General features: G+C 45.0%; 2 protein-coding genes across 4 annotated transcripts; both read right to left on the reverse strand.

Moving 5' to 3' along the window:
* Positions 1-19176: 19176 nt before the first annotated feature.
* LOC147878131 (uncharacterized) lies at positions 19177-21958 on the reverse strand. Its single transcript, XM_087372402.1, has one exon. The coding sequence runs from the start codon at positions 21793-21795 to the stop codon at positions 19420-19422; it is 2376 nt and encodes a 791-aa protein (XP_087228528.1). The 5' UTR covers positions 21796-21958; the 3' UTR covers positions 19177-19419.
* Positions 21959-24558: 2600 nt separating this feature from the next.
* On the reverse strand, positions 24559-142096 carry LOC147878132 (uncharacterized). Of its 3 annotated transcripts, XR_015540751.1 has the most exons (4): positions 141737-142096; positions 58840-58941; positions 58647-58743; positions 24559-24578 (listed from the first exon to the last, which is right to left on the reverse strand). XR_015540751.1 is itself a non-coding variant. In XM_087372399.1 (3 exons), exons 1-3 carry the CDS (start codon positions 141963-141965, stop codon positions 58715-58717), a joined length of 360 nt encoding a protein of 119 aa, XP_087228525.1. In that variant the 5' UTR covers positions 141966-142096; the 3' UTR covers positions 58640-58714. The 3 variants fall into 3 exon arrangements, 1 of the variants encoding a protein (XP_087228525.1); XR_015540752.1 differs by lacking the exons at positions 24559-24578; positions 141737-142096 and adding an exon at positions 141092-141177 and having other exon boundaries at positions 58640-58743; XM_087372399.1 differs by lacking the exon at positions 24559-24578 and having other exon boundaries at positions 58640-58743.
* Between the last annotated feature and the right edge of the window lie 146262 nt (positions 142097-288358).

Consider the following 288358-nt stretch of genomic DNA (forward strand, 5'->3'; position numbering starts at 1 on the left):
GAATATCAATGGACAGACAAGGAGCGCAAAATGAGAGCTCACCTGAGGGAGACAAGTAGCAAAGTTGGGATGCAGAAATACGCCAAGGGGAAAGCTCTATGCGAAGAAGGGATGGCTGAGCAATATACGTAGCAAAGGAGCGTCACATGCAGTTAAAGGAAAGTAGGTGCATGCATTGAGGGTAGCTGAACACAAGTGATGGGAGGTAGGCGGTGAGGAGTGGGTGAGAGTGGTGGGGAAATAGCCAAGTGGCAGTAGGCAAATGGTAGGGTTAGGTTAGGGGGGTGTGAGTTTAAATTAACCAAGAGTCATGTCAAAGCTAGTAAGGTTGGCCAATCAAGTGGTATCATGCTTTTCTTAATGTCAATTTTTGCTTGTGGATAGTATAAATATACGTGAATATATATCATGCATTAGTTAAAGTCAATTTTCGCTAAATCTAACATGAATTAATCTTCAAAATAGTGTCTAATATTAATCCACAATTAAAATCTTATAATATTAGTGTATTAGAAGGCATACAATATCAAAAAAACAAAAAATACCTCTCGGTTATATTTTTAGAGGATATGGTAATAGTAAAATCTATCAAAGTTGGAGATATTACTAGCCAATTATTTCTATTTTAATCATGACAAATAACTCTATGCTAGATAAGCATATAATTTAAATGTAACCAAACAAAGGACTAAGGTAAGAGCCATATAGTCGCAACATAAAGCAATTACCAAAGGCATAAAGTCACCACATTAGAACATTAGTAACTGTCTATAGGAAAGTTGAACTCTAAACACTAATTTTTCGAGAAAGTTAGTAAATTAATATGTAAGCATGTATAGTTGTGTGTGAAAAAGCTAGAGTATAGTATGAGTGTATGTGAGTATGTGTACTTGTGTGTGATTAAATACATGTGTCAACAAGCTAGAAAGTCTGTGTGTGTTTGTGTGTGTGTGTGTGTGTGTTCATCCTATAATTCAACTACTTATCTACATATCTCAATCAAATAACACTGAAAGATTCGAAATTGTTTAATCCATTCCTTCAAGCAGCCCTCAGATAATATGTTCAAAGCTTTTTATTCCTTTTCATTCAACCCTTCAAAGCTTCCAAAAATCCTATCCATCTTTCATGAAACATTCCAAAATCCCTTATATTCCAAGTTCTCTTACTTCCATTATAGCAGATTGCAAATGCATATTGCAAATGCATTACAGAAAGGAATATCAATATAATCAGTGCTAGATATAAAGTTTTTATGGCATAAGCTAACATATAATATGATAAGGAGACAAGAGCTGCCCCAAATTTGTCATCACGATTCATCTTCACCAAAAACCCTAATGCAGCCAGCTGTGTTGACAAAAATCTATGAACCAGGGTATACATATGAACTCCAAGAAATTGCTTGAGTTCTACCAAAACAATTATGAGTGTGGTACAACCATATATAGGTAGCTCCTAAGTCGAAGCTCTCAGTCTAATCCAAAGGATGTATGCAAAAGGAGTAATACTATAGGATAATTAGAGGTGTTCATCCATCTCGCCAGTAGTAGTTAATGTGCCAGTGTGATAATAAAAAACATTCATGTGAAAATCTGGTTGAGAAGTGTGCCAACTCACCTGCATCCATCCACACAAAGGACAAGTTAGAACTGGGACCTTTAAATGTGGAACTGCAAGCTTCCATGCTGGCACACAGTTGTTATCCATGTCCCTCAACTTAACTTGCAATAGTTCATATTTTGGCACTTGAACCCCCAGAAAAATAAATGATAACAGAAACATTTAGTAAATAGCAATAAAAATTTTGTCAATAAAGAGTACACAATAGAATGGCACTTGTGTATGCCATTTCATATCCACTTACAATTGACAACGGATATAATCATCATTGTCCCAAGTTTGTCTCACTGATAAGCAGGAAAAGGACTTCTTTATATTAAATTTCTATCCAAGTTTCGTATAAAATGCAACATACTAAAACTTCAGTTCAGTAGGGAAGTTAGTCATTCAAGGTCTATCTTGTAATGTCTTCTGCCATATAATGCATTCATCACATCAAATTACAAAAATGTATTTTAAAAGATACAATCACAACTCCAAAATATGTGCATGTAAATCCACTATACCAGGGGGGTTCTGCATATAATAATGGTTGGAAGGTAACAAATATCCTAGCATCGTCAAATGGATTCCAGAGTCATTATCAAATAAGCTCTTTATTAGCAATCCGCAAACTATTTTAAGTAGCACTATGGGGATTTCCTAGCTCCAATATTCTAGGAAAACTACAGTAACTTTTCCTCTCTGGTTTTTTGTTCATATCATTCAACCATAATATCACGTAGTACAAGGGTAGTGGTGTAGTGTAGCTTGAGGGAGGCATCTCTTGGGATCCGGGAAGCTAGTGTACTATGTTTTACTCTCCCTCTAGGGTTCATGCAAGATGATCAGGTTGAGAGAAACCTCCTCATAAAAAGATGTCGATCCCTTCTATTTGTATAGCAATTGCTACATAACTACTTTCCAACTTATTATCTCAAAATCTACATACTTCTGACGGGGGTCTCTTCGTAGCAATCGAAAAAAAATGTGTGAAAATCAACTACGCTAGTGTCTGGTCAATAGAGAAAAGATGATCTTCCTCCAAACTTCTCAAGCTATCTTACCTGGGGTCATATTCCCATCTACATCCCTCATCAGCCATTTGTATGTCTTCGTGATGATGGGATACACGGGATCTGACTGGTGGTTGGATATCCTGGGGTATATAATGTACCCTCATCCTTGGGTGGCCATCCTTAGGCATGGGCATATTTCATTCATCGGCAAGACCGTTCCAAAACATTATTTACGTTTACAATGAAGACTTGCGTTTTACCAAAGGCTGATTCATATGACCAAAACTCTTGCTTATCCTCCTACGTACTTCTAAAAAGATGTAAAAGGTAGTCAAAACCATGTTCCTATGCCGCACTCGTTAGTATCCATCTTTTATGAGTTCGATATGCTTCCCTATGGTCCATATAGATCCTTCGCTAACCTCTACGCTACCGGACATATCAGATCGTATTACGTACATCTTTAGGTATGAGGTGCTAGCTTTTTTGTTGGAGGGCTCGCCTTATATCTCCAGTAGGTCTCCACATACCCCCTCTCCAACAACAAACGAAATATATGCGCAAAAAGCTCAATGGCTCAAAGGATCTTCATTGCTTTGTCGAGAATCTTAATCGCATGCACGTATACCTCTCAATATACCTTCCTCTATGTACTACAGTCCCGTTCTTACGTTCTCGTAGTCTTTTGACTAGGTGTTAACAGGAAGCACATCCCATATTTGTGAATGTGTTGGGACTTTTGGTTGCCGTTGTTTAGAGTTAAGCCCTGTTAATCGATCATGATCACGATGGCATTTCAAAATACCTGTGCATCTCTCAATCATGGTTGCTAGAACAGAGAAGTGGAATGTAGTCTATGTGGATAAAGCATGGGTGATTATTTGACTAGAGCGATATTTCTATGGACGTAATTGCAGAGCACCCCATGGCCATTTAAGGGCTCACAATAAAATGTTTTGCTCAACATATCATGGAACGCGGCTACCTCAACATCTGCTATGTAAATGCATCACGTATCGCAAGCTTCCCTAGAATATCACGTTGTGTGTGTGTGTGTGTGTATGTGTGTGTGTGTGTGTGCATGCGTGTGTGCGTGCATGTGTGTGCGTGTGTGTGTGTGTGTACCCACCCTTTTCCCATGGTGGGCACAACACCATAATCATTGTGATGGTAGACACCCCAATATGGGAAGTGCCTAACAATAAAGCTCTTTATATAGAATCATACCTTCAAGGAGCTCTCTAGTACTTTAAGTAGTGCTCCAGGAAAGTTCAAGGACGTTAGGAAATGTCGTATGAGGTGTAATATTTTTTGCTTTTTGAAACCATTGTTGATCATAATACTGACCATTTCTAAAATAGCCATAGTAACAACCTTGGCATTATTGTTGCATAAGTAGGGAATAGGAAAGATCTAGGAAAGGATCATTTTGTAGGCTTGGCCAATAGGTCTATTAGATTGAAAGTGGATAAATCTGGATATAGGAAAAGGAAGTGCTTTTGTTTTATCAAACTTATCCATTGTAAAGCTACCATCTCCCTAAATTTTAATAGAGAGATTCATAAAATTTGTGGATAGAATGGTTTTCTTAATCTCAATGATAGGTAGCGGATAAGTCTAAAAAGGATTATTTGGATCTCTGATAGCATTTAGATGAAGAAAATATTTTATATAATTGTTGTTAATACATAGAATATCATCCATGTATTTAAACACGTGTTTAAAGAGTGGTAACAAATCGATTCTACCAAGTCTCATGAGCCTTAAAATGAAAGAAGACTCATACCAAAAGAAATGTAAATTGCACCATAATGGGGCGCATGAAAAACCCATTAGAATCCCTTTAACTGTTTCTAAACTCTATCACCACATTGTACAAAATGAGTGAGAAGCCATGTTTGTAATAAGATCAATTTATCTTCATCTAGGCAAATAGAACCTTGTGTATTTGTCATATATTTAGACCACTTTGGTTTACCCCATGTTCCTTTTGACTCATTAAGATGTGTTAAGATGAAGGGATGCATGGATTTTTGCTTAAAGGTTACATTAACTACTTTAGCAAGTATGGTAACTAATTCATCCTCCCCATATAGAGGTAAAGATTCATAACATTTTGCTATGTCTGCACAAAAGACAGAGTTGACCTTTGTCGGTAGATTAAGAGATACCTCAAATATAGAATCGACAATCCATAATAAAGATGAATCCACCTTTAAAAAGGTTTTAGCAATCAAGTTTTTGCTATGTGGCCATTCCTTTAAAACATTCAAGGGAAGAATAGATGCAGCTATGAGCATTGGTAATCCACCCATGAGATCTTTTGTGTGGTTTAAATATTGAACACAAGAAAGGTAGATTATCATGAGATGGTGTCACACTAGGTAAAAGGTGAATTAAATCCTTAAAGAGATTAGAGGCAACTTGCTTTGGGATGGTCCATGTATTTCCATCCATGCAAGGGTTGAAGTCCAACCCCATTAAGTCTACAGCCAGCCATATCACGTATCCAGTGAATGCATTCAAATACCATAGTATTAGAGCATTTGTCTGATCTTGAAATGTAAAGTATGATTTTACCCATTCAATTTCATCCAAAACATCCTTGTTGTCTAACCAAATTTCATATTTTTTGAAATTTTTAATATTGAAAGTTTTAAGTTGGTCAGCACAATCCTTTAAGAAAGATGACATAGCTGATTGTTTATTGACCAAGTTGTATTTTGCCAATAAATCCATCCAAAAATTACTAAGGGACCTAACGGCTGGAGAAAAAAGACAAGGTTTACAAGGTATGTGATTTACGCCCTTGTAAAGTGTTTGTCGAATAACTTTACTTTGAAAGATCTTAATATCTAACCTTTGAACATGTGATCCCGATCCCCCATCCACTTCCATAGTAAACGTTTTAAATTGTTTAAAAGTAGAGCATTTACACTTTTCTTCCTTTTCCCATGACAAAGTATGGAATACCTCTTTTGAATGAGTCAAGAAGTTTCCAACTTATTGGTTTATCATATCTCCATCCAAAAATGAGATTGGAAAGTATAATAGTTGAACTGGGATAGAACTTATTAAAGCGAGAGGAGTAATAAAGCTGTGAGATGCCAGTGGTTTCTTTATTAAGAGAAATTTGTATCAAAACCAATCTTCCAAAAGACTCCATTAGAGATCTAGAACCTGTGTCACACAAAAGACCGTTTGAGTTTTTTTGCCAAGGTAGGAGCATTGCTGTTATTGTAGGTCATAAGTCTTTTTCCCTTATTGGAGCTAGAGCCTAAAGCTGGAGTAATATCACCAATTATTAGCACCGCATTGCTAGGGGTATTAGAGGGTGGTGTGGATACATCCACAATGTCTTGGCGAGGAAAATTAGATCCACGGCCACTATTATGATGTCCTCCTCTTGTGAAACTTCTTCTAGATTTGGCCCCACCTCAAAAAGGGACCAGATTGCTTCTTACATTGTCTCTGCCACCATATTTTGGCTTCATAAGGTTGGCACTTTTTCTTGAAAAGGAAGGGGGTTTGATTAATTTTTCAATCATAGTGAGTCCTTGCTCATTATACATATTCCAAGACCCCTTGAATCATATACTCTCTCACAAAGATGAAAGTGACAAGACTTTCAACTATGGATTTTGTCGGTCCATTCAACCAAATGAGGAATGTAGTAAAGGAAGCTGCTAAACTCATATCCGGGTAAAAGAAATCCAAGTGATTCACCATATACCATATAACATGGTCTGTCCAAATGAGAGATCTACCACATTTGTCAGAAACACAAGAACACCTAAGGAATGGTTGTAACCAATTCCACCACAAGGATTTGTAATTTGCAGCCCTTTCTGTACTGGAGTTAAAGTCTCCCTGAACAAGTAATAGTATTTTGGAGCTAGAACATTTCCTAGCATCCATTATAGAAAGTGCAGGTGCACAAGGAATGCTTACCTTTTTGAAAGATGTTAATGTGACTCCTTTGAGAGCAGCCTGTTTGCATTTATCCACATCCCCATTAGATTGTGAGCCCCAAAATTTTAAGATATCTATGCTCAAAGGCACTAATAAATTCAAATTATTAAGAGTCCACATCTTGTTTTGATAAGTCTCTTGAGACATCAAATTCCACCTCTCGACTAGGCAATGTAGGAATGCATGATGATCCTTATGGCGTGGTGAGATTGTCCATAGCTTCCTATTCTACTGAAGTAGTGAGTAAGATGCATGATGATCCTTGTGGCGTGGTGAGATTGTCCATAGCTTCCTCTTCTACTGAAGTAGTGAGTAAGATGGAGAAAGTATCCAACTTCTCTTGCTCAGATCAAGAAAGAGAAATTTTTTTGAACCAAGGAAGTTTGGTAGTGACCTTAGGTATAACGGTAGAAGATAGAGCCTTTTCAATTCTAGGCAGCATTTCTTCATGATGATGCACATTGACATCATCATTGCAAATGATTTCATCTATCATAGTTTCCATTTTAGAAAGTAGTGCATAGGCTATTTTTGTACTCTTTTGGCTTGTAACAAGGACCAACGACCATTCTTCAATGCCAAGGGTATGTAACAATATGTTATTACCTACTTCCTTTGCCACCATGTCATGCTCGATGATCTTTTTGTGTATGTCCTTGTTATCGATAAGGGCCATAGTAGCTTGTACCACTGGACTCAAAATCGAAAGACTATCAAAATATTCTCTTATTTGCTATAGCTACAGATGCTTTGGGATGGCTAATAAAAGATCAGGTGGTAATGGGGGAAATCAATGGTATAGAGCTCCCTTCAGGAAAGCAACTAGTAAACCAGCAATTTGCAGATGATACTACTCTGACCATCAGAAACACAGATGTAGATATACAAAGAGCTATGGATTGTATGGATATCTTTTGTACTGCATTTAGTTCCAAAATAAATCACACAAAACTAGTTATGCCTTGTTATCTGGAGACCCCCAAAATAATCTAGAACAAATGGGCTGTAAGAGAATTCCTCATGGATAATCTTCAAACTTTTGGGTATCCTTATGGGTTTCAAAGTTAATATGAAAGATAGATGGGATTGACTTCTAGAAAGGTTCACAAAAAAATAGACAGACTCGGGGGTTTGTAGGCAAACTTAGCAGGAAAAAGGGTAGTATTAAATCACTGTATATACCCAATTGCTATCTTCTATCTCTGTTGCAAGTATCGTTCCTGAACAAGCTTAGAAAAGTTTATAAGAATCTAAAGATCCTTCTTGTGGGGGGGGGAGTGACACTAGAAGAAGAATATCCAAGGTCAAGTGGGCTTTTTGCACCAGACCCAAAAAGAAAGGAGGCTTGGGTGTTATAAATATACAGTTAGCAGCTTATAAATTAGCAGCCACTTGAATAATAAAATCCATCACTACTCTTGAAAGTGATTGGGCTAACCTCCTCCTCGGAAATGTCAAGTATGTCAGACACTACAAAGCCCCTAGATGGAAGGACTATCCCCTTCTCTCAGCCATAGGGAATCCAGACCATGCACAACCAAAGGGAGCCAGCTTTGGAAAAGTGTATGGTGGGCCTTTGAACAAATAAAAAACCACATTATCCTCTCTAGAAAAGGGAGATTTATGGCTTTAGATTCAATTTGGGTTTTTACCGTCTCCACCAAACAACAGTTTGGTGATGATGACTTCCTGAGGGCATGGCGCTTGGTAAAGAAAGGGTTATCTTGTTGGGGAGATGTATGGGACAAGACGAACTTCAGGTGGAAGACATGGCTAGAGATAAGAAGAGAATTTAAACTCAGCAATGCAGATCAAGAGTTGATTATTATGAGCAGAATACAGCTGTGGGAGGGAGACATCATTTCGAGGGGTAGGATCCTCAACTTCCCTAGAGAGTTTGGCTAGGTAGGCAGCTCATCCCTCTTACCTATTCCCACTCCCTTTAAAGGCATTGAAGAGATTGTGACTAAACTTAATGCTACATGGAATAGTTTTGATAATAAAAGAAAATGGGGTAACAGATTTGAGCTGATCTGGGACAGAAGAATCCCAGAGAAAATGTACACTTTGTTATGGTTAATTCTTCACAAGGCTTTCTGGACTAACTGCAAGAGCCTCCAAATTGGTAAGGGAGATGGTACATGCTGTTTGGGTATCAAGGAGGACATGTTCCATTTGTTTATAGCTTGCCCTAGAGCAAGAAAGGTCTGGAAATTTGTGTAGTTAAGAATAAGGGAACCAATAAACTGGAGGTCTATTCTTTTGGGAGATGCACTCAAACTTCCTTATGCTACATGGGTACACATCAAGGCACATGCATTATGGTTTATTTGGATTTCCAGATATGCTTTTCAATTCAATGAAGAGGTCCTGCATGCTGATCAGATATCTCTTAATTGGTATGAAAGCTATTCTCCTACTAACTGATCACTATTTGCTGTGGTCCAGGCCAAGTTCTTGTTGGACCAAGAATTTCATAATTATAATGATCAGGTTTCACAATTGCAGGTAGAGCTTGAAGACCACATCCAAGATGCAGGGAGGTGTTCCAATTCAAGGATTGACATGCAAGCACAACTCCTTCCATCTCTGTTCCCCTTGTTAAAGTAGAACCCATTGTCTAGAGAGCCCTCTCTGGCACCTACATTTTCTATTACACTGTTCCTCTGTGCCCTGTTCCACTGCAGCAAGTTTTGCTATACCAGGACAACTACAGCCTTGGTGGTTACCAGGTCAACAATAGCAAATTTTGTTCCCAGATCAACTGTATGTTTTTTGGGCATCAGGTCAACCACAACAAATCTTGCTTTCTTTGGTTGGATGAGGAGGCATCCTTGCCTCAAGATATAAGATACAATCATCCTTCAACAAAGAGAGCAACAGATGATAAAGCTTTACTGATTAGAACAATGAATCTGAGCTTAGGCTCCTCTCCTCTTTGGCTACTAGATCTTTTGTTTCTCACTTCTATACAGTGGTTTTCTTGTATACAAGATAGATATCCCTCTCTAGAGGAATGCCAAGCTAATTGCAACGTAATAGACTCCTAGAAGTCACAACGCCTCAACTGAAGACTCGAGATTAGTAGCTGTAGATAATACAAGTCGTACTTATGTACATTAGGAGGACGATATGCTCTTACCTTTAAAGCAAAATGTATGCATTTGTGATACATGATAGCTTTTTAAAATGCATACTTCATTTGGGCTACATCTATGTTGTGTGAAAAGTGCTTGCCACTTCTTAGAGCTTCCAATTGCCATGCAGGCATTAGTTGGGAAAATGTCCGTTTGAATAGTAGATGGGAAGACCAAATATGTCCACAACATAAAATATATATAAAGGCGTTAGTATTAGTTTAGTCGCCCTCCCCCGAGAAAGAATGATTGTAAGCTAAAAGGTTGCAACGGAAGTATTGAGGTGGTCATTGGAGGTTGTGAATGCAGTGTATGTCGAAGGTTTAAGGTGGCGACTGGGTATCTTACCCGAGCCAACATATTCGTGTGTATCGTGTCCAAAAGCTCAAGACATGCATACTCTACATTATCACACGTGAAGAACTCTGTGGTGGATACTAGTTCATGATGCGGGAAAAAGTGATGGCGCGAGCTACGAAGGCAAAAGGTCATGTGGCTGCTCGTCGACGGCTCGTGTTCAAGAAGGACTTGCCATGTGAGGTAGATGCATTGGAGGAGCAAGTGCCAGAGGCATGCAAAGCGTTGCCAGCGAAGGTCGAAGCAACCCAAGCGCTGTCAGAGGGTACTCAGGGTCATTCTCCTCCCAAATCATAGATGAAGGAGCCCACCGATGAACCTTCCAAAATGTGAGTGACTTCAATTGTGTCGTGATTTTGGTGTGTTGTGAGTGCAATCGAATGCCGTCTGCGTGCAATGCTACAACACTCCAACGCTCCGAACAACGCTGGATTCACCAACTTTGCCTATGCCAACGCTATGATTCTCGTCCCCCCCACCGATCTGTGCTATGGATCAATGCTATGACTCCCCCCCACCTGAATTTGCACTGCGAACAATGCTATGGCTCCCCCCCGGGTCAATTTGCGCTATGGATCAACGTAACGGGCCCCCCGCCCGCCCCCCCCCGAATCTGCTGGGTCCCCACGCTTGTGTAAGGCTCAAATATGTACCCCCACACAACCAATCGAATAACACATGTTTTCCATCCTGAGAAGCATCAAAAGACCAAGCAGTAGACCCAAAAAAGCAATAACCTCAGAAGCAAGAGCGACCACAGTTTTCAAGGTCAATGTCATAAAAGGGGTGGGCGGTGCGGACATCGACATCGTTGTGCTCAACGATGTGGACAAATTCTTGCATGACGCATGCCATGCTGGCCTTTGTTCTTCTGAGAGGGGGGGGCACACCGTTTCACCTCCATTTACAGATGGTTTGCCGCATAACCGCACGCAAGGTGTCAACAAACTCATCCAAAGGTACATAGGTTGGGACAATGGCCAATTGGGGGGGTGATTATATGCAAGAGCTTGAAGCAAAAGAACTCACCCCTTCCACAAAATTCTTGGGTGCTGCATGAAGGACTACGGCAAACCTCACTTCCGAACCACTTACAAAAACATTGAACTAGAGGACATGAACATCAGCATGGACATGTATGCACAATACAGTGCAGAGGATGTTCAGAGTCATGTTTGCTTAACAAGCTCGAACATATTTGAATGGGCGTTCATGTATTCGAAGTACAAGATGGTCTATTTTGCACATAGAAAATTCACATGCCAAAAAATAAATTTTGCTTTTCTGGAAAAAAATATTTTGGGGGGAGGGGGGCGGGGGAGATGATGCTTGCGCATTATAGAAAACAAAAATGGAAAGTAGCACAATGCAAGCTAGTGTCGCTACGCAATATGGATCCCCTTCGTCGCACAAGACATCAAAGGTATAAAATAGCGAATTTGGGGTGGTGTGTCACTGTTGCTATCGTTGGGAGTCTACAGCATGACGGCCTTTTTTCCTATACGACGATCGGGGCTGCGTGGGCACTCAGAAGGGATATCGACGCTAGAGCTTGGAGTGTCTACTGCGACCTCAAGCATCGGACTAGCATCATCGGAGCTGATAGGACTGGGAACATCAATAGGTGAGGCGATACGTGTAGCAACGGGGGATCTGGTTGGATTGATGTCAAAGTAATGAGGAGCGGCCCGCTAGGTACCTCGCAAGTGCTAGTCCAATCGTGATCGTGTGGTGGGGATGTCAGAAGCAAAGAAAATACTACCCACATTTGAAAGTGTGACCGTCCTGGGTGTCACCATGGTGCGTCACAAGGAATATGTACGAGAGTAGTCCGTGCCTCGTCCTTGGTATAGGATCACCCATGAGGCAGAGCGGTAGTACTTCCTGGTGCAAAGCATGCGAACGACGCACTTGTCGAGTATTGCGACCAATCGGGGAAGCAGATAGGTATATAGAAAACCAAAATTAGCACTTAGGTATTGGTTCAAGCAGATATCTTAGCAAATTAAAACAGGGCCTTGATGCGAGATGCAAAATTGGGCACTGGGAAGAGGTGATAACAAAATTGGGCTCAAGGCTCTTGGCCAGGTCCTCCAAGCCCTTGGCGAGCTGCGCCTCGTCCAAGCTCATCTGGAACGAGCCATCGCCTGCCTGGGCCATGGTTTGCAGGATGTGCTTGAAAGGGTCATTGCCCAACATGATGGTGTACACCACCAGCCTCACGTCCTGTTGCTTCATCAACCCCACCAAGTACACAAGATCCACACCACCATTGTTGCCCCCGTCGCTCAAAAACACCACCACCAGGCTCTTGTTCGCCATCTCCACACCTCGCATGGATTCCTGCGCCAGTTGAAGATCCATGTGCCAAATGCTCGTCAGACCTGCAGACGTGGCCACCAAGGCTTGTTCTGCTTCTTCACATGGGTCCACAAATCGGATGTAATGCCGGTATGCCTCATGGGTCAACTCATCCAGGAACATATCCCTGCCCAGCCCAGAGCATTTCGAGCTGGTTGCCATGTGCCTAGCTCCATTGAACAACTTCTCTGTGCAACACCCTCCAGTTTCACCTGGACATGGCACCAAATGAGTATGTCCTCTTGTCCTTCTTGTGATTACCACTATCAGCTTCCTTTTGGGCATGATCGGAAATATGCACGCAGAGTCCAGCAAGGCTGAGATGTGCATGATGCACTGCAAGTCCATTCCTCACATCACAGAAATGCACTGCATTCTTGTTGGTATGAGGGCTACCAATGGAGGGATCATTATGCAGCAGGCTTTACGTTGTTCGGATTGTGCTGAAACATATTCATAGTCAAAATTCCCCCTTTTGCCATGGAAGCTACGTGTCTGTTTGCACATGGCACACCCCTGACCCCTACATACAGCACTGCATAGGGCAGAATTTTTCATGGCAGGCATGCCTTTCATGGTCACCCCACTCCAAGGGAAACACACAATCATTGTTGCAAGAGGGTAGTGCACACTTCATGCCACATATGTGCTGTCGAGAATTGCAACGATGGTAGCCTTCATGGTCGACCCTTAAGGAGCAAGTCTTACTGCAGTTGAACGCCTTTGCAGAGAGTACACAAGGTTTGCCGCAGATGTGCTTCCGGCGCTTGCAATCGTGGGTTCCATCATGCCCAGCGGGGTCATTGCATGCAAGTACCATCCAGCCATGATCAAGCTGGTCAAACATCTGCTCTTTATATTCCTCAACACAAAAGGTGCATTCTTCTCTGCAATTGTGGCTTCCTAGGCAAGAGTGATCAGAGGTATGCCCTTTCTCTAGGATGCATTTCAAAAAGCAGCTCTGGCATTTGCAAGAACAGAGGACAAGCTTGTTTTTCATCTCAGATAGTCAGGCAAGTATTTCCAGCTGTAGCTTCTGGAGATCACTATCTTCTGGAAAATCTTAAGTATTGACTTGTAACCATGCAAGCACCCTATTTCTCCTCATCTCAACCACACCAGCTAGGAAGCTTACATACGATGATAACCAACTCTCATCAGTTCCTTTGTGTTGGACAACTCTGGCAAATGCCTCCTTCAAGGGGCTCAGTATAACTCCCACAGCCTCATTCGATTATGCCACCAGCTCCAGACCTGCACGCTTATTTGGGCAACCACCAGCTTCAAGTCCAGCATAAAGCTGCGGCCAGTATTGTGTAGGAAATAGTTTTTCAATTGTTTCTCCAATGTCAGAAATGCTGCCATGAAACTCAGGGCGTTGGAAGGGGGACATTGCTGCAATCTCTACCTCCCCCCCATACATAGTGGTAAGGAAGTTCTCCTTGGACTTGTTGCATATCTGATAGATCTTTTCACAGAACTCATCCTTGAGATCTTCCACATCCGAAGCATCAACATCCTTGATGGACATATAGAACAAGCCCTTGAATAGCTTCACATCAGCCTTCACCAACCTCACACCATCCTGAAACTGTTCTGTCTCTTTATCTAGATGAAAATCCTGTGCACACACAATAGATAGACATGAAGACATGAGTAAAGGACATGCACTTCAAAATGGGGAAATCAATTGTTTTTCAGTGCCTTAGAAGTGAATCCTTGTTAAAGTGTGCACAGTAACTCCTTGTTACAGTGTGCACAGTAATCAGACCATGGAAGAAAGCAAGGAAACGGAGCAAGCTACCTTCTTGTTGAATATGGTCACATTGCTGATAGCAGCATTCAGGATGGAAAGGAGCATGTCCTCCTGCTCACGTCACTCAAAACTTCCCAGACCCTCAAAATATAGCAACGCATACATGCAATCGGGTTCACAGATGGCAGTCATCCACATCCCATCTATGCATCTTCCTCTTGCTACATCCAGCAAAGAACCAGCCAAGTGATTAAGAAGGTGGGACTTTCTATTGCTTTGCTTGCACATGGAGGATATCACTTTAAAACGCTGTTTCCAATCAGCAAGAACTAGGTCTTTGCTGGGAACAAACTCCATCCACACAAGCTCTTTGGTTCCTGCAAACTGTGATAGCTGAATTTCAATGCCTGTCCAGTCCATACACTGAAAAGACTCATCAAGGCAAAAGGCCTTGAGTGAACTAAGGCCCCGATCATACATGGCCATGATGTTGGAAAGGTCACCTCCCCATCTGTAAGCCCCCAAATGAGGAGTGCATGGGGGAGGGAGACCTAGGGCAGGATGTGCCCAAAGAGAGATTACCTGGATGTGTGGATCTGGGACAGATCTGGAGCGTTCATGGTTGGTGGGGTATCCCAAGGATGAAAGGCTGCATCAGGAGCAGCTCATGTGCAGGAAGATGGCGGGGACACAGTGTCTTGGATCAGGCCTGGCATGAGGCACTCAGTGGACTGCAGCAGGACCCTATGAAAGGCACGCTGACATCAGCATGTGTACGGAGCAGCGTACAAAGCTGTACGGATCTGTACGGGCTGCTGCAGGGCAGTGTACGGAAGAGGTACGGCCAGGACAAGGCGCCTGCAAAGGGCTGCAGCAAGGCGCAGTATAGTGGGGGTCTATGGGCAGGTCTATGGCTTGCAAGCAGGGCTGGCAGGTGGCAGGACAGCAGCAAAGAAGCTGGACCCTGCATGGAACAAAGGGCCAGCAAAGGGCCCTTATATAGGGCTGGTTGGGCTGAGCCAACCAGGTCGGTTGGGCCAGCCAACCTGGTCTGTCCAGTCGGCCCAGTCAGGGCAGACTGGTCGGTATTTTTTGCCAGGCCTTAGGGCCTATAAAAGGAGAGGCTTGTGGCCTCATTTCATATCCAGCAGAGCAGCTTTGGAGGAGCAGACAGGAGCAGCAGATAGGGCTTCCTTGGGCCTTTTCCCAGGAGGTGAAGGAGACCTAAAGAGTGCTGCAGACTTAGCTCCAAGGAGAGGCTGAACCTAGACTGTCTTCTAGGGCAGAAGGTTGCTGAGATCATCATCTTCTGGAGCAGCCATTCACAAGCAGGTTGGAGCAGTGGAACAGTTACCTTGGGGCCTACATTCAGGAGGACCAAGGGGACCTGTGTGCTGCGGACAAAGCTTGGCAGGGGCTGCCCACCTAGGCTGATTCACAAGCAGTAAGGTGGAGAAGAACACACTGGACGGAAAGTCTACAGACGCTCGAGGTGGAGCACGCGGACTCGAGTCTAGAGATAGCCAGCAGATAGGAGAAGGACCTTGTGGTAAGATCAGAGGACCACATCATTGGTGGGACTCTGGATCTGTCTCTTTTGTATTGTGTCCATAGTTGTGGACGGAAATATATATTTTGGTGGTTTGTCTATCTGGCTGGTTCATTGTCTATTGATGAGTCTGGACATCGATTGAATGCACATAAGAAGTTTGTGATTCCACACCCACACCACATTATGTGTGTCACGATCTGTGACGTATTCCTTTCTCTAGTTCTAGACTTATGGATGGTTTGATGAATGGACACTTGTGGAAGGATATGCCCTTTCGACGGGACACTTCCTATGAGGCACAACCCTTCACAAGAGACATTCCTATTGTAATGTACCCTCTCATCAAGGGTCACACCCTTCACAAGGGGTACACACCTCTTCATGCACATACACTTTGGAGTACACACCTTTTCATGTGTGACTCTTCACTCTCTATATAAGAGAGGCCCAATTGTATGGATGACACACAACAGATACCCTACAGACATTCAAGCAATACAATTATTCCTTGTTCTCTGCTATTTCAGTCTCCTTTCTGTTCCTTAGCACATTTCTAAATATAGTAAATCTAGCATTTCTTACACTGGTATCAAAGCAAATTTCGCTCCTGCTTGTAGGAAATGCCCTCCACCTTCTAGCGCCGATCTGATACATCTTTTTCCGCTAGAAGGATATCCGTGCACATTGTGCATGGAAGAGATGGAGAGGATGAGTGTAAAAAATTTTAGCGCCAACCCTGCCTAAAGTCATCTATGGCCTCTCCATCTCCCCCACATCACGAGTTGATGTGAATGGACACGATAAAAATCGTGTCTTTTCAGATGCTTGGGCTGTCCCAAAACCAAGGGACGCACCTTTTCCACCATCGGACACACCTTTTGATGAAGAGTCTTGACTCCTCACCCAAGGGACACACCCCATTGTGGCAAAAAGGACACACCTATTCATGTGGGGACACCCCTTTTAAAAATAGGGACACACCCCTTCATGAAAAGGTGCACCTATTCCAAGGGTCACACCCCTTCGAATAGGCACACCTTTTAGGCACCAAGCACTTATAAAAAGGGTACCTAGAGGGGTTAAAATGGAAAACCCAGCCCCAAACCTTAGGTTTACCCTAGCTACCCAAGGGTTAAATAAACCGACCCTTTAATTTTTGGGCAACCACCCCATGTAGGCAGCCCAAACGAAAAAAAAACAAAAGGGAGGTACCTTTTCAACGCCCTACAGATTTTTCGTCAAATCAGGTTGGTTTCGCTGCCAGCCCCTGCTTGCGCCATCTCGCTGCCCGGCCCTGCTCGCTGCTAGCCCTGCTTGCGCCAGCCCCTGCTTGCGCCCCCTGCTTGCGCCATCACGCTGCCAGCCCTGCTTGCGCCATTTCGTTGCCAGCCCCTGCTTGCGCCCCCTGCTTGCGCCATCACGCTGCCAGCCCCTGCTCACTGCCAGCCCCTGCTTGCGCTATTTCGCTGCCAGCCCCTGCCTCGCCATTTCGCTGCCAGCCCCCTCGCCATTTCGCTGCCCCTCGTCTTGCTGGTTTTTCGGCCCTGTTTCTTGCCAGCCTGCAGCGTGAGCACAGCGCCAGCCAGCCATTCTGCCACAAATCAGCCTGCAACCAGATTTGCGCCATTGATAGCCTGCTCCCCTTGTTTCGCCACCTTTTTCCTGCCAGTCTCTTAACATAGACCTTAACGCCTGACTCTAATTGATGAGGTCCAAAACCTCACAGAAGTATATTGTCCTAGCCTTGGACGGCTTCCAACCTGAAATGTACTAGTCAACCTTCAACTTACAGAATTAAAGGTAAACTCGAGGGACCATGCGAACCGTATTAAGCTTGCACATTAGCGTGAATTATTCAAATATAAATCTTTGCTCAAATTTAACATTCCATCCCATTTCTTAAAAAAATAATATATACCTTTGTAAGACTAGATTAAGTCCAATCATACAAATTAAGATTTTTTTACGATCGGGCCACACCGCAACACCCGCTCCTCCATGGGGTCCTAACCAACAAACTTATAAGAAAAGAGGGAGTGGTGGGCAGCGAGTAATTTCAATCCACCGCACCACGGGCGGTACGAGGAAGTACATGGGCAACCGCACCCTATGAATTCCCTACCAAGAGGAACCTAAAATCTACACACTTTACTTAACTACACCTTTAATTAATTAACTACGTACACCACATTATTAATTTAAAAGCATAAGATGCATGAGAAAATGAAACAAAAGACTCATAGAAATTGAGGTATGAGACTCACGACAAATAGGAAATGAAAAACAAGTTCCTTTTAATTATAATTATTTATTCCATCGAACAAGTGCGAGTCTCAATTGCAAAAAAAGTAGGCGCCGTCATAAGCGTAAAGAAGTACCAAGTGGAGCTACATCCTGAATCCCCCTGATTCACTCTCCTTCTCCAAGACTTTCATTCTCCTGCTGGCTATCTAACTTAAACAAAGGACTAAGTAGAGGTGGCTGGTCAGGCCATCAACTACCTTCCTATCTCACCTCACCCATGAGCATAGGGGATCTAAGGGTCGGCATCTAAGGAACAAAGTCACACTCGATATATATATGACATCAGTCTGCGAAACTGAAACCCTCGTGCATACTCAGGATTATAGGTCTTGGCCACTCACTTGGTGACATTTACCACTCACTTGGTGGAAGGACATGCGCTAACGCCCCAATCACTACTTAATTCTTCAAATAATTATCATTCCTTGAAAAGATACAATCAATTTCCAAACAGGAAATGATTTCAACAAGTGGCTTTCCATATACAATCAATTCAATTACTCCCATGTCTCTTGACTTTATTATTCATAGGTTTTTTAAATTTATGATTCACATGCTTATTAACTTCAGTACTCACAAGCTTCTTAACTTTATTACTTAGATGCTTGTCCATGCTCCCACAGGCATGTATTTGGGTGCGCATATGCCTTCAATCCCTCCCTCAACCAAATACATGCAACACTGGTTTATGATGCGAGTGAGTCCTTCAGCAGCCCATTGCTCAGCCTCTGGACTCAGTTCCAGCAAGAAGATAGTGCCTACAATGCAGCGAGGGATCAGCCCCACAGTTCAGCAGAAAGTCGCCAAGTTTGGAGGAGTTTCTACTCAGCTGCAGAATAGCAATTGAAGGCTCAATTTGAGGTTCTGATTCAGCTTTGGGCTCCAGGCACCCCAACATCAATTATTCAGTAGCCCGCACGATACGTTATGTATCTATTTTGTATTCAGTTAATGATGTGTGCCATCAGTTATAAGCAGTACACTATGTACAATGCAACCAAAGATCTCATGTCTCCTATGTGATTGAGTTCTCTTGTTTGCACGCATTCATGCACACACAGTTAGTACGCTTCCACGCAACATAAGTAGCATGCCACATCGTATTCTGAGTAGGGCATGACAATGAATCCCCGTATATTACATCTCTTGACTTTTCATGTCGGAATATGTATACATAAATTCAAAGTTTGCAGTTCTGAAGTCCTAAATTCTACAATAAAATTAAAAGAGAGAAACGTAAGAGAAGAAAATTAAACGAGCTAACAAAATTGGAAACAGAAAAGGTAGTGACCTTGCTTTTAAAACATCTTTCCTCCCAATTCTCATACACATTGGGGATGTTAGTCTCATAATGCTTTCCTACTCTACCTTTCGCTTTCTACCCTTTCCTTTTCCCAGAGCACCTGCTGCCTCCTCTGGATACACATCGTGCATTATCCTTCGTAGTGCAGTCAACTCTTGCACCTCAACATTCTCTGCGTTCAAAATGCTCATGGGCTCCGGTGATTCTCGAAGCACTAATTGGAGCACTTTCATATATTCATCTAGGCACTGGACTTGATCCAAACTCTCCACTGTAAACGTGATGACATCAACTGTCTCTTTTACGAACTGTGTCTCCATTTCTTTCTTGGATCTTTCTTTTTCTTTTGGAGAATCTTCCGTGGATGCTTCTATGCTGCTCTCAGGAATCGTCTGCCCCACATGCAACAAAATCAAAACATTAGGCGCAGCCTTCCCCTGCAGAAAGAGTCTCCTCTGATAATTGTGCATGTGATTTAGGGTGTCTTGCAGATTAACCACATTTTTCCTGTTTCTGACTTGGATTGCTATGCAACCTATGCAGTTGTCATCACCAATGTCATATTCTCCCTTATGATTAGGCAACACAAAAGGTATGATGAGATCATATGCCTTCTGCCCTTTAGTGCATATCATGGCCCCACAATTCCTTATAAAAGTCTTGAGAACGTCAATTGAAGGGTATCCACCATAAAAGCGATAAAATGCATTGAAAAACACACGTGCTTTTTTCAGATGGCCTGACTTTGTGAACCCATTCCAGTTCCTCAAGAAAGCTTGAAGAAACTCTTCCAGCCCTTGAGGAGTAGAGAAATCATTCCGGTTCTGTAAACTGTCCATGGCATTAAGTAGTAAAAACCGTGCTACTAGCTCTCCTCTTTCTCCTGCACTTGCAATGCCGTTCAGTAGTAGAGAGTTTAAATGTCTAAGTTGTTTAGTAACCAAGACTTCACTGTGCAGAACCTGTGCTGCTGCTTCAGCTAAAACAGGTTCAGGTAGCGCATGGGTAAGCACATAATCTCTAGCTGCTGATGTATGCAGACAGATGCGCATATGTGATGCAACCAGCTCTTGAGCAACCATTGACCGTGGGCAAACATCCACACCTATTCGACGGCCAAGAAACACTAATGACATATCTCGAGACTTCAGCTTTTCTTGCCCCTGCACTGACTTTACTTCTAGCCCTCCAAGAAGCTTGACTTTTGCCAGATTTACCAATTCTTGTGTATTGTGACCTTCCAGAAAAGCAGCCCACAATGGCCTGCCCCGAACGAGAAAACGTTCTGGTTCTGCAGCCTCGTTCAGAGTGGTGGGTTGTGATGTAGCAAGTATATTAAAGGTGGGCATTCTTGATAACGGCCCAAAGAGTTGCTTGAGACCGATCCTCACTTTAGCACTTGGGTCCTCCCTATTCACAGGGGTAAAATTGCTCACCCTTGCAGTTGTATCAATAAACAACACAAACGATCCCATGCGTTGAGCCGCATTAACCTTGAGAGGCAGCTCTGCGCAGGCTCTTCTAAAAACAATAAAGCTTCTCTGACCTGTACCATGGGCTTGAGCAAGAAGCTCCCTGGCTTCGTCTATCACGAACAAAAACTGAACACCAGATTTTTTGAGGGACTTTTCGAATTTGTTCCAAACAGCAAAACATGCCAGCTTCATCTCGTCCGAAGAGCACTCTGGTCGCTCTAAAAGTCTGTCTAGTATGCCACCATAGTCCTTGGTCTGCTGTCTGTGAAACAGCTCGCCTCTATCTGGAAACGTTTCTTCGTTGGCCAACCAATCAAAGCAGGCCCGGAAGATGGCGAAAGCCTGCTCAACTTTGGTCATCGTCACAAAGCGCTGTCTCAATTGTGGGTGCGAGGGAGGGTACCCTGTAGATGTGGGTTGAAGCAACGAGAAATAGAATACCACCATTCCGCTAGCAGCACGTGCAACCTCTTTCATTAACCTAGACTTTCCCCAGCCGCTAGACTGGACTATTGGAGCGCACGGGGCATACCACGTCTGGGTATCTTGAGCCCAGTTTATGAAACACCGATCGATATACTGCTGAACATAGGAGACAACGAAGCCGTCTGGGTCCTCATATTGTCTGTCGAAGGCCTTTTCGAGAAGATCCAGCTCGGTTGGAGAAAGACCCTGGGCGGGAGCGTCGGCTTTAGCATCGTCAATGGCAAACAAGCTCTCTATGATCCGTTGCATCCATTCTTCTCTGTTGTGAGCCTCAAAGATATGCTGTAACGTCTGTGGAGGAAAATTAAAAACTCTGTCCATCAAAATCCTAACCCTTTCTTCAGAGAGGGTGCCCCCACAGGCGATCACAGCACTAATGATTCGACTACCACGGACCTCCGAAGGATCAAAGGCAACGGTGTGCTTGCACTTGTCCCAGCCCTCCTGTAAGCGCTGCCGGTCGTCGCCCATGCTTTTTCAGAAGAGGCTCTGTTGCTGGGAGCCAACAGTTAGAGAGCTGAACACAACCGCAAAAATGAGAATAACAAGATGAATGTCTTTGTTGATGTATGTTCTAGCCTACCCTCCGAGGGAATAATATGTGACCCATACATCGTTGGAGGTGTGCAAATGAGTTGTTACATGCTCATGAGCTCTTCTAATTGTTTCATGCCTTCTTGTTGTTATGCTCTTGAAGTCCCCCACTACGTAAGTCTGAGTTTGTGGAGGATTTTTTGCTAGAGGTGGCTTGTAAATATTTTTCTCTGACTTTCCATTTCGAATATCGTCAACAAACATCGAATGCCATCCTTGAAGACTATAGTATTCTTCTTGGTCGATTTTGTGCGATAGATCATAGACCCACTTGGTCCATTGTCCATGCCGATTCTGTCCATAGACGCTCCATTTCATTGATGATGCCTCGGTCCATCTTTATGTGTTTTAGCTCAACTTTTTCTAATAAGAATAGATTGTTTGGGTCATGGATTCTAGACAATGTTGTGTAGACCATGCCATGTGTCTTTATACGTATTGGGTCGAATGCTAATGAATCCATTGATAGCCCCTATGCTTTGCATATTGTCCTAGCAACACCTGGTTGGATTGGGAATAAGGATGACTTAAAGGGATACCAATGCCATGTAATTGTTGTGTCGAGACTAAGTATCCATGTGCAAGAGCAATGGACAAGTGGCAATAGCATATAATAAAGCTCTGAGGAGGTAGCCTCAGTGCTTTTTTATCTTTTTAAGTCTCATTATTTCATTGAATTGTGCTTACATTGGATTGGTACTTGTCATGCCATATGGGGTTCTTGTTGTACTGTGCATGTTCCTACATCGAGTAAAGAAGGCATAACTCCCTGTAATGGTTCTTGGGGTCCTTCGTGCTGTAGCTGTTGTAATGTATAACCTTTTGGCATCTTCATGTCCTTGTTTTGTTTCCAAGGAAAGAGAACTCACTCGCGTACTCTGCCACAACCAAACTGGAGGATTGTTTAATATACTTTTTTATTATGCCATCGAAGAAGATATCTTGGCTGTCAGGGTCCATTTTCTCTAGCTACCAACTGTGCTTAAGTAGCAATGTTCGATCTTTTAGAGGGCTAGTGTGCATGAACTCCTTGGTGTTGCTTGTCAAGGGTAAGGACAAACATAGGTACATTGCTTGTTGTGCACTGATGAGTTGAGTATTGAGAATCACATTGTTGAACTTGTGTACTATTTCATTGGCAGGTATTTTCCCATTGAGTGTTTTATTCAAAGCTTTTTTAACCACCTCTACGGTGGCCTTATCAGCCTTAGCGATGTACGACATACAGTAAGCTACATCTCCATGTGGGACCAGAATAAATTGGACGTTTGTATTTGCTTCCCATAGTTTTGATAATTTTGGGTTGAAGTCGCTAGTGTGTGAGTCCTTGGGATGCCTTTTTAAGCAAAATTTCCATTGTTTGGTCATTGAGAGTAGGGCTAATAGCTCTAATTTTTCTATGAATGATTCAAAGTCAAGTTCCAAAGTGGATGTAGTTTGATTATCCTCTCGAAGTTTTGTTTATCCTTTTGATCTGGAAGTTCTTGCTCTAGTGGAAGTAATATTTGTGCGGTTCACATAGGAGCCCCTGGAAATTCCAAATCTACATCCTTTGCCACATTTATTGCAAGTTTTCAAGTGTTTGTGCATCTAAAGGTACTGCCTCGGCAAGTCCAATAGTGAAAGGCTTGTTGTTATGTATGTCAATGAATCTAATCACCTCTTCCTCAAAAGAATGTCCATAAGCTGGTGCATTGTTAACCCACAGCAAGCCATGGTCATGCTAGCTCCCTCTGTTCAACCAAGAATGTGATGAAGAATGAAGGAGGCCCCAGTTGCCTTAATATTACAAACGAGTTTTTCTTGAGCTTGTGCTTATAATCCAATGAGGTTCCTAGGCAAGTGAAGTCACTATATCCAACATTTGACTGCAATAATTTTTCAATGTTGCGTCTACAATTGCATCTCTGGCATGCAGTTCTCTGTCTTTAAGTTGTCCTTTTCTCATTCTCACCAACGTAGAGGAAAGACCTGACAGACCATGATTTTCACTCTTATTCTTTTTTGTGAGCTCCCATTGGGTGACTTTTTCATACGATGTGTGCGGGGGGATCTGGTAATCTCTTGTGTTTCTATAGAATATGTTGGGAAAGGCTGTTAACCGTAGGAACTCACCCTTAGTATTTTAGGGCATATGCACATAGTAAGATGTCAAAGGGGTTGTCTCTCTCGACATCCTCTTGCAGTTGCATTGTGCAATGGCTATGGTAATGGAATGAGTACGATTATGGTAGTAATTCCTATGTATTCTTTGCAAGTGTGTGTGTTTAGATTAAAAACTCCCATCAATGATTGAGCCATACAATTAATTCCATCAATTGGATAAAAAGCAATGATTGAGCCATACAATTAATTCCATCAATTGGATAAAAAGTTTTATAAAAAGGGAAACATATGAGGAAAAAATGTTTAAGACACCTAAGTTGAAAAATGCAAAAACCAAATTTTGCAAAAAAAAATCACCAAAATTAAGAATTTTCAATAATATTGAGTTTGACAAACACGATATTGAAAAAAGATGTCAAATCTTTAAGCAGTCCACATTCCGAGGTTAGGGTCCGCTTACTTGCCACCATCCAACCAAACTAGATGTTAGAACATCAAAGTTGTGATTGGGTAGATAGGTAATGCATGTTTTCCCCAGCTTGTTATCACTATACCTAGGAACATTGACAACCATATGGATTCTTAGATTATATATATATATTGTTTAAGTCACAAGTGGACTAAGGATCAAATGAGTGCATGGGTTAAGGAGGGATTAGTGAAGGTATGAGAGAATTAGTGTGCTTGGTGCGTGGGCTGATTAAAAAGATAGTGTAAAGGAGAGATTTCATGGGGGGTTATAGAAAAGAATAATTCATAGTTGTAGAAGTATACATGTGTGTGTGTGTGTGTGTGTGTGAAGTAATAAGTGATTCTGTGAGATACATTTACTAATCAAAATTTGTGTGTGTGTGTGGCCCACCCCCAACCCAAAGGGTAAGACCACATGGTGGGGAGTAAGCCCACCACGTGGAACTTACTCCCCACCTACTGATAATAAGTGAATAAAAGTGGATCTGTATCATAAGTGTCAAAATAAAAAAATGATGCCAATAGTAAATGCGTAAACCACTTCTGCAAAATAGATATAAAGGCTAGTAAAACTAAGGCGGATAAAAAAATGACTAGGGATTTTCCATGCTAAAGAATTATCCAATGGATGTGAATTAATTGTATGGCACTAGCCCGACCAAAGGCTAGCTTGGAATCAAAGTATATGTTTAGATTAAAAAGTCCCATCAATAATTGAGCCATACAGTTAATTCCATTAATTGGATAAAAAGTTTTTTTTAAAGGGAAATATATGAGGAAAAAATGTTTAAGACACCTAAGTTGAAAAATGCAATAACCAAAGTTTGCAAAAAAAAAACACCAAAATTAAGAATTTTTAATAATATTGAGTTTGACAAACACGATATTGAACAAAGATGTCGAATCCTTAGGCAAGAGGTCGGGGCCACTTACGTGCCTCCATTCAAACAAACTAGATATTAGAACATCATAGTTACGATTGGGTAGACAGGTAATGCTTGTTTTCACCACCTTGTTATCGCTTTACCTAGGAACATAGACAACCATATGGATTCTTAAATTTTATATATATATATATATATATATATATATGTAAAAGTTACAAGTGGACTAAGAAGCAAATGAGTGCATGGGTTGAGAAGAGGATTACCAGAATTTGAGCGTTTGCGTTCGAGTGAGGTGACAGTTTGAGCAAGGACTTTCATAAAATTGACATTCTAGTGTGATGATTTATGTTCAAAAAGTAGCATGCATTGCTTACTTTTACAGTTGTTGTACTACCCATGATATTATGAGGAGTCAATTGCCTTACATACAAACAACAATTTTTGAAAAATGTTTTGCAATGTTTTTGCAAGGGTCAAGGAAGAAGGAGGGGTTGAAGAAAGGGGTTAGAGTATGTGTTTTTCTTGTGAAATTTCCATTTTCAAGGCAAAAGATAATGGGTGGAGGAGCCTCTTGGGAGGCTTCTTCTGCCAATTTTATTTGGGCCATAACTTGGTCAATCAAACTCCAAATATGGTCATGTTTGTAGTCAAAACGATCGAAATGATATGAATGAATCCATTTATCATGTTAGAATGTCTAAATTCTACAACTTTAAAAAGTTTGTACTTATCTTTGTTTCATTAGAGCTAAACCTTATCAAACTCTTATATTTTCGTAAATTTTTCTCATATAGAGTTCACGTCCTTGGTTCTCTCCCTCCCTCCCACAGGTATATACATGGTCATGGACATATGAAGGTGATCCATATTTTGATAGCATCATGGTCATAAGGTGATCAATAGTTTATTAGCTCCATAGTTTAAACATTTTATTCATGTTATCATTTTGTGTACAAAATGGATCATATCATATGGGTAGCATAAAAATCGATGAGCTACATAGTACAAATAGTTTTTTGTGAAGGATTTTTATAGAAGGAGCTTCTATATCATGGATGGGACTATTTTTGTTTGTATGTAAGTCCACAAAATAAAGAAACCCGTTCAACTCACGTGCTACCTTACATAATTTTGAGTGACTACCTCGAGGTGTAGACATTGCAACATTTCCCCTTTTGTATCTATTGAATGATTTCTAACTTGCATGGATTTATTATTCATCAAATAATAGGTTTTCTCTTTGTATGTTGCCAATAAGTTTTCATTTGGTATTCATTGAATCATTGCTAACTTGTATGGACTTATTAGTTACCCCCAATAGTAGGTTTTATCTTTGTATATTGCCAAGAATCATACGAAAAATAAGTAAGAACAATCTCTAATATGGTCATGTAGATTCAACCATTTCTAGTAAAAAACTATTGCTACTATAGGTTCAGAAAAAGTTCATCACAAGCATCGCTCGAACTCTGGGCTCGCTCAAACGCAGTCGCTCGATGTTTTGACTTACTCGATTGAGAAGGGATTAGTGAAGTGTTGACTCTGTGCCAACATGAACTTATGTAGAAAGAGAATGTGATACAACTTTGTGTTACAACTTCTACATGTAGAAAGAGAATGTGTTATAACTTTGTGTTACAACTTTGTGATACAACTTTGTGTTACAACTTCTACATACGACTTCTACATGTAGAAAGAGAATGTGTTACAACTTTGTGTTACAACTTTGTGATACAACTTTGTGTTACAATTCCTACATGCAGAGAGAGAAGCTCTCCAACTTATATAAATACCCCATAATGGAATGAAGCCCACACTGTTTGGAGCATTGTGTTGAGTCTACTTTGGTATTCCAAGCATTTGTCTCAAGTGTCCATGCTTCTTTGCACTCCACATCCAAAAGCATGTCCTAACCTTGCAACTCCTCCTCCCCTCTCCTCCAACCTCGCAACCCACCCTCTCCCTCTCCTCCTCCCTCCTCCTCCTCCTTTCTCTCTCTTCTTTCCCCCATGCTCTTACACCTTCTTCCTCTCCCACTCCTATGCTCCCCCTAAACCCTTTGTTTCTCAACCCTTAAAACTCCATGATCTACAAGGGAGATGAGTTCTCCACCATGTACTCTACCATGAACCTTGGAACCTCCTTCTAACCCTGGACTCCTTCTAAACCCTGGAACTCCTTCTAAACCCTGGAACCTCCTTCTAACCCTGGAACCTCCTTCTGAACCTTGGATCCTCCTTCTAACCCTGGACTCCTTCTAAACCCTGGAACCTCCTTCTGAACCCTGGAACTCCTTCTGAACCCTGGAACCTCATTCTGAACCCTGGAACCTCCTTCTGAACCCTGGAACCTCCTTCTAACCCTTAAACTCCTCCTAAACCCTATGTCTCTCACCGGAACACGACTCGAGGTCCTAAGCTACACGTATACTACAATTGACAACTCTAATATATCTGTAGGTGGCAAAAAACCTCGGAACCCTGCATACTGAGAGAACCCTGCTCTTCCTATGAAAGCAGTAGGAAAGAGCCAACATTTGATGCTATTGTCGGGGAGACTAGCATCTCAAATAGTGAGTAAACATACGTAGGTATGTGTAAAAAACAAACTACTTCGAACTTTCACGAATATAACACTCAAGAACAAGGAGAGTAAATTTTTTTTTTCCATTTCTAGCCAAACATATCTACCCCAAGCATCAACCTTGAGGTTAACCTTAAGAAATTTTCTTTATTTCTTGAATAGAAGCCACATGATATACAATCAGGCTAGGTAGTGGACACGAATGCGTAGAGCTTGCAATTTCGATCATTTCACCTTTTTGCAGAAAAGCAAACTGAGCTATCCATCAAGAGTTATGGCTCGGGAAGAGTTAAGGATGAAACCCTAAACCTAAACTCATTTCCTATAAAAACCCACTCCACCCCCTCATTCTTCATGTTTCACTTTTTGCCTCCATTCTCTTCTTCATTCCGAGCCCTACACAAGACACTCCTCCCTCTCCATCGACCACCACCTTACTCCCATCCTCACATTGTAAGTAACTTTGAGCCCATCTCGTAGCGATAACCCAGCCATCCACCCACCGTCCATTGTTCCTCAACAATCCATTACATCGAGAAAGACTTGGAGAGCGTTTAGGTGACCACCTCTCCCTTCCTTTCGATTTTCGTCCGTCAAGTTTTTTTCTTTTTTTCCCCTCCCATTTCCACCACCCCCCCATTCCATCCCCCTCCTTCCCTCCCCTCCCTCCACCTCAGACCACCTCCCCATTTCCATCCTTCCCCCTCCCCCTCAACTCCCTCCCATCTCCCCCTCCCCATCCACCACCACCCCCCTCCCCCTCCATCTCCACTCCCCCTCCCCCTCCCTTCTCACCACCCCCTCCCTCCCCCTCTCCATTTCCACCTCCCCCCCCCCTCCCCCCTTCCATTTCCACCTCCACCTCCCCCCCCCCTCCTCCACTCCCCTCCCCTCCCCCCATCTCCATCTCCACCTCCCCCTCCCTCCCCTCCCCTCCTCTCCACTCCCCCTCCCCCCCCCCCTCCTCTCACTCCCCCCCTCCCCCTCCATCTCCATCTCCACCTCCCCTTTCCCCCCCTCCATTCCACCTCCCCTCCCCTCCCGCTCCCCTCCATCTCCATCTCCACCACCCCCTTTTTCCCCCTCCCCCCTCCATCTCCACCCCCTTTCCCCTCCCCCTCCATCTGCACCACCCCCTCCCCCTTTTCCCTCTCTCTTTCTCTCTCACACTCTCTCTCTCTCTCTACTCTCTCTCTCTTTCTCTCTCTTTCTTTCTCTCTGCTCTTACTCTTTCTCTCTCTTTCTCTTTCTCACTCTCTCTCTCTCTCTCTCTTTATCTCTCTCTCTTACTCCCTCTCTCCCTCTCTCTCTCTCTCTCTCTCTCTCTCTTACACTCTTTCTCTCTCTTTCTTTAGCTCTTACTCTCTCTCTCTATCTCTCTCTCTTACTCTTTCTCTCTCTCACTCTCTCTCTCTCTTACTCTCTCTCACTCTCTCTTTCTCTCTCTCACCTCTCACTACCTCTCTCTCTCTCTTACTCTTTCTCTCTCTCTCTCTCTCTCTCTCTCTCTCTCTCTCTCTCTCTCTCTCTCTCTCTCTCTCTTTTCCTCACTCTCTCACTCTCCTCTCTCTCTCTCTCTCTCTCTCTCTCTCTCTCTCTCTCTCTACCCCCCCCTCGCCGGTCGCTCCCTACCACTAACCTAACACTAACCTACCTAAGCAAGGCCTTGCTTGCTACTTGGAAGGCCGACACCCTTAGGGCCCTTGCTTGCTGCTCGGAAGGCCGACACCCGTAGAGCCCGCCCCGTGCCCCTCCACACCGCCTGCCCCGTCGCTCGCGTCGGTGCCCGCTGCCACATCGCCCGTCGCACCGCTCTGACAACCCCGCCCTCGCCACCCCGCCCACAGCACCGTCCCCTGCCCCCCTCCCCTCTCATTCCCACGCCCTCCCCTTCCCTTGTGTGCCTCCACCCTCCGTCCCTCTCCCCTACCTTCCCCCCCTTGCGAAAATCCCCCCCCCCCCCGCACCACCGACGCGAACCCCCCACAGTCTCTCTCTCTCCTTTCTTTTTTTTTAAAAAAAAACCCAACCATAAGGTAACCCTAGTGTTAAGGTAACCTTCGTTAGGTTAGCTTTAACTGTAGTTAGGTTAGGTTAGTTAAACTAGGCTAGTTTCGTTAGGTTAACTAGGTTAGTTTGACCTAGGTTAGTTAGTCTAGCCTAGGTTAGGTTAGTTTAGTATTAACCTACATTAGGTTAGTTTAACGTTAGCTAGGTTAGTAAAACTGCTAGTTAATTACCCTTAGAGGGTTAGTTGAACTAACTGTTGTCAATTTAACATTAACTAGGTTAGGTTAGACTAACTGTTAGGCATCTCACTAGACAAATAGTTAGTCAACCTAACTAGATTAACTTGGTTCCAACCCCTCAGTTGGACCTAAAAGTCCATTCACCACCACCCTTAGGACCCCCCCAAACCCCAAATTTTACCCCTTCTTTAACCCCTCGTAACTCATCCGTTTGGGGACCCAACTGAACCCCGTTTGAACCCAAATTTCACACACGAAAACACCACGCTACATGGTATTTTTCCAACCCGTTGCACACCAATTTTGGCATCCCTAGCACTCGCTCATTCGTGCCCCCGTGTGGGCCTCGTTTCACACAAATTCGCTCATATCTTCACGCCATGACCTCCAATTAATGATCCGTCTGCACCAGCACATTTCTCTACACACGTAGAACAATCTTAGGCACATTATTAACACGACGGTCCCTACACAAACTAACACCACTATAACACTCCTAACAAAGCTACATCCACACCCGCACTTGTGGCAAGACACCCTTGGCAAATCTCACCCAATCTGCATGCAGCTACGTTCCGGCCAATGCCTTCGACTCCAACGCTCACCACATCTGCATATAACTCTGCTGCAATAACCGCCCCCACCAATCCTCTACCCGGAATCCCCCCCTGAGATTCAACCACTCCCTCTAACTCCTCCACGCCCCAACATGGCTGGACATCGTCATGACAATGATGGGGATATCGACCTCGATGTCAAGGCTGACAATTTCTTCAATCGAAGAAATAATAACAATCGAGGTCAATGCCCCTTGGGAATCCATTCCTATTAGTTGAATTTTTATTTATTCAAAAAAAAAAAAACAACAACAATGTATTCCCTTTCCTAACCCTGTCAAGCTTCTACTCTCTGCCCAGTTGCACTCTTTGGTGGGAGACCAATAAAAACTGAGTTTCTCCTTCTCTGGCAAGACGGAAACAGCCCTTGCCTTCTCTGACACACACTTCTCCTTAATCCCTCTTCACCCTTGTCACTCAGGTTGAACCTCTGTTCACCCCTATTCACCCATGTTCACCTCCAAGTCACCCCTGTTCACTCCTATGTCAACTCCCCATGTTCACCTCTCTGTCACCCATGTTCACCTCCAGGTCACCCCTGTTCACTCCTATGTCAACCCCCCATGTTCACCTCTCTGTCACCTATGTTCACCTCCAGGTCACCCCTGTTCACTCCTAGGTCACCCCTGTTCACTCCTATGTCAACTCCCCATGTTCACCTCTCTGTCACCTATGTTCACCTCCAGGTCACCCCTGTTCACTCCTAGGTCACCCCTGTTCACTCCTATGTCAACTCCCCATGTTCACGTCTCTGTCACCCATGTTCACTCCTAGGTCACCCCTGTTCACTCCTATGTCAACTCCCCATGTTCACCTCTCTGTCACCTATGTTCACTCCTAGGTCACACCTGTTCACTCCTATGTCAACTCCCCATGTTCACCTCTCTGTCACCTATGTTCACCTGTCAACCCCCCATGTTCACCTCTCTGTCACCTATGTTCACCTCCAGGTCACCCCTGTTCACTCCTAGGTCACCCCTGTTCACTCCTATGTCAACTCCCCATGTTCACCTCTCTGTCACCTATGTTCACTCCTAGGTCACCCCTGTTCACTCCTATGTCAACTCCCCATGTTAACCTCTCTGTCACCCCTGTTCACTCCTAGGTCACCCCTGTTCACTCCTAGGTCACCCCTGTTCACTCCTATGTCAACTCCCCATGTTCACCTCTCTGTCACCCATGTTCACTCCTAGGTCACCCCTGTTCACTCCTAGGTCACCCCTGTTCACTCCTATGTCAACTCCCCATGTTCACCTCTCTGTCACCTATGTTCACTCCTAGGTCACCCCTATTCACTCCTATGTCAACTCCCCATGTTCACCTCTCTGTCACCTATGTTCACCTCCAGGTCACCCCTGTTCACTCCTATGTCAACCCCCATGTTCACCTCTCTATCACCTATGTTCACCTCCAGGTCACCCCTGTTCACTCCTATGTCAACTCCCCATGTTCACCTCTCTGTCACCCATGTTCACCTCCAGGTCACCCCTGTTCACTCCTAGGTCACCCCTGTTCACTCCTATGTCAACCCCCCATGTTCACCTCTATGTCACCTATGTTCACCTCCAGGTCACCCCTGTTCACTCCTAGGTCACCCCTGTTCACTCCTATGTCAACTCCCCATGTTCACCTCTCTGTCACCCCTGTTCACTCCTAGGTCACCCCTGTTCACTCCTAGGTCACCCCTGTTCACTCCTATGTCAACTCCCCATGTTCACCTCTCTGTCACCCCTGTTCACTCCTAGGTCACCCCTGTTCACTCCTATGTCAACTCCCCATGTTCACCTCTCTGTCACCCCTGTTCACTCCTAGGTCACCCCTATTCACTTCTGTGTCAACTCCCCATGTTCACCTCTCTGTCACCTATGTTCACCTCCAGGTCACCCCTGTTCACTCCTAGGTCCCCCCTGTTCACTTCTATGTCAACTCCCCATGTTCACCTCTCTGTCACCTATGTTCACCTCCAGGTCACCCCTGTTCACTCCTAGGTCAACCCTGTTCACTTCTATGTCAACTCCCCATGTTCACCTCTCTGTCACCTATGTTCACCTCCAGGTCACCCCTGTTCACTCCTACTCCTAGGTCAACCCTGTTCAGTCCTATGTCAACTCCCCATGTTCACCTCTCTGTCACCTATGTTCACCTCCAGGTCACCCCTGTTCACTCCTAGGTCACCCCTGTTCACTCCTTTGTCAACTCCCCATGTTCACCTCTCTGTCACCTATGTTCACCTCCAAGTCACCCCTGTTCACTCCTAGGTCATCCCTGTTCACTCCTATGTCAACTCCCCATGTTCACCTCTCTGTCACCCATGTTCACTCCTAGGTCACCCCTGTTCACTCCTAGTTCACCCTTGTTCATTCCTATGTCACCCCCCAAGCTCACTCTCTGTGACCTATGCTCCTCCCTATGTCACCCCTTGTTCCTCCCCTGTTCATCCTAGGTCCCTCCTTGCCGCTCCTTGTTCACCCCTCAGTCACCCATGGGCACACCAATGTCACCCCTTGTTCAACCTTGGTTCACCCTTGGTTCATCCCTTCTTCAGCCTCATTCACCCCTATGACACACTCGTCCAATGGCCTATACAGGAGAAAATAAAATTCAAATTCCGATTTTCCCACCGTTTTCATTCAAATATTTCCTCTTGCCCACACCGCTTTTTCTCTCACCTACCACCTCCCACCAAGGCTATATTTAGCCACCAAATTCAGCGTCGGTCCTTCATCTCACCTCCCAATTCCGACCAGTGCTATATTTAGCATCTGGATAAACTCAGCGTGGATCCTTGGGATCAGCTCATCCATCGCATCTTACAGCCCACTCATGCTATTTTTGGCTTACTTTCCTAAATTTGGATCTCTTTGGTTGTGTATTTGTGGCTGTCCCCCCCTCCAACGAAACCATACGCAGCTCCCTTCCCTCTATCGGTGAATCCTCCTGCAGCCCCTTCCATCAAGATAGCAGACCCCTCTCCCTCCCTCAGCGATTCTCCTGCAGCCTCCCCTCCAGCGATTTCTTCCGCAGCTCTCCCTCCATAGCGAATTCTCCTGCAGCCCCTTCCATCAAGATAGCAGCCCCTCTCCCTCCCTCAGCGATTCTCCTGCAGCCTCCCCTCCAGCGATTTCTCCTGCAGCTCTCCCTCCCTCAGCGATTCTCTTGCAGCCTCCCCTCCAGCGATTTCTCCTGCAGCTCTCCCTCCATAGCGAATTCTCCTGCAGCCCCTTCCATCAAGATAGCAGCCCGTCTCCCTCCCTCAGCGATTCTCCTGCAGCCTCCCCTCCAGCGATTTCTCCTGCAGCTCTCCCTCCATAGCGAATTCTCCTGCAGCCCCCCGCCCCTCCACCAGCGATAGCAGCCCTCCCTCCATCAACGAATTTTCCTGCAGCTTTCTCCATCAACGAAATCTGCAGCGCATCCTCCTGGCAGCCCTGGCCTTGGATCGCAACCCCATCTCAGCAGCCCCTCTTGCTGCACGCAGCTCTCCCTGCTTCACCATCTTGCCTTGGATCGCATCTCCACCTCCTGGCAGCCCCTCTTCTAGTGAATTGTGCCAGCTTCCTGCTCCCTGCCCACCTCCACACCCTGTGCCATCTCCCCTACTTTGCTGGGCTGGGCCACGCCCCACTCCCTCTCTCCTGCCAGCTTCCTACTCCCTGCCCACCTCCACATCCTCCGCCATCTCCACTCTGCGCCACCTTGGGCCAACTCCAACCCACTACGCCACCTCTCTCCTTCCACTTTGCGCCACCTCTCCATTGTGTCCTATCTTTTCCAGCTCCATCTCTCTCCTCTTGCGTTCTCCTTGACTCCATCACCTTGCAGTCACTCTGGTTGCTAATTCCCTTCTCAGCAGACCTCGTCATCAGCTCCCCTCCTCACTATCACCTCGTCAGCTTTCCTCTCTGGACCTCGTCATCGACTCCCCTCCTCGTTATCACCTGGCCAACTCCTCGTCATCTGCTCACCTTCCTGCTTCAGCTCCCCTTCTTGTTATCATCTCCCTTCCTACTTCGTCATCAGTTTCCCTCCCTTTCTTGACCTTCCTGTCATCAGCTCACCCCCTGCTTCGACATCAGCTTCCCTCCTTTTCCTGCTTCCTTTCTAGCCTCGTCATCACTCACCTTCCTGCTTCAACATCAGCTCCCCTTCCTTTCCTGCTTTCCTTCTTGCCTCGTCATCAGCTCCCCTTCCCTTCCTGCTTTCCTTCTTGCCTCATCATCAGCTCCCCTTCCCTTCCTGCTTCCTTTCTTGCCTCGTCATCACTCACCTTCCTGCTTCAACATCAGCTCCCCTTCCTTTCCTGCTTTCCTTCTTGCCTCGTCATCAGCTCCCCTTCCCTTCCTGCTTCCTTTCTTGCCTCGTCATCACTCACCTTCCTGCTTCGTCATCAGCTCCCCTTCCTGCTTCGTCATTAGCTCCTACTTCACCTCTTGTTTCTTCTTCATGCTCGAGAAGAAGTCCAAGTATAAGCCACGGTTGCCCCGAGATAAGCTCTTCATCCCTTTCTATACCGCCGTGAAGTCTCAGGCAACCTCTGCAGTGCACATGACCTCACCCATGCCTACAGCCTCTACAGCTGGGCCGACTCCATCAGCAAGGCCGACTTCATCAGCAGAGCTAACTTCATCACAGCAAGGCCAATTTCATCGGTAGGGCCAATTTCATCGGTAGGGCCGACTTCATCAGCAAGGCCGTCTTCATCAGTGATGCATCCCCATCTTAGTCCGGACATCACTATCATCTCGGATGGAGAGCCACCACAATCAAGACAGCAGCGGGGGGTTCTTTTCCACTCTCAGAGCTCCAATGCCTCTTCTTCCGACCATGGGCACCCCCTCTGCACGAAGACCACATTCAGAAGGGTCGGGTGGGCCAACAGAGATATAGAGCCCTTCGATAACCACCCCTCCTCTCTCCCACATTCGGGTTATGTTTAAACCTCTTCTTGATCCAAACCTCAAACTATCCTCGGTATTGACATCTTTCGAGATCCAGACCCTGGGTCTAACTGAGTTCGACAAGGTCATCTTCCCTCCTGTGGATGTGGAACTGTGTACAGGATTCATCAGATCTTATGACTCTGTCACAGACACTTTTGAGTTCATGGGCTCCAGGCAGCTTCTCACACCCAATTTGGTCTCACAGTACATGGGGCTCCCTGCTCTCCCTATTCAGCCTCCTTCCGACGATTCACCACATCTCCTTTTATTCCTTTCATAGTGCAAACCCAACAGGAGGGGATATGATTGCAAAAAGGTTTTGGAAGGTGGAAGCAGAGAAGCAGTGATCACACGCTACTTCTTCACTCGCTTCTATTCAGCACCCGGGCATTACTACATCATGAAAGGTATCCATCCTGCTCTCAATGCTCTCTTCACCATCACTCAGTATGATTTTGCATCCCTCTTTTATTCAACATTCCGGGCCACTGTTCGAAATCGCACACGCAGAAGCACACACACCTGTACTTGTGGACCTCACCTCACCTACCTCTTGCACCAGTGGCGGGCTGCAACGCCTGCACTCTTTCCTCCACCTTCACATACTTCATCTTCTCCTCACCGCCCACCCTCCGCTCCTATGATCCCCCACTTGAGATCAGCTCCACTGGCCCTTAGTGCGGCCCCAGCATCCTCGGCCTCTGCTGCATCAGTCTCTGTCCTCTCTTCCTCTCCAGTCTCCATACCCACTCTTGCTCCACCCACATCTGCAGCACAGGTTTCTGAGCCATCCCCTCTTGGGCCAGCCTCTGGAGCTTTGCCATCCGTTGCTCATGCAGGAGTCGCCTCTCCATCCATCCCCTTCGAGGTAGATTTTGATTTCCCTGATGATGTTCTCCCGGTCACTCCCCTGCCCTCCTCAGGTCTCACCCACCATGGCATGACATTACCACTTACCTCCCCCGCAGTCATGACCATTCCCCCTCCGATCATCTCATCAGGGTCAGTAGGGTGCAAAGATATGCACATTGGCCCCCCAACTCAAGGGGATCCCTCAACAGAAGTTACGGTAGCAGGCACCTCTGCCTTGGAATCTCTTGATGGAGAGGCATCAGAGCGACACAGGTTATTGAACTTGAATCTTACTTTGGGAGCCACTGGTGATGCGAAGACACCACCCCGGGTGTCTCGACGACTGACCCCTGAACCAAGTATGGAGGCTGCTGAACAGGACTTACTGGAAACTCGACCTAGCGAGGTTATTTTTGAAGGGGGTAAGATACCTTTTCAAGCGGATTGTCCTCCACTTCCTCAAAATGATATGTTGGATACCTACTTCGCAACCTCCTCAGGAGATCTATTCACCCATGAGGCCCAGATAGAGGAACAGAGCCAGGAACACAAACGGCTGCTGTATGCATTAAAGCGGAAGCCGTCTCCTGTTTGCATGGAGGAGGACCTGGACCAAATTTTCACACTTCCCTTGCAAGAGACAATCGCTTCCAACAAGAAAGTATCCCAAGCTCCAAGCTGTTACCTAGACATCGACACACTGGCTCCAGTGGCAGCTCTCGAGGACCCAGAGCAAGAGGGGATGAAAGCAACCTTCGAGGAATATGGCGAACTTATTGACATGGCTGACCGAATGACCTATCGGGACAGGTATGCATGGGTTAAAAGATCCCTTCATATGGCTCAGCGCATTATAGATGACAGATTCATTCAGATGGGTGCCTCCCTCTTTAATACTACGGGTCAGGTTTGCAAGCTTCTGTCACAGAAGCAACACCTCCGCTTGGAACATGAGAAGCAGGTAGCCAGCATGCATAAAGAATGGGATACAACATTGCAAGTGAAAGAAGCGGAGTGGGGAGCAATTCTACAGGCAAGGGAGGCTGCGTGGAAAACTCAGCAGGACGAGTTTCAGCAATGTCTTGCAGCAAAGGAGGCAGAGTGGACAGCCACCAAGAAAGTTTTGGAGGACAATCATTCAGCCCAACACGCTCACATCCAGCGGGAGCTTGCAGCCCTACAGGACAGATACACCTCACTGGCTGAGGATAAGCATACTGTGGATCAACAAGTGGAGGTGGTGCAGAGTCAGATGAAGCAGATTCTCGAGGAGGAGGACCATCTCCAAGTTTCACATTCCAAGTTGCAGGACAACTTCCATGGCCTGCAAGCTGAAAATGCTGCTCTCAAATCTCGATGTGATCATTACAGGTCTGGATACCACAGATATAAATCCAAATACGAGGACATCCGCAACCTCATGGACACAGTCGAGGAAGAGGCAAGGACCAGCCCCGGAACATCAGCACACCCACCCCCTCCCCCTCCCTGACCTTCATCCAGCAAGCAGTAGCTCCTGGATCTTTTAGTTCGGCATTTCTTTTTGCGAGCTCTGTACCTTTGGATTCTCATGAAAATAAGGAATTTTGGACTTGTATGGCCATGAGCCAGTGTTTTTTTTTCAGTTTTACAGTTGTAAGGCCATGAGCCATTTCTTTTCAGTTTTGGGATGTTAACCACAAGGTCACTTTCTTATTTGTAATTTACACTTAACTTTCTCTCACACAGATCCTCAGTCATTCACCGGGACGGTGAATGATAGTGGCGGGGGATCTGTTGTACTCAAGTTTATGGTGACCCACCAAGAGTCACACCTGGGTCACGTCATGGTCACCTCAGCAACATGCCAAGTTGTTAGACCTTGGTCATGCCTAGTCGCAGCGTGTTCACATATGTTCACATCTTGGTGACATGGAACAGACTTGGACATGACTTGACATGGACATGACTTGGAGATGACATGGAACAGACTTGGACATGACTTGACATGGACATGGCATGGACATGACTTGGACATGACTTGACCTGGACATGACTTGGGTATACTGGCGCAATGGTACACGGGATACACCTGTTGGTGCACATGGGAAGCAGTCCAACAGTTAAGAGGCATAGGTGGTGCACCAACCCTCTCAACCAACTAGTGTCAGGAGCGCAGGAGAACACATGGAGCATGGGATTCACTGACCCAGGACAGGCTGGAGTGTTGCGGAAGCCATCAAGGACAAAGCGGCCCACAAACAGTGGAATGGCTAAGGATGGCTAAGGGTGCAAGAAGACATCCAATAGGAAGAAGGAGAGGAGATTGGTAGCGGGGGGTGGAGCAGAGGAGGAGAAGGTGAAGAGGGGGAAAGGGAAAGGGGAGAGGGATTCTAGCAGGAGCGAGAGGCGTGAGTGAAGGAGTGAGAGGCTAGAGTCAAGAGCTCGCCTCGTGTGTATCTTCTAGGGGTGTACCCGTCATCTTGCTTTGTAATGAGTTATGCTACTCTCCGTCTCTGCTCGCTACTCTAAAATCTCTTTCCGTTGTGTTCTTTCCCCCCTCCTCTCCCTTCACCTGGTACAACGGACCTGTGTCATGTGCTTGACGTTCTTGCAGTTCATATCGAGGGTTGGCTTTCGTGATGTTGTTCCGCTTTGGTCTTCTTCTTGCTCACATCACTTCAGCACTTGTACCGCTTGCACATAGTTGACACCATCGACAAGCACTCGCCTACATACCATCCGTGACACTTATGGCATGTCTTACTCGCTTCTCACATCAGTGGCCCTAGGCCTTTGGTAAGACTTCCGGAAGTGTTATGACCCCCCCCCCCCTCAGACAACCGAGCATAGCGACGTGTCACAGACTTCCATACATTTGAGTCAGCTCCGGGACACAACGGAGTCGAGGAGAAGGAGCTAGCTGATATGAGGGCAACATGGATTAGTAGGGAGAGCCGAAACGGTGCCACCGAGAGAAGGATGCAAAGACTGCGCACGAGACAGAGAGCGCCTAGAGCACATTCTATTGAGGCCTGACCTATCACAGCTTTCCTTAGGGGAGACCAACAGAGACGAGGGTCACTGTAGACATAGGTCAGCAAGTTCAAAGATCGAGGGGACCGCATCCCCTGCCATAGCGTGAGACAGCTCGACAGTCGCTAGGATATCTTCACGGCTCACTGGAGAGCCACCACTGTGCCAGGCTTTGGTTTCTAAGTCCTAGCTCTCATATTGCTTCAGTTTGCAGTTTGTATTTGATTTTGATTTTGATTGAGCTCTTGAGCTCAGTAGATCAGCATAATAGATCAGTACTCAGCAAGGGCCCTAGTGCACCCTGTGCTCCAGCCCACTGAGGCTTGTGTAAGTCTTCTGTTTGTGCACTTTGTCCCATAGGCCCGCAAGGTCTCCCGCGGATAGTAATACATCTCTCTCTCTCTCTCTCTCTCTCTCTCTCTCTCTCTCTCTCTCACACCAAGGAACTCAGAATCCTATACAGGTTGTGACATAGTCTTCTGCACAGAGACACATCAGAGTCCGGAGCGCCCACTACCAGTAGTCAGTGGGTACACATGGGAGTCACCCTACAGAGATGAGACTAGGGACATAGGGGGGGTACAAGGGTCAGGAGGAGTAGCAGTTCTTTACAAATTCACCCTTTTGGGGACCATTTCAGTAGAGCAGAGAGATGCACATTCCAAATTTCTTTGGATCCGGATCCGACACATGGCAGCCGGAATCTATTTGTTGTAGTATGCTACTTCCCTCCTGAAACCTCCCACTTTGCTAGAGATATTTGAGATAAGGCTGAGACATCTCCATTTGTAGCTCTCTATCAGTCCATTGTTGACTTCTCGAGCCGCGGAGAAGTCCTCCTAGTTGGGGACTTCAACACGAGGACAAAAACCCGTCAAGTACCACTCCTCGACTTCAAGGATGATTCCATTCTACTGCCAGACATTGACCTTGAGGGAGCACGCATGCTTTGGGTTTCGGTTGACAGACAAGGTCCGGTCACATCTTATGGGCAGGCCCTATTGGATCTCAACGGGATGCATGATCTTATTATTTATAATGGTCTTGATAGATGGCCCGCCTCAAGTGGTCTCACATGCTTTCCACATGGGGGAGGCTCTAGCGTTGTTGATCACATCATGGGATCCCTTGCCTTCACATCTCGCATCACTGATTTTACTGTGGCCCCTCTTCCCCTCGGAGCTGATCACCTACTTATTCTTTAGTATTTCCACTCTCTGTCGCACAACACCTTCCACCCCATTGATTTCTTACTCCACCTATCATGACATACGCTTCGACCACGATCACTCACCTATTTACTCGGGCCGTCTATACATACTTCTCGCTTATATTGACTTCACACCCCTATTAGAGGACAGTGCTGCTTTGATCACTACATGAGGTTGTCCTTCACGCTTTGCCTCACATCACTCACTCCACCCGCCCACCACCACCCAGGACCGTACCTTGTAATAGCTGGTTCGATTATGAGTGCAAGGCTTTACGCCGTCAACTTAGATTCGAAACCAAAAACAATCTTCCGAGTGAACCAGAGACACTACACGAGTATCGTCGCCTGGTAGTAGAAAGAAACAAGATTTTGTTCGCCGGAACAAGAAGGAACTACTGAACATTTTGTTTAGCAACAACTCAAGGACTCTTTGCGGAGATTTCTAGACGGACACTCACCACTCACTAACACTCAGGTCTGGCATAACTATGCATGCACACTATATAACATCCCAAATCAGCCAGTTCCTGACCTCACATATGCCACGACCCACATCCTGCACCCTCTTCACTAAGGGGGGAGTGAAGGATTCCGTAATGAAACTTCATAACGGCCAAGCAGAGGATCATAAGGGGCTATGCACTGAGTTCATTGCATATGGGATTAACGTCGCATTGGGCTAGTAAGCATACTGACCCAAAAACGTTTAAGATGAATTTCATTTGGGCAACGTTTGTGGCCGACCTCAAAGCCCGTTTTCTCCCACCCCAATATATGCTTAACCTGGAGGATGAGTTTGCTCGTCTCTCCCAGAATGGTTTGCCTGTGTTGACCTACAGTAATAAGGTCATCACACTGGCGCAACAGTTGGGCATGACGGAGAGTGCCAAGATGAAGCAATTCATTCGAGGTTTGGACACGAACATACGTTTTACCTTTCGGAACTTCGACCCGCCAGATTACGAGCGGGCGCTGACTCTCGCACAGAATCAGGAGATGATGCTGAACGGGGGAAAGCCCAAGCAGGTCCAGAAAGATTCCAAAGCCCCGCAGCAGTCAAATGACACAACGGGTAAGGATTAGAAGAAGGACAACCAGTTCCAAAAGAAAGACGGCCAGGCTTCTGGTCAAAAGAGGGAGTCCAAGCCAAAGATGACTCCGGATGAGAAGGCTAAAGCGGGTATTACAGGAGGCTATCTACAGCCCGACGAGCAGAAGCGGTATCACCAAGAACATTGCTGCTTTCATTGCCACCACATCGCTGGGCATGGCAAGAAGGATTGTCCGAAGTGGCTTGCCGAAAAGGCTGCGAAAGCACCTACTTCGTCCATCGCTAATGTATTGGCTCTTCCAGCTCCACCTCCATCCTCAACTACGAATGCCGTCTTCCCTGCTTTGAACGTCGTTCCCACGGTGGTCTTTCAAGGTAAGAAGGAGGGCGACTTCTCAGATCAAAAGAAGGCGCTCATTCGAGCGTATGGCACAACTAACAGGCATTAGTTTATTGTCCTGTTCGATATGGGGAGTTCAGAAGATGCCATCTCCCCTCAGCTTGCCAAGACAGTGGGGTGCACCTTGGTGCCTCACGAGCTTGCAGTGGACGGGTTCACGCCCGGCTTGCGCACACACATCACGAATAAGGCCATCCAGTTCACTTTTTAAGTTCAAAAGGCCATGTTTACGCGGGATTTTATATTGACTCCTTTGATGGGGTGCGACATGATCCTCAGGATTCAGTGGTTCCGTGAGCATGTTCCAACGCCTGATTGGCGGCAAGACACCTTCACGATTGTGGAAGGTTTACCTGAGCCCGCCGTGATATGTGGTGATCGGAGCATACCAGGGATTCCATTAATCTCTCATATTCAAGCAGGTCGCGCCGTCCACAAGGGTGCCATGTGTGCACTTGTCTATGTCCAGTGCTAGATCACTGCAGTTCAAGCCGCTCCTTCGATGGGGCAAGCAATGGTGAATCTACTCCACAAGTTCAAAGACTTCATGCTCCGGGATGATCTGCCACCCCAGCTACCTCCCAACCGACCGGAAGACCATCGCATCGATCTACTTCCGGACTCAACACCTCCAAGTAAGTTCCCTTATCGACTTTCGAAGTCTATGGAGGGGGAGTTAGAACATGCAAACAAACGGCCAGCGTTGAAGATGTAGCTCGTTTGTTTATCAAGCATTGGTATCCCATTGGAGGGTTGCCAAAGACCATCACATCCGACAGGGACTCTAAGTTTACGTCTAACTTTTGCGCTTTCCATCCGCAATCGAACGGCGAGACGGAAAAGTATAATGGTATGGCATTTGATATTTTGAAATCATATTGTCATGATGCTCAGGGAAAGTGGGAGCAGTTTCTTCCGCTTGTGCAGGCCATTTTGAACGATACCTATTCTTCGAGTATTGGTCGTACACCTTATGAAGCGGCGTTTGGACGGCGATTTACCTCACTCCTCACCTGGATGGTGTCTCCATCTCTTGAAGCCAACAAAACCACCGAATCCATGGCAGAGATTACGGAGTCCGTGAAAAGCCGCATTGCCAAAGCTCAAGCATCGTATACACGCCAAGCTAACAAATCCAGACGAGATGTCCAGTATAAAGAGGGTCAATGGGTGTATTTACGCATTATCAAGCAACGATTGAAGCAGGTGGGCAAGCGATGCCCTAAGCTGTCCTTCAGGAGCTTCGGACCATTCCCTATTATTCAAAAGATCAATGATGTCTCAATGAAGTTATGCCTACCAGACAGTTGGACTATGCACAACGTGTTCCATGTAGCTTGGTTGAAGCCATATTTTGGGCCTCCTCTTTCAGAGATTTCCGATGAGCAAAAACCTGAAGTTCTTGATGAAGCCGAAGTTTTGCAGCCAGAACAGATCCTTCTTCATAAATTCAAGCATGGGTCAGGACGCAGGATCCGGGAGTTTTACACCAAGTTCCGTGATCGAGGTACCCATGAAGCAGTGTGGTTGGACAAAGATTTTTTCCAGGAGTTTCCCCAGATATTGGCGGACTACTTGGAAGCAATGAACCTACCGCCAAGTTAAGAAGGAGGGAATGTCACATGCACCCCTGCACTTGGGTGCAAGGTGACACACTGGCTACATCGACAAGTGCATTATAGTTCCCAGATAGGAGATTTTGTCGTATGCTGTGACCCCTTTGTGAGCCCTTGTCCAGGGACAGTCAAGCACAAGCTACATAGGTCAGTCTCTCAGCCTTAGGTCAAGTCAGTAGTCATTTCTTGTTCACTAGTACCCACTGGAGAACAGTAGGTTAAGTGTTTCCATCTTATAGTTTAGGTTAGCCTAGGTTAGGAGTCCCTTTAGGGTCCCCAAAGGCTGGACAGGTAAGCAGGGAAGGCAGCCTGCAAAGGCTGCCCAAAAACTCCTCTGGCAAATGAGCCAGGGAGGGCTTTTTATAGGCTGGTTGTAGGCCAGCCAGTCTGTAAAACAGACTGAGTCAGTCTGTTTACAGACTGGGTTGGCTCAGTCCAGCCCTATAAAAGGGCCCCTTGGCTGCCCTGTTTTCTCATTCAGTTTGCTCCTGCCTTCAGTCCTCCTACAGCTCCACTTCAGCCTCCTGTGCAGCCCCTGAGATCCTCAGATCTGGCCCTGCTCTAGCCTCAGTCCCTTGGCCATCAGTTCAGCCTGATCTGAAAGTGACCACGCAGCACAACAGTCGGAGGTTTGGACCAGCAAACGGAGAGAGGTTTGGACACTGTTTCCTCAGCTTTCTCAGCTCTCTTTTACAGTTTACACAGCTCACTTTCAGCTCTATATTTCCGTCATCTCTTAGTTCTCTCATAGGATCTATCACTTCTAGCTTTTCACTCTCTCACTCACGCAGTAACCCTGCATTCCGCTAGACAGCACAAGCCTCTTCCTTGCCTTGCAGAAGCGTCCTACATCGTCAGTGTGGACAGCATCAAGGTCTCGGTATTGGTCGGCGTTGCCTCTCAGGTCTTTGGATCTGCTATACGAGTGCACAGTGAGCTCTTTAGAAGCGTGTTCCGTGCTCTCTTGAAGAGTGTTCTTTGTATTTCTCAGTTCTCCAAGTATAAAGCAAATCCTCCCCTGATTGGGGGAGGGGGCCCTCAGTGGGTATAGGAACCCAATCAGTTGTCGACTCTACTCTCTCTCTACCCTCATCTCCTTCCTCTCTCTATGGTAAACAACGCTCATTTCTCGCTAAAGGTTTAAAGAAGGTCTTGCTGTGAATTACACGATCAGATATAACCGTTGCATGTTACAAAGTCGATCCATCTGAATGCCGTGACTGGCAAACCATGCGGTGATGCGTGCAAACCATGCTGTATCTACCACTCTCTGCTAGTCATATGGAGGACTCTAGTGCCAACCTCGAAAGTCTCTCATGAGGTAGGTCCCAAACTTTGTGGAGGAAAGTCACTGTCTAAAAAATGGCATCAACCTGGAGAGGGGTCATGGCAAACTCTGTCTCTTAGTCCGTAGCCCCTCATGGTCATGTGCTCTGCGGTTATGAAGCCGGCTGAGTGCAGCCCGCACATTCTGTGCAGTGAACAAGTGGCAAGTGGTGGGCCTGGGCATAGTGGACATATCAAGTGGTACCTGCATCTGGACATCATAAAGAGAGCATGCTTCCAATGCGAAAGGTTTTGCAAATCCTGTTGTTTTCTTTATTGGACCCTCGAAAAAACATGTTGCCAGGGAAGCGGAACGAAAGATGGGCGGGTTCATCGAATTTTTCTTCATCAATTCATAAGTGTGCCAAACACCTGGGTCTGAGATGGGTATAGGTGACTTCCCCTCCGATAGAAGCCCCTAGCCAATGGTGGGATCCCCCCCTTGAAATGAACTGATCACCTCGTCCATTCTGTGTGTGAGGAAGGCCCGCCGCTTATGACGTGTCAATCGCCGTGAGATCCACTGTGCCTTGGGTGATGTCAAGTGGCCAAGGGCTTGCTCACATGTGAGGTGAGCTCTCATCTCTCTGCACTCATAATCATACCAAGGATTCTGTGGCATCTTCCCTAGTGAGGCACGTGCAGATTGAGTCGTGGGGAAAGACCTGATGGTTGCGTCCATGACTACTGTGGCAAGGGTGTTTGAGGCGTGGGTGAGGTCTACATCATCTCCAAGTAGTAGGACTGGAAGTTCCTTCGCCAGGTTGCTCATATAGATGGGGTCCAAGGCACGATCAAAGTGAACCTGTACACGAGTGGGCGTGGGGGGAACCCTCCCTGAGACTGGCATAGTGGTAGAGATACAAAAGGCTAAGTTCGAGTGATCTATACCAAGTGGGGGAGGGGGCACAATAAAGTCGTATATCGGTGAGGTAAAGGCCAAGGGACCCAATAGGTAGTCCACTGTGCTTGTCTCTCCGCCATGCAGGAAACAAGTGAGACCACCAAATGATGGCCATCTCTATAGACCATTGTAAATGATCAAATCATGAACAGCCCCTAGCTCACGTAGATGTCATCCATACTCTTTCACTTGTGGTGCATCTGTAGAGTGTCTCACTATCCCTAGCTCAACTGCATCTAGTTTGGTACTATGAGGGAATTTGATGCAAAGTCCAGTAGGCCCACCTGCCTGTTCCCTGTGCGTGCATTGAAGTCACCAAGAAGGAGGATGTCCCCCTACCTGGAGAATTCCGTGATATCATCCTGAATCAACTCATACGGGCTGTGCCCTTCTGTGGTGACCTTGCGTGCATAGGATGAAGTATCTGGGGGGAAATAATACACCGCTATGAGAATTGATCGTGCGTTTGGTAGTTGGACTCGTATCCACATGTGTCACGCATGCTCCTCTCTCCATGCCACTGATATGAGAGGTCTCATGTGTGATCTAAAGAGGATAGCCACTCCTCCCAAACCCCGCACACCAATGTCTCTCCTTGTCTCCTTCCTATGAGATGACTCCCATGTATATCCTGTCACAGTGGGCAGTCCTTTCTCGGGGCGGCTCTCATGTGTCTTAGTATAGAAGACCATGTCTCTGTCAGTGTATGTCTCTAAGAAACCACCCGGATCAGACCAGAGTGTGCCATTGCAATTCCACACTGCAATTCTCAGTCCACTTTGTGTCACATTGGCCCGACACCGTCATAATTGACCCTCTTCTTTCTCTTCCTTTTCTTCCTTCTCCCCCTGGTCCTGATCTCCTCTCTCTCGGATAATCACCCTACCATCCCTGTATGCACCCCATTTCCCTGCGTCTCTCGCTGCCATGACGTGTACCATACCTTCCCTACGGTGTTCCTACTATAGGAGGGCGAGGTCATCGTCCAGGTAGATCCGGGTTCCTTTCAAGGTCACCCTCGTGCTCATGAGGGTCTTCCTATCCATGGCTGTTCAGAGCTTCATCACAAGTGGCCTTGTGGGTGCATCGGGCTTGCAAACTCTCCAAGCTGTCTCACATGTCAAGTTCACACCGATTTTGGTGAACAAAGCATTTGCATCTGCCATAGGAGTATCTCCTACTGTGAGACCTAGGACTAAAATATTTAGGGCTTTACTGTTTCTCCTTTTATCCTCCTCTAGAGAATCTGAAATGAACTCTTTCTTGGGAACAACAGTACCTTTCATGACCACATCTCTCCATTCCAAGATTGCAGCCTCTCCTTTCTTGATTTTCTAGGTGAATTCAGCATGTTTACCCTTCATAGTGTCTTGCAAAAATGCCAAGTCTTTTCTGAGTTTTTCATTCTCAGATTTCACTTCATCTATGATCTTGCCTTCTTCTTCTGAAGTTCCCTTGGCCCCCTTGAGCTGCTTCATTTGTTCCCTAATCATGTTTAGCTCCTCGTGTAGGGATGACTGAAGCTCCCCTTCATCTCAGTGTGTATTTGCCTTCAATTTTACATTCTCGTCTTGGAGACTAATCACCTGAGCTTCCAAGCTCTCTATCTTGGATGTGAGAAGACTGTTTTTCACGTCCATATCTCGCATCATATCCATCTGCATTTTCCCAATTTGTTTTGCCCATTTTGCATGCATTTCTTCTTGCCATCCCTTCATGTCGTCATTCATTTGAGCACGTATGTTTGAAAATTCATCCTTGTTGTATTCTTCCAATTTCTTTTGTAAGCATTCAATTTCAGCATCTTGTAGCTTACATGCCTCTTTGATAGTGGATAGACATGCTTTGGCATTCACATCCTCTACTTCTGCCCTTTGGTCCAAATTATGCTGTATTTCATGACTTTGTCCCCTCTGGTTTTCTGATCGGGTGAGCTTTCCATGGCCTCTTTTTTCTGATTACTGATTTTTTTGCTCTTTTTTTTTTTTTGCAGGCCCTCTTGGTTGGACTGCCCACCACCTAAGGGCTGCCCATAGCAACCCTTGAGCTCAAATTTGGACCATCCTCGTGAAGAAACAATTTCGGAGATTTAATTATTTGCTGTTTTAATTTTCTTCCATCTTTCTTTCTTCCTCTCTCTCTCTCTCTGTCTCTCTCTCTCTCTCTCTCTCTCTCCCCTCAGCCCCTCCGCTCAGCCTCCCACTCAGCCCCCCCCCTCACCCGCTCAGCCCCTCCCTCACCCGCTCAGCCCCTCCGCTCAGCCTCCCGCTCAGCCCCCCCCTCACCCGCTCAGCCCCTCCCTCACCTGCTCAGCCCCCCCCGCTCAGCCTCTCCGGTCCCCCCCTGCCCCTCCCTCTCCCGCTCAGCCCCTCCCTCACCCGCTCAGCCCCCCCCTCACCCGCTCAGCCCCTCCGCTCAGCCTCCCACTCAGCCCCCCCCCCCCTCACCCGCTCAGCCCCTCCCTCACCCGCTCAGCCCCCCCCGCTCAGCCTCTGCGCCCCCCCCCTGCCCCTCCCTCTCCCGCTCAGCCCCTCCCTCACCCGCTCAGCCCCCCGCTCAGCCCCTCCCTCACCCGCTCAGCCCCCCCCTCTCACCCGCTCACCCCCTCCGCTCAACCTCCTCCCTCTCTCTCTCTCTCTCTCTCTCTCATCGCGCATTGGCAGCGCTCGCCATCTCCCGCTTTTCAATGTTGCCGGTTTCCCGTAACTAAACATGGCCGACACCGTCGAGCATGTTACAGAAGTAGCAACAGCAGCAACATCAATGGCCGCCACGACCAATATGCTGCACTATAGTAGAAGAGGACTTGCATCTTCTTCAAAGGACAGCGCAGTGCCCGCACTTGCCGCACTCCCAGTCGCAGGTACACCCGTCTCAGCTCCATTATATCATCTTCCGCCCAGTGCAGTGCCCGCACTTGCCGCACTCCCAGTCACAGGTACACCGGTTTCAGCTCCATTACCTCATCTTCCGCCCATAGCTACTTTGTACCCGCAGTTTTTTTCACCCCTCCCCTCTCAGGTTCCTTCTTCTCCTACCCCTTGTCCACCCTTTTTGCTCTCCCTCTCACAGCCCTCTGTCACCTCTTCCCCTTTGTTGCCTATTTTATCTACTTTGCCAGAGGCTCCCTCCTCCTCATCCTCTCTACAGACTTTACCCATCCCCTCCTCTCCATCCCCGATACCCGCTTTCTCTCCCCCTTTCCAGGCTTCTCCTTCATCCCCGCTACCCACCTTACCGGTTTCCCCCCTTTCTCCTTCTCTTTCTCCCTCCATGCCTTGCACTGTTTGTCCTTGCCGCCACATCCTACCAGACCTTCAGCACTTTGAGACCCACCTCCGAGCTGCCCTTCAGATGCTTCACAGGAAGGACGAGACCATTGCTCTACTTACAGCTCATGTTGCATCTCTTGCTGATCGAGTGACACAGCAGGATCGGGAGATCTTGTCTATTAGGACAAATCTTCAGGTCTTACAGGCGACTCATAGGACTCTTGCTGAAGAGATTCATGGACACACAGAGTGAGTGCAGCAGATCGAGACTCGTGTTCAGCACATAGACACATCTCCCACTACAGCAGTAGCAGCGGTTGAGGAGCGTTTGACCTCCCTTCAGACAGAGGTCCAGAGAGCCACAAGTAGGTGGATGTCGTCCGCCGTCAGCCATCACAGCCTCAGAGATCGACTGTATCAGCTACATTGGCCGAGTCACAGCAGAGGGCCACAAAGGCCCTCAACATTCGCATTCGTGGTATCTTGCCCTCGGCGACAGAGTCCACGATGACACAGGCTGTGACCTTTGTCTCTCAGACATTGGGAGTACAGGATCATGGCATAGTAGGAGCATATAGAGTCAGGAGGGATCGTACTAGAGAGCAGCCCCTCATCATCAGATTCAGAAATGCCCAGGCACGTCTAGCTGCCCTCAGGAGGAGAGGGACACTCAGAGACCACCCACAGATTTCCATGGCTCAGATACAGGTTGAGAAGCGCAAGGCGCTCATGCCTCAGAGAGATGCAGCCAGAGCTCAAGGCAAGTGGGCAGTGATCAGGGATGGCAGACTCATCACAGGCACCTTGAGGCGTGCTCCCACAGTGCTTAGAGATGGCAGACCAGCAGATACAGCCCCACCTCCACCTCCTGCTCCGACCGCTTTTGACGGGACATGGCCCATGGGACACACCACCCGTCAGATAGTCTACGCATTGCTGTATGGAACTGCAATGGTTCTTTTACAGCACAGCCAGGCAATCTACGGGGGGCATTCTTTGGGAGAGATATCATCTTTTTCACGGAGACACACGAGAGTCCAGAGAGACCTTTGCCACGAGTGACAGGGTATACATGAAGATCTACCTTCAGGCACCACACTCAGACATTTGGAGTGAGAGGATCTGGAGGAGTGGCCATTTTGTACAGAGAGCATCTCGATCGGATCATCACAGTCGAGAGAGCGGATTCACATGCCCGATTCTTGTGGGTACGCATTCGCCGCAGAGCCCCTCAGCGAGATCTTTTTATTGCAGTTTGCTACTTTCTCCCAGCGCAGTCGATCTATTCTTCCACTGGACCAGGCCAGTCCATATTTGAGGATCTCTCAGCGGACATTGCAGATTTTTCACATCGCGGAGAAGTCATCCTTTTAGGAGACTTCAACGCGAGGACCTCAGACACACAGGCCCTCACTTATGACTTCATGGAGGATCCGGTGATACTCCCAGCATTTCACGATGATAGCCTCTGTCGGACTTCATCAGACTGCACAGTACAGCCCACAGATCAGGGACATCAGTTACTGGAGCTCCTCACCTCGCACAGTATGGTCATTTATAACGGCTTGTCCAGGTGGCCACAGTCTTCCATGCCTACATTCTCTTCTGCTTCTGGGCGTGGTACTAGCGTGATCGACTACATCATAGGTCCCCCGACTCTAGTCCCTTCCATCCATAGCCTTACTGTTAGCCCCTTCATGCCCTCTGCCGACCATGCACTCATCCACTTTACTTTGACTCATGTCTCCCATGACCCACCCACCCCTCGTTATCACGACCGCCAACCCTACTATGAGGTTCATGCTTCATACGTATCGCACTTGGATTTATCCCACGCAGCTTCCGACGAAGAAGGCCACATATCGTGACCACTTCCTTCGGATCTCAGAGGATGGATTTGTCATTCCACCATGCTATACAGGTATCCACATGTCCCACTCACTGAGGATTGCCCTTGGCCAGCTTAGAGTCTCTTCGCATCAGCTCGAGATAGAGGCTGGTAGGATGCGACGCATGGAGGATGGACGGCGACCAGGCCGAGAGACCAGGATCTGCCCTTGTTGCACCATGGGAGAGGTGGAGTCAGAGGAGCACTTCATTTGCAGATGCCCGCTATATTATGAGCTCAGAGGTAGATTCCACTGTCTCTTCACGGATGGCTTTGGACCTCTCTCACGAGTGATGGACTACGAGGATCAGCATTGCCTAGCTCTTTATGTCAGGGAGGCCACTATGCTTCGACGAGACTACCTCAGAGACCATCAGCACAGACCGGAGCGTGATAGAGCCCAGCCTGATAGAGCTCAGGCACACGCTATACCAGAGGACAGAGACCAGGAGGAGCACGAGGAGGTCAGAGCTCACACAGGACACATGCCTCCACCCTGTGGATGTACATATGAGATGGTTTGTAGACGCCGCAGGATCTTGTTACATAGGGGACGTACTCGCCGCTTCATCTCCAGACGATCCAGGATGATGGCAGCTTTTCGGAGGAGACTTGCTCATGGAGATCTCGCCCCACCAGCCGCTCATCTCACCTTTGCTCAGATTTGTACTCTCATAGCAGGAGGCAAAGTCGATGGACATGATTTCCAGTATTATTTTGGTTCTCAGACTCCGTGACACCTGGACTTGTATCTTTGCATTGGCATATTGTACTCATCCCCCCATTTTGCACCACAGGGCGGTTTCCTTGCATCTAGTTTACTTTGTATTTAGGCTGTATTTAGGCTCAGATTCGACATTATGTACTTTCACTTGCATTGTATTGCGTAGCACTTAGATGATATTCGACGATGCCTCTTCCTTGTGGCACGTTGATTTTGTGCTATCTTGTACGCAGAGTTCTTGATGTCCCATGGGCCCATTCTGGCCTTTAGTGGATGATAATACACTTTCTTTCTTTCTTTCTTTCTCTCTCTCACAGCAAAAGCAACTTATGATAGATGATGTGAATAAACGAAGCAATAGAATTGACCTAAAGGTTGACAGCACTGCAACACAAAAAGCAACTAATGAAGCCTCCGCCCAATCAAGTTCCAATCCGATGCCAACCTCTGCACCAGCCTCTACATCATCACCATCAGTACCAGCTTCTGCCTCACCATCACAATCATCCTCAGGGTCATCTTCTACATCATCCTTGGAGGTGACGGCCCCACCATCTCTAGCTATGGCAGTGCCAGGGACAGCAGGAGATTTTGTTATATCATCACCACCCTTGGTGTTGAGATTGAGGGGAGCTCCTCTTAGCCCGACCCACTATGCCCCTCCCCCCCAGTATAGCTCATCCCTCCTCTTAGCCCGACCCACTATGCCCCTTTCCCCCCATATACCTCATCCCTGTCACCTTTACCCCTTACCCAGCCACCTTTCCACTCATTAGTTGGCCTCACTACACCTACGTTGCAAGCAATTGTCTCCCCATCAGTCTCCACTTCCAGCCCCCCTTCACACCACATCTCGATTCTCTACACACTTCATGGCCTCACGATCCCATCGGACTATTGGAATGGTGTCCTTCTACAGATACACCATCTTCGTACATGAGAGGCGGAACAAGACCCTCTTATTCACAGTCTTAGCCAGGAGATATCCCAGCTTGGGAAGGAGATGGAAGCCAAGGGGACAGCTCCACACAACGGACCAGCTGTAGAGGCAGTTGAAGCACATATAGCTTGCATGCAATCAGCCATTGAAGAGACTACCAGGTGGATGGATGTTGCAAAACAGGAATCTACGAAGGCCACTGTTTCAGCCACAATTCTAGAGCAGCAGCGGAGGGCCAACAAGGCACTCAATGTCAGGGTACGTGGGATCCCCCGCACAACCACAACCCCCATGGACGACGCAATTTACATCATGACCTCCACTCTCGGGATTCAGAAGCATTGGATTGAGGGAGCCTGACGCACTGGGTGAGATCCCAAGCGAGAGCAATGTCTCATCATCTGCTTCAGAGACACCCAGGCTCGCCTCACATTACGCAAACGCTCAGCTTTACATACCCACCCAGAGATCCACTTAGATTAGGATCTCACACCACTCTCGGTAGAGGAGAGGCGTATCCTCTTACATCAGCCAGATGTCACAGAGAGAGGGAAAGTGGGTAGTAGTTCGAGATGGACGGCTTTTGATAGGTCCACAAGAAGCACCTTGTGGTCCCCCTGCATAGGGGGGCGGGGTCTATGAGACTCAGAGGACAGTGTCCCTGACTTGCAAAGACATATTAGAGTCTAGAGTGACCCTTGCCTATAGTCAGTGGATACATGTGGGAGACAACATATCGAGACGAGACCCGAGAGACAGGAGGAGTTCGGGGATCGGGATGATTCGTAGTAAGCCTTCAGTCCCACATCAGATAGTTCCTGGTGAGTTTGGGGTATCCCCACTACAGTTTGATGCGGCATTTCAGGTGATCACATATCTTTACTGCATTAGACAGTATGGAACCCACACTACAGGACAACGCACGCTTCCGTTCGTTGGCCCTATCCTCTTCCATGGCATTGGCAACAGAAGATGATCAGAGGAGCCGGTACGCACATACATGTAGATGATTTGAGAGTTTGGGACTGCACATAGATAGGCTATCTCCCTTCCAGTATAGTGTTGAGGCCCCCTCTATCCCACTCACCTATCACGAGCAACCAGGTCATCCAAGAGGATCTCTTGCAGTTACACACATTCAGAACTTGTTTGGTACCTCATGAGCTTCCTGTGAAGATCAATTTTAACAGGGACCACTGCCTACGGACCTCTGCTGAGGGTTTCGTCAATCAACCAGGGTACACACAGATCCACCTTCCTCACGCCTTGAGGATATCTATAGGGCAGTTCTGAGTTTCGTCACATTGCCTCCGTATTGAGAGTGGTCAGGCACAGGGCATACCTAGAGAGGGCTGCATCTGCACCTTATGTGATTCTGGGGAGATCGAGTCAGAGGAGCATTTTGCATTCACATGCCCTGTGTACTACGACATCAGAGGTCGCTACTACTGCCTTTTTCAGAGATGGTGGACTTGGTTCTCAATCCAGCTTCCTATCCTACCCAGACCATAGATGCCTAGCGGCCTTCGTCCACGAGGTTGTCTGACATAGGAAGCGGATGCTCATAGCACATAGAGGGGACCATGACATACAACCAGATTCCACTCAGAGCACGATCATTGAGTTCTTCCAACCTGACGACACCAACCAGCAGGACACATGGAGACTACAACCTCGAGGACCCGAGCCAGAGCTTGAGACATGCCAGACATTCAGGTACACAGAGGGGCATATCACACTAGGGGACCTCCCTTCCCTTTTTACTAGACCAAGGGACCTACCCACAGGAGTGACGATAGCACTCGTTCATCGTAGGGCTATAGACAAGAGACCACAGCAGGCAACACGTGTTGATAGTTGCCAACGATCTATCACAAGCTATATGCCACCACAACAACCTCGCACATCGACGTCCCCCTCTCAGAGTTGATACTCCTACTTGTCCCACTCCAAGAGAGCTCTCACTGTATACTCGTGATGTTATGATTCAAGACTTTGGGTTTCCTTTTGTACTCACCATGGGTGTTGATGCCCGCTTAATGGCTCCACCCTCAGCTCATTGTATCAGTTTATCTATTAGTCTCATAGACCGTTTTGGTCTTCCGAACACTTTTAATAAAATCTCTCTCTCTCTCTCAAAGAAGCCACATACTGACTCTATGAGAAGGTTCTAGCTGAGTTAGCACAACCGCTAGTGGATGGGTCATGCTCCAAGGGGAATGCTGTAATAAGCAGTGACATAGGGGTTAAGCAAGGCTGTCCCCTGTCACCAACACTTTTCGGTCTTTTATCGATGGATTTGGAAGAGTGGATGAGAATGCATAGCAAGGAAGGTGTTCAGATTGCATGGTACACTTTGCTAATGCTTATCTATGAAAATGATGTGGTATTTGTCGCAAAGAAGGAGAGCCTGCAAGCACATTTGGATGAGAGAATTCTGCAAACACCCAGAAATGCAGGTGAATATAGATAAGACAAAGGTAATGTTGATTGGGACACATAACAAACAAGTGGATGTCACAATTGAAGGGGAGCCCTTGGAAACAGTTAACACATATAAATATCTAGGATTGGATTTCACATACAACTACAAATGGAATGCGTGAGTGGAAAGGAGGATTCTGGGAGGCTTAAAAGACTTATATAGCTTCCAAAATAAATGCACGAAGGCACATTTGTGGAATTGGGAAATGAGAAAATTTTTGTACACCATGCTTGTGCAGACAATATTCCTATACGGATGCCCACCTTGCCCCCAGGCTCTCTAGGACATTCTAGAAAAGAATAGAAACTTTACATAAACGTTCTTGATAGTGGAGTTAGGAGCTAAGGCACAGACACCCTACCCCATCCTACTGGCTAAAACAGGTATGATACCTTCAGGAGGGAAAGCATTATGTCAATTCATGGCTTACCTCAACAAAGTTGAGAAGATGGATTTCAATAGGATGCCATAAAAGACGATGAAAGCTACGCAAATCATGGATCGGCACAAAGAGGGAATGAAGCGGATGGAATCATAGGTTATAACAGCCACTGATGTACCAGAAGATGCATGCAAAATCAGGGAGATAGTGATGCAGAAAATGCTACAGAAACTTCGTGAAATCGGGGACAAAAATGCAGTTCTACAAATAGGAAATTAACTCAGTGGACAGCTATGTACGCAGAAATACCTCAGGGAAGACATATCAATATTTAAAAAGTATCTAATCTGCAAAATCAGAACTAGTGCCCATGATCTCGAGGTAGAGAGGGGTAGGTGGGCAAGCCCCACGATCCCCAGAGAGGAAAGAACATGCGAAACCTGCCCCACAAGGGCGGTAGAAAATGAGCAGCATGCTCCTACAATGTAGAGCCTATGCACACATCACAAAAGGTTATGGGGACAGCAGGGCAGCAGAGATTATCTGAAAAATCTGCTGGAGCAGCCACTCAAAAGGCTAGGAAGCTACTTGAAAGAGATTTTGGAACACCCACCACAATAAGATACTGGGACTAGCACACAAGCTAGCCCAACAAGTACTCATCACAAGTTTGTAATATTTTCTCTCACTGCATGTAAGGGATAACTACTGCAACATTAGGCCATTTTGGAGCTTTTTCGCAGTAGGCCATGTTATAAACTTGCATGGCTTCAAGAAGGCAAAAGACAGGTACTCCAAGATGTCCACGACTCTAGTAAGAAAAAAATGCATGGCATTTGGGATAGTATCCGCACACCAAAGGATAGACGTGGTGGGTATACATATGCACATGGTTGGTTAAGGTTCCACGCCTTTCCAAATTCATGAAGTCTGTTCCTAAGTGGATGGCAGTTTTGATAAGGCATGCCAAAAATTGCAGGTTGCACAAAGAGGCCAAGAACTAGAGAACACTTGCATAGGCTTATGCAAAAGCAACAAAAGTACTCATACAAAAGCAATGAGAGAGCTTCTAATGGGTAGATTTGAAATTCCAGTCACAAATTCTAAGACTAACACATAAAGATCTTCCATCAGAAGGGGAGAACCTTGGATGATGAACAGCCCAAGCAAGTTAAAAACTTATTTAGGGGAAAGGCATTGAGGAGCAGCAAGGAATGGCAGCTTAATGATGGAGATTATCATGAAAGTCTTGGAATGCACAGAAGATGTGGATGACAACAGCCAGCTTGGTGAAGAAGACACCCTACAAGGAGAAAGGATACCTAATAATGAAATTAACAAAAAATCCATAAGCCAATATGCATGTCTATGCAAGGTAGGAACTAAATGTACACACTCTTGAAAACTCCAAACATGCAAAATTTGAAAACAAAAGCAAAGGGATACATATATATATATATATATAATAATGGACATAGCAAGAACGATGCTGCACAAGTAATATGTAACAGTTTTGACCTCGAAAATGCATTACAAAATTGATGCAGCATGACAATGACCAACACATGACTAGCCATGCAAATGCTATTCTTGAAGAGCATCCACCACAAACACCAGTATTCCCATGTTTATTATAGCTGCAAATACTCGAAGGCTTAAATGAGGGCACAGTGGAACATAGAAATGACAACCTGAGAGATGAAGACTGTCAACAGCCAAAGAGAGACGGCTGTCATGACAATTTTGAGCAGCAAACATTGTGCAAGACTATACTTGATGGATGGGCGTACTAATGATCATGGTGAAAATTCATTACACAACCAGACAAAGCCTTCCACCTTTGGGAAGCTTGTTCGTCAGCAAGAGCTTCTCCATCAGCCCCTCAGCCAAACACTTGGCGATGTCTTTGGGTCACCCAATGACTTACAATCATGGGATAGAGGCCAACCTCTACAACATCCACTTGGCACACCTCAACATTGTGTACATGCTGTTGGAAATTGGAATCGCTCCTCCGTATGGAACTTACAGGCCTATAAGAGGATTTGGCATGAGATGCATGCACTACATAGAGTTCAGATCTGCTCAGATACAACTTATATGGGCGTACTATACTAGTGCTTATGTGAAAGGAGGTCGTATGCCACACCAGCACCTGGGTACAAAAGGGCAATGGGACATTCATGAGGCCTTGTCAGCGCCGCACCAAGCTTATATGACCAACTCATCTGTCGTTTTCAGATTATGTGGCTCTTCATATGCCAGGGGCACCAGGGCAAGGAATGTGAGCTACTTCTGTGGCAAAGCAAGCTACTACTACTTCAGATTGGAATAAGAATTCGAAATTATTGATGGGCACAAATTTCCTCAGGTTTTAGCATAACCAATGCTTGAAATAGGAAAATTTGCTTGTCAATATCTAATTTTCTCTGGGCAAAAATATTCTTATTTTAGCAAAATAAGCAGAAAAATTAAGTGAATTTGCAAGTCAAAGTGTGAATATGCAAGGATGCCTAAAGAATACACACAGTACTTACTGTAAGATCTGCACAAGGAGGAGGAATATGCATGAAATCGCACATCATAGATGCAACAGGGAAATAGCTACATTTTTAATCAGTGGTTTCTTAAAGAAGACAGATATGATATAATTGCACAAAACGATGACGCTAATGGGAGAAAACCAGCAGTTCACCAAACAGAGATTTTAAAAACAAAATGCCTCGCTTTTCTTAATATGAAAACAAAAATAGCTTCGAGAAACAGTTTCCAAAATGATTATCAGAGGAAAAGCATCAGAGGAAGACCTTCATCAGTAGGCATGCAAGGCCATAACAAAATTTGAACCAGCAAGCTTTGGATATGCACCATAGATTCATGGTAGAGAGACAGCTTGCCTCTTAACTACACATTTGAAAAGAAAATTTATGTCAATAACTGGTCTATACACTGTCTACGCAAAGTGAACAACTAATTTGGTGGCGCAACTGGTGGTCTTACCCAAAGCGAGCTGCAGAGAGCAAAGACACAAGACTTTGCTTCCAGTGTGGCATGATTTTGTACTGCATACTCCAACTGTTCCCTCAACAAAGGCAGAATAATCTGCTGATCATAGATGGATTCATTATACACGTATATTAAAAACTCACGACGACAACATTGCATTAAACAAAATACACAAAAAAACAAGAAACGTATAAAAACGATCCACCTCATACTGCCTGCTTTTCAAGCAAAAGTCACATAATTTCCATCAATCAGAATAGTAAATGAAAGTAACAGTTCTCATAGGCCGATTTTTGGTCTTCAGAGGACGATAATATATTCTTCTTCTTCTTCTTCCTCTCTCTCTCTTTCTCGTCTCCTTTAAAAAAATTTGATTGGGGAACATGCGGTTGGTCTTCACAACCTTTATGCCCCCAACATAGAGAGGATCATGGGAAGGAACTTCTCTCTTGGGCCCCCATTGCAAACTCTTGGATTATTGGAGGTGACTTCAACATGATGGAGTTGTCTTCAGATAGAAAGAGAAGGTGTCATCCACTTCCTGGAGAAAGTAGCTTGGGATGCCTTCCTTTTCCAGCTTAGTGGCAGAGATAGCTTGAACAAATGATGCCTTTCAGACTCTGCCTCATTCGCTCATGTTCTCATGGTCGAACAGGAGACTACATGTGAAAATCCATGCGCGGATAGACGAATTTATGTTAAGTGATTAGAGGTGGAAACCCATGGTGCAATGCATAATGGGCCGCCTTTGTCTAATGCCCAATCATCTAATGGTTATGTTGATTTTTGAACCTCATTTGAGATGCCACTCTGCCAGTATTCAGAGGATGGCCTCATAGAGGATGTTTTGTAGATTTTGGTGTCTCATTTCCAAGATGAAGTGCCATCTCCTTTTCATGTGGCAACATTTCTTACCATTTGGTACTTCTCTTAAGAAATAAAGTATAATCTCTATTATAAATTGACTTCGGTCAAAGAATGTTGACTTTGGTTAACTATGAATAAGTTTTATTGTTTTACTTTTGCTTTGCATTGGTAAAAGGGAACTGTGAGGATGAGTCCAAGAACTAGGAATGCATGCATTTCGCTAACCTCTAATGGGTAAGAGTGTTGGAAATTGTTTGTGCAATGTGTAGGACCCAAGAGAGTGCAACAAGGACCTAAGATTGGGGAGAAAATGCACAAAAAGCAGGTCCCACAAGGCTCTAAAGCAAGGACAAGGGGGCGCCTCTTTAAAAAGAGGGCCCACAAGACTAAAAAGACACCTAAAGCCTCCAATTTAGGAAGTAAATCCTAAATCTTGGCTTTTATGTAAAAGTAGCTTTTAGAAAGCAGGCCCTAGCTTTTTGTTAGGCCAAGTCTATAAAAGAAAGGGCCAAGGCCTGCCAGATGTATTCAGAGTTGTACTCAGTTCCATGCTCTCTCAAGAGCCAGTTGTACAAATATTATTCTATTGCAATAAAGACCTTCAGAGGGGTCCAGCCCTTATTTCTAGGCCCTAGTGTGGTGTTTTTGTCTTCTCTCCCCCACTCCCAGAGTTCTATCTATTGCTGGGAATCAACTATCTCTTCTCTAGGCTGAACTGCAATTTACTCTAGCTCCAAGATCTTGTATCATCTGCATGTGTAAGTGCCGTACGAAAGAGAGAACCTACTGCCATTTCTGTTTCAGCCATTTGTACTTCCTGCGATTAGGGTTTCCAGCCCTACCTGGTGCCCACCAAAGATGCTGCAAATTCACTCTAGGGCACCTACACCTGCTGCGAATTGATTCCAGGGAGCCTAGCATTGCTGCAGTTTGGTTTCAGTCGTATCAGAGTGCGGTTTTGCTACTTTCCTTGGTGGCAACGGTCCAAAGACTCCTTGAAGCTTCGACCTCCTCCCCGGTTGCAGCTTCTTCCCTAGATCCAGCGGTGCCAGATGCTCTTCTTGAGGCAGGAGAGGTCTCCGCGGCTGGGAGACACAGGATAGAGAGCATTCCTCACTTCCTCCCTTGGATAGGGGGAAGGGGACAGCTTACACTATTGATCCTCTTCCCTCACAAGGGATCCTTCGCACTCCGGTGTCTGGCTTGCTCCACAGGAACTCGTTTTCAGCCTTGGCAGAGGGTTCAGATTTCCCAGAGGAGGAGTTTGTGCCCGCTACTTTTGGGGAGCCAGTGATTGGGTTTCCTCTTGACAGGGCTTCTTCTTCAGGTGCCAGGATTCTTTCCCCTGTTGATTTTCCACCACTTGGTTCCATCCCTCCCTCCTCGAGTAGGAGGTCTTCCCCTGTTGAGGGGTTTGTTTCCGCCACTAGGTCGGGTAAGGTGTTCCACTCTACATCCTCCCGTCGATGAGGATTATTAGTTGGAACATACAGGGCCTATGTGGCGTCCCACATCGCCGCCGTAGACAACTGATCCGGGATTAGCTTCATCCAGGTGTTACTGGGGGTTCCATTGATATATTATTTATTCAAGAGCACAAGCTGGATTCTAGAGATTGTGCCAAGTCAGGCAAGTTGCTTTCTGGCCATACTTTTTGGTCACCTGCCTTGGGCACCAGGGGGGGCACTTCTATTTCAGTTTCGCAGTCGGTTCTCCCCTTAGTTGTTGGACACGGAGTCATTATTCCCTCTAGAGCTCAGTGGATTATTCTTTTGATTGGAGGGCGTAAGGTTGGTTTCCTTAACCTGTATGCCTCCAACATTAGAGGGGAACGTGTCCTTATGTGGAAGACTTTGCTCTCCTGGGCCCCCATTGTGGATTCATGGGTGATTGGAGGTGACTTTAACATGGTCGAGTTACCGTCAAACAAAAAAGGGGGTAGAGAAGGCGGACTTCACTCTTTGGAGAGAGCAGCTTGGGATGCCTTCCTTTTTCACTTCTGTGGCAGAGATACTTGGTGTGATGATGCCTTTCTTATTCAGCCACAGTCCCTCCTGTTCTCTTGGTCGAACAGGAGGCAACAAATGCCTATTCATGCACGCATTGACAAATTCTATGTAGATGACTGGGCACTAGACAGAGGTGGATCGGTATGCATTGCTGCTCGGGTTTCCACTTCAGACCACTTCCCTGTTGTGCTGGCTATCTCAGAGCCTCACTTAAGAGGCCGGTCTGCCAGCATCAGGATTCCAGATGCCTTTTACACAGAGGAGGACCTTACAGATGCAGCCCTGCAGATATGGTTTGCTCATGTCCAGGGTGGGCAGCCATATCCATCACATGTAGCCGCTGCCCTTTCTGGTATTAGCGACTTCTACCACTCAATTGCTTGTACCAGGAGACGAGATATTCTCAGACGTGAGATTGGTGTTCGCCAGCAGTTGGCAGCTTTGCAAAGGGAAGAGCAGAAACGGCCTTCAGATGCTTGGATTCAGGAGCGCCTTGCTGCAGCAAGGGCTATTGCTTGATCAGAGATGCTTGATCAGAGAGCAGAGTATGCCTTTCATGCACGGGAGTCCTTCTGGATTCAGATGGGTGGTAGAGTCAATAAACACTTTTTCTCTACTCTTGGCCCTAGACATAGTAGAGAGAGTGTATCCCAGCTTATTGACTCACATGGGGTTTTACAGACAGAGCCTGATGATGTCTTACGCATAGCTTCAGATTTCTATGCCACCCTTCTTACTGCTGATCCTGAGACACACGATAGAGAGGATGCTAGACAGGCTATTTGGCAGAGCATCCCTGTGTTGGTGAATCCGGGTATGCATGTTCTACTCGACGCACCTTTCACCAACACAGAGTTCAGGACTGCACTTTCAGCCCTTCACAAGGGCAAGTGCCCAGGTTCAGATGGCCTCACCCCGTCTTTTTTCATTGCATTTTGGGATATGATTGGAGACTATATTACGTCAGCCCTGCAGGCCATTTGGGACTCTGGTGAGATGCGTGGGTCGCTTATAGAGGGTCTCATCCACCTTATCCCAAAAGGAGGTAGCAGAAATTTAGTGTCCCAGTGGAGGCCTATCACACTTCTGGGGACTTGTTACAAGATTCTGGCCAAGGCTATCAGCCTCCGATTGCAGCCACTTCTCCCTGATCTCATTCATGACACTCAGACGGGATTTGTGCATGGCAGAAGCATTTTTGATAACATTTTTTCTTTCTGGGAAGCTTCAGAGTGGGCCATGCAGAGTGGCCAGAATCTTGCCATTCTACTTTTGGATTTTGAAAAAGCTTATGACAGAGTAGATTGGGGTTTTTTGGAGGGCACCCTTCTACGCTTTGGCTTTACTGATGCTTGGATCAGAGGTGTTTCCTCTTTGTACAGATCAGCCCACAGCCAGGTACTTATTGGTGGGGTAAGGGGTGAGAGTTTTCAGATTTCGAGATCAGTCCGTCAGGGATGCCCCCTTGCTCCTTTCCTTATTTTGTTCGTGGCCGAAGCTATGAGTATCTATGTTAGATCTCAAGCTGACATCTTTGGGCTGAGACTTCCCATCAGAAGGGAAGAGGAGCTACTTGACAGTGAGTTGGCTGATGACACAGCAGTTTACTTGGATGCCACTCCACAGACGCTCACTTCTTTCAGGACAGCATTGGATTTATTTTCCTTGGCGGTAGGGGCACAGATAAATTGGCATAAATCCAATGGCTTTTGGATCAGTGATGAGGACACTCCAGCTTGGGGGCTTGACATAGGATTCACTTGGGTTCAGAGGGGTGTGCCTATCAGGTATTTGGGCTGCCAGGTCGGCTTGGATATTTCTACCACGCAGCAGTTTGCTCCCGTTTTGGAGAGCATCAGAAGGAAGCTTCTTTTTTGGAGCTCAGCCAAGCTGGATCTTGCCTCTAGAGTTGTGGTGGTCAACCAGGTCCTCTTGGCCACAGCCTGGTTTGTTTGTTCATGTTGGTGCCGTTCTAGGGACTGCATCATTCAGCTCAAAAGATCGATCAGAAACTTTCTCTGGAGTGGGCTTGATGGCACAGCAGATGCCTTGCCAGGGTGGCTTGGGAGACCCTCATCCTCCCTACACAGGAAGGGGGTCTCAATATTATTGATCCAGATTTACAGTGCAAAGCTTTACTTTGCAAAATGGTGGTGCGGGGACTTATGCCAGGGCAGGAACCGTGGAAGGACTTTCTTATCAGCAGCATACAGAGGTGCACACCTTCTTCAGGAGGAGACTGGATGAGCAGTGTTAGATGGATCTTCACCACAGCACACCTCAGGTCACCTTCGTCCCCTCTCATGGTTGCCATTCTGAAAGCTTGGGCCAGTTTTAGAAGCACTCTTCGGAGGATTCCTCCTTCCTCTCGAGAAGAGATTGATAGGCAACCCATCATGTGGAATGACAGTATTTTAGATGATCATGGCAGACCACTGGGTGCCTCACTCTACATGCAGTGGTCCAGGTGGGAAAGGGGACCTGCATCTTCTATGGGGTCTTGGAAAGCTTTCCGCAGGCTTCCAGAGGAGACCAAATCAAGGTTGACAGGACATCTCAGAGGGAGTGCAGGGAGGATCTTGCAAATTGAGGCAGCCCTTCCAGAGGTTTGGGTAGACACAGATGATATGCCACTCACTTCCTCCACTTGGGCAGGTACTTTTTCGAGAGGCGGGGTTCCGCTTCAGGTTTTGGCCTTTCGAGATGCACAGGAGGATGCTTTGGTTTTTAGTGTCCAGGATGGTGGCAGATTGCTCAGGTCCAGAGAGGACATCTTTCTTGAGTCTGGTTTTCAGCCTATCAGGGTTGTAGGTCTTTTGATGCAGGGATCAGATTCAGAGTGGTTCCTAGACCCAGACCCCCGGCTACTCTCCACCGGGTCTTGGAGGCTTTGGCTCTATGGGGGAGTTCCCATCAGGTATTTGCAGTGGGACCCCGGAGAGTGGGAGTGGATTGACGCAGGGCATCGAGAGAAGAGCATCCCCTTCTTTCGTTACACGGTCAGTAATGCCAGGAGATATCAGCTCAGTAGTAGAGGTTGGAGACCCTCCAGAGTTCCTCATTGGGAGACTTTTGGTATTACTGCGGATCAGCAGAGGTGCTTCTAGAGGAGACTCTGGAAATCCCACAGGAATAGAAAGATCACTATCTTCTTTTGGCTTTCTATCCATGGAGGGATTGCAGTGAACCTTTGGAGGTCCAGGTTCGGACCCTACATGCCCTCGATGCCTTTCTGCTTCGGAGTCCATTCAGCATTGCTTATGGGATTGCAGACAGGCGAGGATGATTTGGATGGGGGTAGCTAGGATTTTCAGTCACTTTGCCCATTCACCATTTTTTATGACATGGGGCTCGGTGGCTTGGCTTTCTCTTACAGGACCTCAGGTTTTCTATGAGGGAGTTGACTCCTCTCGGGCCATTTCTGTTCGACGTCATCGGATTGAGTCCTGTTCGTTGGATGTGGTACCACACCTTCCTTTTACAGCTGTACATGCCTCTGTGGATACTTCTTGGGAGATTCTAGCGAGCATAGCATCCTGGCATATCTGGAGAGCCAGATGCACAGAGGCTTTGGAGGGTACTCAGGTTCATCCCTCGCACACATTGGCTAGTATCTGGACAGACATCGTACATACTTTGATGGCCGTATGGACAGGTATGCAGGGGGACTCCCGTGCAGCCTCAGCTAGGAGGGCTTCTTTTTTCAGGGAATGGAAGGATTCTCCTTTCTTCTCTGAAACTACTACAGGGTTGAGGTGGCACTTTCAGCCTCAGCCTTGGTTGTTTTCCACCTCACTCTGAGGGGGTTTTTTAATTCTCATGATTTCATGATGTATTCCGCTTTGAGCTTGCTCTCGCGGGTTTTTTCTCTTACTTAATAGAAGTCTTTTTCTTGGAAAAAAAAAAAAAAAGACTCCTTGAACAGATCCGAATAGACTTCAAGCAGCGGCAAGTGGAGTTAGCAGGCGCAAGATAGTTGCATGGGATATCAGCGATGTTGAAGAAGACACGTCGGGCTAAATCCGCTATATTATTTTGAGTATTTTTGGGGTCATATCTTGACTAGTGTACAACCAAGAGCCATACCTACCCATACTTCATCGCGCATCGGGCCGGCTCCCATCTTCACCCGTAAGCGTTTACCTCCTTGGAAGGAGTAGGGGTTTTGCAATTAATTGCTTTAGGCCCAGTCAAGTTTGATTCAGTGGGTTCAATTTTCCATCTCCCACATCATGGTTTATGAACGAGGCGGCTCACCTACAAGGAGACGCCCTATTGCACCTAATGAAGATCTCGATGAAGAATTCATAAAGGAAAGAATCGAGGAGTTCCAATCCCTGAGAAAGATACCTTGATTTCGGCACCTGTTCGAGGAGATGATGTCTTAGCACGTTCCACGTTCCGCAAAGAAGGAATTGACCGATTATCTCCCTTAGTTTCTAACGAATCTCTTAGGCAGCATCGTGCCTCAAGAAAACGTTCCCGAAGTTCTCCTTCAGTCCAAAGGTATTCAGATTCAAGGAAAAGAGGAAGGAGTCCAAACTCTCATGGAAGACGAAGTAGAAAGCACATCTTCCTCCAGTTCCTTTTCTTCTTCTTCTTCTTCTTCCTCTTCATTCCGAGAGCATTCATCTTCTAGGTGCAAAAGGAGGAAGAACAAATCAAGACGAAAGGATTTCAAAGAAGGAGGCAAGTCCATCAAATTTTCTACATTTGATGGAAAGTACGGGGCAAGTGAGAAAGATTTGGACTTGATCCGACAGTTCAACATAGCTTTCTAGACATGAAATTATCATGAGAAGTCAAAATTGAAGATTGTAAATCTCCATCTTACAAGCAATGCCAGAGCATGGTGGGGAGCTCTTTTAGTGGCAGATGAAGTACCCAAGAGGTGGAAGAGTTTCAAGAAGCAATTTTTCGAGCAATTTTTGCCAAAGAATTTTTATGATGAGGTTCATACAACTTGGGAGAGTGTATCCATGAGAGCTACGGATACGGTTGACACTTACGATCAGAAGTTCTTTTCAGCATACCTCCACATTACTCCCTTCAAGGAACTTTTAGAGAAGACAAAGATGCAAAAGTACCAAGCTGGTCTACATCCAAGTATTTGCACCCAAGTGAGCATTGAACGCAAGACAAAGCTATGAGATTTGATGCACTCAGCCCTAGTGATTGAGGAAACGAAGAGAGATCAGCTACGAGCAATGACTACCTCAAAAGGTAAATATGGAGACGCCTTCAAAAGGAACATGGTCACAATAGTTCAGGGACAAAGACGACTCCAGTTTCAGAAGCCGAGAGGTACATTGAAGCCCTACAAAGGGAAGCCGAAGTTTCCACCAGAGAAAATAGAGGCCTTCTGAAAGGAGGAAAAGTGTTTCCATTGTGGAAAAGAAGGGCATTTGGCTGCCCAGTGCCCCGAAAAACCTCCGGGTTTGAGGGAGCAGACAACGCCAAAAGAACCGCCAAAGCCTTTGGCATGATGAATCCCTAATATGTTGGGAAGAGCTACTAAACTCGAAGCTTGAGAACTTTGCGTCTCATGGGGTAAAGTAAGAGACCAGAAGCTTTGATCTTGTTCGATCCAGGAGCAACATATAATTTCATCTCTGAAGACCTAGCTTTGAGGCTAGGAATCAAGATTGAAGAGTTGGGACCAGCTCTAGATGCAGAACATGTTTTTGAAGGGAAACTAGTTAAGGTTACTCCCTTGATTGGAAAACTTAGACCTCATATTCTGGACTATGTGGACCATGAGGAGTTCTATGTTTCACCCCTCAAACATCATGATGTCATTTTGGGTATGCCATGGTTCCACAGATGGAAGTAAATTTGGACACCAAAAGCAAGAACACTCAGTTTCATGCACATAAACAAAGAGCATAAAATTTTGGCCGGAGGAAGAGGCAAGAAATCCCAGTTGTATCTAATGTTTCTATTGCCAAGTCAATAAATCAGCTATTTTTGCATACTTTGTTGTCGTACGAGAGAGAGAGGGTGAATTCCCAATGGAAGTGAATCCTGTCGGGAGAAAGAAAAAGTTCAGTTTCTTGATTCTTTCAAAGGTGGTTTTCTAGATTCTCTTCCAGGAGAGCTTCCTCCTGAGCGACTGGAAGATCAGGTCATAGAGCTTCTTCTAGGAAGTGAGCCTCCAAATCGATCACCTTATCGTGTAAGTGCAGCATAGACCGAAGAATTTATGACACAGGTATAGGATCTACTTTCTAAGGGACTCATCAGACCCAGTTCCTCACCCTTTTGTTCACCCGTGCTCCTAGTTCAAAAGAAAGATGGCTCCTATCGTATGTGTGTGGATTATAGAGCTCTCAATAAAATGATGGTCGAGAATAGGTTTCTAATCCCTTGCATAGATGATATCTTGGACAGATTAAAAGGGGCCATGATCTTTAGTCGCATTGATTTGAAAAGTGGGTACCGTCATATAAGGATCCATCCTTAAGATGTTCATAAGACAGCTTTTCGGGCCACTTTTGGAATGTACGAGTTCTTGGTGATGCCCTTCAGGTTAACCAACACACTAGCCACTTTTAATCGTATGATGGACATGATTTTTAGATCATATAGACATTTCACAGGTAGTTTCTTTGATGACATCCTGGTCTTTTCAAAGACAGAAGAAGAACATAAAGAGCACTTGGCCATCGTGTTCCAGGAACTTCGAAATCACAAGCTTTTTGTAAATGGCAAGAAGAGTGAGTTTTTCCTTGATAAGATTCAAAACCTAGGACACATTATCATATAGCAGCCCCATTACATGATTTGACCAAGAAATCGGTAGTTTTCATATGGGAAGAATGGCAAAGAACAGCTTTTAATACTCTTAAAGAGAAGTTAACAACCGAGCCAATCCTAGTTGTTCCAGATCTACACAAGCAGTTTGATGTGGATTGTGATGCATATGGAGAGTGTGTAGGAGCTGCCCTTCACAAGGATGGTCGAGTGATAGCTTATGAGAGCAAAAGGCTGTGTGACGCAGAAAGATTTATGGTGTGTACGAAAAAGAGATGCGAGCGGTCATTCATGCTTTAACCATCTGGAAGCATTACCTTCTTGCAGCTGACTTTGCAGTCAAGTCCGACCATTAGAACCTCATATATTTCTTGACCCAGACAAAGATCTCCGAAAAGCACATGAAGTGGGCAAATTTCTTGTCCATGTTCCATTTCCAGATTGTTTATACTCCAGGAGCCAGGAACATGGTAGCAGATGTATTATCCAGAAGGCCCCATGTGAACGATGTTACCATAGCTCATCACAGGGACCTCAAAGACATGAAAGAACTTTATCTTCAAGATCCAGATTTCGGATAAATTATGAGGAATATTCAGCAAGGGCAATCCTCTAGTCATTACTCATTGAAAGATGGTTTCCTCATGAAGGATGATCACCATTGTTTCACTCAAGATATGAGAGCAAAAGTATTGGGAAGAATGTCATGCCCCTCCTTATGCAAGACATCGAGGTATCTCTTCTACTACACAAGCCATTGAAAGATATTTCTTTTGGCCAAGAATACGAAAGGATATACACAAGTTTGTGACGGAATGTCTCACGTGCCAAAAGGTGAAGTATGATTGGCACAAGACCCCAAGACTTCTTATGCCATTGCCCATATCACAGGGACCATGGGAGAGTATCACTATGGACTTCATCATTGATCTTCCTAGATCCAGATATGGGAATGATGGGATATGGACCATAATTGGCAGGTTTAGTAAGCAGGCACACGTCATTCCAGTAAGAAAAACCCTTTTGTGGAATTTTCATACAATATTACTATACACAGCTCCACAGGAAAAGCCCCATGCGAAGTCATTTATGGAAAGGTGATTTTGCATAGAACAAAGGACAAGATGTTCGCAATTGATCAATATGTTTGAGACTTGGACATAGCCTTTTCCCAGGTTTGGATAGCAATTAAAAGATCTCAACAAAAGCAAAAGAAGGCTACAGATAAGCATAGGAGATATATGAATCTCCAAGAAGGAGACTGAGTGTTACTCAAGTTTGAAAAAGCATGTTTAAGAAAGATGAAAGGGAAGGAAAAAGTATACCCAAAGCTGTCTCCTAGATATTATGGGTCTTTTCGGGTTACTGAGCCCATAAATGAAGTCGCGTATCGACTACAATTACCCGAGACTTGGAAGATTCACAATGCTTTTCATATGAGTCTTCTCAAGAAGTACCAAGGACCAATGCCCGCGGAACCAGTACAAGAAGAGCCACCAGAGGTGGAAGACATGGAAGAGATCCTCCAACCAGAACAAATTGTATACCACACAGAAAAGAAAGGGCCCAAAGGCAAGGTCATCCGCAACTACCTTGTCAAGTTTAAGAACTATTCGGCACTTGATGCCAAGTGGGTTGATGAGGACTTCTTTTCAGAATATCCTCAAGTTTTGCAATTGTACAAGGAAACTGAGAACAACTGATTAGAAGCTGAGGGGATGCCACCATTTGGTACTTCTATCAAGAAATGAAGTATAATCTTTATTAGAAATCGACTTCGGTCAAAGAATGTTGACTTTGGTTAACTAAAAATAAGTTTTATTGTTTTACTTTTGCTTTGCATTGGTAAAAGAGAGTTGTGGGGGACGTATACAAAGAGACTAGGATTAGTCCAAGAACTAGGAATGTATGCATTTTGCTAACCTTTAATGGGTTGGAATTTGTTTGTGCAATGTGTAGGATCCAAGAGAGTGCAAAAAGGACCTAAGATTGGGGAGAAAATGCACAAAAAGCAGGTCCCACAAGGCTCTAGAGCAAGGACAAGGGGGTGCCTTTTTAAAAAGAAGTGCCCACAAGACTAAAAAGGCGCCTACAGCCTCCAATCTAGGAAGAAAAACTTAAAAGCTTGGCTTTTGTGTAAAAGTAGCTTTTAGAAAGTAGGCCCTAGCTTTTTGCTAGGCCAAGTCTATAAAAGAAAGGGCCAAGGCCTCCCAGATGTATTACTCAGTTTCTTGCTCTCTCAAGAGCCAGTTGTACAAAGATTATTCTATTGCAATAAAGACCTTTAGGGGAGTCCAGCCCTTCTTTTGTGGCCCTAGTGTGGTGTTTTTGTCTTCTCTCCCCCACTCCTAGAGTTCTATCTATTGCTGTGAATCAACTATCTCTTCTCCAGGCTGAATTACGATTTACTCTAGGTCCAAGATCTTGTATCATCTGCACGTGTGAGTGCCGTACGAGAGAGAGAACCTGCTGCGATTTCTGTTTCAGCCATCTGTATTTGCTGCGATTAGGGTTTCCAGCCCTACTTGGTGCCCAGAGATGCTGCAAATTCACTCTAGAGCACCCAAACCTGTTGTGAATTGATTCCAGGGAGCCTAGCACTGCTACGGTTTGGTTTCAGCACTCCTCTTTGGTATTAGTGATGCTTATCGTTCTATGGCTAGTGCCAGAAGGCATGAGATTCTCAGACAAGAGATTGGAGTCTCATGGCCGTTAGTAGCCTTGAAGAGGGAATAGCAAAAACGGCCTACAGATTCTTGGATTTAGGGCTGCAGCAAGGGCTCATCAGCAAGTTTTGTTAAATAAGAGAGTAGAGTATGCCTTTCATGCACGAAGTCCTTTTGGTTCCAGATGGGAGAGTCGATAAATACTTCTTCTCTACTCTTGGCCCAAGACATGGTAGAGAAATTGCTTTTCAGCTTATTGCCTCTAATGGGGTTTAACCGTCAGATCATGATGCCGTCTTAAAGTATAGCTACAAATGTTTATACCTCCCTTCTCTCACTAGATCCTGGCACTTGCTAGAGATGATGCCTGTTATGCTCTAGCCGAGATAGCATGACCTCGGATAGATCGGTGGGCATTTTCTCTTAGATGACCAACTTTTGTAATAGTTAATGTGCGTAATTAAAATGGTCAAGAGAAGTAACTGCCAAGGTCCTAGGTGAGGGCGGAATGGCATTGACTAGATAGTTCTGAGTGCTAAGGCCTAGGTGCACCTAAATGTGCAATAATGCCAAGGGGCAAGTGGGTTTTAATGTGCCCCAAGAGAGGGGTAAAAAGGTGCACCAAGTGGAAAGGCCAAAATGCTGACATTTGGCAAGGAGAACTATCTAGGGAATTGAGGGTCTCATGGATAAGGATGATGGAAAATAACGATAAAAAATACACGTAATATGATGAATCAACTATCCTTGAGAATTTGGCTGGGTGGAACAATCGTATGCCATCGCCCGTGACTTGTATCCACGCTTGAAATAGAGCTTCGTAAATTAGAGACAGATTATTTAACATTTTGGTATCAGAGCGAAGGTAAGGTAGAACCCGTCGGTTTGTGACGGACAGCAGGTGGAGGATCAAGGGATACGTGATGAGCGACGTGCACGATCTACGACGAATTAGGATTGTTGGCTGTCCGTGACGAGGAACCCTTGGTAGCGACGTGAGTGTCAAATATATCGACGGAAGCCCGTGAGGCGTTGACGAAGAGGAAAGCATTGATGGCGTCCCGGATTGTCAACGCGAAAGGCTAGCAGGTCCCGTAACGCGCTGAAATGCAATTGGGGCTTGAGCGCAGGGGCAAGTCGGCAGTGCATAGAGATTAAACGACTGCGCACGTACCAAAGGCAGCCTTTGAGGAGAAATCAGAGCGAGGTCAGAGCGCAGTTTTTGAAGGATATAGATTACGTTTTGTACTGGACGATGGGCGGCAGATTGGAGCGATGGAAAAGAATCTGGCGCAACTTCTAGAACAGGCGTAATTTTGACGAATCTCAGTTTGTATATTCGATTCTGATTCTGCAAGTAAATCAGCGTGGAATCTGATCTACTTCGAGGTCTCAGCCTGTCCTGGCAAAATTGGAATCTTGAAATCGATATCTGACAATTCCTGATCGACAGTTTGGAATTCAGCGCTGAAAACTGTTCCAGATTGGGATCTGTTTAGATATTGGGCTTGTTGCAGAACAGTGCATTCAGGAATCAGATTCTGAGATTAGAGTGAAACCTCGGAACTGACGAGAGCAGGGGCGAAAATTTCGAGTCTTGAAGTTGCATTCGGTGCATTAAATTCGCTGCAGATCGACTGTTCAGAATCAGTTCCTGATACTTGGACTTGGACGAGTTTTTGAGAAGAAGAAAGCCCAGGGAGCATCTTTTTCCTTTCGTTTGAGTTTCTAGTTTGTATATCACTTTGGAGTTTGGCGTGTTGAGAAAAAAAAAAGAGAAAAAAACAGAAAAGGGAGAGAGTATATATTTTCAAAAAAAAAAAGGAAAAAAAGAAAAGAAAAAAAGATATATACATTTTATTTTTTCTTTCAAGAAAAAATGGATACCGAGGGACAAGATTCCAGGATAAATCCTGAAGAATCTAGGATTCAATCCACACAACAGATGTCACATCATGCAGTACCTACTTTGATTGGTAGGATTTCGATATTAGAGGATGCTTTACAGCAGATTATGAACCAGCAGCTTCAAGTGAATGCTGGTCAAAATGAGATCAAGGAGATGGTGCAAGCCTTGTCGGCTAGACCGTCTAGAATTGATAAGGGCAAAGCTCCAGCAGAGCCAGAGCCCAGTATACATTCCTTAGAGCGCGCAAGGGTCAAAGTGCCCAATATCGCTAATTATAGACCGGAGAAGTACACTGGTCGGATGACCGAGCGCAGCTCTGATGTGATCGAGGTTTGGTTACACAAGTGGGAAGAAGCCTTCGCCATTTGTGAGATTAGATCCGATCTAAAGAAAATCCGCGAGGCCACACACCTGTTTATTGAGGCAGCGGACAGATGGTGGATAAAGCAACAGAAGGATCAAGTTGCTCCAACCACCTGGGAAGGGTTTAAAGCTGAATTCAAGAAACACTTTCTCCCACCTGATGCAGAATCCCGAGCTTGGGATGCTTATAGAAATATTCGTCAGAGGAGCTTGTCAGTGGCAGAGTACACTGACAAATTCAGAGAATGTGTCATGAAAATAACAGACCCTCTCCCTATGTCGGTTCAGTTAAAGGACTATATCTATGGACTGAATGACAAGATCAAAATGGAAGTTCGGGCTAAATATGTGACTACACTAGATGAATCTATAGCAGTAGCCCTGAACTATGAGGATGCCAGAGGCAGATCTGGTGGATTTGTGCAGGCAGGGACTCTGTATGAGCACCCGAGAAAAGGGGGATTTCAGAGGAAATGGGTTTCAAAGACAAGTGTCTCGCAGCCAAGTGGCCAAACCAAGCAGGTGAAGCCGGTTGAGGGACCAGTAAAAACAAGTACCACCGTTGGGGTGAAAAGGAAAATAACTCCAATGGCAGCCCGGGCTTGGTCAAAGTCCTCGTTGACCCCTGAACAAAAAGAGAAAGCTAGAAAAGAAGGATTGTGCTTCGGCTGCCTTCAGCGACATCAGTGGAAGGATTGTCCACTGAATAAAGACCGTCGCACGGCTAATATGATAATATCTGAATGCGAATAGAAATGCAGGAGAGTCCCAATGCGGAACATATGTAGATGCAACTGGCGGGACCTTCTCAGAGGTTAGTACCTTGTTTGTTATGTGTGTCTGTTGCTAAGTTAGTGACGAGTGCACCTGATAACATCCTATCTAAGCCCGCAGCAACGGGGTATACGGCCTTCAATGATACGGAGTTAATTAAAATGAAAGGGCAAGTGGCCAGTCATGATGTCATTGTGTTGTTTGACTTAGCGTCAACTCACAATGTGATTAACTCCAAGCTCGTGAAGAGGCTGAAACTAAAGACAAGTCCATCTGACTATGCGTATACAGTCAGGATGGCAGATGGAAGTTCAACTGAAGTATGGGACCAAAGGGTTACCCAGTTGGAGCTTCGGATTCAGGACTATGCTGAGAAGCTTGATTTTGAAATGACCAAGCTTGCTCATGCGGATATAGCCCTGGGAATGGCGTGGCATTCTAGGAAGAATCCAGCCATTGATTGGAAAAAGCACGTATATCAATTCAAGATGAATGATGTGCTTTATGTCTTACGAGGTGAAAAGGATATACCTCAGGGACCGTTGGTTTCCGTGATGGAAATCAGAAAGGCTCAAGTTGAGTTTTTATTCCTTTGCACAGCATCGGTAGAGCCGGTGGATGAGTCTTCGGCTAGCACTGATGTTACGCAAAGTGGTGAGATGGCCAAGCTGGCTAATCTTATAACAGAGGAGTTCTCTGAATGTTTTAGGGATGAACTACCTTATGGATTACCTCCAGAGCGGAAAGTTCAACATAAGATTGAACTGATCCTGGGGGCAGAACCTGTAAATAGACCTCCCTATAGAATGAGTTTTGCTGAAGAGGCGGAGGTGCGTAGACAACTGGAAGAATACCTCAAGTTGGGGCAGATTCAACCAAGTTTCTCACCTTTTGCTTTGCCAGTGATATTAAAGAGGAAAAAGGATGATACGTTTCGCCTCTGTATAGATTACAGAGCATTGAATAATATCACTGTTAAGCACAGGTATCCGATGGCTCGGATTGATGATTTGCTAGATGCATTACATGGAGCCGTGATTTTCAGCAAGATAGATCTTAAGTGCGGCTACCATCAGATCCGGATTAGAGCCGAGGATGTGCATAAAACCACTTTTAGAAGCAGGTTTGGTCATTATGAGTTTTTGGTAATGCCCTTCGGACTTACCAATGCTCCAGTGACCTTCGTCATGCTTATGAACGATTTACTACGTCCGTATATCGGAAAGTTCGTAGTACATTTTATTGACGACGTCCTGATATTCAGTAAAAGTGTTACTGAACATCGTGAACACTTAAGAATAGTGTTCAGTACTTTGAGGAAAGCCAGTCTTTATGTGAATAAAAAGAAAACTATACTGTGTATGGTTAGGCTTGAGTATTTAGGGTTCATAATTACTCCACAGGGGGTAGAAATGGATCCGAAGAAAGTGGCTGCGATACTAACTTGGCCAATCCCTCAAAGTCTGACCGCGTTGCGATCATTCTTGGGATTTGTCCAGTTTTATAGAAGGCATATCAAAGGATATTCCGGAATAGTATCGCCATTGACTGATCTGACCTCAGATAAAGTACCTTTTGTTTGGGGATAGAATCAACAGGAAAGTTTTAACACCATAAAACAAGCTGTGGTCTCAGGACTGGTGTTAAAAATAGTTGATCCCCAGAAACCGTTGTTCCTAGAAACCGATGCAAGTGGCATTGCGGTAGGAGCAGTCCTCCTTCAAGAGGGAAGGCCAGTAGCCTTTGAAAGCAAGAAGCTTTCTCCCTCTCAAAGGAATTGGCCAACTCATGAATTGGAGTTGTATGCAATTATCCATGCTTTGAAAACATGGAGGCATTATTTGTATGGTTCAGAGTTTTATGTGAATGTGGATCATGATACTCTCAAACATTTTTGTAAATAGCCTGACTTGAGGGGCCGCCAAGCTAGGTGGGCAGAGCTCATGCAGGAGTTTAATCTAACGATTCGGTACCGAAGAGGAAAAGACAATAAGGTGGCTGATGCGTTGTCGCGCATTATGCACAACCTGAGTTTCACGGTATTAGAGAGTGCTCTAATGACCGAGATCAGAGAAACTCAAAAGGTGGACGAGTTTGTCCAGAGCTTATGGCCTAAGGCTCATGTGTTAAAACTCGGGGAAAGTGAAAAGGATGACCTGGCATCCAGAAAAGGCCAAACTTATGCAAGATATACCATAAGGGATGGTATGCTAGTTAGAAATGGCAAGGTTGTAGTACCTGGTCAGAATGATCTCAGGCAGAGAGTCATTCGACAGTGCCATGATAGCCCGTGTGCGGGACATCCAGGAGTCTAGAAGACATATGATCTCGTGAAGCGAGATTTCTTTTGGCCAAAGATGAAAAAGCATATTCATGAGTATGTGACACGGTGTTTCTCGTGTCAGGTAAGTAAGGCCGAGCGGGTGAAGCCACCCGGACTTTTACAGCCCTTGGAAATACCACTAAGTAAGTGGGAGAGCATTTCCATGGATTTTATTGTAGGGCTACCTGCAACACAAGGAGGGTATAATTCTATCCTTGCGGTGGTTGATCGTCTAACCAAGATGGCTCACTTCATTCCGACTAGAGAGTCTGTTAGTGCCCCACAAGTGGCGGATTTGTTCATTAGACATATATTTCGTCTGCATGGATTGCCTAGATCCATGGTGTCAGACAGAGATGTTAGATTTACCGGTCATTTTTGGACAGCGGTATTTGAGACACTAAGGACTGAGTTGGGAATGAGTAGTGGGGATCATCCTGAGGCGGATGGTCAGACGGAGAGAGTCAACCAGACTTTAGAGGATATGCTGAGGGCATATGTGTCATTGAGGCAACATACATGGGACAAGTGGTTGCCATTGTTGGAGTTTGCCTACAATGATAGGAGACATTCATCTACTGGGTTCAGTCCGTTTGAGCTGAACTATGGTTATAGACCAGCCAATCCAACTATAGTTGGAGTACCTCAGAAAGTGCCTAGTGCCGCGAACTTTGTAGTTCAGATGCGGGAGATGCTAGCACTTGCGAGAGCTAATATCTGCCAGGCTGCTATGGATAGAGCCAAGGTGTATGCGGATGAAAATCGGTCTATAAGAGTATTTGAAGAAGGAGAAAAAGTTTTTCTCAGAATTCCTTCGCACTCGAAGTCGTTGACTTCAGGAGAGTGTGCTAAGTTATCACCTCGATACTGTGGGCTGTGGTTAATTCTAAAGAGAATAGGCAGTGTAGCCTATAAATTAGAATTGCCACAGGGGTGTAAGGTGCACCTGGTTTTTCATGTTTCGCGCTTAAAGAAATTCTTGCATACAGGTGACTCACTAATCGAAGGTGTGGTTTTGTTTCAGGAGATAGAGGATATTGCAAGGCGCCAGCCAACAAGAATCCTGGACCGAGGAACAATGCAGATACGAAATCGGAAGATACCCACGGTGTTGGTTGCATGGCATGGTCAGCCTCTATCGGAAGCTACCTGGGAATCCGTATACCAGTTACAGAGAGCTTTCCCAGATTTCATCATCGAGGACGCTGATGCTTGAAGAGGGAAGGAATGTTATGCTCTAGCCGAGATAGCATGACCTCGGATAGATCGGTGGGCATTTTCTCTTAGATGACCAACTTTTGTAATAGTTAATGTGCGTAATTAAAATGGTCAAGAGAAGTAACTGCCAAGGTCCTAGGTGAGGGCGGAATGGCATTGACTAGATAGTTCTGAGTGCTAAGGCCTAGGTGCACCTAAATGTGCAATAATGCCAAGGGGCAAGTGGGTTTTAATGTGCCCCAAGAGAGGGGTAAAAAGGTGCACCAAGTGGAAAGGCCAAAATGCTGACATTTGGCAAGGAGAACTATCTAGGGAATTGAGGGTCTCATGGATAAGGATGATGGAAAATAACGATAAAAAATACACGTAATATGATGAATCAACTATCCTTGAGAATTTGGCTGGGTGGAACAATCGTATGCCATCGCCGGTGACTTGTATCCACGCTTGAAATAGAGCTTCGTAAATTAGAGACAGATTATTTAACAATGCCAGACACATAGTTTGGCAGGGTATTCTAGCATTGGTAAAACCAAACATGAGAATCTCATTTGATGAACCTTTCACCAATCCCAAATTTAGGACTGCAATTCTTACCCTTCACAAGGGCAAGTGCCCAATTGGTTGACACCTTCCTTTTATATTGCCTTTCGAGACATGATTGGGCACCATGTTACCGCACGGTGTTAACATGATTGGGCACAATGTTACCGTTTGGTACTCCGGTACTCTATTCCTAACTGCAAGCTGTCTCTTCTTCTGTACCAGCACTGCGATTTAATCTTCAAGTCAATGGACTTCTTGTCAACCTGTATTCTTAGCGAATGACTCATTTTTGTTCATTTTTTATGTGGAATAACTTTTGCTCACCTCTGCTCACTTTCGTCCACTTTTCATCTTCCCTTGTCCTTGTCTTCAGGTCTCCTTGCAGCATCCAATCCAATTCATTCTTCCACATATTTCTTAATTCTAATTTTGTCTTCTTTGCCCCTCCCTTCCCGGCCCCTCTTTGTGTCTTGTGTCTATATTCAATATTCGTTTCTTCTTATGCCTGTAGGATCTCTTTATCTCATTTCTTGAAGTCTTTTGTATCACTCTTCCTTTTTCAAACTTTGAAGAACTCTCACTATGCTTCCGATTTCTCTAGGTGGTCCTAATTTCAATAGGAGTTTTGTCTCCTTGCTTCCCATCCTGTAAAAATTTTTAAGTTCTTTGTTTGTTCCAACCTTTCTGCTTTCTTATTCCTTTCTTCTTTGCACTTGCTATTTTCATGCTTTCTTTTCTAGATTCTTATTCTTATCTTTGCTTTTTGCGAACTTGTTATTCCTTTTCTTCTCTTTTTCCGATATTATACACCTATGTTTAACCATATTTCTTTGCTATCTTAATGCACTTCTTCTCACTTACTTGATCTTTTTGCTTCTTTTCATGTATCCTTTTACTTTCTATGCTATGACAGTTTGTAATTCATGCTTTAATGATGATATATTCACATGTATTTCAGATGCAATCGAGGTTGCTTGCCATGTTTCAAGAGAGGGGTTATGTCACGAGGACGTGATTTCTGGCACTTGCATGTGGGCAGGAAATAAGGGGCAAGGCCTGGGTTGTTTTGTGTGAAAAAGGGGGCTCCTAGGCATTAATTATGCCTTGGGGCAAGTGAAGGGCTAATAGACCCTAGGAGGGGTCCAAAGAGGGCCTTAGGGAGCAAAAGCCCCAACTTGACGTGGGTCTGCCACGTGGCAAGTTGCATGCATCCACCTCTAGGAGGTTCCAATTTGGTTGGAACATGGGAAGCACCTAGGCTACACTGGTCACAGGGGGCAAACGGGTGATCATAAGAGCTCACAGTTGGGTCAACGTACGAGGTGGTATGGATTGCCTACGCCATCGGGGGGGCTCACGGACCTACTGCCAGGATTGGTGAGAGTAGTGAATAGTAGAGGCCATGCAGGGTATGTGAATGACTTACGGGATGTGGATTGCCCTAGATGCAAGAAAGAATGTATCCCTATATGTAGCCTAGATTTCATGACCTCTCACTTAATTAAAGAAACACCGAAAGGGGCAACAAGGTTTGGGGCCAATCCGTGTCTTTGTCTTGGAGCAGGGGCACTCTAGCTCCCAATCTACCAGTTATACTTTTGCAGAATTGTTGATGTAAAAGTGTTGGCTGGTTACTTGTTAGCTTTACTGCCCTTTAACTTATCGAAGGCCAGTTTCATCACCAGCAAATAGGCCTTCATGCTGTCCTCATTGATAGATATTAATGAGCCACAATAGGGCTGCCATTCACAAAGACAAGAATTCAACAACCTCCATCTCAAGGTGCCCCCTCTCGCTAGCCTCCTTCATGTGTGGGGTGCAGTGGGATCCAATTGAGTGGTTTTGGACATCTAGTGTAGGGCGCAAAAGGCACTCAGAGCACGTGGTAGAGGTGCCCTCCTCCTACACCACCCACATTGGTACACAGCTTCAACTCAATACATGGGCATGGGCCCCCTCTAAGGAGTGGCACTAGCTTGAGCAACAGGTCCCGTACCAAGCTCTGGACCCACCTCTAGATGAACCTCCAAGATCTCATATTTCTTTTGGCTGGAGGGCTGCCCATAGGCCCATGGTTGGAGCGAGTGAGGTGGACGCGGTTTATCATTCCTATGATGCCGAGGACCTTGAGACAATAGCTCTCTGCCTTTGGAGTTGTCTAGGGGCTTAGGGGATTCGGCAATGCTCCCTCAAGATGGTGACCAGGATGCAGCATACCAAACGGGGCACAACGGGATGACATGCTTTCTGCATTGAGACGGTCTCTCTATCCTACATGATAGATGGTTTGAGTGTCCTTTGCTTGGATATCCAGGATGCAGCCCCGGCCTCTCACTAGAGACAAGTTCTCTCCAAAGAATGTGTTTGGGAGATAGTGGCCAACATTATAGCTTGGAATATCTGGGCAATGTGCTACAGTTTAGAGATGAGGGGACAAATATTTCAGCCTGCAGCCCCACCTGTCAATATATGGCATGATATCATTTACACCTTGCGGGCCACTTGGGAGCAGGGCATGGAGGGATCTAACAAGACTGCCGAAAGGCGCAGCATTTTTGCAGGGCATGGCCTGCAATTATTTTTACACACTCACAGATCAAGGAATCCTGGTTGTTGGCACCGGCTTCTAGGACACCCTTGGCAATAAGTTTAGATCTTGAGAAGCAGGTTACATAGCATCCGGTTCCCCTCTAGATTGGTCAAGCAACCCATAGATTGCTGATCTGTATCATCTTCTCAAGTTTTCTAATAGAAGGTTCTTTTCTTTGAGGAAAAAGAAGTATATAGATGTAGAGGTGATTCTAATGCTCTCAAACACAGAGGAGAGATTGCCCTCGCAGTGTAAATTCTTGCATTTTCTTTCGTAGTTATCCTACTAGCTTTTTCTAGATCCTTATTGGAATTAGACTTGTGTTCATACCCACCCTCATTGTCTCTTCCACCCATTGGATTTTCTCTCTTTCCTCATGTCTGAGTTGAATTAATATGTGTATGATCTCTCACTTCTTTGATAATATCTCTACTGCACAGTAGTCATAGCTTCTTCACGGTCTAAAACCCAAGGAAATACATCTCACACTTTAACATGCACTAATCATTGAGATATTCATAACCATGATATATAACAATATTACATAGGCAATAACCACCAACATACTAAGAAACCATAACAACAATTATATTACACAATGGGTGCTGAATTGAAATTCTTTACATGACTCATCATAAAATAAAACGAATTCTGTCATCAAAAGCTATATTTCAATAGAAGCTCGTATTTCAAATCTAGCATCACCAACATAAATCTTAAGCCTAGTTTTGTGTTTCATGAAAACTAAGGACTTTGGAGCTAGAAGAGAGAATAGATGGTTGTTGCCAACCTGGACTAAGAAGCACCTTAAACAAAGGCAAAAATGAGCTAGAATCTCAAAATAATCTTACTAATACAAAACTTTGCAATAATTTAATCAAGCACAAATCATAAAAATTCTATAAGGATGGTGGAGTCGTCCCAGCAGTTCAGCAGCTAATTTTCGAACATCATAAGACTCTAAATGGCCACAAGCCCTGCAAAGGCCAAGCCGGCATAGCACATGATTTTACACAAGACCACAAACATGATCTTTTGGCATCATAAGAACCGCCTCATTAACTAAACAAAGCAGAACATTTAAAGAATGGTTAAGAAAAGATATGCAACACATCAACACTTGTGAGAAGGCTCCTAAACTTGTTAACGTAACTACCACTAGCTTATGCCTAACACATCCTAATTCTGAATAAGCCATCACTAATACTTGAGAAAAGGTCGTGTTCCGATAAAACGAATAAAACCCTATAGGATGAAGAGGCATAAGCAAGTAATTCTGTACATATGTATGAAATAGACATGCATGCATGTATGTATGTTTGTATGTATGCATGCATGCAAGTAAATGTATAGTATGTTGAAGAAAGTGCAAACCTTGGTAGTCATTTAGTTATCATGCAACAAAGGGGTTAGTAAGTTGTGGGCACATGGCAGATTGCATGGACTGCATGATAGAGGTTTGTGTTCACAGCGAGATTCTCTGATTTATCAATCATCGGCTGGCATTTCAACCTTCCTTCTGCGATTTTCTGCTGATGATTAACACCTGCGGCTGTTCCAAGTTCCATATAGATGGCATGTTGGAATATGGAAGCAAGAACTAGAAACTAGAAATGAAATAACAAGATTGAAAGACAAGAAATACCTTGAGAAGAGTGTAGACAAGACACAAGCTAGACAGGTAGATTGCAATGATGTGACCCATGAATATATGGGCCAAAGTACAAGACATAAAGCAAGAGTGCTTATGGGATAATTGTAGAAGTGCCACATGGCACACACTCAAGACATAAAGACTAGACTAGACTTAGACAAATGTAGACTAGGAAATAGTACACTTAGTGTGCACTTATCTCCAACACCCTCCTTAAGTGGACACTAGGAGTAAGACAGAAAGACAAGACTAGAAGACAGACATAAAGACTGATAGACTGAGAGACAAGATAGAAGACATGACAGACAAAGATCCTGAGACACCCTTCCTCAAGTGATATCCTCATATGGGTCCACAAGGGTAGGGACAAGATGGATCTAAAACAAAACATAGTCAGATTAAAAGACATATAGATTGATAAGACTAGATAGACAGAAGACTGACTGTAGTCAAACAGAAAGACCAAGACACTAGAACCCCTTGACCTACATCATCGGTGGTCAAGGTGGTAGACAAGACATAGAAGTAATCAGAAAGCCCACTTCTCATCATATGAGGAAGGAACAGCAGGATCTGTTGATGGAGATGCTGCAGCAACATGGGCTGAGGTAGATGTAGGGGCTGATGTAGAGGGTTTGGAGTAGCAGTCCCTCTCCCAGTGATTATCACGGCCACAAATGGTGCATGGATGAGCCTTGAAACAGTCCTTCTCCATATGATTAGTTTTGCCACAATGGGTGCAAGGCTTTCTTACCTTAGAACTTCCTTTCTTTGCTAAAAATGCAGTGTCAGTTACCTTTCGTTGTTGAGTTCTTTCTTCCTCTTGGAGAGCATTGATGATACCCTCAAGAGAAGGATTATCATGATACTTGAAGGTAGTGACAAGAGTAGCATAGGTGTCAGGTAAGCTTTTGAGAAGCACAGCAATAGCAATATCTTCGGAGATGGGAGACTTGACTGACGCAAGTTGAACCATAAGACTGCGAAGATAATTGACATGAGAGGCTATAGTAGCTCCTTCCTGCATATGTAGATCAAAGAATGAGATCATAAGTGCAATCTTAGAGTTTTTAGATCTGGGTCCAAAAAGGGTATCCAAAGTGATCCATGCTTGAGAAGCAGACTGTATGTCGGAGATGTGATGAATGTAATCATCTCCAAGACCGAGCAAGATGATAGCATAGGCTTTGTCGTTTTTGGCATTGGGAACATAAGTGACAACTTGCTCAACGTCGGACTCTTCGGGAGCAGCACAGTGAACAATGTCCCAAAGACCTTCTTTCATAAGATGGCACTTGATTTTGATTTGCCAAGTATGAAAGTTGGACCCATTGAATTTGTCGATAGATATGAGAGAATGAGAGGAAGATGCCATGTGGGAAGGTCTTACCTCTTGCTAGGATGCAAGGGCAGTGTCTATTCCCTTACAATATTGCAAAAATAAATGAAAGGAGAGATCCAAGAAGCCGGTTCTCTCACCACTTTGTCAAGGCCATAGCATATGACAGCCCATCGAAGCAAGAGGAACCAGCAAAAAAGAGAGACTGCTCAGCAAACTGAAAGAGGCAAAGCACAGTACCTTAATCCTAGGCAGAGGCAGAGGTGCAAAAAGGGGCGCAGTCCAGGAGGTCGAATAGATGGCGCAAATCTCCGTGAAGATGGAGCAGATCTCGAACAGTAGCTGGAGAAGTGCGGCCTGTGCAAGTACGGATTCCGTACAGTCGTACGGACTGTACGGACTGTACGGACTATACGGAGTACGGACGGCGCTGATCTGTACGGACAACAGGTAGGGATTCCATACAGTCGTACGGACTGTACGGACACTCTCGTACGTTGATGCAAGAGCGGGTGCAGGAGCAGGAGCTGATGGGCACAGATCTGTGGCTGAACTGCGCAAATCTGGTGCTCAGATCTGGCAGAAATGGTGCGCAGATCTGGAGTGGAGATCTGGCGCAGATCTGGAGCGGGAATATACAGATCTGGCACGCAGATCTGGTGCGCAATGGCGGGGCAGAAAGAGGCGGGCAGATCTGCAGCGGGGGAGAAATGTGAGAAGAGGCAGACTGAGGGAAGAGAAGAGGGATCAACCTAGCTCTGATACCATGTTGGAATATGGAAGCAAGAACTAGAAACTAGAAATGAAATAACAAGATTGAAAGACAAGAAATACCTTGAGAAGAGTGTAGACAAGACACAAGCTAGACAGGTAGATTGCAATGATGTGACCCATGAATATATGGGCCAAAGTACAAGACATAAAGCAAGAGTGCTTATGGGATAATTGTAGAAGTGCCACATGGCACACACTCAAGACATAAAGACTAGACTAGACTTAGACAAATGTAGACTAGGAAATAGTACACTTAGTGTGCACTTATCTCCAACATGGCATGCTGCCATTGTAAGTTTGATCACACTAGTCTTCATAATCTAACACTCCAACAAGCCCAGTAGAGATCAGGAGCTTCCGTCTTGGAGTCGTTGTTAGCTTTCCTTTGCAATATAGAACTCTTTAGCACTTTGCATGAGTTGTCTCACTTCAGCTTCTAGTATCTAAGTCATTTTTCTATTATTTTATGAGGTAGCATCTATGCTTGTATGTATATATAAAGGCATTGATCTATCCATCCGTGCATTGCATGCATTCATCATCCTTCCCTCTCTCCAGGCCTCAATGTGCCAGTCCGTCACTGTGCACACAATCTAGCAAGGACGGCTGGGAGGCAGATCCTGTCTTGAACATTGAAATATCATGTGATCATTCCTCATGGGGTGCACCAAAAAACCAATATCCAAGGCGCTCCTAAATCCAAGCATCTGTATGTCGTTTTTGCTCTTCCCTCCGAACGGCTACCAACGATCGACAAATCCCAAACTCGTCTCAAAATCTCTTGCCTTCTGGCACTAGCGACTAAGTGATAGAAGTCACTAATATCATAGAGGGTTGCTACCACATGGGAAGCGGAACTGCCATGGTGAGGTCCTCCTCTGAATATAAGGCATCCGAAATCCTGAGACTAGCAGGGCGACCTCTCCTATGAGGCTCGGAGATCATCAAAACCACAGAAAAGTGGTCTAGGGTAGCAGCCCCAATAGAAATGCATATCGCACCACCTCTATCCAAAGCCCAATCGTCAACATAGAATTTGTCAATGCGTGCATGAATTGGCATCTAAGGTCTCCTGTTCAACTAGGAAAACTAGAGAGACTGTGACGAGTGTAAAGACACCATCCAAACCAAACATCTCTGCCACTGAACTGAACAAAAAGGCATCCTAGGCTGCTCTCTCCAAAGAGTGAGTACCTCTTTCTCTACCCCCCTTCTCGTCATAAGGCAACTCCACCATGTTGAAGTCAACTTCGATGATCCATGAATCTACAATGGGGGCCCAAGAGATTGGTTTCTTTCATAAAAGGACACAATCCCCTCGATCGTTAGGGGCATAAAGGTTGAGAAAACCAACCTTATGTCCCCTAATTAAAAAAATGACCCACTGAGCTCTGGAGGGAATGATGATACCATGTCCAACCACTAGGGAGAGAATAGAGTTTGAGACTGAAATGCATGTCCCACCCCAGGCAAGTGACCAGAATGTGTGACCTGAAAGCAATTTACCTGAGTTAGCACAATATCTGGCATCTAGCTTGTGTTCCTGAATAAAAAGAATGTCAATGGAGTCCCCCGTAACACCTGGATGGAGTTGAGTACGGATAAGCTACCTATGCCGGCGATGTGGTATGCCACCAAGGCCATGTATGTTCCAACTAACAATGCTCATTGGCGGGAGGAAGTAGCATGGAATACCTTGCCCTGCCTAGTAGCAGAAACAAACCCCTCAATGGGGGAAGACCTCTTGCTCGAAGAGCGAGGAAGAGAGCCAAGTGGAGGAAAATGTATGGGTGAAAGAACTCGTCCACCTGAGAAGGAAGCCACCCTGGGATCAAAAGGAATACCAACCATTGCCTCACCAAAGGTAGAATGCACGAATTCCTCATCAGGAAAGTCCACTAGATCTGCAAGGGACAAAAAGGAGAGACGGGGGGTTTGAGATAGGTACGTTCAAGTATGGGCTGCTAAAAGTGTCATCGTTGGGATGTGTGTTGTTTTTTCCCTGTGTCTTTCCCCTAGGGGATTGTTGATTGGGGACGGTTCTATAATGACTTAGTGTTGGACAGTGGTTGTCTCTGCGAGTTCCTCCACATGGACTTCGTGGTATGGAAGGATAGACATGTTGTGTATTGATTTCGAGTGGCCTCGGCCGCTTGATTCAACGTGAACGATCCTGAGAGATGGAGACGACTTGCTGTTTTCATATGAAGAGTCATGGATTAAGACGATTTTTATTCCTAGATCCTCCTTCAGGCTGAGTGTTGATGTTGTAGAGGTGTTCCTTGCTGTGGTAGGCTGAAGGAAAATTCTAGGAAGATGGCTGTTTTTCCTGATAGAGCTAGGCAACCCAATCTAGGATAATTTCTGCCTATATAAACAATATGAGGCGCTCGCTTCCGTCTTGACGTTCAGCTTTATCTCAGCCTCCCCCTTGACATTTTGCGCTCCATCATTGCTGATTCAGCCACATCATCTCCATCCCTTTTGACTTCCCTATTGCTTTGCCTACTTTCAGCCATCCTTCCCTTCACTTGCAACGATCTTCCTCTCTCCTCTACTACTTCTACGCACAAGATATCAGTTATGGCTGAAAGTTTCACAAGCTAGGGAGCAGCTTCACCTTGAGCAAGCTCAAAGACGGGTTGAGAATGATAACATGGAAGGATTTGATGCAAACTTGGATAGATTTACTACCCAATATGATGTGATAAACCAATCAGATGAGGTGACACAGCTGCTGCAGAATTTCCAAGCATTGTTCAAGAAGCAAATCCAAGACATCAAGGGACTCATTACCACAATTGAGATGAGACAACAATCCCAAAGCCATTCAATGATAATGTTGCACGCTGTTGCTGGCTTGACAACCAATACGTTAGAAAGTGGGACGAATGTAGCTTTGGCAATGATCCTTTTGCAGGGGAAAAGAAAGATCGCACGCCTGAAAGCGTGGAGACTTGGTTAAATCGATGTGGCAAGTACACTTCTCCTTTCATGCCTTCTCTCATGCGCATAACATTCAAATGGCCCAAGATTTGTTGAAGGGTAAATCCTTACTGTGATGGCATGAACTTAAAAATAAACCAATAAGGTGGGAAGAATTCCAAGTAGTCTTCAAATCTGAAATTCTTAACTCTGAGAATGAGGTTGTTGTATATCCGCGGAGTCCTAGTGTAAGTAGAGTCCTGTGTCCTACAGTTGTGTGGGTGTGAAGTGTCCTAAAGTCAACTTATCCTTTGGGTGGTTCTAGGGTCATTTGACCTTAGATTTGATTCCTTTTGTGTGTGACATCACATGTGAGGTCAGGAGATATTCCTCCACTGACCTCACCTGTGATGCAATGAGTGAGGCCTGCCCAGCTTATAAATGAGCATTGTACTTGCTGGATCTTATCAATCACATCAATGACTTTTGCTTTGGGGAATAGCATCTTTAGTTGAGCCTTATCTTATTGGAGCCTTTTCATTAGTTGGCATGCTTTACCCTAGGGCCTAGGACAGTTTGGCAATCCTGCTGGGGAGGGGCTGAGTTCTTACTCCCCCTCCCCAAATTCCTTATCCTCTTCATTTCCCCTCTACCTTGTGCTGGTCGACCTTACCCTCCACCCCTCCCTCTCCACCTCAGCCTTCTATTCCCACCTTATCCTCCCGTACGTTTGGTGATGCTGCAGCAGGGTGGGCAGGAGCAGCCCTTCCCCCTTTTTGATTTTATGATATGGTAATAGGGTCACCCTTGCTTTTGCTCAGGCAAAGGGGCTAGGAGGGCGAGATCTACGTGCTTGTATTAGAGGGGTTGGGAAGGCACAGCCCCCCTTTGTTGCCGTAACATAAGGACTGCGGGGGCAGGAGCTTGTCTTGGTTCACTGTTGAGCACACAGGTCTGCGGTGAATTACCCCTCAGGCTGTTGTAAGCGCTTGGGGCTGTGGGGATAGGAGCACCCCTCCCCTTGTGGTTACAGCAAGGCTGTGGAGGCAGGAGCATAGAAGCCTTGATTCACTTGAGCCTCAGGAGTCAGTGGGAGCAGAGTACAGGCACCTCTTTGGCAGGTCGTGGGAGACTTATATCCTTCATGAGGACATGGGACTGCTCTTTATTTTTTCACTTGACCCCTTTTGGGATGTCGTGGCATTTTAGACCACCTCCATGGCTTTTTTGCCACATTGTTGAGGCTAGGGATAGAGTACTTTCTCTCCCACCTGTTGTATGATCTGTTTTGAATGGAATATATCACTCTTTTATTTATTTGATTCACTTGAGCCAGCTCCTCCAGCATCAAGAAGCATTGGCTGATGCCTGCAATCTCAAGAGATGAAGCAAGAATCGTCGATGCACTGCTAGAGCTCCAGATCCTTCAGGTGACGTAGGAGAGAGTCCCCCCTCCACCCCCCTCTTCCCGCGCGCCCTTCTTCTTCTTCTGGTGGCAACGGTGGAAAGGCAGCTGGGAATCACCTTGAATGGACTAAAACCAGTTGTACAATGTTTGGCTCTAATATAGACAGATGATCATTTTATCTATTTTAAAGTTATTTTATGTTAATTGCACATTATCTTGTTTAGGCTTTGTTCTTTGAAACACCAACACACAATTGGAAGTAATTTGTTTCAACTATGAACCAGTGTATGCTTTGGTCATCGTGGACTTTATTTGCACTTGTTTGTAGCTTTATTGTTTGCATTGCACATGTTTGATGCTAGTTGTGCATACTTCTATTTGCAAGCCTTGCCTGCAATTATTTTCCCACACTTGGTTATATTCTGTTTGTGCAATTTTGAACCTGAGCTATGACTTGGCACTACAAATTTGGAGGGTTTTTCTTCCCTTTGTCAAGGCTTGCAGGGGTTCCCTCTAGGGGTTCCAATACCCTTGCCAAGTTATGCGTCGACTTGCTTGAAGATTGCTCAATTGGGTCTTTACCAGTCTAACAAGATGGCTCTGATACCATGAGAAGAATGGGACAAAGGCTCCTACACCGTGATGCCCTGAAACATACAGATAATCAAATGCGAACATGCACACGCGCGCACACACAATTGTTGGGAGTGTGAAAATGCTGATCGCTAGCTATAGGACTCTCTTGAACAAGAGAGATGAATTCAAGCAACTGAATACTCTAGCCTGACAGTGTCCCACATCACGAAGTCACGTAAGATTGACCAATAGAATGGTGCTATGTTGGCACCTGCCACCTAATGTGGCCCCTGCGAAATCTGTAATCCTGCCAATGATAAACAATCATAGAACGTTCTACCAAGCTGGATGTATGTGGGAGTATGCCACCCAATGTGGCCCTTCAAAAGCTTTAAGCTTGCCAATTACAAACAGTCGCAATATGTTCTACCGACGCCCTAAGGTCTAACCTACAACTCTAAGAGCCATGATAATCCTAACCATCTAATCACTCCAAGATGAATTAAATCCATTAACTCTATAGTTCATCACTCACTTTTCCAATATTGCCAGTCAATTTTCCAACTCATGTCCAAGTACTAGCAGGTGAACCGGCAATGGTATTGCCCTTGAATCTTGTAGTATTTAGGGCATCTCAGCAACGCATCCCCTCCATCTCCACCTTACGGATGTGGGTGCATAGTCTGGAATCTCTGTTGTGTCATGTGGCTGCAATCTCATGCCTTGCGTCCATCCAAGACCAACGAGGTCCGAAGCTGACCCATGACGATCCGTACTATGTGAGAAAGGTGGATTTACACATGCCTAATCAAAATCATCCTTGCTCAAGTAGAGGAAATGCTCTTTGTAGAAGGCCATTTTGGTGGCATCTAGCTGTGGTGGGGATATCCATGTTTGCTTAAAGTATACCCACCAAAGGTCATCCATATAGTTGTCTTTTTCTTGTTTGTATTGGGGGAGCTGTTGACAGGGATCGGAACATCAAGTGTCTCCAAGATCAAAAGGCAAAGAAGCAATCCCTCATTAGGCCCGTCCCCATATCCCCATCACAAACACTAGGTGGTAGACACAGCCAGAAAAAAGGCTTGAAAGCAAACATGTTAGCATCATCTGCAAAGATCCAAGGTCAAAAAGATTGCGCTGTTTATCAATTAAGAATGAAAGGAGAGGGACATTGGACTGCTAAATTAGTCTGGCCATTGGTAAAAGCAAACTGAGACGGTCTGGGTGAGGACCATCCCGGACGCAAGGAGGCCAAAGGGATCTGAAAGGTGCAAACTTTATGACAGAGAAAGGAATAGCCAGAATTGCAGATAGGGGAGGACCACAGTGCAGCACTGAGAAGAAAGGGAGCTGGCAGCAGCTTTGACAGTGAATTTGCAACCTAGCCAAGTTAAGTCATGAACACAGGTTTGCAGTTGTGGATTGTATTGTAACTAGAATTGCCTGTCGATCAGAAATTGTGTAATGCATGTCTCTTCAATCAAGCTTCGGCCCATGGTCCCTGTGGTGAGAATTGTGTATTGTCAAAATATAATCCAAAACAGTTCAGCCGGTGACTACTGTCTAATAAATGAGACTAAAGAAGCACAAACCTGTGAACAATACCGTCAACTTCATGAAATACTAGCGTTCTGAGACATATAAGAGATACCTGATTTTAGCCCATAAAGCTCTTTGCAGCTTGCATCATCAAACGACTTCAAGGGAAGAACTCTTAAAACTAGCAACGGGCTTAATCGCTGAAAAATGACATTGTCTAAACTTTGTCCTGGTTGACCTAAGTCTCCTTTCCCAAGGTTTTGAACCAAATCTTGACTCAACTTGTGAAACAATAAGAAAGAAAAATAGAGAAAAGCCATCATTACAGCTTCTAGCCTTCATGTCGTATGTAATAATTTGACACAATAAAAAGCATCCTGCATCAAAAGACAACTTCAGTGCTGCCCGAAAAAATCAATGTATATGTGGTCACAAGAGAACTTAGTGAAAATGGCACACCAAATGTCCTTCGAAATGAGAATAACATGAGACGAGACTCCAAACTATTAGACTATGCCGCAAAAAAAAGGTTCATGCACATACAGTTATGCGAAGAAGGGATATTCCTCTCTAATTACTGTGTCATAGATAAACGCTTGAAACATTACCAAGCAGAAATACTTGCCCTAATCATATACAACCCAAACGTATTCTGCTCTATTACCATAGCTTTGAGTTAGAGTAGCATGGCTGGGAAAAGGTAGGTTCCCATGGCAGCAACTCTACACTACGCCACAATTTCATTCTCAAAGCAACCATTGACGAGAACATGCTATCACTTGTGGATTTGAACTAAGGTATTAAACACCATGACTCAACAAATAGTATATTATTGCTCTATGGATTTCAGCAAGGTTTTTGACATCATCCCTCACTCTTGCCTCATCAAGAGGAGAGCAGCTATAGATACTAAGGAAGACCATCTACCTTTCCAAAAGGATATTATTACAACACTAATACTGTGGGGGTGTTTTTTAATTTAAAGTTGGTGATGTTTTTTTAAAATCCTTTTGTCATTTGACTGGGCACTTTCTTTATAGGACAACAAGTGCTGACATATGTAGAGAAGTTGGTCACTGAGTACTAAAAAAGGATATCAAGAGAACTAAACAAAGGCTTTTAGTTCAAAACAAGGCAGCCCTTTGCACTTCAAAACTGCCTAGTGATCTTCTGCCCCGGCTATGCCGAAAACTAGAAAGAAGATCCAAGCTAAAACTACCTTCTAATTCCCAACGCATTAAAAAACCACTTGCTTTGGAGCCTCTCAAAGGGCCAAACATTCAACAGAAGCAGTTCACTTTCGGTGGGTCACCAGTTGAGATCGTATCCTCATACACTTACTTGGGGGTCATCTTCTCCGGCCCGCCGTTCTTCACGATGAGACCAGCGATGCATGCCAGATTGAGTAGGGGATACGCCTCACTGGCTCGGCTAGAGAGACAATGCTTCCACTCCCACTTCCACAACCCTCGGACCAAGGCTCTTCTCTTCGAATCCTTGGTCCGACTAGCCGGTATGTATGGCAGCCCTTGTTGGGGACCTCACATGTAAGAGATAGAGTGGACACAGGTGGAGCACCTACAGATCCTCATGCTCTCACAGATGATCCGGGGGAAACCATCTGTACCACATCACATCATTCAGGCCGAGTTTGGTGCTTCTCCACTCCAGCTAGACGCAGCCTTTCAGACCGTCACATATCTACACCGGGTTAGATCATATGGGGACTGCACATCAGGGAGACAGAGGTTGCCATGGGGTCATTAAACTCCCCAACCAATGACCACTGTATAGTCTCTTAGTTTTATAACCCAAGGCAGCCGCTAGTAGGAATACTGGCATCAACTGGTGCAATCAGCTTTAGCCTAGTGTCCTAAGTGTATGTCTTAAGTGGACTAGTACATGAATAGTAAGTGCTGATTGGGTAGAGGGTGGGCATGATAGTGCAACCAGGGCTCCTAGTTTGTACACCCTTGTCGATGGCTACCTATGGCTAGGTGGATATGTGTCTCCGAGCATGTGATAGGTGAGCAAACTAGCATTGTTATCAAAGCTTAAACATTGCTATTATATAGAATAGACAAGATGTGCTACAGCACCTTTCCTCATTTTCGAGCATGCGCGGTGTTTAAGTGCCAAAAAATTATGCATCGGGATACTTATACCATAGGTGTATGTGTTCGATGGTCACATTTGCAAAGACCTTTAAATGAGTAAGGGATTTACTCTTGCAACATATTATAAGGTTAGGACATCATTTGTATGTGGGACATGCACATTTTCTCTCTTTTTTTTCAAGAAAAAGACTTCTATTAAGTATGAATGAAGCCCGCGAGAGCTACCTCAAAACAGAAATACAACATGCAGTGCATGAATTAAAGCCTTAGGATGGCCAAAATTTCCTCAAAAACAGGTAAAAAAGTCAAGATTGAGGCTGAAAATGCCACCACAACCCTGTAGAAGACTCCGAGAAGAAAGGGGAGCCTCTCCATTTCCTAAGGAAAGTAACTCTCCTAGCAGAAACCGCTCGGGAAGATCCCTGCATGCCCATCGAAGTGGCCATCAATATATATATGGTATCTGTCCAAATACTGGTTAAAGTATGAGAGGGGTGGACCTAGGAGTGGTCTAAGGCCTCTGTGCATCTAGCTCTCCCGATATGCCACGCTGAAATGCTAGCCAGAACCTCCTAAGAGGAATCCTCCGAAGCACGTACCGCTTTGAAAGGTAAGGCTAGAACATCATCTAGAGGGCATGACTCAACTAAGTGTCCCCAAATCGAGAAAGCAGAAGAAGAGTCATGCCTGTCGTAGAATACATGCGCACCTAAAAGGGAAAGCCAAGCCACTGAACCCCAGGTCATGAAGAAAGGGTGGTGGGAAAAGGTGCTGAAAATCCTAGCAATCTCTTCCCAAATCATCCTCGCTTGACTGCAGTCCCATAAGCAATGCTGAACTGGTTCCACCATAGAGTGGCAACGAGGACATGTAGAGTCCGCCCCAAACCTAGATCCCCACAATAAATAGAAAGCCAAAAGAATAGAGCGATTTTTATATTCATGTGGGATTTCTAGAGGCTCCTCCAAAAAATTTTCTACAAATCAGCAGAAATCTGAGAATTCTCTCAATGAGGAGCTTTAAAGGGTCTCTAGCCTCTGCAACAACTGATCTGAAACCTCTTGGCATTATTTACAATGTAACAAAAGAAGGGGAGGGTCTTCTCTCGATGCCCTTCATTAATCCATTCCTAATCCCCTAGGTCGCACTGCAAATACTTTATTAGGCCTCCACCATAGAGCCACGATCTCCATGAACCCAAGGCTAAGAGAAGTGGGTCAGGGTCTAGGTACCACTGAGAATCCGAGCCATACTCTACAAAACCAATGACTCTGATAGGCTGGAATGCAATCTCTCATAAAACATCATCTAAAGATCCAGACAGCCTGCCTCCCATCTGTGGACATAAAAACCAAGGCATGCTCATGTGATCGTGGCAAAGCAATAACCTAAAGTGGAATGCCTGAACCCAAGAAAGCTCCCATCCAAGTGGAACATGAAATAGGCATATCATCCTTCTCGATCCAATAAACTGGAATGGCTGCATCAATTTGCTAAATCTCCTTGCGCTTCCTTTGGGATAACTTACTACTTGCATTTTACAGTCTTCCGAAAGCTTTTTGAAGGCTTTCCAGGATCCTACAGAGAAGACAGGGCCTCTCTTCCATCTAGACCACTACATATAATGTGAATGGCCTGATGGTTTGCCATGGTCATGAAGTATGTTGTCATTCCACATGACAGGCTTCCTATCAATCTCTTCCAAAAAGAAAGAAAGAAAGAAAGAAATTTTAGTAGAGTCTTCGGAAGACCGATGGGTCTATGAGACTGAAAGAAAACGTGATACAAATCACATTAAGGGTGGAGCTACTAAAATGAGCATCATCACCTGTGCTAAATCCTAAGTCTAATCATACTAATCAAATACATCTGGGTGTGACAATGAAAAGAAAAAAGATTGGAGCGGAGCGGAATCCTCTGTATGTCATGTCGCCCTAGCTGGTGCGTAGCCAATGATGGGACATTGGCATCCCTCGAGGAGAGCCATGCGTCTCGATCTTCTGGACGAGGCTCGACGCAAGACCAGAGCCACCGTGACTCTCGTTGGACGTATCCTCAGTCTAAACAATGACGGAGGTTCCCCAGAGTGACCTGTGTGTCCTCTCGATGTCTCGTGTGTCGTGCTGCGGTCGTCGAGTCGGGGTCTCTATCACTTTTGCGGCTAGAGACTGGACGATCAATGTCACTCGATGGAAAGAACTCTGTGATCCTGCTCTCAGAGATGTCTGATGATGTGGCCAAGCCCCATCGCTTGAGTAAGTGCTCTCTGTGTCGGACCCCCTCGTGAATCAAGGTTGCAAGGCATCTTTGATCTCGGTAGGCGAGGAATCTGAAAAGGAGCCAGAGCCGTCTCTGAAGAGACAGTGGAAGCGACCTCGGATCTCGTAGTACACTGGGCACCTGAAAATAAAATGCTCCTCCGACTCAACCTTCTGACAGTCGCACAATATGCAAATGCGATGCTCCCTAGGGATCCCCTTTGCTCTGCCGCTCTATATGCAGAGGCGGTGTGATGATAACCGAAACTGTCTGATGGAGATCCGTAGTGAGGGGGGCATATGAAGCTCAATGTACCCCGGTGGTGTGATGAATCCCTCCTCCGAAATACGAAGACGGTAATCTCTGTAGAAACTCAACTTCACTAGAAGCTCCCTCAGCTCCAACCAGGTCCTAAAGGTGTGTAGCTGCAGGAGATCCTCTCGAATGACCTGGTTGGTGTGTGGCCCGATCGGGATGGTGGGTGGGAGTACCGGAGGGGCATCTAAACTGTACTAAAAGGGAGATATCCTATCGATGTGAAACCCTAGTCTCACAAACAATCTGTGAGTCCGTGCATACCAGCATCGCTCATCTCCCTCTGCTGCGAACCTCATGAAGGAATCAAGAGCCAACCAAGGCAACCTCTGTCTCCCTGATGTGAATCCCCATATGATCTAACCCGGTGTAGATATGTGATGGTCTGAAACACTTGCATCTAGCTGGAGTGGAGAAGCACCAAACTCGGCCTAAATGATGTGATGTGGTACAGATGGTTTCCCTCGGATCATCCGTGAGAGCATCAGGATCTGCAGGCGCGATCTGCAGGCGCTTCACCCGTGTCCACTCTATCTCTGACATGTCAGGTCCCCAACAAGGGCTGCCATACATACGGGCTGGTCGGACCAAGGAGTCGAAGAGAAGAGCCTTGGTCCGAGGCTCCTGAAAGTGGGAGTGGAAGCATTGTCTCTCTAGACGAGCCAATGAGGCGTATCCCCTACTCAATCTGGCATGCATCGTTGGTCTCATCGTGAAGATCTGACCGCCAAGTAAGTGTATGAGAATACGATCTCAACTGGTGACCCACCAAAAGTGAACTGCTTCCGTTGCATGTTTGCTCGAGAGGTGTTAAAGATCATGACCTTGGTCTTGCCAAGGTTGACCTGCAAATCATGGGATAAACAAAAAGCCTGCAGTCCATCTAGGTGTTGCTGGAGCCCCTCGGATGTGGATGACAAGAGTGCCACGTCCTTTGCATAAAGAAGAATCTTGATGATGATCTCGGTAAGTGAGCAACTGGTCCCTCCGGAAGCGCCCATAAAAGTCTCAAGCTCCTCAATGTAGAGGCCGAACAGGGTTGGTGATAAGGGACAACCCTGTTTGACCCCTATGGTACTCAAGATCTCATCTGTCCAACCTGCGCCTGTCCGAACTCGGCCTGAGACTCTCTCATAAAGTGCCATGACTGCCCAGATGATCTCCTGGTCAAATCCCAGTGTCTGTAGGCGTGTGATGAGACGAGCTTGAGGTACTGTGTCAAAGGCTTTGCGGAAATCCACAAAGTAGCAACGTACCCTCTCGTTCCGTGATCTGGCCTCCTCAATGACACTCCTAAGTATGTGATCCATAGTCCCATGGTCTTGCCTGAAACCGGCCTAACCCTCTTCTCTAAGCCCTCTCATCTCTCCGAACAAGCTGACCGACGCATCCAATACAGCTGCATACATCTTGGACATCACATGTCCAATCATGATAGTCCTGTAGTTACTCGGGTCCATGGATCCCCTGCCTTGTGGATGGGGGTGATGGTGTTAAGTGTCCAAGTGCGGGGGAAGCCAAGGCAAACAGCGTCATTGCATAGCTTTGCTAGGATCGAGGCTAACGTGTCGATCCCATATGCGATAAACTCAGTGCATAGCCCTCGTGATCCTTAGCTCGACCATTGTGAAGTTTCAATGTCACATCCTTGACTCCCCCTCTAGTGAACAACGTGCAAGTGGTTGTGTGAGGTGTGTGTATCAGTGGGCTGGTGTGGGACATCATTAAGATGGTGTACATATGTGTGCCAAACTCTCGTGTCAGTGAGGGGTGATGGAGACCTGCGCTCAAGGAATCTCCGCAAAAATTCCTTAGACTTGTTGCTGTACAAGATGTTCAGCAGCTTCTCCTCATTTCGACAAAGAAATCCCTACTTCTTCCGACGTACGAGATGTCGGTACTTGCGTACCGTGTCTGGTGTGTTCGACAAGTGACATCTGGTTTCAAGTCGGAGTTGTCGGCGATAAGCCTTGCACTCTGCATCGTACCAGTTGTTGCAAGGTACAAAACCAATAGGTGGTGGTTTAGTGGACCGTGTGGTGTGGGAAAACATTTAGAGGGCAGCCTTGTGGAGTATGCGACTAATCAAGGCAGCACGGTCCTCTATGAGTGGTATGTGATCGATGTAGGTTAGAAGTCTATTTAGGCATCCAGAGTAGGCATGTGAGAGACTATGATCAAAGTGTATGTCGTGGTAGGTGTCGTGCTTCCTATGTGGTGTGTGTGGTGTGGCCAAGCATGGGGTGGCGATAGTGAAGAATAGGTATGTATGATCAGCTCTTGGAGAGAGTGGTGCTACGGTAAAGTCGGTGATACATGAAGTGAAGGTAGGGGATCCCATGATGTAATCTACTACACTAGTGCCCCGCCCCGTGTGGGAAGCAAGTAAAACCACCTGAGGAGGGCCATAGGTCAAGCCCGTTGTGCCAAGATCAAAGAGCGCGTGTGCATATGGTGTAACAGACCCATGTCGGTCCGATGAGATCCTGGTCATACCTGCTCCGCGTCTAGGTCCATGTTTGGTAGCATGATAGAGTCGGTCTCGGAAGTCCAGGAGTTGTGCCTGGCGCGTGCTCTCGTCCTGGCGTTGAAGTCCCCAACAAGAACAACTTCCCCACAGGCTGAAAGGTCTGGGATATCCTGATGTAAGGGTGCATATGGCGATGTCTCACCCTCCTCTCGTGCCACTCTGGCGAAGTGGGATGTGTTTGGCGGGAAGTAGCATATTGCTATGAAAAGGTCACGAGTGGCTATGCGTCGAATCCGGATCCACATGAGTCGGGAGTGTGCATCCTTCCTCTCAATGGAGATGGTTCCAACGAGAAAAGACCTGTACAATACTGCGACCCCGCCTGATCCTTGAACTCCTCCTGTATCCCTCGTCTCATCCCTGAAGGCTGACTCCCATGTGTAGCCACTGACTATCGATAGTGGACGCTTTGGCCTCTGGTGTGTCTCCATGTAAAAGACTATGTATCGTCGTGTATGACTCCGAGAGGTTCCCTGGGTCTAACCATAAGGTACCATTACAGTTCCAAATGGTGCAGGCTAGGGTCTCGGAAACTTGAGTCTCATAGGCCCCTCCCCCTACAGGGTACATGTGGGAGCTCGACAAGTGCCGGTCAACAACCTACCATCTCGGACCACGGCCCATTTCCCCTCCTTACGGGCAACATCCCGCTGCTACAGAAGAACTCATCGCTCCTCAATCTGTAGTGGTGTCAAATCCTCGTCCATGGACAGGGTGGGATGCTCTCGTAGAGCGTTTCGACGTCGGAGTGTCGTTAGTCGAGCATGTGAATCTCTGAAGCGAATGACTAGGGGCTGCTCTCGGTTGGGGTCTCTCCCAACATGCCATGCTCCCTCTATGCCATGGCCGGGGACCCCCATGGTGGTGGTCACAAAGGTGATCGCCTCCTCCATGGGCGTCGTAGTGGTGCTGGTGCTGTCTCGCGTGATCCCTCGTATCCGGATGTTGAGGGCCTTCGAAGCCCTCTGCCGCTGCTCCTGTATGGCAGCTGAAACGGTTGCCTTTGCGGGCTCCCATTTCGCCACGTCCACCCACCTAGTCGTCTCTGCTATAGCCGACTGTATCGTTGCTATATGTGCCTCCATCTTTGAGACTGTGATCCCTCGTATCCGGATGTTGAGGGCCTTCGAAGCCCTCTGCCGCTGCTCCTGTATGGCAGCTGAAACGGTTGCCTTTGCGGGCTCCCATTTCGCCACGTCCACCCACCTAGTCGTCTCTGCTATAGCCGACTGTATCGTGGCTATATGTGCCTCCATCTTTGAGACTGGGGTCCCTCCAAATGCTGCTCTCAGGGTCCCGAGCTCCTCTCGAAGCTGTGTGATGTCATGTCTGAGCCCCTGGATAAGGGTGCCCTGCTCATGTATAATGCGGGCCTGCTCCTGGGTGTATCGGGCCTGCTCCTTAGTGTAATGTGTCAGCTCTGCCTGATGGGCCCGAATGTTGTGTAGCTCAGCCAATAGGGAGTCCCAAGCCTCTGGTGGGGGCCTAAGATAGCCTGGTCTAGGTGGGAACTGGATCTCGATAGGGGTTGGAATGAAGGTGGGCTGCTGAGGTTGTACTGAGAGTGGGGACAGCGTGATCTGGGCGGGGGAGTGATATGTAGGAGTAGCGAGGCCAGACGAGGTGATGAAGTGTGGCTGACTGAGAGGTAGAGGTGATACGAGGGAAATTATGAAAATTCTCCAAAGAGAATTTCTAAAGTTGATCCAAGCTTTTAGAATGGTAGCATAAGAGGCAAGGAAGGAGACCTAAGGGGGCCTGAAATAAAAATCCACTTGGTGCTGCCCACCCAGTCTTTGCCTGAAGAAGGAGCACATACCTGTATGCATCAAATAAAGAAATCCTTCCAAGGCCCTTGCCTAGACAAAAGTCCCCTTACCACAAACTCGCAAAGCAATGCCTTGCACTGCAAGTCAACACCTATGATATTGAGACCCCCATCTTTTGTGAGAAGGATCAACCACCTTGGCCACAATATCTACAGTGCCATCTAGCCCATTCCACAAAAATCTCCTTAGAGGTCTCTTGAGCTGAGTAATGCAATCCTTGGAGCTGCACCAACAATAGCAAACACACTAAGCCGTGGCCAGCAAAACCTAGTTAACAACCATCACTCTGGAAGTCAAGTCCAATTTAGTTGAACTGCAAAAGAGGAGTTTCCTCTTGATGCTCTCCAACACTGGAGCAAATTGCTGTGAAGAAGAGATACCCATACCCACCTGGCATCCTAGATATCTTATGGGAACACCCTCTGAATCCATGTAAATCCAAAATGACCCCCCCCCCCCCAATCTAGAGTGTCCAAATCACTGATCCAAAAGTCATTGGATTTGTTCCAATTAATGTGTGCACCAGCTGCAGTACAAAACAAATCCAATGCTGCTATGAAAAAAATGAGTGTCTACGGAGTGGCATCCATAAAAACAGCAGCGTCATCCGCCAACTCATAGTCTAAAAGTTCATCATTATGTCTTAGGGGAAGCTTCAGCCCAAAACTATCAGCTTGTGATCTGAGAAAAATGCTTATAGCTTCAGCCACAAAGAGAAAAAGAAAAGGGGCGACGGGGCATGCTTGACAGACTCATCTAGAAATCTAAAATCTCCCTCCCCTGATTTCTCTAATAAATACCTGGCTGTGGGTTGATCTGTACAAAAAGAAGACCCCTCTAATCCATGAATCTGAGAATCCAAAACAATGAAGGGCGCCCTCTAGGAAATCCCAATCCACCCTGTCATAAGCTTTTTCAAAATCCAAGAGCAAAATGACTAATTTCTGGCCACTTTGCATAGCCTAATTTGAAGCCTCGCAAAAAGAGAAGATATTATAAAAAATGCTTCTTCCATGCACAAAGCCATCTGCATGTCATGGATGAGGTCCAGAAGAAAGGGCTGCAAACGTAAGCTAATTGCTTTCGCTAGAATTTCATATAAGGTGCCTAAGACAGTGATAGGTTTCCATTGTGACACCAAATTTCTGCAACCCCACTTTGGAATGAGATGGATGAGACCCTCTGTAAGTGATCCAGGAAGAGTACCACAATCCCAAACACCCTGCAGGGATCAGGTGATGTGATCCCCAATCTGCTCCCAACGGGTGATAAAGAATGCTAGGGAAAGGCAATCTGAACCAAGGCACTTGCCCTCACGAAAAGCAAGAAGAGTAGTCCTGAATTCCATATTGGTGAAATGCACATCTAACGAGATCCTGATATCCTGTTTCACCAATAATGGAAAATGTTGTCCAATTTGAACCCTGGCATCAACCTTGACTGGCGTGTCAGGATCTACTGCAAGAAGGGAGACATAAAAATCAATAGCCATCTGCATTTGAACCCGTCAGCAAAACCCTAGCTAAGTCAATGAGCTGACTGACACTCTCTCTACTATATCTCGGGCCATGAGCAGAGAAGAAATGCTTATTGACTCTACCACCAATCTAAGTCCAAAAGGACTCTTGCGCATGACATGCATACTCTGCTCTCTAATCTAGCAATGTCCGTGGAAGACCCCTTGCTGCAACAAGGCGCTCCTGAATCCAAGCATCTTTATGCCCTTTCTGCTCTTCCGTCTAAAGGGCTGCCAACTGCTACTGGCGAAGACCAAGCTCTTGTCAGAGAATCTTTTGCCTTCAAATACTAGCGATCAATGATAGAAGTCACTAATATCAGAGAGGGCTGCTGCCACAGGTGAAGAGGACAACACCCTGCTCTGCATAGAAGAAACCCAAGTTTGTAAAACTGCCTCAGTGAGATCCTCTTCTGCATATAAGGCATCTACAATCCTGAGACTGGAGCGACCTCTCCTATGAGGCTTAGAAACCATCAAGACCACTAGAAAGTGGTCTGAAGTATAGACCCCAAGAGAAATGCATATCGAACCACCTCTATCCAAAGCCCAATCGTCAACATAGAATATGTCCATGCATGCATGAATTGGTATTTGAGGTCTCCTCTTCAACCAGGAAAACTCGAGAGACTATGATGGAGTGTGAAAGGAATCATCCAACCAAACATCTCTACCACTGAATTGAAACAAAAAGGCATTCCAGATGCTGCTCTTTCCAAAGAGTGAATACCTCCTTATCTACCCCACTTCTTATCAGAAGGAAACTCCGCCATGTTGAAGTCACCTCCTATGATCCATGATTCTGCAATGGGGGCCCAAGAGAGAAGTTCCTTCCATAGAAGGACACGGTCCCCTCGATTATTAGAGGCATAAAGGTTGAGAAAAGCAACCTTTCGTCCCCCAATCAAAAGAATGACCAACTGACCTCTGGAGGGAATGATGATACCATGTCCAACCACTAGGGGGAGAATAGAGTCTAAAACGGAAATGCATATCCACCAACCCTAGTGCCCAAGGCAGGTGACCAAAACATGTGACCTGCAATTTACCTGACTTCGCACAATCTCTGGCATCCAGCTTGTGTTCATGAATAAAAAGAATGTCAATGGAGCCCCCTGTAACACTTGGATGGAGCTGAATATGAATAAGCTGCCTACGGCAACGATATGGTATACCGGTATTTTCCAACCAACAATCCTCATTGCGGGAGAAAGTAGCATGGCACACCTTACTCGACCTAGTGACGGAAACAAACCCCTCAATGGGAATGTCCGAAAGAAAGGATGTCATAAGGGATAGAACGCATATTATGGAAAATGGAGATGATGAGTTGTAAGACCATCCAAAGCTCAAGAGCAAAAAAGGAGAGAGAATTTTGCTCCAAACAAGCTGAAAAGGTTTGAGATTGGGATTCAAGATAGGAGGAAGACAAAGAGATCCTGAAAAGAGGGACATGAAAAGGGAAAACGTGGGGGATAGAGGAGAGGTGGTAGTTGGATGGGAGATCAGTTTCATGAGAAATGTTTCAGGTCTAGTTGAGAATTTCAACTTTAGGTTTGGTACTTCACCAAGTCAAGTATAGTGGAATTAGTATCTTCGGACCGTCCATCTATCTAATGATGAAAGGAAGATGAAAACTTCAATGTAGTGCCCATATTCTCAAAGAACTCTCTTCAAAAAAGACTCGTCATGTGCAGATCTCCGTCACTTACAATAGACTGAGGCATACCATGGTATTTAAAGATGTTCTGCATAAACAATCTTGCCATGTGAACCGCTGTAATTTTCTTCCTTCCGGAATGAAATGTGCCTGCTTGCTGAACCGGCATATAATAGTCCGTAGGTGACTTAGGAAGATCAAATATAAAATCCATGGCAATGCTCTCCCACGGTTTATCTAGGATTGGCAATGGTTGCAACAATCTAGGTGTCTTTTGCTGATCAAACTTGACCTTCTAGAAGATGATGCATGTCCTAACAAAGGCATCCACATCCCGTCTCAAAGAAGGCCAACAGAAAAGGTGCTTCACCGCCTTCACCGTGGCATCAATGCCTCTATGCCTTGCATACAATGGAGCATGACTTTCTATCATAACCTTTGACCTCAAGTGCTTTGTGACACAAAGGTGACCATACATCATAAGAAAGCCATCTTTGAGAGTACAATGGTGGGGACGACCATTTTCCGAGCGTCCAAGTGAAGGGGAAAAAAAAGCTTCCAACTATATAAAAATATGGCAAAAATGGATTCATAATTTCACTTAGAAATATGCAAAGTATTGTAGCAATGTCTACTTTATACACAAATCTTTACATGAATATTTGGGAATGGTGAGAAACAATTTGGGATGGCTTTTGAAGAAACCCACATGTAGAATAGACTTCTCTATGAAAATTCCCTTATGATCCTTCTTACAACTTTTACTTAATACGGGGCGACATTGAAAATTCTCTCTCAACCTATCTTCATGAAAGGGTTTCTCCAAAGAAACCTCATTGAAGTAAGCCATCAAGGTAGTTAGGCTAACGAAACCCCTTTGAAGTAGGTCTTCCAAGATAGTTTTGCTGGCAAAACTACCTTGGACAACACTTTTAAAAGTGACATAACTTTCACATCCAATGTCCAAATATAGTCATTCAATCACTCAAATTGATCTGAAAATCCCATTTGAGCACATCTATGTGGTTCATTGCATATATAGTATTAAATATTACATGTATTTTATGAGAGTAATATATAAGCCCAAGTTAATACTTATTTATAGTAATTTAAACTTCTTTAGAAACATATCCATAAATATCTTATTATTTATGCTATAAAAACACTAGAAAGATCTTGTCATATGATATAAATGTGTTTAATAAGTAATCATATATGTATAATATTATTACAATAATGAGAGTGATTAGGAGGGATGTTTCTTAAAGGAATCAACACTTTTTAAAGGTAATAATAGAGGTACAAAGGGATGTCTATGAATAATAAAATTTATGTTATGTAAAAATAGTACTAGTTTATATATTTTTATGATAAAAGGATCTAGTTCTAGTGAAACTTAAAGTGTAAAAACCATGTTTCCTTAAAAAATACAATTTTTTAAATCTCTTGAAAAACACACTAGGATAAACTTGCTCATAGGTTTTTACTCGTAAAATTGACGAATCCATGGTGATTCTTAAATAACTGGTCATAAATGTTTGAGAAATCCTCATCCTGAGCATACTAATCGTTCACTCAGTGTGGTAGGCAACGGTTATTGTGGAAACCTGAGGTTTCCTTGACACAATACATTGGCCACTACATTCTTTTTACCCTCCACATGCACTATCTGAAATTGAATGATTTTCAGCCCATATGAAAGATGCGCCCTTCTTTTGCATTGCATAGAGGGGTGAAGCATTTTCAACAAAGTGGCTTATGAACCGCCTGTAGTACTTCATGCAAATTTCATTTGCGAATTGCTTCAATCTTAGCAGGGTCCATCCTTAGAGACAATGTGTCCCAGAAAGTGAATCTCAAGCATAAATAATCCACTTTCTTTTGCATTTATAATCAGCCTATGTTTGCTAAGTTCTGCAAATACTATTGCCAGATGCTTCTTATGCTTCACCTCATCTTTTGAGTACACTATCATGCCATCAAAGAAAGTGCCCATAAAAGATCTATGCTGCCGGAAGATTCTGTCCATCATCTAGTAAACGTGGCAGGAGTATTCGTAAGCCTAAATAGCATAGCCAAGAACTCATACAACCCAAAGCTGATCCTGAAAGCTGTCTTGGACACATCCTCAAGACAAATCCATATCTGATGATACCCACTCTTAAGATCTAGGCGACTGAAGATAGCTGATCCCTGTAATCTATCCAAGATATCATCTATTCTTGAAATGGGGAATTTTTTTTGTATGGTTATCTTATTCAGTGCATGATAGTCGATGCACATTCTCCATGAAGCATCACCTTTATGCACTAACAGCACTGGTGAACAGTAAGGGGCTGAATCAGCCCCTTCTCTAAAAGATCCTTCAGATTCAGCCCCTTCTCTAAAAGATCCTTCACTTGGCTCATGATCTCTTCCTGCTGAGCTGCACTCACCTTATAAGGCGGCCTATTTGATGGAGTACTGCCTGGCACTATATCAATCCCATGATCTTCAGGTCTCTCAAGTGGAAGTTCCCTTGGCAATGAGTCAAAAAAACACTCTCAAATCTGCAATTCAAAAATTGTATGCATGTTTTTTGAAGACATGCGAAACTGAGCTGCTGCTCCTCCCTGTTCCCCTGCTGCTCCCCCTCCCTCAGCCCGTCTCTCTCCCCCCTCAGCCTGTCCCTAGCCCCTCCCTGCTGCTTCCCCCCCTCCCCCCCTGCTGCTCCGCCCCCTCCCCCTGCCTGTCCCTCACTCCCTCCCTCTGTTCCCTGCTTCCGCCCCCTCCCCCTTGCTGTCCCGCCCCCTCTCCCTGCCTCCGTCCCCTCCCCCCTGCTGCTCCGCTCCCTCTCCCTGCCTCCGCCCCTCCCCCCTGCTGCTCCCCTCTGCCCCCTGCTGTCCCGCCCCCTCTCCCTGCTGCTCCGTCCCCTCCCCCCTTGCTCCGCCCCCTCTCCCTGCTGCTCCCCCTCTCCCCCTGCCTCCGCCCCTTCCCCCCTCCTGCTCCGCTCCCTCTCCCTGCTGTCCCGCCCCCTCTCCTGCTGTCCCGCCCCCTCCCCTGCTGTCCCGCCCCCTCCCTGCTTGCTCTCCCGCCCCCTCTCCTCCTCTCACTCCTCCCTTTCTTCTCCTCTCCCTTCCCCTCCCTCCTTGCCCCTCTCCCCTCTCAGCCTTAGCCCCTCTCCTCCTTCCCTCCCCTTCCCCCCTGCTTCCTCCTAGCCTCCTTTCCCCTCCCTTGCCCCTCGCAGTTTTTTTGGAACGGAAGGAGCCTTTTTTCCTGTTCGAGTCGGCCTCCTCACCTTGATTGGCGATGGATTCCCCGTCAGCCAATCCTACTCCATCTCCACCGGCCGCGAAAACTATCACATTCTCTAAAGACGAGTTGCAGCAGCTCAGGAAGGATGTAGAGATTGAGTGCTCTACCACTTTGTTAGCACGCATCTTCGGGTCTCACCCTTCCAGATCCCAAGCCAGAGACTGGATGCTTGCGGCTCTCCCCCCAGACCTCGCTCCTCGATTGGTAGATGTTCGCCTTCTGGGACGAGGTTTCTTCCAGGTTGTTTTTGACACTCCAGAGGCTGCGAGCACTGTGCTCAAGGCCGAGCTTTTACACCTGGGACACAGGAAGATCTTCTTTGAAGCCTTTCACCTTGGTTTCGACCCAGTTGAGGCAGATAAGAAATTCTTTTCGCTCTTCATCAGGTTCCCCGGGCTTCCCCAGGTCTACTATCGACTTCTTTCTGTTATTGGGGAGCATTTTGGCGTAGTTGCTGAGATCCCACCCCTCCCTGGGTTGCCATTGACTGCAGCAGAGGCAACCAAGGCTGATGGGGTTCCTAGAGTTAGGGTCCTTTGCAAGGATCCTAACCTCGAGATGGACCACGTCATGATACAGCGCCCGGATGGTTCCTTTTTTCGCCAGAGAGTGGAGATTTCAGGCAGGCAGGACCAGTGCAGGATTTGCAGGACCTCGGGACACTTTGCCACGGATTGTCCCAGAAAGAAGAAAAGGCCTAAGAAGACCTCTGGTACAGCTACCGCCTCAGGGCATCGACAGGGGGGACAGGGGGGGAGATTAGACCCGGCACTTGCCCCTCGACCTCGACAGAGGGGTGGTACAGGTCCAGCTCCTGCTCCTCATTCTTCACGTGGCGGTCCTGCTCAGTCAGGTGGTGGTACAGGTCCAGTACCTATTCCTCGGCCTCACCAGGGGGATGGTACAGGTCCTGCTCCTCGACCCCCACCTCCCTCAGGCACACGTGACGCTTTACAGTGGGTTCCAGTACGTGTGCAGGTCCCTCCTTCAGTTCACGAGGGTACCTTAGTAGACTCTGCTTCACCTCGAGCTGTCCTTCCTGTCTCACCTTGCACAGTCCGAGACGCTGAAGCTTCGACCTCCTCCCCAGTTGCAGCTTCTTCCTTAGATCCAGCACTGCCAGATGTTCCTCTTGAGGACGGAGAGATTTCCGCAGCTGGGCAGACACCGGGTAGAGAGCCTTCCTCACTCCCTCCCTTGGACAGGGGGAAGGGGATAGCTTACACTGTTGATCCTCTTCCCTCACAAGGGATCCTTCGTACTCCGGTGTCTGGATTGCTCCACAGGAACTCATTTTCAGCCTTGGCAGAGAGTTCAGATTTCCCAGAGGAGGAGTTTGTTCCCGCTACTTTTGGGGAGCCAGTGGTTGGATTTCCTATTGACAGGGCTTCTTCTTCAGGTGCCAGGATTCTTTCCCCTATTGACTTTCCTCCACTGGGTTCCTTCCCTCCATCCAGGAGGTCTTCCCCTGTTGAGGGGTTTGTTTCCGCCACTAGGTCGGGTAAGGTGTTCCACTCTACATCCTCCCGTCGATGAGGATTATCAGTTGGAACATACAGGGCCTAGGTGGCGTCCCACATCGCCGCCGCAGACAGCTGATCCGGGATCAGCTTCATCCAGGTGTTACTGGTGGTCCCATTGATATATTATTTATTCAAGAGCACAAGCTGGATTATAGAGATTGTGCCAAGTCAGGCAAGTTGCTCTCAGGACATACTTTTTGGTCGCCTGCATTGGGCACTAGGGGAGGCACTTCTATTTCAGTTTCGCAGTCGGTTCTCCCCTTAGTTGTTGGGCACGGAGTCATTATCCCCTCTAGAGCTCAGTGGATTATTCTCTTGATTGGAGGGCGTAAGGATGGCTTCCTCAACCTATATGCCTCCAACATTAGAGGGGAACGTGTCCTTATGTGGAAGACTTTGCTCTCCTGGGCCCCCATTGTGGATTCTTGGGTGATTGGAGGTGACTTTAACATGGTCGAGTTACCTTCAGACAAAAAAGGGGGTAGAGAAGGCGGACTTCACTCTTTGGAGAGAGCAGCTTGGGATGCCTTCCTTTTCCATTTCTGTGGCAGAGATACTTGGTGTGATGATGCCTTTCTTATTCAGCCACAGTCCCTCCTGTTCTCTTGGTGGAACAGGAGGCAACAGATGCCTATTCATGCACGCATTGACAGATTTTATGTAGATGACTGGGCACTTGACAGAGGGGGATCGGTATGCATTGCTGCAGGGGTTTCCACCTCAGACCATTTCCCTGTTGTTTTGGCTATCTCAGAGCCTCACTTGAGAGGCCGATCAGCCAGCATCAGGATCCCAGATGCCTTTTACACAGAGGAGGACCTTACAGAGGCAGCCCTACGGGTATGGTTTGCTCATGTCCAGGGAGGGCAGCCACATCCTTCACATTTAGCCGCTGCCCTCTCTGGTATTAGCGACTTTTACTGCTCAGTTGCTTCTACCAGGAGACGAGATATTCTCAGACGTGAGATTGGTGTTCGCCAGCAGTTAGCAGCTTTGCAGAGGGAAGAGCAGAAACGGCCTTCAGATGCTTGGATTCAGGAGCGCCTTGCTGCAGTGAGGGCTCACTTGCAGTTATTGCTTGATCAGAGAGCAGAGTATGCCTTTCATGCACGGGAGTCCTTCTGGATTCAGATGGGTGGTAGAGTCAATAAACACTTCTTCTCTACTCTTGGCCCTAGACATAGTAGAGAGAGTGTATCTCAGCTTATTGACTCACATGGGGTTTTACAGACAGAGCCAGATGACGTCTTACGCATAGCTTCAGATTTCTATGCCACCCTCCTTACTGCTGATCCTGAGACACACGATATAGAGGATGCTAGACAGGCTATTTGGCAGAGTATCCCAGTGTTGGTGAATCCGGATTTGCATGTTCTACTTGACGCACCTTTCACCAACACAGAGTTCAGGACTGCACTTTCAGCCCTTCACAAGGGCAAGTGCCCAGGTTTAGATGGCCTCACTCCGTCTTTTTTCATTGCATTTTGGGATATGATTGGAGACTATATTACTTCAGCCATGCAGGCCATTTGGGACTCTGGCGAGATGCCTGAATCGCTTACAGAGGGCCTCATCCACCTTATCCCAAAAGGAGGTAGCAGAAATTTATTGTCCCAGTGGAGGCCTATCACACTTCTGGGGACTTGTTACAAGATTCTGGCCAAGGCTATCAGCCTCCGATTGCAGCCACTTCTCCCTGATCTTATCCACGACACTCAGACGGGATTTGTGCATGGCAGAAGTATTTTTGATAACATTTTTTCTTTCTGGGAAGCTTCAGAGTGGGCCGTGCAGAGTGGCCAGAATCTTGCCATTCTACTGTTGGATTTTGAAAAAGCTTATGACAGAGTAGATTGGGGTTTTTTGGAGGGCACCCTTCTACGCTTTGGCTTTACTGATGCTTGGATCAGAGGTGTTTCCTCTTTGTACAGATCAGCCCACAGCCAGGTACTTATTGGTGGGGTAAGGGGTGAGAGATTTCAGATTTCGAGATCAGTTCGTCAGGGATGCCCCCTTGCTCCTTTCCTTTTTTTATTCGTGGCCGAAGCTATGAGCATCTATGTTAGATCTCAAGCTGACATCTTTGGACTGAGACTTCCTATCAGAAGAGAAGAGGAGCTGCTTGACAGTGAGTTGGCTGATGACACAGCGATTTATTTGGATGCCTCTCCACAGACATTGACTTCTTTCAGGACAGCATTGGATTTATTTTGCTTGGCGGCAGGGGCGCAGATAAATTGGCATAAATCCAATGGCTTTTGGATCAGTGATGAGGACACTCCAGTTTGGGGACTTGACATAGGGTTCACTTGGGTTCAGAGGGGTGTGCCTATCAGGTATTTGGGCTGCCAGGTCGGCTTGGGTATTTCTACCACGCAGCAGTTTGCTCCCGTGTTGGAGAGCATCAGAAGGAAGCTTCTCTTTTGGAGCTCAGCCAAGCTGGATCTTGCCTCTAGAGTTGTGGTGGTCAACCAGGTCCTCTTGGCCACGGCCTGGTTTATTTGTTCATGTTGGTGCCGTTCTAGGGACTGCATCATTCAGCTCAGAAGACCGATCAGGAACTTTCTCTGGAGTGGGCTTGATGGCACAGCAGATGCCTTAGCCAGGGTGGCTTGGGAGACCCTCATCCTCCCTACACAGGATGGGGGTCTCAATATTATTGATCCAGATTTACAGTGCAGAGCCTTACTTTGCAAGATAGTGGTGCGAGGACTTATGCCAGGACAGGAATCGTGGAAGGACTTTCTTATCAGCAGCATACAGAGGTGCACACCTTCCTCAGGAGGAGACTGGATGAGCAGTGTTAGATGGATTTTCACCTCAGCACACCTCAGATCACCTTCATCCCCTCTCATGGTTGCCATTCTGAAAGCTTGGGCTAGTTTCAGAAGCTCTCTTCGGAGGATTCCTCCTTCCTCCCAGGAAGAGATTGATAGGCAGCCCATCATGTGGAACGACAGTATTTTAGATGATCGTGGCAGACCACTGGGTGCCTCACTCTACATGCAGTGGGCCAGGTGGGAGAAGGGACCTGCTTCTTCTTTGGGATCTTGGAAAGCCTTCCGTAGGCTTCCAGAGGAAACCAAGTCAGGGTTGATAGGACATCTCAGAGGGAGTGCAGGGAGGATCTTGTAGATTGAGTCAGCCCTTCCAGAGGCTTGGATAGACACAGATGATATGCCTCTCACTACCTCCACTTGGGCAGGTACTTTCTCGAGAGGCGGGGTTCCACTTCAGGTCTTAGCCTTCCGAGGTGCACAGGAGGATGCTTTGGTTTTCAGTGTCCAGGATGGTGGCAGATTGCTCAGATCTACAGATGATATATTGCTTGAGTCTGCTTTTCAGCCTATCAGGGTCGTAGGCCTTTTGATGCAGGGATCAGATTCAGAGTGGTTCTTAGACCCTGACCCCCAGTTACTCTCCACCGGGTCTTGGAGACTTTGGCTCTATGGAGGAGTTCCCATCAGGTATTTACAGTGGGACCCCGGAGAGTGGGAGTGGATTGACGCGGGGCATCGAGAGAAGACCATCCCCTTCTTTCGTTACACGGTCAGTAATGCCAGGAGATTTCAGCTCAGTAGTAGAGGTTGGAGACCCTCCAGAGTTCCTCATTGGGAGACTTTTGGTATTACTGCGGATCAGCAGAGGTACTTCTGGAGGAGGCTCTGGAAATCCCACAGGAATAGAAAGATCACTATCTTCTTTTGGCTTTCTATTCATGGAGGGATTGCAGTGAACCTTTGGAGGTCCAGATTCGGAGCCGACCCTACTTGCCCTCGTTGCCTTTCTGCTTCGGAGTCTATTCAGCATTGCTTATGGGATTGCAGACAGGCGAGATTGATTTGGATGGGGATAGCCAGGATCTTCAGTCACTTTGCCCATTCCCCACTCTTTATGACTTGGGGCTCGGTGGCTTGGCTTTCTCTTACAGGACCTCAGGTTTTCTATGAGGGACTTGACTCCTCCCGGGCCGTTTCAGTTCGACATCATCGGGTTGAGCTCTGCTCGTTGGATGTGGTTACACACCGTCCTTTTACAGCTGTACATGCCTCTGTGGATACTTCTTGGGAGATTATAGCGAGCATAGCAGCCTGGCATATCTGGAGATCCAGATGCACAGAGGCTATGGAGGGTACTCAGGTTCATCCCTCGCACACATTGGCTAGTATCTGGACAGACATCGTACACACTCTGATGGCCGTATGGACGGGTATGCAGGGGGACTCCCGTGCAGCCTCAGCTAGGAGGGCTTCTTTCTTCAGGGAATGGAAGGATTCTCCTTTCTTCTCTGAATCTACTACAGGGTTGAGATGGCACTTTCAGCCTCAGCCTTGGTTTCTTTCCACCTCACTCTGAGGGGGTTTTTTATTATCCTCATGATTTCATGATGTATTCCGCTTTGAGCTTGCTCTCGCGGGTTTTTGTTCTTACTTAATAGAAGTCTTTTTCATGGAAAAAAAAAAAAAAACACTCTCCAAACTGATTAAGAAAATGTATCCAATCTTTATCCAGCTTAGAGATTGCAAATTGTGGACCATCAAACTTAGTATCCTTTGCAAAAACTAAATATGCAGAAATATGATGTTTTTCATTACTAAGCTTATAGCTGAAGCAGATACAACATGGACTGATTCTCCCTTAAATTTGACATCAAGTACATGTGTCATCCCTCTATGCTCCAGAGTAATTTTCCAATTATATGTATACACCAAGGCATACCTAACAAAACATCACAGGATGACCAACGTGCTAAATCCAGGACAATCCAAGCCTGGCTCGCTCATAGGCCCCATCTTTTCTGCAGGATTCCAAGTTTTTCTGCCAACTCCAAGCTTGCACGAGCCCCTGGGTCAAAGAAGATCAATGGCATTTGATCTCTCACTTTGCCCCATACCCTGCAAAGCTCCATAGCATCCCCATTGGGCTGCTCATTGATAACATCAGTCATTCATCCTGTAGAAGGCGTAGGCCTGTTGCCTTCTTCTCATCCCTATCATCCATTTTCCCTTTAAGCTTGCATTTTGGGCAATCTCGTGCCACGTGCCCCTCTTCCTTGCAGTGAAAGCATTTATTGACCTCCTCCTTTCCTCACGTGACAACCAATTAGAGCCTGGCCTATCACGCTTCTTCCCTTTATTGAATGGATCCTTGGAAGCATGCCCTAGCTTCCTTGCTTTCTTAAAGCTATCAGACTTACTGCTCTTATACCCGGTGGTCTTTCCAAGCAACAATGCATCAGCTATGGTAGCATTTTCAATTAGCTACAACATGTTGGTTACCCTTGTCTTTGTGCAGTAGTCTCTGATTTCCTTGGGTGGCCCACAGCAATATTTTTCAATTTGCTCTGACAAAGGCATATGTCAATAAAAGCTAACCAGCAATAGGGCTTCCCAAAACTTTGTATTGTACTTGGTAGTTGGCTGCATGCAGCTTGTGCCAAGCTGTCATAATACATATTTTCAGCCCAGTAGCTGCATTCCCTTGAATTCCTTGCATACCAGGTTGAGAACTCATCGGGTAATTTCCAAGCATTCCAGAAATATCTACAGCTTACCAGCCATAGCCTGGAACACCGAACCACCACCAGAATACCCTAAATGCAAAGAGGGTCGGGGAAAATCTTGCTGCCCCTGATTTATATTCTGAAATTTATTCCCTTAGCCACGCATATCCATACCGTGACCATGAAATGACTATTGCAATGGAGCACCCTGTGCATTTGGCATAACTAAGGGCTGTCCATTCAACGGCATCACACCAAGTGACTGTTTTTGGACTCCACTAGGCTCTCCTGCATGAGGATGCCTCTTTCTCTCCTTAGACCTCAAAGGAGCATGCATAAAATCAAGAAACCGTGGGTCCAGCATGAGCTGCGTGAGTGTTCCCACTGCACTCATCAACTGTGCCTTAAACAGAGCATCGGCATCCTTTGCCTCTTTCAACCCTTTAGACTAAGAGGCACTCACACCAAAAGCATTTACAGCTTGCTATGTTCTGATCATTCTAAGAGGCTCCCTCATGCATAGATTGCTCTTCTTGCTCATCCTGGGAGGACTCTCCCTCCATATCCCAATCATCATTAGTAAGAAACATATTTGCTCAATTTTCCTTGCTCTAATCCTACTACAATAGGCAATACTTCACCAAAGATAATCACAGGCTCACCTCCTTAAGAAAGATGGTGATGTCCCGGCGGCGATGGAACCATAAAACCGGCCTCAAGGCCAACAAGAGGGCAGTAATTAAACTAACCAAGAAAGACTTCGATTAAATATGAACTCCGCAAAAGGAGGTAGAAAACAACCAAGGTTGAGGCTGAAAATGTCATCTCAACCCTATAGTAGTCTCAGAGAAGAAAGAGGAGCTCCCTCGTTCCCTAAAAACTATAACTCTCGTAGCAGAGGCTGCACGTGAGGACCCCTGCATGGTCACCTAGATGGCCATTAGAGTATGTACAGTATTTCTCCATATACTGGCCAAGGTACAAGAAGGATGGACCTAGGATCCATCCAATGCCTCTCCAAATATGTCATGCTACAATAATCCCCAGTATCTCAAAAGAAGAGTCCACAGATGAATGTACAACTCTGAAAGGTGAAGCAAGAACGTCACTCCGAGAGCGTGGCTCTACTAGATGGCGTCGAACCAATAAAGCCCAAGATGAGTCATGTCTCTCATAGAAGACCTAAAGCCCTGAGAGAGAGGGCCAAGAAACTGAGCCCCAATTCATGAAGAAGGGCGTCGAATAAAGGTGCTAAAAATCCTGGCTATCCCCTCCCAAATAATCTTGGCCTATTTGCAATCCCAAAGGCAATGCTGAATTGATTCTATAGCAGAAAGGCAACAAGGACAAGTATGATCAGTTCCAAACCTAGATTTGCAAAGGTCACTGCAAACACCATGAATAGACAGCCAGAATAATAGAGTGATTTTTGTATTCCTGCAGGATTTCCAAAAGTCTCCTCCGGAAGTTCTCTATGTCAGCTGAAATAACACTCGAGGGCCTCCAACCTCAACAGCTCAACAGGAATCTCTTGGCATTACTAACAGTGTAACGAAAGAAGAAAAGGCTCTTCTCTCGATGCCCTTTCTCAATCCATTCCCATTCGCGGGGATCCTGCTGTCTTTAAGTACTTTATGGGAACACTCCATTAAGCCACAATCTCCATGCTCTCAAGGTAACAAGATGTCTGGGCAGCCTGTCATCCGCAAGAACATCAAAGACTAGGCCTACACAGGACTGTATGCTACACATAAAGAAATCCTTTCACGGCTCTTGTCCCGGCATAAGTCCCCTCACCACCATTCTTTGAAAAAAAAAGTCCCCTCACCACCACCTTGCAGAGCAAGGCCTTTGCACTCTAAACGCGGATCTATGATGTTCAGACCCCTTCCTGTGTGAGGAGGATCAATGTCTCCCAAGCCACCTTGGCTATGACATCTATTGTGCCATCAAGTCCACTTCATAGAGAATTCCTTACAGGCCTCTTGAGCTGAGTGATACACTCACTAGAACGATACCAACAAGAACAAATAAAACAAGCCGTGGCCGATTGACCACCACAATCTTGGCTTGGCTTAACTCCAACCTTATACTCTCCAACACCGGCGCAAACTATTGTGATGGAGAGATACCCATGCCGACCTGGCACCCCAAATACCTGACAAGAACATCAATGTGATTCCCCCAATTAGGGGTGTCCTTGTCACTGATCCAAAAGCCATTGGATTTATACCAATTGATGTCTGCCCCGCAGCAATGCAAAATAAATCCAAGGCTATCTTTAAAGGAAGCAAGCGTATGTGTCATGGCATCCAAAAAAAAAATGGTATCATCTGCCAGCTCACTGTCCAGAAGTTCATCCCTTCTGAGCAGAAGTCTCAACGCAAAGATATCAGCTTGAGATCTAGTATAGATGCTCATCGCTTCAGCCACAAATTAAAAAAAAAAAAGGAGCTAGACGGCATCCCTAGTGGGCTGATCTAGAGATCTAGAACCTCTCCCCCCTAACCCCGCTAATATGCATACACTACAAAAGACAGGCTGCCAATATCTGTCGAATCCGGATGCCTATGGTTCTTGGTCAACATCTCGTTCAGAGCTTGCTGATTTATGTGTGCAACACTTCTCCACTCATTTTGGGCATCTGGATACTCTTTCTCCTCGGGTCGTGTCTGCACGTCAGCTTCTTTTGCAGCATGTTCATCCAATTCTGTCTGATGCTCAGGCTTTGGAACTTGAACATCCCTTCACTAAAAGCGAATTGTTTGATGCACTGAGATCCTGTGGCAGATGGAAATCCCCAGGATGGGATGGTCTCACTGTTGAATTTTTTCTTGCATTCTAGGATCTTCTTGAATTCACCTTGCTGCAAATGGTAAATACAGCATGGCAAAATCAGCAGATGCCTTTGTCATGGAAAAAGGGTCTTCTCAAGCTAATTCCAAAAAAGCAGCTATGTGATTCACTGGGTGATTGGAGGCCAATCACACTCATGCCAGTCATTTACAAGATCATTGCCAAAATGGTGGTTGATCGGATTAAAGGTTATTTGCATGATGGGTTGCATCCCTCCCAATATGGCTTTGTTCCACGTCGCCATATCACAGATAACATTGCCAATGCTTATATTTTTTTTGGCCGAAAAAACAGTGCTAATTATATTACTTCGAGAACAAGATACAAAAGGTCAGCTTGTAGCTGACGGGCTGCGTTCACAAATCGGACACAGCCCTAAAAGGTAACACAATAAATCACTCTCTCACGTCGGGGTAAGGCGAGTGTGAATGAACAGCCATCGGGGTGGTGAGTAGCGCCACCGAAGGCCCTGCGAAGTCTGCTCGAAGAAGAGGCCCTGAGTGTTCCAAGTCCGAAGGAAGCGTCTCCGCTTCTCTTGACCGGGACCGGGAATCTCCCTGAATCTGGTCCCACTGGCCTCTGAGGGTATGAATAATCTCGCACCAAATATCAGTCATGATCTGGGCAGTCGATAAGGAGGTGCCACCGAGGATCTGCGCGCAACGCGAGGTCCAAATGTGCCACCCTGCTATGCTGCTAATAATCTCCCAGACTGGCTGCCTCTCCTGAACACCTGTATCCGCCTCTGTTAGGTGCTGCGGGATACCCTCGAGCAGCCCCCATGTACCCTGCGTGATAAGGAAAGTGGGGTCCTGCTGGCATGCCTCGAATAAGTGATGTAGACTAGGTGCGGTGCTGCACCAACAGAACGCGCCCCACGTGATCAAGCCTAGCTCTGGTGCTGCGCGAGTGAGAATCCCGAAAGTCCACCTCCACACTTCCTGGGCGCGAGTGCAGCTCCACAGGCAGTGCTTTGGTGACTCCTCAACCTCATGGCAGATCTGACAACGTCCGTCCTGGCCTATCTGTCTCAACCAGCTCCCCACCGGAAGACCTTTGTGGGCGAGAAGCCACAGGAAGTAGGAGATCTTCCGCGGCCGCCAGCTCTCCCACAAGGCCTTCCAGAAGGCCTGCAAAAAGAACCTGGAAATACCCTGTGCATACCAACTGGGCCGCTGGGTGGGGGGGCGGCTCTGCATCCTCCCAAGAACTCGCCTGCCCAAAGTCGTGCTGTAGGCAAAGAAGGAGGTCGGCCCCTGTCCTGTCACAACCTCTGGCCAGCTCCACTCTCCTGGGTCCCACTCAAGCTCTGACAAGGCCCGCCCCTCCTAGAGCCAGAGTCGCCAAAGCTGCAGCTGATCCTGCTCAATGTTAGGATCGGTATGCCAGACCTTCCCCAAAAGGCCTATGATCCGAACCCTCTGCCATGGGAGTAGGGGGTCGATGAGTGCATCCTCTCTCCTGAGTCGTCCATCCCCCATAACCGCGAAGAGAGAAATAGAGGAATCGTCCAAACGTCCTGCGACCACCAGTGGGATGCCACGGGGGGTGAACTGTCCCAGCCAACGGTCGTAACCAGGCATGAGGATCTGAGGCTCACGTGGAACCAACCAATCAGCTGGGATCGCTCCGTCGATCTCCGTGCGTCTCGCCTGAGCTCCACGAGCACCTCTAGCTGCGTCTGCGAGATCAGCCGTCTCCAAATATCTGTACGTGTCCCTCCAAACTCGAAGGGACCGGGCTGGCCCCCTCATCCAACCATCCCACCTGATATGTGATCTCTCCCCCAACTGAAGGCCCTCGGCATCTCTGACCTGATCATTCCAGATAAGCGGCTGGCGATCAATCTCCTCCTGACAGCGGGGAGGGGACTGAATGAGACTGAGGCGGAGCCGCCTCCAAACCATGAGGAGGCTACGAACGAGTGGGGAACGGGGCTGAGTAAGCGGGGCGGAAGTGAAGATCCACCTGAGGGACGGGAGCCACTCTCCACCTCGTCGCGGGACACAAGAACCGACCCCCTGCTGAAGTAACATCTTCCACGTCTGCCCCCCCGGGGTCAAACCGCGGATGACTAACTTGCCTAACAAGGCCTGACTCTGCAGCTCTGGATCGATGACTCCCAGGCCTCCCTCAGCCTGCAGAAGAATAACTGTCTTCCAAGCAACCCTGGCTCTGGTATCTCTGAGGCCATCCTCCCCGGACCAAAGGAAGTTCCGAACCAGCCTCCTAAGCTGTGCCACACTGGATCTCGAGAAACACCAACAGCAAGCCACATACCAAGCCGTGGCAAGGAGGACTTGGTTGACTACCAAGGCACGACCTGCAAGGGAAAGCTTAGCAGTGCTCCAGAAAGTCAGCTTCCGTCGGATGGAATCTAGCACCGGGAGAAACTGCTGAGCTGGCGTGATGTCCAGGCCGACCTGAAAACCCAGGTATCTAGCTGTCTGTCCCCGCGGGATCCACCTGAAACCCAAAAACCTCCCCCACTGAGAACGCGCCCCGGGGTCTGTGAGGAAACCAACTGATTTGTTCCAGTTGATTTTCGCACCAGCAGCCGAACAGAAGACCTCCAGGGCCATCCTCACCCTCTCCAACATCAACTCATCATCCTGGACATACAGGGCTGTGTCATCCGCGTACTCCGAGTCCAAGAGCTCCGTGTCCTCCCGGAGGGGAAGGCGAACACCCCTGATCCCTGTAGACCTCGCCCGTAGGTAATAAGTCATAGCCTCGGCGAAGAAGAGAAACAGGTAAGGGGCAAGGGGGCAGCCCTGACGCACTGATCTCTCCAAGCTAAAACGCTCACCCATCCTGCCTCCAATGATGACTCTGCTAGAGGCTGTCCTGTACAAAGCTGAAATACCCTGAATCCAACCTGCTGGGAAACCTAGCCGGCTCCAGAGTCCCCTCCAGAAAGGACCAGTCCACCCGATCGTAGGCCTTCTCAAAGTCGAGAAGTAGGATGGCAAGGTGTGATCCGCTGTGCTGAGCCCACTCCGCCGCCTCTGAAAAGGTGAAGACATTATCCAGGATACTGCGATCCTGGACAAAGCCTGTCTGAGTGTCGTGAATGAGGTCTGGAAGTAGAGGCCGAACTCTGGCGCTGATCATCTTGGCCAGGATTTTGTAGGCAGTGGTAAGGAGAGTGATCGGGCGCCACTGACGGATCTCCTGTCTATCTCCTCCCTTCGGGATGAGGCAAATCAGTCCCGAGGAGAGGCTCTCTGGCATATAACCGCTGCTAAAAATCCTCTGAAGAGCTGCTTAGAGGGGCTGATGGATATGGTCCCAGAAGGAGGTGAAGAATGCCCGGGATAGCCCATCCTCACCTGGGCACTTCTGTCCATCGATGGCCATCAAGGCCTCCAGCATCTCATCCGTGGTAAACGGTGCCAACAGCGTCGCCTGCATGCTAGGCTGGACCAAGGAAGGAGTGTGTCTCCACACCTCCTCACGGGCACGACGAGTGCGAGGAGCAAGCGGCTCCTGCTGGAAAAGGGTCCTGTAGAAGTCGGTGGCCAATCCCAAGACCTCTCCTGGATCCGTGACGATGTGTCCCGCCGCTGTCCTGAGACTCCGAAGCTGATCACCTGCAGCTCTCTGGCCATGTGTCCTGAAGAACTCCCTGCACATCCGGTCACCCTTCCGAGCCCAGAAGGAGAGAGAGGCATGATAGGAAAACTCTGAGCGACGCTGGAGTGTCTCCTCAAGAAGGGCTCTGGCTCGAAGGGCCTGGGTCCGAAGCTCCTCCGAGCCCGGGGATGCCTGCTGGAGCCACTGAATGGAGGCAAGGTCTCTCCGAAGGGCTCTCTCTCTGCCCCACCACTCCTGTCGAATCTGTAGGGCTGCGAGCTGGCAGATCTGGCTGGACTCCTGCAACGCCTGCGCCACCGAATCAACCAAATCCATGCACTCGCCCCAGTCTCTATCCCAAAGACCGCAAATACTGCTGCGCACGTCCTCCCTCGAGAAAATGGAGTCGGGAATCCGGCATGAGCGGGGGGGAAGAGCTTGAGCTGCCGAATCTAATGATAAGAGCACCGGCGCATGGTCGGAGAGTGTCGTCCCTGGAACTATACCGGCCTGACCGCCTCTGCTGATGGCCCAATCACTAACATAGAATCTATCCAGCCTCTCCAGGAGTCTGCCTCCTTCCCTGCGGAAACCGCACGAGAAGTCCAAACTTCCGTGCCAACGTCGGAAGGACGGGTCTCGCCAACAGTCCCTTCCTCCTGTCGCAAAGATAAAAGAGTCCCAAGCGGACTGCTCTGCCTGAGACATACCTGTAAACTCCAGTCCTCTGCCCTGCTGGTCCTCCAAGGTCTCCAAATTGTTGAAGTCACCTCCAACAATCCAGGAATCCATGTGTGGGAGAATCCCTGTAAGTGTCCTCCAGAAGGTGGCTCTACAACGGAGATCTGTGGGAGCATAAATGTTGAGAATTCCAACTCTGGAGCCCTCCAATTCCAGACCTACCCAGAGGGCACGACCTGGAATCAACGTGCCATGACCGAAAACTCCCTGGGCTAGCTGCTCTCCCACGGAAGTACAGACACCACCACTCCTCCCCAGTGCGCCGATCGAGGGCTCCCAATAAGTGTGAGAGCGACCAGGGAGGATCTTCCCGCATCTACGGGAGTGAGCCGCCGAAAGCTTGTGTTCCTGGAGCAGAAGTACATCCAAACGTCCTATCACTGCTGGCTGAAGTTCCTGTCTCAAAATGAGCTTCCTGGGACCACGGGTGCCAGAAGAGTGAAACCCGTTCACATTCCAGGATACGAGGCTCATGGTGAGGACTGGGAGGCAGCGAACAACTGTCTGCTCGCGGTCGAGGTCGAAGAAGAAGCTGACATTTCGGAGTAGACGCGCTGGCGCTTATGGGAAGGTTTGGAGGGGGAGGCGGGGTCGTCCTGCCCGTCCTTCAACACCTTCAGCAAAGGCGAGAGGCCTTTGGTACCATGAACGAAGGCTTTCTCAAGCCAGCTCGAGATCTCTGAGGTGGACATCCCGTAGAAGGTACGGAGTTTCTGAGGCGTCCAGGCTCTGACATCTTGGGGGAGGGGCCAAGACAGGGGGGGCCTGAGGATCACAATCAGTCTGAATCGTTTGGCGGCACAGCGCCACCGCAGGCGCATGTCACCCTCGGACCACTGAGTCTCGAGAAGCTGCCCACCGGACGGGCCTATCCAGGAGCAAATCTGAGCATGCGTCTGCCCCCTGAGAGCCTCCCAGACCGAGTCGTCTGTCCAGGTCTCGGTGCCGTCGCTGAGGAACGTGAAAGCAAAGCTAGGGCCATCCCTAGGGGCCAAGGCGGCTATCTTCCCATCCGCCCCTTTGCGGAGCAGGAAGATACTGATGTCGAGGCAAGCAGGGAAGGTCCCGAGGTCGGCCACATCCAAGTAGTCCCAGGGGCCAGATTTGTAAAAGTCGCGGGGGAGCTCTCTCTCCTGAAGCTGAGGCCCATCAGAGTCTACCACTGAGGGGCTAGCGGACGGAGAAGCCTGCTCCGGTGGTGGTGTAGACTCCGGGTGTCCTGCCAGCGGAGGGGGAGGGGGAGGGGGAGGAGGCTGGGGAATAGGCAGCTCAGACTCCTCAGGGGCGGTTGGCGGAGGAGAAGAAGGAGGGGGAGCGGGAACTGCCCTCGGCTGAGGAACCGTCGGAGCAGCTAGCTCTGCGGGAGAACTGAAAGAGGCGGGGGGGGGGAGGGATGGGGCTGCAACTCGAACTGGGACTGAGAAGGAGGGGGAGAAGACTGAGGAGGACGAGGGGGCTGAAGCTGCGGGTCGGGAGACAAGGGGTGCAGTTGGGGGAGAGGCTGGGGAGAGGAAGAGAGGGGGACCTGAGGCTGTGGAGGGCGGGCTACCGTCGAGGAAGATGCTCTCCCATGTCCCTGGGGCGGCTGCCTATCGGGTCTCTGAGATGCAGCTACAGGCGGGGTAACCTCTGCCTCCTTGCCTTTATCAGAAATCTTCTTGTTCTTTCCTCTTTTCCTTCTAACCTCAGTCCAGCCGCCAGCAATCTCTGGTCCGGGCTCTGGCTGCCTCTGCTCCTCCTGGCGTGGCTGCCCGGAGGGGGGAGGAGGGGCCAGAGAGGGGGGAGGCGGGGGAGGCCGAGAGGAGCTGGCGAAACGTGGGCAGGCAGCCGCCAGGTGTCCAAAGCCGTGACACCTCAGACACTGTCCTGGCTGTCCGGTGACTACCATGCTCTGGGTGATGCTGCCGGCACCTGTCACGATCTCGATCATAGCCGGGAGAGTCGCAGGATCCGCCACAGCCACACGGACTCGGGGGGCTCCTGCCGAAGTCACCGCATCGGCGAAAGTATCGTGCATAACCCAACCGAAGTGGGAACCCAGGTCCCTAACAATCGGCCGCAGCTCAGCAGCAAGACCAGGAAAAACTAGCGTCACTGGATGGAGAGGTATACGGAATCGGGCATCAAAATCTGCTGCGCTGAATCCACGGTACCACGGAACTATCATGATAATCTTTCCGTCCACTGACGTGGGGGAGCCAGCAATCAGGTTGCTCGCAGCTTTCGCACTGGAGAGTTTAAGCCAGAAGATGCCCCTTCCCATAAGGGCCACCTTCTCAATATGGCCGTCCTCTAGAATGAGAGTGGACTGGAGCCAGTCCCTGATGGCTGATCTGGAGGGGGAATGTCCAATGACTCTGCCATAGACAGAGGTAAGAGCAAATTCATTGGCAACCTCTTGAACCCGAGATGATTGCTGCTCAGTCAGGATGACGCGGTAGGCATCTGGAGAGGGAGGGACCGTCTGGGCCTCCGGTTCCGGGCAGGGAGCCGCCATACCGCCAAGACAAACTGCGAGGCTTCCGATGAGGAAGAGGCTGCCACCCAAAAACGGGGGGAGGTAGAAGCGGGAGGGTGGAGCCTGGTGTGTGGCGGGAACGGAGGTGGCGCGAGGTGAAGGCGTGGAGGCGGGAGACTGGTGAGGTGGGGCGGCGGGAGCGGAAGCGGGGGCGGGGGAGAGGCGGAGCGGGGACGAGGTGGCGAACGGGGGGCGGGGGGGAATGGAGGGGCGGAAGGGGCGGGGTGGGGCGAATGAACGAGGGGGGGGGCGGGGGTGAGGGCGGGAGGGGAAGGCGGAGGTGGAACGGGAGGACGGAGAGGTGGGAGAGGGCGGGGTGGGAGGCGAGGGGTGAGGGGGCGGACTGGCGGCGAGGGTGAGCGGAGTGGAGCGAGGGGGTAGCGGGCTGGGGCGGAGGGGGGTAGCGGGGCGGGGGTGAGCGGAGGGGGTAGCGGGGCGGGGGTAGCGGGACGGGGGTGAGCGGAGGGGGTAGCGGGGCGGGGGGTGTGGAGCGAGGGGGTAGCGGAATGGAGCGGAGGGGGTGAGCGGGGGTGAGCGGAGGGGGGTAAGCGGGAGTGGAGCGGAGGGGGTGAGCAGGAGGGGGTGAGCGGGAGTGGAGCGGAGGGGGTGAGCGGAGGGGTGAGCGGGAGTGGAGCGGAGGGGGTGAGCGGGGGTGAGCGGAGGGGGGGTAGCGGGCGGGGGGGTGGAACGTGGCAAGGGGGGACGGAGCGAGGTGGGGGTGAGGGGGGAGGTGAGGGCGGAGGGGTAGGGGCGGGAGAGGCGAGGCAAGGAGGGGCTAGGGGGAGGTAGAGGTACGGCGGGGGAGGAGGGGAAGCTCGCAGGAGCAGGTGGCAAGTCCTCACAATGGGGAGTCAATGCACCCAAGGGGCGCCAATGCTTATATTGGGATTGAATATGCCAAATACACGCATCAGGATGTTCTACTCTTGCAGGTAGATATTGCAAAAGCCTTTGACACAGTTCAATGGGATTTCATCTCGCAAACTATGCGAGCTTTGGGGTTTGGACAAAAAATGCAGCAGGTTATTTACTGGCTTTACAGAGATAGCAATGTGGCTTGCATTATCTCTGGGCATATCTCTGATGAGTGGACTCTTCGTTGTTCGGTCCGCCAGGGATGCCCTCTCAGTGCTTTACTGTATGCCATTGCTACTCATCCTATGCTGCAATATATTGATCATCTTGTGGCTATAGGATCACTTCATGGCTTGGAATTGGATGCTAAACACAGCATGGTTGCTCAAGCTTATGCTGATGATTCTTTCTTTATCCCAAAGAATACGCCCCATGATCTTTTTGCCTTGATGCAGGCCCTCTCTATTTATGGTTTGGCAGCTGGTCTTCATGTTAATTTTCAGAAGTCTAAGCTGCTCCCTTTGCATTCCAAGGACTGGCATAGTCTATTATGGCTCGGGGATATCATTCCACCCACTCAGTTTGTTCGTCATGTTGGTTACCCTTTGGGGTGGGAACTCACTTGTTGACAACAAACTGATTGGGTTTTGGCTAAGCTTCGGAAAAAGCTTGAGTATTGGAAACTGGCAACCTGGCCTTTGCACGTTCGTCTTTAAATAGTGCAATCCATCCTTGTGACATATATTCAATTTTACTTGCCATTGATCATGTTCACTAAGGCAGATCTTACATCTTTCATGTCTGTCTTTATGGAACTCTTCTAGCGATCCAAACATGGCAGAAAAAGTCTCAGCCTGCTTTCGATGCATCACTTTTGTTCTCCCAAGATGCATGGTGGATCGAACATCACGGATATTCATGTGCATATTCTTGCCCACAGGGGAAAAATAATGCTGCAATTTTTGCAAGGTGATCAGCCTTGGGCTCTCATGATTAGGACTCTGGTCACTCATATCAGTATTTCTGCGTTTGGTCATTGGCAACTCGATCACTGGGATTTCTTTTTTGGCTGCACTGATGGTACTTTGCCTGGATGCCCTTTTGTCTCCCGCTTGCTTCTTGACTGGAAGCATGTTCTTTCTCATCTGGAATGGAATGGACGGCAATCTTTGCTTGGGAATTCTTTGAGAGCTGAAAGCATTCACTGGTCGAAAGTCTTTCAGCCTCCCTTGGCTTTACAAGAACCTCAACGTTTCTACTTTGTCTCGTTTAAAGGCATCACCTCAGTTGCTGATGTTATAGATGATGCTGGTACTATGCTCCCCTTTTCTCTAGCAGCCATAACATCCAGAAATAGAGTTGAACGAAATCAAAGACAGGAAGCTGAAAACTGTACAGTGATGGCCTACAACTAACTGCCTTTCATACCTGCTAATGATTCTTGATTTGCAGGAAGACCAATCTGGCCAGGATGCATAGGAGGGCTTGCTTTTCGGATCACATTACTGATAAAAATAATATGAAAAGAATTAAGAACAAAATTTTAGCAAACATAAGCACAAATACTAGAAAAAGAGCCACGTATTATATGAGCACACTCGCATAATTTTTAGGTAACTGTATCTGTATACCTCCCTTTTTAAAAACTTTCAGAGAAGCAAACACAGTGGATAATAGGCTTGATTTCACCAATCAACAGCACAACTGAAGGGAACAGCATGAAAAGCAGCTAATGCAATCTGCATAACCCATTTTGTACAATTTTAAAGCAATAATAAGCATTTCCGTACAATTATAAAAGCAATCACAAAAATGAGATTTCATTTGCACAGCCCAATATCGATAGGAGGCAAAACTAATGGATAAAGTACACAATTTTGGCCTACTGACAGCACCGGAAAACAGCTTTGAAAGAAGTTGAACAGGCATAAAACCCCTCACAAATCTTCCTATTTGTAAGGTGAAAAAAATAACTTAAATTCTGCACAGTGCAGCATCAATGCCTGCAACTAGGCACCCTGCTGCATGACTGAAACTGAGCTTAAGGCTAATGCCCTCCATGGAAGTTTGCACTCTACAAAAAAGATGTAAAGGAATTAAAAATACTTAGGCTCATTTTACGCTTTTCAAGATGAATCTAGTGCTGCAAATTATAAGATCTGGGTTCCATAAGAGTCGCCTGAGGTTCTTCAGGCTGTCGTGCTCAAAAAATCCTCTCTGATTCTGGAAGAATCCAAGAACGATTTTAATAGTTGTAGTCCTTTTTCTACATTAATGCAACATTTGTGCACACATACTAAAGACTCGTGCATGAGGATTGCAATTTTTTGCAGTATATGGGTGTTTAGAGGAAGTTTGTCTCATAAAGCACGAAGCTAATAAAAAGAGTGATATAAGATTATCATGCTAACAGATGGGAAGAAAAAATGCTGCTCATTCAAGAACTAACTGCATACAAATGAGCTAACTTAAAAGTCAGACCTCTAGACATCACCCTGTCTCAACCACGCTTCACTACCTCTCACTCATATTTGGAAACGATCCTGGATGGTGTTGACTATCAGAAGGTCAAAGGAGAATTATCAAGGATCCTTGAACTTGACAGGAATGTTGAAATGATGATGATCATGTCCGGAGAACGTAGAAGGTATAGAACTACAAATAGTTGTACTCTGTAAAGGGAGAGAGCGAGAAACAGCAGGGTTGGATGAGGAGTGGGGATGGGGATAGAGTTATGAACAATGGACGGTGCAAAGTGGGAGGGATCGATTGAACAAAAGAGGCCCATGAGGGGTGGTGAAATAAGAGAACCCAAGGTGGCAAGGAGCTTGAGGGTGGTAGAGAACCCAAGGTGGCAAGGAGCTTGAGAGATGTGGTAGAGCAGGTGATGGGATGTCAGGACAACATCTTCACCTTTTGGAAGGCAATTGATTGGGCCCGGGACGAGTCTCAACCTATCACAATCCTTCTTCTAGATTTCAAGAAGGCATATGATAAGGTAGAGTGGTCCTCTTGGAGGGAACTATGCAAAGGATGGGGTTTTCTGATAGATGAATTCGAGGAGTTTCGTGTAAAAGACTTTGTCTATTCTCGTCTTTTCTCTCAGCCTAAATCTCTGCTCGTCGTTAAAATAATCACAAGCGATGGCTTTTCTGTTATTCCACCCAGCCATTTCTCTAAGGATAGATAATCTTTTGATTACGTACGTTATTTCATACCTATCCAAGAGACCCTCAATTCCCTAGATAGTTCTCCTTGCCAAATGTCATCAATTTAGCCTCTCCACTTGGTGCACCTTTTTACCCCTCTCTTGGGGCACCTTAAAACCACTTGCCCCTTGGCATTATTGCACATTTAGGTGCACCCAGGCCTTAGGACTCAGAACTATCTAGTCAATGCCATTCCGCCCTCACCTAGGACCTTGGCAGTTACTTCTCTTGACCATTTCAATTACGCACATTAACTATTACAAAAGTCGGTCATCTAAGAGAAAATGCCCACCGATCTATCCGAGGTCATGCTATCCCGGCTAGAGCATAACATTCCTTCCCTCTTCAAGCATGAGCGTCCTCGATGATGAAATCTGGGAAAGCTCTCCGTAACTGGTATACGGATTCCCAGGTAGCTTCCGATAGAGGCTGACCATGCCATGCAACCAACACCGTGGGTATCTTCCGATTTCGTATCTGCATTGTTCCTCGGTCCAGGATTCTTGTTGGTTGGCGCCTTGCAATATCCTCTATCTCCTGAAACAAAACCACACCCTCGATTAGTGAGTCACCTGTATGCAAGAATTTCTTTAAGCGCGAAACATGAAAAACCGGGTGCACCTTACACCCCTGTGGCAATTCTAATTTATAGGCTACACTGCCTATTCTCTTTAGAATTAACCACGGCCCACAGTATCGAGGTGATAACTTAACACACTCTCCTGAAGTCAACGACTTCGAGTGCGAAGAAACTCTGAGAAAAACTTTTTCTCCTTCTTCAAATACTCTTACAGACCAATTTTCATCCGCATACACCTTGGCTCTATCCATAGCCTGGCGGATATTAGCTCTCGCAAGTGCTAGCATCTCCCGCATCTGAACTACAAAGTTCGCGGCACTAGGCACTTTCTGAGGTACTCCAACTATAGTTGGATTGGCTGGTCTATAACCATAGTTCAGCTCAAACGGACTGAACCCGGTAGATGAATGTTTCCTATCATTGTAGGCAAACTCCAACAATGGCAACCACTTGTCCCATGTATGTTGCCTCAATGACACATATGCCCTCAGCATATCCTCTAAAGTCTGGTTGACTCTCTCCGTCTGACCATCCGTCTCAGGATGATCCCCACTACTCATTCCCAACTCAGTCCTTAGTGTCTCAAATACCGCTGTCCAAAAATGACCGGTAAATCTAACATCTCTGTCTGACACTATGGATCTAGGCAATCCATGCAGACGAAATATATGTCTAATGAACAAATCCGCCACTTGCGGGGCACTAACAGACTCTCTAGTCGGAATGAAGTGAGCCATCTTGGTTAGACGATCAACCACCACAAGGATAGAATTATACCCTCCTTGTGTTGCAGGTAGCCCTACAATAAAGTCCATGGAAATGCTCTCCCACTTACTTAGTGGTACTTCCAAGGGCTGTAAAAGTCCGGGTGGCTTCACCCGCTCGGCCTTACTTACCTGACACGAGAAACACCGTATCACATATTCATGAATATGCTTTTTCATCCTTGGCCAAAAGAAATCTCGCTTCACGAGATCATATGTCTTCTCGACACCTGGATGTCCCGCACACGGGCTATCATGGCACTGTCGAATGACTCTCTGCCTGAGATCATTCTGACCAGGTACTACAACCTTGCCATTTCTAACTAGCATACCATCCCTTATGGTATATCTTGCATAAGTTTGGCCTTTTCTGGATGCCAGGTCATCCTTTTCACTTTCCCCGGGTTTTAACACATGAGCTTTAGGCCATAAGCTCTGGACAAACTCGTCCACTTTTTGAGTTTCTCTGATCTCGGTCATTAGAGCACTCTCTAATACCGTGAAACTCAGGTTGTGCATAATGCGAGACAACGCATCAGCCACCTTATTGTCTTTTCCTCTTCGGTACCGAATCGTTAGATTAAACTCCTGCATGAGCTCTGCCCACCTAGCTTGGCGGCCCCTCAAGTCAGGCTGTTTACAAAAATGTTTCAGATTATCATGATCTACATCCACATAAAACTCTGAACCATACAGATAATGCCTCCATGTTTTCAAAGCATGGATAACAGCATACAACTCCAATTCATGAGTTGGCCAATTCCTTTGAGAGGGAGAAAGCTTCTTGCTTTCAAAGGCTACTGGCCTTCCCTCTTGAAGGAGGACTGCTCCTACCGCAATGCCACTTGCATCGGTTTCTAGGAACAACGGTTTCTGGGGATCAACTATTTTTAACACCGGACGGTCCTGAGACCACAGCTTGTTTTATGGTGTTAAAACTTTCTTGTTGATTCTGTCCCCAAATAAAAGGTACTTTATCTGAGGTCAGATCAGTCAATGGCGATACTATTCCGGAATATCCTTTGATATGCCTTCTATAAAACTGGACAAATCCCAAGAATGATCGCAACGCGGTCAGACTCTGAGGGATTGGCCAAGTTAGTATCGCAGCCACTTTCTTCGGATCCATTTCTACCCCCTGTGGAGTAATTATGAACCCTAAGTATTCAAGCCTAACCATACACAGTATAGTTTTCTTTTTATTCACATAAAGACTGGCTTTCCTCAAAGTACTGAACACTATCCTTAAGTGTTCACGGTCCCATACTTCAGTTGAACTTTCATCTGCCATCCTGACTGTATACGCATAGTCAGATGGACTTGTCTTTAATTTCAGCCTCTTCACGAGCTTGGAGTTAATCACATTGTGAGTTGACGCCGAGTCAAACAACACAATGACATCATGACTGGCCACTTGTCCTTTCATTTTAATTAACTCCGTATCATTAAAGGCCGTATACCCCGTTGCTGCGGGCTTAGATAGGATGTTATCAGGTGCACTCGTCACTAACTCAGCAACAGACACACATAAGAAACAAGGTACTAACCTCTGAGAAGGTCCCGCCAGTTGCATCTGCATATGTTCCGCATTGGGACTCTCCTGCATTTCCACATCGCATTCAGATATTATCATATTAGCCGTGCGACGGTCTTTATTCAGTGGACAATCCTTCCATTGATGTCGCTGAAGGCAGCCGAAGCACAATCCTTCTTTTCTAGCTTTCTCTTTTTGTTCCGGGGTCAACGAGGACTTTGACCAAGCCCGGGCTGCCATTGGAGTTATATTCCTTTTCACCCCAACGGTGGTACTTGTTTTTACTGGCCGGCTTCACCTACTTGGTTTGGCCACTTGGCTGCGAGACATTTGTCTTTGAAACCCATTTCCTCAGAAATCCCCCTTTTTTCCGGTACTCATACTGAGTCCCTGCCTGCACAAATCCACCAGATCTGCCTTTGGCATCCTCATAGTTCAGGGCTAATGCTATAGATTCATCTAGTGTAGTCACATATTTAGCCCGAACTTCCATTTTGATCTTGTCGTTCAGTCCATAGATATAGTCCTTTAACTGAACCGACATAGGGAGAGGGTCTGTTATTTTCATGACACATTCCCTGAATTTGTCAGTGTACTCTGCCACTGGCAGACTCCTCTGACGAAGATTTCTATAAGCATCCCAAGCTCGGGATTCTTCATCAGGTGGAAGAAAGTGTTTCTTGAATTCAGCTTTAAACCCTTCCCAGGTGGTTGGAGCAACTTGATCCTTCTGTTGCTTTATCCACCATCTGTCCGCTGCCTCAATAAACAGGTGTGTGGCCTCGCGGATTTTCTTTAGATCGGATCTAATCTCACAAATGGCGAAGGCTTCTTCCCACTTGTGTAACCAAACCTCGATCACATCAGAGCTGCGCTGTCATCCGACCAGTGTACTTCTCTGGTCTATAATTAGCGATATTAGGCACTTTGACCCTTGCGCGCTCTAGGGAATGTACACTGGGCTCTGGCTCTGCTGGAGCTTTGCCCTTATCAATTCTAGACGGCCTAGCCGACAAGGCTTGCATCATCTCCCTGATCTCATTTTGACCAGCATTCACTTGAAGCTGCTGGTTCATAATCTGCTGTAAAGCATCCTCTAATATCGAAATCCTACCAATCAAAGTAGGTGCTGCCTGATGTGACATTTGTTGTGTAGACTGTATTCTAGACTCACTAGGATTCACTCTTGAATTCTGCCCTTCTGCTTCCATAGGTTCACAGTGGAAGATGGGGTTTTTTTTTTTAATTAATTTATTTAAATAAATAACCCAAATAACCAATATATACACCCTTCACTTCTGTTCCGTTTTCCTGTTTTTTTTTTTTTTCCAGCTGCATAGCCTAGTTTCGTCAACGGCTACTTTGCGCTAGTCTCGTCCACCTCCTAAATCTCTGCGCTGCCTTACGTCGATTTCCAAGCAAACGTCAAATTATGCACCTACGCCTTCACCGACGAATATCCACGTCAACAATCCTCTTCCAAAAGGTATCAACGACCGCTCGAATTCGACAGCTTCGTTTACCCGTCACCTGCGACTGGTTTTCTTCTCACGCTAACAGCCTTCGTAGGCCACGGTGGCCATTCTCTCATTCAGAACGTCAACTTTCCGTCGATCTCCTCGTAGCCTCCCGTCACCTTCCGGGAACCTTGCGCTCCATCGCTTCATCTCTTCACGAATCCCCCTTCCATCCTCTAGCCTTGCTCTGATACCAAAATGTAAAAGACTTCGTCTATTCTCGTCTTTTCTCTCAGCCTAAATCTTTGCTCGTCGTTAAAATAATCACGGGCGATGGCTTTTCTGTTATTCCACCCAGCCATTTCTCTAAGGATAGATAATCTTTTGATTACGTACGTTATTTCATACCTATCCAAGAGACCCTCAATTCCCTAGATAGTTCTCCTTGCCAAATGTCATCAATTTAGCCTCTCCACTTGGTGCACCTTTTTACCCCTCTCTTGGGGCACCTTAAAACCACTTGCCCCTTGGCATTATTGCACATTTAGGTGCACCCAGGCCTTAGCACTCAGAACTATCTAGTCAATGCCATTCCGCCCTCACCTAGGACCTTGGTAGTTACTTCTCTTGACCATTTCAATTACGCACATTAACTATTACAAAAGTCGGTCATCTAAGAGAAAATGCCCACCGATCTATCCGAGGTCATGCTATCCCGGCTAGAGCATAACATTTCGGCTATGTATGCAGGAAGTGCCAACCAGATACTCATCGACGGGTACATGGGGGATGTCTTTTCCTTTCTCGCTCGGTTCGGAAGGGCTGCCCACTTGCTCCTTTTCTTTTCCCCTTTGTAGCAGAGCTCTAGCTATTTTCTCTGTTCCTAGGTAGCAGGTCTCTCAGGGCTGTGGCTCCCAATTCGCTAGGAGGAGCTATTACACTCAGAGTTTGCCAACGATATGGCACTCTCTAAAGGGCACTATAGAGAGCATGGAGGGGGCCCTGGGGGGCTTAGAGACTTACTGCATGCCCTTAAGGGCCAAAATAAACTCGTCCAAGTCAGTTGTTTTCCTCACGATGACTGACTTGGTCCAAGAGATCCATGAGTGGGGGGTGGCATCTGGGTTCTCATGGATTCTGAGAGGGAAACAACAAGGTATCTAGGCTACCACACAAGCATTGATATTTCAGTAGAAAGAAAGAAAGAAAATTTATTAAAATCTTCGGAAGACCGATGGGTCTATGAGACTGTGAAAATCCTGATACAACAAGCTATGGTAGTGGAGCTACTAAACGAGCATCCAATACCAATGCAAAATGCAAAAATGCAGAATGGCAGTACTAAGTCCTAAGTACAACATAGTCATGTCGATGGTCGACTATATATCAATCTCAGCATCATCATCATCGGCAGCAGCAAGATATTAGGATGGATGAGGCAATGGAGGCATGAAGTCGGCAATAGAGTGTTGTCGGCCATGCAGAGGTGCGGTCCTGGCATGTCTCCTGGTCATAGCTCTGCATCTGACCAGGGCTACTATGACCCCCGTCCGTCGGGCTCTGACTCTAAACAAGGAGGGGATGTCTCCAAGTGTGATCTGTGTGTCGATCCTCTGTCTGAGCTGTCGGGTCATAGGCTTCGGGTCACGGTCATGTCGAGGCCTCGTCTCGTGGGGGTCCATGTGATCTAGCTGAAAGAACTCCGTGATAGAGCTTTGAGAGGGATCGACCAAGGAAGAAGTATGCTCCTGTTTCCATGCTCGGAGTATCCTCTCGTGGTGTCTAAGTGCCTCATGAATGAAACCTGCCAAACACCGCTAGTTTGGGTAGGAGAGGAAACGGGTCAAAATCCCATAACTATCCCTGAAGAGGCAGTGGAAACACCCTCGGATCTCATAGTGCACAGGACACCTGGAGATGAAATGCTCCTTTGTCTCAACCTCCTACATGTCACATAGTGTGCATATGCACCTCTCCCTGGGTAGTCGCTCTACTCTGCTGCTCTTGATGCGAAATCTGTGTGAAGAGATCATGAACTGCCCAATAGAGATCCTCAACGAGTGGGGTAGGTAAATCTGCATGGATCCTGGTGGGTCAATGAAACCCTCTGCTGTGATATGTAAGAAGTAATCTCTGTACAAGCTAAACTTCACTGGGAGTTCACTCGGTCCCAACCAGGTCCGACATGTGTGTAGCTGTACTAGATCCTCATGGATAACCTGATTGACCTCGTGTGATAGAAGGGGAGAAAACGGAGCATCCATGCTCTACTGAAAGGGAGGTAATCTATCCATGTGGAGCCCCAGTCACTCAAACCCTCTCTTTGTACGTGCATACCAGCACCTCTGGTCTCCTGTTGCTGCAAGTGCCATAGAAGAGGATAGAGCTATCCATGGTGCCCCGAGGTGTAATCCCCATATTCCCTAACTCGGTACAGATACGTGACAACCTGAAATGCAACATCTAGCTGTAAAGGGGGTGACCCAAACTCAGCCTGAATGATCTGGTGAGGAATGGATGGCTTACCACGAATCATCCATGATAACATGAGAACTTGTAGCCACTCCACACGGGCCCACTCTGTATCTGACAAGTCTGGCCCCCAACAAGGGCTGCCGTACATCCCCGCTGGGCGAACCAAGGAGTAAAAAAGCAACCCCTTGGTGCATGGATCCTAAAAGCACGAGCGGAAGCACTGCCTCTATAGTTTGGCAAGTGAAGCATACCCTCTGCTTAAGCGTGCCTGCATCACGGGTCTCATAGTGAAGTTGGGTCTGGAGAAGATAACCCCAAGATAAGTGTATGATGAAACTATCTCAACAGGTGACCCCTCAAATGTGAACTGCTCCTGACGCATGATGGCTCGAGATGTATTGAAGATCATGACCTTGGTTTTACCTAGGTTGACCTTCAAATCATGAGACTCACAAAAGGACTGTAGTGCGTCTAGGTGTCTCTGGAGCCCCTCTGCTGAGGAAGACAAGAGAGCCAAGACATCTGCGTAGAGCAATATCTGGATCAACGTGCCCGCAAGAGAGCAACCTATACCCCCTATGTCTGCATCACTATCTCAAGCTCGTCAATGTAGAGGCCAAACAAGGTAGGCGACAAAGGACACCCTTGTTTCTTTTTTTTCCCCAAAAAAGAGACTTCTATTAAGTATTAAAGAAAACATTAGAGCAAGCTCCATACGGGAATACGGGATACACCATTCAATGCATGAAAAGCTCAAGAGCCAAAAAGAAAGGATTGGGGCTGATAGTGCCATCTCAATCCGGTAGCAACCTCTGAGAAAAAGGGAGAACCCCTCCAAACTCGAAGAAATACAATCCTCCTAGAAGAGGCTGCCTGTGAAGGGCCCTGCATGCTAGCCCATATGGCTATCAAAGTGTGAGCCGTGTCACTCCAAATACCCGTGAACACCTGTGATGGGTGTATCCGGGTGTCATCCAAGGCCTCTGTGCATCTGGCTCTCCAAATGTGCCAAGAGGAAATGCTAGCCAAAATCTCCCAAGAGGTGTCCACTGAAACATGTGAAGCTTTGAAAGGAATATGTAGTACATCCTGAAGAGAGGAGGTCTCTATCACCTGTTGGCGGATCGAGAGTGCCCAAGAAGAAGGCTCACCCTCATAAAACACCTGGGGCCCAGTAAGGGATAACCATGCGACGGAGCCCCAACTCATGAAGAAAGGGTAAGTATGAAAAATGCTGAGTATCCGAGCAACTCCTTTCCAAACAATTCTTGCTTGATTGCAGTCCCAAAGGCAATGTCGCACTGACTCCTCTGCAGAATGGCAGCAAGGGCAAGTGGGATCAGCCCCAAATCGTGATCTCCACACGTTCACTGCAATCCCTCAATGAATAGAAAGCCAAAAGAAAAGAGTGATCTTTCTAGGGATTTCCAAAGCCTCATCCAGAAATTCCTGCGCAAATCTGCGGTGATGAAGAAGCTATCCCAATGGGGGGCTCTAGAGGGAATCCAACCTCTATTGCTCAGCTGAAATCTCCTGGCATTACCAACCGTGAAACGAAAGAAGGGAATCCCCCTCTCTCGGTGCCCATGATCTATCCACTCCCACTCTCCTGGGTCCCACTGCAAGCACCTAATAGGTGCACCTCCATATAACCACAACCTCCAGGATCCTAGGGCCAAGAGCAGAGAGTCGGGGTCTAAGTACCACTGCAAGCCCGCTCCATGGTCCACAAAACCAACAAACCTGATAGGCTAAAAGGCAACCTCTAGAAGAATATCATCCGTGGATCTAGAGAGTATACCTCCATCCCCAACGTCAAAGACCAGAGCATCTTCCCCGAGACCTCGAAGAGCGATCACCTGTAGAGGAACTGCTGTCCTCGAAAAAGCTCCCATCCAAGTGGTGGAAGTAATAGGCATCTCAACTATCCAATCCACTGGGATGGCTGCATCTATCTGCTGAATCCTGCGTGCTACCCCTCTGAGGTGACTCACAGACTATAGCCTCTAATCCTCAGGTAGCCTGATAAAAGCCTTCCAAGTGCCTACTGTGTAGGCGGGGCCTCTCTCCCATACAAACCACTGCATATAATGGGAAGTGCCCAGAGGTCTGCCATGCTCGTCAAGTATACTATCATTCCAAATGATCGGCTGCCTATCAATCTCTTCAAGGGTAGAGGGTGAAACCCTTCGAAGAGTGTTCCTAAAGCTCCCCCAAGCTTTGAGGATGGCAATCATGAGAGGAGAGGCAAGAGACCTAAGAGAGGCGGAAGTAAAAATCCAGCAAGGGCTGTCCACCCCCCAATCATCTCCTAAGGTAGGTGTGCAAGCCTGAATGCGTCCAAAAAAGAAATCCTTCCAAGGTTCTTGCCCAAGCATGAGTCCCCTCACCACCACCTTACAAAGCAATGCCCTGCACTGTAAGTCCGGGTCAATGACATTAAGGCCTCCTTCCCAAGTAGGGAGAATAATGGTCTCCCAGGCCACCCACGTTGCAACATCTGCCATGCCATCAAGTCCACTCCATAAAAAATTCATGACTGCTCTAATGAGCTGAGTGATGCAATCCCTAGACCGGCACCAGCAAGAACACACAAACCAGGCGGTGGCCAAGAGAACCTGGTTCACTACCACAACTCTAGAGGCAAGGTCGAGTTTGGCTGAGCTCCAAAAAATGAGCTTTTACCTTATTCTCTCTAGTACTGGGGCAAACTGCTGTACTAGAGAGATGCCCAATCCTACTTGGCATCCCAAATATCTGATAGGAACACCCCTCTGAATCCAAGAAAAGCCAATGTCAACTCCCCAGCCTGGAGTGTCCTCATCACTGATCCAAAAGCCAAAGGATTTATGCCAATTAATGTGTGCCCCTGCAGCTGAGCAAAAAATATCCAAGGCTGTCCGGAAAGAATCAAGTGACTGCGAAGAGGCCTCACTAAAAATAGCAGTGTCATCAGCCAACTCATAGTCAAGAAGCTCCTACTCCTGTCTCTTTTCCAATCTCAACCCTTAAAGCTCAGCCTGAGATCTAAGGAAGATACTCATAGCTTCTACCACAAAGAGAAAGAGGAAGGGGGCTAAAGGGCATCCCTAACGAACTCATCTGGAAATCTGAAACCTATCAATGCATCATCTGACCAAACATCTCTGCCACTGAATCTGAACAAGAAGGCATCCCAAGCTGCTCTCTCGAGGGAATGAATACCGCCTTCTCTGCCCCCTTGCTTATCACAAGGTGCCTCAACCATGTTGAAGTCACCTCCAATAATCCACGAATTTGAAATGTCAGCCCACGAGAGCAACTCTTTCCAAAACAGAACATGGTCGCCTCTGTTGTTCGAAGCATAGAGGTTAAGGAAACCAACCTTACATCCGTCAATCAGAAGTAGAACCCACTGGGCCCTGGAGGGGGTTATGGTACCGTGTCCAATTATCAAAGGGAGAATAGAATCTGAAACTGATATGCATGTACTTCCTCTGGTTCCCAAGGCAGGAAGCCAAAAAGTCCGGCCTGAAAGTAGCTTACCTGACTTGGAGCAATCTCTGACATCCAGTTTGTGTTTTTGAAGAAAAAGCATATCTAGGGAACCACCTGAAAAACCTGGATGGAGCTGATTCCTGATCAGCTGTCTACAACGGCGATGAGGGATGCCGCCCAATCCCTGTATATTCCAACTGGCTATCCTCATCGGCGGGAGGAAGCAGGTTGGAATACCTTACCCAACCTGGTGGGGAAAAAGAACCCTCCACCGGAGCTGACCTCCTGCCATACACACGAGATCCAAGGGGAGGAAAGTCCACAGGTGAGAGAGAGAAAGATCTCTCAAAAGGGATGCCGATAATTGGCTCTCTGAAAGTGGAAGGTACAAAATCATCATCTGGGAGGTTAGAGGGGTCCTCCAGAGCAGAAAAGGAGTTCCGCTGAGCCAGTGCTGGGGAGGGAGTACGAAGGATTCCTACCGAAGCAAGGAGAGAATGTAAGACCCCCTTCCCTCTATCCAGCGTGGGGGAGGGAGACCTAGGGCAGGATGTGCCCAAGAGAGAAGAAAAAGAGGGGGCTGCCACATGGGCAGCACCTCACAGGATTGCAACCTGCAGATGGCGTCAGCATGGCGAGGGTAGTGGGCAGGTGAAGGGCCTGCAACAGACCCTGATGATGGCGCGGTACAGGCGGGTTAGGAAAGCAGGAAGTACGGATCTGTACGGGCTGCTGCAGAGCAGTGTACGGAAGAGGTACGGCCAGGACAAGGCACTGGCAACGGGCTGCAGCAAGGCGCAGTATAGTGGGGGTCTATGGGCAGGTCTATGGCTTGCAAGCAGGGCTGGCAGGTGGTAGGACAGCAGCAGCAAAGGAGCTGGACCCTGCATGGAACAAAGGGCCAGCAAAAGGGCTCTTATATAGGGCTGGTTGGGCTGAGCCAATCAGGTCGGTTGGGCCAGCCAACCTGGTCTGTCCAGTCGGCCCAGTCAGGGCAGACTGGTCGGTAATTTTGCCAGGCCTTAGGGCCTATAAAAGGAGAGGCTCAGGCCTCATTTCATTATCCAGCGAGTGCTGCAGACTTAGCTCCAGGGAGAGGCTGAACCTAGACTGTCTTCTAGGGCAGAGGGTTGCTGAGATCATCATCTTCTGGAGCAGCCATTCACAAGCAGGTTGGAGCAGTGGAACTGTTATCTTGGGGCCTACATTCAAGAGGACCAAGGGGACCTGTGTGCTGCAGACAAAGCTTGGCAGGAGCTACCCACCTAGGCTGATTCACAGGCAGTAAGGTGGAGAAGAACACACTGGACGGAAAGTCTACAGACGCTCAAGGTGGAGCACGCGGGCTCGAGTCTCGAGATAGCCAACAGATAGGAGGAGGACCTTGTGGTTAGATCAGAGGACCACACCATTGGTGGGACTCTGGATCTATCTCTTTTGTATTGTGTCCATAGATTTGGACGGAAATATATATTTTGGTGGTTTCTCTATCTGGCTGGTCTATTGATGAGTCTACACACCTACTTTATGCACATTAAGTAAAGAAGTTTGTGATTCCACACCCCACACGCACACTGTGTGAGCTCCTAGGCATTACTATAAGTCTTCCGCTGCGTGTACCCTCTATTGGGTATTTTCTAACAACCACACTGTGTGAGCTCCTGGGCTATTCTATCAGCTTTCTGCTGTGCGTACCCTCTGTTGGTCAATTTCTAACAAAGAGAGCATACTTACAAAAAGTTTTAACATTCAGTGTCTATAAACACAAGTCCCTATAAATATTTGGGGGCAAAATCAAATGGGTTTAGCCTATGTGACTAGAAATGTTCCAAATTTTCTAAATTAGCTACAGAAACCCAACAAAGTAGGTCTACTCACAAGATCTATTCCATAACTCTGCAAAATTATAGCATGGGTCACTATGCTGCGGCATCCTATGTCACCATGTTAGACCCAATGTGTAACTTCAGAGACATTTTCAGTACGTCCCATATACAAAGTTTACTTGTCACAAAAGCTGACTTTGGCATTTGTCTTCGAACTTTCTTTTTCCCAGGAACTGAGATACTATTGTCAGATGGAAGCCACATTAGTCCTATCATACTCTTATCGAATAAAAAGAGAGCTTAATATCATAACTTTTAAGACAATTCTTGGATGACACATTTGCCACTGGAATGTAGACCAAATTTCACATTTCATAACTGGTCTTGAAATATTCCACTGAGAATGAACAGAATGAAATATTCCGCTGTTTTGAGGCATGGCATAAAATAAATAGTTGAGCATAGTGACCCGTTGGATCCATGGACCTACAATATTAAAATTGTAGCATGTTCATGATCTAATCGGTGGGTGCAATTGGTATTTTTCACATTAGTAATGTTTTCAGATAAACTGACTTGCTTAGGAGTGTGCCAATGACTAAAATGGCTCCCATTGAGCAACAGTCAACGTGTAAGTTTCTTGAAGGCTGTGGCAATCAACCCCCATCAGGTCAGCAAAACCAACAAGTTTAAAGCAATCCTAAGGTTGACTATGCATCCCTACAAATTACAATACACTTTTAAAAAACAAAATGCTCAAGAAAGTCAACCCATGTAGATAGGAATTTTACATAATCTTGGCTAACAAGAACTTTGCTAAGAAAGAGCATAAAAGAACACTCTTCCCAAAAATGGAAGAAAATATTAATTGTTTGCTCTCAGACCAAATAGGGACTCTAGATAAGACATGCAAAGGCTCCAACTAGAGGTTCCTCCTGGAACTGCATTTAGTGTAGTGAGCAGCAGAACACAACTTAAAAGACAAGGAGTCAAATGAAGCTCACTCAGACCAGTGCCCTAGATTAAATCTATATCCGTGTATAGAACATTTTTATTGAGAAAAACCAGAATTACCACCCAAACAAAATGTACTCATTCACATCCACTTTCGACAGGCTTCTGGTGAGATCCGTAACATGCACCTTATGTTTTGTTGCTTTCTAGGTCAACATGTGCAAACACGGGTGGAATCTCCCAATATTTCTCTCTTTGTAGAATTTAGCATCGTTCGCCATCAAAGATCCTTCTGGCTCATGACCTCTCTATGAAATTGTATGCCATTTGAATGTCTCACATTCAAATGGTGAATAGAGCTGAAGAGAGTTATAGCTTAGGCAGAAGCATAAGCTGAAACCATGAGATTAGATCTTTAACCAAAGACTCAGGGCTCGAACATGTGTATGAAAGTGCTCAAAAACTTGCACAAGATGGAGGCTTAAAGCTGAATGTGGAGCAGCAAAATAGGATACGAGTAAAGTAAGGAGCTTGTCCTGTTATTTACGTGCTAGGCAGAGAAAAGATTGGGAAAAGCATCAAAAGGTCAACTGCTTAAGTCTTAAAAGAGAAACATCAAACTTGCATCCCCAAGTAACTCACAGAAAAGTGTGAAAAGGTCGATTTCTACAATCTGAAAGAGAGACATTACAAAATGCACGTCCTCAAGTCAATTTGCTCAAGGTAAGTTTCTGATAAACTAAGAAGGAATCCTTCACAATTGCCATAATTATATTCCTTTAAAGTATCCTACTACATTTCTTATTGGAACTGATTGTGATCGTAGGCAATATGTTAGATCATGATTGTGTTGACCGCCTTATGTTTTAATGTAGTTAAATTGTTTTGATCATAGACCCCGGGACCTTCATAAGACTTTCTTGCTTCCAAAAAAATATTTTCAGTGCTTGGAAGGAGCCGTAGGCCCTCCGGTTATCTTCTGTCCTTGCATGGTATAGATACTAGCTTCCATTAATTTAATTATTTTATGTACATGTTAGTCTCATAAGACCTTCCTGGTTTAAATAAAAGGTCTCCTTTGTTGGTCCATTGGCGCTTAATTCGTTTCCTTTGTTCGTTTCGTCCACACTCTTTCTTCTTGAGGATCCCAATAAACACGCTTCAAAAGTTTGCCAAACTTTATACAAATCGAACAATTTGTATAATGAACAACTTTGTCCAGACTGCAAAATGTGATGGGCCAATGATGAATTTGAAATTTTGCAGAAATGGGGTAATTTGGCGTACATGCTCCAATAAGGGTACCACCAATTTCTCCAAGGTCATCCCTCTTTCTGTTGCAATTTCTGCATGCTGAAGAAAGGCCGCGACTGACAAATCCGATGACACAAAAAACTGACAGAGAAAGTGCACTTGTTTCGTGATAAGCATCATCGTAGGAGGTCAGCCGTTGTAGCTCCTGATGTTTAGCAGAAAGCAAAGTGTTGAGGACGCGACCATGACAATCGTAGTCCATGACAAGAGTCTAAATGTGTAAAAGCATACTGTAGCTAGCTAGCTGTATAGACTCACACACTATTTAGCTAGTACACACACTCTCCTTTTCTTTTCATTTTGGTTTAAATCCACTTGTTTTTGGCATGCCGCATAGCGTTTATAGCATAGGTAAATGAGTGAAAAGCGAGGAGAGGAGAGAGGTTAAAGAGGGGATGGAGCATTAAGTGTGAGTGGGGACATGAGTAAAGACTCTGATTTAAATAAAGGTGGTGTCATACACTCTAAAAGACAACAGCATTGCATACCTCTCATATAAGGCCAAAAGCTTAACTCTAAACATCATTATTATCAACTAAATTGCATGCTCCTCATATAAGGCCAAAAGCTTACCTCTAAACATCATTAGTATCAACTAAATTACCACTATCCTAAATTGAAACCAAGATTATCATGCACTTAAAAAGTCAGCTTGACTTCTTGAAGTGAAAACTGAACATTGGCTTTCATGAGCCAACAATTAGTGCACTTTCCATAGACCCTTTTTGAAGGTCCAAAAAGCAATCCCCAAGGAGGGGGCTTACTGCCATACAACATCAAAAGATCTCAATATATGACAAATAAGCAAGATAGTTCAAACCAAGCATGCAAACAATCAAAGAACGATTACCGTAAAGGTGCCCATAAGGAAACTTGCTAAGGGGTGGTTCAACAAAACCCTATGGTTTTGGTCCTTTCATAGTTCCATAGTGCCCAATATCATAGCCAAGTAAAGAAAAGGAAAGCTTACCAAAGCAAGCACTAGAAAAGTGTGCCTGAAGATGTTGTTGTTGATAAAACAAGAACTCACGAGTCTCAAGGAATGTCAAAACAAATGAGGCATAGACTAGCATTGAGACAGACACTGGTGATAAATATTTGGACTGGGTGCGATTTGCATGAGCAGAAATCCAAGGCAGAGGCAACAAAACCTTATACAAAACTATGAGATCTACCCACAACAAGCAAGATCATTTAAGTGAAGGGACCAATCCTTGAGACACTATATAATCTCAAGATGTGGTACTTGCTAAAAATCATGAAACATCACTGACAATATTTGTGATACACACACACGCACGCACGCATGCATGGACGCACACACTCATTCTTCATGGCAGTTTGATGGTTGGATTTTCTAGCAAAGGCTTCCCCTTAACTCTAAAAATCACCTTGTGTTTGATATTTGTCAATGAGCCTCCCCCCCCATTCAAAAGATCCAAAAACCATTAATAAGTCAAAAGGAGAGGAGGGTAGAGCAAGATGTTAGGTAATCCAGGGATACATGGTGAGCAAGCATGTGATTGTAATAAGCAAAGGGCTTTCCGATTCCTCAAACTGAAGGGGAGAAAGAGACCAAGGTGAAGGGCTTTTCCATTCCTCAAAATAAAGGGGAAAGAGAGACCAAAGTGAAGGGGGATTAGGAGACCATTCGGAGGGGAGAAAATGAACATATCATCAATTTATAAGGTGAAAAGGACATGGATCGCTTGTTGTAGAGCCTTGGAAGTTGCTTGGTGTGATTTTCAATGTGTATTTTGTCTTTTTTTATCTTTGGCTACCAAATTTGAAGCATTGCCTCATTTTTCAATGTCTCTAGTCTTGATGAACAATCTTGATCTCCTATCATGATGTCCCCCTTTGGATCAAAAATCCCACTTGGATTGGTATCACATGCTTTAGCGAAGACTTGGGAGTTGCTTCTTAGTGATGCCTTGCTAGATGAGTGCCTTGGTAGAGGAGTGGAACAACAAAAACAAGAAGCAATATGGCAAATAAAAAGCAATATGCTAAACAAAGAGAAAGGAGAAAAGAAAGAAGAGAAGACAAAATACTACTAGCTGCAACAATCACCAAAGGGAAGCTAGAGGTTGATGACATCAACAATAGCCACAATCGCAACATATAGTATGGCCATGCAAAACATTGCTCCTACAACAACAACCTCAGCCTTGGCACCAACATTGGCTCTAGCCTTTTGTCCAACATCATCTTAGTAGCAATATCAGCTTGATCATCATTAGCACTAGCGTCCATTTTGGCATTGGCATTGGTATCGGTGTTGATAGCAGAGCTAATCTTGACATGCAATCCAACTCCCACCTTGCCCCCTTATCTCCCCTTAAAATATTCCACTTTCTTGTCCCCTTTATTTGTTAGTCATCCACCCTTTCCATCTATAGTTGGCTTCTCACCTTAGGCATCTCCCAGTTGTCCCTCATCTCCACTCTCTGTCCCTATCCCCTATCCCACTCACACTACCCCCTATCATACCCTATCCATAACAATTGCATCTTTCACACTAGACTCCATAATAATTGCATCACTCACACTAGACTCCACCCCAAGGCCTGGGAGCAGCTTTTCACGGAGGTTTAAAACCTACGTGCACGAGAGATGGAGCAGGGTAGATTCATCCATAGCCTTAGTAAAGAGGTGTTAAAACTTTAGCTTACCATCGTAGTGACAGCCCTCAGGCATGCACGAGTAGTGGAGGCACAAATAGCCATCATGCAGTCATGCATCAAGGGGACCTCTAGATGAGTGGACATTGCAAAATGGAAGCTTGCGAAGGCCACCATTCTTGAGCAATAACAATGAGCCTGCAAGGCTCTCAATATTAGAGTAAAGGGGATCCCTTGTACCTTCACCATTGCCATGATGAATGATGTGATCAACTTTGTGGCTTCCACCTTGGGAGTCCTAGAGCATGGGCTTGAGGATGCATGGCACATACGATGGGTCCCCACTCTAAAAAAGCCTCTTATTGTCCAATTCAAGGACATTCAAATTTGCATTGTAGCACTAAACATGAGGACAGTTCTATGGGACCACTCACAAATCCACTTAGATGAGGACCTCACACCCTTATAGGTAGAGTAGAGGCACACCCTCTTACATCAACAAGACATGGCTCCCAAGTAGGGGAAGTTGGAAGTGGTTCAAGATGGGAGGCATTTGATAGGCCCCCCTCAATGGGCATCTGGTGGTCCCCTTGCATAGGGGGATGGAATCTATGACACTCAGAGCACTGAGACCTTCACCTGCACTATAATGGTACCTTATGGTCAGATCTAGGGAATTTCTCAAAATCATAGACAAAATGAGATATAGCTTTCTCCACAGAGAACCATTAGATCCCAAAGCATCCTTTGCCTATAGTCAATGGATACACATGGGAGAGAACGTGTTGGGATAAGACAAAGATAGGTAGAGTGTGTGGATCGGGAGGAATGGTGATACTATACATGTCATCTCTGATTGGGGATGATCTCTATAAAAATGCATGAGAAACATTCCAATTTGTCCCACTTGAGACCTCACAAATTGCTAGAGATCTCCATGAGGAGGCAAAAACTTCATTATGTGTAGCATTACATCTAGACATCATGGATTTCTCATGCTGTGAGGAAGTCCTCCTTGTTGGGGACTTCAATGCAAGGATGGATAGGCATTGGTTATCACTTCTTGAGTTTTTAGATGATTCTATTTTATTAATAGATATTGATCTAGATGAGGTAGGTATGTCCCAAGTATCCACAAACATGCAAGCCCTCTTACGGGCATGGTCTCTTGGACATGGGCAAGATACATGACTTTGTCATGTAAATGGTCTAAACTGATGGCCTTCTTTGTGTGGATCCACTTTCTTTCCACATAGGGGGGTTCTAGCATAGTTAACTACCTCATGGGATCCTTTGGTTACTTTCGCCCTGATATCACTGACTTCTCTGTCTCTAGACCACCACCAGGAGTTGACCACACCTAGCTTTTCTTTAGTATATCCATCCCTCACCACACACGCTACATATCATGACATCCATTTCTGCCATAGCCTCTTCCTTGAGTACTCCACATGTCTTTTCACCTTATAGATCTCAAGGATGTTTATAGACAAATGCTACTTGGGTACTCGTGATATATTTCTATTTTGCTAAGTAATAGAAGGACTATGCAAAACCTTAGTAGCGGTAGTTAGAAAGCAACCACTTCTACAGCGTGTATGCTAGGAGTTGCAACTGATATATGGATGAGGGAATAATTCTCTGATCTATCTTGGTTCAGAAGTTTAGAAGGTCCGAATGAGGAAACATTCTCTATTTGTTGCTGCAAATCCCTATTTTGTCTAGTTTTGACTATGTTTCCTATATGATGTATTGAGTTTGCAACAGTAATGAAATGGATATCAAGCAGTATTTCTTATTTTGATCTTTACTTGTTCCGAGTTTAGAATTGAAATGCCCATTGTCGGAAGTTCTTACTATGTTTTCAACGCTACTCTGTTTATTCTAATAGGTAGTTTTTTCCTAAATATGTCTTTACCTATTACACTGGCGATCCTGCAAATCAATTGGGCACATCTTAGTTTATGCCTTGAGAGATGCAAAATTGCACGGCTTAGTCTTAATCCAGAGAAGTGTGCTTTTGCAGTTAAGAGGGGTGTTCTGTTGGGTCATATAATCTTGGAAGAGGACATGGCTATAGATCCAAGAAAGGTGGAAGTTATTCAAAATGCTCTTACACCAAGAACTCTTAAGCAGTTATTATGCTTTATTGGGCAGATCAAATGGCATAGCAAGTTTTTGTGCTATCTTTCCCATGTTTGTGCACCATCGACAAAACTTACCAGGAAGGAAGAAGCTTATAGATGGGAGGAGGAGCAACATAAGGCTTTCATTTTATTGAAGAAGATGTTAGTGGTGGCACCAATTCTCAAACCACCTAACCGGAAACTACCATTTCATATTTTTGTTGATGCTTCAGATATGGACATAGGTGCAGTATTAATGCAGAAATTTGTTCCAGGGTGGTTTTAGCCAATATATTATGCCAGTAGAAGATTGGCAAAGGCAAAGTAGAATTATAGTGTTACTCATAGTGAAGCATTGGGAATGGTTTATGCTCTCAAAAAATTTAGACACTATTTGTTGGGGAATAAAGATCTTACATGTGGACCATCAAGCTCTTATCTATTTGGTGAACAACCACAATTGTCTGGTAGGCTAGCTAGATAGATATAACTCCTCCAAGAATATGATTATGACATTGTTCATACACCTAGATTATTTAAGCCGATTGATGAATGGTGAGGCACCTTTGGGAGTTCAGGATGATTTACCTGATGCACATTTGTTTTTTGTCAACTTGGATGGTGGGCAGGATTGGTATGATAGAATGCTTCTTTTTTTGATAGAAGGGATGGTACCTTAGCAACTATCAAGAGATTAGAGGAAGAAATTTGTGTTGTAGAGTAAACCATTTTTGGTGAGAGCTGGAGTTTTGTACAGGAGGGGTATTGATTAGATTATCCGAAGATGTGTGCAAGGTCCTGAAAGGAAGGCAATCCTCATGGAAGCACATGCTGGAAATTCAGGAGGTCCCTTTTCTGGTGATATTACTAGAAAAAAGATACTACAGGTAGGTTCCTGGTGGCCCACAGTATTGAGAGATGCTCATCAATTTGCTAAAACGTGTTTACCATGTCAAAGATATGGCAGGCCAATAGATCGGATGCCACATCCGCCTTTCTTACCTTTGGGTCCATTCCAAAAATGGGGACTCGATTTTATGAGACCGATCAAACCTGTGGCTAGGTATACTGGCAATAAATATATTTTGGCAGCTATCGACTATTGCACAAAGCGGGTGGAGGCAGTTGCCTTGAGAGATAATACAATAGCTAGCACAGCTAAGTTTATTTATCACAATATCATAACCCGGTTTGGTTGTCCAATAGAGATAGTTTTTGATCAAGGGGTTCATTTCATGAATAAAGTTATGAAGAAACTAACACACACACACACACACATATTTGTGCATAAGAAGTTAGCTACTTACTATCCATTGGCCAATGGTCAGGCTGAGAATTCCAAAAAAACATTCAAGAAGATTATGAGAAGAACAGTTTCGAAAAATCAGACTAATTGGGATCAGGAATTCCATTCAGCATTATGGGCATTTTGTACAATCTATAAGGTAACTATTGGAATGACACCATTTCAGCTTGTTTATGGATGTGAAGTAGTAGTACCAATGGAGTTTATTGTACCTAGTCTTTCAATAACAGTTGAGCATAGATTGTCTCCAGAGGAATCAATTAACCATAGGATTCAACACTTGTTGAAGTTGGAAGAAGATGGATGATGTGTCTTCTTTAAATTATGGGTGTGAATGGTCTTAGGACCTCCTTGTATATGTGTGTAGAAGTGAAGAGTGAAAGGTCTTAGGACCTCCTTGTATATGTGTGTAGAAGTGAAGAGTGAAAGTATAGAAGATCAGACATCCTGCAATGGAGAATGGAGTTTCATGTACATCTCCTCTCTTCCCTTGTGTGATGTTTGCTTATTTAGCTTGATATGAAAGACAATGAAGATCCCCATGTAGTCATGAGAGCTAGTTAGTGCTGAAGGCTAGGAGAACCATGAAGAGCCTATGGGGAAGAACTGGAAAGATGCTGCTGGAGCATCAATGACTCATACGTAAAAAATTGCATTGGGGTGGAATCTTATGGTCTTTGCAGGAGTTTTGTGAGGTCACCCAACTTTGGAAGGAAGTAGGATGAATTGAAACAATGCTTCATAGACCGGTTGGAGAGGAAAGAGTAAGGAATGCACACCAACACTGAGGACTTGTGTGAGAATGTAGCACCATGAATGGTCAACTCTAAGAGCCTGTCATGAGATCATTACAAATGTTAGAATAATTTTCTTGATAGTAGCCTGGGCTCCTCTAATGAGCACATAGCACGCAAAGATCCACAACGAGCCATCATACTCTAGCACACAGCAAATGTGATAGATTTTTGGCTTTTTTGCAGCTCACCTACCATTTGCATTGGTTTATTTAATTTAGAATGGCTATTAGATCATTCAGATATGAGGTCTTCATAGTGATAAAATGAAAATTAGGGACAACAACTCGATGGAATGGCTACAACAAGGAAATGATGAGAGCTAGAGCAGTGCGTGGCTAGTTGAACTTAGCGATGACAGACGAGTCTTTAGCTCATGCTTCTAGTGTTGATGAGGCTACAAAACTCAAGTCTATTGGATCAAGGTAGTCTGTTGTGCTATAGATTGAGTCAATGTCACAACTATTAAGAGATTAATGGGTAGACATTGCAAGAAGACAAAGAGGACCTTGGGAAACTCAATGTAGTGTGCTTACTTCTGGGTCTTTTAATCCCCAAGAATACTGATATAAAAATGCATTGCTATTGATCAGAAGAAAATGAGTTTGATAATGCATAGGATATAAGTTGGGTCTCACGGTCGGAGCATAGTCAAATCACGGTCTGACCATAATTTGACTGTAAGTGTCCTACAAAATAGATTGAAAGCAAACTATGGAGTAGATTGTTGATTCTAACCCACTTGTCAATAGCGAGTACGAGTTCATTGTCGACATACTCATAGTCTTATTCATCATGGTGTGAAACTCGAAACAGGGAAGCTGAGCCACAACACAAAAGGAAAGCAGAGTTGAAGATCTCTCTAGCTATAGAGCACAAAGAGCCATGAAGACAAGTGTAGCCTGACTTGAACAAAAATAGAGAGGGTCAAATTTGTATCCTAATAAATTTGCAGAGTTTTTGTCTCTAATGTTTCAGCATTGCCCTCTTATGTGCCAAAGCAGAGTTGAAGATCTCTCTAGCTATAGAGCACAAAGAGCCATGAAGATACAAGCGTAGCCTTAGCCGACTTGAACAAAAATAGACAGGGTCAAATTTGTGTCCCAATAAATTTGCAGAGTTTTTGTCTCTAATGTTTTAGCATTGCCCTCTTATGTGCCACATGTGGATGATGCATTTTTCACCCCTTGTGATCGTATTTAATGGCCATAGCTATGTGGGATGAACCACTTAATGTCTCAAGGAAGATAGAGCCCTGTTGGTTATTTTTTTGAGAGAGATCATGTAAGTGTTCATTGCTCAGAAATGCTCTTTTTTGGTCACTTATTGCTATTTCTCTTTGCAAGAAAAGTGGCATAGTACACGTGGGTAGCATGGTGGAAGGTATTGCCATTTGGGATAGCATTTGTTGTGGGAAATGCATGCCAAAATCAGAGAATTACACATTAGGAGAAAAAAAGAGTTGAGACTGGAGGTTACAGGCCTGGTTGATGAAGTGTTGATGCATTAGAACACTTGGAATAAAGTTTTGCCAATAAATTTGAATTGGAGGATGCATTTGAGGGTGTGAATGCGCAAAATTAGATGTATTTGATGACCAAAAGAGTTGGATAAATTTGGGATTGATAAATCCTTGCAAGTACAAGATTTGGAAGTACTTGAGGGTGGTTTGATGCCTAAATATGCTCATTTATAGAAAGTGGGAGATGTTATAAGTGCATTGGTACATGCTTGAATTGATGCCCAAAAATGGTGCTCAAATTTGATGCTCTTGGATGCCTAAAATTAAAGCAAGTGTAAGCACTTGAAAAGAGGGTGAATTCTCAGATTTGGATGCCATTTACCTCACTTTAAGTGAGTGTGTTTAGAAAAATAAAAGAGGTGCCATTGACTTGAGTTGAATTTGGAAGTAAGTATTGTTAATCAAGCACTCAAGTAGCCCAAGTAGTGGGTGAAAAATTGACAAAATAATTATAACGCTTGGTTGAATAGATTTATTCATGGGAAAAGGTGCAGGGGATTGATCACGGGCGAAGAAAATGCCCGGAGTTGCCATGGGATGAACCATCAGATGAGCTAAAATTGGAGTACAAAACATGGGTGGAAAAATCAAGAAAAGTATTGCATTAGATATCTTTATGCATTTTTGATACACTCATCCTTCACACCAAGAAGGCTAGCATGCCTAAAGAAGCTTGGGATATCACTCACAAATTATATGGCACAAGCACAGAGGCAAGGAAATTTCAACTCAAGTAGCGACTCCACGGAATGTGGAAAGGAAATAGAAGCATCACTGACTATGTGGCTGAGATAAGGCAAATAACGGAAGACTTAACCTCATAAATTGTAATGTGGAAGATGATGATTTGGTGTCTATCACCTTGAAGGGTGTAGGCCCTCAATACAAATCTTTGGACACTCCTATTTCCATGCATGGCACTATGCCCGATTTTGAGGAGCTGGTTGCATTATGCATGACGGAAGAGGTAAAGATTGGGCTCAAAGCCTCCACAAGTAGTGATCACGAGTAGGCCGTGCCTCTGAAGCTCGTGGGCAATGAGGAAAACCTCATGAATGCTGAGACCAACACTTAGGATATAACCGTACTGAATAAGCTCTTGTCCGCTACAGTCCACTACATATTATCATCAGCATGATAATATGTTGGACAATATTCTTGACCTGGGAGCTCCCGAACATAGCTACGGAGCCTCCTATGTACTGCATTGTGATTGTGGCTGTTGAGTATGATCATAATCTTACACAGTCAGAGATTTGTGACTGTATTGTGAGCTGACCTTCCCTATATTTGTGGCTCTATAATGGCCAACCTTCACTCAAGCCCTTATGCTTGCCTTTGTTGAATAGCTCGACATGGTGTATATGCAATGTACATGGGGTACATAGTTTCTTGATACAGCTATGGGAGAAGGCATGAGGAGTTGGTAGCTTACTGCTTTGTTGGCTCTTTCCTACTGCTTTCGTAGGAAGAGCTGGGTATTCTATGTTGCAGGGTTCCGAGGCTTTTTGTCACCTACAGATATATTGGGATTGTCGGTTGTAGTACATGTGTAGCTTAGGACCTCGAGTCGTGTTCCGGTGAGAGACGTAGGCTTAAGTGTGGTAAGTAAACAAAGTGCAAGCATGTGTAAAAGGCACGTAAACCATCTTTGTTGAGGTAATGAAGGCTTTCGCCTTCATTGGGGGTTGTAGGGTTTAGGAGGAGTTTAAGGGTTCAGAAGGAGGTTCCAGGGTTCAGAAAGAGTTCCAGGGTTCAGAAAAAGTTCCAAGGTTTAGAAGGAGTCCAGGGTTCAGAAAGAGTTCCAGGGTTCAGAAAGAGTTCCAAGGTTTAGAAGGAGTCCAGGGTTAGAAGGAGGATCCAAGGTTCAGAGTAGAGTACATGGTGGAGAACTTGTCTCCCTCATATTTCATGGAGTTTAAGGGTTTAGGAAAGCATAGGAGTGGGAGAGGAAGAAGGTGTAAGAGCATGGGTGAAAGAGGAGAGAGGAGGAGGGGGAGGAGGGAGGAGGAGGGAGGAGGAGGTGGAGGAGGAGGAGAGAGGAGGAGGGGGAGGAGGGAGGAGGAGGAGGAGGCAGGAGGAGGAGGGGGGAGGCAGGAGGAGGAGGGAGGAGGAGAGGGAGAGGGTGGGTTGCAAGGTTGGAGGAGGGGGGAGAAGGGTTGCAAGGTTAGGACATGCTTTTGGACGTGCAGTGCAAGGAAGCATGGACACTTGAGACAAATGCTTGGAATACCAATGTAGACTCAACACAATGGCCCAAGAGTGTGGGCTTCATTCCATTATGGGGTATTTATACAAGTTGGAGAGCTTCTCTCTCTGTATGTAACACAAAGTTGTTACACAAAGTTGTTACATAAAGTTGTTACACAAAGTTGTTATACAAAGTTGTTACACAAAGTTGTAACACAAAGTTGTAACACAAAGTTGTAACACATTCTCTCTCTACATCTAGAAGTTGTAACACAAAGTTGTTACATAAAGTCGTAACACAAAGTTGTTACACAAAGTTGTAACACAAAGTTGTAACACAAAGGTGTTACACAAAGTCGTAACACAAAGTTGTTACACCTTCTCTTTCTTCATAAGATCATGTTGGCATAGAGTCAACATACCCCCGGATCCATTTTATTACCCGTCCTCGGGTTATGGCTTATTGCGATCACGTACCTGGGTTGCCATGTTTTTAGTCCAGTGGCTGTGGAACTTGTGTCATGCCAATCGATCCTGCTGTAAAGCCTTGGCACCATACAATTTTTGCCCAGTTTCCAGGAAGCCTGTATCCACCATTTGCTCAAACAAAGATATGTGGCGTGCCTCCAAAAAGATCACTCTTTGATAGAGTCGGCTAGTAATCTGAGCATCAATCCGTTCATTGGGATTAAAGCTGAGTGGAGGCAAATGGGAATCAAGGTAACATGGGACCTCCAGAATGAATTCTAATGTTTTACAGAATATGGCACTTTGGCGAAGGAAGCGATCAATGTTGCCGCGCATTATTTGTTCATGCTGCTGAAGTGCTCGGATCATGGTGCCTTGGATATTCCATTCTACACCAGAGTAGGGTTCGATCATTGGCCAATTAATGACTCGATCTTCAGCCAAAGTGTGTATGTTGGCTTCCCATTTTTTACGCCGTGGAACTGCATAGAACTTGGGATGGGTTCTGAGACATGGAGGTGCCCGTAAGTACTCCTTTAAGAAGTTTACATCAAAGAGCTTGGGATGGCGCCAATCAGGTTGTGGATCCAACTTGCTAATCCAACCTTCACTGATTTGATGCTGACGAAGGTTGGTAGGAAAGCTATCCAGGGCCATCCACCGCGAGTTTTCATATCAGGATATTTGCTCCAAAATTCCTTGATGGGGTTGCTGGGAAGTGGTATCTCATCAAAATCATACCCATCATTGGAACTTGGCATGGGTGTACGAATTGGATTATCCGGATCCTGATATTCAAAATCAAATACTGCATCATTTTCTGCTGATGGAAGCACCAGAAGTGTCGGAGGTAATGACGGGGCCGGAAGAGAATCAGGGGACATTGGGGAGAAATAAGGCTGAGTGATAGTGGAGGAAGGAGGAGCAGAGGGGAGGGAGGGAAGAATTGGGCAAATGGTTTGAGCAGCTTGATAATCCTCAAGGGTAGGATTAGCAAGGGAGGGGAAAAAGCTAGGTGTGAGGGGCTCGTAAGTTTGTGACTGTTGGGTAAGTTGAAAATGGTGAGAGGCATGAGCAAAGAGACGATGGAGGGAATAGATGTTAGGATGGAGCTCGGGGAACGTTAAGAGATTGGTAGCAGCAAGGGGAAGTGAGGTGATGATGTTGGCAGAAAGAGTGGTTAGATAAGGGAAGTTGAAGGTGAGATAGGCCTTGTCATCTTTCGACACTTCTTTTTGCTGGTGCGATGGGATGATTAGCTGCATGGGTTGGATGTCGGTTATGTCGTGCCGTGCAAATAATAGAGATGGCCTTTGTAGCAATGGCAACAAACTGCAATAACCCTGAGGGGAGGACTACCCATGAGGCAGACATATGCAATGAAAGCATTCGTCCTAAGTGTTATAAACCCGGCATGTGTAGACAGGCAGAAGATATTCTTCTCATCTTTAGACAAGTCTTGGCAAATTATGCGCAGGGTTTTAGTCCCGATTGATCGTTCCCAGTGGATTTTTGGATGAGCAGATATGATCCTGATTTGGAGTTGCTTCCATTGGATAAGCACGCGTGCGTTGAGGTGATCTTCCGCTTGTAGAGCAGCCACAAGCTCTTCGTACACCACGGTTGTGCATTGAAGTGGGGCGTCATTGGTGTTGTCGTCCAATGCCTCATTGTTGTGCACTAGCAATTGGAGTTCAAGCTTGGAGATGGCTATTTTCTGGGAGTGTATCTCATTCATTTTTTCTTTGTACTGATGGTAGAGTGTTGTGTATGCCTCCTTAAGCTTTTTCATTTGCAAGGTGACCTTTGCCTGTTGAGGAATGTCTTCAGTAATATTGGACCATTGGTCCAAGACCTGGGCTTGTGAAGTGCTGGCCTCTTGAACAGTAGCAAGTTGGTCTTTTAAGAGTCGGCATTCCCTTGTAAGCTCATCAATGCTGAAGGCACATACTGCCAAAGATTGTTTCATGTCTTCAAGTTTGTCTTTGCAATCCTGGAGCTCTTCTTCTTTGTGAATGAGATTGAGTCGAGCTTGTGCCACTACCTCCGTTTGTTGCGCATGTGCAGATGTCAAGGAGTTATAGTAGGTCTGTAGGGTTGCCGTTGCTTCTACTGCCGTAGTCAGCTGTGTTTGACTTTGGTGGAGGCTGGAGGTCACATCCCTTACTGTTTTCTCTTGAGCTTGGAGAACCTGGTTCATGCGCACTTCTTCGACCTCCTTCTCATCTATCTGTGCCCGAAGTGCCTTGACCTCTACGGTGATTGCCTGGAATTGATCTTCGATTTCTAATGCAGTCTGCCTTTCCAATTCTCTTGCATATGCTTCCTTGGCCAAGCTATTGAATAGTTCTGACATTTGGATCATTTGGCTAGCTTGATGTTGGAGAATGACAGACGGTGATGAGGTCTGGCGATATTGCTGATACAAGTGGTGCCCATGTAGCCATCCCGAGGATTCTGTGGTACTTGGGGGAGGTTGCTCCAATGGCATCTCAGTCCCTTGTGTACAATAGTCATACTGCTGATCTGGCACTAGCTCCCCTTGTGGTTCATCGACTGGCATGGCGTCGATGGGCGGTTCGATTGCTTATGTAGTCTCAAGCTCTGGTGCTGATCCTTCCTCAGGTTTGGGTGCCAACCTTGTCCCGAGCTCGGGTTGGTGCTGTTGTGGGAGACTTAGTGGTTGCAGTTGTGCACCGAGCTGTAGCATTTCCTGGGGCAATTCCACAATCCTGCTTTCCTGAATAGGTACTTCTGTTAAGGCATCTGTACTTATCAATGTAATAGCTGGAGCAGTTGATGACGGCTCCCATACTGGTGAGAAGGGTATGTCCAACTCCTCAATTGGCTTTGGAGACTGGGGCAGAGTCATTTCTCTTTCTTGTAGTTCTTTTTTGATGATTATAGCCAATAAGTGCGGAATTTTACATTTCTGGCCTGAAGAACCATCGAGTTTTTTGGTAAAGAAAATGACGAAGTGTTGGACCCAGTCTTGTTTTAGCTTCCTGCTCAGCAAAACAAATGTGCAGAGTGGAAGGGAGCGTTCTTTGCCGTTCTTTATTCCCAGGATGGTGGATAGAAATTGTGCTGCTTCCTTGAGGCGAGGGTCAAGGATTGTGCGAAGCAAGATGCCATCCCTATGGATCAGGGTACCCTTGGTGAGGAGAGACTATACTTCAATAAACTTGGCATCAGCAGACCGTTTAGGGTATTGGCCACCTTGTTTTGGCAGTGAGAAAGCCCTTTGAATGACTGTACTGTCGAGGATAATGTTCAGTGGGCTCTGTTGTACAGTGATTGTACCGTACTTGCCATCCGTTGCATTGCTGGAGTAGTAAGAGTGGAGAAAGTCCTTGATGTAGGTGGTCATGATAGGATTGTCCTCCAAGGATTTGAGGCTCTCATGCAAACTGCCTAGACCCCGTTGCTCTAAGTAAGATGTTGCTTCCTGGGAAAGAGCATAAGTCGATGTGGGAGGCCAGACAAGTTCCAATGATTGGGACTTGTTAACGGTTGTGTAGGCCAGTTGTGACTGGGGTGGCATTTGTTCTGCTTGGCCATGCACTGAATCTTCTTCGGAGCTATCGCTTTGGACCACGAACGCCTGTGGTCTCCGTGGTTGAGAGGATGTAGATGGCTGCGAACTCTGGAGGGGGTCCCGTGGTTGAGGCGGTGGGCTCTTTCTGCGCATCCTCTTTAGTGTGGCGGCATCTTTTCTGAACCTGCATCCATGTACATGTAGTGTACCATTGATCATTAAATTGATTGGCATGCCTGTATGACCTTTCTGTGTGTGTGGGAGAGAGATCCTTTTTTTGATACATCTTTTGAGAGTGTGGAATGAAAGTGTGTGGTACAATTATTCATGCAATCATCTATGTGTCTAAGCGAAAGCGTGTGAGTGCACGTGACCTAGTAGCTAAGTAGGGAGCTAAGTAGGGACTAACTATATGCTTTTTTGCTGGGATTTTCATAGGGCAGCTAGAACTCATTCACCACTCTTGAGCTCTAGGTAAAATCGATTGATGCTACCTATATGTGCGAAGACGTACATATGCAAGTGAGTGCTTGTGATACAATCTAATCCTAACTAAGGAAGACTAGGTTTCCCAAATCTTCGTTTTTGTCGGGGATGGCTCACGTGTTGATGTAGTAGCGCTTCAGTCGGCTCCCGTTTATTGTTGTGTTGAATTGGACTCCATCTAGTGTTTCAAGTAGCACAGCTCCGATGGGATTCATCTTTCGTACTCGGTAGGGTCCTTGACCTAGATACTTCAGTTTTCCCTTGTGTACTTTGGCATTGTATAACAGGACTAAGTCGCCTTCCTTGATGTCTTTAGCTTTCAGATTCCTGTCAAACCATGCCTTTCTTCGATGTTTTTCTGCTGTCATGGCATGATAGGCAACTAGTCTTGTCTCTGTATGCTTTTCCAACTGACAAAGCCTTTCTTTCAAGGACTCATGATCACCCATGCGTTCTTGTACTGCGATGCGTAGACTTGGTATTACAAATTCGAGTGGGACCACGGTCTCAAGGCCGTACACCAATTGAAAAGGTGTGTTTCCTGTACTGACCTTGAATGTGGTTCTGTATGCCCATAAGGTTGCATTCAGTTTCTCTGCCCAATCAGAACGCTGTGGTTCTACTACTACCTTGGTGAGGACATTGCATATGATTTTGTTTGTGGATTCTACTAGTCCATTCCCTTGGGGGTAGTAGGGTGTGCTTTTTCTATGGATGACCATGAAGCCAGACAAGAGTTCTTGGATTACCTCATTGACAAAATGTGTGCCTCTATCCGACACAATTTCAATGGGGCATCCAAATCGGGTGATCACATTTTCATATAAGAATCTTGCTGTGCTTCTGGCATCTGCCTTTCTGATTGCTTTAGCTTCAGCCCATTTTGTAAAGTAATCAGTGGCCACAATGATATAGCGTGCCTGTGTTCCTTTTGCTGCTGGATGTATGGGACCCACATAGTCAATCCCCCATTTTTCAAATGGTTGTTGTGCAACAATTGGTGTTAGGGGATTGAAGTCTTTGTGTTGTGGTTTAATAGTCCGTTGGCATACATCACAGCCTTTTACATATTCATAGGCATCTGCCCATAGTGTTGGCCACCAGTAGCCTGCGAGGCGAACTTTTCTTGCTGTGGCTTCCCCTTGGAAGTGTCCTCCTGCAATGCCTTCATGGACTTCACTCAGGATTGGCAAGATCTCATGAGGCATTACACATCTTCTTAATATCTGGTCCTTGCCCATCTTGTACAGTTGTCCAGCAATGAGTTGATAGGGTGCAGCCTTTAGAATCAATTTTCTGGCATCTATTGCTTTCATGTCAGGGGGTGGTCTTCCTGCCATCAAGTACCCAATGATATCTCCACACCATTCTGGAACAGCATCTATTTGAAATAGTGTGGCATCTGGTAAGTCGTCTTCTACCCCGGTGGCTTCTTCTCGTGTCTTGACTCGAGACATGTGATCGGCAATGTAGTGTTGGGCACCTTTGCGGACCACCATTTTGAAGTTGAATTCTTGTAGCAAGAGGAGCCATTTGGTTATTCTTCCTGTGGTACACGGACGGTTCACAAGATAAAGCAATGCTTGATGGTCGGTGTAGAAGACAAAATCATTTGCGAGTAGATAGTGCCAAAATTTCTTTACACTGTACACCATTGCTAGGGCTTCTCTTTCTGTGGTTGTATAGTTGACCTCTGCATCGTTGAGTTGTCGGACTGGCGAAGTAGACGGGGTAGTCTTTCTTATGTTCACCAGGTTGACAAAGCACACTCCCAATTGCATACTTGGATCCATCAGTATGAACATGAAAATCAATATCCCAATTGGGAGATATAAGGATGGGTGCTGTGATTAGGCGCCACTTTAAAAGCTCAAAGGCTTGGTCGCCCTCTTCGGTCCATAAGAACTCCACTAATAATTTGTAAAGTGGCCTAGCTATCATGGCATACCGCAATATAAATCTTCTATAATAGCCGGCATGTCCCATAAAGACCTGTACACCTTTGGAATTTGTGGGAGGAGGCAATTCCATGATGATTTTGATTTTGTCCATGTCAGTTGCAATCCCATGTTGAGAGACGATGTGTCCCAAAACAACTCCGTGGGTGACCATGAACTGGCATTTTGTTGGATTTAGGGAGATGCCATACTCCCTGCATTTGATTAGTACTTCTTCCAGACATTTGAAGTGGTCCTGTTTGGTGGAATGGATGCACAAATCATCCAAGAACACCTGTAAAAACTTATTCAAAAATGACTTGAAAGCTGTGAACATGACTCGCTGGAATGTGGCTGGGGCATTACAAAGGCCGAATGGCATGACTCTATATGCAAAAATACCCCATTCTGTAGCAAATGCTGTTTTTGATTGGTCTTGAGGAGCAATTTGCACTTGGTTATAGCCACTGAAGCCATCCAAGAAGCTATATATTTTGGATCCTGCCACCTTTTCCAACACTGTTTCTGTTAAGGGTAGGGGGTAGTGATCCCTAATTGTGGCGGCATTCACATTTTTCAAGTTTACGCATATTTTGAGCTTCTTGTTGCGTTTAGGCACAATGAAAATGGGTGAAACCCAATCAGTGTGCTCTATCTCGTAGATGAATCCGGCATCTAGGAGTTTTTCCAGCTCGTCATAAACCATGGTGCCATATTTAGGATTTGTGTGATAAGGTCCACATACCTTAGGGCGAGCACCGTCCCTTATAGGGATCGTGTGAACTGCCACTTCTGGTGAAATTCCTTTCATCTCTTTGTATGACCATGCTAGGCAGTCACGGTATTGCATTAGGAGGTCTTTGAGTTTGCTTTCATCTTCTTGACGGAGCTGTTTCCCAATGAAAACCAATTTTTCTTCCTCCCCTTCAAGGGCGAGGTCTATTGTGCGTGTTTTTGCCGGTCCCTCATAGATTGGAGTTTCTCCAATGCTATCGATTTCTTGAACTTCAGATTCTCTGATTGGTCTTGGCATTGCTATTGGTGCACTGCCACTTGTATAGTTCTTAAAGTATTCCGGCACTTCTCAAAGATCGGCCTCTGATGGGGTTGAACTAGCCTGACATGTGTCATTTGTGCTGGGTGGCATAGTTGCATTCATTAATTTGTTAGGCTCTTCTTTTCTTCCTTTTTCTGAAGTCTCTTGATCGAGCTTCATCCGCACATGTGGCTTATATTTCCGAAACTTCTTACGTTGGGAACTGTGAGGTAACTTTTCCACTGGTAAGGTGTTTCCATGTAAGGGTTCATGTGCTGCACATACTCCTTCCAGTCCTTCAGGGGACCATTCAAGAAGCGGTGGTTTTGAATTTGAGGGAGCTGACTTTGCAAGGTACAATTCGACAATTCGTGTTTGGACTCGTTTGAATTCATTGAAGTGCTCAGCCTTGGCTTTTCTGCGATTTCCTCCTGCAGCTTTCTTGCGGGATCTTCTACTGTTATTCAACTGCGGAGGTTCAACTTGGGGGAGCTCGACTGCCATCAGGGCATGCAAAATGGCGAGGTCATTATCAAAGATTTGATCTTCAATTTCAGCATTTGCAGCCTCTGTTTCAAGGTCCCAAGGAAAATCTGAGTCATCATTGGTATGGGTACCTTCTTCAGGTTCAGTATCCCATTCGAGGTCAGCCATAAAGAATGGCATCTCTAGATTGATTGGTTCTTCATGTGTTGGTGGAGGATCAACCTGTAGTGCGTTAGCATCTATCTGTGAGAAGATGGGGTCTAATGAATGGCAGTTGTCGATGGTTGCCAATGTTTGTATCCAGTTATTGACATTGCTTTGTGAGTCACCTGCTATGGCATGATGTTGCAAGGGAGCTGATTTGCTTGATATTGTCGTGGAAGATGTGTCATCCAATGATCTAGGAACAATTGGTTTAATAGCTCCTGTCCCCACATTCACCCTGACTGCAGTGTCTCGATTCTGGATTGTCAATCTATCAGTTCCCCAGTCATGGAGGACTGATGCTTCTCGTAACCAAGGACATCCCAGCAAGATTTGATAGGATTTTTTGGGGAGATCCAAGATTGTGAATTGAAGGGAAAACCGGACTCCTGCGATCTTTGTGGACACGCCATTCACTATTCCTAAGGGTTTAGCCTGTATATCATCGGCAAGGCGTATGTTGAAATTAGCCTTTTGCATTGGTGGGAGACCCCATTCTTCGTAGAGCTCCTTTGATAGGACATTGACACCTGCTCCACCATCCACTATGGCGTGGACTTCATTATATGCCTTGTGGATCAAAGGCACAGTAATGTTGCGTATGTCATCTCTCTCACCCATCCGCACAGGGATATCTTCAATGTCGTTCATAGGTGGAGGGGGATTTGCAAGTTCAATCCATCCTTTGAAACTCTCCCAGAGATTGGGACAATTCCATAAGAGGATTCCGATGGGAATTGACACAGGGCAACTGAGGATGCTAGAGAGTGCGGCTCCTTCAAGTTGACGTGGCGATACCTTCTGTTGTGGAGTCTGTTGTTGGAACAAAGGCTCGAGTACAGTATCAATACTTTGTGGGGCCAAGTCATGGATTGGGTCTTGAGCTTGTTTCTGAGCCTTTAATTGAGCTTGTTCATTTTGAACCCATTGCTGAAGTACCTGAAAACGAGCCTTCTCCACCTCTGCATTCGGGTATGGAGCTTCTTTTGTTTGAGGCTCGGGAGTTGATGTGGATGAACTCGGCTGCTCATTGCTTGGCGGAGGTGGAGGCACTTGTGCTTTCTTTTTCAGAAGTTGCTTCGGTTGGATTGGAATGATAGGGTCCTTCATGGCCTCTTTCTGTTGGCGTGTAATTACATTGATAGGTTGTGACCTTATACGGGACCCAGACTTTGATGGACTACCCCAATGATGCCGATGGGGACTTCAGGCTTAACCTCTGTTTGTTCTGGGACCTTATTTTTTATGGGACAATCCATGCAGGCATGTCCTATGCCACAATCTCTGCAGAGTGGTTGGAAAGTGGCTGGGCTACCGCGATGAGGGCACTGTGCGATTCTATGATTTTCTCCACAACCGTAACACTTGATGGGTGCTCGAAATGTGTTGGGTCGCACTTGATTTGCATAGACTGGTATTAGACCCTCTGCACCTTCTACATAGTACACTGGGTACTCTGCTTCATACTCAAATAGCGAGTCTACTTCCTCGGCTTGTAATTGATGTATTGGAATTGCCTGAGGAGCTGGATTTGCTGCTCTTGGATACGGTCGTGGATTCAGATTCCTGAGTAATTGGGGGACTTGTGTCCGAACGGGAACAGGATTGAGTCTCGGAGCTGGGGGTGCTTGTGCAAGTGCCGGTTGCCTGTAGAATGGCATGGGAGCTGCTTGGTATTGTGGTGGTCGAGGCGGATTGTTGCGCATGTTGAAGATGCAACTGGTCTCATCATGGCCGCCGACGACGCAGATATGGCACCACAGCCGTGGCGGTGGATTTGCTTGTGCAGTGATCCTTGCTCTTAGGACTGGGCATTCATTTGCTGTATGATTTGCCAAGAAGTGTGGGCACCAGACATTTTCTCGCCGTGGATATGTTTGAGTTGGCGGCTGAGACAAGTGGAGTTTTTGATCCATGGCTTGCATCATATCTTCTTTCAGCTTCAAGGTCATGGCCTCTAGGCGATCTTCATTGGATGTTTCGGCAGTGTCCTTTGATTTACCTTTTTTCGAGTGTTTATCTCATGTATTTGATCTGGCATCATCACTACTAGTGTCTGAATCTATCATGCCATCTTCGATGTCAATGGCTGCCGCATGAGCATCACTGAATGTTTCATAGCTACTTATCTTTTTCATATCCTTGCGGATTTTCTTTCTGAGGCCTGCTATGAACCATGCCGTGAGGTACTTTGCATTTGGGCGTGGGTCACATTTGGCGATCAATCTCTTCATCTTTCCCAGGTATGTGCGTACATCTTCCCTCCGGCCTTGTTCGATCTTGCTGAGATGGAGAGCGGGATCATCTTGTAACCTCTCCGTTTGAAAACGATGTTTGAATTCGGTTTGAAGTAGGTCCCATGTGGCACGTTCTTCCACGAGAAGGTCGAGGTACCATTCTCATGCCTCATCAGTTAATGCCATTGGAAACCAAGCCACCTTGGTTTCATGGGATTGATCACCACCTGCTCGACATGCGGCATCAAAATGCTGGAGGAATCGAGCTGGGTCTCCCCGACCATTATATTTGGGAAGTTCCAGTTTTCCCAAGGGGCGTCGGCCTTGATTGTTGTGATTTCGTTGATTGAAGAAGTTGTCAGCCTTGGCAGCGAGCTTGATGTCCCCATCATGCTCAGGACGGCGGCCAGCCATGTTGGGGCGTGGAGGAGTTAAAGGGAGTTGTTGAATCTCAAGGGGGGATTCGGGGTAGAGGATTGGCAGGGGCGGTTGTTGCAGTGGAGTTATATGGGGCGAGCGTTGGAGTCGAAGTCGTTGGCCGGAACGTAACTGCATGCAGATGGTGCGTGATTTGCCAAGGGTATCGCTACCCCAAGTGTGGGTGTGGAGGTGGTGCTGTTAGGAGAGTTAGAGTGGTGTTAGTTTGTGTAGGGACTGTTGTGTTAATAATGTGCCTAAGATTGTCCTACGTGTGTAGGGAAATGTGTCGGTGCAGACGGATCGTTAATCAGAGGTCGCGGCGTGAAAATACGAGTGAATTAATGCAAAATGAGGCCCACACGGGGGCGCAAATGAACGTGTGCTAGGGATGCCGAAATGGTGTGCAATGGGCTGGAAAAATACCCCGTAACGTGGTGTTTCCGTGTGTAAAATCTGGGTTCAAACGGGGTTCAATTTGGGTCCCAAACGGATGAGTTTCGAGGGGTTAAAGGAGGGGTAAATTTGGCATTTGGGGGGGTCCTAATGGTGGTGTGAATGGACTGTAAGTCCAACCGAGGGGTTGAAACCAAGTGGCTCTAGTTAGGGAAACTAACCTAGATCCTCCCAGTTACTGTAACTGGGAGGTTTAACTAACTGTAAACTGAAGAGTTAGTCTAACCTAACTGAGGGTTAACTAAACTAACCTAACCTAACCTCAGTTACTACTAACCAAACCTACGTAGCTAATCTAACTGAGGTTAACTAACTAACCTAGGGTTGACTAACCTAACCTAATTGTAGTTAGTACTAACCCAACTATGGTTAAATCTAACCCTAGAGTTAATTTAAGGTTAGGTTTAGTTTTTTTTTTTTTTTTGGTTAGTGTGGGGGGCTGCCCGATGGCGGCGCCTGGAGGGGGGGGGAGGGGGGTTGACGCGGCGTGGGAGGGCGGGGGTGGCGCGGGGGGGGGGGGGGGCGGGGGAGGGCGAGGGGGTTGCACGGGGGGTGCGAGGGGGGTTGCGCGGGGGAGGGCGAGGGGGTGCGAGGGGGGGTGCGAGGGGGGTGGCGGGGGAGGGCGCAGGGGGGGGGGTGTGCGAGGGGGGCGGCGGGGGAGGGCGGGGGGGTGCGAGGGGGGTGGCGGGGGAGGGCGCAGGGGGGGGGGCGTGCGAGGGGGGTGGCGGGGGAGGGCGGGGGGAAATGGCGGGGGTGGCGCAGGGGGGAGAAGGGGTGTGCGAGGGGGGTGGCGGGGGAGGGCGCAGGGGGGGGGCGTGCGAGGGGGGTGGCGGGGGAGGGCGGGGGGTGAGAGAGGAGAGGGGGGCGGGGTGGGTGCGGGCGCGGGGCGGGGGAGGGCGGGGGGTGAGAGAGGAGAGGGGGGCAGGGTGGGTGCGGGCGCGGGCGCGAGGCGGGGGACGCGAGCGGGGTGGGCGGGGGCTGCGCTGCCGCGGGGTGGCGCGGGGCGGAGCGGGGGTGGCGCGGGCGGGGCGAGGGAGGGCGGGGGGAGCGCGGGGGCGGGCGGGGGCGTCCGGGGTATGGCCGCGGGGGCGGAACGGGCGGGCGCCGCCGTTGGCGGCTCCGCTGCTGGCGGGTGGGCGTCGCCGGCCCGGGCAGGGGCGGCGGCAGCGTCTCTACGGAGCGCCGCCGCGGGAGCAGGGGGTGGGTGGGGTGGGTGGGATGGGGGGGTTGAGCGGGGTAAGGGGGGAAGAGAGAGAGGGGGTGGGGGAGAGAATGAGGGGGAGAGAGGAGAGAGTGAGAGAGAGAGGGGGGGAAAGGGGGAGAGAACGAGGGGGAGAGAGGAGAGAGGGAGAGAGAGAGGGAGAGAGAACGAGGGGGAGATGGGGAGGGGGAGGGGGAGAGAACTAGGGGGAGAGAGGAGAGAGGGAGAGAGAGAGGGAGAGAGAACGAGGGGGAGATGGGGAGGGGGAGGGGGAGGGGGGAGGTGGTGGGAGAGGGGGAGGGGGAGGGGGAGGGGGAGGGGGGAGGTGGTGGTGGAGGGGAGGGGGAGAGGGGGAGGGGGAGGGGGAGGGGGAGGTGGGAGGTGGTGGGAGAGGGGGAGGGGGAGAGGGGGAGGGGGAGGGAGAGGGGGAGGGGGGAGGTGGTGGGAGAGGGGGAGGGGGAGGTGGAGGTGGGAGGTGGTGGGAGAGGGGGAGGGGGAGGGGGAGGTGGGAGGTGGTGGGAGAGGGGGAGGGGGAGGGGGAGGGGGAGGGGGGAGGTGGTGTGAGAGGGGGAGGGGGAGGGGGGAGGTGGTGGTGGAGGGGGAGGGGGAGGGGGAGGGGGAGGTGGTGGGAGAGGGGGTGGTGGAGGGGGACGGGGAGGGGGGAGGCAGTGGTGGAGGGGGAGGGGGAGGGGGAGGGGGAGGTGGTGGGAGAGGGGGTGGTGGAGGGGGAGGGGGAGGGGGGAGGTGGTGGGAGAGGGGGAGGGAGAGGGGGAGGGGGAGGTGGGAGGTGGTGGGAGAGGGGGAGGGGGAGGTGGAGATGAGGGGGGAGGGGGAGGTGGAGATGAAGGGGGAGGGGGAAGGTGGTGGTGGAGATGAAGGGGGAGGGGGAAGGGGGAGGTGGAGATGAAGGGGGAGGGGGAAGGTGGTGGTGGAGATGAAGGGGGAGGGGGAAGGGGGAGGTGGAGATGAAGGGGGAGGGGGAAGGTGGAGGGGGAGGGGGGAGGGGGAGGTGGAGATGGAGGGGGAGGGGGGGAAGTGTAAAAAAGAGCAAAAAACCTGAAAGACGGAAATCGAAAAGCAAGGAGAAGTGGTCACCTGAACGCTCTCCAAGTCTTTCTCGATGTAACGGGATTGTTGCGGAACAATGGACGGTGGGTGGAAGGCTAGGTCATCGCTGCGAGAAGGGCTCGATGTCACTTACATGGTGAGGATAGGAGTAAGGGGGTGGTCGATGGAGAGGGAGGAGTGTCTTGCGTGGGGCTCGGAATGAGGAAGAGAATGGAGGCAAAAAGTGAAAGATGAAGAATGAGGGGGGGTGGAGTAGGTTTTTATAGGATTGGATTTTAGGTTTAGGGTTTAGGTTTAGGGTTTAACCCTAAACTCTTCCCGAGCCATAACTCTTTATGGAGAGCTCGGTTTGCCTTTCTGTAAAAAGGAAAACTGATCGAAATTGAAAGCTCTACGCATCTGTGTCCACTACCTAGCCGGATTGTATATCATGTGGCTTCTTTTTAAGAAATTAAGAAAATTTCTTAAGGTAGTAACCCAAAGTGGATGTTTGGGGTTGATATGTTTGGCTAGATTTGGGAAAAAAATTTTACTCTCCTTGCACTTGAGTGTTATGTGCGTGAAAGTTTGAAGTAGTGACTTTTTTTACACATACCTACGTATGTTTACTCACTACTTGAGACGCTAGTCTCCCCGGCAGCGGCGCCAAATGTTGGCTCTTTCCTACTGCTTTCGTAGGAAGAGCTGGGTACTCTATGTTGCAGGGTTCCGAGGCTTTTTGTCACCTACAGATATATTGGGATTGTCAGTTGTAGTATATGTGTAGCTTAGGACCTCGAGTCGTGTTTCGGTGAGAGACGTAGGCTTAAGTGTGGTAAGTAAACAAAGTGCAAGCATGTGTAAAAGGCACGTAAACCATCTTTGTTGAGGTAATGAAGGCTTTCGCCTTCATTGGGGGTTGTAGGGTTTAGGAGGAGTTTAAGGGTTCAGAAGGAGGTTCCAGGGTTCAGAAAGAGTTAGTTCCAAGGTTTAGAAGGAGTCCAGGGTTCAGAAAGAGTTCCAGGGTTCAGAAAGAGTTCCAAGGTTTAGAAGGAGTCCAGGGTTAGAAGGAGGATCCAAGGTTCAGAGTAGAGTACATGGTGGAGAACTCGTCTCCCTCATAGTTCAAGGAGTTTAAGGGTTTAGGAAAGCATAGGAGTGGGAGAGGAAGAAGGTGTAAGAGCATGGGTGAAAGAGGAGAGAGGAGGAGGGGGAGGAGGGAGGAGGAGGGAGGAGGAGGTGGAGGAGGAGGAGAGAGGAGGAGGGGGAGGAGGGAGGAGGAGGAGGAGGCAGGAGGAGGAGGGGGGAGGCAGGAGGAGGAGGGAGGAGGAGAGGGAGAGGGTGGGTTGCAAGGTTGGAGGAGGGGGGAGAAGGGTTGCAAGGTTAGGACATGCTTTTGGACGTGCAGTGCAAGGAAGCATGGACACTTGAAACAAATGCTTGGAATACCAATGTAGACTCAACACAATGCCCCAAGAGTGTGGGCTTCATTCCATTATGGGGTATTTATACAAGTTGGAGAGCTTCTCTCTCTGTATGTAACACAAAGTTGTTACACAAAGTTGTAACACAAAGTTGTAACACATTCTCTCTCTACATCTAGAAGTTGTAACACAAAGTTGTTACACAAAGTCGTAACACAAAGTTGTTACACAAAGTTGTAACACAAAGTTGTAACACAAAGGTGTTACACAAAGTCGTAACACAAAGTTGTTACACCTTCTCTTTCTTCATAAGATCATGTTGGCACAGAGTCAACATGCTTGCAACTTTGCATGATGTTAGCCTAACTACGCTTTGGCTAGTTTCTTGCTCGGCTTCTTACTACTTGCAGCTTTGCATGATGTTAGTAACTGTGCTTTGGTCACGTTGGTATACTTGCTTGGGTACCTCTATGACTTTGAAACTCAACACTGCGTGATTGAGTAGATTCAATTGCCTCCCTCTCACCGGCAGCATGAAGATATGGTTGTTGCAGTAAATTAAGAGTTTAGAGATGAGAGTTGCATTGTCTCCTTAGCTTTTTGTCAGGTTCATTCTAAATTGGAAATTGAAAAGCCTTATCACATTGCGCACCTGGTGCTAGTTGCTTCATGGTTTTGGACCAGCATGGCTATTACCTCATCCCGGTGTTAGTTGCTCCATGGTTTTAGACCAACACGGCTGTTACCTTTTCTCTGCATTTCATTTTAAACAAGTTGCGATAGCTTGTCCATTTCCTTACTTCCGTGTGTTACACTGCATCTAGATTGTCGCTACAAAAGGGAAGACTATGATCTGCCCTTTCCTTGATCTTCCCCATTGTGATATTAAATGTCGTTGCACTTTGGTGAAGGTTTTGGGCATACTAGAGACTAGCACTTTACCTTACTGGTGGATCTACTCAAATTGAGGACTATGGGCAATTTGTGTGAAAGGAGTTCAAGTACTATAACTTTTATCAATTTACCTTACTTGATCTGCTCAAACTAAGGACGATGGGTAGTTTGAGCATGGATTGTCATCTAGTTTGAGCATGCAAGTAGATGGTGTAATCATATGCTCATGATTTGGATATCCCCTACCCACAACTGGTGCATGTAATTCACGTACACAAGCTTGGACAGACACTTAGAATTGCATTGTTAAACGATATGCTTATGTTTGATATGCTTTAAGCGTGCTCTATTTCTACATTGTCATGCCTAGTAGTATGCTAGAACTACTATATACTTTTAGTAGTGTAGCTTTATACTTTATGTGGCATGGCTCTTATCATGATTACTAGACTGTTAGGGCATGGAGTTACACTTAAGAGGATTTTGAGCTCCTAATCCTTCTGGTTATGTTTCTCATAATCTTTTACTTTACTCTAGATGAAAGAGAAAGGATGCTAGTAGAGCAAGCACTAATTCTCTTTAGTCGGTTTCATTGTTTACACTTCACTTTTGCAAACTGGCTAATTGCAGTAATTTATTGGCTGTAACAATAGCAACTTTTAGCTATTTTGTAGAGAGTATAACTTCTACTATGAATGTCTGATCGATGCGCTCCCAAAATAAAAATTATAGCTTGTCCAAAGATCTGAAACTTCTCCGTTCAAAGTAGAATATGATTCCTTATGTATTGGAAGATATGCAGCTTGCAATATGGCTGTCCACAAATTTTCATCACTAGCAATAATTTACTTGTATTTTGTCATGTTGCCCAATCTCTTGGCTACCCATCCTGCATTGTCTTTCTCTCACTCTTCACTTTTTGCCTTTTCTTTCCTCCATTCTTCCTATATTTTTCCTCCATGTTTCTTGAATTCACTAAGTGTCTTGTCCAGGTGGGCCTTCTCAGCCATCAAGGCCACATTTGTGGCCTCCAAACTATTAGTCATTTCAATCAATGCAAAGGCATACCTTGTTGAGGCAAGCCCATACATATGTTATTGGTTTGTGAGTAGTTCCTGGCAAGGAGAGGGCTATCATGGCATTATCTAGAGCTTGTTTTCCCCATGTATCTTCTATAAACCCACGTGTAGGCATTGTGACTAACTAATTTCAAGAAAGCATCTAGCAATTTACTGATTTTTATCCCCTTCTTGATCTGTACTAATGAGTTATGTTGATTTGCCAAAAGGAGAGACCTACAGCAAGCCTGCAGTTATCTCTAAGGGGGGTTTGGCTCCAATGTTGAGGAAATTGTGGGCGTTTTTTAAAGTTGTCTTGTAGGAAGAGGGAACCAAGAGAGCCCTAAAGGGCTATGAGGGCTGCTCTTGTCATCCAAGAAGGTTGCAAGAAGTGCCACAATGGGGGGGCCATAGCTATGCTAGCACTAGCCACAACTAGCAATAGCTAGTCTGACTGGTAGGGGACAACCCACAGCAGAGCCAAAAAGCTCCAAAAGCCCAGGCATGAGCAATAAGGCACCATCAGCTAAGGTTCCTACAACAAGCAATGTGACCAGCAATGAGCAAAACGGCACCAACATAGGAGCCTATGCGGGAAAACACACGCGACACATGGGAGATAGGCAACATGCCACGCATGTGTAAGGGAGGGAGGGGGGAGGGAGGGGGGGGGAGAGAGAGAGAGAGAGAGAGAGAGAGAGAGAGAGAGAGAGAGAGAGAGAGAGAGATAATTCCCATTTGTCATGCTAATCCCTCAAGTAACTACACCAAGGTGACAAAAAAATATGTCCAAAAGCAACGACATGTCTAGCAAAAACAATGAAACATTTGTAACTCAAACGTTTCATTAAAATGCACCACCATCAAACAAAATGATTGGGGATTTCCTTTCTTAGAAATTACCGCCACGACTCTTTTTGCATGATGTTAATGACTTGAACCTCCCCTGTCTTTGCTCTTTCAACTTACTCTCCTTCCTTATCATATCAATCACTATTGAGCTTGTCCTTTCTAGAAATTTTAGCCCTTGTGCATTATAGATGGGACTTTTGTAAGTATGGGCTGGATCTCCTTATTGATACCCTCTCCATTTTGGGCCATTATGTGTGTGTGTGTGCATGCATGCGTGCACACACATGCATGGATTATGTATATAGTATTTTATATATTCAGAAATTATGTATTTTACATATATAAATAGAGTAAATGGTCGGCACAAAGATAGCATGAGCCCAAAATAGATCAAGCATCCCAAGAGGACCCAAGATAAAACATTTTAGACCACCTACCTAGAAACTCATGCTGATACTGAAACATCATTTAAACAACCATCAATGCGTAGTCAAATAGGTGCTAGACCAAAGGCTTGCTATAACATGGCTATTTGCCTAGCATATATACTTGCCTTACTAAAGCCAAGATGGAAGAAAGAGTTCCATTTACCTTATTCAGTAGTACTTGCTATAGACGACATTTTTTTTTCAATCTATGAAAACACAAAACATAATAAATAGGCCCAATTGTCCTCTGATTGAATGCATTGTAGAGGAATATGTTCAATTAGCTTCAAAAACATCATCCTAGGTATCCTGCCACACTAACCTTAACAATGTGAATGAAGAGGCATTATTCTGAATGCAAATTTATGTAACAAGCTTATGAAACCCACCATAATATTGTTGGACAGGGTACTCCTTACCAAGAGAAATCAACTAACAGCTCAAAACAACATTACTCGTAAGAACCCAAAAATAATCCAATTTTTGACACTGAGTTCATGGCCCCATGCCTTCAAAGATGCAATACAAAAATATGAATGTGGGAGTGAAATGCTATTAAATCCAGCATGAGCAATTGAAGGCACGAAATTCCCACAAGAGAAGAATAGTTAAAAGAAAGGAGTAACATTATTTCAAGAGGAAAAAATGCTTGAAGGGTAGCAACATCCATATCCTTGTGCTTTCAAAATAACATCCTTCAAAACCAAGAAAACATTCACACCATTTCACAATTTCATGTCTTGTAATAGCTCTGATGTGAAATATTTAGAAATCGACCAACAGAGGGTACACACAGTGGAACACTGATAGAATAGCCCATGAGCTCACATAGTGTGTGCCAAGGTGTGGAATCACAAACTTCTTAAACTTATGTGCATAGGATAGATGTGTAGACTCATCAATAGTAGATAATGAACCAAACAAATATAGAAAACACCAAAATAATATATTTCCATCCAAAGCTATGGACACAATACAAAAGAGATAGCTAGTTTCCCTATACAGGCCTGTCCTCTCCATCCATGGACTGTCACATGGCATTGTTGTACCATTTCTGCCCACCATGGCAGCCTTGATCTGCCAAGTACTTCCTCTCTCTATGAGCATACTTTGCCCTAGGTATCCCTCCCCCGTGATCTCCTCATTTGGGGGCTTACAGATGGAGAGGTGACCATTACAACACCCCCTCTCACCAACACATCTCGGCCCAATGCTAACACATTGATGACGATGCTCCAGTAACTCCCTAGTCATAGTCCTCTAGAACATTACGATGTCAAAATCTTTTCCTGCTAGTAGCTCTTGCTCCACCAAGTCTGGTTCCGCTTTCGTACACCATCTTGGTACATAGGTCGATCTCTACTAGCACATCCTAGCTCGACCACCTTCAGTCACGTTCCTACCTTCGAAATCAAGCAATCCAGCCACCACGATCTTCCAGTTGTCCCCCTCTTAATGAGTGAACAACCTGGAAACTTCTAGACATCATGCTCTGAGGGTCAGTCTCAACCTATCCTTCCTTTGGCAAGGTCTGCAACCAATGAATATCTTTAGATAACTTGGACCATGAACTCTCATTGAGCTCTCAAGTGGGTACTCTTCTGGCTTCAGTACACCTTGTCCATAACCTTCTAGCAATCTGTGTCCGAGATTTGAAGAAGCACCCACACTTCCACTTTTGCCTTTGAAGAAGGCCAATCCACTGTTGCATTACCTGAGACAAATGAAGAGTAGAGTCTCCCCACAACATGCTAAAAGGATCAAATGAAGAACATCAAGTACATACTAGATCATTGTACTACCTGTGTGCCTGTGGCACATACCAATAGCCTGTATAATCCTATACTGTCCCCTTCTTAAGTACAACAGCCATCTGAACATGAAACCCTAGGGTACTTCATGGAATCCACCCTCATGTCAGTATTAATGGATCACACACCTGGAGGATACCAAGCACTCCATGCTGTCATTCACCTTCAAAAAGGTCTCTGACTCCTCATTGACCCACATGTCAATGTCAAACATCATCACTATGGTTTCTAGGTCAGCATATCTAACCTCAGTAACACACGGAGATGTCACCAAGAATAACTATTTGATTAACACATTTGGTTTGGCTTTTGTATCACCCTCTAAATATGAGTTAGACTTCTTCCTCTTGTTTTTTTGATCCGCCTTCTTCTTTTTGTAGTCCTTCACAAAATGGTTTGGCGTGTCACAATAGAAGCACTTCTTCTTTTGCTTCCTCTTGGAAGTGTCCTCATCATCAGAGTTGCCCTTCTTAGACTTGCCACTATTAGGCTTTCCCTTCCCTTTTCCAACGTAATCCTTTACCTACAGTGCCTTGTCATCTTTTTTGTTGTTGCAAAGCTTCTCCCTAGCTTCTTCCTATAGCAGTAATGAACCCAAATCCTCAAAAGTCCAAGGTTTTGTCCTTTGTCCTACTATCATAGTCGTTACAAATCTTTTGAAACTCTGAGGTAGCCTCTGCAGTACCTCAAGGCCAAATGGCATGAGTCCACTTTCCGACCAACTGATGCTAGTCATCCCTCACCACCTTGACCTTTGTCAAGTGGTCATGTACCAAATTTCGAGGATTACCAAAAAGCGAGCGACAAAAAGCGAGCGAGCAAAAAACAACGAGTGATGAAAAAACAATAAAATTTTTATAAATCCCCCATTTTAGTAGAAAAAAATAACAACTTATTCAAAAGTGCATATGTTCCTCAGTGCTAGAAGGTTAAGCATGCATATAACTTTAAAGCCATTAACACTAATTTCACATCATCCCTGAGACCATTTGTATGTTTAATTTCCAAGTCATTGTTTGTATCAGAGACAAACCCTACTGCAATCAAGTTCTCTCTTTCCACTAGAGTAATTAATATCATCTTTCCAAGGACTCCTTGCATGGATTAGTCTAGATTCCATGCATATGTAAATGCTTAGCATTTTTAACTCTGTTCACTCTTGAAATAAAACCCATGTTTCTTTGTTACTGCAAAAATATCCTTCCCTAATGATTTATTCTTACCTCCCACTAATCTTACCAATGCAGCAAATTGACCACAAATTCATATTTTGGTGCTTTAAATTTTACTAGATGGTGCACAAAGACATGATAATCATCTAAAGTACGTCTTGCCATTTGATTTGATATGTAACATGACCCCGTTTGGACTTATAAATCAAAAGATACAGGGATGTGAAAATGTCCTCTTTTGGGCCAAAATAGGGAACGCGTCCCTGTGAAAATGTCCTCGTTTGGGCCAAAACAGGCGCGCTCCCTGTTTTGGCCCAAAAGAGGACATTTTCACATCCCTATATTTTGGCAAGATGTCAACATTTGATTGTTTTGGCCCAAAAGATGAGTTTTTAGCATCCCTACATCTTTTGATTATCAAATATAAATGGCATAATGTTACATATAATATCAAATGACAAGGCATGATTTAGATGAATATCATGCCTTTTTGCACCATCTATAAAACTAGTGTGCATCATAATATAAATTTTGTGACACATAACCACCTTTTTTAATACTTTGTACTTCAAGCTATTATTTTATCAAAAACTTAGATTCTTTCTTTTTTTGCTTGATTTTCCAACCACTTCAACTAATTGTCGCTCGCTTTTTTGGCCTCACTCGCTTTTTCTCACTCGCTCTATTAACTGCCTCCCGAATTTCCCTCATCCATATCAAGGTTGTAGAGTTGATGCTGAAGAAGCAAGATCCAAGATGTCTATCTCATACAATTCCTTCATAATGGTCCATGCCTCTACTTATGTCTTAGCCATTTGAATGTGAGGAACACAGAGTCTACCGTAGTCCCTATGATCAATGCCAAGGCATGGGCATCTCTGTCTTTCCAAGCTTTGAGATCCTCTCCATCTACAGCCATGAGTATCTTCCCTTATCTATCCACCATATCCTCTGGCTTCACCTCCAATCCCACTGTCAATTTTCATAGCTTTTGAGCCACTAGATAAATCTGGATTTTCACCTTCTAGAGGTTAGTTTGTCCCATCTAGTTTCCGAGACTCTCCAAAGTTAGGGATGGTGAAAGAAAGAAATATGGGGGAGGAAGAAGGGAGAGCAGGGGATGAAGAGGCTAAAGAGATTGCCATCTCTTCTAATAAACTGCACAACAAAGCTGAACAAACTCAACCTTTAGTAGACCAAATCTCTGAATGCACCTGACTGAACTTGAGTCACCGTCCTTTTCGTAAGGGCACTGTCCTCTAGTCATGGAAGTCGATTCCCAAGAGCTTTCAAATCAGAATTGTCATTCAACAACGTCCTTGCCTTTAGGCTCCCACACCTCTAAGCCTCCTATTTTGACTCTGATACCATGTTAGAAATCGACCAATTGAGGTTACACATAGTAGAAGACTGATAGAATAGCTCAGGAGCTCACACTGTGTGTGTGAGGTGTGGAATCACAAACTTAAACTTCAAGAGGGAGAGCCAGAAGAGAGAGCCTCATTTCCACATCCCTCATCAGTGTCTTATGCATCTTCCTCTCATTGAAGATCACATCATGGCTTCATATGATCTTCTTTGCTTTTGGATCCTAGAGACGATAGCCTATCTCTCCACTTTCACCATAACCCAGAAAGATGCATTTCCTAGACTTAGGATCTAGCTTCTTCTGAAGCTCTTTTGGCACATGTGCATATGCCTCACACCCAAATATACACAAATGAGAGTAAGAGGGCCTCTTGCCACTCCATGCCTCTTTAGGAATACCACCATCCAAACTCTTACTAGGTGATCTATTGATCACATGCACTGCAGTCTTCATTGCCTCAGCCCAAAAACCACCAGAAAGACTTGCATTGGAAAGCATACATTGCAACCTTTCCTAAATAGTGAGGTTCATGTGTTTTGCAATTGGATTCTGCTCTAGAGTATGAGGAGATGTGAGCTCCCTCTTGATCCCACATGTATCACAGAAATGCTGAAAGTCATGAGAGATATACTCTCCACCATTATCACTCCTTAGGCATTTAAGTGTTCTACCTGGCTGATTTTCAACCAAAGCCAACCATTTTTGAGATACCTGGAACACATTGATCTTTCGAGCTATAGCATAAGCCCAAACTTTCCTAGTTTCATCATCAATGAATGTCACATAGTACTCAGCCCCACCTAATAATAATTGCGTAGGCATGGAATCACATACGTATGAATGAACCAAATGAATTCTTTCAAGCTCTTTCTTTCCCTTTCTTTTATGGGCTGATTCACTCTACTTCCCATAGAGATAGTGCTAGCAAAATTCAAAATTAGAAAAACTCAAATGCGGTACATAACCCAAATGGCATAAGAGTTTCATTCCATTCTGGCTCATGTGCCCCAACCTACAATGCCACAAAGATGTACTTAGCTACTCAATTATTTGCAACAACATGATCAGACACAGACACCACTAATACATGTAAGGGATACAATTTCCCACACTTGGCACCCCTTTCCAAAACCATAGAGCCCTTATGAAGTAGGTGGAGAGTTATTGACAGTTATACAGAAGGTATCCCATGAGGATGGCAATGAGCACAAGAGAAATATTACCTTAGTCTCTGCATCAAAATTCATCTTCTGAGCTTAAAGCTGGCTAAAAATAATATTGAATTTATACAAGTGAGAAGAAATGAGACCGCTTCCTTCATCTGCAGCTCAAACAACCTCTTCATGAGGTAAACTTTATTAGAAGCAGGTTCCTTCTCATAACTGGCACATAATTTTCTTCCACAGTTCTTTTGTAGTCCGCTCATTTACTACTGTGAAATAAACTGACTTGCACGATGAAGTCTAATAGTAGACTTTGCTAATGCATCCAAGTCATTCCTGCATGCTTAGCTCCAATCCTTCCCAAGGGTTTAATCTACTTCTTTTGAATAAGCACATCCCTTATCTGTTCTTTCCATAAAGAAAAGTTTGTTTGATCAAACTTTTTAATGCTAAAAAGCTCATTTTTAGACATGGAAGAGGATGCCATGATGCAAATGAAACAAAATCCCAAATGCTAGTACCTGCAAGAGAGAAATCATACCAAATACCAGGTGCACCCAAATATGTCTGCCTTAATGAAGGACAGTGTCACCAAAACTCAAGGCTCAAAGCATCAAAATGCATCTGACTCATGTTCATATACTATGCATCCATTATGTGATCTTGTACAAGATGTGCATTTCACCCTCTTAAGTTGTGGTTCATCCTTTGCCTTTGGGAACAAAACCCAGAATATAGGCCGAAAGGAAGAGGAAGGAAATATGCAGAAAGTAAAGTCCACCTGGATTAAAGACTGGTCGATCAAAAGATAACTGCATGAATGGTTGCGCATTGAACATGTCATAAGTCACCATGGACTGTGCAGCTGATTTGTAGAAGAGGCGTCCGGATGTGAGGCTAGTCGATGTAGCGATGGAGAAATAATCCAATATGTTGTGACATACGAGGGTGTCACTAACCCAAAAGAACTGACAGCAATGTCGGATGTATGTTGCAGTAGTGTAATCTATGTCAAATGATGCGGGGTCAAAGAAGACTGCATTGTCGGTGTGGATAGAGTGATCCAGGGGCTGAAAATATGGGCCAAAGGTGCAGGTATGATAAGCTTATTTACTGAAGAAGAGGCCCATAAAGCTGACAAGGTATGGTGGCCTACCAAACTTGTATGCTCAACTGTCATGAGCTGAAGGTTGTCTGATGTGTGCATGGATAATCATCCATCGGCATGAAATGTAGTATATGTCATAGGTTCGTCTCAAAAAAGAGTTCATAGTAGAAAAGTTTAGAAGCATGAAATAACACTGAGAATGCATAAGATGTCCCTGAGGCATATGAGGTGCCGAATGCTGATGTAGGGACCGTCGATCTGAAGTCATGGATCCAACCACTGATCTACATCAAGTATGGACTGTATACAACAGCCAGAAGTGCATGATGAAACACTGAGTATCCCTAGGTTGCGCTATGGCTGAAGCTGATGATGTCCATTGCATTGGGATAGAACCACACAGATGCATAGGTATCCTCATGTTGAGGAATGATCTATTGAGCAAAAGTGGTGGTGATGATTGTATCCAAGGGTGGTGCAATGCGGCATGACTGAGCCAATGCTAGAATGTCGTGAAGACTGATTTGCTAATCTGAAGTGCTAAAGGGAACTATGTCCATGGTATGCTCCATGTCAGAGGTGAAAACATCAGTAATGGTTGAAGATGTGAGTGCCTCGTACTAAGGACTTACCTGTTGTAAATCTGCATGATCACTAAAATCCTGCTAAGTATCTGCATCTGTGGCAAAACATGGAGTCAGATCCATGCATGAGAATGATGGCCGTGCATCACAAGAATCAGTCTGAGCTGATGTCGATGGGAGTGCCTCATACTGAGGACTTACCATCAAATATGCCTCATGTTGAGGGCTTACTGCCAATTGTGCCTCGTGTTGAGGGCTTAACAATAAGTTTGTATGATCAGAAGATGCGGGATGATCCATGCTAACATGTGGAGAATCTACAACAGATCTCTCAAGGCCAATGATGCTCGAGTCGACATCATGCATTGGTACATACCCTATGGCAATAAACGGTCAAAGAGGGTTCTCTTTCCACTCATAGATCTTGTCCGGTGTCATGACTGGTGTATCATCAGTTGTGTGATGAGAATAACTCCATGCTAGAGGCGGTCTTGTGCTCTGTGCAAGAGGCTTACTCGTGTATAGGCAAGAGGGTCTACCCATGAGAATACTATGTGTGAGTTGCCACTGGGGGGGCTTATGCTAAACTGTCAAAACCAAGTCATGGGAGAATTGTTGTGTGCCAAGGATCAAGCTTGTAAAATGAAGATGACAACTGAGTGTCGCGGTAGCCAAGAGGCTGTAAAAGGCTAATGTATGTGTGTGGAAACCAATGACAAAAATAGTCAACAAATGTGATTGTACATGGGTGGCATATGTGCACGCAAAGGTGCAACAATACTGTATCCAAGGAGGAAGATCACTTTGCCAAGTGTCACACTGAGTGATGAAGTGCCAAATGACAAGAAAACTAAACTGGTGTTAGTGTGTGAATGTGTATACTGATGATAGATTGATGGGACTGACGCCGCTGGGAACTAATCGAGTAATGTGGCAATGGCTGACTTGGCTTGGTGGAGTTGGATCTCCTCTATGGCAGTGCTAGTCTACAACTAGACTGTATGTCGAATCAAAAAATCAGCAAAAGAATTTCATCTTAATTCATTTTAAGTGTTAGGTGCGTTGCAGAGGATCAGGAGGTGGTTTCGATGAAGAGGTTTTGATGAAGCTGACCTGTGGAGATTTCAAAAGGTAGATATAAGGTGCTCAATGTGTAGAGTACAAGCTGGCGAGCAATTTTGCTTTTTGGAGCGATGCAAAATTCCCTCTGGATCAAAAGATACGGCCCTTGGAAAGATAGCCAATTTTTGATCCCAACAAGGTGACAAAAATTTATGATGTGGCATGTGGTGACATGGCAGTGGGTGTCACATGTTGTTTAAGTGTGGAGGCAACTATGCCTATCAAGGGTTGTGCCATATGGCAGGTGAGTGCACATGATGTTACACAGGTCCTGGCATGACATTTGCTATTTAAATCCTTGCTTTGCCAGTGCTCTCATAAGCCCCCAGCCTGCAGATTAGTTGTTGCAAGTTTCTCCCTAGATTTCTCCTCCTTGAATGCTAAGTCCACATGTTTCTTGAGTTTTGATTTGATTTCATGTGAAATCATATTATCAAGCTTGGAAATGAGATGTTAAGGGGATCACTCACACATTGGTGTACATCTTCTTGAAAGTGTTCTTGGCTGAATTGTTCTCGAGTTGAGTATCCAATGTGGCTAGGCATTTGAGTATTGCATCTTCAACTCACGGTTCTCCCTTTCGAGGATCTTGAGCTATTGTTGCGAACTCAAAGTATGCTTGAGCTCACGCCATCTTGTTTGAGTTGTGACCAAAGATGTCTCTACAAAGGAATCCACAACTTGTGCGAAATACTTGATTCTTGGTTTGGTCAAAGTGAATTCCGTTAACTGTAATTTTTTGACAAAAAAACAGCCTCTAGTTTCGTCAATAGAAATCATCTTCCGTCGATATTCTTCCATTGAGGTGCACATGATTGTGGAATGCCCCATTCGACTAGCTTGTCCAAGACACCACACGTTCCAATGCACCATCGAACTAGTGAGGTGGTTCCGAGTGCATTGCGATAAGTTAATGATGACCAAAACTAGGTTGTCAAACTACTATACTTTGATGTGTTTGAGCTAGGCGATGGGTAAAAGCAGGTGGCCGGACGCATTTGGAGATGCCAAGTTTGGAGCTTAGGACTTCTTCCGTTTAGTCGAATGCAGCGAGTAGGGTTCCCTTGAATCGAGTTGTTTCACATTTCATTGGGTCTTTGTGGTGGCTAGGATTTCGTCAAGCACTGCAACTCGGGATACATTCATCAAACAATAGCAAAGGGCACTACTTGGGTCTGCTTTGAGAGAGACATGTAGCATGACCCATCTACGACGAGTTAGAGACCTGCTCCACTGGGTCTCAAGGTGGGATGTATAGAATGTCAAATTTCAATTTTAGGTAGATGGGATCTCCTTATTTGTAGGGAGTTTCCATTTTCCAAGTAGAAATCCCTGAGCGGCGAGTGGCATGTCAGAGAATATGGCTAAAAACATTGTTCTTGGACCTAAATGTAGTACATCACATCACCAATATTATTCCAAGGAATATGTATATTTAGTATTTAATTATTCAATGTGAGGGAGACTCTGATCATAATATGTTTAAAAAACATGTACCAAACCCAAAAATATTACAAGATAACAAAAATATCAAAGAACCAGCAGTTAAAAATGTCAGGGAATCTTTCATTGTTATATGTTTAAAACACATTTACCAAACCGAGCTATATTATAAAATGACAAAACGGTAAAAAATTACACCATGTAGACACTAACTCAATTGCACCATTTACATAGTGACAATTTGAGGTGCAGCATATAGCCACAAAATGGCAGCGCAAAACTGTAGCAGAGCGAAAGACCCATGCAAACATGTCATGACCACAACTTCTATGGATAGAAAACATTTTGTGCCGAGGCATTACTCACCACATTGTGGTTTTGTATAGTAGGTACGCATGTCCACATCACGGGATTCTTGAAAGTGCATTGTAAAGCTCTTATTTTGTCATTGATGCTTGGTGGACCTCTTTGTGATTTTCTACATCTAGACCCAAGTACTGCAATAGTATGTAGTAAATGTGCTTGCAAGGAATGTAACGATCCAATCTTCCAGACCTAAATAGGAAGTCTTCGCAAGTGCAAGATGGAAAAATAGATATGGCCAGTGTATATTGAAGCCCCCTCATGCGAGACCCAGTTGTACCAACAATAAACTCCACGTGCTCCTTAGGCTCCACCTCATTCACATGAAGCACCTCACATTCCATAGCCCTTGCTGAATCCATCCTTGCCTGCATATCTTTACTTATTTTTTTTCTAAAGACAACTCTCTGGCCCTCTCGAAATTCAGGCCTTGCTTGATTCTCCAAACGTTTTTTATGGCCCTGCTCAAATTTCCTTGACCCTTTTTGAAGTGGTTCTTCCAGAACAAATCCTCCTTCTATAAGAATATGCAACTCTTCCAAGCTAATATTAGTTCCTTCAGCAACCTTCCACTTTGCTGGCGTTGGTTCTTGCAACGCCTCAATTGCTATTGTTGGATTCCAAGAGTGGTCCACGCTATCCCCACAGAACCAGATCATTTGTGACTTTACACCTATCGGTGTTCTAATCCTCCCAAAAAATGAAGGTGCGGGGACTCCCAAAGCTCCTTTTCTTCCCTTTGAGTCAATTAACTTGTTACACTTCCCCCCCCCTCCGATGTAGATACCCTTGGCAGCGGACTTGACTCCCTACTTGCGTACATCGAATCGCCCACTTTGTCTAATGTATTTGCACCTCTGCCACACCTTGTTCACAACCATCAAGATTGTTATTGTCAATCACAATTGAACTTGAATGTCTTCTTCTTGGCACTGGTGTGCTAACTGTTTGATACTCAGGTCTGTGGGAGTCATCTTTATGGATTGTAGAGGACATGGATTTTGGTCTTTTCTTCCGTACTATTCTAATATCTCCAAGGTCAATCCCACCTTCGTGTGCCACTCCAAGTTCTGTAGCCACATCATTTGTAAGGTCAATGAAATTTCTTTTCGAATAGGATTTTTTACTCCACATAGATTCTCTTCTTCTCAGTTTTTGCACTGTAGGACCTTCACCAATATGTTTGCCTCTCATGTAGGATCCTTGTTTACTACTTTGCAAGATTGCTATAGTCATGTCAGTGATGCATGCATCATACAACGACACATACTTCATGCCATTGTTTGTGCTCAACCAACTACCATGGATTGATTCAGATAGGTTAGTCCTAGGAACAAGGTAACGTTCTTCAGCCTCCATCTCCTACAAAGAATAAGAAATCAACTTTGGTAAGGAGGAAGCAGTGATGCAAGATTTTAATGGATTAACAATGTTAAAATTTTCAAGTCACTCACTTTCAAAATGTATTCTCCCCAATGGTAAACTCTTGAGTGCCACCACATAAGCCATGTCTGAATAAAGTGGATGTTGCCCTCGATTGCATGACCATTTTCAAGCCATTCACACAATGATTTGAATGCATGCATGGCAGCCTCCTTGGTTGGAGAATTCTTCCATCGTCTACATCTCATCTTGAACTCCTCTTGGTCATGAGGTGGGATGCATTTTGTAGCATGCTTATGAAGATTATCCTCCCAACACCACAAACAAGTGCGCTCCTTTCCCATCATCACATTCTCTGGGCCCCCATTAAAGACACTCCTAACAGCCCTCCAATTTGGCTGAGCTTCATCCCCCATGAAACCATGAAACTGTGCTTTATGAAAACCCTCTTTCCCCATGACTTGGTTCAACAATTCCCAAAAAATCACCCGACTCTCTGTGTCCTCACCTTTGAAATCCCCAATGGCTATTGTTTGGAGTTCTTGAAGACGAGGGTTGTAAACATGACAAGCCATGGTTGACCAACCTCGAATCCTATTCACATGATCAAAGCAAACCCAGCACTGCCCAAGCTCTCCATTGGGTCGCATCTTGTTGACTAGGTCCACACCAGAACTAGGACCCTTTGTAGACATCTTGAAAATGTGGCATCTATTGAAGGATGAAAATGATAACTGTCATGAGAAAACAATACTTTGGATGTATTCGTATCTACTTGACTTCAATTCCAAAATACTATCAAGGCTTTGTTCACCTCCACCCTTTTGTTCATCCACATCCTTCTTCCATCTAGACACCCTACACATAGGCACAAAACTGAACTCGTTAAAATCAAAGGTAGGAACTGTGCATTCAAGAAGGGGACGAGCATTTTTTGAGCGAAATCTTCCGAGCGTCCGAGCGAAGGAAAAAAAAACTTCCAACTATGCATAAATATGGCAAAAATCGATCAGAAGAAAACATAGTTTCACTTAGAAATATGCAAAGTATTATAGCAATGCCTATTTTATACAAAAATCTTTAGGTGAATCTGTAGGAATGGTGAGAGCATAATGGGATGGCTTTTGAAGAAACCCACATGTAGAGTAGACTTCTCTATGAAAATTCCCTTATGATCCTTCTTACAACTTTTACTTAATAGGAGGTGACATTAAAAACCCTCTCTCAACCTATCTTCATGAAAGAGTTTCTTCAAAGAAAACTCATTGAAGCAAGCCATCCAGGTAGTTTCGCCAGCGAAACCCCTTTGAAGCAAGTCTCCCAAGGTAGTTTCACTGGACAACACTTTTAAAAGTGACATAACTTTCATATCCAATGTCCAAATATAGTCATTCAACCACTCAAATTGATCGGAACACCCCATTTGAGCACCTCTATGGAGTTATATTTTGGAAAATCTTTCATATATAGTATTAAATACTACATGTATTTTATGAGAGTGATATATAAGCCTAAGTTAATACTTATTTATAGTAATTTAAACTTCTTTAGAAACATGTCCATAAATATGCTATAAAAACACTAAAAAGATATTGCCATATGATATAAATGTGTTAATAAGTAATTATATATGCATAGTATTATTACATTGAGAGTGATTATGAGGAATGTTTCTTAAAGGAATCAACACTTTTTTAAGGTAATAACAGGGGTACAAAGGGATGTCTCTAAATAAGAAAATTATGTTGTGTAAAAATGAATGAGTGACTAGTCTGTATATTTTTATGATAAAGGGATCTAGTTCTAGTGAAAATAAAAGTGTAAAAACCATGTTTCCTAAAGAAAAACATTTTTAAAAATCTCTTGAAAAACACGCTCGGATAAACCTGCTCATAGGTTTTTGCTCGTAAAATTGACGCATCCAAGAAGAAGAAGAGTAATGAAAAAGTACTGAACACCTCACCTCTTATTGTCAAGCAAAGGCTCCATCTTTTTTAGCAACGAATCCGATTCAATATCAGTCAAAGGATTGGATTGATCATTGTTTGGAATGATAGCTTCCAACACCATCTCTTCCGCCACCATCTTTTGCAAAGCCTTAGGCCTAGAAGGATGCTTACTTTCCACCATTTCAGAAACCTTTCCTTTCAACTCATCCAAATCACTCCTAGATGATCCTCTGCCACAAAATGCATATGAAAACCAATGTGAATTGCACATCTACTCACTGGATGCTCCATGCTGTCTTTTGAAAGTCATATGTACAATTTGCAAGGACAGCTGGCAATGCAAAGTGGACTAGTCTTGCAATGATAGCATTTGAGAGTACCACCTATGACTTGGTGGATCTCTGGAATCTTTATTAATCGTCCCTTCCAATGACTCTCATTTCTAACACCTGATCTCAGAAAGAAAGGACACATCTTACTATCACATTGCAATCGACCTGCACATTTCCTCAATCTAACTATCCCATTGAAGCTAGCAATATTTGTTGTAACATCCTCACTCCAGACATGACCATCAAACTTGTTTTCCAATCCTATTGTCTTTTGCTCTTGGAATGTTGGAGGCAGCTCGAACAGAATATTTCCATCATATGACTTAGGTAGCTCCTTGACAAATTTAATAAAAGAGACCATTTGGAAAGAAATAAAAAGAGAATTAGAAGGTCGCAATTTACGTAACAAGTCAATGACACTGTGGAATGGCTTATCTTTGTCTCTTTCTGTTGAAGGCAATCTATCCTAGTCACAATGAACTTATTCCCGGATTGAATGTCCAAGGTATATTCCCTCCCATCTCCTCTCATTGCAAATGGCACTTCAAACACAACCTCTTGCTGTGACACATCCATACACTTGTGAATCTTGATTGTAGAAGAAATCAAATTGAAAATCGAAACTATTTCATTCTCCTCAAGCATGCACACACCATTTTGAGCAACCTTTTGTAGCAACAAAACACCATTCTCGTCATGAAGCATAGCACTACTCTCCATTTCCATCAGAAAGCTTTCGAACAAGGATAAATGCTTTTCCTTTTACAGAAGAAGCTTCAAAATCTGTGAAAACAATTGTACTAGACTATAGAAGTCAGAAAGTATCTACCGTCCGATGCCCCATAAATAATGCCGAAAAAGGAAGGGAAAGTTTTTGAAGGTGGAGATACCTCACATGCCAGGGAAGTTCAATGGTGCCAAAGCAAAAGAACAAGAATGGCCGCAACTCACAAAAGTAAGTGGTCGAGGTAGTATTGAACGTGAAACACGCACCTCAAATGCTATGTGGAGCTACCCAAGAAAAAATGATGGTTGAAGTTAAACATGGAGGCAGGTGCAAACAGAGATATGAAACTTGGAGGCAAGTGCTAGAGTAGTGATTCAGTATAATGACAAATCTTAAATTGCATGGCACTCATGAAAGGTGTTGGTATAGTTATAAATGCCATGAAAGATGGTGGAGTAGTGAAAGGTGGTGGAGTAGTGATATAGTAATGCGATCTTGAAAAGTGTGTGCCACCAATGAAAGGATAGGGTATACTTTTAAATGCATGTATTCTTCTAAATTTTAAGGGGGTGATTGAAAAACATATTATAATGCATGTCTTGTAAAAGATAGATGACAATGTGAAAGATTGATCACATACAACTGCAAAACTACTAAGGAATATTTATCTAATGATGTAGAAATGTTATTTTTTTAATCTGTCAACTTTGCATTTAAATAAAATTGACTCAAAACTTAGTGTATGCCTTGCGTTGTTTTTGTTTAAATATTATATTTTGATATCATGAATGTTTTATTTTAAATTATGAAAAAAAAATTGAAATTCATTTTCATTGATAATTAATCCAAGCCAATTGTAAAATTTAGTATAAATCATTTTTCAGAATGAGAAAGATAACATTCCAATCATGCATGTGACTACAATGTCCATGCTCGAGCACTGGATTTGAAACCATCAACGTCGAGAGACACCCATTTTTGTACATATGATGGAGTGGACAAGTGGTCTTCACGCCAAAGCTACGACAAGTGGTCTTCTACTGCAGCAAACGGTCTCTAAGCACAGCTCTGCCATCCAAGGTTTGGGTCCAGGTTTTCTAGCACTCTCATCAAACTCTAGCCGTCCATTTTATGAGCGAAATTAGCCGTGTCCAAGCTATTTGCATTGTCCAAAAAATAGCATTGTGTGTAAAAGGCATTGGAGGAGGAGCCTCTGCTTGCCCTCTCTGGCCTACCCTTCACGGTCCTCTCGTAGGCTCGTAACTTTTTCTACGCCGGCTTCTTACTACTTCCTTGGCTTTGGTTCGTCAACTGCTTCTACTTTTGGCCCGTGCTTCAGATCTTGTAAGCTCACTTCCGCTTTGCTTCATGAAAGAGTGCCAAGTAGAGTTGAGGAGGTTGGAGCTTTTAGATTGCCTCCTTGCTCTGCTGCTACTGCTGGTCTTGCTGCTGCCGGGGTGTAAAAAGGAAGGTAGGTCGCAAGCCAGGCATTTAACATGGCATCATAGCCAAGTGCTTGAAGATAGTCAGAAGTTGCAAGGTAGATAGGTTGCGGAGGCCATCGTAATCCACAAAATCGAGAAAGAGATATGGGAATTCTTGCTTTCAACCACAAACTGTTCTTGCTTTCAAAAGTTCATGGTGGTAGTCTGTAGAGTCAAAAGCTCCTTGTTCTTGCTTAACTCATGGTTGCCAAACAAATTATGGACAAATAGTTGACGATTCTCAGTAAGGAGTTCATGATTAATCCTCGTTGCTAACTTTATTCCATACCTTTCCTAATAGAGCTTCTTCTCATGTATTTCTCAAGGTGCAATGAACTTCTTCACTAGATCCATATTGCTCTCTTTTGTAGGCTGTGGTGAAAATGCACACCAACTATAGCTCTTCTTCTTGCTGGTAATGTGAGCAGCTGCTCTTTCTCCTCTGCTCAAGGTCATCTAAAGTAAGCATGTAGGTGTCTCATAGCCCTCTCTTTTGTTCGTGACCATATGAGCTTCACGTCTTAATTAAAATATTTTGAAACCTTACTTTCTATCTTGGTCGTAAGCGAGCGCTCCCTGTTCTTGCTTAAGTCGTTGCCGCCAAGGCGGACTATGGATGATGATGAGAGCTACAGTGAAGGCATGATGATTCATAGAGAGACTACTATGAAAAGCTCATAACTGAGAGGGGAGGTGGGAAGCACTTACAAAGAGAGGCTACTACGAAAACCTCTAACTGCGAGGGGAGGGACAAAGAGCTCACAAAGAGCTTGAATGTAGAGCTTACAAAGAGCTTGAATGCAAGATGGCCTTATTCCGCCAGTGGGATAGGGGGAGGTGCATGTCAAACTCCTTTGAGGAGTCACAACATTTGCCAGTTCATTCAAGATTGCCCTATTCCACCGGTGGAATAGGGGGAGATGCATGTCAAACTCCTTTGAGGAGTCACAGCATTTGCCAGTTCATTCAAGATTGCCCTATTCTACTAGTAGAATAGGGGGAGATGCATGTCAAAGCTTGTGTAAGTCCGTTGTAAGACAAAGACCTTTGTGGGATGGGTTGGAGGAGAGGAATGTGTTGACAGCCTAAACTTGACGCCAGTAGACCGTTGCTGGAGGAACATTGGTTTCCCAAGGGCTGTGAAATTACGCACCCTTGGCTCGGTTGTGTTTCATTCACCAAGCAAAATCCTGGGAGACATGAAGCACTGCATCGATTGGATGAGCAAACCCCATATCGACTGCAGGAATCGGTATACTCAAGTCTCTGTTCCAACAATAGACTCCACAACATAATGTACCACCACGTCAACTTGAAGGAGCTGCACTGGCAGGCATCCTAAGTTGCCTTGTGTCGATTCCCATCGGAATCCTCCTACAGAATTGTCCCAATATCTGGGAGAGTACTTATATCTCCTAATTGGGATATTGATTTTCATGTTCATACTGATGGATCCAAGTATGCAATTGGGAGTGTTCTTTGTCAACCTGGTGAGCATAAGACGGAATACCCATTCTACTTCGCCAGTTGACAACTCAATGATGTGGAGATCAATTGTACCACCACATAAAGAGAAGCCCTAGCAATAGTGTATAGTGTTAAAAAATTTCGGCACTATCTACTTGCAAATGATTTTGTCTTCTACACCTACCATCAAGCATTGCTTTATCTTGTGAACCATCCGTGTACAACATGAAGAATAACCAGATGCCTCCTCTTGCTTCAAGAATTCAACTCTAAAATAGTGGTCCACAAAGGTGCCCAACAATACATTGCTGATCACATGTCTCATGTCAAGTTAGGAGAAGAAGCCACTAGAGTAGAAGACGACTTGCTAGATGTAACACTGTTTCAAATAGATGCTAGTCCAGAGTGGTTTGACGCCAAAAATTGATATTTTTAATTTGGCATTGGTATTGTTTTTCTCTATGTTTGATAAGAGTTTAAGTATCAAGTGATAGTTATGAAGAGAGTGGGAGAGAAGTAAGGAGTGTCACTTGCAGCTTTCTCACATACACAATGGGGGAATACACATAAAGTTGGAGGTTGAAAATAGTTTTTCTCTTCTTAGTTGTGAAAGCCAAAAGAACTCTCTCTTAGTACAAAAGGAATAGATGAACCCTATATGTGGGTCTCAAACGAAACTCAACTAACTAAGGTGGCATACTAACTGAGCCACTAACTAGAGTACGTAAAGATAGCTGTCATCCAGCTATTATTCATGGGCGGTGTACCAACCGCATCTACAGCTAACAAGTCGATGACATAAATGCCTCACATACCTCAGTATGCGAGAGTATGTGAGGAATAGGTTAGCTGCAGATGACTTCACATACCTCAGTATGCGTCTAGCCGCATCCAAATGTGGTTTCATTGGAGCCTGCATAAACTGACTTACCAACCCAACAACATAGGTCAAATCTGGCATGGTAATAGTCATATATATCAAAATTCCTACTATGCGTTTGTACATAGTAGGGTCTTCCAGAAGCTCACCTGCATCTGCGCTCAGCTTCACATTCTGCTCCAAAGGAACTAAAATAGGCTTACAGCCTGTCATCCCATATTTGGACATCATGTCCAATCCATACTGCCTCTGCAAGAGCCATATCCCACTTGTGGATCTAATAACCTCAATGCCCAAGAAGTAACGCAGCTCTCCCAAATCCTTCATCTCAAACTTTTGCTTCAATAGCATTTTCACATGAAGGATATCTTCATCACTATCACTTGTGATGATCAAATCATCAACATAAATGACACTCACATAAAGTAAGAAATCTGCTGTGGAAATCTGAAAGCCATTAGTGACAAGATATTATCCTATCTTGTTAGACCATGCTCTAGGTGCTTGCTTCAAGCCATACAAGGCTTTCTTCAACCTGCAAACAAAACTTAGGATGAACAGCATGCACATAACTTGCTTCAACCTACAAGGCTTTCTTTAACCTGCAAACAAAACTTAGGATGAACAGCATGCACATAACTTGGTGGCTGCTCCATATAGACCTCTTCTTGCAAATCACCATGCAAGAAGGCATTCTTTACATCCATTTGATATAAAGACCATCCCTTTAATGCAGCCATAGCAATGACTGCTCTTACGGTTGCCATCCTTGCAACCGGGCGGAATGTTTCTTCATAATCAATGCCATATGTCTATGCATACCCCTTGACAACTAATCTTGCCTTATATATGCTCACAGAACCATCTGCATTGTGCTTCACCTTATAAACCCACTTGCAGCCAATTGCATTCTTGTCTTTAGGCAAAGGCACCAATTTCCATGTAGCATTTTATTCCAAGGCAATCATTTCTTCATCCATGGCCTTCTCCCATTTTTCTTTTCCCATGGCTTGCTCAAAAGAAGTGGGTTCTGGTTCATGTATCACTTTGACCATATAGGCATAGTGAATGGCTTTCTCAGGGCGAAGCCCTCGATGACATAATTTTTTTGATTCAAGGGCATTTCAGGGCCCGTTTTGGTGGCAGAAGTTTTCCGCAGGCACTCAGAAAGGTGCCTTGTTTTTGCTGTGCGACCACTATTCTGCAGGGCGGTGAAAAGTTGCCATAGAAATTGCATCATATGCCTATGCGCAGAGATATTGGGAGTGACATAATCATTCTCATGCGTGTTGATGCAAAATTGTCACTAGGAAGTGATTGGGTGGTCAAATACCACTTTCGTCAGTTTTGTAGATTTGCCCTTGTGAGGCAAAAGTTGTGTTTTTTGTAGTGACAGAATTTTTTTAAAGTGTGCTATAATGGCGTCTGATGCTCTTTCACAGATAGTCACTGAAAAGCTTGACAAGAACAACTTCCCAGCATGGAAGTTTAGAATGACGAATTTCCTTAAGGGAAAAGGCTATAGGGAGTTCATTACTTGAGCTAAACAAGAACCAGTTATTCCTAATGTTCCCAATCAACAAGAGTTGTAGGCATTTAAAGGCTAGCATGAGAGAGCCACGAAAGTTATGTACTGGCTATCTATCAGTATTTCAGATTCTATGATTGTGCATATTTAGAATGCAAGCACGCCAAAGGAGGCGTGGGATACTTTGACAAAAATGTATAGCACAAATACACAAGCCAGGAAAATGCAGGCTCAAGCAGGAGTTGCATAATGTGCAGAGAGAAAATATGAGCATCAATGACTACCACATGAAGGTGAGGAAGATTGTAGATGCACTTGCTTCCATTGGGTTGCCAGTGGAAGATGATGATTTTCTGTGACCTTGAATGGTCTAGGAAAGGATTATGCATAGTTCCAGACATCCATTGCCATCCGTGAGAATTTTCCTGATTTTGGGGAGTTGATTGCTCTTCTTATTTCTAAAGAGCAGAGAAATGGTGGTGCATCTTCTTCAGGAGGAACTTCAAAAGAAGCTATCTTCTACTCAAATGCTAGAAGAGGTAGAGGTAGAGGTAGAGCAGGCTGATCTGGAGGCTGTGGCAGAAATTAGAATATGCAGCAACTTCAAGAAAACCAGTCCTATGGAGGAGGACCTGGTAACCTTAGAGGCAGGGGGAGCCAAAGAGGTCGTGGTGGATGGCAGAGAGGCCAAAATGCGAAAGCAATGTTGAATGCTACTACTGTGGTAAAATGGGTCATATGGCTAAAGACTACTATTAAAAGAAGAATGACATCATGACTGAAAAATTGCAGCAAGGCAATTATGCATCCTCTAGTAGATAGAGTGATGACAGGACCAATTCTGTGACAAGTGCAGTAAAAAGCAATGATATGTGGTATGTTGACTCAGGTGCTCAAACCACATGACAGACAGGTCATGCAGAATGGATGTAGGATGGAAGGAAAATGGAAAGACCAGGATTTGTGGAGACTGGTGATGATACTAGACATCCTATTGTGCAAATTGGTAAAATTCCTTTGTCTATGCAGGATGGGAAAAAGAAATTTGCAGGTCAGATTTAATCCTCAGGGATGCTTTGTTGAGGATATGAAAAATAAAGGTCGCTTGATAGCAAAAGGGAAGAAGAAGGGCAGGATGTTTACGTTGGATGCGGACATGCTTGAATTGAGCACAACAATGTTTGCACATGGGACCGGTATAGTTGCAGATATTGATATCTAGCATAAGCGCATTGGTCATGTTAATGTACAGCGACTTAAATTAATGCAGGCCCAAAATATTGTTGCAAGATTGCCTAAGTTCAAGGTTGCAGAAATGCCTAAGGTATGTGAAGCCTGTCAATTTGGAAAACAAGCAAGGAAACCATTTCCTAGACATGTTCAAGAGAGTAAGAGGCCATTGGAATTAATCCACTCTGATGTGTGGACTACTAAAGCTGCATCTATTGGAGGCTGTCATTATTTTATCGCTTTTATTGATGACTACAGCATAAAAGTTTGGGTGTATTTTATGAAAAAGAAAAGTGAAGTGTTTGGGCATTTCAAAGCTTTTAAAGCTATGGCTGAGAAATAAATAGGCCTACAAATAAAATGCCTAAGGCCAGAGTACCTCTCAAATGAGCTTGCAAGGTTCCTACAGGGGCATGGCATAAAGTAGCAATATTCATGCAGTCATACCCCACAGCAAAATGGACTTGCAGAAAGGAAAAACAGGCATATTGGACAGGTATCTCGTGCCATGCTCAACGAAAAACACCTGCCAGATTATTATTGGGTTGAAGCATTTGCTACAACAGTCTACATAAATGAACAGGACTCCCACTGTAGCAATACATGGCATGACACCAGAGGAGAGGTATACTGGTAGGAAACTAGATATTTCTCATTTGAAAGTTTTTGGTTGCATTGCCTATGTTCATGTGCCAGATGAGTTGAGATCCCAAAGGAATATACAATTCTTTCTTAATTTCTCATTTATGGAACCATATACTTACTTATTTTTTATTATAACCCTCATTTTAGAGAACATCATCTATATATGAACAAATAGTGAACACTTTAGAAACTCCTATAAATGCCTTCCTACCATATTGTCTTTTGAGTATTATGGTAATTCAATCAATTTAAAAGACTTTCCCTAATCTTTAGCAATCCCATATTTGAAGCTCTCATATAACAATGTATACCATATTCCTTGGATGAGTAGGAAAAGGATATTAGAAACCTCATACTTGAAGCCATTATAATCGATCATAAATTAATCTCTAATACATTATCAAATATGGGAAGGCAAGGTAGGGATCTTAAAAATATTCCCGATTCTCTAATCCTAAGTACTTTTAAGGAAATGTGGTCTCTACTGAACTCCTTCCTACCATAATATGAATTAGGGAGAAGTTGTAACTCTCATATACATCTTGAAATTTTTAAATTTTCTCTTTTATAACTATAAAAAGTATAATTTTAAGCCTACCATTGCATAGATCATTAAATTTTGAACATTTTTCCTTTTTACAGCTCCTCAATCTGAGCTAAGGAGCAAAAGTCATGACCCCTTCTGCGTAGGCTCTCCAAGGGTATTTCGCCAGCGGAATAGGGTTGGGGCAAGCTCTTCAAACCATATTCCTCTGCAAAATACACTTAGAGGGTCTATTAAAAAGGTACTATTTATTTTTCTTAGGTCATCCCAAGGAACTGTAAAGAGGATATTTGCTCAAAATTTCATGATCTAAGCAATGGTGAAAGGAAAAGAAAGGATTTTTGAAAGTCATAAGATAAGTCACTACTTGGACATTATATATGTATATTATATAAAGCTTTGATAATGACAGCCATTCTGCATGCCCTAATGGCAATCGAGCTCCCAAAAGTTGAACCTCCGTAGTTGAATAACAATAGAAGATCTCGCAAGAAAGCTGAAGGAGGAAATCGTAGAAAAGCCAAGGCCGAGCACTTCAATGAATTCGAATGAGTCCAATCAAGGATCGTCGAATTGTACCTTGCAAAGTTAGCTCCCTCAAAATCAAAACCACCGCCTCTTGAATGGTCCCCTGAGGGAATGGAAGGAGTATGTGTAGCACATGAACCCTTACTTAGAAACACCTTACCAAGTGGAAAAGTTACCCCATAGTTCCCAACATAAGAAGTTTCGGAAATATAAGCCACATGTGCGGATGAAGCTCGATCAAGTGACTTAAGAAAAAGAAAGAAAAGAAGAGCCTAACAAATTAATAAATGCAACTATGCCACCCAGTACACATGACACATGTCAGGCTAGTTCAACCCCATCAGAGGCCAATCTTCGAGAAGTGTCGGAATACTTCAAGAATTATACAAGTGGCAGTGCCCCAATAGCAATGCCAAGACCACTCAGAGAATCAGAAGTTCAAGAAACCGATAACATTAGAGAAACTCCAATCTATGAGGGACCAACAAAAACGCGCACAATAAACCTCGCCCTTGAAGGGGAGGAAGAAAATTTGGTTTTCATTGTGAAACAGCTTCGTCAAGAAGATGAAGCCAAACTCAAAGAACTAATGGAATACCGTGACTGCCTAGCATGGTCATACAAAGAGATGAAAGGAATTTCACCAGAAGTGGCAGTACACACGATACCTATAAGGGAAGGTGCTCACCCTAAGGTATGTGGACCTTATCGCACAAATCCTAAATATGGCACCATGGTTTATGACGAGCTGAAAAAACTACTAGATGTCGGATTCATCTACGAGATAGAGCACACTGATTGGGTTTCACCCATTGTCATTGTACCTAAACGCAACAAGAAGTTCAGAATATGTGTAAACTTAAAAAATGTGAATGCCGCCACAATTAGGGTTCACTATCCCCTACCCTTAACAGAAACAGTGTTGGAAAGTCTACATGTTGCATACATGTTGGATGCGATTGCACCTGTATCATTGAGCTTGTAGATAATTTGTATGCAAGTCTGATATTTTTGCATATAGGAGACGGCTATGATGTTTGTTGGTGAGGGTCTCGTGTTGAGATATCGAGCTCCACTCGTGATATGCCAGGGTGACCGTTGTGCATTTATGTCACTGACTTGTTAGCTGCAGATGCAGTCGGTACATTGCCCATGAATAATAGCTAGATGACAGCTATCTTTATGTATTCTAGTTAGTGGCTTAGTTAGTATGTCACCTAGGTTAGCTAAGTTTGGTTTGAGACCCACATATAGGGTTCATCTATTCCTTTTGTACTAAGAGAGAGTTCTTTTGGCTTTCACAACTAAGAAGAGGAAAACTATTTTTCAGCCTCCACCTTTGTGTGTATTCCCCCTTTGTGTATATGAGAAAGCTGCAAGTGAGACTCCTTACTTCTCTCCCACTCTCTTCACATGGTATCAGAGCTTGGTTCGTGGTAAGGAGCTCAAGAAAGCAAACCAAGTTCACGGTGTCTTGGTAAGAGGATCAGTGTTGCTTTCCTTTTTCGAGTTTGGGAGAAAATCTCTGCGGGTAGTCGGGGCCCGTTTTGGTGGCAAAAGTTTTCTGCAGGCACTCAGAAAGGTGCCCTGTTTTTGTTATGCGACTACTATTCTGTAGGTTGGTGAAAAGTTGCCGCAGAAATTGCATCGTATGCCTATGCACAGAGATATTGGGAGTGACAGAATCATTCTTATTGCTTGTTGATGGAAAATCGTCACTAGGAAGTGACTGTGTGGTCAAATACCACTTTCGTCAATTTTGCAGATTTACCCTTGTGAGGCAAAAGTTGTGTGTGTTTTCTGTACTGACAGAATATTTTTGAGTGTTATGTAATGGCGTATGATGCTCTTTCATAGATTGTCAGTGAAAAGCTTGACAAGACCAACTTTCCAGCATGGAAGTTTAGAATGACAAATTTCCTTAAGGGAAAAGGATATTGGGAGTTCATTACTAGAGTTGAACAAGAACCAGTTATTCCTAATGTTCCCAATCAACAGGAGTTGTAGGCATTTAAAGGATGGCATGAGAGAGCCAGAAAAGTTATGTACTGGCTGTCTATCAGTATTTCAGATTCTATGATTGTGCATATTCAGGATGCAAGCACGCCGAAGGAGGTGTGGGATGCTTCGACAAAAGTGTATAGCACAAATACGCAAGCCAAGAAAATGCAGCTCAAGTAGGAGTTGCATAATGTGCAAAGAGAAAATATGAGCATCAATGACTACCACATGAAGGTGAAGAAGATTGCAGATGCACTTGCTTCTATTGGGTCGCCAGTGGAAGATGATGATTTAGTTTCTCTGACCTTGAATGGTCTAGGAAAGGATTATGCACAGTTCTGGACATCCATTGCCATGCGTGAGAATTTTCCTGATTTTGAGGAGTTGATTGCTCTTCTAATTTCTGAAGAGCAGAGAAACGGTGATGCATCTTCTTCAGGAGGAACTTTAAAAGAAGTTGTCTTCTACTCAAATGCTGGAAGAGGTAGAGGCAGAGGTAGAGCAGGCCGATCTGGAGGCCGTGGCAGAAATCAAAATATGTAGCAAATTCAAGAAAACCAGTCCTATGGAGGAGGACGTGTTAACTTTAGAGGTAGGGGGAGCCAAAGAGGTCGTGGTGGATGGCAGAGAGGCCAAAATGCAAACAGCAATGCTGAATGCTACTAATGTGGTATAATGGGTCATATGGCTAAAGACTACTACAAAAAGCAAAATGACATCATGAATGGAAAATTGCAGCAAGGCAATTATGCATCCTCTAGCAGACAGGGTGATGACAGAAATGAGCATTTGTTTATGGTGCAACACATGACCAATTCTGTGACAAGTGCAGAGAAGAAAGCAATGATGTGTGGTATGTTGACTCACGTGCGTCAAACCACGTGACATGGAGATGTGGATCGAGGATATCCTCTACCTCGAGAATTCCCTCGATTACTGCTAGATTGACCGCCTTGGTCATACTGCTTCTTGCAGTAATCTCTTTCATAGTGTCTAAACTTGTGATAGTAGTTGCACTAAATGTTTAACACATTGGTGGATGCATTCCCTCGTCCTTGAAATCTTCCTCAATTGGAATGATTTCCTCTTTGCTGATTCTGATGTTGTTGAGGATGATGTTGATTCTGATGTTGATGCTGACTTTGATTTTGTTGCTGATGATGACCACTTTTCTGATATGATCTACCTCTGCCTTTGCCTTTGCCTTTGCCTCTACTTCTATCTAAAGCTGTGAATGCCCGATCATTAGAATGACCTTTACATGCTTGAATGGCCCGAGTCCTGAGTTCTTCACCAAGTAGGACTGACTGAAGTTCTTCCAGTGTCGGAATTGGTTGTTGGATGGCAATACTCTAGACTAGATTATCGAATCCCTCTCCTTGAACCATTTCTGTGGGGTTCATAGTCTCTCCTGTTGCTGCAAGTTGATTGTTGTAGTCTTTTATGCGGAGTACATAAGCATGACTGGCTTCACTGATGTTGCAAAAACTCTGGTTGATCTGGTTTCTCAGGGTGAGAATCTTGGATGTGTTCTTGGACTCGTAGAGAGCTGTTCTAAACTCTGAAACCCCCTTCTAACCCTTAAACTCCTCCTAAACCATGCAACCTCCAATGTAGGCAAAAGCCTTCATTACCTCAACCATGATGATACACGTTCCTTTTACACATGCATTCACTATGTTTGCTTACCACACTTAAGCCTACGTCTCTCACCGAAACATGACTCAAGGTCCTAAGCTACACGTATAACTACAAACGACAACTCCAATATATATGTAGGTGATAAAAAGCCTTGGAACCCTGCATACTAAGAATACCCTACTCTTCCTGCTGAAGCCGTGGGCAATATCTAACTCTAGGGCTCTCAACTTAAGCTCTACATCGACTTATGCTCTTTCGCAGAAAGCAGCATCTTACTTAGAGCAAAGCAGTCTAGGCAATTTGCATGAGGGCCTAAAAGCCTTGGAGGACAGTCCTACAATGACCACATACATTAGGGACTTTCTCCATTCTTACCACTCCAGCAATGCAAAGGTTGGCAAGTATGGTACAATCACTATACATTAGAACCCACTAAACATTATCCTCGACAGTACAGTCGAGAAATGTTTCACTGTGAGGTTTGATCAGGTAATGTCTGTGCCTGCAGAAAAAGAAGGATAAAGCATAATTAAAATTACTTTTGAATTAAAAGAAACAAGGCTAGCTATTCAGGAAGCCCAGATCATGATAATGTTTAAATTCAAAAAGTAAAAGCTCTTGTTGGTTGGAAATAATATCATATATTCTCTACACACACTTGGATCTTCACAGGTTCACTGCAATACCTCCATGAATAGAAAGCTAAAAGAAAAGAGTGATTTTTCTATTCCTGAGAGATTTCCATAGCCTCCTCCAAAAGTTGTTCTGCATAGGAGATATCTTGTCTCTCATATAGAACTTGCGGCCAAGAAAGGGAAAGCCAGTGGTTGAAGTTTAGTGCATATTCTACTTGTACTCACTACCTTTCTACTGAGGAGTCCATCTAGCATTGTCTTTGGGACTGCACACAGGCGCAAATTATTTGGAAATGGATTGCTAAGCTATTAATTACCGTTACACACTCTCCTCTATATGACTTGGGGATCGGGCCATGTACAGAAAGCCAAAAGAAAAGAGTGATCTTTCTATTCCTAAGGGATTTCAAGAGTGGCATGCGGAACCTGCTCAGAATGAACATCAAAGATCGAGGCATCCCTATCTGAACGTGAAAGTACTATGACCCGAAGAGGAATTCCTGATCTCATAAAGGTTCCTAGGCAAGTAGCAAGAGGATGGTATCCGTCACCTAGGGGTATCCAATTTATAAGTAGAGCAGCATCTATCTATTGAATCCTCCCTACACTTTCTCTGAGATGGCTAAACTATTGGGATTGTTGATCATGTGGGAGGATTTTTTTTTTTTTTTGCAAAAAAATAATTCTATTAAGTATGAATGAAAATCATAAAGCAAGCTCAATGCGAAAGTACATAAAGTACATCATTCTCAACCTCATCCTTGGTTATTTTCTAGCTCTATGTGGGAGGCTTTTGAAATCCTTCCATGTAAGAAGACAAAACCCTAGGGTCTACCAGGCTCATCAAGTATGTTGTCATTTCACATGACTGGTTGGCTATCAATATCTTCTCGAGAGGTAGATGGAAAACTCTAGAGAGTACTCTTGAAGCTGGCCCAGGCTTACAAGATGGCAACCATACAAGGGAAAGAGGGGGCCCAAAGACACGCTGAGGTAAAAATCCATTAGGTACTGTCAACCAATCTCCACATGTGAAAGGAGAACAAGACTGTATGCATCAAATGAAAAAATCCTTTCAAGGTTCTTGCCCTGGCATAAGACCTCTGACCACCATCTTGCATGGTAGAGCTCTGTGATATTAGGGCCTCATTTCCATGTGGGAAGGATTAGGGTTTTCCAAGCCACCCTAGCTCTAGTGTCTTCCAAAAACCATCTAAACCACTCCAAAGAAAATTCCTTATCTGAGTGATGCAATCCCTAGAATGGCATCAATAAGAGCATATGAACCAAGCCGGTACCTAGTTGGCTACCACCACCTTGGAGGTGAGGTCAATAGCTGAACACCAAAAAAGGAGTTTCCTCATGATACTCTCCACCATTGGGGCAAACTGTTGTGAAGGGAGCACACCAACCTGGTAGCCCAAATATCTAGTAGAAAAAGCGCTTTGGATCCAAGTAAAGCCCCCAATCCGGAGTATCTTGGTCATTAATCTAGAAGCTTTTGAATTTATTTAGTTAATATGTGCACCTGCTACCAAACAGAACAAGTCCAAGGCTGCCCTTGATGAGGTAAAATTAAGTGGAGTGGCATTAAAAAAACAATAGTATCATCAGCTACTCACTATGCACAAGTTCCCCATTATGTCTTAGGGGGAGTCTCAGCCAATAACATCTACTTGAGCTCTCAAAAATAAGCTCATCGCTTCAGCCATGAATAAGTAAAGAAAGGGTGCAAGAGGGCATCCTTGTTGGACCGATCTCAAAAGTTGAAACCTCTCCCCCTTTACCCCTCTAATAAGTATTTGTACAATAAGGAGATCCCTCTAATCCATGCATTTGAGAATCCAAATTATAGAAGAGTACCCTCTAAAAAACCCTAATCTACTCTGTCATAAGCTTTTTCAAAATCCAGGAGTAGAATGGCAAGTCTTTGGCCACTGTGCATAGCCCACTGAGAAGCATCCCAAAACGAGAATATGCTATCAAATACTTTTGGCATGAACAAAGCCCATTTGCATATCATGGATAAGGTTTGGAAGAAGGGGCTGCAAATGCAAACTGATGGCTTTGGCCAACATCTTATAACAAGTTCCCAAGAGAGTGATGGGCCTCCATTGGGAGATAATTTCTGCAACCTCCCTTAGGGATGAGAAGACTAAGAGTCTCTGTAAGTGATTCATGCATAGTAATAGAGTCCCATATGTGCTATAGGACTCAAGTCAATTGTATCCCTAATCATATCCCAAAAGGCAATAAAGAAGGAAGGTGACAACCCACATGAACCCAAGCTCTTGCCTTTGTGCAAGGCCATGAGTGCAGTCCTGAATTCGTGATTGGTAAAAGGAACATCAGGCATAACTATTATGTGTGGTTTCACCAATAGAATAACATGTTGTCACACCCTATATCTGGCATCATCTCTAGTTGTTCTATTAGGATCTGTAGACAAGACAGAGTATTACAATAGAGACACCTCAAGCAGTTGTTATCTTCAAGCGTTGACCACATGTCGATAGGCATTGACTATCAATCGTATGTGATGTGAAAAACGTGTCTTTCTATATATCTGCAGTGTCACGAAATGGTGACCCAAATAAATAAGAGCTGTGAAAATGTTGATCGTTGAACAACTATATAAGACGACACTGATGTACACACAAAAAAAAAAAAGGCTACCCATGAGCGAAGCCACATGCATCATAATGGTGATGATCCAGAGTCATGTCTTATTTCTTAAAAACTAACACCATCCATGGGCATAAGCATCAATAATGTCTCACCCAAGAGAGCATAGCACTATCAGTCATTAACTACAATGTGTCAAAGCTATCCCTTAGCATAAAATAGCATCCGTGTACTAAACGTCCATCAATAAAGCATCCCACAAGGGAATTTGTGCATATCAACGCATCCAACAAGGATCGCAATGCATCCAAATGGCTTGTAAAGCATCCAGTGCAACCCAATGCAGACCACGAATGAGCGCACATGACTCAAACTACAACTAGAGTGATTTGCATAAGGTATGTTTTAAAAATCATGGCCCCACGACAATGACCGATGTTGAAAATAGGACCTAAGATGCCTCAAAACATGGGTATCACTGGATAATCAAACTCAAGAAGACAAATCTGCAAATATCTCTCTTCTATCGAAACTTCGAAATCCCAACTGATGAATGGGAATGAGGAGTCAACCCTTTTAATTGACCAGGAAATAAACCTTAGGAAAGAAACCTTAGCAAATAAAGCCACGTGCCACCTGTGTGCAAATGTGAAGAAATATGCAACAGAGAAAAGAATCATCGATACAAAGGATCATAACTCAAAGAATCCCTCACAAAATTGTAGACAAGACTGTTGGCCTATCCTCAATCCATCGGAGCAGACAGATCCAAAAATGGTGGCCTGAGCAAGCGGGTCTTATGGAGACGAGTGTCTGGATGTAGGAAGAGATCAAAGAAGATGAAATGTTTGATTTTGCAGCTTATTGCTGCTTCTGCTCCGTCTCCTAGGCTAGTTGGAAGCTGAATCAAGGCCTGGAATTGCTTTAGCAGTGGAACTTGAACCGGAGCTCACAGGTCACAAAAAATAGCATTAGTAGCAACCAGATTCACAAAAATGGACTCCTTTGTTGCTCAAGGCTTTCACAAATCTCGTAAAATGAGCAACAAAATCCAAAGCCAGGGAATGCCAGTGCTGCCCATGAGATGATTCTATAAGGAATCAGCTCACTTAGGCTCAGAAAACGTCACAGGCTCCAAAATGATAGCCCTCATGGAATCTCTAAGGGGTCTTGATCTTGGCCATGATTTGCACATTCTAGCACTTGAGCTAGACATCAATTTCCAACACTTGAGGCATATAGTAGCTTCGCCCACACAACGTTTCCAGCTGTTGTGCAATCCAAGCATTAAGTAATCTCATATTCTATATCCAGAGACATCATGAGGGGTAGAGCCACTTTTTTGGTAGCCTCACTAGTGGCAGGGATTTTTCTCCAGCAAGGGGAGGACCAGTTCATGTATCCCATTCGGTCTACTTCACGGCATATGCTTGAAATAGAGCAGCACTTACTCCAAGGCCGACAAGCATGCTCTATCTCTGGTGTTTTACATTGAAAAGTTTAAGCATTATGTGGCAGGTAGAGCCTTTTTTATCATTTCAAACAATGGCCTTGCAAAGCAGGTTTTGCAGTCGCCAAATCCCCTAGGCCAATTGGCTAGGTGGTTCACAATCCTTCAAGAATATGGATTTTCTTTCAAATTTGTAAAAGGAGGTTGTTCCAATTTGAAGAATTCTTTGATAGAATATCTTGATGTGAGCCTTGTAGTAGCCATAGAAGTAGATGATCCATACCTTTTCTTTTCCACCTAACAGTACCAGTTATGAGCAGAAGAAGATCCACAAAGAGAGTAAGCACTATACCCTCTTTGATGGGGTGTTGTACAGCCAAGTCATGGATGGAGTGTTGAGGAGGGCTATTGATGCCAATGAATAAGCAGTACCATGATGGGTTTTGCGGTGGACACTATGCGGCATACTACACCACCAAAAAGATCTTACATGCAGAATATTACTAGCCAACTATGTTCAAGGATGTACCTATGCATTGTAATACCTGTGAGCCCTACTAGTACTTTCGAAGGAAGGATTTGCAACTTGGGAAACACCATCCTGTGATGTCTATCCACCCATTTCAGAAGTGGGGCATAGATTTTGTGGGGCCTCTGCCAATGACAGCTCGCAAGAAGAAGTACCTCTTGGTGACCACGCAATATGTCACCAAATGGACCGAAGCTATAGCTCTCTCAGCAACAAATGGTAAGTAGTATTTGATTTCATCTTTGAGTGTATATGCACATGATTTGGGACATCCATGGAGATAGTGTTAGATCAAGGGAGCCCATTCTTAAATGAAGCTGTGGAGCTACTCATGGAGCATATGGGTATCAATCACCACACTTCTAGCATCTACTATTTGGCATCAATGGGTCAAGTGGAGTGGACCAATGGCCTCTTATGCAATTCCATGGGGAAGATGGCAGTTGGACCCCGGAGCCAGTGGGACCAGAAGGTTACCAAAGTAGTTTGGGCATACAACATCACTCATAAGACAACATCCATTGGACATAACCTTTTGAATTAGTATATGGTATTGAAGCAATTCTGCCACTAGAGATAGAGGTACCTGCTCTAAGAATGGCATGGGAGCAAAAGATGTTAAAAGATGAATAGGTAGAAGCCAGGTTGATTCAGCTATGAGAAACTAGATGAGACTCAGAGGCTTGCATTGCACCTTGTAGAGATATAAAAGAACCAATGCAAGGGATGGAAGCATCATTTTGTGGAAGGTGATATGGTGTTGTGCTTTGATAGCAGATTGGACCACCAAATGGACAAGAAGTTTCTTCCGAAGTGGTCACGACCATACCATGACATCAAGGAACACAACAATGGATCACTAGAGATTCATGAGTTACAAGAGCCGCATGGAAGAAAGGTGTTCAACAAGCAACATCTCAAACCCTTCTTTGTACGTGTTGTTGGTCCTAGGCATGAGGATGCAACGCACCCTATGCCTGGGGGGGCGAATTGCTATAGGCAAAAAAATTCCCAATGTGAATAGTGTAAATAAATGTGAGTGTGAACGTGTGTGGCATTAATAGCATAAAATATAGTGTGTAAGGCCCAAGGTTGAGGTGGCAGGGCAAGTCCATGTTCCACCATTCCATGTAAGAGAACCCATAGGTGTGTTGTACATAGTCCATGGCATAAATAAACTCAAGCTTATTGTCTTGTATCCTTTATTTATCTTTGTCTTGGATTAACCTAGTGACAATTACCTTGGATATATGTCTCCGCTTCAAGGAAGATTATTAAGCATCCCACTCAAGCTTACTGACTTTGATTAGTACTTGAGCACATAATATTGGACATGTGATTTCAATTCCATTCAATTCAATCATTTTTAACTATCCAACTCAAGCCAACTCAAGCTTATTGACTCGGTTAGTACTTAACATATAGTATTAAACATATCATTTCCATTCCTTTAAATCATAGGTTTGTGGTTTCAATAGTTCTATAGCATTCTATATATAAAATATCTTGATTTTCCAAAGACAATAGGCTAAAATTACTCATTTCTTGAAGACCTCAGCATCAAAGTGCTATAGCTCTTAGCTCAATGACAATAGTCCCTATGGCGACGCTCCAGAGCCATGGGGGAGAGGGAAGGAGAGGGAGAAAGTGATAGCATGGGAGGGGGCAAGGATAAAAGTGGTATGGAGATGAAGAAAGAGGTTATGGTACAAGAGGTAAGGGGGGGGATGAGGAATGGGGAGATAGAGACATCAAGGAAGGAAGGTCATGCTTTATTGACAGGGAGGATGGGAAATCAAAATGCTAGAATGGTGGCTATACAAGAATGAGAGTGTCGCATCAAGCAATAGTCCCTCCTTTTATAACCAAAAGAAGGGGGTTCTCCTCATAAATGCATCTTCCCACATGCATAGTGTGGGTGGAGGCCTGTGGGCTTGGCAGTGCGTATCCTCAATAGCATGCGACAACTTCCTCCCCTCGAAAATAAAACCTTCTTATCCTAAGTCTAAGAGGCCCCATGGCTCCATCTCAATATGATAATGCCTAGCAAGACAAGTTGAGGGTTGGCACAAAGGGCGCCAACTCCCTTTAGTAAGAAAACATATCAAAATATTGAGTATGAGATGAATTTAACAATATGCCATGAGTAGAAATTATTCAAATTAACATGGTTGTGTTTTACACTAGAAGAGCTTCAAATATGTCTTTACACCTTGAAATTTGAATAACACATGAAAAAGTTACATTAATTTGAAAGGAGAGGGGTTTTCATATTTTAGTGTATTTTTTGTTTTAACCCCCCCTCAGCCAAAAGACCCCCCCCCTTGGGCCTCACATATTATGAAAAGACGAAGGAGCCACCATTGATGTCTCTACCAAAGCCTGCAACAACGTCGAGTGAGGCACGTAAGGTGCAATTTGTGAAACCAGTTGTTCAATTAGAGGCAGAGACTCAAGCTAAGTTCAAGTTACACTTACCAAGAAATGGTCCAAAGGTAGTCGAAGCAACTCCATTGTTGGTCGCTAACCAATCCAAGGGGAGCAAATGTTTCGCAAAGGGATCTGGGGTTGAAATGCATTTTTGAGGCTCCTATCCAAATTTCATTGGGCAGGATGCTTAATCTAGTTCCGAGATTCCACCGGTAATTGTTGCATTCCCTGCACACAGAGTGTGAACCAAAAGAGGTGGAGCTATGTCAAGCTGATTCATGCCCAGTTCCAGCAGTTCCTTCCGACAAGAGAATTTCGGTGATTTCCACAAAGGCACAAGGTTGGATTTTTGCTCAAGTGCTAGTAGATGGCGGTTTGGGGGTCAATATTGTCACTTTGAAGACCTACCAAGAAATGGGATGGATGTCCTAGGAGCCAGCACCATTCTTAGTTTGCATGGCTAATCAACGCCGGGTTTGACCACTCAAAATCTTGCGGGCCATTGTTCTGGAGTTGTGGCATGCATATCATTCATGGTGTCCTTTGTGGTGCTCAACATGGAAGCCGCAACACCAGAGTATAGCGTCCTTTTAGGTAGGCCTTGGTTGCGGCAAGCAAAAGTCAAGAAAAATTGGGAGCATAATGTCATTTCAGTGCGGAGAGGAAAGAAGAAAGTGCAGGTCACAATGTGAGTGGCGGCACCATTGGCGGATGCGGTCCGACCTATGTTGGCCAAGATGGTGAACATGGTGAACAGATTGGAGGATGATGAGGAGGAAGCCTTTCTCAAGGCAAGGGTCCAATCTTCACCATCGATGTGCAAGGCATTATGAACAATTACATGCATCAAAGTTTCCTGGCGGATGCGGCCAGCCATGTTCTAGAGGAGTCGTCCAGCAAGTAGCAGTAGAATTGGATATACATGATCTCCTACAGCAAGAGAGGGAATTTAAAGAACAGATCAGTAGAGTCACGTGAGTTCAAGAAGGTGCTCTAGATATGGTTTATCTTGAAGTAGATGGAGTATCTAAACCAGTCAAAGTCAGCACTTTGTTGACAACTGAATTTCACAGCGAATTGATTGCCTTCTTTCGGGAATTTTTTGATGTGTTTGCTTGGGACTATGCAGATATGAAGGGTCTAGATCCAAAATTTTACTAGCACTGGGTCACAGATGTCACTCCAATGAAGATACATAGATATCGTATGAATCCGCACATGGCCAAGCAAGTGTGTGAAGAACTGGAGTGCTTGTTGTGAGTGGGATTCATCGCACCGATTGAAAATCTAGAGTGGATTTTCCCAATTGTCATTGTGCCAAAGAAAAATAAGAAATTGTGGATTTGTGTCGACTACCACAAGCTAAATGCGGCCATACTACCTAATCCATTTCCCTTGCCCTATATGGATTCTATGCTTGATGAAGTGGCGGGGCATGAGGTGTACTCCTTGGATGGATATAGCGTGTACAACAGGTCTATGTCTACACAGCCATGTGGTTCGGATTGCGGAATGCTCCCTCAACTTTTCAACGTGGGCATGTAGGAGATCTTCAGGTCCTATTTGATAGATTTCATGCGGATTTTCTTGGATGACCTCAGTGTCCAGGGCATGTGATCTCGGTGGAAGGAATTGCGGTGGATCTACACAAAGTGGTAGTAATTATGCAAGCCCCAGCACCAACAACGCCTAAGGAATGCTTGCGATTCTTGTGCCGAATTCGATGGCATGGCAGACATCTGCGGTTCTTGGCTCACATGGTGATTCCCTTGAATGCATTAGCACATGTGGAACCGAAGGCATTTGTGTGGACCGCAGAGTGTGACCAAGCATACCGGCAGCTAAAGATTTATCTTTCCAAGGCATTGATGCTACTGTCTCTGGATTATTGGGAGAAGAATTTTCATGCGTTCGTGGATGCCTTGGATACAGCTATTGGGAGCGTCTTGATGTAGGAAGATGCGAATAAATCGTATCGCCTAGTCTACTACAAAAGCTGACGGCTCTCAACCACCGAAAAGAATTATTATGTCATGGAGAGGAAAGGACTAGGCATGATTTATTTTGTCAAGAAATTCCGGCATTATTTGTTGGGCCAATCGTTTGTCTTCCATGTTGATCATTCCGCATTGTTATATTTGGTGAAATAGCAAAGTCTTATAGGCCAATTGGCACGATGATTGTTGCTCCTGCAGGAATACAACTTTAATGTGATTCATCGCCCAGGCTCACAGCATGCGATTGCAAATTACCTTTCCCAACTAGAGTTTGGAGAGCTACCAATGGGAGTGGAGGACGAGTTTCTTGATGTGGAGTTAGCGGTGATTTTTTGGGTGGATCCAATCACGACAGAGGCTGAAGTCATCCCAGAAGGACCATGGTCATGGTATGATAAGATGCTCTCGTTCCTATCTACTGGCATCATGCCCAAATACATGAATCGAGATCAGAGGAAGTACATAACTTTTCTGGCTCTCTCATGCCATCCTTTAAATGCCTGCATTTCCTATTGATTGGGAACATTAGGAAGAACTGGTTCTTCTTCATTTCCTGTAATGAACTCCCAATAGCCTTTTCCCATAAGGAAATTTGTCATTCTAAACTTCCATGCTTGGAAGTTGTTCTTATCAAGCTTTTTAGTGACAATCTGTGAAAGAGAATCAGACGCCATTACAAAACACTGCAAAATATTCTATCACTGCAAAAAACATAGCTTCTGCCTCATAAGGGCAAATCTGCAAAACTGACGAAAGTGGTATTTGACCACACAGTCACTTCCTAGTGACGATTTTGCATCAACAGGCAATACGGATGACCCTATAACTCCCAATATCTCTGTGCACAGCCATATGATGCAATTTCTATGGCAACTTTTTACCAACCTGCAGAACAGTGGTCGCACAGCAAAAACAGGGCCTTTTTCTCAGGCTGAAAACAGTTTTCCTCTTCTTAGTTGTGAAAGCCAAAAGAACTCTAGTACAAAGAAATAGAAGAACCCTATATGTGGGTCTCAAACCAAACTCAGCTAACTAAGGTGGCATACTAACTGAGCCATGAACTAGACTACGTAAGGATAGCTATCATCTAGCTATTATTCATGGGCAGTGTGTCAACCGCATCTGCAGCTAACAAGTGGGTAACATAAATGCACAATGGTCACCCTGGTATATCACGAGTGAAGCTCGATATCTCAACACAATATTTTGGGCTTGCATTAATTTAAGTCGATGTACATTAACATGACCAATGCATTAATGCTAGATATCAGTATCTGCAATTACACCGGTCCCATGTGCAAACATTGCTACACTCAATTCAGGCATGTCCACATCCAACGTAAACATCCTGCCCTTCTTCATCCCTTTTTCTATCAAGCGACCTTTATTTTTCATATCCTCAACAAAGCATCCATGAGGATTAAATCTAACCTACAAGCCTTGCTCAACCATTTGACCAACAGAAACCAGGTTCTTGGTGATATTCGGGACATGAAATACATTAGACAGGTATTTATTTTTCCCATCCTCCATAGACATAGGAATTTTAGCAATCTGCATAATAGGATGTGCAGTAGCACCACCAGTCTCCACAAATCCTGGTCTTTCCATTTTTCTTGCATCTTGCATCCATTTTGCATGACCTATCATGTGGTTTGATGCACCTGAGTCAACATACCACACATCATTGCTTTTTTCTGCACTTGTCACAGAAAAGGTCATGTGCTGCACCATAAACAAATGCTCATTTCTGTCATCACCTTGTCTACTAGAGGATGCATAATTGCCTTGCTGTAATTTTCTAGTCATGATGTCATCTTGCTTTTTATAGCAACCTTTAACCATATGACCCATTTTACCATAGTAGTAGCATTCAACATTGCTGTTTGCATTGTGGCCTCTCTGCGATCCACCACGACCTCTTTGGCTCCCCCTGCCTTTAAAGTAACCACGTCCTCCTCCATAGGACTAGTTTTCTTGAATTTATTGCATATTCTTATTTTTGCCACGGCCTCCAAATCGGCCTACTCTACCTCTGCCTCTACCTCTTCTAGCATTTGAGTAGAAGATAGTTTCTTTTGCATTTCCTCCTGAAGAAGATGCACCACCATTTTTCTGCTCTTCAAAAATTAGAAGAGCAATCAACTCCCCAAAATCAGGAAAATTCTCACAAATAGCAATGGATGTCCGAAACTATGCATAATCCTTTCCTAGACCATTCAAGGTCATACAAACTAAATCATCATCTTCCACTGGTGACCCAATGGAAGCAAGTGCATCTGCGATCTTCTTCACCTTCATGTGGTAGTCATTGATGCTCATATTTTCTCTCTGCACATTATGCAACTCCTACTTGAGCTGCATTTTCCTCGCTTGCGTATTTGTGCTATAAACTTTTGTCAAAGTATTCGATGCCTCCTTTGGCGTGCTTGCATCCTGAATATGCACAATTATAGAATCTAAAATACTGATAGATAGCCTATACATAACTTTTTTGGCTCTCTCATGCTAGCCTTTAAATGCCTGCAACTCTTGTTGATTGGGAACAGTAGGAACAATTGGTTCTTGTTCAGCTCCAATAATGAACTCCCAATAGCCTTTTCCCTTGAGGAAATTCATCATTCTAAACTTCCATTCTTGGAAGTTGTTCTTGTCAAGCTTTTTAGTGACTATCTATGAAAGAGCATCAGACGCCATTACAGAACACTACAAAAATATTCTGTCACTGCAAAAAACACAACTTCTGTCTTACAAGGGCAAATCTGCAAAACTGACGAAAGTGGTATTTGACCACATAGTCACTTCCTAGTGACAATTTTGCATTAATAGGCAAAAAGAATGATTCTGTCACTCCCAATATCTCTATGCACAGGCATATGATGCAATTCCTACGACAACTTTTCACCGACCTGCAGAATAGTGGTCGCGCAGCAAAAACAGGGTAGTTTTCTGAGTGCCTGTGAAAAACTTCTGCCACCAAAACAGTGTGAAGATAGTGGGAGATAGGGAAGGAGTCTCACTTGCGGCTTTCTCACATACACAATGGGGGAATACACACAAAGGTGGAGGCTGAAAATAGTTTTCCTCTTCTTAGTTGTGAAAGCCAAAAGAACTCTTGTACAAAGAAATAGAAGAACCCTATATGTGGGTCTCAACCAAACTCAACTAACTAAGGTGGCATACTAACTGAGCCACGAACTAGAGTACAAAAGGATAGCTATCATCCAGCTATTATTCATGGGTGGTGTACCAATCGCATCTACAGCTAACAAGTCGGTGACATAAATACACAACGGTCGCCCTGGCATATCATGAGTGGAGCTCGATATCTCAACACTCCCCCTCGAGCTCAATCCCAATTCCTGCACACCAAGCAGGTCTCTAAACTTGCGCAGCTTCTCTATGCCCAATGCCTTCGTGAATATGTCAGCTACCTGATCCTCTGTGCTCACATAAACTAGATCAATAAGACCTAGTAAAACCTTCTCCCGCACATAGTGATAATGCACCTCAATGAGCTTTGTTCTAGCATGATAGACTGGGTTATTTGCCAATTGCCAAGTGTATACTGCTCATGTTGTCACAATAAATGACAACTGGCCCATCTGTAGACTGATGCATATCATAAAGTAGCTTATGCAACCAAGCTACCTTACATGCAGCCATTGCTGCACCCCTGTACTTAGCCAATTGTAGGCTGTTTCTTGCTGCTCCAAGTGACTGCAGCACTCCCAAAAGAGAATACATATCCACTGGTAGATCGTCTATTAGAAATACTACCAACCCAATCAGCATCAGTGTATCCATGCAACTGTATCTGAACCCCAGCGTCATAAAATAGTCCATACTGCAATGTGGACTTCACATACCTGAGTATGTGTCTCGCCACATCCAAATGCGGTTTCCTTGGAGCCTGCATAAACTGACTTACCAATCCAACAGCATAGTTCAAATCTAGCCTGGTAATAGTCATATAAATCAAACTTCCTACTATGTGTCTGTACATAGTAGGGTCTTTCAGAAGCTCACCTGCATCTGCGCTCAGCTTCACATTCTACTCCAAAAGAACTGAAATAGGCTTACAGCCTATCATCCCATATTTGGACAGCATGTCCAATCCATACTGCCTCTGCAAGAGCCGTATCCCACTTGGTGATCTAATTCCCTCAATGCCGAAGAAATAATGCAGCTCTCCGAAATCCTTCATCTCAAACTTCTGCTTCAATAGCATTTTCTCATGGAGGATGTCTTCATCACTATCACCTGTGATGATACCTCTCCAATATGGCTGTTTTTCCTTTCTGCAAGTCCATTTTGCTGTGGGGTATGACTGCATGAATATTGTTGTTTTATGCCATGCTCCTACAGGAACCTTGCAAACTCATTTGAGAGGTACTCTCCCCCTCCATCTAACGTTAGGCATTTTATTTGCAGGCCTGTTTCTTTTTCAACCATAGCTTTAAAAGCTTTGAAATGCCCAAATAGTTTACTTTTCTTTTTCATAAAATACACCCAAACTTTTATGCTGTAGTCATCAATAAAAGTGACAAAATAATGACAGCCTCCAATAGATGCAACTTTAGTAGTCCACACATCAGAGTGGATTAATTCCAATGCTTCTTACTCTCTTGAACATGCCTAGGAAATGGTTTCCTTGCCTGTTTTCCAAATTGACAGGCTTCACATACCATATGCATTTCTGCAACCTTGAATTTAGGCAATCCTACAACAATATTTTGGGCTTGCATTGATTTAAGTTGCTGTACATTAACATGACCAATGCGTTTATGCGAGATATCAATATCTGCAACTACACCGGTCCCATGTGCAAACATTGATGCACTCAATTCAGGCATGTCCACATCCAACGCGAACATCCTGCCCTTCTTCTCTCCTTTTGCTATCAAGCGACCATTATTTTTCCTATCCTCAACAAAGCATCCATGAGGATTAAATCTGACCTACAAGCCCTACTCAACCATTTTACCAATAGAAACCAGGTTCTTGGTGATCGTCGGGACATGAAATACATTAGACAGTATTTCTTTTTCCCATCATGCACAGACAAAGGAATTTTACCAATCTGCACAATAGGATGTGCAGTATCATCACCAGTCTCCACAAATCTTGGTCTTTTCATTTTCTTTGCATCTTGCATCCATTCTGCATGACCTGTCATGTGGTTTGATGCACCTGAGTCAACATACCACACATCATTGCTTTCTTCTGCACTTGTCACAGAATTGGTCATGTGTTGCACCATAAACAGATGCTCATTTCTGTCATCACCCGGTTTACTAGAAGATGCATAATTGCCTTGCTGCAATTTTCCATTCATAATGTCATTCTGCTTTTTGTAGCAGTCTTTAGCCATATGACCCATTTTACCACAATAGTAGCATTCAACATTGTTGTTTGCATTTTGGCCTCTCTACCATCCACCACGACCTCTTTGGCTCCCCGTGCCTCTAAGGTTACCACATCCTCCTCCATAGGACTGGTTTTCTTGAATTTGCTGCATATTTTGATTTCTGCCATGGCCTCCAGATCGACCTGCTATACCTCTGCCTCTACCTCTTTCGGCATTTGAGTAGAAGACAGTTTCTTTTGAAGTTCCTCATGAAGAAGATGCACCACCATTTCTGTGCTCTTCAAAAATTAGAAGAGCAATCAACTCCTCAAAATCAAGAAATTTTTCACGGACGGCAATGGATGTCCGGAACTATGCATAATCCTTTCCTAGACCATTCAAGGTCACAGAAACTAAATCATCATCTTCCACTGGCGACCCAATGGAAGCAAGTGCATCTGCAATCTTCTTCACCTTCAAGTGCCTTGCTGCAATTTTCTAGTCATGATGTCATTCTTCTTTTTATAGTAGTCTTTAGCCATATGACCCATTTCACCACAGTTGTAGCATTCAACATTGCTTTCACATTTTGGCCTCTCTGCCGTCCACCACGACCTCTTTGGCTCCCCTACCTCTAGAGTTACCACGTCCTCCTCCAAAGGACTCGTTTTCTTGAGTTTGTTGCATATTCTCATTTCTACCACGGCCTCCAGATCGGCCTCCTCTACCTCTGCCTCTACCTCTTCTAGCATTTGAGTAGAAGACAGTTTCTTTTGAAGTTCCTCCTGAAGAAGATGCACCACCATTTCTCTGCTCTTCAAAAATTAGAAGAGCAAACAACTCCTCAAAATCAAGAAAATTCTCACGGACGGCAATGGATGTCCGAAATTGTGCATAATCCTTTCCTAGACCATTCAAGGTCACAGAAACCAAATCATCATCTTCCACTGGCGACCCAATGGAAGCAAGTGCATCTGCAATTTTCTTCACCTTCATGTGGTAGTCATTGATGCTCATATTTTCTCTTTGCACATTGTGCAACTCCTGCTTCAGCTGCATTTTCCTGGCTTGCATATTTGTGCTATACATTTTTGCCAAAGTATCCCATGCCTCCTTTGGCGTACTTGCATCCTGAATATACACAATCATAGAATCTGACATACTGATAGACTTCCAGTACATAACTTTTCTGGCTCTCTCATGCCATCCTTTAAATGCCTGCATTTCTTGTTGATTGGGAGCATTAGGAAGAACTGGTTCTTCTTCATTTTCTATAATGAACTCCCAATGGCCTTTTTCGATAAGGAAATTCGTCATTCTAAACTTCCATGCTTGGAAGTTATTCTTGTCAAGCTTTTCAGTGACAATCTATGATAGAGAATCAGACGCCATTACAGAACACTACAAAACATTCTATCACTGCAAAACACAGCTTCTGCCTCACACAGGCAAATCTGCAAAACTGACGAAAGTGGTATTTGACCACACAGTCACTTCCGAGTGACGATTTTGCATCAACAGGCAATAAGGATGATTTTGCAACTCCTAATATCTCTGTGCACAGGCATATGATGCAATTTCTACAGCAACTTTTCAGCGACCTGCAGAGGAGTGGTTGCACAGCAAAAAAGGGCCTTTTTTTGAGTGCGTGCGAAGAACTTCTGCCTTTAAAACGGGCCCCGAAATGGCCTCGAATCAAAAAAATAAAGTCACCAAGGGCTTCACCCTTGCCCACAGCATATATTGGCCTCTCGTCACACCACGAAGGGTGTCTCAATCTGAGACAGTGCACTCTTGCACTTCCGGCTGTGCTACCTGCAGAGATTTGCTCCCAAACTCGAAAAAGGAAAGCAACACTGGTCCTCTTACCAGGACACCGTGAACTTGGTTTGCTTTCTTGAGCTCTTTACCATGAACCAGGCTCTGATACCATGTGAAGATAGCATAGTTGCATTTAGTAATTTGTTAGGCTCTTCTTGCCTTTCTTTTTCTGAAGTCTCTCAATTGAGCTTCATCTGCACATGTGGCTTATATTTTCGAAACTTCTCGAGAAACTTCTTATGTTGGGAACTGTGGGGTAACTTTTCCACTAGTAAGGTGTTTCCAAGTAAGGGTTCATTTGCTATGCATACTGACCCATTCAAGAGGCGGTGATTCTGATTTTGAGGGAGCTGACTTTGTAAGGTACAATTCGAGTGATTTAATCCTCATGGATGCTTTGTTGAGGATAGGAGAAATAATGGTCGCTTGATAGCAAAAGGAAAGAAGAAGGGCAGGATGTTTACATTGGATGCGAACATGCCTGAATTGAGTGCAACAATGTTTGTCACTTTTATTGATGACTATAGCAGAAAAGTTTGGGTGTATTTTATGAAAAAGAAAAGTGAAGTGTTTGGGCACTTCAAAGCTTTTAAAGCTATGGTTGAAAAAGAAACAGGCCTACAAATAAAATGCCTAAGGTCAGATGAAGGGGGAGAGTACCTCTCAAATGAGTTTGCAAGGTTCCTACAGGAGCATGGCATAAAGCAGCAATATTCATGCACTCATACCCCACAGCAAAATGGACTTGCAGAAAGGAAAAATAGGCATATTGGAGAGGTATCTCGGGCCATGCTAAATGAAAAAGACCTTCCAGATTATTATTGGGCTGAAGCAGTTGCTACAGCAGTTTACATAATGAATAGGACTCCCACTGCAACAATACATAGCATGACACTAGAGGAGATGTATACTAGAAGGAAACTAGATATTTCTCATTTGAAAAATTTTTGTTGCATTGCCTATGTTCATGCGCCAGATGAGTTGAGGTCCAAGTTGGATCCAAAAGCTGAGAAGTGCATCTTTATTGGTTATTCCCTGTAGTAGAAAGGATATAGATGCTATAACCCTTCTACTCGTAAGTTAACGTGAGCAGAGATGTTGTTTTTGATGAGATGAGCAGCTGCTATAAACCAGTAAATGTGATGATTGATGTAGATGCACAAAATGGTAATGCTACACAAAATTCACAGCAGCAATCACAAAATCTCAGTGGACCTACAGTGTCCTCTAGTAGTGGTTCACATACTTCGCCATGGACAGGCAGATTGAGATCAGGAGAATCTCCTCAAAGCAATGCAGATAGTGGTATGCAGGTATCACAAAAAGGAAAAGAGAAGGTAGATCAACCCATGTTTGATGTGAATGCAGGTCACTCTTATGTGGATGGTGAATCCAGTGGCTCAGAACAGAGCATTGATGATGAGTTGGGTATTCCTTCTGTTGTTACACCTGGAGTAAGGAAGACCAGGGATGTTTTGAGAGCACCTAGAAGTGAGCCTATTTTGCGCAGGTCTACCAGAGCTAAATATCCTGTGCATAGAATGAAATATGATGGATTTATAACCATTCACTATGCCTATATGGTCAAAGTGATACACGAGTGAGAACCCACTTCCTTTGAGCAAGCCATGGGAAAAGAAAAATGGGAGAAAGCCATGGATGTAGAAATGGATGCCTTGGAAGCAAATTCTACATGGAAATTGGTGGCTTTGCCTAAAGACAAGAATGCAATTGGCTGTAAGTGGGTTTATAAGGTGAAGCACAATGCAGATGGTTCTGTGAACAGATACAAGGCAAGATTAGTTGTCAAGGGGTATGCACAGACATATGGCATTGATTATGAAGAAACATTCAGTCCGGTTGCAAGGATGGCAACTGTAAGAGCAGTCATTGCTATGGCTACATCAAAGGGATGGTCTTTACATTAGATGGATGTAAAGAATGCCTTCTTGCATGGTGATTTGCAAGAAGAGGTCTTTATGGAGCAGCCACCAAGTTATGTTCATGCTATTCATCCTGAGTTTGTTTGCAGGTTGAAGAAAGCCTTGTATGGATTGAAGCAAGCACCTAGAGCATGGTCTGACAAGATAGGACAGTATCTTGTCACTATTGGCTTTCAGATTTCCAAGGCAGATTTCTCACTTTATGTGAGAAAAACAGAGAAAGGTATTATGTTGCTTGTCATTTATGTTGATGATTTGATCATCACAGGTGATAGTGATGACGATATCCTTCATGTGAAAATGCTATCGAAGCAGAAGTTTGAGATGAAGGATTTGGGAGAGCTGCGTTATTTCTTGGGCGTTGAGGTGATTAGATCACCAGGTGGGATACAGCTCTTGCAGAGGCACTATGGATTGGACATGCTGTCCAAATATGGGATGATAGGCTGTAAGCCTATTTCAGTTCCTTTGGAGCAGAATGTGAAGCTGAGCGCAGATGCAGGTGAGCTTCTAGAAGACCCTACTATGTACAGACGCATAGTAGGAAGTTTGATTTATATGACTATTACCAGGCCAAATTTGAGATATGCTATTGGATCGGTGAGTCAGTTCATGCAGGCTCCAAGGAAACCGCATTTGGATGCAGCTAGACGCATACTCAGGTATGTGAAGTCCACATTGCAGTATGGACTATTTTATGAGGCTGGGGTTCAGATACAATTGCATGGATACACTGATGCTAATTGGGCTGGTAGTATTTCTGATAGACGATCTACCAGTGGGTATATGTTCTCTTTTGAGAGTGCTGCAGTCACTTGGAGTAGCAAGAAATAGCCTACAGTTGCCTTGTCGAGCACAGAGGCTGAGTACAGGGGTGCAGCAATGGCTGCATGTGAGGTAGCTTGGTTGCAGAAGCTACTCTATGATATGCATCAGTCTATAGATGGGCCAGTTGTCATTTATTGTGACAACATGAGCAGTATACACTTGGCAAATAACACAGTCTATCATGCTAGAACAAAGCACATTGAGGTGCATTATCACTATGTGCGGGAGAAGGTTTTACTCGGTCTTATTGATCTAGTTTATGTTAGCACAAAGGATCAGGTAGCTGACATATTCATGAAGGCATTGGGCGCAAAGAAGCTACGCAAGTTCAGAGACCTGCTTGGTGTGTAGGAATTGGGATAGAGCTCAAGGGGGAGTGTTGAGATATCGAGCTCCACTCGCGATATGCCAGGGTGACCATTGTGCATTTATGTCACTGACTTGTTAGTTGAAGATGCGGTTGGTACACTGCCCACGAATAATAGCTGGATGACAACTATCCTTATCTACTCTAGTTTGTGGCTCAGTTAGTATGCCACCTTAGTTAGCTGAGTTTGGTTTGAGACCCACATATAGGGTTCTTCTATTTCTTTGTACTAAAGTTCTTTTGGCTTTCACAACTAAGAAGAGGAAAACTGTTTTCAACCTCGACCTTTGTGTGTATTTCCCCATTGTGTATGTGAGAAAGCCGCAAGTGAGACTCCTTCCCTCTCTCCCACTATCTTCACAATGCACTCATTCACTCTTTACTCCACTTGTGACTGAAACTTCACTTATGACTTCAATTGTTTTTTTAATTATCTAAGAATCCATATGGTTGTCTATATTCCTAGGTAAAGCGATAACAAGCCCGAGAAAATAGACATTACCTGTCTACCCAAACGTAACTATGATGTTTTAACACCTAGTTTGTTTGGATGGTGGCAGGTAAGTGGACCCCAACCTCGGAAGTTGGGCTGCTCGAGGATGTGAAGAGAGTGGGAGAAAAGTAAGGAGTCTTACTTGCAGCTTTCTCACATACACAATGGGGGAATACACACAAAGGTGGAGGCTCAAAACAGTTTTCCTCTTCTTAGTTGTGAAAGCCAAAAGAGCTCTCTCTCTTAGTACAAAAGGAATAGATGAACCCTATATTTGGGTCTCAAACCAAACTCAGCTAATCTAGCTAATCTAGAGTACATAAAGATAGCTGTCATCTAGCTATTATTCATGGGCGGTGTTCCAACCGCATCTGCAGCTAACAAGTCATAGACATAAATGCACAACGGTCACCCTTGCATATCACGAGTGGAGGTCGATATCTCAACACTCCCCCTCAAGTCAATCCCAATTCCTGCACACCAAGCACGTCTCTAAAATTGCACAACTTCTCTGCACCCAATACCTTCGTGAATATGTCAGCTATCTGATCCTCTATGCTGACATAAACTAGATTAATAAAACCTACTAGAAGCTTCTCCCACACATAGTGATGATGCACCTCAATGTGCTTTGTTCTAGCTTCATAGATTGGGTTATTGCCAAGTGTATACTACTCATGTTCTCACAATAAATGACAAATAGCCCACCATGCAAGAAGGCATTCTTTACATCCATCTAATGTAAAGACCATCCCTTTGATGCAGCCATAGCAATGACTGCTCTTACGGTTGCCATCCTTGCAACCGCACTGAATGTTTCTTCATAATCAATGCCATGTGTTTGTGCATACCCCTTGACAATTAATCTTGCCTCATATCTGCTCACAGAACCATCTGCATTGTGCTTCACCTTATAGACCCACTTGTAGCGAATTGCATTCTTGCCTTTAGGCAAAGGCACCAATTCCCATGTAGCATTTTCTTCCAAGGCATCCATTTCTTCATCCATGGCTTTCTCCCATTTTTCTTTTCCCATGGCTTGCTCAAAAGAAGTGGGTTCTGGTTCATGTATCAGGCTGTAAATCCATCATATTTTAGCCTATCCACAGGATACTTAACTCTAGTAGACCTGCGCAAAATAGGCTCACTACCAGGTGCTCTCAAAAGGGGGTTTCCATTTTCAGAGCAAAAATCCCCGAGCGACGAGCTGACAAAAGGTGGGAGGGGTCAAAATATATAGGCTCAAGTGATTTTTGGGGAGCAAAAAATTCCAAATTATTTCAAGGAATATGTATTCAGCATTCGCAACCTCTGTTTCAAGGTCCCAAGGAAAATCTGAGTCATCATTGGTATTGGTACCTTCTTGAGGTTCATTATCCCATTCAAGGTCAGCCATAAAGAATGGCATCTCTAGATCGATTGGTTCTTCATGTGTCGGTGGAGGATCGACCCATAGCGCATTAGCATCTATCTGTGAGAAGATGGGGTCTAATGAATGGCAGTTGTCAATGGTTGCCAATGTTTGTATCCACTTATTGACATTGCTTTGTGAGTCACCCGCTATGGCATGTTGTTGTAGGGGAGCTAATTTGCTTGAGATTGTCGTGGAAGATGTGTCATCCAATGCTCTAGGCACAATTGGTTTAATAGCTCCTGTCCCCACATTCACCCTAACTGCAGTGTCGCGATTCTGGATTGTCAGTCTATCAGTTCCCCAGTCATGGAGGACTAATGCTTCTTGTAACCAAGGACGTCCCAGTAAGATTTGATAGGATTTTTTGGGGAGATCCAAGATTGTGAATTGAAGGGAAAAGCAGACTCCTATGATCTTTGTGGACATGCCATTGACTATTCCCAAGGGATTTGCTCGTGAATCATCAGCAAGGCGTATGTTGAAATTAGCCTTTTGCATTGGTGGGAGACTCCATTCTTCGTAGAGCTCCTTTGATAAGACATTTACACCTGCTCCACCATCCACTATGGCTTGGACTTCATTATATGCCTTGTGGATCAAAGGCACAATAATGTTGCGTATGTCATCTCTCTCACCCATCCGCACAAGGATATCTTCAATGTCATTCATAGGTGGAGGGGGATTTGCAAGTTCAATCCATCCTTTGAAACTCTCCCAGAGATTGGGACAATTCCGTAGAAGGATTCCGATGGAAATTGACACAGGGCAACTCAAGATACTAGAGAGTGCGGCTCCTTCAAGTTGACGTGGCGGTACATTATGCTCTGGAGTCTATTGTTGGAATAGAGGCTCGAGTACAGTATCATTACTTTGTGGGGCCAAGTCATAGATTGGGTTTTGAGCTTGTTTCTCAGCCTCAAATTGAGCTTTTTTCTCAGCCTCAAATTGGGCTTGTTCCTTTTGTATCCATTGTTGAAGTGCCTGAAAGTGAGCCTTCTCCACCTCTGCATTTGGGTATGGAGCTTCTTTTATTTGAGGCTCGAGAGTTGATGTGGATGAACTCGGCTGCTCACTGCTTGGCAGAGGTGGAGGTACTTGTGCTTTCTTTTTAAGAAATTGCTTTGGTTGGATTGGAATGTTAGGGTCCTTGGTGGCCTCTTTTTGTTGCCATGTAATTACATTTATAGGTTGTGAATTTACACTCGCCAGACTTGGTGTGAAGATAGTGGGAGAGAGGGAAGGAGTCTCACTTGCGGCTTTCTCACATACACAATGGGGGAATACACACACAAGTGGAGGCTGAAAACAATTTTCCTCTTCTTAGTTGTGAAAAGCCAAAAGAACTCAAGTACAAAGAAATAGAAGAACCCTATATGTGGGTCTCAAACCAAACTAAACTAACTAAGGTGGCATACTAACTGAGCCACGAACTAGAGTAGATAAGGATAGGTGTCATCCAGCTATTATTCGTGGGCGGTGTACCAACCGCATCTGTAGCTAACAAGTCGGTGACATAAATGCACAATGGTCACCTTGGCATATCACGAGTGGAGCTTGATATCTTAACACTACCCCTCGAGCTCAATCCCAATTCCTGCACACCAAGTAGGTCTTTGAACTTGCATAGCTTCTCTGCGCCCAATGCCTTCGTGAATATGCCAACTACCTGATCCTCTGTGCTGACATAAACTAGATCAATAAGACCTAGTAAAACCTTCTCCCACACATAGTGATAATGCACCTCAATGTGCTCTGTTCTAGCATGATAGACTGGGTTATTTGCCAAGTGTATACTGCTCATATTGTCACAATAAATGACAACTGGCCCATCTGTAGACTGATGCATATCATAAAGTAGCTTATGCAACCAAGCTACCTCACATGCAACCATTGCTGCACCCCTGTACTCAGCCTCTGTGCTCGACAAGGCAACTGTAGGCTGTTTCTTACTGCTCCAAGTGACTGCAGCACTCCCAAAAGAGAACACATATCCACTGGTAGATCGTCTATTAGAAATACTACCAACCCAATCAGCATCAGTGTATCCATGCACCTATATCTAAACCCCAGCCTCATAAAATAGTCCATACTGCAATGTGGATTTCACATACCTGAGTATGCATCTAGCCGCATCCAAATGCGGTTTCTTGGAGAATGCATAAGCTGACTTACCAATCCAACAACATAGCTCAAATCTGGCCTGGTAATAGTCATATAAATCAAACTTCCTACTATGCGTCTATACATAGTAGTGTCTTCTAGAAGCTCACCTGCATCTGCGCTCAGCTTCACATTCTGCTCCAAAGGAACTGAAATAGGCTTACAGCCTGTCATCCCATATTTGGACAGCATGTCCAATCCATACTACCTCTGCAAGAGCTGTATCCCACTTGGTGATCTAATCACCTTAATGCCCAAGAAATAAAGCAGCTCTCCCAAATCCTTCATCTCAAACTTTTGCTTCAATAGCATTTTCACATGAAGGATATCTTCATCACTATCACCTGTGATGATCAAATCATCAACATAAATAACAAGCAGCATAATACCTTTCTCTGTTTTTCTCACATAGAGTGAGAAATCTGCCTTGGAAATTTGAAAGCCAATAGTGACAAGATATTGTCCTATCTTGTCAGACCATGCTCTAGGTGCTTGCTTCAAGCCATACAAGGCTTTCTTCAACCTGCAAACAAACTCAGGATGAACAGCATGAACATAACCTAGTGGCTGCTCCATAAAGACCTCTTCTTGCAAATCACCATGCAAGAAAGCATTCTTTACATTACCAACCGCATCTGCAGCTAACAAGTCGGTGACATAAATGCACAACGGTCACCCTGGCATATCACGAGTGGAGGAGCTCGATATCTCAACACTTGGATGGTCCACCCCAATGATGCCGATGGGGATGTCAAGCTTTATTTATGTTTGTTCTGGGACCTTATTTTTCATGGGACAATCCATGCATGCATGTCCTATGCCACAATCTCTGTAGAGTGGTTGGAAAGTAGCTGGGCTACCACGATGAGGGCACTCTGCGATTCGGTGATTTTCTCTAGAACCGTAGCACTTGATTAGTGTGCGATATGTGTTGGGATGTACTTGATTTGCATAAACTGGTATTAGACCCTTTGCACCTTCTACATAGTACACTGGGTACTCTGCTTCATACTCAAATAGCGACTCTACTTCCTCGGCTTGTAATTGATATATTGGAACTACCTGAGGAGCTGGATTTGGTGCTCTTGGATATGGTCATGGATTCGGGTTTTTGAGTAGTTGTGGGGCTTGTATTCGAACGGGAACAAGATTTAGCCTCGGAGATGGGGGCGCTTGTGCAAGTGCCGGTTGCCTGTATACTGGCATGGGTGCCACTTGGTATTGTTGAGTTCGAGGCGGGTTGTTGCGCATGTTGAAGATGCAACTGTTTTCATCATGATCGCCGACGATGCAGATATGGCACCACAACCTTGGTGGTGGATTTGCTTGTGAAGTGATCCTGGCTCTGAGGACCGGGCACTCATTTGCTGTATGGTTTGCCATGCAATGTGGACACCATACATTTTCTCGCTGTGGATATGTCTGAGTTGGCAGCTGAGACAAGCAAAGTTTTTGTTCCATGGCGTGCATCATGTCTTCTTTCACAGCTTCATGGTCATGGACTCTAGGCGATCTTCATTTGATGTTTTGGCAACAGACTTGGATTTGCCTTTTTTGGAGTGCTTATCTCGGGTACTAGATCTACCGTCATCACTGCTAGTGTCTGAGTTTGTCATGCCATCCTCGATGTCAATGGCTGCCGCATGAGCAACACTGAACATTGCATAGCTGCTTATCTTTTTCATATCCTTTCGGATTTTCTTTCTGAGTCCTACAATGAACCATGCCGTGAGGTACTTTGCATCTGGGCGTGGGTCACATTTGGTGATTAATCATTTCATATGTGCATACATCTTCTCTCCGGCCTTGTTTCGATCTTGCTGAGTTGGAGAGCGGGATCATCTTTTAGCCTCTCCATTTGAAAGCATCGTTTGAATTCTTTTTGAAGTAGGTCCCATGTGGCGCGTTCTTCCACGAGAAGGTCTAGGTACCATTCAGATGCTTCATCAATTAAGGCCATGGGAAACCAAGCCACCTTGGTTTCATGGGATTGATCTCCACTTGCGCGGTATGCGGCATCAAAATGCTGGAGGAATTGAGCTGGATCTCCCCGACCATTATATTTGGAAAGTTCCAGTTTTCCCAAGGGGCATTAGCCTCGATTGTTATTATTTCTTCGATTGAAGAAATTGTCACCCTCGGCATCGAGGTCGATATCCCCATCATTGTCATGATGACGTCCAGCCATGTTGGGGCATGGAGGAGTTAGAGGGAGTGGTTGAATCTCAGGGGGGGATTCGGGGTAGAGGATTGGCAGGGGCGGTTATTGCAGCAGAGTTATATGCAGATGTGGTGAGCGTTGGAGTCAAAGGCATTGGTCGGAACGTCGCTGCATGCAGATTGGGTGAGATTTGCCAAGGGTGTCTCTGCCACAAGTGCGGGTGTGGATGTAGCTTTGTTAGGAGGGTTAGAGTGGTGTTAGTTTGTGTAGGGACCGTTGTGTTAATAATGTTCCTAAGATTGTTCTACGTGTGTAGAGAAATGTGCTGGTGCAGACGGATCATTAATTGGAGGTCACGGCGTGAAGATATGAGCGAATTTGTGTGAAACGATGCCCACACGGGGGCACGAATGAGCGAGTTCTAGGGATGCCGAAATGGTTTGCAACGGGTTGGAAAAATACCGCATAGCGTGGTGTTTTTGTGTGTGAAATTTGGGTTCAAACGGGGTTCAGTTTGGGTCCCAAACGGATGAGTTACGAGGGGTTAAAGAAGGGGTAAAATTTGGGGTTGGGGGGGGGTCCTAAGGGTGGTGTGAATGGACTTTAGGTCCAACTGAGGGGTTGGAGCCAAGTTAATCTAGTTAGATTGACTAATATTTGTCTAGTGAGATGCCTAACAATTAGTCTAACCTAACTTACTTAATGTTAAATTGACCACAGTTAGTTCAACTAACCCTCTAAGGGTAATTAACTAGCAGTTTTACTAACCTAGCTAACGTCAAACTAACCTAATGTAGGTTAATATTAACCTAACCTAACCTAGGCTAGACTAACTAACCTAGTTAACCTAACGTAACTAGCCTAGTTTAACTAACCTAACCTAACTGCATTTAAAGCTAACCTAACGAAGGTTACCTTAACACTAGGGATACCTTATGGTTAGGTTTTTTTTTTTCCAAAAGAAAGGAGAGAGAGAGAGTGTGGGGGGTTCGCGTCGGTGGCGCGGGGGGGGGATTTTTCGCAAGGGGGGGAAGGTAGGGGAGAGGGGACGGGAGGGTGGAGGCACACGGAGGGGAAGGGGGGGGCGTGGGAATGAGAGGGGAGGGGGGCAGGGGACGGTGTTGTGGGCGGGGTGGCGAGGGCGGGGGTAGTCAGAGCGGTGCGACGGGCGACGTGGCGGCGGGCATCGACGCAAGCGACGGGGAGGCAGTGTGGAGGGGAGCGGGGCAGGCTCTGTGGGTGTCAGCCTTCCGAGCAGCAAGCAAGGGCCCTAAGGGTGTCGGCCTTCCAAGTAGCAAGCAAGGCCCTTGCTTAGGTAGGTTAGTGTTAGGTTAGTGGTAGGGAGCGACCGGCGGGGGGGGGTAGAGAGAGAGAGAGAGAGAGAGAGAGAGAGAGATAAAGAGAGAGAGAGAAAGAGTAAGAGAGAGAAAGAGGTAGTGAGAGAGAGAAAGAGAGAGTGAGAGAGTAAGAGAGAGAGAGAGTGAGAGAGAGAAAGAGTAAGAGAGAGAGAGATAGAGAGAGAGAGAGTAAGAGCTAAAGAAAGAGAGAGAAAGAGTGTAAGAGAGAGAGAGAGAGAGAGAGAGAGAGAGAGAGAGAGAGAGAGGGAGTAAGAGAGAGAGAGAAAGAGAGAGAGAGAGAGTGAGAAAGAGAAAGAGAGAGAAAGAGTAAGAAAGAGAGAAAGAAAGAGAGAGAAAGAGAGAGAGAGTAAGAGAGAGAGAGTGTGAGAGAGAAAGAGAGAGGGAAAAGGGGGAGGGGGTGGTGGAGATGGAGGGGGAGGGGGAAGGGGATGGTGGAGATGGAGGGGGGAGGGGGAAAAAAGTGGGTGGTGGAGATGGAGATGGAGGGGGGAGCAGGAGGGGGAGGGGGAGGTGGAGGTGGAGATGGAGGGGGGGGAAAGGGGGAGGTGGAGATGGAGATGGAGGGGGAGGGGGGGGGGGGAGGTGGAGATGGAGGGGGGAGGGGGAGGTGGAGGTGGAGATGGAGGGGGGAGGGGAGGGGGAGGTGGAGATGGAGATGGGGGGGGAGGTGGAGGTGGAGATGGAGGGGGGAGGGGGGGGGAGGTGGAAATGGAGAGGGGAGGGGGAGGGGGTGGTGGAAATGGAGGGGGGAGGGGGAGCTAGAGATGGAGGGGGAAGGGGGGGTGGTGGAGATGGAGGGGGGAGGGGGAGGGGGAGGTGGAGATGGAGGGAGGGGAGAGGGGGAGGGGGTGGTGGAAATGAGGGGGAGGTGGAGATGGAGGGGGAAGGGGGAGGGGGTAATGGAAATGGAGGGGGGAGGGGGAGGTGGAGGGGGAAGGGGGAGGGGGTAATGGAAATGGAGGGGGGTGGTGGAAATGGGAGGGGGAAAAAAAGAAAAAAGAAATTAAAAAAAAATCTTGACGGACGAAAATCGAAAGGAAGGGAGAGGTGGTCACCTGAACGCTCTCCAAGTCTTTCTCGATGTAACAGGATTGTTGAGGAACAATGGACGGTGGGTGGATGGCTGGGTTATCGCTGCGAGATGGGCTCAAAGTTACTTACAATGTGAGGATGGGAGTAAGGTGGTGGTCGATGGAGAGGGAGGAGTGTCTTGTGTAGGGCTCGGAATGAAGAAGAGAATGGAGGCAAAAAGTGAAACATGAAGAATGAGGGGGTGGAGTGGGTTTTTATACGAAATGAGTTTAGGTTTAGGGTTTAACCCTAAACTCTTCCCGAGCCATAACTCTTTATGGATAGCTCAGTTTGCTTTTATGCAAAAAGGTGAAATGATTGAAATTGCAAGCTCTACGCATTCGTGTCCACCACTACCTAGCCTGATTGTATATCATGTGGCTTCTATTCAAGAAATAAAGAAAATTTCTTAAGGTTAACCTCAAGGTTGATGCTTGGGGTAGATATGTTAGGCTAGAACTGGAAAAAAAAAATTTACTCTCCTTACCCTTGAGTGTTATATTTGTGAAAGTTCGAAGTAGATTGTTTTTTACACATACCTACATATGTTTACTCACTATTTGAGATGCTAGTCTCCCCGACAATAGCATCAAATGTTGGCTCTTTCCTACTGCTTTCGTAGGAAGAGCAGGGTTCTCTCAGTATGCAGGGTTCCGAGGCTTTTTGTCACCCATAGATATATTAGAGTTGTCAATTGTAGTATACGTGTAGCTTAGGACCTCGAGTCGTGTTCCGGTGAGAGACATAGGCTTAAGTGTGGTAAGCAAACAAAGTACATGCATGTGTAAAAGGAACGTGTATCATCATGATTGAGGTAATGAAGGCTTTTGCCTTCATTGGGGGCTGTAGGGTTTAGGAGGAGTTTAAGGGTTAGAAGGAGGTTCCAGGGTTCAGAAGGAGGTTCCAGGGTTCAGAAGGAGGTTCTAGGGTTCAGAAGGAGTTCCAGGGTTTAGAAGGAGGTTCCAGGGTTTAGAAGGAGTCCGGGGTTAGAAGGAGGATCCAAGGGTCAGAAGGAGGTTCCAAGGTTAGAAGGAGGTTCCAGGGCTTAGAAGGAGTTCCAGGGTTTAGAAGGAGTCCAGGGTTAGAAGGAGGTTCCAAGGTTCATGGTAGAGTACATGGTGGAGAACTCGTCTCCCTTGTAGATCATGGAGTTTTAAGGGTTGAGGAACAAAGGGTTTAGGGGGAGCATAGGAGTGGACCATTGAGAGGTGATGAGGTTCAAAGAGCACAACACGTGGCTAATAACATAGACAGAGTGTCAATCTTGGCCTATGTCACAGAGAGGGAGATCCAAGCTGGCAAGAAAATCGGCTCAAGATCCTATGGCACTATTTTTAAAGTGTGGTTGGTAGGAGCTGCAGGGTTGCCATATCATGTGGAATATGTTGGAAAGTAGTACAAGGGAAATATTGGGACGTGTATTGCAGTCCACTCATAATACTTAAAAGTATTGTAAGTGTCACTTATAAGTTGGCCTTAGTAGAAAGGCAGATTTGGAGGGAGAATCATCCAATTTGGAGGCATGGAGGAAAAACCAAGAGGAACAGAGATTATTTAAGATTCTTGCAGTTCAAGTTGCAAGACAACAAATCTAGCTACAAGTACTGCCATTGGGTGACGATACACAAGAGTTTCCACAAGTAAGGAGATCAGTACTGAGTTTCTGTCGGCACTCCGGAGGTGAAGGGCAGACTCAGCCATGATGAAGGCTACCAATAAGGGGTGTCAAGGCATGGAAAGAAAATACCCGATAGAGGTGGAGGTGGTGGTTGTGAAAATCTTGGAAGGAGATGCTACAAGAGGCAATATGAGATTAGGAAGTACTACAAGAACTTGCAAACTTCAATTGCAAGAGCTTCGTTCACTCCATTTATGAAGCAACGAATGTAGGAATTCAAATATGGCATCCGAATTCAATCCCTTGCTCTTTTTGCCTTGTAAGAGGCAAGGATTGCATATTCATGTAATCAAGTGAATTTTCTTGTGATTATGTATTTCATGCATTCATGGATACAATCATGCCTTTATGCTATCAGGTGTCCCTGACTTGGAAATCAGATACATATGACAGTAGGAGGAACACTACCGGTGGTAGTTCTAATACTACCACCGGTAGTTTCACACAATAATATCAGTGGTAGTATTAACCATACCATTGGTAGTTAAAGGATTCCCGTCAGTAGTACTACTACTACCGACGGTAGTGTGTTACTTACCGCCTGTAGTACTACTACTACCAGGCGAGAATCCTTCAACTACTTGCAGTAGTACTACCGCCCCAAATCTATGCCAACCGCTGGTTTCATTTTCATAAACAGTGGATTGAGAAGTAAAAATTATTTTCTCTCCAAGTCTTGGCTGAGGGGCCTAGTCCAGGAAGTGGTTCCTGGTCTTGCAATCCTGAATAGGATGGGGGGCTAGTTGGAACCACGACCTGAAACTAGATTTCCTTGGCCCTCCACATAAAGGGGGGGTTTTTTTAATTAAAATTTTTAAGAAATTACCTTGCATTTGTTGTATGCATGCATTGAAAGAATCATTTGTTGCATGCGTGCATTGAAAGAATCATTTGTTGCATGCATGCATTGAAAGTTCTTAATCTTTAAACTTTTACATTAATGCGTGTAGCATGATAACTCATTTGCATTTCATGTAATTAAAAAAATTAAGAATGCATAGTGTGGGAGTTATCGTCAGATGCCTGCTTGCTCAGTATTGTGTGGCAACTGCAGCTATTTGCTAGTGTCAAGCGAGAAAGCTTTCCGCACACACACAGTAAGATCTAATCACAAGCATGGCCTCAACCGGTGGCACTAAGCGAAAAGTAGGGAAAGAGCTAAGTAAGGGCAAGTGCAACAGAGTGCATTCGGGATGCCTTTTTTATTAGGATGTGTAACATGGAGGAGAGTGAGATGGAATTAACCCTATCTAGTTTAGAGGGAGTTAGCACTATGCAGAGGAGGATTCTTGATGATGCTAAGACCAGTTTGCAGTCTGAAGGTCATGATGACCTGCGAGCTGGGTGCAATGGGAGACAGATGCCATGCTTTGGGTTGATAGCTTTATTCAGAATGCAGAGACCCGCTTCAATGAAGCATGCAATGTAGACCCTACTCTTGCACAAGAGTTTGATGTCTTCAATTGAAGACAAAAGTGAATATAGCCACACTAATACAAATTCCTTGAGAGATCAAGATACTGATCAAGTAGGAGGCTCTACTAAAGAGGAGGAACAAGTATCGGATGAATAAAGACTATCAAAGGTATGAGACACATTGCAGGTGATGCACTGATAGTGCTATGCTCTCTTGGATGAGATATATTGATGCATATGCCAGTGGACAGTGTTTATGCTTGAGCCATTTGGCACTTATTGGCATTTTGGATTGCCATTGCAGTTGGCATTTTCTTTTGGGCCAGATTTGCTCATATGGATGCATAGTACATGTACATGAGTCAGTTGTATCTTTTGATGCTTTGAGCTTTGAGTTTTGGTGATATTTCACTCTATTGTGGCATACACATTTGGGTGCACCTAGTATTTGGTGTGATTCTCTCTTGCAGGCACTAGCATTTGGGAGTTTGCCTCATTTGCATCATGGCATCCTCTTCCATGTCTGAAAAGGAGTTTTTCAGCATTAAAAAGTTTGATGGGACAAACTTTTCTTTGTGGAAAGAATAGATAAGGGATGTGCTTATTCAAAAGAAGCAGATTAAACCATTGGCAGGTATTGAAGCTAAGCCTGCGGATATGTCTAGAAGGATGATTGGAATGAGTTGGATGCATTAGCAAAGTCTACTATTAGACTTCATCTTGCGGAGTCAGTTTATTTCAGAGTACTAAATGAGCAGACTACGGAACATTTGTGGAAGAAATTGTGTGCCACTTATGAGAAGGAAACTGCCTCTAATAAAGTTTACCTCATGAAGAGGTTGTTTGAGTTGCAGATGAAGGAAGGGGTCTCCATTGCTTCTCACTTGAATGAATTCAATATTATTTTCAGCGAGCTTTAGGCTCAGAAGATGAATTTTGATGCAGAGACTAAGGTAATATATCTCTTATGTTCATTGCCATCCTCATGGGATACCTTTTGTACAGCTGTCAGTAACTCTGCACCTGGTGGAGTACTAAAATTTGATGATGTTGTGGGTAGCTTGTTGGCCGAGGAGATTAGATGGAAGTCTATGGATGGCAACAAGTAGGATGCAACCTTAAATGTGCAAAGGGGCAAATCACAGTTCAGGGGGAAGTCCCAAGAAAGAGGGAAGTCTTGTAGCAAATCCAGGGCATGGAACATTGAGTGTTACCACTATGGCAAGAAGGGCCATATGAAAAAGTATTGCTACAAGCTGAAAAGAGAGCAAAAGGATAATAAAAAGAATGCAAATTGGGGTGCAAATCAAAAGGAAGAGAGTCCAAGGGAGGACAAAGGAAAAGTGAAGATCGAGGAGATCAATGCAGTCACACATAATAGTGACAATGACGCTCTCTTCATGTCTAGTTTATCTACAGAGTTGCTTACCACTTCAAATAATGCATATTCCCAAGATTGGATTTTGAATTCTGGTGCTTCATTCCATGTTACTCCCCATAGGGAATGGTTCTCCACTTATGATAGTGGAAAGAAAGATTTTGTGCATCTTGGAAATGACTAAGCATTTGACATAGTGGGAGTAGGTGACATAAAGTTTTCTTTTGCAAATGGGTCTACATTTATTTTGAAACATGTGAGACATGTGCCTAAGTTGACCAAGCATCTTATTTCAGTGGGTAAGCTAGATGATGCTAGTTTTCACACCACTTTTGGCTTTCAGAGTTGGAAATTTTAGAAGGGCTCTATGCTTTTGGCCAGGGGTGCCAAGTGTGCGACTTTGTATCCCTTACATGTATCAGGGGCGTTTGATCATGTTGTTGCAATAACCGAGCAGCCAAGCACTTCTTTGTGGCATTGCAGGTTGGGGCACATGAGCTAGAATGGAATGAAACTCTTATCCTATTTGGGTTATGTACTGCATTTGAGTTTCTCTGATTTTGAATTTTGTGAGCACTGTCTCTATGGGAAGCAGAATAAATAGCCCATAAAAGAAGGGGAAAGAAAGAGTCTGAAAAGCTCGATTTGGTGCATTCAGACGTATGTGGTCCCATGCCTACACAGTCATTAGGCGGGGCTGAATACTATGTGACATTCATTGATGATGCAACTAGGAAAGTGTGGGCTTATGCTATAGCTCGAAAGAGTGATGTGTTCCAGGTATTTCAGAAATGGCTGGCCTTGGTTGAGAATCAGTCAGATAGAACACTTAAATGCCTACGGACTGACAATGGTAGACAGTATCTCTCTCATGACTTTTAGCATTTCTGTGATACACGTGGGATTAAGAGGGAGCTCACATCCCCTCGTACTCCAGAGAAAAATCCAGTTGTAGAAAAGATGAATCGTACCATTCAAGAAAGGTTGCAATGCATGCTTTCCAATGCAAGTCTTTCTGGTGGTTTTTGGGTTGAGGCAATGAAGACTACAATGCATGTGATCAATAGATCACCTAGTAAGAGTTTGGATGGTGGTATTCCTGAAGAGGCATGGAGTGGTAAGAAGCCCTCTTACTCTCATTTGAGTATATTTGGGTGTGAGGCATATGCACATGTGCCAAAAGAGCTTCGAAAGAAGCTAGATCCTAAGTCTAGGAAATGCATCTTTCTGGGTTATGGTGAAAGTGGAGAGATGGGCTATCGTCTCTGGGATCCAGAAGCAAAGAAGATCATATGCAGCCATGATGTAGTCTTCAATGAGAAGAAGATGCATAAGGCACCCATGAGGGACGTTGAAATGAGGAGAATCACTTTCCAGGATGTGAATCCACTTGCATATGTTGATAGACAGCAAGCTGTCCATGCACCAAATGTGCAAGAAATGGTACCACCAAGTACTCCCACAGGTATACAATCAAGGGTAGATGATGGATCATCTATTGGTGGAAATGATGAGCCAAATGTGGCTGATATGCAGGTGGGACAGCAAGTTGAAATGCCCTTGCGAAGATCATCTAGATTGTCTAGACCGCCTAATAGGTTTATTCCAGAGAGAGACTATGTGATGCTTACTGATTGCGGGGAGCCTTCTTGCTATAGAGAGGCTATGATGCGCGAGGATCAACGCAAGTGGGAGTATGCTATGCAATCAGAGATGAGTTCACTTATGAAGAATAAGACTTGGGACTTGGTTTCTTTGCCGTGACATGGAAAGAAAGCACTGCCATGTAAATGGGTCTACAAGATGAAGGTCACAGGTGATGATGTGGCTAGGTACAAGGCCTGTTTGGTCGCTAAAGGGTTCAAGCAACAGAAGGGTGTGGACTTTGATGAGATATTCTCTCCAGTTGTGAAGATGACCACACTTAGATGCATGCTTGGACTAGTGGCAACAGAAGATATGGAGCTTATGGAGATGGATGTCAAGATAGCTTTCTTGCATGGGGACTTGCATGAGGAAATTTACATGGTGCAGTCGGAAGGCTTTGAAGAAAAGGGCAAAGAGCATTTAGTTTGCAAGCTGAAGAAGAGTATCTATGGTCTTAAGCAAGCGCCTAGAGAATGGTATCAGAAGTTTGATGCTTTCATTCAGTCCTAGGGTTTTAAAAGGAGTGAAATTGATCACTGCCTCTACACTAAAAGGGATAACGATAATAGCCTGATAATCCTAGCACTATATGTGGATGATATGCTATTGGCTAGCAAGAATACTTATGAGCTAGATGCATTAAAGGCCAAGTTGCATGAGGCCTTTGATATGAAGGATTTGGGACTTGCAGGTCATATTCTTGGTATGCGCATCATGCGTGATCAGAGTAGGAAACTCCTTTGGCTTTCATAGAAGGAGTATGTTACAAAAGTATTGTAGCGTTTCAATATGGAGGGGGGGAAGGCAGTGAGTACTCCATTGCCTCCATATGTGAAACTGAGTCATACAGATAGTCCCAAATCAGATGAGGAAAGGGCCGTGATGGCAAAGGTTCCTTATGCATCAGCAGTTGGGAGTCTTATGTATGCTATGATAGCTACTAGACCAAACATTGCATTTGCAGTGGGAGTTGTTAGCCGGTATATGGCTAATCCAGGAAAGAGGCATTGGGAGGTAGTTAAGTGCATCATGAGGTACATGAAGGGTACCAAGGAGATGTGCATCTGCTTTGGTAGAGGAGACATGCATGTACTTGGGTACACAGATTCAGACTATGAAGGGCCTGTGGATAGTAGGAGATCCACTTCTGGTTATGTGTTCACCTTTGCAGGTGGTGTAGTGTCATGGATGTCTCGTGCACAGAAGTGCATTGCTTTGTCTACCATAGAGGCTGAGTATGTTGCAGCCACAGAGGGTTGCAAGGAGGCTATATGGCTTGATCGGCTAGTGGGAGATTTGGGGATTCATACAGGTGTACCGACATTGCATAGTGATTCCATGAGTGCTATTCAGCTAGCACAGAATTTGGTCTTTCATGCAAAGACCAAACACATTGAGGTCAGGTACCATTTTATCAGTGAGGTACTTGAGGACAAGCGCATAGAGCTTGTCAAGGTTCATACAGATGATAACCCTATAGATATGTTAACGAAGAGTCTACCTAGTCAGCGATTTGAGTATTGTTGTGTATTGATGGGCATTGGATAGTATGCTCACTAGTTGTTCTCCCTTAAAGGCACATTGTCCTTTAAGTGGGAGGTTTTGGGGGTTAAAGGTCACTGTGCCTTTACCTCGGTTATGTACAATACTCAAACACATATATAAATGAATGAAAAAGAAGATTAGGGTGTTTTGCACCCACCAAAACTCGTGTGGCTCTCTGTCTCTCTCTCTCCCTCTTCCGTTCTTGCTTCCATTGAGAGCACTCTCACCTTTGAGGTTCAAGATTGTATGCACTAATGATGAAGTCAATTCTCCTTTTTTCATGTTCCACCATGCAGTAAACATAGCATCGGTAGAAAGATCTTTATGATTAAATTGGAAGTTATTCCTAGATATCCAAATGAACCAGAGTGCATGGGCCTTGATGATAAACCAAGGCTCATGCCTTATCCTACAAGCATCTCCTAATAGAATAGCTTTCCAATTAACAGGTTCACCACATTCCATCTGAATAAATTTCCATACTTTCCTGGCATGAGGGCAAGCAACAAAAAGGTGGAAGACATCTTCAACATGGTTTATACTCTCATACACTTGCCATCACCTTTGCAAATGCTGAGTCCTCTTGAATTAGACCAAACAGATTTATGAAGTATTAGCTAGGTAAAACATGACATTTTCTCAAGCACATTCTTAGTCCAAATTCTATGGAATCTGTAGTATCATTTGGTTCTATCGTCATTCAACTTCCACCTTCTATTAAGGGTTCTAAATAAATCCTCCATATCAACTGTAGGAGTTGGGATGGGTAATAAGGAGGAGCACCCCACCCAGCTAAACTCCTTGTGCATGCATAGTATTGAACCTCCCTTCCAAGTCACCTCTCCTTGCCATAATTCCAATCTTTCCATAATCAATCTTTGCTGTTGGTTGGATAAAGAGAACTCTCTTTTAATTTAAAGCCAGGATTTCCATCTGATATGTTCTCTATTTCACAGCTGACCCCAAGTTTGAAGCCCTTTCTTGAACAACTTAGCTGCAACTATGAATTGATCATCTGACAGAGTGGTAGATCTAAAAAATGGAGGAGACCCAAATAGAATCAATTAACATGAAGTTACCTTTACCAGTGACGAGGATGTAAGCTTTTATCTCTTTAAAAGCTCCCCAAATGGACTTCCATAGAAGGTTTCAAAACCTTAGAATGAAAAATGCATAATAGAGAGACGAAATTGAATACAGAGAGATCTCTAACTCTGAAAATACTCCGCCAAATCATGCAAGAACTGACAAGTAGGGGTTTTTGGGCGTCCGGAATGCAATGGGACAGACGGTTTTGGAAACTGTGGTCTCAATCACTGGGTCCAACACATGGACTGAACAACGTTTTTGGAAATAGAGCTGTTTGTAAACTCTACCAGAGTGCGAATGATGAGCAACATAGAAGTTTTAGGACCTCCTGAGTCCACCAGAACTGATAGATCTGCAAATGGTTGCTCCAAACTTGAATTCCAACACCCGGGCAGAAAAATGCAGAAACTGACAGAGTGAGTCAGAAATCCAATGAAATGATCCCAGATTCAAGAATGAAGGTGTTTCCAAGCTGCTGAATGAAGTGGACACCAAAAGCAAGCAATAGTTGCCTCTACAAGTCAATACGAAGTCTTTGTCATCGAACGGAATAGGGAAAAGCTCAAAAAATGACTTTTTCTTTGAAAACACTTAACAGGCTCTCAAAACCACTTCACAAAACCAAAGTGACTTTTCCAAAGGTTCCTCCAAGGTCTCTGCACACTCGGATGCAAGTAAAGTCACCCACAAAGCTTCCCACAGAGCTTCTCCTTCCTCCCATAAAGCTGCTGAGTTTCCAAGCATTCATACACGCTCAGGTAGATCACTCAGACTCTGATACCAGTTGAGAGTGCTCTCAACAGAAGCAAGAACGAAAGAGGGAGAGAGAGAGACAGAGAGCCACACGAGTTTTGGTGGGTGCAGAATACCCTAATCTTCTTTTTCATTCATTTATATATGTGTTTGAGTATTGTACATAACCGGGGTAAAGGCACAGTGACCTTTAACCCCCACAAAAGGTTAAGTGCAAATATTGCCAGACACAAGCTCTCCTGTTTTATTTCATATGATGATGCAAAGATTCCTCCTTTTCTTCAAAGAAGATTTGCCACAACTGGTGAACCCCTTCCCTCTTCTCCAAGATCAACTCCTCATGCCTCTACAAGCAAAGCTCCCTCTACTTTTGTTGCTGCTGGTTCCATACAGGTTCTACTTTTGGGAGCCTCTCCATCAACTCCACTTCTGTGGTTGTTGACTCATCCAAACAGCGTTAAGCTGCCTCTCTAGGAGCAAAAGAGTCAGATCCATGGCTCTGGCTCTTCTACTCAGAATACTCCTATCCCTACTGATCTTACCAAGCTGTCATCCATGTCTATTGACCCTCTACAGGGCCTTTCTGCTTCTCATGGTCATTCTACTGACAATACTGTTGCCCAGGGACACTCTTCAGACACCTCTGCTGCTGCTATCTTAGATTTCAAGGAAGATACCTTCAGCTTTTCATTTCATCCTTGAGATGTCTTCTTTAGGAGTTTATACTTTTGTTGATCCTCAGGATGTAAGGGCTCTTTTAGCCACAACAGTTAGTATGACATGATATAAAGCAATAAATATGCACTACTTTGTTTGCCCAAAAAATGAATAAGTGGACCAAGGTGTAAAGGTCCTAAGGTCTAATTAGAAGGTCTCAATGTCTTAAAACGTCTTATTAGAAGGTCATGAGGTCCAAAGATCCAAACTAAACGTCTCATGGTCTTGAGGTCTTGAAGTCCAGTTAAGAAGGTCCTAAGGTAAAACAATGACCAAAGGCTTTCAAATGGGGGCATGAGCCCCCACGTGTAGCTTCAACTTGCTCCACTAGCTCAAGGTCATAGAGCCAAGTGGATGTGTGCCATAAAGGACCACAGTCTCTACCTCCCCTTCAAGTAAAGCCATCATGCGTATTTTCTAGTACCCAATTAAAAGTACCCAATTAAAAGGCACAAAAGTGTATGCATGTGCGAAGCACATTAGATATGCATTGTGTAGTGGCATTGTAGCCTAAGGCTTAGTGTGCAAGAGAAGAGAAATGCGAGGCAGGTTGTGGTTTTCCAAGGCTGGAACAAATTTCGAGGGAGTTTTGAAGCACCATTGGAGTAAAGATTGGCACCTCCACTTTGGAGGATGCCATTTGATGCACCAAAGCACCATTTGTGCTTACCCAATCAAATGATGCCACCTACATCTCTGTAGCACATAGAGAGCTCTTGAAGCTGGTCAGAAGCCACCCTCATCTCCCTATAGCTCATTAGATGGTTCATTTAATGCAGATCTTCATTGTTCACACAGATTTAATCGAAACTCAACTTCAATGACGCACCAATAGCACTGTGTGCATTGGCTCTAATAATGCAAGGCCACCCAAGACTACGCCATTGCGAGGCCACGCAGTATTATGTAGCATATAGCATAGTCAACCTCATTATTTAATGCCTCAAAAAGGCAATAGAATGCACAAGACCCGCTACTCCGTTCCCCTTTTTCATTGAAGCGTGTGTCTTAGACTCCATGCCATGGCTCCTCTTCTATGAGACCTTACTGCAGCAATCAATGATCAGTCCCGACACATGTCCCAAGCTTGTGCATTGGGAGGAAGGTGATGAGGACACAACTGAGTAGTGCCTCCATGGCGGTTCCCAAAACTCAATGAGTTAATGAAAGCATGTGCATCTTGTTCGCAGTAAGTGTTACGTGGATTTACTATTGAACAAAGAATGTATGTACTAGATACACGTATGCTCTTACCTTGTCACAACACCCATGAGCTAAAATTATAGTATAGTTTTTTCCTCCATGTAGTGATTTACAATGTCACTATGGAAGACTAGGTGGAATTTATAGAGGTGTCCTCCGCATAAATGAAGGGTCACTTTGCCTATTCATTACCCATTCCTTTCCTCGAAAAATTAAGGGTCACTTGCTAATTTCTCATATCCAACAACCATCATGCACACATTCTTATTTTTTAATCCATAAGCAATGGTTAATTACATGCTATTGATCAATCAGCTACCCTTTGTGGTTGAGTGACTTTAGCACAATTAAAGGTCATGTGCTAATTGACTTATGACATTAATTTTATGGGGTTACTTTCACTACAAGGCATAGGCCATTTTCCGACGAAAATACCGACGCTTTTTACATTAAAATTTTTTTTATTTAACGGGCGCAAACGTCGCTATAAGTGTCGCTAAAAGCATCGAAAAAGGACCGTCGCTATAAAGCGTCGCTATATAGCGACACTGTTAATCGTCGCTATATAGCGACACTGGTAAACGTCGCTATATAGCGATGATTAACAGAAGTTAAAAAAAAAGGGTTAGTGGGGCTAAACAGGGCTTCCTTTTGGCCCTGTTTAGCCCCACTAATCCTTTTTTTTTTTTGTAATTACAAAACAAAGTTTTTTAATAACAAAATTTCCCTTGCGAAAAGGGTGATACAAAATCGTTCTTGTGAAATGATGAGCAACAAAAGCATATACATGTCGGACATATACAACATTGTTTGTAACAAAATTACCCTTTCGAAAGGGAGATACAAAATTGCTCAAACGAGCGGATATACAAAATGCGACTACCGCTACTACTCATCCGAATCCGAATCATCCTCGTCTTCTTGTTGGCCTGTTCCTTGGTCCTCGACACCTGCGTCTTCTCCCTCGTCCTCGCCACCTGTGTCTGATCCTTGGCCCTGTTGATCGCTCACCTCTGATGATGGGATGCTTGAGCTTTGACCCTAAGAGTGAACCATATAAATCGAAAATTAGATTGGGACTTAAATTAAAAAGTGAGATTACAAGTAGGAGTAAACTTATACCGTGCGAGCAGCCACCTCAGCCCAATCGACCGTCGCTCCCATTGCCTTTTGCTCAATGAACCACAACTTTGTTCCTATCCAAAATGTGCGTCGCGTCTCTGCATCTGTAGGAAGACGACCCATCGCAGCTTGCTATGGATCCAATTTACGAGAGTTAGAGTTAGCTAAAGTGCATGTAATATGTAGTAAAACAAATAGAACAATACATTAAATGAGAAGAAGTAGACTTACCACGGTTGCCTCGAATGCATACCATCCGCCTGCACCAATGTGCAAAGTACCTACGACATCCAGCCATCTCTTCGCAGCCCTCCTCTAACCCTCGAACATTTCGGGATGGTCCCTATGTTGCTTCTTGAAGTACTTCCAATCATCTTTGTCTGCCCAGCTGGGTTTAGCCAACCCCTTTGTGATGGAAGTACGCAAGGTTGATCTACGATGCTTCAAGACCAAACCCATGCGTTCTCGCATATAATCATCATTAAACTCCACATTTGGCAGATTAGGGTATCTTTGTTTTAACTCATCAATGACCGCCTGCTTCTTTTGGGCATCTTGATACCGCCAATCCGGTATTTATGCCGCTCTTAAAGTGATGACTCATCAACCTCCTCATGGCGGCCATCATTGCTTTGTCCTTTTTATCTTCTATTATCTCTCCGGTAGATGTGATTTGATAGGAGAGATCCCTTGATGAGTAAGGAGGATTGACGGTAGCAGAGTCAGAAGGAGTGGAAGTTGCGTGAGCGCTTCCGGAATGAGGAGTAGCAGTGGGAGTAGGAGAGGGAAAGGGACCTGACTGATACTGTGTCTCCGGACCAAGTGGAGACCTAAAGGAGCGTGAGTGTGCTGACTCGTCTACATCTCCCGAGACAGCACAACATGAGCCGCCCATCCTACTCTTCCTTCCCTTGTGAGAGGCATGCGCAGGTGATGATCCCGCAGTCGAAGGGGCACGAGGGGACAGCTGGGCAGTACATCCACCCGTCGGTGTAGGGGAGGGAATTGTTGAGGTCCTCTGAGATAGCAGAGAGAAGAATCTCGCTGCCTCCTCATTACTCATCTGCGCTACAAACTCGTCGGGACTCCCGACAAAGCCATGCGTGGCTAGCAAAGGAGTTCCCCGAGGGGTAGTCGCAGTGCTACGTGGAAGAGGAGTCAGACCAGGGGTAGTCGTAGTGCTAGGTCCGCCGAGAGGAGTCAGACCAGGGGTAGTCCTTGGGGTAGTCGCCTGAGAGGAATCAAAGTCCTCTGGAGCATAAAGATCATGAGCTCTTCTCCTGCGAGGTTGTCCGTACTCATTGGATGAGCGACGTGATTCCATGTCTAACATAGACACAAACAAAAAAACAAAAAACAAAAAAACAAACATAAGCATAGGCATAGGCATAGTAGGCAAGAAGAAAGAAGAGGGAAAGGAAAGAAGAGGGAAAGGAAAGAGGGAAAGAAGAGGAAAAGGAAAGAAGAGGGAAAGGAAAGAGAAGAGGAAGAAGAGGGAAATAGAGAATAAGAGTTAGAGAATAAGGTCATGCTTATGCTTATGCGGAAATAGAGAATGAGAGAAGGGGGAAATAGAGAAGGGGGAAAGAGAAGCATAAGCATAAGAATGAGAGAAGCATGAGGGGAAAAGAGATAAGGGGGAATGAGAGAAGCATAAGCATGAGCTTATGCAGAAATAGAGAAGGGGGAATGAGAGAAGCATAAGCATAAGCTTATGTGGAAATAGAGAATGAGCTTAAGCATAAGCATAAGCATAAGCTCATGCTTATGCTCATGCATGAGCATGAGCTTATGCGAATGAGAGAAGGGGGAAATAGAGAAGGGGGAATGAGATGAGGGGGAATGAGAGAAGCATAAGCATAAGCTTATGCGGAAATAGAGAATGAGCTTATGCGGAAATAGAGAATGAGAGAAGCATAAGCATGAGCTTATGCTTCTCTCATTCTCTATTTCCGCATAAGCTCATGCATAAGCATAAGCTTATGCGGAAATAGAGAATGAGAGAAGGGGGAAATAGAGAAGGGGGAAAGAGAGAAGCATAAGCATGAGCTTATGCGGAAATAGAGAAGGGGGAAATAGAGAAGGGGGAAAGAGAGAAGCATAAGCATAATCTTATGCGGAAATAGAGAATGAGCTTATGCGGAAATAGAGAATGAGAGAAGGGGGAAATAGAGAAGGGGGAAAGAGAGAAGCATGAGCTTATGCGGAAATAGAGAATGAGCTTATGTGGAAATAGAGAATGAGAGAAGCATAAGCATGAGCTTATGCTTCTCTCATTCTCTATTTCCGCATAAGCTCATGCATAAGCATAAGCTTATGCAGAAATAGAGAATGAGCTTATGCGGAAATAGAGAATGAGAGAAGCATAAGCATGAGCTTATGCTTCTCTCATTCTCTATTTCTGCATAAGCTCATGCATAAGCATAAGCTTATGTGGAAATAGAGAATGAGAGAAGGGGGAAATAGAGAAGGGGGAAAGAGAGAAGCATAAGCATGAGCTTATGCGGAAATAGAGAAGGGGGAAATAGAGAAGGGGGAAAGAGAGAAGCATAAGCCCACGCTTATGTGGAAATAGAGAATGAGCTTATGCGGAAATAGAGAAGGAGAGAAGCATAAGCATGAGCTTATGCTTCTCTCCTTCTCTATTTCCACATAAGCTCATGCATAAGCATAAGCTTATGCGGAAATAGAGAATGAGCTTATGCAGAAATAGAGAAGGAGAGAAGCATAAGCATGAGCTTATGCTTCTCTCATTCTCTATTTCTGTATGTTGGCTCTTTCCTACTGCTTTCGTAGGGAGAGCTGGGTATTCTATGTTGCAGGGTTCCGAGGCTTTTTGTCACCTACAGATATATTGGGATTGTCGGTTGTAGTATATGTGTAGCTTAGGACCTCGAGTCATGTTCCGGTGAGAGACGTAGGCTTAAGTGTGGTAAGCAAACAAAGTGTAAGCATGTGTAAAAGGCACGTAAACCATCTTTGTTGAGGTAATGAAGGCTTTCGCCTTCATTGGGGGTTGTAGGGTTTAGGAGGAGTTTAAGGGTTCAGAAGGAGGTTCCAGGGTTTAGAAAGAGTTCCAGGGTTTAGGAGGAGTTCCAGGGTTCAGAAGGAGGTTCCAAGGTTTAGAAGGAGTCCAGGGTTAGAAGGAGGTTCCAAGGTTTAGAAGGAATCCAAGGTTAGAAGGAGGATCCAAGGTTCAGAGTAGAGTACATGGTGGAGAACTCGTCTCCCTCGTAGATCATGGAGTTTAAGGGTTAAAAAAAGCATAGGAGTGGGAGAGGAAGAAGGTGAAAGAGCATGGGTGAAAGAAGAGAGAGGAGGAAGGAGGAGGAGGGCAGAGGAGAAGGGAGGGAGAGGAGAGAGGAAGAGGAGGAGGAGGGAGGAGGAGGAGGAGGAGGAGGAGGAGGACGAGGGAGGAGGAGGAGAAGGAGGAAGGAGGAGGAGGGAGGAGGAGAGGGAGAGGGTGGGTTGCAGGGTTGGAGGAGAGGGGAGAAGGGTTGCAAGGTTAGGACATGCTTTTGGACGTGCAGTGCAAGGAAGCATGGACACTTGAGACAAATGCTTGGAATACCAATGTAGACTCAACACAGTGCCCCAAGAGTGTGGGCTTCATTCCATTATGGGGTATTTATACAAGTTGGAGAGCTTCTCTCCCTGCATGTAACACAAAGTCGTATCACAAAGTTGTAACACAAAGTTGTATCACAAAGTTGTAACACATTCTCTCTCTACATGTAGAAGTTGTAACACAAAGTTGTAACACAAAGTTGTTACACAAAGTTGTTACACAAAGTTGTAACACAAAGTTGTGTCACAAAGTCGTAACACATTCTCTCTCTTCATGTAGAAGTTGTAACACAAACTTGTAACACAAAGTTGTTACACAAAGTTGTAACACAAAGTTGTGTCTAGAAGTTGTAACACAAAGTTGCAACACAAAGTTGTATCACAAAGTTGTAACACCTTCTCTTTCTTCATAAGTTCATGTTGGCACAGAGTCAACATACTCCCGGATCCATTTGATTACCCGTCCTCGGGTTATGGCTTATTGCGATCACGTACCTGGGTTGCCATATTTTTAGTCCAGTGGCTGTGGAACTTGTGTTGTGCCAGTCGGTCCTGCTGTAGAGCCTTAGCACCATACAATTTTTGTGCAGTTTCCAGGTAGCCTATATCTACCATTTGCTCGAACAGAGATATGTGGCGTGCCTCCAAGAAGATCACTCTTTGATATAGTCGGCTTGTAATCTGAGCATGAATCCGTTCATTGGGATTAAAGCTGAGTGGAGGAAAATGGGAATCAAGGTAACATGGGACCTCCAGAATTAATGCTAATGTTTTGCAGAATATGGCACTTTGGCGAAGGAAGCGATCAATGTTGCCGCGCATTGTTTATTCATGCTGCTGAAGTGCTCGGATCATGGCGCCTTGGAGAGTCCATTCTACACCAGAGTAGGGTTCGATCATTGGCCAATTAATGACTCGATCTTTAGCCAAAGTGTGTATGTTGGCTTCCCATCTTTTACGCCGTGGAACTGCATAGAACTTGGGATGGGTTCTCAGACATGGAGGTGCCCGTAAGTACTCCTTTAAGAAGCGTACATCAAAGAGCTTGGGACGGCGCCAATCAGGTTGTGGATCCAATTTGCTAATCCAACCTTCACTTATTTGGTGCTGACGAAGATTGGTAGGAAAGTTACCCAGGGTCCATCCACCGCGAGTTTTCATATCAGGATATTTGCTCCAAAATTCCTTGATGGGGTTACTGGGAAGTGGTATCTCATCAAAATCATACCCATCATTGGAACTTGGCATGGGTGTACGAATTGGATTATCCGGATCCTGATATTCAAAATCAAATACTGCATCATTTTCTACTGATGGAAGCACCAGAAGTGTCGGAGGTGATGACGGGGCCGGGAAAGAAGCAGGGGACATGGGGGAGAAATATGGCTATCTAAGTGATAGTGGCGGAAGGGGGAGCAGAGGGGAGGGGGGGAAGAAATGGGCAAATGGTTTGAGCAGCTTGGTAATCCTCAAGGGTAGGATTAGCAAGGGAGGGAAAAAAGCTAGGTGTGAGGGGCTCGTAAGTTTGTGACTGTTGGGTAAGATGAAAATGGTGAGAGGCATGAGCAAAGAGACGATGGAGGGAATAGATGTTAGGATGGAGCTCGGGGAAGGTTAAGAGGGTGGTAGCAGCATGGGGAAGTGAGGTTATGATGTTGGCAGAAAGAGTGGTTAGATATGGGAAGTTGGATGTGAGATAGGCCTTGTCATCGTCCGACACTTCTGTTTGCTGGTTCGATGGAATGATCAGCTGCAAGGGTTGGATGTTGGTTATGTCATGCCGTGCAAATAATAGGGATGGCCTTTGCAGCAATGGCAACAAACCTGCAATAACCCTGAGGGGAGGACTACCCATGAGGCAGACATATGCAATGAAAGCATCCGTCCTGAGAGTTATAAACCCGGCATGTGTAGACAGGCAGAAGATATTCTTCTCATCTTCAGACAAGTCTTGGCAAATTATGCGCAGGGTTTTAATCCCGATGGATCGTTCCAGTCGATTGTTGGATGAGCAGATATGATCCTGAGTTGGAGTTGCTTCCATTGGATAAGCACGCGTGCGTGGAGGTGATCTTCCATTTGTAGAGCAGCCACAAGCTCTTCATACACCACGGTTGTGCATTGTAGTGGGCCGTCATTAGTGTTGTCTTCCAATGCCTCATTGTTGTGCACTAGCAATTGGAGCTCAAGCTTGGAGATGGCTATTTTTTGGGAGTGCATCTCATTCATCTTTTCCTTGTACTGATGGTAGAGGGTTGTGTATGCCTCTTTAAGCTTTTTCATTTGCAAGGTGACCTTTGCCTGTTGAGGAATGTCTTCAGTGGTAGTGGACCATTGGTCCAAGAATTGGGCTTGTGAAGTGTTGGCCTCTTGAACAGTAGCAAGTTGGTCTTTTAAGAGTCGGCATTCCCTTGTAAGCTCATCAATGCTAAAGGCACGTACTGCCAAAGATTGTTGCATGTCTTCCAGCTTGTCCTTGCAATCCTGGAGCTCTTCTTCTTTGTGAATGAGAGTGAGTCGAGCTTGTGCCACTTCCTCTGTTTGTTGCGCATGTGCAGTTGTCAGGGAGTTATAAGAGGTCTGTAGGATTGCCATTGCTTCTACTGCCGCAGTCAGCTGTGTTTGACTTTGGTGGAGGTTGGAGGTCACATCCCTTACGGCCTTCCCTTGAGCTTGGAGAGCCTGGTTCATGCGCACTTCTTCTACCTCCTTCTCATCTATCTGTGCCCGAAGTGCCTTGACCTCTATGGTGATTGCCTGGAATTGGTCTTCGATTTCTGATGCCGTCTGCCTTTCCAATTCTCTTGCATATGCTTCCTTAGCCAAGCTAGTGAAGAGTTCTGACATTTGGATCATTTGGCTAGCTTGATGCTGGAGAATGACAGATGGTGATGAGGTCTGGCGATATTGCTGATACAAGTGGTGCCCATGTAGCCATCCCGAGGGTTCTGTAGTACTTGGGGGAGGTTGTTCCAATGGCATTTCACTCCCTTGTGGACAATAGTCATACTACTGATCTGGCACGGGCTCTCCTTGGGGCTCATCGACTTGCATGGCGTCGATGGGCGGTTCGAGTGCTGATGTGGTCTCAAGCTCTGGTGCTGATCGTTCCTCAGGTTCGGGTGCCAACCTTGTCTCGAGCTCGGGTTGGTGCTGTTGGGGGAGACTTAGTGGTTGCAGTTGTGCACCGAGCTGAAGCATTTCCTGGGGCAATTCTGCAATCCTGCTTTCCAGAATAGGTACTTCTGTTAAGGCATCTGTACTTATCAATGTGATAGCTGGAGCAGTTGATGAGGGCTCCCATACTGGTGAGAAGGGTATGTCCAACTCCTCAATTGGCTTTGGAGACTGGGGCAGAGTCATTTCTCTTTCTTGTAGTTCTTTTTTGATGATGATAGCCAATAAGTGCGGAATTTTACATTTCTGGCCTGAAGAACCATCGAGTTTTTTGGTAAAGAAAATGATGAAGTGTTGGACCCAGTCTTGTTTGAGCTTCCTACTCAACAAAACAAATGTGCGGAGTGGAAGGGAGCGTTCCTTGCCGTTCTTTATTCCCAGGATGGTGGATAGAAATTGTGCTGCTTCCTTGAGGCGAGGGTCAAGGATTGTGAGAAGCAAGATGCCATCTCTATGGATCAGGGTACCCTTGGTAAGAAGAGACTGTACCTTGATAAACTTTGCTTCAGCAGACCGTTTAGGGTATTGGCCACCTTGTGTTGGCAATGAGAAAGCCCTTTGAATGACCGTACTGTCGAGGATAATGTTCAGTGGGCTCTGTTGTACAGTGATTGTACCGTACTTGCCATCCCTTGCATTGCTGGAGTAGTAAGAATGGAGAAAGTCCTTGATGTAGGCTGTCATGATAGGACTGTCCTCCAAGGATTTGAGGCTCTCATGCAAATTGCCTAGACCCCGTTGCTCTAAGTAAGATGTTGCTTCCTGGGAAAGAGCATAAGTCGATGTGGGTGGCTAGACAAGTTCCAATGATTGGGCCTTGTTAACGGTTGTGTAGGCCGGCTGTGACTGGGGTGGCATTTGTTCTGCTTGGTTATGCACTGAATCTTCTTCGGAGCTATCGCTTTGGACCATGAACGCCTGTGGTCTCCGTGGTTGAGAGGATGTAGATGGCTGCGAACTTGGGAGGGGGTCTCGTGGTTGAGGCGGTGGGCTCTTTCTGCGCATCCGCTTTAGTGGCGGCATCGTTTCTGTACCTGCATCCATGTACATGTAGTGTACCATTGATCATTGATTGGCATGCCTGTATTACCTTTCTGTGTGTGTGTGGGAGAGAGATCCGCTTTTTTTTTTTTTTTTTTTTTGATACATCTTTTGAGAGTGTGGAATGAAAGTGTGTGGTACAATTATTCATGCAATCATCTATGTGTCTAAGCGAAAGCGTGTGAGTGCAGGTGACCTAGTAGCTAAGTAGGGACTAACTATATGCTTTTTTTGCTGGGATTTTCATAGGGCAGCTAGAACTCATTCACCAATCCTGAGCTCTAGGTAAAATCGATTGAGGCTACCTATATGTGCGAAGACGTACATATGCAAGTGAGTGCTCGTGATACAATCTAATCCTAACTAAGGAAGACTTGGTTTCCCAAATCTTCGTTTTTGTCAGGGATGGCTCGCTGTTGATGTAGTAGCGCTTCAGTCGGCTCCCGTTTATTGTTGTGTTGAATTGGACTCCATCTAGTGTCTCAAGTAGCACAGCTCCAATGGGATTCATTTTTCGTACTCGGTAGGGTCCTTGACCTAGATACTTCAGTTTTCCCTTGTGTACTTTGGCATTGTATAACAGGACTAAGTCGCCTTCCTTGATATCTTTAGCTTTCAGATTCCTGTCAAACCATGCCTTTCTTCGACGTTTTTCTGTTGTCATGGCATGATAAGCGACTAGTCTTGTCTCTGCATGCTTTTCCAACTGACAGAGCCTTTCTTTCAAGGACTCATGATCACCCATGCGTTCCTGTATTGCGATGCGTAGACTTGGTATTACAAATTCGAGTGGGACCACGGCTTCAAGGCCGTACACCAATTGAAAAGGTGTGTTCCCTGTACTGACCTTGAATGTGGTTCTGTATGCCCATAAGGCTGCATTCAGTTTCTCTGCCCAATCAGAACGTTGTGGTTCTACTACCTTGGTGAGGATATTGCATATGATTTTGTTTGTGGATTCTGCTAGTCCATTCCCTTGGGGGTAGTAGGGTGTGATTTTTCTATGGATGACCATGAAGCCAGACAAGAGTTCTTGGATTACCTCATTGACAAAATGTGTGCCTCTATCCGACACAATTTCAAGGGGGCATCCGAATCGGGTGATCAATGTACAAGAATCTTGCTGTGCTTTTGGCATCTGCCTTTCTGACTGCTTTTGCTTCAGCCCATTTTGTAAAGTAATCAGTGGCCACAATGATGTAGCGTGCCTGTGTTCCTTTTGCTGCTGGATGTATGGGACCCACATAATCAATCCCCCATTTTTCAAATGGCTGTTGTGCAACAACTGTTGTTAGGGGATTGAAGTCTTTGTGTTGTGGTTTAATAGTTCGTTGGCAAACATCACAGCCTTTTACATATTCATAGGCATCTGCCCATAGTGTTGGCCACCAGTAGCCGGCGAGGAGAACTTTTCTTGCTGTGGCTTCCCCTTGGAAGTGTCCTCCTGCAATGCCTTCATGGACTTCACTCAGGATTGGCAGGATCTCATGAGGCATTACACATCTTCTTAATATCTGGTCCTTGCCCATCTTGTATAGTTGTCCTGCAATGGAGTTGATAGGGTGCAGCTTTTAGAATCAATTTTCTTGCATCTACTGCTTTCATGTCAGGGGGTGGTCTTCCTGCCATCAAGTACCCAATGATATCTCCACACCATTCTGGAACAGCATCTATTTGAAATAGTGTGGCATCTGGTAAGTCATCTTCTATTCCAGTGGCTTCTTCTCCTGTCTTGACTCGAGACATGTGATCGGCAATGTAGTGTTGGGCACCTTTGCGGACCACAATTTTGAAGTTGAATTCTTGTAGCAAGAGGAGCCATCTGGTTATTCTTCCTGTGGTACACGGACGGTTCACAAGATATAGCAATGCTTGATGATCGGTGTAGAAGACAAAATCATTTGCGAGAAGATAGTGCCGAAATTTCTTTATACTGTACACCATTGCTAGGGCTTCTCTTTCTGTGGTTGTATAGTTGATCTTTGCATCATTGAGTTGTCGACTGGCGAAGTAGACGGGGTAGTCTTTCTTATGTTCACCAAGTTGACAAAGCACACTCCCAATTGCATACTTGGATCCATCAGTATGAACATGAAAATCAATATCCCAATTGGGAGATATAAGGATGGGTGCTGTGATTAGGCGCCACTTTAAAAGCTCAAAGGCTTGGTCGCACTCTTCGGTCCATAAGAACTCCACTAATAATTTGTAAAGTGGTCTAGCTATCATGGCATACCGCAATATAAATCTTCTATAATAGCCGGCATGTCCCATAAAGACCTGTACACCTTTGGAATTTGTAGGAGGAGGCAATTCCATGATGATTTTGATTTTGTCCATGTCAGTTGCAATCCCATGTTGAGAGACGATGTGTCCCAAAACAACTCCGTGGGTGACCATGAACTGGCATTTTGTTGGATTTAGGGAGATGCCATACTCCCTGCATTTGATTAGCACTTCTTCCAGACATTTGAAGTGGTCCTGTTTGGTTGAATGGATGCACAAATCATCCAAGAACACCTGTAAAAACTTATTCAAAAATGACTTGAAAGCTATGAACATGACTCGCTGGAATGTGGCTGGGGCATTACAAAGGCCGAATGGCATGACTCTATATGCAAAAATACCCCATTCTGTAGCAAATGCTGTTTTTGATTGGTCTTGAGGAGCAATTTGTACTTGGTTATAGCCACTGAAGCCATCCAAGAAGCTATAAATTTCGGATCCTGCCACCTTTTCCAACACTGTTTCTGTTAAGGGTAGGGGGTAGTGATCCCTAATTGTGGCGGCATTCACATTTTTCAAGTTCACGCATATTCTGAGCTTCTTGTTGCATTTAGGCACAATGACAATGGGTGAAACCCAATCAGTGTGCTCTATCTCATAGATGAATCTGGCATCTAGGAGTTTTTCCAGCTCGTCATAAACCATGGTGCCATATTTAGGATTTGTGCGATAAGGTCCACATACCTTAGGGCGAGCACCTTCCCTTATAGGTATCGTGTGCACTGCCACTTCTGGTGAAATTCCTTTCATCTCTTTGTATGACCATGCTAGGCAGTCACGATATTCCATTAGGAGGTCTTTGAGTTTGATTTCATCTTCTTGACGGAGCTGTTTCCCAATGAAAACCAATTTTTCTTCCTCCCCTTCAAGGGCGAGGTTTATTGTGCGTGTTTTTGCCGGTCCCTCATAGATTGGAGTTTCTCCAATGCTATCGGTTTCTTGAACTTCAGATTCTCTGATTGGTCTTGGCATTGCTATTGGTGCACTGCCACTTGTATAATTCTTAAAGTATTCCGGCACTTCTCGAACATCGGCCTCTGATGGGGTTGAACTAGCCTGACATGTGTCATGTGTACTGGGTGGCATAGTTGCATTTAGTAATTTGTTAGGCTCTTCTTTTCTTTCTTTTTCTGAAGTCTCTTGATCGAGCTTCATCCGCACATGTGGCTTATATTTTCGAAACTTCTTACGTTGGGAACTGTGGGGTAACTTTTCCACTGGTAAGGTGTTTCCAAGTAAGGGTTCATGTGCTGCACATACTCCTTCCAGTCCCTCAGGGGACCATTCAAGAGGTGGTGGTATTGATTTGGAGGGAATGGACTTTGCAAGGTACAATTCGACAATCCTTGTTTGGACTCGTTCGAATTCATTGAAGTGCTCGGCCTTGGCTTTTCTGCGATTTCCTCCTACAGCTTTCTTGCGGGATCTTCTGCTGTTATGCAACTGTGGAGGTTCAACTTTTGGGAGCTCAACTGCCATTAGGGCATGCAGAATGGCTAGGTCATTATCAAAGATGTGATCTTCAATTTCAGCATTCGCAGCCTCTGTTTCAAGGTCCCAAGGAAAATCTGAGTCATCATTGGTATGGGTACCGTCTTCAGGTTCATTATCCCATTCGAGGTCTGCCATAAAGAATGGCATCTCTAGATCGATTTGTTCTTCATGTGTCGGTGGAGGATCGACCTGTAGTGCGTTAACATCTATCTGTGAGAAAATGTGGTCTAATGAATGGCAGTTGTCGATGGTTGCCAATGTTTGTATCCAGTTATTGACATTGCTTTGTGAGTCACCTGTTATGGCATGCTGTTGCAAGGGAGCTGATTTGCTCGAGAGTGTCGTGGAAGATGTGTCATCCAATGCTCTAGGAACAATTGGTTTAATAGCTCCTGTCTCCACATTCACCCTGATTGCAGTGTCTCGATTCTGGATTGTCAATCTATTAGTTCCCCAGTCATGGAGGACTGATGCTTCCCGTAACCAAGGACGTCCCAGTAAGATTTGATAGGATTTTTTGGGGAGATCCAAGATTGTGAATTGAAGGGAAAAGCAGACTCCTGCGATCTTTGTGGACACGCCATTCACTACTCCCAAGGGTTTAGCCCGTGAATCATCGGCAAGGCGTATGTTGAAATTAGCCTTTTGCATTGGTGGGAGACCCCATTCTTCGTAAAGCTCCTTTGATAGGACATTGACACCTGCTCCACCATCCACTATGGCTTGGATTTCATTATATGCTTTGTGGATCAAAGGCACAGTGATGTTGCGTATGGCATCTTTCTCACCCATCCGCACAGGGATATCATCAATGTCGTTCATAGGTGGAGGGGGAGTTGCGAGTTCAATCCATCCTTTGAAACTCTCCCAGAGATTGGGACAATTTCGTAAGAGGATTCCGATGGGAATGGACACAGGGCAACTCAGGATGCTAGAGAGTGCAGCTCCTTCAAGTTGACGTGGCAGTACATTCTGTTGTGGAGTCTGTTGTTGGAACAAAGGCTCAAGTACAGTATCAATACTTTGTGGGGCCAAGTCATGGAGTGGGTCTTGAGCTTGTTTCTGAGCCTCAAATTGATCTTGTTCATTTTGAACCCATTGTTGAAGTACCTGAAAACGAGCCTTTTCCACCTCTGCATTCGGGAATGGAGCTTCTTGTATTCCAGGCTCGGGAGTGGATGTGGATGAGCTTGGCTGCTCATTGCTTGGCGGAGGTGGAGGCACTTGTGCTTTCTTTCTCAAAAGTCGCTTCGGTTGGATTGGAATGATAGGGTCCTTCGTGGCCTCTTTCTGTTGGCGTGTAATTACATTGATAGGTTGTGACCTTAGACTTGCCGGGCCCAGACTTTGATGGTCCACCCCAATGATGCCGATGGGAACGTCAGGCTTAACCTCTGTTTGTTCTGGGACCTTATTTTTCATGGGACAATCCATACAGGCATGTCCTATGCCACAATCTCTGCAGAGTGGTTGGAAAGTGGCTGGGCTACCGCGATGAGGGCACTCTGCGATTCTATGATTCTCTCCACAACCATAACACTTGATTGGTGCGCGAAATGTGTTGGGTCGCACTTGATTTGCATAGACTGGTATTAGACCCTCTGCACCTTCTACATAGTACACTGGGTACTCTGCTTCATACTCAAATAGCGAGTCTACTTCCTCGGCTTGTAATTGATGTATAGCTAGATTAGGTGCTCTTGGATATGGTCGTGGATTCGGATTCCTGAGTAGTTGTGGGACTTGTGTCCGAACGGGAACAGGATTTAACCTCGAAGCTGGTGGTGCTTGTGCAAGTGCCGGTTGCCTGTATACTGGCATGGGTGCCGCTTGGTATTGTGGTGGTCGAGGCGGATTGTTGCGCATGTTGAAGATGCAACTGGTCTCATCATGGCCGCCGACGACACAGATATGGCACCACAACCGTGGCGGTGGATTTGCTTGTGCAGTGATTCTTGCTCTTAGGACTGGGCATTCATTTGCTGTATGATTTGCCAAGCAGTGTGGGCACCAGACATTTTCTCGCCGTGGATATGTTTGAGTTGGCGGCTGAGACAAGTGAAGTTTTTGATCCATGGCCTGCATCATATCTTCTTTCAACTTCAAGGTCATGGCCTCGAGGCGACCTTCATTGGATGTTTCGGCAGTGTCCTTTGATTTACCTTTTTTCGAGCGCTTATCTCGTGTATTTGATCTGGCATCATCACTACTAGTGTCTGAATCTGTCATGCCATCTTCGATGTCAATGGCTGCCGCACTGAATGTTTCATAGCTACTTATCTTTTTCATATCCTTGCAGATTTTCTTTCTGAGTCCTGCTATGAACCATGCCGTGAGGTACTTTGCATCTGGGCGTGGGTCACATTTGGCGATCAATCTCTTCATCTTTCCCAGGTATGTGCGTACATCTTCCCTCCGGCCTTGTTCGATCTTGCTGAGTTGGAGAGCGGGATCATCTTGTAGTCTCTCCGTTTGAAAGCGACGTTTGAATTCGGTTTGAAGTAGGTCCCATGTGGCACGTTCTTCCACAAGAAGGTCGAGGTACCATTCTGACGCCTCATCAGTTAAGGCCATTGGAAACCAAGCCACCTTAGTTTCATGGGATTGATCACCACCTGCTCGACATGCGGCATCAAAATGTTGGAGGAAGCGAGCAGGGTCTCCCCTACCATTATATTTGGGAAGTTCCAGTTTTCCCAAGGGGCGTCGGCCATGATTGTTGTGATTTTGTCGATTGAAGAAGTTGTTAGCCTCGGCATCGAGCTCGATATCCCCATCATGCTCAGGACGACGTCCAGCCATGTTGGGGCGTGGAGGAGTTAAAGGAAGTTGATGAATCTCAGGGGGGGATTCGGGGTAGAGGATTGGCGGGGGCGGTTGTTGCAGTGGAGTTAGATGCGGATTGGGCGAGCGTTGGAGTCGAAGTCGTTGGCCGGAACGTAACTGCATGCAGATGGTGCGTGATTTGCCAAGGGTATCGCTACCCCAAGTGTGGGCGTGGAGGTGGTGTCGTTAGGAGAGTTAGAGTGATGTTAGTTTGTGTAGGCACCGTCGTGTTAATAATGTGCCTAGGATTGTCCTACGTGTGTAGGGAAATGTGCCGATGCAGACGGATCGTTAATCGGAGGTCGCGGCGTGAAAATACGAGTGAATTAATGCAAAATGAGGCCCATACGGGGGCGCAAATGAACGGGTGCTAGGGATGCCGAAATGGTGTGCAATGGGCTGGAAAAATGCCCCGTAACGTGCTGTTTCCGTGTGTGAAATCTGGGTTCAAACGGGGTTCAAAGTGGGTCCCAAACGGATGAGTTTCGAGGGGTTAAAGGAGGGGTAAATTTGGCGTTTGGGGGGTCCTAATGGTGGTGTGAATGGACTTTAAGTCCAACCGAGGGGTTGAAACCAAGTGACTCTAGTTAGACTAACTAACCTAGGGTTAACTAACCTAACCTAACTGTAGTTAGTACTAACCTAACTATGGTAAAACTAACCCTAGAGTTAAGTGTAGGTTAGGTTTAGTTAAATTTTTTTTTTTTTTCTTGGTTCTGAGGGGGGCTGCCCGACGGCGGCGCCCTGGGGGGGGGGGGGTTGGCGCGGGGGAAAGGAGGGGGTTGCGCGGGGGGTGAGGGGGGGGTGAGGGGGGGTTGCGTGGGGGGGAAGGGGGGGGTTGCGCGGGGGGGGCGCGGGGCGGCGGGCGGGGGTAAGGGGTTGGGGAGGGTGAGGGGATGCGCGGGGGGACGAGGGGTGGCGAGGGGGTAAGGGGTTGGGGCTGGCGAGGCAGTCCGCGGGGGGACGAGGGGTGGTAACGAGCTGTTGCGAGGGGGTTGCACGGGGCGGGGCGGGGGTGCGCGGGAGAGGGGGTTCGGGACGGGCGGGTGAGGGGGCGCCGCCGCTGGCGGGGCGGGCGGGGCGGGTAGCCGAGGGGCGGCGCTATGTGCGCCGCCGCGGCGGCGGGCGGGGCGGGGGAGGGTTAGAGAGGGGGTTAGAGAGGGGTGGCGGGCGGCGGCAGCGGTGGCGCTGCGGAGCGCCGCCGCGGGAGGGGGTGGGGTGGGGTGGGGTGGGGTGGGGGGTTTGAGCGGGGTAAGGGGGGGAGAGAGAGAGGGGGTGGGGGAGAGAATGAGGGGGAGAGAGGAGAGAGTGAGAGAGAGTGGGGGGAAAGGGGGAGAGAGGAGAGAGTGAGGGGGGAAAAAAGAGGAGAGAGAAGAGGGGGAAAAGGGGAAAGAGAGAGGGGGTGGGGAGGGGGAGGTGGAGGTGGAGAGGAAGGGGGAGGGGAGAGGTGGTGGTGGAGGGGGAGGGGGAGAGGGGGTGGTGGAGGGGGAGGGGGAGAGGGGGAAAGAGAGAGAAAGGGGGAGGGGGAGAGGTGGAAGGGGGAGGGGGAGGGGGAGAGGGGGTGGTGGAGGGGGAGGGGGAGAGGGGGAAAGAGAGAGAAAGGGGGAGGGGGAGGGGGAGGGGGAGAGGGGGTGGTGGAGGGGGAGGGGGAGAGGGGGAAAGAGAGAGAAAGGGGGAGGGGGAGAGGTGGAAGGGGGAGGGGGAGGGGGAGAGGGGGTGGTGGAGGGGGAGGGGGAGAGGGGGAAAGAGAGAGAAAGGGGGAGGGGGAGGGGGAGATGAAGGGGGAGGGGGAGAGGGGGTGGTGGAGGGGGAGGGGGAGAGGGGGGGTGGAGATGAAGGGGGAGAGGGGGAGGGGGAGAGGGGGGGGTGGAGATGAAGGTGGAGAGGGGGAGGTGGTGGTGGAGGGGGAGGGGGAGAGGGGGGGTGGAGATGAAGGGGGAGAGGGGGGAGGTGGTGATGGAGATGAAGGGGGTGGGGAGAGGTGGTGATGGAGGGGGAGGGGGAGAGGGGGAGGGGGGGAAGATGGTGGTGGAGATGGAGGGGGAGGGGGAAAATGGTGGTGGAGATGGAGGGGGAGGGGGGAGGGGGAGGTGGAGGGGGGAGGTGGTGGTGGAGATGAAGGGGGAGGGGGGAGGGGGAGGTGGAGATGGAGGGGGAAGGGGGAAGAAAGAGGGAAAAAAAAAAACTTGAAAGACTAAAATCGAAAAGCAAGGAGAGGTGATCACCTGATCGCTCTCCAAGTCTTTCTCGATGTAACGGGATTGTCGCGGAACAATGGACGGTGGGTGGAAGGCTAGGTCATCGCTGCGAGAAGGGCTCGATGTGGCGAGGATAGGAGTAAGGGGGCGGTCGATGGAGAGGGAGGAGTGTCTTGCGTGGGGCTCAGAAGGAGGAAGAGAATGGAGGCAAAAAGTGAAAGATGAAGAATGAGGGGGGGTGGAGTAGGTTTTTATAGGTTTGGATTTTAGGTTTAGGGTTTAGGTTTAGGGTTTAACCCTAAACTCTTCCCGAGCCATAACTCTTTATGGAGAGCTCGGTTTGCCTTTCTGTAAAAAGGTAAAATGATCGTAATTGAAAGCTCTACGCAACCGTGTCCACTACCTAGCCTAATTGTACATCATGTGGCTTTTACACCTACCTATGCATGTTTACTCGCTACTTGAAACGCTAGTCTCCCCGGCAGCGGCGCCAAATGTTGGCTCTTTCCTACTGCTTTCATAGGGAGAGCTGGGTATTCTATGTTGCAGGGTTCCGAGGCTTTTTGTCACCTACAGATATATTGGGATTGTTGGTTGTAGTATATGTGTAGCTTAGGACCTCGAGTCGTGTTCCGGTGAGAGACGTAGGCTTAAGTGTGGTAAGCAAACAAAGTGTAAGCATGTGTAAAAGGCACGTAAACCATCTTTGTTGAGGTAATGAAGGCTTTCGCCTTCATTGGGGGTTGTAGGGTTTAGGAGGAGTTTAAGGGTTCAGAAGGAGGTTCCAGGGTTTAGAATGAGTTCCAGGGTTTAGGAGGAGTTCCAGGGTTCAGAAGGAGGTTCCAAGGTTTAGAAGGAGTCCAGGGTTAGAAGGAGGTTCCAAGGTTTAGAAGGAGTCCAGGGTTAGAAGGAGGATCCAAGGTTCAGAGTAGAGTACATGGTGGAGAACTCGTCTCCCTCGTAGATCATGGAGTTTAAGGGTTTAGGAAAGCATAGGAGTGGGAGAGGAAGAAGGTGTAAGAGCATGGGTGAAAGAAGAGAGAGGAGGAAGGAGGAGGAGGGCAGAGGAGAAGGGAGGGAGAGGAGAGAGGAGGAGGAGGAGGAGAGAGGAGGAGGAGGAGGAGGAGGAGGAGGAGGAGGAGGGAGGAGGAGGAGAAGGAGGAAGGAGGAGGAGGGAGGAGGAGAGGGAGAGGGTGGGTTGCAGGGTTGGAGGAGAGGGGAGAAGGGTTGCAAGGTTAGGACATGCTTTTGGACGTGCAGTGCAAGGAAGCATGGACACTTGAGACAAATGCTTGGAATACCAATGTAGACTCAACACAGTGCCCCAAGAGTGTGGGCTTCATTCCATTATGGGGTATTTATACAAGTTGGAGAGCTTCTCTCCCTGCATGTAACACAAAGTCATATCACAAAGTTGTAACACAAAGTTGTATCACAAAGTTGTAACACATTCTCTCTCTACATGTAGAAGTTGTAACACAAAGTTGTAACACAAAGTTGTGTCACAAAGTCGTAACACATTCTCTCTCTTCATGTAGAAGTTGTAACACAAACTTGTAACACAAAGTTGTTACACAAAGTCGTAACACAAAGTTGTGTCTAGAAGTTGTAACACAAAGTTACAACACAAAGTTGTATCACAAAGTTGTAACACCTTCTCTTTCTTCATAAGTTCATGTTGGCACAGAGTCAACACCGTATAAGCTCATGCATAAGCTTATGTGGAAATAGAGAATGAGAGAAGGGGGGAAATAGAGAAGGGGGAAAGAGAGAAGCATAAGGTTATGCAGAAATAGAGAATGAGAGAAGGGGGAAATAGAGAAGGGGGAAAGAGAGAAGCATGAGCTTATGCAGAAATAGAGAAATAGAGAAGGGGGAAACTTAAGCATAAGATCATGCTCATGCATGAGCATAAGCATGAGCTTATGCTTATGCTAATGCTTAAGCATAAGCATAAGCTCATGCTTATGCTTATGCTTAAGCATTAGCATAAGCATAAGCTCATGCTTATGCTCATGCATGAGCATGAGCTTATGCGAATGAGAGAAGGGGGAAATAGAGAAGGGGGAATCAGAGAAGCATAAGCATAAGCTTATGTGGAAATAGAGAATGAGAGAAGCATAAGCATGAGCTTATGCTTCTCTCATTCTCTATTTCCGCATAAGCTCATACATAAGCATAAGCTTATGCAGAAATAGAGAAGGGAAAGAGAGAAGCATAAGAGGAAAGAGAGAAGCTCATGCTCTCATGCTATGCGGAAATAGAGAATAAGAGGGAAAGGAAAGAGAGAAGGGAAAATAGAGAAGGGGGAAATAGAGAAGGGGGAAAGAGAGAATAAGAGAAGAAGGAAAAAAGAGAAGGGGGAAAAAAGAGAATAAGAGAAGGGGGAAGAAGGAAAGAGTTTGAGGGGAAGAGAGGGTTCCTACACCCATCACTGCAGCTAGCGCATAAGGCGCTAGCTGCAGGCTAATGCAAATAACAAAAATAATAAATGGAAAAAAGAGGAAGCACTTACCTGAAATAGTATGTCCCGCTCGGTGTAGTGGACTGGCCCTACAAAAGAGAGAAAACAACCCATTTTTTCAAATAAGATGTTAGTGGAAGGAGGAGATTACAAAAGCAACTTCTTGAAGGGAGGAGATTGAGGAGACAAGGAAAGAAGGAGATTGAGGAGACAAGGAGAAAGAGAAGGAAGAGAAATACAGAAAAAAGAGGTGAGTTTTCTTTCTTTCTTGAAATCTCGTTTTTTGTTTCAATCCTTTCAAAACAAGCATGAAAACTAGTTTACAGGTTTAGCAATACAAGAAGAAACACTCACAAAACTAAAGCTAACAAACAAACAACCTACATTGTTGAAACAAACTCACCTCTTGAAGAACTTCCTTTCAAGAAACCAAAGAGGGAAAAGGATAGAGAGGGAGTACAAGAGGTAGGAGAAGGGTGAGGAGTGGAAAATAGAGTGGGAGGTTGCTTGAAATAGGTGGGAGGTCGTCGAAAATAGGTGGGAGGAGATATTGGCTTGCTTACTTGAAAGATTAGGGAATAGGATGAAGAAAATGCCGCGCGATTAGAGTTTCGGGTTTCAACCCACAACGTCGCTATATAGCGACGCTTATTTGTCGCTATATAGCAATATTTTTAATTAAAAACGACGCTATATAGCGACGCTTACAGTCACTTTTTTGATGTGGCATCAAAAGAAGCTCAAACATGCTATTTTATAACTGTTAATATCTCTTCTTCATGCTTATGTTGTGATTTTATAAGTGTAGATGGAAGGGACGATGAGTGGAAGCTCGTCCGATGATGCGCCAATGCCCGGGAGCACGAAGTGGCTTACGGAGAGGTTATACTGTCATTGCACTCATTGCAAGCGAGAAGTACGACATCAATGTCGTATTATCATGCGCCACTTGCGGATGTATGGGGAGGAGCCGGAACCAGTACCCCCCGTTGGTGTTGCACATGTTGATGGACCATCGGTAAGTTAAAGCTATTTAAGTTTGCAATCTTATTGTATACCAGGAAATAGAAGATCTTATATTTACATGAAATCTTAAAACAGGATGAGGAGGGTGACGAGGGTACACATATACCTTCTCACTTTCAGCAAGACTATAGTCTCCCGGATGACGACGAGGGTATGGTCGACATGATGGATTCCATTTTTAGGGGCACTACATCCCACGTACACGTGATGTTAGAGTCTAAGGTCAAAATGCGAGAGTTGCAATCAACACAATTGTATGAGGGTGCTAGGATGTCTAAACTACGTGCTTGTCTCTCAATCTTGAATCTACAAGTACAATATGGGTGGTCGGATACAAGTGTCTCGGCCTTAATGAGGTTAGCCCTTGCATTAATTTGACTCATTATTTGGATATTGTTTGTTTTGAGAATCATCATTTGGATAGTGTCTTTGTCATAGGTTCTCCAGAAGATGTTGCCTGCACCAAATACCATGCCCGCATCAAGAGATGAAGCGAAAAAGATGCTAACAACGGTGGGTATGGATTATAATACCATCCATGCTTGCCGTAATGATTGTATTCTCTTTCGTGGTGAGCATGGAGATTTGGCTAGTTGTCCAAAGTGTGGGGAACAACGATATAGAGATGACTTGCAGGGTGAGCGGATACCGGTAAAGGTCTTGAGACACTTTCCCATCATTGCAAGAATACAACACATGTTCCGATGCAAATCCATAGCGGAGTTGATGACATGGCATGCATCTCATCGGTCCACTGATCACACATTGAGGATTCCCGTAGATTGTGCAGCTTGGAAGCACATAGATAATCAGTGGCCGGAGGGAGGAGGCAGCGGTCAAGGCAGACATTGCCTCTTTTCAAACACTGACAGGGTACATGCGTTGCTTGAAAGGAGCATTTTCAAAGGACAATAAGCTTAGTGGCCTCAAGTCCCATGATTGGCACAAGGTCTTACAGGTATTCTAAGTAGAATTAGTATACCGATAATCGTGATGCGTTAGCGTAATTATTATTATGTTATATTGTTGACATGACTTCATTGTTGCTTTGATAGTTCATCCTCCCAATTACAATAAAAGGGTGCTTACAAGAAGATGTTAGAAATGCTATATTCAAGATCTGTGGTATTGTGAGGTATGCTTACTATCAAATCGCATTATGTATTTTCTTCATGGACATGTGAAATAGGTGGATATCTCAAATATCTTACATATGCATGGACATGTGAAATAGGTGGATATCTCAAAAAGATATCTCTATATCGAGCATCGAGAAGGCTAGGGTGGAATCCATCGAAGCCGTATGCTTGCTTGAGAAGCACTTTCCCTCGAGCATTATGACAACTCAAGTCCACTTGCTTGTGCACATAGTTGATGAGGTGGCTATAGCAGGTACCGTTCATAATCGATGGATGTTTTTTCTCGAGCGGTTTATGAAAACTTTAAAGGGGTTTGTAAGACAAAGAGCAAGAATGGAAGAAAGCATGGCAGAGGGATGGCTTGTGCAAGAGTCATTAGTATATATCACAGAGTTTCTTGCATCCACGGATCCTGATATGCCGCAAGCTTGGCACAACAAGGATGATGATCACATCATTGGCGAGGTTGCCCAAGGAAAAGGGATTGAAAGAAAGATGAGTGAAGAGCAAATGGAGAAATTCAATAAGTTTTGTATCCTCAATAGCCCTGAGATGCAGAAGTGGATTGAGAGATATGAAGTGGCCAAAGCAGAAAGAATAAATGCAAGGACGAGATTCAGAGTAATGTACAGGCGATCACAACCATATCCACGAGATCTGGCTCTTCTCCCTACTCACATGTCACTTGATTGGCTACAACTGGCTCTACATAAAGCCGAACGTGATGGAGAGACAATAAACGAGCGCGAGCAAGAGTTATCATCTGGATGTATGGTGCATGTAAGTTTCTTACCTCTTGACGTAATTAAGTAATTATTTGTGGCAATATATGCTATAAAATAGATGCATCTTCATTGTTTTAATGATGCTCTTTTACAGTACAAAAAGTACAGTGCATTATGGTCATATGCACGACATTTTTGCATGGAATGCATCGATTCAAAGAGAGTCACGTATGATTGTGGAGTCATGGCTAACTTCACACAAGATAGCCGAGCAAGTGCTTCAGATACCAATCTTCTCTCCTCACAGTTGGATTATTGTGGAACCATACGCGACATCTATGAAATTGATTTCAGACGATTTACTATTTTCATTCTTGATGTAAAATGTTTTAGAACTACTTACAACAGTCCCCATGCGACAGTGAGAAAAGATAGTAGCAGTCTCTTTGCAATAGACTCCACCAAACATTGGACCGATGAAAGTGATACTTTTGTTCTTCCCGAGCACTGTGAGCAGGTGCATACTAATGATTTAATTAGTCGAAGCTTTTGTTTTTAAAGTCCATTGATACATGTACTTGAGCATAATTTCATATATATAATTGACGACATTTGGCACCCATCTTCAATATAGGTGGTTTTTCATCCGGATCGTTCTGATCCAAGATGGTGGTACATGATCCAAGTTGCATCACGAAGTAAGCAAAATTTTGAAGATCGAGATGTGGATATGGAGATGCCACTACCAATGCCGGATCCAATTGATGAATCTAGCGAAGAAGATGTAGATCACCATATGAGCCAAGAGGAAGATGCGCATAATGACATCGCACGGGAGGAGGATGGAGATCACGATATTAACGAAGAAGACAACAATCATCAAGATCAATCACCACACTTAAGCTTTATTGAAGAAGATGATCAAATACTTTTAGGTGAACATACGATGCTAGAATACGATGATGATATAGGAGATCAACTCGGTATAGAGTTGGAGATAGACTTGCTTGGTGCCTTAGACTTAGCTCAAGATGAAACAGTTGATGTAAATGCTCTTATTTGATGTTTCTCATCTCAAACTTGGACATGAATATATGAGCTTCAAAGGCTTGATGTACATGCTCTCATTTTTTTATTCTCTATGAGCTCAAACATGTATGAAAATTTAAAAGAATTTGTCATTGAAAAAAACTAACTTTTAAGGCCTATTAAAAAAAAAAAACCTCTCAGTAAAAACGTCACTATAAATTTGTATAGTGTCGCTATATAGCGACTTTTGCAAAAGTCGCTATATAGCGACTTTTAATAACAGTCGCTATATAGTGACGATTTAGAAAACCCGCTTTTCATATCGACGATTAACGCTAAGCGGGCACTAAATGTCGGTACGTAAACGTCGCAATAGGATCTGTGTGTAGTAGTGTTTAATGCTTTTGCCCCCCTTTTTTTTCTGCTAGGAGCTTTATGACTCATTAAATGCCATGTACAAAAAGTATTTTATTGGAACCGATTATAAAGAATATCCTTTCTTGACCATAACTAAGCAACAAGCTTTTTGACTTATTAAATGCTATGCAAAAGGTTGGCTTATAAAGTACATCCATTCTTGAATTTAATTATCAAGAAGGGGTGTGTGTGTGTGTGTGTGTACTAAAGGTGTCCATTCTTGAATGTTGGTCCAGCATTAAGATGCTATCATGAGCCATAATTATTTGTTTTGGAGCATTTGAAGGATTGATTAGATATTTAACACCCAAACTATTTTAATGGTCCATTCTTTGAAGGCTAGTCAAACATTACGATGCTGTAAAGACCATATATTTATGTGTGTGTGTGTGTGTTACCTATCATTTCAATGAATCTAAATCTCCACTAATCCATGCTCTTAGTCAACACTTTGAAAGGCCCCTGGTAGGCATTGCTTTATCAAGACTATGTTCACATTTATGTTAGTGCTAACAGGTGCAGTAGAGTTTAGAGATAATCCTCAAGAAAAGAGAAATCCATTTAATTACTCCAGCTACATTTCACATTGTGAATCCAAGAGAATAACATTTTGTCAATTACTCCAATAGTGAAAGCCATAAGATAGTTTCTAAATTAAGTTACAAGGTATTTCACTTCAAGTTCTTAAATTGCAAACACATATAATTATGTAAGCATGCATAACAGGGTCGAGAGCACTATATCTCTCTCTCAAGTGTATTCTTCAAGGTTGCCAACGTCTTCTTCCACAATATCATGCCCAAGACTCTACTTACAAATCCGACAGAGAGGTGTGCCAACTCACCTAGCACGATCACAACAAAAATGAAAGTTAGAACAATATATTTTTGATGTGGAAGCCAGGCTTCAAGGCCGGCACATAGTTGTTATCCTTGTCGCTCAATCTAGATTAGCATTAATAAAATCTTGGCATTTTCAAGACAGTTGGCATTTATAAATTTTATCAAGTGCTTATACAAGTAATTCACATGAAATCTACATCGATACGGGGGATTAAGATGAAGCATTTCTAAAATATATAGTGAATTAGATAACATGCTTTTGACTATCCCAAAATAGAGGGTGTTATAAGCAAATGGTAATCAATTTTACAAAGGATGCCCTTCTCAAGTAGTGACGAAAATTTATGGACAGCCATATTGCATGCTGCATATCTTTCGATATATAAGGAATCGCATTTTGACTTGAACTGAGAAGTTGCAAATCTATGGACAAGCTATAATTTTTCTTTTGGAAGCATATCCATCCGACCTTTGTAGCAAAAGTTATACTTTCTACAAGACAGCTACAAGTTGTTTTGCTAGAGCCAGTAAATTATTGCTAGTGACGAAAATTTGTGGACAGCCATATTGCAAGCTGCATATCTTCCAATACATAAGGAATCGTATTCTACTTTAAACGGAGAAGTTTTAGATCTTTGGACAAGCAATAATTTTTATTTTAGGAGCGTATCAAGGAGCGTATCAATCAAACATTCATAGCAGAAGTTATACTCTCTACAAAATAGCTAAAAGTTGCTATTGTTACAGCCTTTAAAGTACTGCAATTAGCCAGTTCGCAAAAGTGAAGTGCAAACAATGAAACCGACGAGAATTAGTGCTTGCTCTACTAGCATCCTTTCTCTTTCATCTATAGTAAAGTAAAAGATTATGAGAAACATAACCAGAAGGATCAGGAGCTCAAAATCCTCTTAAGTGTAACTCCATGCCATAACAGTCTAGTAATCATGATAAGAGCCATGCCACATAAAGTATAAAGCTACACTACTATAAGTATATAGTAGTTCTAGCATACTACTAGGCATGACAATGTAGAAATAGAGCACGCTTAAAGCATATCAAACATAAGCATATCCTTCAACAATGCAATTCTAAGCGTCTTTCCAAGCTTGTGTACGTGAATTACATGCACCAATTGTGGGTAGAGGATATCCAAATCATGAGCATATGATTACACCATCTACTTGCATGCTCAAACTAGATGACAATCCATGCTCAAACTGCCCATCGTCCTTAGTTTGAGCAGATCGAGTAAGGTAAACTGATAAAAGTTATAGTACTTGAACTCCTTTCGCACAAATTGCCCGTAGTCCTCAGTTTGAGTAGATCCACCAGTAAGGTAAAGTGCTAGTCTCTAGTATGCCCAAAACCTTCACCGAAGCGCAACGGCATTTAATATCACAATGGGGAAGATCAAGGAAAGGGCAGATCGTAGTCTTCCCTTTTGTAGCGACAATCCAGATGCAGTGTAACACACGGAAGTAAGGAAATGAACAAGCTATCGCAACTTGTTTAAAATGAAATGTAGAGAAAAGGTAACAGCCGTGCTGGTCTAAAACCATGGAGCAACTAACACCGGAATGAGGTAACAGCCATGCTGGTCCAAAACAATGAAGCAACTAACACCGGGTGCGCAACGTGATAAGGCTTTTCAATTTCCAATTTAGAATGAACCTGACAGAAAGCTAAGGAGACAATGCAACTCTCGTCTCTAAACTCGTAATTTACTGCAGCAACCATATCTTCATGCTGCCAGTGAGAGGGAGGCAACTGAATCTACTTAATCACGCAGTGTTGAGTTTCAAAGTCATAGAGATACCCAAGCAAGTATACCAACGTGACCAAAGCGCAGTTACTAACATCATGCAAAGCTGCAAGCAGTAAGAAGCCAAGAGCAAGAAACTATGCCAGGCTAACATCATGCAAAGTTGCAAGCAGTAAGCTGCCAGCTCCTCGTGCCTTCTCGCATAGCCGTATCAAGAAACTATGTACCCCATGTACATTGCATATACACCACAGCGAGCTATTCAACAAAGGCAAGCATTAAGGGCTTGAGTGAAGGTTGGCCATTATAGAGCCACAAATACAGGGAAGGTCGGCTCACAATACAGTCACAAATCTCTGACTGTGTAAGCTTATGATCATACTCAGCAGCCACAATCGCAATGCAGTACATAGCAGGCTCCGTAGCTACGTTCGGGAGCTCCCAGGTCAAGAATATTGTCCAACATATTATCATGCTGATGATAATATGTAGTGGACTGTAGCGGACAAGAGCTTATGATTTTTGGTCCCATTCAGGACGGTTATCTCCTAAGTGTTGGTCTCAGCATTCATGAGGTTTTCGTCATTGCCCACGAGCTTCAGAGGCACGATCTGCTCGTGGTCATGGTTTCATGGAGTGGTCGCTTGTCCGAGCCACTTATTGAGCTCCTCCTAGTCACTAGTCACTTGTCACAAGTTGGATACTCTGTATTGTTATTCGCATTGATCATAAGCAACCATGTTTCGCCAGGCCTTCCATGCAAGCACTGATATCAGGTGCTCAGGGCTTCCTAGCACTGGCACAGCAAAGTTTTTCTTGGGGATTCCTAGCACTGGCAAAGCTTCGAGAACTCTGATGTTCACCCAGAACAGGTCCAAGGGATAGAGTGATGGAGAGCCAAGTATTCGGCTCTTACTTGACCCTCCACACACACACATTTAGAAGGGAGTCATTTACAAGGAAGGGAGGCTCATGGAGAAGTCGGCTGAGCAAAAGAGCAGTCACGGTAAGAGTGTCGGGAAGCTGCTAGTCACGGTAAAACCTTAGGCAATGGAGCGAAGACTCCTAGACTCATCCGTGACACGCTCGCTCCCCGTTCAAGTTTCACGTGCTCAAATTTTTGAGAGCTACAAGCTATGGAGTGCAGGTGTACAAATGGAGCAAGAAATTGCATTCTACCAAGGAGGGAAAACAATCATCGGCCATCGTTCCAGCAAATAATAAGTTATGTCACATATCGAGCCCGGCTACTAGTGAGCAGCGATGATGCTTACAGCCTAAGCGACTTACCTGGGATTGCTCCACCACTAAAGTCTGTGTAGTTGAGCTATGCTTGCAAGTATATCGCTTGCTTGTGCACGAGTTCATCAGCAAGACAATGCCCTCCCAAACTGGATTTTCGGTTGAGTATGGCATTGGAGCTTATACACGCTGCTTGGAGTTCACCTACTTCGCTTGCAGAACAGAGAGAAGGCTTTGAACAGTCCTCCGTTGCGGAGAGGGGGAAGAAAGAGAGAGGGGGAAAGAGAGGGATGTTCTTCAAGTTGCCACGCTGCTCTTCATCTCCCTCGCGACACACACTAGTAATGTAATGAGGCAAGCTAGTATCCTCGCTTGAAGTATATTGGTAGATCCCAATATCCTCTCCATATATTAAATCGTGCCATACAAGGCATGTTAGTGCACTAAAGCCTTTTAGCGGCCATCACATTCAATGTGACCTCTTATAGTACGTGGACATCTCTTTTAATACAAATAAAAAATCTATAATGCCTTAATCGATAAAGCACTTAGAAGGATACACATTTTACATTTATAAATTCTCAAAGTAAACTGAAAGAGCCGAATTGTTTCATAAAGTGAACGCCATCCGGCATCCATATCCCCTCAGTGTCATTATGGCCTATTAGCTATAGGCACACCAGAGGTTCATAAAGGTCCTCGAGGGGATGTCTTGTGGACCCATCATGCTTACTTGGGGCCACAAGGGTCCCTAAGGGGAAGGGGGGGGGGGTGTGTGCCCACACGTGCGCACATGTGCATGTGCGTGTGCATGTGTACCCACCTTTGCCCCAGTAGGGTACATTACACTAGGTGAGACAGTAGGCCATCACCTAGTGTGATGACCTTCTATCTACCCGAAAGAGACAGAAGTATCTGTAAGTCCAATTTAAGGATTAATAGAGAGAGAAGTGAGGGGGAAGGGAGATGTTTAAGTGAGGGTTTCAAGAGTAAAAGCAAAGGTCATAGAGTGAAGCTTTAGATGATAGTAATGCCAAGGAAGAGAAAGGAAAGAAGGAAGGGAAGGAAAAAGGGGGGAAGTGGTCTATTTTGAGAAGTGTTTGGGATACAAGAGTTATTGAAGATGTGAAACTCAAATGGTTGCCGAGAGAGGAAGTGTTGCTCCAGTGAGCAACGAAGTGAGTCAAGAGGCAAAGAGCCATAATGACTTAAATGTACTATGTGCAACCGTCCAGAGTTGCAGAGGAAAACATGACTATGTATGTGAGACTTGACAAAGCCCCATTTCATAGAGAAATGAAAATAATTTTGGTAATAGAAATAAAAGAGAAAGCTGCTATGAGACATTACTTGACAAAACCCCATTTCATAGAGAAATGAAAATAATTTTGGTAATAGAAATAAAAGAGAAAGCTGCTATGAGACATTACAGAAAACCAAGAGGAGCACAATTTGCAAAAGACTTATAGAATCCATGACTATATAGGCAAGTTCTGCTTTGATAAGTCATCACAAGCTTTACTGTTATTGAAGAGGGGAGTCTACATACCTGCCACTATCCAATAAGAAAATTGATAAGAAATATATTTTAACTTAGTTGGGAAGACAAGTGTCATAAACACCCCTCCCTTGTTATCGCGATCATAATAAAAATAGTTGCTCATGCTATAGACTTATAAAGCTAATTTTTGATACTATGCTTTAAGTGTAAAAATAAATGGGGTGATTTCAAGGAAAAGTAAATAAATGGTTACGTAGGGCGGAAAAACTTAGTGTATTTAAGTGTGTGAACGTAAAGGCAGAGGAGGAGGGGAGAAAATAAGGATTAGAGCAATAACTGTAATTTTAAGATTTAGAGCATAAGGGAAGGAGAATTTATAAGATAGAGAAGCTTAAAGGAATTTCAAAGGTATATAAAGAAATAATTTTAAGAATTTTAAAACAAAAGAAAATTAAAGAAATAATTTTAAAGAAGGAATTTCAAAGAAAGGAAATTTAGAAAATTTGGGAAGAATTAGGGAAAATAGAAAGGAATTGAAGGAAGTAGGGGGAAAACGATCAATTAGGGGAAAATAAGAAATTAGGATAAGAATTAAAGAAAAAAGAAATAGGGAACAATTAGGGGAAAATGGGAAATTAGAATAAAATAAAATAAATTAGGAAAAAAGGGGGGGGGAGAGGAAAAGCAAAACTTAGGAAAAAATAGGGAGAGGAGAAGTTTGAGAGAGTTGAACTTAGGAATTTAGGAAAAAGAGAGGAGTGATTAGTGAGAAGAGAAAATTGGAAGAACTAAGGGGAAGTTTAGAAAGAGAGAGACACAGAGAGACACACACACAGAGAGAGAGAGAGAGAGAGAGAGAGAGAGAGAGAGAGAGAAATATTTAAAAAGGAAAAATAGACAAAATAGGGAGAAAAATAATATGAAAATTTTAGAAAAATTTTAGAAAATTTTAGAAAAATAGAAAAACATTAGGAGAAAAAATATTTTTATTTAAAAATAGGTTTTAAATTAGAAAAAAAAAGGGGGGGGGGGGGAGTTGAGAAAGTGTTCGAGGGAAATTAGAAGAAAGAGAGAGGAAGGGTAGAGAGTATGGGAGGAAGTTTTATTTGAAGAGAGAGAGAGGGGAGAGGTAGTTTAAAAAGTTTTACCAAAGGGGCAACAAGGGAAAGAATGTAAGTTGCATGGAAAAAATGAAGAAAAGGATTGTGTGTGTGTGTGTGTGTGTGTGTGTGTGAGAGAGAGAGAGAGAGAGAGAGATTCATAGATAGGAAATATTCTTCAATTTCTACATTTTATAAATTATAGATTGGTATATATTTATTAATATTTATCAAAGTTAGTTTTTGTAACTATTTTAGTATGTCAATTTTATTTTATATATTTATATTTGTTGGTGCATACATGTATTTAATTTAATTAGATCTATCAATACATGTGTATTAATTTTTTTAATGGAGATTTATAATGAAGGATATTTAAATTTAGTTATTAAATTATGTAAAAAAATACATGAAAATTTTGTCAATTTGGTCAGTACAGGCCATAGATGGTTGTTAAAAAAATGGATTAAGCGTGTTTGACCTATTTTTAGGGGTTCTAACCTAGGCATCCTCCCTGCAAATGTACCCTACTCTTTTTAAAAATTTTGGGGTTGTTTGTACTAAATTATGGACACCCTATAAAATTTCCAGTTTGGTAGGTCCAACCCGAAAATGATGGCCAAAAAATCCCCAAAAAATAGGATACTATTGTAGGATGTCCTAGCTGGACCTTCCAAAAAGAAGACAAATGCCCACTTTCACTAAGCATTTCAAGATAATTATGAATAATTTAGGAAAGGATAAAATTAGGAGAAAATAAAATTGAAAAAATTAGGATATTAAGGAAATAAGGAAAAAATAGAAATAAATAGGAAAGGATGAAAAGGTGGGAATAATTAGGGGAAAATGGAAAGTTTTGGGAATAAATCGGGGAAAAAGGGGTAATTAGGGGGAAAACTACGGGGGGGGAAGGGGGGGCGAGGGGGGGGGGGGATTTTGGGTTGGTTTGGGAGGGATTAGTTAGGAACAAATTAGGAATATTTCAGGAAAATTTACTCATTAGGATACGAACAAGGGATTAATTACGAACAATTTAGGAAAAGAAATAGAATAACAGAAAAGTTATGGGGACCTCTCCCCTCCTCTCAAGTACCTCCCCTTGCCCTACTAGGAATTCAGAACGTGGGATCAGGCAATTAGAACTAGATTTTGAAGCCCGCTAGGGCAAGTGGGGTTATGGGGACCTCTCCCCTTCTCTCTCATACCTCCCCTTGTTCTACTCTAAGCATTCCGAAGGTGGGATTAGGCAATCAAAAGTAGATTCTGAATGCCCATTCTGAATGCCCACTAGGGCAAGTGTGGTTATGGGGACGTCTCCCCTCCTCTCTCGTAGCTCCCCTTGCCCTACTAGGCATTCAAAAGATGGGATTAGGTAATCAAAAGTAGATTTTGAATGCATGTTAGGGCAAGTAGGGTTATGTGTATGATGCTCTTCTATGGCCTCTTGGGGGTCCACTTCGCCTTCGCCCTCTAAAATCACTTCTTCCACCTTGGTCATAAAACAAATTGTCTCTTCCACTACTTGTGGAGGCTTTGAGCCCAATCTTTACCTCTTCCGTCATCCATAATGCAACCAGCTCCTCAAAATCGGGCATAGTGCCATGCATGGAAATAGGAGTGTCCAAAGATTTGTATTGAGGGCCTACACCCTTCAAGGTGATAGACACCAAATCATCATCTTCCACATTGCAATTTATAGAGGTTAAGTCTTCCGTAATTTGCCTTATCTCAGCCACATAGTCGGTGATGCTTCTATTTCCTTTCCACATTCCGTGGAGTCGCTAGTTGAGTTGAAATCTCCTCGCCTCTGTGCTTGTGCCATATAATTTGTGAGTGATATCCCAAGCTTCTTTAGGCATGCTAGCCTTCTTGGTGTGAGAAGTCTAGATAAATGTGACTGATGGAGATGCAAGTCTAGGCATGGGCACTGGCGAAGTGACTGATGGAGATACGAGACATGTCACCAATGGGGAACTTATAACAGAATGTACTGAAGAAGCTCCGAGGCAGATTGCATCAGGTTGCACTTGTCGAGGTGCCCTCCTTGTCGAAAGAGGAGAGGAGACAGGAACTGGGGAAGTGATAGTGGAAGTGATAGTGGAAGAGATGGCAGAGGCGGTGACAGGAGGGGATAGGGATGACAAAGGGAGGTGACCTGTGATAATGGAAGGAGGGTTGGCCTTCCACTGGTAAAGTAAGAAGGTGAGGTGGGGCCCATAGGTATAGGTATATGTTCTTTGATGCTTGCAGACTATGTTACAGAAGGCAAAGTAGAAGAGTGAGGCAAAATCGTAGGGATTGACAAAGAGAATGGAGTCTAGTGCAGAATGGATCGCCTTGGTGATGAAGAAGTGTCCCGAGGCAGAGTAGAAGTGAGTAAACAAATACCTCGCTAAAAGTGCCTCTCTACTATTCCCCTCAAGAACCTTCTTGCACTCATGTCCTCGACGATGAGGTTTACACGTCGTTAAGAAGGACAGGACTGTGAGTGTCAGTGTGAGGTGGCAAAAAGGGAAGTGTGGGAAGAAAGAGATATGTGAATATGAGACTAGGAGTGAACATATGATGGGAATTCAAGAATCCCAATGTGTCTGTTGCAATGTCAGAAGACTGAATAGACGTAGTACACATTTGGACATCCACTGGGGGAAGTGTGACAGTATCAAACTCCATGACATGCAGGTTATCTCATCAGGTGACAAGATTATCGATAGACAACTTGAGTGTGGGATCAAGGAAAGGTTTTGAAAACCACCCAAATGATTGAGGAAGATGAAGTAGGGGGTGGAAGATCGCAAGTTGTACTTTGTGGGGCCAAATCACCCCACCGGTATTGTGCCCACTGGATGCCTTGGATGGTGTCTTGATAGTACCTAAAAGGGGATAGCTCCTCATCTAATATGATAGTGATCCTGTTGGAGGGAGGTGAATCTGCAATTGCTCGAGTGCATTTGGAAGTGCTCTGTGGTGTAGACCCGGCACCCTGGTCATCTACGGTGCGTTTGCCAAATGATGCCATGGAGGATGTTCCTAATCCTTTTTTGCGGGCTACCCGAGCCGAATGAAAGTCAATGAATAGAGTATTTCGGGGTAATTTGGGTTTGTACTTGTGGGAAGGGGCACGGGTAGGCATGAACAATGCTCCCTATGGAGAGGCAAAGAGCGAGGAGGTGGTGTTGATGTCGAGTCTGGAGAGGCAAGGACTGAAGGGGGGGTGCTGATGTCGAGGCCAACAAGATAGGAGCCTGTGGCCAGAAAGGCCTGTCGAGACCCGGGAGAGGAGTGTGATAGATTGATTGGAGAGAGGAGGAAGGATTAGTAGCCAGCTACTAGGAGAGGGAGGGGGTTGCGTTGATCTCAAGGAGAGAGGGGGGGTTGCGTTGATCTGAGGGAGGCATGGGAGGGGGGGTTGCATTGCAGAGGCAGGATTGGGAGGGGGGGTGCATTGCAGGAGAGGGAGGAGGGGGAGGCTACCTTGCCTATTCTTTTTAGAATTAACCATGGTGCACAATATTGAGGTGATAACTTAGCGCACTCTCCTGTAGTCAAAGACTTAGAGTGTGAAGGAACTCTAATAGAAACTTTTTCTCCTTCCTTAAATTCTCTAACGGATCTGTTTTCATCCGCATATGCCTTAGCTCTACTATCCATAGCTTGGCGGATATTAGCTCTTGCAAGTGCTAGCATCTCCCGCATATGAACCATAAAGTTTGTGGCACTAGGCACTTTCCGAGGAACTCCAACTGTAGTTGGATTCGCTAGTCTATAACCATAGTTTAGCTCAAACGGACTAAACACTATAGAGGAATGTTTTCTATCATTGTAGGCAAATTCTAACAATGGCAACCACTTGTCCCATGTATGTTGCCTCAATGACACATATGCTCTAAGGATATCCTCTAAAATTTGGTTGATTCTTTCCATCTAACCATCCGTTTCTGGATGATCCCCACTACTCATTCCCAACTCAGTCCTTAGTGTCTCAAACACCGCAGTCCAAAAATGACTGATAAATTTGATATCCCTATGTGACACTATGGATTTGGGTAATCCATGCAAACAAAATATATGTTTAATAAACAAATCCGCCACTTGCGGGGCACTAACAGACTCTCTAGTTGGAATGAAGTGAGCCATCTTGGTAAGACGATCAACCACTACAAGGATAGAATCATATCCACCTTGTGTCATAGGCAGACCTACAATAAAGTCCATGGAAATGCTCTCTCACCTACCTAGTGGTATTTCCAAGGGCCGTAAAAGTCCAGGTGGCTTCACCCGCTCTGCCTTACTTACCTGACACGAAAAACAACGTGTCACATATTCATAAATATGCTTTTTCATCTTTGGCAAAAAGAAATCTCATCTCACGAGATCATATGTCTTCTCGATTCCTGGATGTCCCACACATGGGCTATCATGGCATTGTTGAATGACTCTTTGCCTGAGATCATTCTGATTAGATACTACTATCTTGCCATTTCTTTTCAGCATACCATCCCTTATGGTATATATTGCATAATTTTGGCCTTTTCTAGATGCCAGGTGATCCTTTTCCTCGGGTTTGAACACATGAGCCTTAGGCCAAAGGCTCTAGACGAACTCATCCACCTTTTGAGTTTCTCTAATCTCGGTCATTAGAGCACTCTCTAATACCGTGCAACTCATATTATGCATAATGTGTGACAACACATCAGCAACTTTATTATCCTTCCCTCCTCGGTACCAAATCATCAAGTTAAACTCCTGCATGAGTTCTGCCCACCTAGCTTGGCGGCCTCTCAAGTCAGGTTGTTTACAAAAATGTTTCAGAGTATCATGATCAACATCAACATAAAACTCTGACCCATACAAATAATGTCTCCATGTTTTCAGAGCATGGACAACAGCATACAACTCTAATTCATGAGTTGGCCAATTTCGTTGAGAGAGAGAAAGCTTCTTGCTTTCAAAGGCTACTGGCCTTCCCTCTTGGAGGAGAACTGCTCCTACCGCAATGCCACCTGCATTGGTTTCAAGGAAAAACGGTTTCTGGGGATCAACTATTTTTTTAACTGGTCCTGAGACCACAGCTTGTTTTATGGTGTTAAAACTTTCCTGTTGATTCTGTCCCCATATAAAAGGTACTTTATTTGAGGTCAGATCAGTCAATGGCAATACTATTTCGAAATATCCTTTGATATGCTTTCGATAAAATTGGACAAATCCCAAGAATGATCGCAAAAAGCGGTCAAACTCTAAGGGATTGGCCAAGTCAGTATCGCAGCCACTTTCTTTGGATCCATTTCCACCTCCTCAAGAGTAATTATGAATCCTAAATATTCAAGTCTTACCATACACAGTATAGTTTTCTTCTTATTTACATAAAGAATTTACATAAAGACTGGCTTTTCTCAAAGTACTGAACACTATTCTTAAGTGTTCATAATACTCAGTAACACTTTTGCTAAAAATAAGAATATCGTCAATAAAGTGTACTACAAACTTTCCGATATACACGCGTAGTAAATCATTCATAAGCATGATGAATGTAGCTAGAGCATTGGTAAGTCCAAAGGGCATTACCAAAAACTCATAATGTCCAAACCTGCTTTTGAAAGCGGTTTTATATACATCCTCGGCTCTAATACGGATCTGATGGTAGCCACATTTAAGGTCTATCTTATTGAAAATTACGGCCCCATGTAATGCATCTAGCAAATCATCAATCCAAGCGATCGGATACTTGTGCTTAATAGTGATATTATTCAATGCTTTGTACTCTATACAGAGGTGAAAAGTATCATCTTTCTTCTTCTTTAATATCACTGGCGAAGCAAAAGGTGAGAAACTTGGTTGAATCTGCCCCAACTTGAGGTATTCTTCCAATTGTCTTCGTACCTCCGCTTCTTCGGTAAAACTCAACCTATAGGGAGGCCTATTTATAGGTTCTGCCCTCGGAATTACCTTGTCTATTCCTTGTCAGTCAGGGCCAATGCTGGTGGTCATGTTTTTGCCTGGGTGGCTTGTCCCTGTGTAGGTCCTTAGTTGTTGAGGATAGTCGTTGGACCGCTGGCTCTCTTGATGGCTATGGCGACTTCTGGCTCAGTATTTTTGGCCATGATCTACAATTGCTATTTGAGCTCTAGCCTCCATACTGCTCCCACTCTCATGCTACCCTCTCTTTCTGTTTCACCTATTTCATCTCCGACACTTGAACTAGCTCCTAGCCTCTTGCTTCACCAATTGTGATTTGCTTCTAGAAAGTTTTGTACGCATATTTTTCTACTCTCTTGCTCCAGTGCAGTCATATACCTTTCAGGTATTTCAGCTTACTTTGAAACCACAGATGATACACAAAATTTGTTTAAACCTAACTTTTTCTTCAATCACGGGCATAGGCACCTAGATTATCCTCCTAGCCAACCTCGATGGTAGTAAGCTCTCTATATATTTTGGTTACGTGAAGGCCCCTGCTTACCAAATTCCACCAAGCCCCAAAATTCCCTAGATGGATCTAGTATGCCACATGTCTTCATTCTAGGGTCCCTCCTTAATGCATCATTTACCCCTCTCTTGGGATATCATTGAAACCATTTGCCCCTTGGCACATTTCATGCATTTAGGCCCCTTAGCCTTAGATCCACCTAGTCTAGTGCCATGTCCCCCTCACCAAGGACCTTGACTTTAATTCCTTTCTGATCATTTACGTAAAGCCCAACAAATATAATACAAACATTGATTCTTTAAAGCAAAATGTCGTGGGTTGTGGTGGCCAAAGCTATTCCAAGACTACTATGCTCATGTGCACCGTTGTGATTCAAGTAAACCAAAGCCTACCCGACAGGAGTACCTTCCCCTTCAACCATCCAGCTCTATATCACCCTTCTATAATATATGGGGATTGGATTTTGTTGGACCCATCTCTCTTGCCACTCAAAGAGGAAACAAGTATGCCCTGATTGCTACAAACTACAGTACCAAGTTGGTGGAGGCCAAGGTTGTGAAAACATGTACCGCTCAAGTTGTGGCCTCCCTCTTGTATGATCAAATCATCTCATGGTTTGGATGTCCTATGGAATTGATGAGTGACAAGGGTACCCATTTTCTCAATGTTGTATTTCCTCTGTTTCACTTTCAGGCTGTCTCCTTCTAAATTTGAAACTGCAGGAACCTTCTTTGATGAAGAACTGCTCCCTTCATTTTTCTTGTATTGGTCCACTATGGCCTGCACATCCACTTCCAAAATTGGAATTAAAGAGGTATTTCTTTTTAGAAAATACTCTTCTTCATCATCTTAAACTTTGACCACCATTTTAATGCCTTTAGTTGCCAAGGGTTGAACACTTTTTGGAACACTCCTTGTTCGAGCCATGGCCATTTTGAATTTCTTCTTTTTCGTACGAACAGTTACCCTATCAACTCCCCAATCCTACTTAATCTTGGCTACCCAAAACCACGGCCTGCCTGGAATAAGATCTATCATTTCCTTCCATTCGAAGAACAAAAAAACTGACCATGAAAGTAAGACCACAAACTCTGATCTATTGATTTCTTAGTATCCCAAGAGGTTGGACCCTTTGTTGATCGGCCATTTTGACCTGAAAAGGAGTTGCTCTAACTCATTGAGATAAACTTTTTTGTAAAGATCCTCTGACAGTATGTTCACACTAAACCCACCATCCAAAAGGAACTCCGATATGATCTGTGATTTATATTCCACCTAGCTAGTGGAACAGTATAATCTACATCTTCAATTTGTGCTGCATTAACTTTGGGGTCAACTTCTCGAACCTCCTCATCCTCCTCTTTTGCTTTATCCATTAGGCTCTTACCACCATTTGTTAAAGTCTTTAGCAACAATTGTGCTTTGAATTCTGGTACCAGATTAAGAAGTTGGTCTAATGTGATATTTATTTGAGCCTTCAGCAAACTGTGAAACAATTTCCCATGGTTCACTGCATCTCTAATTTTGGGTCTGTTGCATATTTCACCAACCGGATAACACCCTCTAGAAGGAGTCTTTCACTTGAGATCTTCAAGCTTTGGTTCGTCATGCTACTCCTTGAGCACATCAACATCTTTTGTAAACAATTATAACAACAATTGGTGCTCTCATGATTTCTTTTACCACAGAACTCACATTTAGGCTTCTCTGAGAAAGCGACTTCTGACAATACCATGCTTTTCAAATGTTGTTTGATCTTTTTCTCCAACTTCTCATCTCTTCAAGAGGATTTGACTTTTTTCTTGGACTTCCGGGATCTCCTTAGATTTCCCTTTCTTCGATTGCTTCTTTTGTTTACGTTTGGTCTTCTTGTCTTCATTATCGAAATCATCCGAATCATCATCATCGAACTCAAAATCCGTATCTTCATTTTCACTGTCTGTGCCAAAGTCTCCATATGAATCTATGTCTGAATCAGAATTCCTTGTTTCCTTCCTTCTATTCTTTTTGGACTTTCTATTGGTCATACCAACTCTTTGTTCAACTCGCTGTGCGGCTTCTACCATAGTGTCAAAATCATTAGGTCCTGCCAGGGAGTCCCTCCCAGCAACATCACTTCTCAATTCGGTATTTAATCCCTTACAAAAGTAATCTCCCAATTGCTCTTGAGTCAATCTTTGAGGAGCGACTAGCCTCTAGTTCAAATTGTGGAACTTCCGGGTGTAGTCTTCTACCAACAGATCTTTATGTTTCAACTATCGGAGGTTTTTGAGAATTGCTTCTGGTGTTTTCTCTTGCCAAAACCGTGCAAGAAAAGCCTTCTTTAGCAGAAGCTTCACCGGCATCACTCCAAACTTGTAGGCTCAAGTCAATAGATTTGTGTAGAGGGTAGTGAGCCAAGTAGCTACTACCTGTGGGGGACAATAGCATTGTAAGACCTGAGGATGGAAAGACTCTATTCTCAAAGCTATCACCAATCTTCCTTGCCAGGGGCTTATCTGGTGAAAAGGTGAATTCAGACTTGGCCTTTTCTCCATGCATTATCCATAATGCTCGCCTAGAGGGTGGGTGAAGCTTCCCTTACAAGGCACCCAACAAGCCTCCCTTCCAAGGCAAAATGCAAATCACAGTAACCTCTAGCTTGTGTGGCCCAACTCTCCAGATGTTGAGGAATGCTTGCCTTGTAGAATACAGTAAATGAGGTTGCCTACCACCTGTATGTCAAGAGTTCCATCAAGCATGCATACTTAGCTGAGTATGTACCCCAGGTTAGAGAGAGAGAGAGAGAGAGAGAGAGAGAGAGAGAGAGAGAGAGAGCAAACTAACATCTTGTTATTGCCCTTTTAGGTTGGTGTGGGTTCCAAAATGAAGTCAGCATGCCTGCAGATTCTCTTTACAGCTGTTCATAACTTCAAAATGGCAGTAATTCCATATACGGTTGATTTATTTAACCTTTCTCTTGGAGTCATTAGAAGCAAGGCTTCTACAGAGGTACAGACTGCATCGTGGGACTATTTATGCATGTGTATTTTAGTGCCTGCTATGATCCCAGTTTTTAAGAACATCACTGTAGTTTATTTCCCTATTCCTCACGTATCTTAAAGTACGCGTGTTATCTTGCTGATAATTGTTTGTGGGGTCAATTTTAAATGAAGATTTTATTGCTTTTCCTTATCTCTTTGTCCTTGAATGGGCTATACTCAAGGAAGAGAATAGAATTGTTAGTTGATCCTAGTCCTCATGTATCTTGAAGTACTTATGTGATATTGCTGAAAATCATTTGATGGGATGAAATTATAATGAGGGTTTTATCACTTTTTATTTTCTATATCTTTATTAATGGTCTGCATTCTGAACTTACAGGAACGTGTAGCAGCAGCTAGGTTGTTGGCATCAGTTCTTATCTCCGAGGATGATGTCACAAGGGAAGTTTTTCCTTACCTTTCAGAAGCTTTTGCTACTCTTGCAAGCATATCTAGAATGGATCCTTCGCCAGAGTTAAGAGCCTTTTGTGAACAATTGCTGAGTTGTATGACACCTCCAAACCTTGACATCCAGCCATTGTAATGTTAGGATTTTAAACGTAACACATTAAAAGTGTGCTTAAGATCAGTGGCTGCAACAGTGTGCAATTTGTTGTGCCTCCGAACCCTAAGAACTTGTTGCCGAGATCAGCGTGAGATCCCTACTTTAATGCTAGATGGCCACATAGGTTTTTCATGTAAACAACGAAGCAAGGATAAGCCGCCGTACCTTTGCAAGAGTGCAGTGTATAGCCTGCATAACTTTATGCATTTTGGCCTCTTACTACGAGGGAAAATGTTTGAACTTTGAGATGAACTTTCTGAATCTATACCGAGCTTGCGTGTTCCCAGCATTGGCATGCACAGGGACTTACTGTAGAGCTCTTGCTGAGCTACTGGACTCACTTTTGTGGCATCAGTAGAGCCAAGAAAGTCTCCTACTTTCTTTGGCTCACTATACATAGAGGCATACCTGTGGGTACTTGGCTTCAATAGATGGGTAGACCCTCCATGTGTATGCATTGTCAGCTTGCAGAGGAATCTAGCAAGCATTGTTTATGGAGCTGCCCCAGCTCTAGAGTGGTTTGGACATGTATCTTTAGGTTGTTCTCACATGTTACATCCGAGTCCTTTCTGATGACATGGGGTGCTGCCCTTTGAGGGAGAGGATTTGGAGCCCTCACTCTCTTTGAGTCAGAGCCAGGAGACCACGGTTTCTTCATGCAACATGTTGACTCTGTGCCAACATGAACTTATGAAGAAAGAGAAGGTGTTACAACTTTGTGATACAACTTTGTGTTGCAACTTTGTGTTACGACTTCTAGACACAACTTTGTGTTACGACTTTGTGTAACAACTTTGTGTTACAAGTTTGTATTACAACTTCTACATGAAGAGAGAGAATGTGTTACGACTTTGTGACACAACTTTGTGTTACAACTTTGTGTAACAACTTTTTGCTACAACTTTGTGTAACAACTTTGTGTTACCACTTTGTGTTACAACTTCTACATGTAGAGAGAGAATGTGTTACGACTTTGTGACACAACTTTGTGTAACAACTTTGTGATACGACTTTGTGTTACATGCAGGGAGAGAAGCTCTCCAACTTGTATAAATACCCCATGGAATGAAGCCCACACTCTTGGGGCATTGTGTTGAGTCTACATTGGTATTCCAAGCATTTGTCTCAAGTGTCCATGCTTCCTTGCACTGCACGTCCAAAAGCATGTCCTAACCTTGCAACCCTTCTCCCCTCTCCTCCAACCCTGCAACCCACCCTCTCCTCTCTCCTCCTCCCTCCTCCTCCTTCCTCCTCCTCCTCCTCCTCCCTCCTCCTCCTCCTCCTCCTCCTCCTCCTCCTCCTCCCTCCTCCTCCTTCCTCCTCCTCCTCCTCCTCCCTCCTCCTCCTCCTCCTCCTCCTCCTCCTCCTCCCTCCTCCTCCTCCTCCTCTCTCCTCTCCCTCCCTTCTCCTCTTCCCTCCTCCTCCTTCCTCCTCTCTCTTCTTTCACCCATGCTCTTACACCTTCTTCCTCTCCCACTCCTATGCTTTCCTAAACCCTTAAACTCCATGATCTATGAGGGAGACGAGTTCTCCACCATGTATTCTACTCTGAACCTTGAATCCTCCCTCTAACCCTGGACTCCTTCTAAACCTTGGAACCTCCTTCTAAACCTTGGAACTCTTTTTGAACCCTGGAACTCTTTCTGAACCCTGGAACTTCTTCTAAACCTTGGAACCTCCTTCTAAACCCTGGAACTCTTTCTGAACCCTGGAACTCTTTCTAAACCTTGGAAACTCTTTCTAAACCCTGGAACCTCCTTCTGAACCCTTAAACTCCTCCTAAACCCTACAACCCCCAATGAAGGCGAAAGCCTTCATTACCCCAACAACAATGGTTTACGTGCCTTTTACACATGCTTGCATTTTGTTTACTCACCACACTTAAGCCTACGTCTCTCACCGGAACACGACTCGAGGTCCTAAGCTACACATATACTACAACTGACAATCCTAATATATCTGTAGGTGACAAAAAGCCTCGGAACCCTGCAACATAGAATACCCAGCTCTTCCTACGAAAGTAGTAGGAAAGAGCCAACATTTGGCGCCGTTGCCGGGGAGACTAGCGTCTCAAGCAGCGGCGCCAAATGTTGGCTCTTTCCTACTGCTTTCGTAGGAAGAGCTGGGTATTCTATGTTGCAGGGTTTCGAGGCTTTTTGTCACCTATAGATATATTAGGATTGTCAGTTGTAGTATATGTGTAGCTTAGGACCTCGAGTCGTGTTCCGGTGAGAGACGTAGGCTTAAGTGTGGTGAGTAAACAAAATGCAAGCATGTGTAAAAGGCACGTAAACCATTGTTGTTGGGGTAATGAAGGCTTTCGCCTTCATTGGGGGTTGTAGGGTTTAGGAGGAGTTTAAGGGTTCAGAAGGAGGTTCCAGGGTTTAGAAAGAGTTTCCAAGGTTTAGAACAAGGTTTAGAAAGAGTTCCAAGGTTCAGAACAAGGTTTAGAAGGAGTTCCAGGGTTCAGAAAGAGTTCCAGGGTTCAAAAAGAGTTCCAGGGTTTAGAAGGAGGTTCCAAGGTTTAGAAGGAGTCCAGGGTTAGAGGGAGGATTCAAGGTTCAGAGTAGAATACATGGTGGAGAACTCATCTCCCTCGTAGATCATGGAGTTTAAGGGTTTAGGAAAGCATAGGAGTGGGAGAGGAAGAAGGTGTAAGAGCATGGGTGAAAGAAGAGAGAGGAGGAAGGAGGAGGAGGGAAGAGGAGAAGGGAGGGAGAGGAGAGAGGAGGAGGAGGAGGAGGGAGGAGGAGGAGGAGGAGGAGGAGGAGGAGGGAGGAGGAGGAGGAGGAGGAAGGAGGAGGAGGGAGGAGGAGGAGGAGGAGGAGGAGGAGGAGGGAGGAGGAGGAGGAGGAGGAAGGAGGAGGAGGGAGGAGGAGAGGGAGAGGGTGGGTTGCAGGGTTGGAGGAGAGGGGAGAAGGGTTGCAAGGTTAGGACATGCTTTTGGACGTGCAGTGCAAGGAAGCATGGACACTTGAGACAAATGCTTGGAATACCAACGTAGACTCAACACAATGCCCCAAGAGTGTGGGCTTCATTCCATTATGGGGTATTTATACAAGTTGGAGAGCTTCTCTCCTTGCATGTAACACAAAGTCGTATCACAAAGTTGTTACACAAAGTTGTGTCACAAAGTCGTAACACATTCTCTCTCTACATGTAGAAGTTGTAACACAAAGTGGTAACACAAAGTTGTTACACAAAGTTGTAGCACAAAGTTATTACACAAAGTTGTAACACAAAGTTGTTACACAAAGTTGTAACACAAAGTTGTGTCACAAAGTCGTAACACATTCTCTCTCTTCATGTAGAAGTTGTAACACAAACTTGTAACACAAAGTTGTTACACAAAGTCGTAACACAAAGTTGTGTCTAGAAGTTGTAACACAAAGTTGCAACCACAAAGTTGTATCACAAAGTTGTAACACCTTCTCTTTCTTCATAAGTTCATGTTGGCACAGAGTCAACATACTCCCGGATCCATTTGATTACCCGTCCTCGGTTATGGCTTATTGCGATCACGTACCTGGGTTGCCATGTTTTTAGTCTAGTGGCTGTGAAACTTGTGACGTCGTGCCAGTCGATCCTGCTGTAGAGCCTTAGCACCATACAATTTTTGCGCAGTTTCCAGGTAGCCTGTATCTACCATTTGCTCGAACAAAGATATGTGGCGTGCCTCCAAGAAGATCACTCTTTGATAGAGTCGGCTTGTAATCTGAGCATCAATCCGTTCATTGGGATTAAAGCTTAGTGGAGACAAATGGGAATCAAGGTAACATGGGACCTCCAGAATTAATGCTAATGTTTTGCAGAATATGGCACTTTGGCGAAGGAAGCGATCAATGTTGCTGCGCATTGTTTGTTCATGCTGCTGAAGTGCTCGGATCATGGCGCCTTGGATAGTCCATTCTACACCAGAGTAGGGTTCGATCATTGGCCAATTAATGACTCGATCTTCAGCCAAAGTGTGTATGTTGGCTTCCCATCTTTTACGTCGTGGAACTGCATAGAACTTGGGATGGGTTCGGAGACATGGAGGTGCCCGTAAGTACTCCTTTAAGAAGCTTACATCAAAGAGCTTGGGACGGCGCCAATCAGGTTGTGGATCCAATTTGCTAATCCAACCTTCACTTATTTGGTGCTGACGAAGATTGGTAGGAAAGTTACCCAGGGTCCATCCACCGCGAGTTTTCATATCAGGATATTTGCTCCAAAATTCCTTGATGGGGTTACTGGGAAGTGGTATCTCATCAAAATCATACCCATCATTGGAACTTGGCATGGGTGTACGAATTGGATTATCCGGATCTTGATATTCAAAATCAAATACTGCATCATTTTCTGCTGATGGAAGCACCAGAAGTGTCAGAGGTGATGACGGGGCCGGGAGAGAAGCAGGGGACATGGGGGAGAAATATGGCTGAGTGATAGTGGCGGAAGGGGGAGCAGAGGGGAGGGGGGGAAGAAATGGGCAAATGGTTTGAGCAGCTTGGTAATCCTCAAGGGTAGGATTAGCAAGGGAGGGGAAAAAGCTAGGTGTGAGGGGCTCGTAAGTTTGTGACTATTGGGTAAGTTGAAAATGGTGAGAGGCATGAGCAAAGAGACGATGGAGGGAATAGATGTTAGGATGGAGCTCGGGGAAGGTTAAGAGGGTGGTAGCAGCAAGGGGAAGTGAGGTTATGATGTTGGCAGAAAGAGTGGTTAGATATGGGAAGTTGGATGTGAGATAGGCCTTGTCATCGTCCGACACTTCTTTTTGCTGGTGCGATGGGATGATCAGCTGCATGGGTTGGATGTCGGTTATGTCATGCCGTGCAAATAATAGGGATGGCCTTTGCAGCAACGGCAACAAACCTGCAATAACCCTGAGGGAAGGACTACCCATGAGGCAGGCATATGCAATGAAAGCATCCGTCCTGAGAGTTATAAACCCGGCATGTGTAGACAGGCAGAAGATATTCTTCTCATCTTCAGACAAGTCTTGGCAAATTATGCGCAGGGTTTTAATCCCGATGGATCGTTTCCAGTTGATTGTTGGATGAGCAGATATGATCTTGAGTTGGAGTTGCTTCCATTGGATAAGCACGCGTGCGTGGAGGTGATCTTCCATTTGTAGAGCAGCCACAAGCTCTTCATACACCATGGTTGTGCATTGTAGTGGGCCGTCATTGGTGTTGTCTTCCAATGTCTCATTGTTGCGCACTAGCAATTGGAGTTCAAGCTTGGAGATGGCTATTTTTTGGGAGTGCATCTCATTCATCTTTTCCTTGTACTGATGGTAGATGGTTGTGTATGCCTCTTTAAGCTTTTTCATTTGCAAGGTGACCTTTGCCTGTTGAGGAATGTCTTGAGTGGTATTGGACCATTGGTCCAAGAATTGGGCTTGTGAAGTGTTGGCCTCTTGAACAGTAGCAAGTTGGTCTTTTAAGAGTCGGCATTCCCTTGTAAGCTCATCAATACTAAAGGCACGTACTGCCAAAGATTGTTGCATGTCTTCAATCTTGTCCTTGCAATCCTGGAGCTCTTCTTCTTTGTGAATGAGAGTGAGTCGAGCTTGTGCCATTTCCTCTGTTTGTTGCGCATGTGCAGTTGTCAGGGAGTTATAGGAGGTCTGTAGGATTGCCATTGCTTCTACTGCCGCAGTCAGCTGTGTTTGACTTTGGTGGAGGTTGGAGGTCACATCCCTTACGGCCTTCTCTTGAGCTTGGAGAGCCTGGTTCATGCGCACTTCTTCTACCTCCTTCTCATATCTATCTGCGCCCGAAGTGCCTTGACCTCTATGGCAATTGCCTGGAATTGGTCTTCGATTTCTGATGCCGTCTGCCTTTCCAACTCTCTTGCATATGCTTCCTTAGCCAAGCTAGTGAAGAGTTCTGACATTTGGATCATTTGGCTAGCTTGATGTTGGAGAATGACAGATGGTGATGAGGTCTGGTGATATTGCTGATACAAGTGGTGCCCATGTAGCCATCCCGAGGGTTCTGTAGTACTTGGGAGAGGTTGTTCCAATGGCATGTCACTCCCTTGTGGACAATAGTCATACTGCTGATCTGGCATGAGCTCTCCTTGGGGCTCATCGACTGGCATGGCGTCGATGGGCGGTTCGAGTGCTGATGTGGTCTCAAGCTCTGGTGCTGATCGTTCCTCAGGTTCGGGTGCCAACCTTGTCTCGAGCTCGGGTTGGTGCTGTTGGTGGAGACTTAGTGGTTGCAGTTGTGCACCGAGCTGAAGCATTTCCTGGGGCAATTCTGCAATCCTGCTTTCCAGAATAGGGACTTCTGTTAAGGCATCTGTACTTATCCATGTAATAGCTGGAGCAGTTGATGATGGCTCCCATACTGGTGAGAAGGGTATGTCCAACTCCTCAATTGGCTTTGGAGACTGGGGCAGAGTCATTTCTCTTTCTTGTAGTTCTTTTTTGATGATGATAGCCAATAAGTGCGGAATTTTACATTTCTGGCCTGAAGAACCATCGATTTTTTTGGTAAAGAAAATGACGAAGTGTTGGACCCAGTCTTGTTTGAGCTTCCTACTCAACAAAACAAATGTGCGGAGTGGAAGGGAGCGTTCCTTGCCGTTCTTTATTCCCAGGATGGTGGAGAGAAATTGTGCTGCTTCTTTGAGGCGAGGGTCAAGGATTGTGCGAAACAAGATGCCATCTCTATGGATCAGGGTACCCTTGGTGAGAAGAGACTGTACCTCGATAAATTTTGCATCAGCCGACCGTTTAGGGTATTGGCCACCTTGTGTTGGCAGTGAGAAAGCCCTTTGAATGACCGTACTATCGAGGATAATATTCAGTAGGCTCTGCTGTACAGTGATTGTACCGTACTTGCCATCCATTGCATTGCTGGAGTAGTAAGAATGGAGAAAGTCCTTGATGTAGGCTGTCATGATAGGACTGTCCTCCAAGGATTTGAGGCTCTCATGCAAATTGCCTAGACCCCGTTGCTCTAAGTAAGATGTTGCTTCCTGGGAAAGAGCACAAGTCGAGGTGGGTGGCCAGACAAGTTCCAATGATTGGGCCTTGTTAATAGTTGTGGAGGCCGGCTGTGACTGGGGTGGCATTTGTTCTGCTTGGACATGCACTGAATCTTCTTCGAAGCTATCGCTTTGGACGACGAATGCCTGTGGTCTCCGTGGTTGAGAGGATGTAGATGGCTGCGAACTTAGGAGGGGGTCCCGTGGTTGAGGCGGTGGGCTCTTCCTCTTTAGTGGCGGCATCTTTTCTGAACCTGCATCCATGTACATGTAGTGTACCATTGATCATTACATTGATTGGCATGCCTGTATGACCTTTCTGTGTGTGTGTGGGAGAGAGATCCCCTTTTTTTTTTTTTTTTTTTAAAATTTAAAAATACATCTTTTGAGAGTGTGGAATGAAAGTGTGTGGTACAATTATTCATGCAATCATCTATGTGTCTAAGCGAAAGCGCGTGAGTGCACGTGACCTAGTAGCTAAGTAGGGACTAACTATATGCTTTTTTGCTAGGATTTTCATAGGGCAGCTAGAACTCATTCACCAATCCTGAGCTCTAGGTAAAATCGATTGAGGCTACCTATATGTGCGAAGACGTACATATGCAAGTGAGTGCTCGTGATACAATCTAATCCTAACTAAGGAAGACTTGGTTTCCCAAATCTTCGTTTTTGTCGGGGATGGCTCGCGTGTTGATGTAGTAGCGCTTCAGTCGGCTCCCGTTTATTGTTGTGTTGAATTGGACTCCATCTAGTGTTTCAAGTAGCACAGCTCCGATGGGATTCATCTTTCGTACTCGGTAGGGTCCTTGACCTAGATACTTCAGTTTTCCCTTGTGTACCTTGGCATTGTATAACAGGACTAAGTCGCCTTCCTTGATGTCTTTATCTTTCAGATTCCTGTCAAACCATGCCTTTCTTTGGCGTTTTTCTGTTGTCATGGCATGATAGGCAACGAGTCTTGTCTCTGTATGCTTTTCCAACTGACAGAGCCTTTCTTTCAAGGACTCATGATCACCCATGCGTTCCTGTATTGCGATGCATAGACTTGGTATTACAAATTCGAGTGGAACCACGGCTTCAAGGCCGTACACCAATTGAAAAGGGGTGTTCCCTGTACTAACCTTGAATGTGGTTCTATATGCCCATAAGGCTGCATTCAGTTTCTCTGCCCAATCAGAACGCTGTGGTTCTACTACCTTGGTGAGGATATTGCATATGATTTTGTTTGTGGATTCTGCTAGTCCATTCCCTTGGGGGTAGTAGGGTGTGCTTTTTCTATGAATGACCATGAAGCCAGACAAGAGTTCTTGGATTACCTCATTGACAAAATGTGTGCCTCTATCCGACACAATTTCAATGGGGCATCCGAATCGGGTGATCACATGTTCGTACAAGAATCTTGCTGTGCTTTTGGCATCTGCCTTTCTGACTGCCTTAGCTTCAGCCCATTTTGTAAAGTAATCAGTGACCACAATGATGTAGCGTGCCTGTGTTCCTTTTGCTGCTGGATGTATGGGACCCACATAATCAATCCCCCATTTTTCAAATGGCTGTTGTGCAACAACTGTTGTTATAGGGGATTGAAGTCTTTGTGTTGTGGTTTAATAGTTCGTTGGCATACATCACAGCCTTTTACATATTCATAGGCATCTGCCCACAGTGTTGGCCACCAGTAGCCTGCGAGGAGAACTTTTCTTACTGTGGCTTCCCCTTGGAAGTGTCCTCCTGCAATGCCTTCATGGACTTCACTCAGGATTGGCAGGATCTCATGAGGCATTACACATCTTCTTAATATCTGGTCCTTGCCCATCTTGTATAGTTGTCCTGCAATGAGTTGATATGGTGCAGCCTTTAGAATCAATTTTCTGGCATCTACTGCTTTCATGTCAGGGGGTGGTCTTCCTCCCATCAAGTACCCAATGATATCTCCACACCATTCTGGAACAGCATCTATTTGAAATAGTGTGGCATCTGGTAAGTCATCTTCTACTCCAGTGGCTTCTTCTCCTGTCTTGACTCGAGACATGTGATCGGCAATGTAGTGTTGGGCACCTTTGCGGACCACAATTTTGAAGTTGAATTCTTGCAGCAAGAGGAGCCATCTGGTTATTCTTCCTATGGTACACGGACGGTTCACAAGATATAGCAAAGCTTGATGATCGGTGTAGAAGACAAAATCATTTGCAAGGAGATAGTGCCGAAATTTCTTTACACTGTACACCATTGCTAGGGCTTCTCTTTCTGTGGTTGTATAGTTGATCTCTGCATCATTGAGTTGTCGACTGGCGAAGTAGACGGGGTAGTCTTTCTTATGTTCACCCGGTTGACAAAGCACACTCCCAATTGCATACTTGGATCCATCAGTATGAACATGAAAATCAATATCCCAATTGGGAGATATAAGGATGGGTGCTGTGATTAGGCGCCACTTTAAAAGCTCAAAGGCTCGGTCGCACTCTTCGGTCCATAAGAACTCCACTAATAATTTGTAAAGTGGTCTAGCTATCATGGCATACCGCAATATAAATCTTCTATAATAGCCGGCATGTCCCATAAAGACCTGTACACCTTTGGAATTTGTAGGAGGAGGCAATTCCATGATGATTTTGATTTTGTCCATGTCAGTTGCAATCCCATGTTGAGAGACGATGTGTCCCAAAACAACTCCGTGGGTGACCATGAACTGGCATTTTGTGGGATTTAGGGAGATGCCATACTCCCTGCATTTGATTAGTACTTCTTCCAGACATTTGAAGTGGTCCTGTTTGGTTGAATGGATGCACAAATCATCCAAGAATACCTGTAAAAACTTATTCAAAAATGACTTGAAAGCTGTGAACATGACTCGCTGGAATGTGGCTGGGGCATTACAAAGGCCGAATGGCATGACTCTATATGCAAAAATACCCCATTCTGTAGCAAATGCTGTTTTCGATTGGTCTTGAGGAGCAATTTGCACTTGGTTATAGCCACTAAAGCCATCCAAGAAGCTATATATTTCGGATCCTGCCACCTTTTCCAACACTGTTTCTTTTAAGGGTAGGGGGTAGTGATCCCTAATTGTGGCGGCATTCACATTTTTCAAGTTCACACATATTCTGAGCTTCTTGTTGCGTTTAGGTACAATGACAATGGGGGAAACCCAATCAGTGTGCTCTATCTCCTCATAGATGAATCCGACATCTAGGAGTTTTTCCAGCTCGTCATAAACCATGGTGCCATATTTAGGATTTGTGCGATAAGGTCCACATACCTTAGGGCGAGCACCTTCCCTTATAGGGATCGTGTGAACTGCCACTTCTGGGGAAATTCCTTTCATCTCTTTGTATGACCATGCTAGGCAGTCACGGTATTCCATTAGGAGGTCTTTGAGTTTGC

The sequence above is a fragment of the Dipteris shenzhenensis genome, unplaced genomic scaffold, assembly GCF_047967505.1.
Source record: "Dipteris shenzhenensis isolate YYH24624 ecotype China unplaced genomic scaffold, Dip_SZ_1.0 scaf0541, whole genome shotgun sequence".
Classification (NCBI taxonomy): domain Eukaryota; kingdom Viridiplantae; phylum Streptophyta; class Polypodiopsida; order Gleicheniales; family Dipteridaceae; genus Dipteris; species Dipteris shenzhenensis.

What these genes read in the sequence shown, in the direction of transcription:
- LOC147878131 (XM_087372402.1), bottom strand. Translation starts at nt 21,795, where the DNA reads ATGGGCGACGACCGGCAGCGCTTACAGGAGGGCTGGGACAAGTGCAAG.
- LOC147878132 (XM_087372399.1), bottom strand. Translation starts at nt 141,965, where the DNA reads ATGGACTACGATTGTCATGGTCGCGTCCTCAACACTTTGCTTTCTGCT. An exon ending in TGGTACCCTTATTGGAGCAT is followed by an intron (nt 58,942 to 141,736) that starts GTACGCCAAATT and finishes TATGATCAGCAG; the next exon opens with ATTATTCTGCCTTTGTTGAG. An exon ending in CTCTCTGCAGCTCGCTTTGG is followed by an intron (nt 58,744 to 58,839) that starts GTAAGACCACCA and finishes TCAAATGTGTAG; the next exon opens with TTAAGAGGCAAGCTGTCTCT.